The sequence below is a fragment of the Camelus bactrianus genome, chromosome 33 (genome assembly GCF_048773025.1).
Source record: "Camelus bactrianus isolate YW-2024 breed Bactrian camel chromosome 33, ASM4877302v1, whole genome shotgun sequence".
Taxonomy (NCBI): domain Eukaryota; kingdom Metazoa; phylum Chordata; class Mammalia; order Artiodactyla; family Camelidae; genus Camelus; species Camelus bactrianus.
In genome coordinates, this window is record NC_133571.1 from 10224664 (window position 1) to 10510172 (window position 285509).

Consider the following 285509-nt stretch of genomic DNA (forward strand, 5'->3'; position numbering starts at 1 on the left):
GTGTCCAGGAAAGAGACAGTCCGGGGAAGCCAGTATACCTAGGTTTACCTCCCAGTTCTGTCCCTTATGAACTGTGAGCTCTTGGCCAAGCTCCTTAACGTATTTGAGGTCACAGGGACCTCAGGCGACTTCATTATACAGAGGAGGAAACCGAGATTTGAGTCAAGCAATCTGGCAAATTTTGCATCCTTACTAAAAGACAGATCTGGGTTTGAGACCCACCTAGTCTGATTCCAAACCCCAGATGGCATGGCACGCACTGCTTCTCCATAGGACTGTCACCATTACGAATCCCCAAAGGAACACGTTCATGGATTGTGCATACAGGAATCATGACTCTCAACAACAGGATCAATTTCAAACTATGTCAGAATGGATATATATGTGTGTGTATAAATATGCAAACACACACGTAGATACAGAGAATGTATCTTCAGATGTATGTTACATGCTTCTAACTGGGCACATTGGGAAAGATGACACACTTCTTACAACTATATGACTATTATTGCTGGCTCCTGAGCCACAGGGGAATCTCAGCCTCACTGCTCACCACTCCCACCAGTTCTGACCTCAAATTTTCTTCTCTACCTTCACCACCTTGTTGAGCTTGTTTTGAAAATCGAGCCTTCCCTCTATGAGTAAGATATGCCATAACCGAAGACTTCGACAAGATCGCTGCTCTGAATCCCCAAGAGGTGGGTGCTGTTGTCATGCCCATTTGACAGCTGAAGAAGCTGAAACAGAGAGATTTTCAAGGGAATTTCACAAGATTTCCAAGAATGACTGAATGGCTTCAGTGCCATTCAGTGACTTCAATTTCATTCTTCAATGAAAGGGCTCTGGTCTCAAGTCCTGGCTCCAACTGAATGTATGGCTTTGGGAACACGGTTCTGCCCCTCCACTCTGCTTCTTCTCCTGTAAAATGGTGAGACTGAACTAGATGATGTTTCAGTATTGACTCTATCAGGCATTTTGAAGAGGGCAACCATTATTTGATGGTCTAAACTCTACTTTGATCATCAAGAAGCTAACTATCTTTTGGTGCAGCCATTAAGGAAATTGGTATGGAGATGTGTTAAAAAACTAAAAATAGACTTGCCCCATGATCCAGCAATCCCACTCCTGGGCATATATCTGGAGGAAACTGTAATTCAAAAAGACACCTGCACCCCAATGTTCATAGCATCACAATTTACAATAACCAAGACATGGAAGCAACCTAAATGTCCACTGACAGAGGACTGGATAAATAAGTTGTGGTATATTTATACAATGGAATACTACTCAGCCATAAAAAAGAATAAAATAATCTCATTTTCAGCAATATGGATGGACCTGCAGATCATCATTTTAAGTGAAGTAAGCCAGAGAGAGAAAGAAAAATACCATATGCTATCACTCATATGTGGAACCTTAAAAAAAGACACAAATAAACTTCTTTACAAAACAGAAAGAGACTCACAGACATAGAAAACAAATTTATGGTTATCTGGGTGGAAAGGGGTGGGAAGCGATAAACTGGGAGATCGAGATTTGCAGATACTAATTACTATATATAAAATAGATAAACAAGAATTTTCTACTGTATAGTGCAGTATTCAATATCTTGTAGTAACTATAATGAAAAAGAATATGAAAAGGAATATATGTACATATAGGTATGCCTGAAACTTATGCTGTACACCAGAAATTGACACAACATTGTAAACTGACTATACCTCAGTTGAAACCAAAAAAGTACTCTTATAAAAGTGAACTGTCTTGCCTTCTAGTCATGCCTAATGCATATGAATGGGAAGAAGGACCTGGTGGGTCCTCATTTAAAATAAATGTAACAGCTCTACCTATATTTTGTATTAGCTCACTTCTTCATTTCCTCCCTTCAACCTAGAAGAGGCAGGATGTGGAAGAAGAAGATCAGTACGTACCATCTCTTTACAACCAGCGTGTTCAGAATCCTTTAATCACTTCCTTCTGGGACTGGGCTCCCTTCTCTTGATTCCTGCATGGAGGTCTTTTCCTAACTTCTGTCACTACGGAGGAAGTTCCTTGGTAAAGATCCTCTCCAACTTTTCCTCTTCTGCTTCCCCAGTGGGTTATCCTGGAAAACTGCTTTTTCCTTGGTGTTTGTAGGGAATTGTGAAGAAACTCTGGCCGTGGGGACAGCTGCTAGCAGACCTGCACTCTTGGTCCGCAGCAAGTGGGTGAGGGTCCCGGAGCCCCCTCGCTCCACCAACTTCTAATGGCCTGGTGGTTAGATGAGAAAATCTCAGTGGTTTACAAATCTGCTTCAGTCTGCCTCCTTCCCTTCTGTCGATGAAGACATAACTCTGCCACCAGGAATGGAAATTAATCCAAAGCAGTGGAATTCACGGCAGTGGGTCCAAGTGTGGCCCCTGGAGTTTGGGAGCTGGTCGCCTCTTGTTAACTGTGTGGCCAAAAGAAGGCTGCTTTTTTTTTTTCTCTCTTAGTTTCCTTAGCTGTACAATGGGAATAATAACAGTACCCACCTCATGGGATTATCTGGGGGAGTAAAGGAGAAGACGTGTGTGGCAGGCCAGCACCCTGGGTTACTAGTGATTACTCTGCAAGCAGTATTCGATCCATGCCATGGCAAAAATAAATCGAAGGCATGACTTAATCTGTTTAAACCTATTAAATCACATTCATTCCACATGAACTACAGTTTATCACCCTGTTGGCAGGGCCCTCTCTCCAAGAGACTGTGGGAAGGGGCTTAACAAAATCAGAGGAAATGGAGAGGTCAGATTCGGGTTTCTTTGGTTACTCTGTTATCTTTGCTCACAAGCAAATTCAGGGTGGTGCCTGTCTACTTAGATGCCCCCTCCCTTCCCTACCCCCTTTTATTTTGGGGAAAAAAAAATGAAGCAATTATACAACCCCCGCCCCCACCTGCCCCTTCTGATTCCAGCCTTGGTTATTGGAGTATAACCTTCTGAGGGCAGAATTAGATTTTCTTTGACTACATATTTCACCCCTTAAGGGATCACAGGTACATTTGGATTTGTAACAAAGAAGCCAGGCAAACACCCCAAGGCTCCGGGTGTGGCCTCCTCTCTTCTTAGAGATTCTGCAGAGACTGAATTGTTCAGAAAAGCAAAACAAGCTGCCGGCATTCAGAGGTCTGTCATCCCTGCCCATTCATGATTCATTAACAAGGAAGAAGGTCCCTTTAAGGAAAAGGAAAGAAATATGGACTGGAAGAGAGACAGCTTGCTTATCACTGTCTTCCAGCCCTGCTGCCCTCTGTGACTCTTGGTCTCCAGTATAATTATGCTAAACAGAAATGGTCCGGGTGAGCTAGCTAGCAACTGCCTCTGCAGGTTACAGCTGGGTAACTTAGCCTCTGACTGTTAAAAAAAGTTGTGAATATCAGGGCACCCCTAGAACAAGACTTCCGCAGCTTTCCCACAATGCCCCTTCCTATCCCCAGCCAAATGCAACAGAAGACATCCAACCACTTCACCACTGTTCCCCCCAACCCCGGCACAAGCGATGACTCACCCCAGGCTGGTGGACTGGAGCCTCTTTCCAAGGCCAAAGTGAGCAACACACGCAGACCGGGTGGAAGTGGGTGGGTGGGAGTCTACAGTCTGCACCTGCCCCACCCTGGGTTTCTCGCAGACCCCCTGGGCTCGTGAGCGCCATCCTAAAGGTTAATAATAATCACAGCAGGCAGCCCATCACTGCCTCCCTATCTGGCTGAGAGGTTTACAACTTAAGCTCATGGCAGAGGGAGAAATTGGCTCAATCACTTGGAGTAATGGTACATGGAGAGCCAGTTGGGCATGACCGCTATTTAACTCAAAGAAACCAGGCTGCTGCGCTTAGCGGACCTACACGCTGATAAACACGTCATGCTCCGAGGTGAGAATGAACACCACCCCCTTGCGCTCCCTGCCTCGCTCTGCCTTCCCCTGCTTGCCCCCATCTCTGCTGAATAAATGAAACAAGACTCGGAGAACAGGGCTACACACAGATGCACGCAGCTACCATTATGTCAATAATCACAGGTCCCCCTTCATTCTTTTTTTTTAGTTTTTAAAATTCATTTTCCAGTTTAATTAGGTGGAATTATTACAGTTTGACTGCACATATACATCATATTGCACGTAAATACATGTGTACAGTATCCTGCACATATTTTTAGTTGACATATATAAATATTTTTTATTTTTTATATAATTACATACTTTACAAAAAATATGATCATTGTTTCTAAGAACAGATTAGAGCTTTAGCTTTTTATACTTACATGGTTATCAAAGGAATAAAGCCAACCACAAAGTAGGAATCAACAGAATGTGGTAATCCAATCATAAAGGACCCGTCAAATGTGCTTGCACATATCCCCTTCATTCTTTAAAAAAAATTTTTTTATTACTTTTTTGTTGTTACATTTTAGGGAAGGGGGAGTGATTAGGTTTATTTGCATACTTATTTATTTTAATGGAGGACCTGGGGATTGAACCCAGGACCTTGTGCATGTTAAGTACACACTGTACACTGAGCTATATACCCTCCCCCCTTCCCCCCCACTTCATTCTTTTAAAGAGATTTAACGTTTTTTCTCACAACACCTTACCCCAAATATTTATAATAAGGCATTTTGTCAAGGGCAGGAGGGAGAGAGAACCAGACATCATTGCTAATAATAGCTAACATTTTCGGATCTTTTATTGTGGCCAGGTACCCCTTGGGCATCCTCCTAGCAGCTCTAGTGAGGTGGACACCATAATTGTCCCCAGTTTACAGGTGAGGACAGTGCAGCTCGGAGAGTTTAAGTAGTGGACCAAAAATCACCCAGGATCTAGGAAATGGGAGGTGGCCTTTGAACACAGACTTGTGTGAGTAAATCAGAGCCCAAGTTCTCAGCTTTTTTGTTACCCTGGGGATTTATGGGACAAAGGAGAAAGTGGAGGACGACATGATCAGTGGCTTAACAGTGTTCTCAACCAGTCCTTTTTTTATTCCTCAAAAGCTTGGAGAGGTCCACATTACGATGCCCTCCCATCTGCCTCCCCCAGCAGGCATGCTGCTTTCCCACCACAAACAAGATCTCAACTTTACCACATGCCAAGTACTGCACATACAAAAGTAAACCCCACCATCATCTTTGTCACCAAGGAGCTGACAGTCCAGTGGAAGAGGGAGCTAAAGAAAAGTGGACTCAGGAAGAAGGGTGAACAAGAAGCTGTCGAGGGGGTGCTGCTCCAGCAGCGAGAACGCAGACTCAGACCAGGACCAAGAGGAGCGGAAGCCGCAGCTGGAACCCAGTGGCGCCCCCAGCAAAGCCTTCAATGGAGCCGAGCCCAGCCACCACGGCCTGCCTTCTGCTCGCGCAGATGAGCAGGCGCTGCTCTCCTCCATCCTCACCCAGACAGCCCGCAGCATCATCGACATGTCTGCTGCAGACACCCAGGGCGTGGAGCAGCCTGAGTACATGGGCCAGACGAGGCAGTACAACCGCCACCTGGTTGTGCTGAGCAGCAGCCGGACCCCCTGCAGGAAGCTGCCACCAGGTGCCGGCCAGCGAGCCCGTCCCCTTCTCTGACTTGCAGCAGGCCTCCAGGAGAGCTGCTTACGCCTACAGTGCACTTTTTTGGATCCGTGTGAACACCGAAGAGGAGCTGGTTGTGGTTTGGGGTTCCGTGAAGAGAGGGGGTGCCTGAACAGCTCTTCTCCTCCCCTCTTCACCCCGTCTCCACCCTGCCCACCCTGGCCCCCTCACTGTGGCTTATTCAGTACCCTAACCTGCTGCTAATAACTGAAGAACGTGGAGGAGGAGGAGAAGACTGAGGCTAGAAGCCTGAGCAAGTGAGGACGGAGCAAGGGAGGGTAGAACCATTTGGGACTGGCCTTTGATGCCCTGGCCGCAGGTGGGGTGTGGGTGAAAGGGACAGGGCCTGGCAGGTCTTCATCGTCACTGAGAAGGTGGAGGTTCCTGCATCAGGGTGATCACTCGGGGGCTTGTGGGGGGCCTCACTCCTGTCCCCCCTCCCCATGTTGGTGCTCACGTGCACTTCATGAGGGCTTGTGACAGGGTCTGGACCAGCTTGAATTTGAATGAATTGAATTTGTACTTCTGGCACCCTGGATTTTTATATTTTTGGGGGGTTTTTTGGTTTTGCTTTGGTTTGTTATGCTCAATAAAGGAAGTGTATCCAAAAAAAAAAAAGCGGTCGAGAACTTTCCTGGTTTTCCCCTTGGCCCTGCCCACTTAGGATGCTCCATCCTCAATGCACCCACCCTACGTGTCACCTAATTGTCAAGAGGACCTGGGGTTAGCCCCTTGACCCAGGCTGGAGTTCCAGCTCATGTGCATGGTCCTGTTGCTTCTGACAAATGAAACTAGGTATATTAGCTAAGGTCATGCTAGCTACCATAAAAAACAAACTCTAGAATATAAAAGAGCTAAAGACTAGGGTGGCCAGATTTAGTAAAAACAAAGACATCAATTTAAATTTGAATTTCAAATAATTTTAGTATAACTATGTTCTGTGTAACATTTGGGACATATTTATACTAAAACATATTCATGATTTATCTGAAGTTCAGATTTAACTGGATGACCTGCATTTTACTTGCAAGCCTACTCAAGACATCAAAGGTCTGTTTCCTGTCTCTATAAAGTCCACAGTGGGAGTTCCCAGTAGACAGGTAGCTGCTCTCCGAGTTGTGATTCAGGGATCCAGGCTGCTTCCATCTTCATCTCTCAGCTCTCAAGGTGTCTATAAACTCATGAGGTCAAGCCACAGAAAGGGAAAGGGTGTGGAGAATTCCAGGTGGGAGTGTTCATGGGTTGGACCCAGCAGTGGCACAATGGACTTCTGCTCACAATCCAACCATTGGCCAGAACTCAATCACACGGCCTGTACGGAGCAGCCAGGTAAACTGGAAAATGTAATCCAGTCCTCAGGATGTGCTCAGGAAGGCATGTTGAGAACAGCTAGCCAGTCTCTCCCACACGTGGTAACAGCAGAGCTAATATGTCAGTACTGGTGCCTAACGTATGTGTCATACGCTACTTCTGGATTCTGTCGGAATCCTACACCCACTGATGTCTCTAGCAGGGGATCAGATTCCTCCTCTCAGCTCTGGACTGGTTAACTAATGGCCATTTGGGATTGGGAGTCCAAAGCCATTATGGGAGTAATGAGTGCTGTGAATTCATATCAATTCATTTCAGTTCAATACAATTTAATAAATATTTATTAATGCTCCTAGGATATGGAGAAAAGCTTGGTTCTAGCCCCTGAGGGAGAAATAAACTGAAATAGAACCCCATTATATTCTTAAGGAGCTGTATGCAATTAAATTCAACAGCTATCCCACACCCTTATCAATATCCCTTCGATTTTTCAAAGGCTGGTAAAAACCCCATAGGTACAAAGAATTCTGCTCTAAATGTTAGGATGCAGGATGGTCCCTCCTCTCCCAAATTCCTAAAACATTTGCTGACTATGTCCACTGATTCATTCATTCATGCATGCAATTAGCTCATTCATGGACATTTATTGAGACCTCCTCCTTTGACAGTGTGTTGGCTCTGAGGGTTGGAAGTGGGGACGCTAAGTTGAACAAGACTGAGACCAAGCCTTCCAGAAACTCACAATGGAGGGGGTGGTCAGAATGCACATAACTCAGTCAGATACAAGGCAGATGGTGGTCAATGCTGGTAAATGTTTAAACAGTGCTAACGGACTTATGGAGGAGGGAGAAATTAATTCTGATTGGAGGGCGGGGTGGAGAGGATTCCATCAAAGATCCAACAATGCCTTCCCCAAGAGACAAACAAACCTGCCCTGGCAAGGGAGGCTGAGTCCAAGAGTCTGGCTCAAAGCCCACAACAGCCATCACCCGCAGAGCATCCCCCAGTCTTCCACCCACTCAGCCCTAATGGGAAAAAGACAGTAAGCTTTTCTCAAGGGATAACTCCAAGGCAGTCACTCATTTTATCTTAAAAATTCATGCACATTTTGAATTTCACTCCACAGGACCCCAGCGTTTGTTTTGCTGTAATAATTTAAACGTAATTGCTTGAAATTACCTGTCACTGAGTAAAATCATTTCATCTTGGGGCTTGTGTGCCCCCGACATACCACTTCTGTTTGAAGAGTACCTTCTCCAGAAATACTGCTTCCCAGAGCACGTGACTGGAAGTCGGGTTTTCACTTATTTTATCCCTGCCCTCTCCTCCTTGTCAGGATAAGGGAAACATTCCACTGCAAGGACTCTGAGACTAGTCACAGGCTTTGGGAACACACAACACAGTAACCATGGATGAAGCCTTTATTAGATGAACACACTAGCTTTCATACACTCCTCTCACATCTGAAGAGAAATATATAGAATAACGCAACGTGGATGTGAGTTGTATTTCTGGACCATGGTGCTTTAGGTGACACTTCCGGAGTGTGGCACATTCTCCGCACGCCCTTCCAGGTTGTGTGCATGACAGCAGCTCTCCTTTTATAAAACAGCGGCAGTGGATTCAAACCTGTTAAACCACCTCAAAAGTTAAACAGTTAGCTATTTAAAAAGTTAAGCAGGGTAAGAAAATGTTACATACTTCCTCTCTTCCTGGCTTACCTGAAACACCAAAGTGTTAAATGAAAAAAACAAAAAACAAAAAACCACCAAACCCTATTTCTGATGAGGACTTGGGGGTTAATTCTCAGCGAGGCACCCGGGGAATTCACTGTGGGACTCCCATCAGTCACGCCGTTTTGTTTCATGCACACGATATGCACCCCTCGACAGTTACAAAATTTCAGTTTTGAAATTAAGGCCGTCTTTCTCAGAACAAATCAGATTTCAAGAGAACACCCAAACTACTCAGTGTTGGCCTGGGGCCGGATGTGTATCTGAACGGGAGGAAAAAAACGCCTTTCTCTGAAGAGCAGGTGCCCCTGTGAGAGACAGCATTAAAACATTATGCCCAAGAACGGACAGCCAAGGTTGCTATGTCTTACCCCAAAGCTTTGTCAGGAACCCCATAAAACCGGGCACGTGGTTTGTGACACCCCGTGAAACACTGTGCCTCGTCCTAATAACCTGAGCCCTGCTGCCTGTCATTAAGGGACCTCTCTCCTCTCTTATTAAGCCTCTCTTTTTTAAACGGCTGCCGTCATCTGGTCCCAGTGTACATTAAATCCCATTATAATTATAAACACACTTCCCCGTACATCCATTGCAGATTTCATCCACACAGCCTGCCCCCTCAGGGCATCTTTGCACTAATAACAACTCAGATTTGCTATTTGAGTTGACAACATTAGGTCCCAACACCATTTGCAATATGCTAGGGGGAATGAGAGGAAGAGAGAGAGGAAAAGCTTTCACTTCCTCAATGGAGAAGATCTTGGGGTCATAGTGACCCAAGGCTTTTGGGGCTAAAAGAAATAACCTCTCATCTTCTTCCTTTGAAATGTCACTCTCTGCCCTACAGAGGAGAAGAAGGGCATAACTTTGTACCTGGAGGAGAGACCCAGGTGTAAACATCACTAACCAGGTCTCCACAGGGGGATAAGATGGCAAGTATTAATCAAAGAAGTCATCTTCTGCCTTGACTTTCTGGGCTTCAACTAACCAGAACACACACATCAACTGATTATTCTCAGCTCCGTTATCTGGAAGGGGCATATAAGGAAGTGACATGAAAGAATTAAACTAAATTAAAAAAAAAAAAGAAAATGATCAACATATGCACTGAGGGCAGATTTGACTCTACTTAGCTTCTGACATCCTCTGCATCTATCTAGAAGATGTCTCAGTGATAACCGTGAAGCATCTTAAGACCCTTTGCCTCCAAAAAGGATACAGTAGGCTTGCTGTGTCTTCTCCTCAAGAGTCCACAGAGGGGTAAGAATCTTGAGAGTACATGTGACAGCCTGGTGCATCCTTCGGTGGTACCCTGGAGTTCTCGATTTTGGGAGACTATTTTTTAATTTTTCTATTCAGGGGCTTCATTGCCTGCATCCGTCCTTGAAAATGCTTCATTCTCCATTCATCACAAGGTTTTAGGGAAACGCAAAGTAACTTCTTCTCCGCCAAAGGTAGGAGTCCTTGATTTATTTATCATGATAGGAAAGTTTACTTTAAAATTTTAAAACTGTTTTCCAGCGAAGGAGCTGGAACAAAATGATTTGGAACTTTCTACTAACACTCAAGCAGAACACTCAGAACACCACAAGGACTTTCCTCCCGGGTACCTGTTTAGTTGAAGTTTTACTGTAGTTCAAAACTCTCTCCTCAACTTCTGCCTGAGATTTTGAGGAAGACAAGTGGGGGAAAGTGCGGAGAGCTGGGCGTCTAAGTCTGCTTACCTGATGGCCTGATTCCATGGAGAACTCTTTGGTCCTCAGCCTGACTGGCTGCTGCAGAGAACTTGGCCTCTGCGGAGTAAGAGGAGAAGGGGAAGTCAAAGCCCTTGTTTCCATTTTTCCATCTCACTAAGGGCCGTATAATCTAGAAGTTAAGGTCATGAGCTTTGCAGTCGGAATGGTCTGATTTAAGGTCTCAGCTCTGATATTTAACAGCTCTACAGTCTTGGGGAAGGCACTTAACCTCTGTGAGCCCCAGGTTTCTCATCCACAGAAACGGGGGAAATGATCATTCCTGCATTACTTGAGTTGTTATGAGGATTAGATAAAACAATAGAGGTAATGTATTAAATTTGACAGTCAGTGCTCAGAATGAGGTATCATTCCCACTGTCTCCTTACTGTAAGATCGCTTGGACCTCACATCCTCTCCCACAGACTGAGCTCTGAAGAGCTGCTACCAGCGGGAGGTATATGAGTAAAGGAGGAGACGAGAGAATGAGATTTAGCAATGGAATTCCACCCAAAGGTCAGCTCGTCTATTCCTCTGTCTCCAGCATGACCTCCCCAGCCTGTCAAAGCTGACGTCGCAGCTTCTTTTACCACACCCCTCCAGAAAAACAGTAAAAAAAAAAATACTACAAATGCATGAACATGAGAGAGAAGGAAAGGGAGAGAGAAAGAGAGAGAGAGAGAAGGAGAGAGAGGGAGTTTTCTGCTGTAGTTTTCCATCTTGCTTGTTTTTAGGTGCTGCCATATGAAATCCCTGAACTGGGGATTCTCATCAGCCTTCTGGGGACCCAGGGACATAGCTTTGGCTATAAATGGTGCCAGTTTTGGTGGGGGAGCTGCTGCCGCTTTATCTGGGCCCAGTAAACCTTATCAAAGTGCTGTGCAGCCAGCCTTCAGTGCTAAGTGGAAATGCTTGGAGCCCAAGGCTGGCACTCAGCCCACAGCCTCGCCTGCCTTCCTCCTTTTTGTTACCTTCTCCACCTCTTAAATTCGGGCATTAATCTCTCTTTAACACTTACTAACAAGGGCTGGGCTTTTTAATGGGCCAAGTTTATGAAGCAAGGGAGATTTTCACATAGCGTGAACATGGCATGGAGGTGGGGGAGTCGGGGCCAGGGAGGGACTGTTCTTTCTCTCCCATTGTTTCCAGAGAGGCTCTCTTTCTCTGATTTGAGGATTAATAGGAGATTAGATCAGGGGTTAATTGTGTGCTGCTTCTGCTCACACACTCAGGAGGGGCTGGTAGGTGGATGCGGACAGCGAGGCAGCAACTTTCAGTAGGTACCATCTAGGCAGAAGCTCAACAGTTCAATGATCCTTTCTTTGATTTTCTTGGTGAGGCACCAGGACCGTCTTCTCTCCTTACATTTCGCCCCTCTTGCTCCTCTCGGAGACCAGTTCTTCCTTCCTTCCTTCGTTTCTTTCTCTCTTTTTTGTTGATTTACAATACTGTGTTAGTTTCAGGTAAGCAGCAAAGTGATTCAGTTACACATATGCGTTATTTATTCAGATTCTTTTCTGTTATAGGTTATTACAAGACATTGAATATAGCTCCCTGTGCTGTACAGTAAACCCGTGTTGTTTATCACACCAGTTCTTTTCTGTTAACTTTCTTTAAATCCCTTTCCCCCTACAGACTGCATAGACCTTAGCTGGAAAAAATAGTCTTATAGATTCTCTTGATTGTTAATCAAACTGAATACCCAGGGACTGGGCTTTCCCAGGCATCTTGGATAAGTTGCTGTAGTCACTGCTAGCAGAGGACAGCTGGCTCCTCTCCTTCACTTTCAAGTGCGCCTCTCACGGGTCTTCTCGCCCCCAACTCCTGCAGGTCTGAGCACTTCTCCTGCAAGTAGGACAGGGGCCATGCTTGCTGGGATGGAGCTGCCTGTCCTCGGGACTACCACATTAGCAGCTCTTGTAAACCCGGATCAGTTCTGATATAAACTCCAACTGGCCTCACGAGGTTGGACGCATATTTTTGCCTCTAGTTGGCTTCTGCCACCTTCCATGACCCTTCAGTTCTCAGGGCTTGACTTTCAGTTTGAGGCAGTGCCAGAGGCACGCATCGGGATGTGATTATGCCTCAGTCCTGCGGAAAATCTTTGACCCACCCTGCTACTACAGACTGAAATGTGGGGAATCAGGACTCAGTGACTGAAGCCTCGCGTTGCTAAGACTGTAGGACGCCCAGGGCGGATGGTTTAGAGACCCAAGGAGGGCGCTCTCCACCACGCCCCTCACCCCAACGCTCCCGGACTTTAGCCGGCAGTCAAGGCCTGGGCCCAGAAGAGCGTTTCTCACCTCTTGCCCCCTACCTTCGCCAAGCTCCAGGGAAAGGGCGGAGAAGAGGGACACTCCGCAGCCCGGACAAAGGCGCCATTCTTCCGGTTGCTCTACCCCAGGGTTACCGACCTCAACTCCACCCTCTAAAGTGGAGCGGCCAGTTGAAAGGAGACACTTTTAGGGGCCTGGAGCTTCTTCAAGTTTTCACTCACTCCTGAAGACTTTGCCCTGAACAGGGTGCAGTTCTCGGTAACTGTTTCCAACCAGGTTCCCTGGGGGGCAAAGCCCAGGGGATGCTCAAGACTGGGACGGAGAAAAGTTTCTCTCAGGCCTCGACCTTGGCCTCCAGGGGTCGCGACAGCTAAAATGGGGCGTCTCCCCTCGACGACAGAGTCCTGCGGACCTTCCGGCACCTGGTTCCAGGGCCAGTGAACTCTGCGCCTGGAGGCTAATCGCAGTCTGGATGTCCAGAAGGCCCGGACGCACAAAAGGCCTGAGCTTGGGCTGGGAAAGCGTCCTTCTAAAACCGATGTCGGGGTACAGGGGGTGCCACCCCCAGCCCGGAGGAAAAATGAAAGCCGAGATGAGAAGCACTGAATCGGGGCTAACATTGGAGCCGGGGGCAAAACTCTGCGCCTGGAGCAACAGGGGAAACCAAAATCCGTGTCCAGTGGAAATTAAAAACCCGGGGGTTGAAGGTGAGGGATGCTCCTCGCACCTCACCTCCATTGCCCCCACTAAGGGTTCCGAGTCCCTGGCACTCCTCTCCATGAGCTCCTTCTTTCCTCTCCGCCTGGCCGGTGAGCGGCGGCCGCCGGCGCCCCAGCAGCAGCTAGATGTCAGGCGAAGCCCGGAGCGCGGCGCGCGGGGAAGGGAGGGGACGGGGGGAAGGGGAGGGGTGGGGCGGGGAGCGCGCGCGGGCTCGGCCAGTGCGGGGGGTGGGGTGGGGTGGGCGGGCTGAGCCCGGGGACGACGCGGGGGGGGGGGAGGGAAGGGGGGCAGCTGTGGGCAGGGAGCCGGGCTCGGCCGCCAGCACTAAAGATGGAGAGGCGCCGGGGCCTCGCAGGGGAGGGGGCTCGGTGTTGACGTGGGACGCGGCGGCGGCGCCGCGGCCGGTGGTGATTTGCTAACCTCGTAGCAGAGAGGAGTTGAGGGCGATGAGAGCGGGTACTGCGAACTGCCGGGCGATGCCGCCGCTGCCGCCGTGATACCGAGAGCAACAGTTCCCCAGCAACACCCCTCCCCGACACAGGCACACACCCCCAAGAGGCACGCACACCCACCCCACGGCGCCCGGCTCGGCAGCGGTGAGTGGGGGGCCCGGGAGGGGCGCACCGCCCAGCTATAGCCGCGAGCCGGGGCGCCCCGGGGCTGGAGAGGTCTGGGGGGCGCACTCGCTTCGGCCAGTCGGCCGCTGAGCTTGTGCCTTATTTTATTCGGCTTGTTCCCTTCTTGCTATTGCAGCCGTCGCCACGGGCGGTTGGGGATCGGCTAGAAGGGGGAGCCCCGGCTGTCAGCTTGGGCGCAGCCGCCTCCCCAACCCTTCCGCTCCAGGGCACGGCCGGGGTGAGAGGTGGGGGGCAGAGCGGTCTGCGGGGACTGAGGGCGCGAGCGGAGGGTTGGGGAGCGGGAGGCTTTGTACCACCAGGGGCCGGCGGAGGAGCCGGGAGCCGGTGGGTGCTCATATGTATGCCGACCGGTGCGCGGGCGCGAGATAGGGCTGTGGTTTATTTGTGTTTATTCTCCGGCCGGCTAGAAAGCTAGAATCGGAGGATCGGAGGAGTGGATCTGGGGCAGAAGGGAGCAGGACTGAGACTCACTTGGGTTTTCTTTCTCTTTGAAAAACGTGGTGGGCTCTTTTTTCTTGATTGGACTTGATCCCCCCGTTTTGGGGGGGGAGGGGCACCGTGGCGGAGCTCGGGAGGGTCTCCAGCGCTCCGGGCCCTCCTCGGCTCTCGGCGGGACCGGCCGTGGCGCTGGAGCTCGCTGTGCGCTCCCGGCCGCGCACGGTGGGTGCTCGGCTCTGCACCTGATGCGTTTGGGATGCCTTTCCCACCGCGGCGCGCGGGCAGCTCGCTCACACAGACCCTCGAACACTCCCGCACGCGCTCGAAATGCGCACAATCTCGCTGGCCAGCAGACCTGCTGGAACGCACAGACGCGTTCGGCACCGACTGGCTCCCCCGCTGCTGGGACGCTCGCAACGTGCCTGGGCCGGGCGCGCCGGCTGCTGGCGCCACCCGCCCGAGGCCGGGGACCTTGTCCATCGCTCCCGAGGGTCACGGCCCTGGGTTGGAGAGGGAGGGCTCCCAGATTCCTTCTCGCCTTTCCTCCCACAACTCGCTGTCGGGCTTTTGTGCTTCCCTTTCGCGGCGGGGAGGGTCCGCCTCCTCGCCGCTCTCGCCCTCGCGTCCGGCCCGCCCGGACTCTCGCCTTTCGTCCGGGTCTCTTTCGCTTTCCCTCCTCCCTAGCCTGGATCCTTCTCTCTTTGCCTTCTGGCCCCCCTGGAAAAGTTGCTTCCCCAAGTTTGCTGAAGTCGTCTCCAAGTCTGTTTGGGGTGCTGGGAACTGAGGGGTGTGTGAGAGCGCGATCGATCCCCGGAGCCCGAGCGGTTAGCGCCGGCTTTCCCCCGCGCTGCCGGCCTGGGCGCTGCAGCCAGCGCTGGCTGGATCGCGGGCGCGGAGCCGCGGGTGGCGGGGACGGCTGACCGAGGGCACCCTGATTTCCTCAGAACCCACCGAGCTGGCCTTTGGGAAGAAATTCGAGTAGCCTAGCTTCTATTCTTTCAATTGCTCCCTCCCAGTTCTCCGAAATCCCGAAGTCTGCCGGAAAGCGCATGGTGGCAAGGCACCTATGAATGGCTTTTCCCGGCCTCCCCAAACCCCCACCTTGATCGCCTCAGTTCCCACCCCAGGGTGGGAAGCAAAAGCGTTTTGATTAATCGTCCTGTTAACCCTTTCTCCGTAAGATTTGTGACTCTGGAGCCAACAGGGATCCTTTTGGGGCCAGAGGCCAGCAGTGTTCCAAGAGTGAGGGAGAGCCCTTGCTCCGCTTTGCTCCCAGTTCATTTCTCTGCGGTATTGGCCACAGCAAGGCAGAGGCTGGGAGAGACCTGAGCCTGTGAGGTCTTTCTGACACTCCTTAGACAGCTTTGGGAGTCTCAGAGCCCTGTTACTGATCCCACATGGCGCTTTAGAGAGGCCTTTGTCTCCAGTCCTGACTTCCCTTCATACTTGTAACTCATACCATAGATGCTGGTGCCATTATCATTTCCAGCACCTCCAAGCCATGCCCAGCATCAGTTACTGCTCCAGGTCACAGGACTCGCCCACTCCCAGGAGCCTGTGGGACACTCTTGGCATTCATGTTCCCAGCATGTGCACTCCTGGCTTTAGGGGTACATGTTTCCCGGGACTGCTTTCTGTAGGTCCTTCATGACCTATCCTACATTTTACAGAACCTCCTGACCACTGGGCAGTTGTGGGCAGGGGGTAAGTGTGGCATCTTACGTGAGCACACACATGTGTTAACTCTCCATCTCTGGCTGGTGTATGCACACACATGCGCATGCACACACATAGTCCAGAATTTGGATTACAGATAACAATCACTTCAAAGTACCTATGGGTGCAACTGAGCCCAGCTAGTACAAGGGTTATGTGTGTGTGTTACTCTAAGTGCGTAAAGAGGGGGTCAAGGCCCGGGTTCTTTAGTCCTTGCAGCCTTGAGAAGAGTGGAAGGACAGAGGCCCAGGAAGACATTGGCTGAGGGTGAGAAGGTGGGCTGGAGGAGGAGAGTTCTTGCCCACGGATTTCTGGGAGCCATGAGTCTAAGGCTGCCAACCCTAGAGAAGCTGGGCTTTGCCCCCGGGGCTGCCACTGCAAGGCAGGATTTAGACAAGCTTTGTTTTGAAGGTGAGGTTTGCTGTTCGTGGCGTTGAGAGTGAAACCGAGTGCTTACATTGACTAGAGGAAGAGGATAAAATCTTAATTTAAATCGTGCACTGGGCACCTTCTCATAAGGAACATGGGCCTTGCACTGGAGCCCCTCACTCTCAGACTTAAAGGAAGCCCGAGATTCACAAGACTCTGCTGTAATTTTCGTCTTACTTTATCTAACAGACGTCACAGAGCAGTGACTTAGGCATATGCCGTGGCAGAACCGTCTCGTTACTTTCATCATCCTTGGGCCTGAAAAGGCAGACGTAGCTTTCTAGGAAGCCCATTCCCCTTGGTTAAATCTCCAAGGCTCTCTTGCTGGGGTTTTGGGGGAGATCCCATGTTCTAGTGTTTGAATTCTTACTTTAAGGGGCACTCACTAATTTACGTTTTGGTCTTGCATCTCTTCTGCCTCTTGTCCCCTTCTTCCCTCTAGCCCTCTCCATTGGCCCGGGAAACGCACCCTGCCCCGCCACGCAGAGCCAGGAAGGAAAGAGAGCCTCATGCCTAAGCCGCGGGGAGCACCATGGATCTGACAAAGATGGGCATGATCCAGCTGCAGAACCCCAGCCACCCCACGGGGCTCCTGTGCAAGGCCAACCAGATGCGGCTGGCGGGGACGCTGTGCGATGTGGTCATCATGGTGGACAGCCAGGAGTTCCATGCCCACCGGACGGTGCTGGCCTGCACCAGCAAGATGTTTGAGATCCTCTTCCACCGCAACAGCCAGCACTACACCCTGGACTTCCTTTCTCCAAAGACTTTCCAGCAGATTCTGGAGTATGCGTACACAGCCACACTGCAAGCCAAGGCGGAGGACCTGGATGACCTGCTGTACGCTGCCGAGATCTTGGAGATCGAGTACCTGGAGGAGCAGTGCCTGAAGATCCTAGAGACCATCCAGGCCTCAGACGACAATGACACGGAGGCCACCATGGCGGACGGTGGGGCCGAGGAGGAGGAGGACCGCAAGGCTCGGTACCTCAAGAACATCTTCATCTCGAAGCATTCCAGCGAGGAGAGCGGGTATGCCAGTGTGGCAGCTCAGAGCCTCCCTGGGCCCATGGGAGACCAGAGTCCTTCCGTCTCCACGTCATTTGGTCTTTCAGCCATGAGTCCCACCAAGGCGGCAGTGGACAGCTTGATGACCATAGGACAGTCTCTCCTGCAGGGGGCACTTCAGCCGCCCGCTGGGCCTGAGGAGCCGACTCTGGCTGGGGGAGGGCGGCACTCTGCGGTGGCCGAGGTGAAGCCGGAGATGATGCAGGTGGATGAGGTGCCCAGCCAGGACAGCCCTGGGGCAGCCGAGTCTAGCATCTCAGCTGGGCTGGGGGACAAGGTGGAGGAAAGGGGCAAGGAGGGGCCTGGGACCCCGACTCGGAGCAGCGTCATCACCAGTGCCAGGGAGCTGCATTACGGGCGTGAGGAGAGCGCCGAGCAGCTGCCACCTCCCGCAGAGGCTGCCCAGGGCCCCCCAGGCCGCCTGGAGCCCCCCGCACCCCCAGCTGAGAAGCACCTGGGTATCTACTCGGTGTTGCCCAACCACAAGGCTGATGCCGTGTTGAGCATGCCGTCCTCGGTGACCTCGGGCCTCCACGTGCAGCCTGCCCTGGCCGTCTCCATGGACTTCAGCACCTACGGGGGTCTGCTGCCCCAGGGCTTCATCCAGAGGGAGCTGTTCAGCAAGCTGGGGGAGCTGGCCGTGGGCATGAAGTCGGAGAGCCGGACTGTCGGGGAGCAGTGCAGCGTGTGTGGGGTGGAGCTTCCGGACAACGAGGCGGTGGAGCAGCACAGGTAGGCCCCCCTCACTCCCACACCGACACCACGACCCCCCCGACCCCAGACTTTGGCCTTGACCCCCGCCTTCATACCCAGCTACTCCTGAGTCTCCTGGGGCCCGGCTAGCCTGTTGTCTTTGCTATTTGTGAAACATCACGTTGGGGGAAAATTTTCAAGTGTGCTGAGGGAGCCTCGGGTCTTTTCTAAGCGCTGGGAAACTCAGGGGCCCAGCTTCTTGCTAGGCGCTCGCCTCTCTTTTTGCCTTTGGGCTCCTATTTGCTTTTTCTGCTGTTGGGTCTGGTCTCCTTTGCGTGGAGTGACTGCTAAAGTGGAGGGAGGGAGAAGCGGGGAGAGGAGGAAGGTCCCACAGCCCGGATCTGGCCATGTTGCCAGGTTTCAGGTACCCGAGCTCCCATGCTGGTTTCTGCCAAGGCAGCCTGTCTGCAGCTCCGGAGGATGGGAGGGGCCGGAGGATGGGAGGGGCTGAATGCTGTTTAGGCCACAAGAGCAGCTGCAGGTTCTGAACATCATTCCTGGTGAACATTCATCACCGGGAACGTTGCTTCCTCTCCCTTCTCATCTTCTGTCCCTGTAAACACATTTAGAGGGAGTTGATTTAAATTCAAGGGAGAAGGATGGGTATGAGAGACATTGGTTTTGCAGCCTGCAGCCTTCTTCTCATCCCCTCCCTGCTCACATTGAATTAAATACCACTTCGGGCTAACATTGGCTTCCCTCTGGCTTCTGTTTCTTTCTCTGTGAAATAACCATTCACTGAGCTTTTATGACATGCCTGGTTCAAGTGCTTTTCATGGAGTCACGTTTTTCTCACAGCAGTTGTCCCACGTAGATGATTTTCTTATTTCCCATAGGAGAGTCCTAAGACCTTTTCCCAGGGTCATATGGATAGTAAGAGGCAGAGCTGGATGCAAATTCAGGTCTTAACCCTCCTGCACTTTGCTACCTCTTGGAATCATTCAGTCCCAAAGAGGATCGGGGCGACAGAGCAGAGGGTTTTGAAAATTGCTTCTCGGAAGTGCAGCAGACACGGAGGGAATCAGTAGTGAGTTCGGTGTTTGCTTTCATCTATCATAATGTATCATATCATATATGCCCTTAGCATTCCCTCCCAGTCCCTGGGTCTGGTGAATGTTGTCAAGGAGTCCAGTTCCTCTTGTCATCTGTGATAACGTTTCCCTTCTTGCCTGCTGTTTTCCTGATCTTGAGTGGATTCTTCACTTTTGCACTCCTCTCTCTACCCCCTCCCCGCCCCATTCCTCGGTTGCTGATCCAGGTAGAGGAGGAGGTGAGAGGAGGGACAGGGCTGTGAACACGGAGGAGGAGGCCTCTGGAGGTTGATCTGATTACCCCAAGCTGGGCCGGAACATGCGCCAACACTGTTTGATGGGGGGCTCGGATACTTACCGTGTGGAAAGTGCCGTTGAGCTAACCGTAGCCTGTATTTTTTTCCGATCGGGTGAGAAAAATAACCGCCACTAAGGTGTGTCTTCGTGGTGCTTGTACTGCTCAGAAATAGACCGAGGTTCTGTTTGTTTTTGCTCAAACTTTCCTAGAGAGGAAACCCTCTCTCCAAACTTGACCAGATAGATTTATCATCTTCTCCGGATGTGAATTATTTCAGTTATGTGCAGTAAGAATTGGGGTATAGTGGAAAGACAATTTTAAATTGAGATATAATTGACATATAATACTGGATCAATTTCGGGTGTATATATTATGAAATGACCACTAGGATAATGCTAGTTAATATCGATCACCATACGTGGTTATACATTTTTTTTTCTTGAGCACTTTTAAAATCTACTCTTTCTCTTAGCAACTTACAAATATGCAACATAATATTGCTAACTACCATCATTATGCTGGATCCCCAGGACTTACTTATTTTGTAACTGGAAATTTGTACCTTTTGACTACCTTCGCCCATTCCTCCCACCCCCAATTCCGTGGAAAGTAACTTTTTCCTAGCTCTCATGTGCTCTTTACCTGAGAGGGCTGGAAAAGATGTCATTCTCCCAGGAGTTCGAGTTCCCATTCTGTGGGGTCCTTGTTCTTCTGGGAAGAGGTGGAGGGCTGGCTGTGTTCTACCCCCAGCCCCCTCCTGGAACATTCCTGGTGGAACTAGCCATATCTAGCCAGGAGAGCTTGTGAAAGTTATATGACCATTTTGAGCTGGGTTTTAGTCTCTTTAAAATGGAGATGGTCTGTAGGGTGGGACGCTGAATTAACGAAGTAACATCTGGAAATCCCTGGAGCTGCGACTGGCACTTGGTAACTGGGAGGGATGAGGAACTGACCCTCAGTCCCGCATCCCGTTTGGGGCTTGTCTCTGCATCGCGCCTGTTGGCTCTGAGCTCTAGTGTGTAGTGTTCACAGTGCTGCCCTCGGCTGGCGTTGAGTTGGCTGTGAGGTGGTGCAGAGGAGTGTCCCTGTCCTTGTGAACTTGTGATGGTGAGGCACTGGTTCTGGCATCCTGGACGTCTGACATGGAGAATGTGCTTTTGATTGAGAGTGGAAGGTCGGCTGCTGTAGCCCAAGATACTGGAGCCTGGGGCTGTGCCCTGGGCGGAAAGCTATGGGGTCTAAGGAAGTCAAGGTTGGAGAGAATGCTCCTGCGTGCACTCTGCCCTCGCTGTGGCTGACAGCCTCCTGGCTCCTGAACAGATGCACTCTGGAGAGGCTTTTCCTCTCTCCCTCTCTCTGAGACCTCCAGGATTAAGGTGCTGCATTTCTCTGGTCCTCCCCACCACATCACAACTACCAGCATAGCACAAACAAAAAGGCAAAACAAAAGAGTGGGAGATTTTGATGTCGGGAGTTCTGCCGAATTGGCAGTACACATAACAGTGACGAACACGATGAAATAACAGGCCACAGGATTTATTTTATTTTGTTGTTAAGCCAGTAAGCTGGAGTGTTGGTAAAGGTGAGGTACCCGCCAGTTATTGTGTTTCTTCTTGGGGGGCCAGAAGGGCATGGAGAGGAAGGATGAGGTGAGTTCTGGGAAGTGATGCAGGAAGGAGGGATTGTTCCGGAATCCCATCAGAGGCTTTCCTCGTGACTTGGTCCCAAGCTGGTGAGAGGGGAGCGAGGCTGCTGGCACGACAGACAGTTTGAATGAAACTTTGTGAAGTTGTGGTCCCTGCGGTGCACCGTAAGATGTAAAAGCAATGTCGGATGTAGCCATGGATTGATGGAAAGACCACACAAAGACGCTACTTGGGTAAATCAAATGGGACTTACTTGCCTAAAGGATTCAGAAGGAAGTCAGAACAATTGGAAGGCCTGACAGATCAGCAGATCTATCTCCAGGCAGATGCAGGAACAAGCTCTAGACCCCAAAACCTTCCTAGTGGGCCCACATTACAGAGGATGACATCTGACAGAGGGAGGGTCACATCAGGGAGAGTGGACTCTCCTTCCCTAAGCTCAGTCTCTCTTCTTTCTCTCTGTCTCTGAAAGGCTGGACCTATTCTGCATGTAGCCTTGTCTGCACCTGATCTAGGGACCAGCTCAACCAGGCCAGGTGCATCGTCTCCTTCTCAGAGTTATACACGTGTGAGAAGATGGCAGGGAACAGTATGGTTGACTTAAGTGTCAACACAGTCCTCATAGTCTCCCCAGGCTCACATAGCCTGGTATTAACATGCTTCTGAATTTAGTGCTGCAGAATCAGAGTGGGGTCTGGTTCCCCAGGAGCCTCCAAATCTTGTACAAGACAAGCCCTGGGACCAGCTACAGGGTGTATTCTGTACACACACAGTAGCTCTTGCCTGGTTCTCCAAGGGATACTCAGGGACCGCCAGGGTGGTCTCAGCCCGTTCCCTGCACCCAGGTGTGCAGCCTTCTCAGAAGCTTCCTGGGGCCAGCTCCAGGGTATGTGGGCCACGTTGTTGAGATGTCAAGGTTCTGCCTGGCCCTTTGCATCGGCCTCTTTCAGGTGGCCAGCTTCTCATTTCTCAGTGGTTGAACGTGTAGAAAGCCAATAGCAATTGATTTTGGTTTAGGCCACTTGGGGAATGTAGAAGTTGCCCTGAACTCCTGGACCCCTTTCATCATTCTGCTAGCTTTAGGCACCTCTGAGGTCCAACCAAGTTCTGTTTGGAAAAGACTGTGCTGTGAAATTGTGATAGTGTCAGTGATCATATTCATGATGCCTTTTATCTGTTGTCTCACTTTTTCCTTTGCAGAGCCCCTGGAATGACTTTTTGTCTCTTAACCTCACAGCCTCCCCTCAGGGGGTGCAGGTCCCTCATTCCATATCTGTAGTGATGACGTCTGAAAAACTCTGAAAGCTAAAAGGCTTTGTGTGAGTTTGCAGCCAACTCATTTAGTGGCAAAACCTGATCTGAACTGATGTGAGGCTATATTTATCCCGCCTATTTTGAATATTCATATGTTTTGCCGCAAAAATATTAATGTGTTTGATTACAGAGTACTTCCCTAGACTCCTCTGGGGCTAGCAAACATGATAGGCCCCACAGTACCTTTCTAACATCTGAACAGTTCGGATTTCTGAAGCAGCTAAGTGTTCTGTGTAAGGCATCTGCGACCGTTATCAGCCTCAACTTACAGATGAGGAAAATGAGCTTTGAGCGAGTGAGTGACACACTCAAGGTCACAGGGCTATAAATGGCTAGAGCCAGGAGCCCAGTTCACCTTCTAATTCACAGTCCTGGGTGCTCCGCGCCAGGCCATATAAGCACATGGGCATCGCTGTTCTGGGTCAGGTCCATCTGACCTAGTCTGGATGATGCCAGCACCGTCCCTACGGTACCACTGTTGGCGGCTCCAGCTCTCTTCCTTGACGTCAATCCTGAAGGTCAGGTGGAGCCTGGCTTCTCTTCGTAGCTATTTATGGCTGCTCTGTCATTCACAGATTTGCCCAAATCCTTTCTGAAACCATTTCTATTTCCAGGAAGTATCCTTTTGGGGGTGATGGATGACTTAAGTTTCTAAGCTCCCGGGCTCCTGGAAATCTAGTCTGCTGGAGAGGTCATTGCTTGTGAAGATGGGGAGATGGTACAAGTTGTGGTGGTGTGTTCTGCCATCTTGGGAGGCTGGACCTCTCCACTCAGCTCAAGTTTGTTTGTTTGTTTCTTTCTTTCTTTCTTTTCCTTCCTTCCTTCCTTCCTTCCTTCCTTTCTTCTTTCTTTCTTTTTCTTTCAGCTCTGTCACCATTGTCATCATTGGTTTCTCTCTTTTTAAAAATTTTTTAAATAGACTTTATTCTTTTAGAGCTGTTTCAGGTTCACAACAGAATTGAGCAGAAAATACAGAGTTCGCACATAGCCCTCCCCACCCACACATATATACGCCCCTACCGTCATCATCCCTCATCAGTGTGGCATATTTGGTACCATCGATGAACAAACATGGGCACATTATTATCAACCAAAGTCCACAGTTTACATTAGGGTTCACGCTCGTTGGTCTCTTTTTCATCCTGAGCTTTAACTTCTTCCTTTGTAAAACTAGGTACTTGGATGAGCTCTTCCTGGAGAGTTGAACTCTTTAAAAAAAAGTTTTCCTCTTGCCCCTTCTGCACTGTCCTCTTCATGAAGTCCTTTATGGTGAACTGACTTTCGCTCTGGTTTGGAATCTAAATTGGCAGGTGGCCAGCTAAAATAGGGGGTCAGTGTGATTTGATTCTATCTGCTCTGACTTCGTTTCTAATACTTTGACCTGCTTAGGGTTACTGAGTCATCCGAGATCTGGAACTCTTGGAAATTCAGAAGATGATTTCTTTTATTTCCTTTCCAGTGGAAGAAAGCTGCCTGCTTTTTCATCTCGGCGAGAAGTCCCATTTTAATTTGCTGTCACTAGTGGATGGAGCTGCTAATTGCTGGAGGGAGAGGCGGGGAAGCTTCAGTTCATCAACACTCTTTCCTCCTTGCTTGTTCTAGGAAAACTATTTATGAATCTTTAAAATAGTGATTATCCTAAACTGTTAAAATCAAACTCCATTCACAACTCTTTGATTTCTTGCTAATTCAGGGGAAAAACATTTCCAATTATTTTAATTTTTGAAAAGTAATGACTTTAAAACAAATCCAACCAAAAGCCTGCGTGTGAGACATACGAGTCTTGCTAAATGAATGCAGGCGAGCCTTAATTTGCCCGTTGGAGGGTTTTCTTAGTCAAGTTCTGTTTTGGCGGTTTTAGGTGAAAGCACCGACTCGGTGGCAGTTATTTTGGTAGAAAGAAAAACCTACCATGGCACCCCCCTTCTCCCACCTCTGGCCCCACGGTTTTCACATGGTAAACGGATGTTTTGAGCAAATTGGACGATCTGGGTCAGAATCCCGACTTCGCCACTTACCAGCTGTGTGATGGTGGTTACGTTCCTCAACCTCTCTGTGCCCGCTGGCTCATTTGTAAAATGAGAGTAATAACAGTACATACTCACTGGGTTGCTACAAGGATTAATCAGCAAATATTTGTCACGTGCAAGGAAGGGTAACACACAGTAAATGTTTGCTGTTGTGTTTTTGCTGCCCGTTGTTGTTGTAGGCCTGGCAGTGCAGGGTAAAAATTGTGTTCATGTTGATTCAGGTCCCGCTTTCCCCCAGAGGTGTCGGTTTATACAGCACCTATGAACCGCTGCCCCCGGCGCCGTGTGTTTGGAGCTGATACACAGTGAGCACCTGCATTTTTCCTCCAAAGCTGATCTCTGGTAGCGTGGTGGCCAGGGTACTCTTTGTCCCATTGACCTGAAGCCTGATGAGTCATTCCAGTTCTCATTTAAATTTAGCTGGGCAGCGCTCCACCGCCATCAGTTCCAAGTGCCGAGGCGGCTCTCCGAGGCCGTGTCCTGTGGCCTGTGCACGTGGTCAGGCCAACAAATCACTGTGGTCGGAGCAGAGATGAGGAGGCCACACACCGCCTTCCCGAGAGAAGCCTGGGCTTGTGGATGTGGCGTGTTCCAGAGCCCTGTCCCTCTCCCACCCCGCAGTGCAGGATGCTTCCAAGTGCCGATTCAGCCAACACCGCTTTGAGTGTTTGACACATGTCAGGCTCTGTGCTAAGTGCGTTCATGGTCAGAATCTTCTCAAACCCTCTAGCTGCCCTGTAGGGTGGACATTTGTTTCACCTTCCCTGATGGGCAGAGGGAAGCCCAAGAAGTTAACGGACTTGTTCCTGGTGAGATGGTGAAGGGTGGTGCCAGGGTTCGTTCCCAGGTCTTTGGGCTCCATGATCACTCTTCTTTCTGTAACATCTTGCTTGGATCTTCAGCCCCTGATGGCATCAGAAGGGAAGGGGCAGCACAGGAGGCATCTGCCCCATGTTCCCTGCAGCCGCTGACCAGCAAGCTCATCGCTCCTAGCTTCCTCTGGTGGCTTGAGAGGAGGGAGGGAGCGAGGGTGCCACTTACTGTGCTGGGTCAGGTCTTTGGGGACCGGGGCCACGTGGGTCCAAGAGCACGAAGTCATCTCTTACAGACACGGACAGAGACCAGCTTCCAGCGACAGAGGCCTTTTATGCTGACTCTAACAACAGAAAAGGGGAGAGAAAAAGAAACCCACTTACAAAAATAAAAATTCCGTGCCATTCATTTCATGCCAGCATAATCAGAAATTCCCCTTTCTACTGTTTCCCCTTAAAAGCCCCCGTGTCCTTATTATGCTGGCTCAGTCTGGAAAAACTCTGGTTGGGTTTTGCCTACGTGAGACTGATCTCCACAGCTGCAAAGAGGGGATCTGGTACTTTCTTGTCAGTGTGGAAACTTCGGCTGAAAACTCACAAAAACCTACTTAGTTCTAAATTCTTAGCTCGCTTTCAACTCTTGTCCTCAAGACCTGATTTTCTTCAGCAGAAACAGATTGCTCAGGTTTGCAGTAGGCAGAATCCAGGTCAGATAAGAGACAGGACTTCCTGAAACAGTGAGGCATTACTGGCACAATTATTAGAGGATGCAGCCACGGAAATTTTGATGGGAGGAGGAGTTGTGGGCCATTTGGGAATGGTGTTTAGACCCCTCTCCATTGCCCCTCCTCTTTTATTTATTTATTTTTTTATATTGAAGTCTAGTTGATTTACAATGTTGTGTTAGTTTCTGGTGTACAGCTTAGTGATTCAGTCATATATATATATATATATATATATATATATATATATTCTTTTCCATATTCTTTTTCATTATAGGTTATTACAGAGTCTTATCCTCTTTAGGGCCATTTAGATCCCCCAGAGACAGTAGGTGAGGACAGATAGACCAGGCATGCTAAGAATGAGACAGACACATCACCAGACCAGTGTCTTTGTTAGAGGCAAGGTGTGTAGGGCAGGGGCACAGACTGATCTCAGATAGGCTTGGATTTGAATGAAGTGCCTCATTAGAAATTTGGGCAATGGGCTTCCTTCCCCTGTCTGAACCATCAGGCTCCTCTTCTGGGAAGTGAGGTTAGCCCCTTACCTCTTGAGATGGTTTAAACATGTCAAGCGGGGTACCACGTAACATAAAGGACGCAGCAGGGACTCAAGGTGAGGCCGCCTCCCTGCTTCCTGCTTCTCTTGGGACCCCAGCCCCTCGCTCCCGGAGCCCCCTGCTGCCCTCACCTGGCGTTGGTCTCCAAGTGGATTTGCTGAGCGCTGTGATCTTCGTGCCACAAGGCCTGTTGGCACAGCTCTCCTTTTGATAGCGAGAGGCAGATGTGGCTGACCGTAATGGCCCTCGGTGACGGGCCAGGCCCGCAGCGCTGGGGGAAACATTATTAGTGTTAATTTGGGGGAGTCTTTTATGGTGGCTGGGGGACATGCAGAGGGGCTGTTTGAAATGTATTAACTTACGCGGTCCAGCAGGTTAGAGGGATCTACAGTGGCTGAAGCCCCCGCTCCCCCCCCCGAAAGGAGCCCCCCCCCCAAAGCCCGGAGCCTAGGCCTGATTACTTCCAGAGTTGGAGAGACAGCTTAGCAGCGTCTTGTTTCTTGCCCATGTACCTTATTAGTAGCACCTGGCATCATAACCCACTAATGGGAACCAGCGCTCTCTTCCTGCGTGGCCAGTGACAAGTAGCCCTGTCAGCCGGAGCTGGCCGTGCGAGGAAGTTCCTATTAGCTTTATGGTCAGGAGAACTTGTCCTGTTCAGGAAATGAATGTTGCCGCTAAAGGTCCGCGGCCCTGACCCCGGCGGCATAACCTGTGCGGGCCGGGCAGACCCCGCTCAGGATGCTTGGGGTTTCAGCCCCTCTCTGGTTCTTGTCATAGGTGGAGAGGGAATCATTGTGGTATGTTGCAGCCTTGAACTTTTGATTTATTCAGCTAGGGCGACTTAACCGTTTCCATGCCTGGATGGCTGCGTGGTGACAGAGCTGCGAGTGTGTGCCTGGATGTGGGTGTGGGGGCCGGGGGCGTGGAGGAGAGACCCCCACGTGCCGGCAGGGCTTGTCTCTGGGAGGGGGACCCGATGGGGGGGATGATTCGCTGGTTTTTGCGTTCCCGGAGCATCTGGATGTTCCGGGGTTGTTGGCTGCGGGACGGTGAGCAGCTGTGAAGCACTGTGTCCGCAGCTGAACCTGGGTTTGAATTCATCCTCTGCCTGTTGGAAACTCTGTGGTGGATACTAAGCACCCGCTTCCTCATTTGTGCAAGGAAGGTACTAACGTCGACTTCACACATGCTGCCGGGATGTCGTGTACCTGAGACCGAGACCCCGGGGCAGGCTCTCAGGGCACAGTGCTGGAAAGGATGTGCATGTCTCCTTTTTCTCATCATAAAATCGTTTTAAAAATGAAAAAGACTGGCATAGCACTTATTTTCCTGTTCACATATATCAAGACCATTTTTTCCCCCATCACATCCTGGAGTCTTTACGAGATGACTACCTAAGCGACTTGTTCTGTATTTTTTGGCCCATAAGTAACATTTCTAAAAAGTGATTTTTGCGGAGAACAGCGGCGTTTGACCTCATTCTTAAGGGAAACTTTGCCCTGACTTCTTGGAGAAGAGACGTTTGCGAGTTGTCTGGCAAATGGAGGTGTCACTTTAGCTAATGTTGCTGCTGCCATCATTTTAAAAGCCCCTGGTGACAAAGGAGTGAACTGCACTCAGGCCTGGGGGGGCTTGGACAGGACGCCTCCTTCAGGGACTTCAAAACAAGCCTGTCCCTCCGTCTTTGGCATTTATGTTGACAGTAGTTCAAGGAAAAATAAAAATAAGTTCTTATCAACTGCATGGTTTGGTGCAAAGAGTACAGGACAAGAGTGATCAGCGTGGGGACCGCTGGTCCTGGAGCTTTGGGGAAGGGGGTCCTGGCCCATTGCTGGACACACCCCTCCCCCTAGCTCTCTGTTCATCCTCTGCCTGAAAAACTCTGCACATCTCAAATAAGAGGCTCTCGCCCCTCTTAGAGAAGGTGAAGGCTGCTTCGGGGGCGTTCGCAGAGTAGGGATTAGAAACTTTCAGTGCAAAAGTGAAATCGTGACAGTTGTCCCCTAAAGGCTCTGCTAAATTAAGGCTCCACCAACATTTCTGAGCCTACCTCCCCTATACCCCCACCCCCGTCCCCTTGGCAGAAGGGATAAAGACGGTACCTAAAAACAATCTGAAGCCACTGCTAAATCGAGTGGCTCTAAAAACATTTTTCTTTCCTTGAAGTTGAGCCTGGAAAACCAGGGCTGGGTTTGGCGGCTGGCAGACCCCTTTAGGGTCCAGCCCTGGCCCCTTCCTCAATTCCTATAGCACAATGGTTTTCATTGCCACCTCCCCCCCTCCTTCCCCCCTTCATAATTATCCACTACTTTACTTTTTGTGTCCTGACAGCTACAGAGTGGGTTTTGTTTTTCTGAGCTGAGTAGCTGCTAAATATTTCCCAACAGCCAGAGTCAATGGCTCGAGGGGGAGATAGGCCAAACCCTGGCATCCCTTGTTGCAAAAGTGAAAAATATTTCTGTTTGCAGTTAATTTTAGTGGCAAGCAGATCATGTTAACTGGATGTAATTGCTTCCAGATATGGCGGAGGGTTTTGTGTGTTGAGATGAAGGGTCTGGTAAGTGCTTACTTCCTGTGTAAATTAGCCTATTCCATTCAGGCTTTCATTCTGGCCAGCCCTGGATTCTGTCATTCTCCCATTTTCCCCTCCCCGGCCCGCAGCCTGGTGGGAGAAGCCGCTTGCTCTGTCTGTCTGAGTGCAGTTCTTTTGTCACTTGGAGCCACTCACCTCTTGGTGCTTGGTGTGAATTTGCCCTTAAAAGAATGAGAGGGGTTTGAAAAGATGCCACCTGGAACCTTTTCTTGCTGGGCAGAAGCAGATCTGCAGAGCCCAGGGGCAGGTAGTGTCTCCTGGTCACATGGGTGGTGTCCTGGAACCCAGAACTCTTAGTGTCCCTTAGGTTATTTTCCTTGCTGCCCTCTGACCCCCTACTCCCACCTTGGAGAATACCTTTTTCTCCCTTTCTGAACAAAACGCATTCCAGTGGGTCTAGATTGAAGAATGAAATGGCTGTTGTGAGGAGGAGAAGCTTGGGGCCACAGAGGGGAGTTCTGTTGGTAAGATCTGAAACCACCACTCATTGCAAAGCAGGTTGGATCTATATACACACACACACACGCCCCTCCCTGCAAAGAGGCGAAGGCAGATCTGCCCAGGAGTCTTCTCTAAGTTCCTGTGGGTTTCCAGGGGTTGGAACCGAGGAACAGTGTTCAGATTCATGTTCTCTGAAATTCCGATTTTGTGCTGTGGCCGGTCCCACATTCTTAGTGCTATTTGCCTAAGAGGTTGCTGTTTATCTTCCTGTATCAACTCCACTGATAACCCCTGTGGTCTGTTGAACAATCTGTGAGCAGTAGATTACTTGATAAATGCCAGTTTTTCCAATATGCAAAGATAAACTGTTGGGGTCAGGGTGAGGGGTGGTGTTCAGGAAGGAAGGACCAGGTGGGGAGCCAGGACCCTCTTTCAGATCGGTCTGGAGATGTGTGAAGGCTCCTGATGGCAGAAAACAGGTATCACTTAAAATGCAGCGGCTGCATTTATCACTCAGTTTATCAGCTTCCTGCCCTCCCCTACTTCCCTCCCCCTTCATGTGGACAGGCAGCCTCTGAGAACATCTCACTGAGTGGGCTGCCGATGCCCCTGCTCCTGAGAGAGGGGAAAAGATGTAGGCAGTCTTTGCCTCTTTAGGTTCTGTCTTTTTCCCCCTTAATCCTCTCTCACCCCCACAAGTTGTTGATTGGTAAGAAATTTGTGCTTACTGAAAGCACGTAAATCTGAAATTGTGAATGAGTGGACGTTTCCCACCTGCCCTGAATTGGCTTCTTCAAGGGCCTGGTTCTGGAAGAAGTGAGGTGCAAAGGCAACTTCTGACCCCATCACTTAGTCAATAAGCTGTCTGAGAGTCAAACAAAAGAGTCTGGACTGGCCGCTAAAGCTAGGAACCCAGCTGATAGCTTTGTTTTGATGTCCTTGTAATGTTTGCAGATCACCGAGGGTGCTATTTAGAGCAGGGGGTACCTTACCTTACTGGGACAGACTTACCGGGAAGTTGAAACAGCTGGCGCAAAGTCCAGGAGATGCTGAAGATAGTGAGATACAGCCTAGGAACTGGGGTGGGGGGTGGCGGCCCCTTCCTCCCGGGAAGAGGCTCTCTGGGAGATGATGGAGGCGGTGTTTTCTAGGGACGGTGGGGAGTGATTCAGGCTTCATTGTGGGACGGCCTGGATGAAAACCCAGGCTCCAGAATTTACTAACTTCATGCCCTGAACAAGTTACTTAGCCTTTCTGAGCCCCCATTTCTTTGCTCTGTAAAGAAAAAAAAAATGAGGCTAACACGTTTTAAGTGGTTATGTGGATAAAATATGTATCAAGTGAATAGCAAACTGAAGGTACTTTGTAAACGGGCAGGACTGGGCTTTAGAACTGGAAGCCTGCGGCTCTGGCCCAGGGGAGCAACTGTGAAAGGAACCAGTGAAATCTTTTGTTTCGGGCGCTGCTAAACTGATGATACTACTGGCCCCGTGCAGGCAGCCACGGGTGAAATAATAGGTGAATAATTAAAGTGCCTTGGGAATATAAAGGTCCCCATTTGGGAAGCACTATTGCTGTTCTGAAGAAGCCTCCATAATCTAATAAGTGATCACTTACTCCCGTGATGTGGCCACGGCCCCAGACATTTTGGAGCTCCTCTTTCGGAATCCTTTCCGAAGTCTGTGCCACATTCTTTTGCCTTGTCCTTCGGGAGGGCAGATTTGACTTTGGGAAACGGTCAAATAATTCCGTGACCAATCTGGTGACTGTAGTGCGTGATGACGTTGGTGACCGCGGCAGACTCTGAAGGTAGATTCTGGGAAGAGTGTGTACAGGGGGCTTGTCAGCTGCACCCCGGGGTGAACGTCAGCCTTACTTCTTGGGTGGGGAGTGGACAAGACCAAGGGGCTTGTGATTTCCAACCGCTGCTGTGGATCACCTGGGCCCGGGGCAGACTCCTCTCCTTGCTGTAATGTTTCTGCACTTGGGGTTTGGCCTCCTGTGAGTTTGGGCTCCCGAGAGGCACTTCTGGTGTTAAAAAAAAAAAAATCTAGACCACCACGAGCAGATGTTGCTTGGGGTGGGGAAGGATGGATTGAGTTCTGACACGTACACGCCCAGGGAGTAGGCACAGGAGGCTGGGTGGCCTGAGTGTGGATCCAGATTTCATCTCTCGGGACGTCTCTGGCAGGTTAAAGGAGCTCGCGTGTTAAAGTCCTAACCTGGTACCTGGCACATCCTCAGCGTGGTTAGTCCCCGGTTCTAACAACCTTACTTGCCCTGGACACCTGGAGGGCAGAGGGGAGGAGTATTTGCTTTTCCTCTCCATGGGAACCGCCCCTGGGCTGTCAGTCAAGCTCAGATTCACCGTGGGAGCGTGGATCAGACCTGGATCTTCTGTGACCTGGCCGTGCAGGGGCCCAGGGCCGGGGCTCTTTCCCTTTCTCTCCTCGCTCCTCTGCATTATTTATAGTAAACCGTATTAGAACAGAGTGTTAAAGAGGAAGGATGAGTCATCCCATTGAAACCATTGATGGCATAAATAAAAGCAAAACGCTTACTATGTGTTTTGCACGGGATTTAAGGCCAGGTTGTGCTAATTTGAAGGCTCCCAAACTGGATCTGTGAAAGGAAACATATGTGGAAAAAAACTCAGGCTTCACCCGAGGGAAGTTATTTACTGAAAATCCATTTCAGGATCTGCTTTCTCCCTTTTATTTCCTTCCGATCTATATTCAAATCCTGGTTGTCACCCTTCCTAATGTGAGGGCCTGGCTTATTCACTAGCGAGGGTTTGTTTATTTTTGGAAGGTTGAGGAATAGTGCGAGGGGGGCTTCTGAGTGGCCCTGTCCTCATCCTTCTTCTCATCACCTGTTGAGGGAAAGCGCTCACAGCTCTCCACCTGCTTTGCAGCTGTGGGTTCTCAAGGTGACCAAAAATCGTAGTCTGTTAGAGCTGGAAGGGCCCATAAAATTGTTTATTTCAACATGCTCATTTAGGGGGAACTAAGTGGAGGTCCAGAGAGGCTCGGTGATTTGCCCAAGGTCACACAGCAAACTAGTGAGGACGAGAACCCATCTCTCTCATTTTTTGCCTGCTTTAATTCCTGCTTCACAGACTTGCCTCTAACCGCCCAGGTCTGTTCCCCGCTTCCACCAAGGAAGAAATAAAAATAGAATCTGACTTGAGAGCAGTTTCAAATCGCTGGATATGCTGGTGGATTTTGGCATGGTGGCTGGCCTCGTGGGATACTCATTAACCTCTCTGCTACTCAGCCTGATAGACTGACGTGCACTGGGTCCTTTAGAGGTACAGGCAGTGCACTGCTAGGGGGTTTGAGTATTAATTAAGACCAGGGACTTGTCCTCGAGGAGCTTATAATTTGAGCAGAGGAGTTAAAATACTTAAAATGTGTATGTGTATGTTGATAGCAATGAGACAAAGTAGGAAATGGAAAGCTGATGGCAGGTATACAGAAAAAGCACAAGGAAATTCAGAGATGAAATACCTTCCACCTGGAGGGATTCATTTTTAATTAAAAACAATTTGTTGAACACTTACTGCATGCTGGGCACCAGGTGAGGCCCTGGGAATTCAGTCAAACAAGTCAAACGAGCAAGAGAAACAGAGCCTCTCCCCTTGTGGGACTTTGTAAGTGGGGGAGAGAGAGATTTAGCTGGTGTTCCTTTGAAAAACTGTGGCATTGCAATTGTGATCAATGCTGGGGTCCTGGAGAAAGTAACTTCCTTTGGCTGGAATCAGGGTGATTAATACTGGAATGGTAGGTTGAGGTCAGATGGAGGTGCCAGAAATTCCAGGCCAGCCCGGGGAATGGAGGGAACGTGGGCGGACCTGAGGGCAGACGTTCATGCTGCCACTTGCAAACTAGGATCTTGGCCCCGTGCCTGAAACACTGCGAACCATGGTTTCCTCATCCCTACGGTGGGGTTATCGTGTGGGATACCGTGAGGGCGAGCCTGAGGATTTCAGATAACGCAGTTAGCCCCGTCTGCACGGTGCCTGGAACGAGGTAGTTGCTCAATAAATGTAACTGTTGTGAGTCTTTGGACTTTATTCTGGGACAGTTGGGAGCCTCTGAAGGCATTTGAGAAGGAGTGTGATGTGGTCAGCGCTCTCCCCGCTGATTATTTCGTCCACTTGGGTCCTGTGGCCTGTGTCCTGCCACCCCGGGCTCTGTTTCCACCATCAAGAGTCAGTCTGAAAAGGAGTTGGGTTAGAGGGTGATCGTCAGCCCCTCTTCCTGGCTCTTGCCCCGGCATCTACCAAGATTGGATGAAATGACAGGAAGTGGACCCTTGCCACTTGTCTTCGGTGGCCAGAGGGCCTGAGGGAGGGTGCATCAGGGATAGGGGGATTCAGCTGTGGGATCAAAGGAAATGACACTCCGGAGCTGGCCAGCCAGACTGTTACCGTCTGACTCTCTTTTAATAGAAACCCGAGTGCCTGCGTTCAGCCTAACCGTCCGGCGCCCTGCTTGCCTCCCTGATAGCGAGCGGAGGGCTGGTATCTCCCGTGGGCCAGTCTGGGCTGTGGTTGGAGCTCGAGGCCGTGTCTGCAGAGTGACAGCGGCTCAGGGAGATAAGGGCCGGGTTGTGTAAGAGGGGCTCGGTCTGTTGGCCCCGCGGCTCCCGGCCCCTGGTTAACTGCTAACCTCAACGGAGCAGCGGGCCCTTGCTGGGAAAGGCCGTTCCAGGGCCCCTCGCTGGTTCCACTGATGCCTTTTTGTGGTTGGATAAAGGAAGCTCATGTAGGCCGCCCACAGCGCAGACTTGGGTTGGGCTACGGGTGTTTGGTTGTTTTGTTTTTCTCTTTTCTTTGTCTTTTTCAAAAAAGAGAAGCTGAAAAGGGGGACAGTCTTGCTTGGCACCTACCCCCGTAACCCAAAACAGCACGAAACAAGCAATTCCTAAAGCAGGCGGAGAAGACGCCCTCCTGCCCTGCTTATCACCCACCGGTCCCCAGAGGCCGGCGTTGAGAGTTTGGGTGGAGGGGCTCTGGGTCTGGACTGGAAGCGCCTGTCCTGGAACCTCGACACCAGGCTGACTTTTCTAATATCCCGGTGGCTGGGTCCAGGGAGCTGTGATAGAAAATATATTCTACTTTGTCTTCTTCCTTCCGTCCTCCCCAGCCCCTTTCGGAATGGGTAGGTGAGCCGTCGGGCTGTGTCCCCTGCCCTTGAAGGGACAGTGGAGCCCAGTCCTCTGGCTTCTGGCATTGCCCTCGTGTGATGGGTGATGGATTGGAAGGGACCTTTGTGGGCCACCTTCATTTTGAGGCTCTCGGGTACTTCCTGCCACCTAGCATCTCCTTGGACCCCGCCGGGAGAGGGGTGATACTGTTCCCTGAGCAGCCGATTCTGTTTCCAGAGAGTCCTTAATGCCCCACCACTACTTCTGCTCTCTGGAATCAGAGACTCTGGGTCACAGCCCCTGAGATATTTGTAAGGTAGCTATGACTCCTCCTTATTTAGGCAGTGGTTTCCCATATACCATGATTTTAATCCCTCTCATCATTCTCCTAACCCTCTTTTAAGTACTTCCAGACTTGTAAATTTTATATCACTCCAAATATGAGGAGTGATTATGTACATAATCAGGTGGGTTTGACCAATTTGGAGAACCAGACACTCATCTCCATTGTTTAACATGTTATACTTCTATTAATATGTCCTCTGAGAGTCTCCCTTCTGCTGCTTCCATTGGGTGCTCTGAGGTTATTTCCCTTGTTCTTGGCTCTCTGCTCCCAGAGAGAGACTCCAGTGATTTTTTTTTTCTGGAGGAGGAAACTGGGGGTGACAAGAATCAGGAGTTGGATGGGAGATGATTTCTCTTTGAATATTAGCTTGAATTGGATGGCCTTTTGTAGGCTTGGCAGTTGTTCCATGTCCACTGCAGGAGTCTGGCTCAGGGATGGTCAGGGGAGGGGAGGTGGTGATTTAAAAGATTCGAGGTGGTGGCTTATATTGATTTTAGCTTATCTGACCCTTTAGCTAGAGGCTGCTCTTCCCTCAAAGTGTCTAACTAGCTGTTAGACTTAAAGCAACAGCGCAGTGTATATCATCCCTTTCTTTGCATTAATTATGGCTGGGAAATTCATTATTTAGAGGGATAAGCGCTCCTGAGGAGGGAGACTTTTGAACTGATTTAGAGATCTGTGGCCAGACTGCATGATTCCCAGGTAGCAGGTGGGAGTGGAGGTGGCGGGAGTTGATAGAGGTCAGGAAGGTGAAGCAGCCGAGCCTGGATCAGGTGCCCTTCTCCAAGGAGGCAGTCCTGGGGAAGTCTTGGGAGCAGGCTTCACGCCCTGGCTGTTGTGAGAATGTTGCTTCCTAGGTTTAAAATACAGTGTTGAGATAACTGTTGTTCAGGCACATGGGCTGGTTAACCAGGGGTTAATCCTACATCCCCCTTTAGTCATCAAGCCAGTTACAAATCTTCCGTGGAGCCTTGCCTTTCTGCCTCGGAAGGCAGAGTCTAGAGTGCCTACCAGAATGATCGGTGAGTGAGGACTCTTGTCCAAATTCCCAAACCCTACCACGATGATTCTGTTCTGAAACTGTGGAAAGGCTGGCAAGTGAACGGAGTGTGTCGTGATACACAGGCCGCCCTGCCCTGGGAATTCTCCAGAAGTTACGTTTTGGATGAAACCTCTGAAAACTTGCTTTTTTATTTGCTGATTTATCCTAGAACGGAGGCTGCAGCTCACGGTGAACAGTACGTTTTTTCATTCCGACCCTGGAAGCACACAAGCATACCGCAAACCAAAGGTTCCGTGGAACTCTGTCTATCTGTCCTATAGGCTGGGACTCTGATGTTTTATCTTCTGTTTTGTCTCTCCTGTTGTATTTAAAGATGCTAATCAAGACCCACTAATGAATGGTCACCCATCGTTTAAAGAACACCCCAATATAGTGAGGACTTAGCCATGGGTATTCAATTCAAAAAAAACATTTACTGAGCACCTATTGTATCCTAGGTAGTTGCTAAGTTCTATAGGGTAGTGCACAGATATTAATAAATCCCCTGAAGAGTTCACAGTGAAACAAATGATAGCCACATATGCGTGTGTGTGTGTGTGTGTGTGTGTGTGTGTGTGTGTGTGTGTGTGTGTGTGTTGGACCGTACACTCAATTATACAAGTGAGGTACTATGAGAGCAAGGAGAGGAATTGAACAATCCTGATTGATGCTCCAGGAGGACTTCATGGAGGAGGTGGCGTTTGGCTAGTCCTTGAAGGATGGCGAGGCTTTGGAGAAGTTGAGGTAGGAGCTGTCATTTCTAGCTAGGAGGTGAGAAAAGGCGTGACAGTGTATGGGTGGGGGCGGGGGTCCCACATATAGGTCAGTGTGCTAGCGTGAGATGGTCAGGGGAACAGGCGGGAAGAATGGATTGGCGCCCGGTTGTGGAGCGCTGTGAATGCCGTGTTAGCAATCCTGGGCCTTTGCAAGGCTTAGTTGGTTAAAGGCTGGATAACTGAGATGTTAGTAGCAGACGGAACTGGGGTAGGTGAGGCCATGCGGCCACTCAGCGCCACGCAGCCTTCTCTGAGTCTTGGGGGTTGGGGTGGGGGTGGCGGAGGCTTTGCGGGCTGCCTGGATGGGATATGGGCTCTTTTTCTGAAGTTCTCCTTCATCTGAACTCCTGCCCACCGTCTGTGTCCCACCGAGGTGGGGGAGAGAGCTGCCCCATGGAGCCCCCTGGCCTGCGACATTGAAGGGTACCTGTTAGACCTGGTGCTTACCTGTCCTTCCTCACATGCAGGCTCTCCGCTTGGCAAACATGACTGCAGCAGCGCAAAACCCAGCCCCAGGCCTCCCAGAAGTCAGGTCACTTGCAGGAGAGCGGGGTTCGGAATGAAAGTGCTTTTGTTTTGAGCGTTTTCTGCTCCCCACCCCCAGCGCCACCTGGCTTGTCCTTCCCTTCCTCCACAGTCTCCAGGTCGGGCCTCTTTGGGAAGTATCCTCTCGCGGGTTGGCCCTCTGGCTTCCCCCTCGTCTGTCTCCGGCAGCGTGTCTGTGCACGCAGGTTTCATGATAGGCTCCGCTGCCTTCTTATGAAACTGCTCGGGGCTTCTGTTTTCTTGCTGCAGCTACTGCCCAGGTGCTGGGAGGGGCGCGATCGTGGTCTCCCTGGGCTCCTGGACGCCTTGCTGAACACATAGCAGGGACTCAGGAAATCGTGGCTGAGTGAGCGCCCGCTATGTCCTAAGCGCACTTCATCCTCCCGACCACCCACAGGGTGGGTGCTGTTGCGGGAGTACTTAGATGCTTTCAGAGTCCCTCTCCTCAGCCCCAAGGAGCTCCTCGCGTCATCATGGTCCAGCTGTGGACACTGGATCTTGTGGACGCTGTTCTTTCAAAGGTCGCTTGTGACATCCTAGTTCTCGAAAGCAGTGTGCTTTCCTGGACTCTAACATCGATCCCCCTGTCCTCTGGACCCGCCTCAGGGTTTCCTGAAACTCCCTCCCTAGGGACAGTGTGATCTGGTACTTGGAGCTCTGCAGGATCTGTGTTTACCTCTTTTTTTTTTTTTTTTAAATCTTTATTGGTGAACTTTAAAAAAATTGAAAAAAAATTTTTAATTGAAGTATAGTTTATTTACGACATGTTAGTTTCAGGTGTACAGCAAGGTGATTCAGGTATATACACACACACATACATATTCTTTTTCAGATTCTTTTCCATTATAGGCTATTACAAGATACTGAATATAGTTCCCTGGGGTATACAGTAGGCCCTTGTTGTTTATCTGTTTTATGTCTGTTTGCCTCTTGTTGAACCAAACACGTTGAAACTAGCACTTGGTGTGCGTTGCGCTGAGTTCAGCTAAATTTGCTCTTGAATCTTCTCTGTGTCTTCGTCTTCTCCCAGAGGCTCTGCCCTCTCGTCCAGACCGTGGTGTCATCTGTGGCTCCCACCTTCCCTTGGCCTTCCATCACCATTTCCCTCTTCAGCCCGTCTCCTCACTCTCACTCAACCAGATGGTTCTCCCCGTCTCCTAACCAGACTTCCTGCAGTGTCCCCGACTGTGGCTTATCCCCACATCCTCTGAAGCAGAGCTCTGATCATGTCGCTGCCTTGCTCAAAAACCCACCGTGGCGATTACCTCTTCTAGAGAATAAACCAGAGAATTCTTAGGTTAGCATTCAGCGCCATCAAGGATCCTAGACTCCAGCTACATTTCTGCTTCCCTTTCTCACTATGTGCCTTAAGATGTCCACCCCTCAAGGGAAGGGACCATCTTTTTCACGTCTGTAGACCTCTCAGTCCATTACCTGGCACATGGCAGCTCAGTACATGTTGCTGCCACACTGAATTTCTCCCATTCCTTCCTTTACTTGCCGTAACGTTCTCCACTCACTGCACCGGGGCCAGAGCTTTCAAGCTCGAGTGCAAATGCTGTCTCCTTCTCCAGCCTTTCTTGGTGCGTCTTCCCCTTGGCTTCCGATAGGAAATACGATGCCCTGCTTTGAACCCCATCCCAGAGAGGTGTAGATAGAACCTGATCTTTATCATTGACACTTTTGTTCATTTCTTCCCTAAGATGCCCTCAGTTTTTGTGGGTAGGATCTGGGTGCCGTTCAGTTCCATAGCCACCCCTCCTCCACTTCCGCTGCCCCGCCGGAGCCCAGCATGGGCTGGGCTCATGGATACTGTAAGTGTTCCGGGAATCCCCGTTGCTTAGTGAATTGGAGGTTGTCTGATGGATGGTGGTGTTACTGTGGAGCAGGGGTGGGCTGGGTTTTCTGAATATCTGCAATGTGGTCCTAAGGGTTAACCACCAGGGCAAAGCTGGGAGTAAGGGGGACCCAGAAAGCAAGCCCAGGCTTGGGAGTTGTCAAAGCAGAACCATCTTTGCTTTGGAGTTTTTTCTTTTATCTTTTCCTTTTTCTGTCCCTCTTCTTTTGATCAGTGCCAGATTTGTCCCAATTGGTATCTTTATTATAGTAGGAATAGGCCAGGCAGGAGTGAAGGGCTGGGGGAGTGCGAATGCTATGTGAAGGGAGGTCAGGGGTGGTGCACACACAATGCCTTATTGTGCAGGTGCGGGTATTAACGCACCACCACCTGCGTTTACTTGCTGTGTGACAATGAGCAGGCTGCCCAGGGCCAAGGACCGCCAGGCCCTCCAACTGGAGCCTCCCTCTCCTTCCCCCCTCCTCCAGCACCCCCAGGCAGGACCCACATTCCGATGAGAACCGGTCTTTGAGGAGAAGGCATCAGAAAGAGTTTGGCTGGGAGGAGTGCGGGTCTCAAGGGGGCGAACATTTGCTGGTTCCACAGTCCGGGTTTCCCTGGGGTTCAGGGAACCTGTGAGGAGCTGATCCTGAGGGGGGACTCAGGCAAGCACTTTGCTGCAGCTGCTCGCCCCTTGAGCGCAGGAATGCCAATGCATGGGTTTCCATGCCATCTCTGCTCAGTAAGACTGAGAGCTCCATGAGGATGGGGATTGTGGCTTTTTCTTTTCTTTATCCCAGTGCCCAGCCTGGCAGGGCGCACAAGGTAATGACCCATGATGTGTTCAGGCGGTTGAGTTGTAGAAAGTGCCTCTGATCCCCAAGACCCAGGGAGGGAATGGGCTCTCTCTCTCGGCTCCTAGAAATCTTCACCTCTCCAGACTCGCCTCGGATGGGGAGAGACAGAGGCTGCTGAGTTAGCTGCTAAGAAGGCAGAGGGGATGGCGATCTGGCTACAGTCCTCAAGTGTCCACTGGGGAATCGTCCTTTTGCACCTGGGATTGCCAAAGTGCTGTGTGTTCCCTGCAGGATTCGTGAGCCTGGTACAAGGATGAGCTGGATCTGGAGACAAGAGGGGCAGGGAGGCTGGGCTGCCCCTCCCCTTGTCCCTCCTTTAAACCTTGCAGGTAAACCCCAAGGTGTTTGCAGTGTAAAGGTCCAGGGGTTTTATAGGCACCTGGATGGCAGGTGTGGGTCTTTAACTCTACTTGGGGCCTCCCTGGAGCAGCCAGGCAGGCTCAGGGCAGGAAGTGGCTGATTCTAGGTCACTTGGCTACTCTTGTTTGCTGCTGAGATTGTTTCTATAATCAAGATCTTAGATCTGCAAGGGACACGAGATCACCTAGTCCTGCTCATGGCGTTCAGGCGAGAAAAGTGGTATTAATATTCTCATGCCCATTTCATGGGCAGGTAACTGAGGCCCAGAGTGATGGACTGGCCTTAATGAGTCATTAGACGTGGCTCCACCTGCTCTTCTCTTCTGGTCCCCACCATGACAGGCTGGGGGTGGTTGGGAGGCAGTCCTGCTGAGGTCCTTCTTCTGTAGGGGGAGGCCACCCCTGTCACTCAAGGCCTGAGAGGGTCAGGAAGAATGTCGTTGCTTTATTCCTGGGGCCTAATGCAGGGAGGGTGGCAGGAAGACAGGGCAGCCTCTTGAACTTCTGCATTTCTCTGAGTTGAGGCCTTACCTGGCTGGCCCTGGGATGCCGTCGGCGGCTTGGGAAGCAAAGCAGGGATGCCTGGCTGAGCCAGAGAGTTCCTGGGCTCCCCTCCACCAAGCCCACATCATAGAAATGCCTGGACTTCAGAGTGGTGAGAAGGTAGTTTGGGGGGGCTGAGGCCTCGTCTGGGGCTTGTCTGAGGTCTGGGTAAGAACTTCCCCATCCATGGCTTAGAAACCCAGCCTTTGAGTCCCTCAATCCTAGAAAACTCATTTTCAGACTTTAAAAAGGCCTTCATTCTCTTGGATGCTGTGTGGGCCAGCCCTGGGCTGTCAGGGAGAGAGGTCTGAGACGGCCTGCCTCTGCTCTCCTGGCTGAGATAAGGGTGTGTGCCCTGTGGCTCCCCTACCTCTTCTTGTCAGATAACTACTGTGCCTGCCAAACTCTCAGATTGGTTCTGCTTTTTTCCCTGGTTTTTATCTTGGTGGGAAGTTTAAGCAAAATATGTCTTGGCCTTGTTGTTTCTGCTTATTTGTTTTGTCCTCCAAGTTTCAGATTTCATCCTCTCCCCACCCGCCGAGCCCCCACCCCCTGCCCTAAGGTGGTGTTAGTGAAAACCCCAGTGGGTGTAATGGGGTAGTTAAAGGTCCTCATATACCACCATTTGGCTGCAGAGAGGCCCAGCAAGAGACAGTTAATAAAGAACCTTGCACCGTATTCTCATGTCTGTCCCCACTAACCTCCAAGCCCAATCCAATAGCAGACAGACGTGAATTCTCATCTCCGAGCCCATGAGATGCCGACTTCTGTGAACGCCCTGCTGACTGGCTCTGGTCTCAGCGGCTCCAGGTTGGGTTTGGTCTCTGTTTTCCCCACGTGTGTGAGTTTGCTTGCTACCTCTGTACTTCCTCGTGCCTTTTTCCTTCCCCCCAGTCTTATCTTCTTTCTTTACTTTTTTTGCCAAGTATGTGACTACACCTAGTGTGATACGGTTCCTTTCTGCTCCTCCAGCTCTCTGGGACAGGGTCCTGCGGTTGCGATCCAGGGTGGACTCCGGTCTCTCAGCCTACTCTCCCTCGCCTTGCTTTTGTCCAGTTGGCTGGACAAAGAGAACAAAACCAAATGACCTCCCCTCCCCCTCTCCTAAACTACTCACGCAGTGGAGTTCTGAGCTGACCTTCCTGCAGCCATTTAAACAAGTGCTGAAATGCCTAAAAGTCACTGAGACTGGCCAGGCCCATGCACTCCTCCTCGTCGACACCCCCAAACCAGCCAGGACCTCATCCTCTGTCTTCCTGCCCCCGTGGTGCCCAGGGCGCAGGGTGGTGGTGGGGGCCCTCGTGGAGCCTCCGAGGCTGCGTTGACCAGCAGCTCCGTTACAGTAGGGGACGAGGAGGGCCGGGGGCCAGGGCAGGTCACACAGGCCTCTTTTATTTACAGTACTCTCTTTCAGGGCCCCAGTGAAACAGAAGCCCCGAGAGGCAGCAGTGAAAGGGCACTGTGTTTGTGCACTCAGGCCTTCCAGGGATTGCTACAAAAGGTGGGGGCACTGGGAGCACTGAAGGGCTTTTTGTCAACGGCAGTTTGGCTTGGGGTGGAAGGGAGGGCGAGAGCACGGGGCTCCCTGCGACCACGAGCGTGTGCGCCTTTCGACAGCTCTAAGCTGCTCCTTGGAACGAATTCTGTGGTCTGGGGTTGCAGAGGGGCCCTGTGTCTTGATCCTCTTGATTTATTGTAGCAAATGATTCCTTTCTTCCCAGTGTTTCTCCTGAGGGTCCACTGGTCTCCCATCAGCTATGGTGGGGGGAGGGGGTACAGCGTAGAGGGGACCCCGCTCTCCTCCCCTCACTCTCCTCTCTCCAAAGAGCAGTTTCATGGACAGCGATCAACTTACGTGAGTTCTTGGATCCTTGCAGCTGCCGTTTCCTGATTCCTCCTCCTTCCGTATTATCCTTCCGAGCCTTAGTTTGCCCATCTTTAAAATGGGGCGGGGGGGACAGCACCTACCTAATAGTAGGGTTGTTGTAAGGATAGGGTCAGGTAACACAGGGGTTGGCTTGCACAGGGCTCCTTCCTTTCAAACTGACCAGGCCACAGCCCCTTTCTGAGTCACAGGAGCCAAACTGGGGACCCTACCATATAGTGCCCCCCAACCTTCCTTCCACCCTCCCTGGCTCTTGGGGTTCTTCTTGTCACCCTCTGGTCTGCATGACGTGATAAAGGGAAGAGAAGTTTTCCAGAAGAACATTCAGAGAATAAAGGTTGGAGCTGGTAGAATAAATGAAAACACACACAGACCACACCACATCCCAAAATTGCCCTTTGAAAGAAGCTAAAAAACCACCAGTGCCTGTCCTGTATTCGCTAATTCTGGAAGCCTGATGGGGCTTTCTTTGTGGACCTGCTTCGACTCCAGCAGCTGGGTCCAGACGGGTGTGGAAGCGTCAAGTGTTTTTGCTTTTGTCCTTTAATTCTATCTTTGAAACGGTATTTTCAGAACCAAAAGTCAGGACCGCAGATTAGCAGTGGCACAGAATGGTTAACTTCAAGCCTGTTCTAGGGAGCCTGGGGCCACTGAGAAACCCTGGGTGGTCCCCCAGCTACAGAGGGGCCATCTTCCTTTCAGCCTTTGTTTCCTGGCTCCCCCCTTCCTCCCCTACCCTCACCACCACTTCCGAGGGGGCACCCTGTCTCTCGTCCTCGCCCATCTTCCAGGGAGACCGTTAATAAACAGCCACGAGCAGAAGGAAGACCTGGAGGGAGGTGGGCAAAAGGCCCGAATGCGGGTGGTGGGACCTTGGCCTGAAATACAGAGTTAGGGCCCAGGAAGTCTCTTTCCCGTGTGCTCACCCTTCAGGCCATTTCTGTGTCCGGTCCCAGCAGCTGGAAGCAGCCAAAACCTGTAACAAGATTGGAAAGACACAGTACGGAAGCGTTGCCTTTTAGCCCGCACTGATTCCTCTGCTACCTGGTTTCTCTGAGGGACTGATCTGTAAGAAAAATGGAGAACCTTATTCCTACCACTTAACCCACGCCCATTTTCTAAATGGTTTGTAGAAAGGGCCTCACACGCGCTCTTTGGGATAATCTGTCATATGCGAGGATGAGTTCTGGATGGTTCCTGCGTGGTCAGGAGACACTTTTTCTTTCTGGATTTGTGTGTTTGGAAGAGTGATGATGTCATTGGTTTAGACGTTGAGCTCTTCTCTGGTTAAGCTCTTCAGTAGTGGTCCTTAAAAAAATATTTTTGGGGACTTTCAGTAAAACAAACCTAGTAAGTCCACTGAAAGTCTGAGATGTTGGTTCAGCCACACAGGGCACTCAGAGAGGTTTGCTTTCCTGCTTGGTGAGGGCAGGGCCACCCCATGGATTGCAGTGCTGTGGCTGTCTGGGTGCCCAGCTTCTGAGGGTGGGTGGGGAGCTTGGGCTTGTGGGCAGTGGAAGGCGGGTGGTGGCCTCCAGAGGGCCACTGTTGCTCAGGAAGTTTCTGTGGGGGGCGCTAGCATGGCCACCATACTCCACCTGGCGCTGTTCTGTGAATTAGAAAAGGTGCCCCTTCGTGCGGGGGAGTGGGGCTCCTATCAGGGCCCGTGACTTGCTGAGCCGGATAGGGTGGGATTCACATCTGCTTGTCCCTCAACCGGGTACACCCCGGCCCAAGGGGGCTTCAGTGGTTGCAGTGGGTCCTGAAATGAAAGCTAGTCTTGTGAGATATTTTGAGCCATCCGTGGGTGGGGGCAGGAGTTTCCAAAGGCCTTGCAAGCTCTCCGGAGGTGTTTCCCTGATCCCCCGACCAGTCTGGGTCTCCCTCCGCCCCAGGGCCCTCCAGGACCTTATACAGCCACCGCACCAGGAGCTGGAGGCCTCTCTCTGCCTGCGATGGCATCCTTAAAGCTGCCAGAAACATCAGGTGGGGTTTATGGCATCCTTTTAGCATGACTGTCTCTTGTGACCAAGGCCAAGAAAAACAACAGGAAGGGGTGGGAGTGGGGAAGGATGGCGCACATGCAGCCCTGTCATCTCATTCTGTGGCGCTGAGTTTGGGAAAAGCACAGCATCTTATGCAACCAATGCCTTTGACATAGATACGGAGCTGGGGGAAGGAGACCGCTAACAAGGCGGCATCCAGCCCTTTGCAGGACGATGCGGTTCGCTTGCTCCTTTTCTCATAGTTTCATTCACCAAGGCTGGGTCTTTCCAAAGCAACTGCTAGGCATTGGCCTGTGGGAGGGTAAACCCTTGCTCTCTTTATCCTGATCACTTTTTTTTTTCTTAATCGAAGTATAGTCAGTTTCCAATGTTGTGTCAGTTTCTGGTGTACAGCATCATGTTTCAGTCATACACATACATACATATATTCCTTTTCATATTCTTTTTCACTATAGGTTACTACAAGATATTGAATAGAGTTGCCTGTGCTCTGCAGTAGAAACTTGTTGTTTATCTTAGCCCTGAGCACACTTGGCGCTGTGTTGACAAGACTCTGAAGGGCCCGTGGTAAGTAGACCAGGGCCTGAGAATAATTTCCATTTAACTAATTATTATTCTTACTCCAGTAGATTTGAAATCTATTTAACTTTTCAGGGTCCCACAGCCTTTTAAACGTTCCGAGTGTATTCTCCCTGATAGGTTACCTTTTCTCTCCCTGTAGGCTGTAATTAGTGTCCTTTACACAAAATTGGCTTAGAATTGGATTTAGAGAAGATAAGAATCAAATTACCAGTATTTATCTTGTAAATTCCAAAAGATCTACTTAAGACGCTGTGTTTAAAAAAAAAAAAGAGTGTTTAAAAGAAAAGTTTATTATATGAAAAAGTAAATTCCTCACAGTCTGAGCATCCCAGGGCCATTTTAATATTAAAACTCTGACTTCCCTTGGAGGAACCTAAAATTGCCTTTTCCCTTGTCTCGATTTTCTTATCTTGAATTGAGCTTCTGGAATACATTGCTAGGTTTTGGGTGGTGGAGAGCTGATGTTGTCCGGGTTTTCATGAAAATTTGGAGGGTTTGGATTATCTATGACTTCTGATGTGTGGTAAGACATAAACCTCTAAATGTGCCTATCTTGAAGATACACATGCAATTTTTCATCTTGGCATTTTACATTATTAAACTCTTGGGAGATGGGAGAACAGATCTCTGAGGTCTCCTGCATGTCTGCATGTCCTAAGATGTCAGCATGCTACTTTTCACATGCTACCTAGTATAGTAAGTCCCCCAGCAGGTTTAAATGAGGTCAGGTCAAAAAAATATGCCTATATTTTCAAAACCATGGGCTCATAAAGGTGCCAGGCAGTGATGGCATATTCAGGTCATTCATTAAGCTGTTCAGCTATGTTCCCTGCCCCCGACAAATCCTTCCTTTAGTGCTTCTGGTGTTGAGCTCAAAACTCTTACCCTTAAGCGAGGAAGTGAAGGGTTTCAGCCGGGGTAGCGCTCCACAGGCACGTTTGTGACCATGTAGGCACTCTCTGGGTGGCTTTCTGCTTCAGCAACATTGTTGATTGTAGTTTTCCAAATTTATTCTGCCCATCCTCCTTCCCCCCCTTTTTTTGATTCTGATGAAGGTGTTGGATGCCAAGGCACAAACAACGATTCCTTTTAAGGGAACAGAAATGTATTTTGTGAGCAATTCCACTTTTGGGTGTAGACCCCAAAGAATTGAGAGCAGGGACTTAAACAGATAAACTTGTACACCCATGTTCATAGCGGTATTATTCACAATAACAAAAAGGTGGAACAAACCAAATGTCCATTGATGGATGGATGGGTAGGTAAAAATGTGGTAAATACACGCTATGGAATATTATTCAGGCTTAAAAACAAATGGGGTTTGGGATTTGCAGATGCTAACCACTGTATATAAAATAGATAAACAACAAGGTCCTCCTGTAGAGCACAGGGAACTGTATTCAATACCTTGTAATGACTTACAATGAAAAAATATGAAAAGGAGTATATATGTGTATAACTGAAACACTATACTGTACACCAGACATTAACACGACATTGTAAACTGACTATACTTCAATTTAAAAAAAGAAAAAGAAGAAACGGAATTCTGACACAGACACATGCAACAGCATGGATGAGCCTTGACGACATTATTCTAAGTGAAATAAAGCTGGACATAAAAGATAAGTCTTGTATGGTTCCATTTATATGAAATACCCATGCTTATAAGAAGCAAATTCATAGAGACGAAAAGCAGAATAGAGGTTCCCAGGGGCTGGGGAGAGGCAGGGAGTAGGGAGCTAGTGTTAATGGAACAGAATATTGGTTTGGGATGCTGAAAGAGTTCTGTGGATGGATAGTGGTGGTGACTGGACAGCAGTGTGAATGCACTTAATGCCACTGACCTGTACACTTAAAAATGGTTAAAACAGTACCTTTTTATGTTATGTGTATGTTACCACAATAAAAAATTACTTTATGTTAATTGCGATACCTGGTATTTGAAGCAAAATCTCTCAGAAAACATTTAGTTCATTATATTGTTAAGAAGCCCTTTGCTAAATTTAAAAGAAACAATTAACTTATTTATAGACTTATCAGTCACCAACCTAGCACCCTTTAACCATCATTTTTATTTGGTAGACAAAATATTTTCATCAGGTAACTAACTCTCTCATGATGTGATTACTATCTGAGGCCCTGTGTTTTTATTACTCATATGATTTTAGCAAAGTCGCCACCTTTTTAGCTCTGAGACTTTCTCTAGTTGACCTCTTCCCAGAGGGCAGGCGGAGGGAAAATCTTCTCTGATTTTTTTTTTCCTACGTCAGTAGTTTTTTAAAATGTCTGTGGTTTTACAACATAGGGAGGTTTTTCAGTGAGGAAGGAAGTTCATTCTGGGTTTGCAGAATTTCTGAAAATTATGGAAGAGGTGTTTATGCTTTTAGACTTTGTACCTGTGTGGTCAGGGGTTTAGAAGCATTCTGTTCCCCATCTGTGGTGTGCCTCGTCCCCCGCGACCGGTCGCGGATGTAGCCAGAGATTTGGGGAGCATCTGAGCAGAAACTTTTCGGCTCTTTCCCCCTTCCTCTTAGTTGCGTTTTCATTTGAACGAAAAAAATGTAAAACGCCTGAGGAAATTCACAGTGAAAATCTAGCCCAAATAAGTTAGCATCTTGAGATGCAAATATCAGTTCTGGAAATGGAAGATTCCTCTACCCCGTGGTGGCGTTGCAGCCAGCAGCCTCGTTCTGTGCTGCCGAGGGTTTGATGGCCAGCATGTGAAGGTACGGGGCTCGCCACATATATATAGTACCGGGCGTGTGGGCGCCTTGGCGCTGATCTGAAAAAACTTAACTTTGGCATTTCTAGGTTTATTTTAAACCTACAACCTTTAACGCCAGACACAGAGCTTCTTTCCCACTTAATGTAACCATACAATGATTGCTTTTAATTAGCGTTGGATCTTTTTTTGGTGTTTTGCAGCTTGGGATATATAAAAAAGTCTGACTTAAAAAAAAAAAAAGTAAAACTCCTGACATGCTCATGAGGCATGAGAGCTTTTAAAATCCGAACCTCCCTGGTCCTCTTTATTTTTATCTTGAGGCAGGTGGGCCAGGGAAGAGTCCAGTGTGAGCCGCGTAATAGATGGAGGCAATTTCCTTGTACTGTTTTGGCAGATATTAAACACCCATATGTAAATAAAGGCGGTGGCGAGCTGGATTTTCATAGCGTAAACGGAATTGATGAAGATCGATTGTGCCAGAGTAATGGGTTCTGGGCTCGGGCCAGAGGGATGGGGTCGGGGCTATTCGTTCAACAGTTTGGAAACGCTAATGGTCACTTGTGGTTTCCGACGCAGAGTTCAGACTTGCTTGCACCTCGCCGCCCCTTGTGGGGAGCCTCCATTGCTGCTGCCGAATTCTCCAGTAAATATCTCAGACATCCTGGGCCCTGCTCTCCTTCCTCTGCAGTAAATTACATATTAAAGTAGCCTGGTAACTGAGCACCGGTTGCTGTGAGATAAGGGCTGGGAAATCAATATGTTTGCCATGTGGCTGCTTGTTTATGACACCTGCCTCTGGAACAGTTGAGCAATGTTTTGTGTGTTAAGGCAGCATTTCAGAAGCTTGTATCCTCTTAAAACAACCACGATCTTACTGGGGGAGAGAGAGGTGCTACAACGGATATTGATTTTAGTTTTTCTAAGTCTGGAATGGCGCTTCTAAACGGTGGTCTCACGGCCTGACTTTCCTCCCCCTTCAGGAAGGGAGGTGGACACTCTTAACCCCTGAACATACGTGTCATCAGTCTAGTTATGATGTGATCAGTGAAGAAGGAGCGCCGCTCGGAATAAGGAAGCGTAGGTGTTCAGAGGGATCTTTTCTCCAGGTACCTGGCTCACACCAGTTCCGTTCTCTCCAAACTCCGGATCTTCCCTGATAAATGCTTTTCCACCACCACCACCACCAACAAAATGCAATGAGAAACATATCTGTAGCCGACAGTAAATAAGCATTTTAATCTAAGTCTCCAGGTGGGTTGTATTTTAACTAATGGATAATACTATTGTCTTGTGACCCAGCCTGCTGGTGAGTTAATGGTTCGTAGAGCCGTGCATTGTCAACTCAAGTGAGAGAAGGAGTGTGTGTGCTGTGTGTGTGTGTGCGTGTGTGTGTGTGTGTGTGTGAGTTGGAGGGTGTGGGGTAGGGGGCAGACAGCTTTGGAGGGAGTAGGGAGGCAGCCCGGATCATTTACGTGGCCTTCCATTTTGGAACAGAACAGCAATGATACAGCTTCTCTCTTTGCCTAAGAGACTCAGTGCTTATAAAATACATTTCAGACACATTCAGATGTCGAGATGTAAACCGTGATTGTGCTGGTGCACTTGGGGTGCCAGTGGCACATGCCCTCCTAGTGTTCTCGTACCTGAGAAGGATTCTGCTGTCCCCAGCCCAGTGAGTGTCCTGTGGCTTCCGACGCACTCAGGCATAAACATTTGGTTCTGCTTTGTTTTGCCAAAAAGTGAGTTAAAGGTTGAAAAAGAAACATGAGCTCCTGCTGGAACCCCCAGAGGCAGCTGCCACTGAGCTGCCGCCCTGCGTGGGGACCCCGTGGACCAGGGACATGATCTCTTAAGGACACCGAAATATTCTGAGACCTGATTTTTGTTTGTTCCTGTGTTTTTTAACCCAGATTGTCAGGTCTTCCTTAATCAACAGTAGCAAAATGTCGCTTTCCTTTCTATATGCCACGTGATGGTAAGTGGCTAATTCAGTCATCTCTCTCTCTGCTCGTGTTTGGCCCAAAGTGACCCTTAAAAGATGGGAGTGACTTGCAGGAGGGCTTGGTGGCTTGAGCTGTACCAGCCCAAACCCCAAACCTGGGGAAACTGACGTTAGGCCTGCCCAGCTGATCGAAAGGCCAGGGGCCCAGGGATTCAAGTCAGAAAATTCTCCTTGACCGCCATCCTTATTCCTTAATAATGTGGTAGGCGTGGCAGTGGACTTATTCTGAGCAGGCTTGTCCATATTTGAGATTTATTTCATTTTTGTAGTCCTGGCCTGGCTGGATGACAAAAGTGTTTAAACCAAAACTGATTCAAGCAAATATTTCATCCTGCTGGTCACGGGGTGTGGTCATAGAACAGAGTGCAGATTTGGGGGAGGTGGGGATCGGCGGGCTGGCCGCTCTCCTCTTGAATTTGCTCAGCCACAGATGGATGACGAGGAAACATGTCGAGGATCTAGCGATGTTAGTTTGCCAGAGATTTTTAATCCCCGAGTGGTGCTGAGAACTGAAGGGACTCTGACCTTTGTGACAGACCCTTTTGTCAGATGCGGGACATCTAGCTTTATGAAATTATTAACCTTTCGTAGGACTGGCATAATTATAAATGTAGAGTGAAGCCAGACAATGGCTGTTGGGTTCCTCACTTCGAAAGATCAGGTATTTACTGCTTTCACAAAACTAAGTGCTGGCTTGGGAATCCAGAAGGATCCTTGGGATGGGGGAGACCCTAGAGTAGTTTTTAATGAGGAGGTGGCCTCGTAGCTAGCTTGTTGGGGGACCCAGAGTGACTCTTAAGGCCAAGAACATTGCAGACTGGATTTTGGTGGGGTGTGTGTGTGTGTGTGTGTGTGTGTGAATGTTTATTTTGGACAGTTACCCCTTGTAAAGAGATTTTGAATATCCACTAAGTTATGATCCAGCCCTCTCTGTATCCTCCAGCTCAGCATTGATGCTCTTTGGTGCCTTGGAGGCATGTTTTCCTGGGACCGCTTATTAATTCATCCATTTAACCAAATCTATTTGAGGGGGTCTGTAGGACCTTGTGTGACGGAAGACAGGAACGTGATACGGTAGAAAGAGCCCAAATTTTGGAGTCAAGACAGTCCTAGATGGAGAGGGAGATTGGCCACTTTTTAAATTTTACGTCCTTAAATACGTCACTTACACATTCCGAGGCTCCCGTACGGTGGGGGATGAGATCGCCTGACTCATAAGGTTACTGTGAGGAGCAAATGGAAAAACACATGTAGTTCTCCTTGCTGTTACTGTAGTGCCCAAAAATGTTACTTCCCTTGTCCTCCTTTTTCTTCCTGGGAGCAGAAGACCTGCTTGCATTGCTTTTTTTTTTTTTTTTTTTTTGACGTCATTGCACACAATGGCGATACATTTGTGTATCTGTGGCTCAGTTTTATACACATCATGGTGGTGACAGAGGAACTGGTGGCATCCCAGATGGGGAGCGAACAGGCAGGGTTTTCCCAGTGACTTTTAGTTTCTCTTCCTTAAGACACTGGGGGCTGCTCCAGGGAACAGAAGCCCTGGAACAGTCCTGTTTTTCCCTTGCCTTTGGCCTCAGCCTCAGGGACCTCTTTCCTTTGGTTTGATGGTCTGTGTCCGGCTTTATTGTGGGTCTTGGCTGGCATGTTTGGATTGGCACTGAACACATCACTGATGGCTGCATGTCCTCATTCACACACCTCTGAGCCATGGGGCTCAGCTGCTTCGCCCTACAGGCTTGTGATTCCTCCTTCCAAGAAAAAAAAATCCTTAAAAAATGTTTCGGGAAGACTTTCTTATTGTGGCTGTAAGGTGCTGGTGCGTCGTTGGCAGACAAGTTTGGGTTTCGATCTCCCTGGGGTTTGAGGCTGCTCAGTGGCTGTTCCTAACATGCTCTTGCTTTTTCATGCACGGGGTGTCCTCGGGATCCTTGGTGAATTTTTCACTCCGGGGCTTTCAGGAGAAAGGTTTGTCATTCGTCATCATGCTCCTCATCCATCACAGCTGCAGTGAGAGAGGTTAGAGGGAAAGGGTGGAATCAGTTGTTCAGATTTTTCCTTCTTCTGGGTAGGTCCCCCTCCCCCCTCCCCCGCCCCGTCTTTCTGGAAGGGAACCAGTTGGGAAATGCCTGGGCCAGTATTTCTGGGATGATCTTGGCGTATGTAGGAAGAGGGACGCTTGCTGATAGCCCTGGGGTTGGTCCCGTATCCCTGAGGTGTGGTTTAGTAAGAAATAAACAGTCTTTTAATTATTTATTGGATGCTTACAAAATTTTATAGGCAGGAGAGCCGAGGGCAGTTCTAGAAAAAAATGCCAATCGTGGAGCTTTAGTGTGGCTTCCTTCTTGGGCTGGAAGCCTTTGATGCTCCCTGACATTCATCACAGCCCGCAGTGTCAGGCGGGGACAGTAGAGTCAGCCAAGGCTTGCTCTTTTTGTGTGTCTATATGAACCGAATCCAGTCAAATGTGGGTGCCCTTCCAAACTGCTATGTCTTGCTCCTCTTGGCTGCTGGGAACATTAAAATTATTTAGTGACCAATGTTACTCTGTCAAGGATGCTGGAACTGGAGGCCTGTAGGATGGTACTTTGTTGCATTGATAATTATTCCTGCTTTGAGCCCTAGCACTGTGATTATTGAGGTTAAAATGTAGGGGCTTGAGAGAGCCTTGAGGTCATCAAAAGCGTTATCCTGCCTTCGTCCAGGTCCTGTGTTGAAGGAAGGAGGGGAGATGTGTGGGCTGCAGGAAGGAGAATCAGAAAATGACTGGAATTCAGGAGGTAGACCTCCTCACCCCTCCGGCTGACTCCAACTCCAAAGCACAGTTCAACCCAGAGATGAGTGCGTGAGCAGGGTCTGCTCTACCACTGCGGGGTGGCTGGACGTTCTGCTTATTTTTTCATGTCTTTCTTTCCTTTTTTTTTTTTTTTTTTTAAAGTGTGCACCATCTGCTAGGCCTGGAGAGGTTTTGAGGTGCTTGTTTTTTTTTTTTTTTTTTTTTTTTTAACTTTGGGACATAGAAGTCTCTGCTTGCGTCTTGTGTTTCGGTAACCACATGTAACAGCTGGTGGAATCTTTCTTCTCTTTGCTTTCTCTGAACTTTCCAAAGCGTGGGCCCCTATCTGTCAGAGGATTGACTCCTCGTGGCCCCCATGTCGTTGGTGCTCCCCCACCCTGTGTCAGCATCTCAACCTCTGTACACAGGATGTTTTCTCTTGCGCTTATCAGATGGTTTAGGAGATGTGGGGTGGAGATACAGATAACGTTTAACCCATCCTGAATTCCTTTCACAAGTTGGGGCCCGAGATGAACTCAGCCACAGAATGGGGCGGGTTGGCTGGAGCAAATGATTCTGGGCTTTCAATCTCAAAGAGAGCTGTGGGTGCCTGTGGGGTGATAGCACAAAGGCGCTTCATCTTGGTGGCTTATTTAACACCCCTCCCTGACACCAGTGTGTGGGTTTGGAGCCTGGGGAATCAAAGAGAAATTTAACAAACTATACTTTCTTGTGTGAGGGCTGAATGTAATTGAATTTGTGGGTTACCCACACCCGTGTCTTCGCTTTTTTCTTCTCTTTTTTTTTTGTTCTCTTTCTTTCCTCTCAGACCAGCATTTGGGTCAAGGTACCCAGTTTGAGCTCATTTGCCAAAGGGAAGCAGGAAAGGGGGCAGAAAGCAAACCGGGCACTGCTCTGTGCTAGCCCGTAGACCTGGCCTGCCAGCTGGGGAGGGACACAGCTGGTGAAACACATCAGCCTTCACCTCCAGCACCTAAGGCTGAAGCCTTTCTCCCTCCTTCTGGGCTTGACCATCTCTCTGTTGCCTCTTCTTCCTACAGACCACTTTTTCCATGGCAGGAAAGGAAAAGAAAGCCCCTTGGAGTAGCCAGCAGTCAGCACTGGCCCTAGGACGCTCTGTATTAGCGGAGGTGGGGGGTAGTGAGCGGGGACGGGAGAGTGGATTAGTGCTGTTTTGTGGGAGTTTGCAGGTATTTTCCAAAATCTTTCTGGGCACGACTGTCAGATTCAGTGAAGGGATGGATGCCCTGGGAGCCAAGAAGTAGGAGATCTTGTGACCTGGGCTCTGGGAGCAGCTCATGGTGGGATTTGGCCCACCCAGCCTCCGAAACAGAGAACATCCTTTTAGTTTCTGCAGCAAGTTTCTGCTGGGAACGGTTCTGTTGTCCGGATATTGACTCATGCATGCTTTTCTTCTGGCTGTCACAAAAGAGAAAGGTAGTGCCTTTTAAGTTTGAGACATTCTTGTGAAGGCACCAGCGTCATCTCAATGGCTTTGAGTGGCAGGATTAAGTCCATCTGGGCATCAGAAGGGGAGTTTGCCGTGACCGTTTCCCCTGAGATCAGGGTTGGTCACCACACTGCAACTGCATTTGCCTTTTCCTGACCTGTTTTGGCAGGTGAGCTAGCAGTTTTACCCATAGACACCCACCCACTTGGGCAAGACACATTTCGTAAAAAATGAGACCCATTGGTGTTTGGCCCTGGCGAGGTGGACCTAATCTGATAACTAATCTTAGTTTCTTTTGTGATCTGAATATACTTCTTGGATTCCTGCCTGCGAGCTGAGGCGGGCCAGACAGTCCCAAACTGTGAATTAATTCTCTTGGGTGAAGTACTGGGTGTGGCTGTTTTTTGGTGGAGGTGACAAAAGAGAGGCGGGGTGTCTTCTCAGGCTTCCTTCGAGGCAGAGTGGTCTGGCCTCTCTCTGGCTTTCTTAGCTGTGCTTAGATGACAGTTTCCCCCCTCACTGCTCTTCTCTTACCCTGACAGTCTCATAGGTAAACTTAAAAGGAAGACAAATACTTCTCCAACTGTCACCGAGGGGGCTATAAAAGAGACATTTGGACAGTGGTGCTGGGGAGATCCCTGTCTTTGCTCCGTGTTGATACAGAAGGATTGGGGTAGCCCAGATCACCAGGGGAAGGCGGTTTTTCTTCATTTAGCTTTTAATTGCTTTCTTTCACTTTTATGTATAAAAGATTGTCCATTTAATTAACTCTAGAATGCAATTTCAAAAACACTAATGCTTTACACATGATGGCTTTTAAAATAAAAGTAGCAGTCTAATATTGCATAATGTTGTTCTCTCCCCTTCCTCTCCCCCATCTCCCTCCCCTCCAGTCCGTATTAACCTTTAACAGCCGAGGGTTGTTAGGAGGGAAATGCTGGTCTCGATGGTGTGTCTGCCTCCACTTTCCACCAGGCGAGTGCTCTCAGCAGTGATGGGGCGGTTGCTCCTTTCTGAAGTGTTCTGTCCCTTCTGTGAAGAGAAGGCAGCTCATTCCTTCTGCCTGGGCTCCATTCATGACTTTATTTACCCTCTTTTGAGGTCACAGGATCCTTACTCCTGTTGCTGGCTTAAAAAAAATCATGATGTTGGATGACGTAGGAAAATGAAAAAGGAAAAAAACCCTAATGCTGAGCCAGGTTTCTTTTGGACATTTAATGAGAAGAAGCCTGTGTACACTGGCCTGAGGGTTAATGATTTCACCATCTTCTCTTTTCTGGTTTCTAAAAGAAATCTAGCTCTTTCTCCTTCCTTTTACTACTGTACCATGAGACTTCCTCGTGTCTCTGCTGTGTCTTCTTCTCTGATCTTGGTTCCTTGGAGCCCAGATTTTTCCCCTTCATACCGGCCCTCATAGCCCAGTCCCCCACTTGATGGCTGTTTGAAAGTGCAGTTGTGCCTTAACCGGTTGCGCTTGGGAAGGGGCAGGAGTACACGTAGAGATATGTGCACGTCTCTGTGCCCCTGAGAAAGACAGTCTTATCTGGTACAGCGAACCCAGCCGCGAGGTGGGAGGGATCCTGGCCATCCCTTTGATTTTGTAGGTGAGATAAGAGAACGGAGCCCCAGAGGGCTCGATGACTTGTCCACGGTCTCCCTGTCAACGAGGGTCATAGCCTGAACGAGACCCGCTCACCTGGCTGCTTGCTTAACTTATGCACCTTCTGCCTTCTTGGATTCTCTCTGTTGCATTACGATCCAGGTCCTGGAAGGGGCCTTGGGAATCACGTGACTCACCTGCCTGGAAGCCTGCCTGGGGTCCCTCCTATTTTGGTTCTGACGATGTCCAGAGGAGAGCTCTGCATACCTTACAATAGCATTATACATAAAACGTTCTGCATTTAGATCTGATTTAACTTTCTCAGATTAGCCCTGTTTTCTCATGCTTTAGCCTCCCTGGTGATGAATCAGTTGGTCGTTCAGAGTGAATAAATCCACAAGTGTGGCCGTGCAGGTCCCTTTGGAGAGAAAGCGTCTCTCCCACACTGTCTTTTCTCCAGAGAACGTGGTATTTGAGCCCACCAAAGTGAGGGCAGGGCTGGATCTTCCGCCCCTGAGGAACAGCTGTACAGCATTTAAAAGTGGCTGAAAGGTGATTTCTTCCCCAGGGCTTGGGTATGTAGCCCTGACTTTTTCTCAGCTGTGAGACGTGGATTTATACATACGCATCTTGGGGGAAGAACTATATATACTCTTGATTCCAGAATACGTTAATAAAACTGACCTTGGAGATAGATGTTTTTCAAAGAGGAAAATCACTAGACTGAGAGGGCTGGGCTCAGTGTCAGTGTGCAGTTCAGCTGTTTTTTTTTTTTTTTTTTCTGTCCTATTTAGGGAGAGAGATTTTCCAATTAACCTGAATGAATAGAGAATTTAGCAGGAGATTGAGGTGAAGTTTTTTTTTTGAAGTTGGCCTTCCTTGTAATGGGACCCCTTTTCCACCTCCTACCTTTATTATTATTATAATTATTATTATCACTACTACTACTACTACTACTATTATTATTATTAGGAAGCATTCATTGTGGAAGACGCGGGAGGGTTTGAATGCTGCCTGAGAGGGGAGAGGCTGACGGGGACCATACGGCGTATCATTCATTATTTCTCGGGTTCGTTCACTGAGCTCTGTAAACCTCTGTGTGTAAGACAGCAGCCCCAGATGGTCTTTTGGTGCCAGCTTTAGCTCTGAGACCCCAAGCCCTGACAAAAGAGGGCACAGAGGACAGCTGAGTGCACAAAATATTTGCAGCCATTGGGAAGTCTTTCTGTTCAGGAGCCGAACACGTATCATCACCAGCATCTTAGAAATCTTTTTCTCTTGTCTTCTGCCCCTTTTTTTTTTTTTAAAAAGCCCAGCATGAATCAGTGAGCCAGCTTTTGCTGCTGCAGAAGCGGTCACGGTGTGTATCTGATGTTTAGAATGGAATTGATGTCCATGTGGTTATTCACAGACCTCCTCCCTCATAGCTCCCTGCCTTCTGTTTTGGAAGGAGTTCTCTTTAACGTCATGGTGAACCATTGAGCTCATCTCTCTCTTTTTCCCTCTCCACCCTCCCCTTTCCCACTCACTCTCTACAAGATACCTAACGGATAGGGAAATTAGCCAGGAGGGGTTAGGAGGGTAGCTGGTGGTGGTGGTGACCCATTTCCTCAGGCATGGGTTGCAGGAGGTGGCTCCCGTGGGTTGACCACCTGTGGTGTGGCAGGCTCTGAGCTCAGCGCTGGGTACACATTACCTCATTCAGTCCCCATGACAGACCTTTGGCATCCTGGTGTTACAGATGAGAGACCTCATCTGTACACGTGACAAATTCAAAGAGGTTAGACATTTAGCCCCGGCTTTTAAGTTGGGTGGCTGGAAATCAAACCCAGGTCTGTCTAATTACTTTGCCTGAGTTCCAAATGCCTTCTTGGATTTTCTGTGTGGGTCCTGGGATAGGCTGGCTTTAGGGTTGATGGTTAGATAAAGGTACCTGGTCAGAACTGGCTTCACCAAACTGCAATTATACCTGCCTCCTGTGTTTGCTTCTGCAGTGGGTCAGTCCCATTTGGGGGCTGCAAATGGGGCACGTATGTGATCCTATCCCCCATAACAGGCTTAACTCAGCTGAGACCTGGCACTGAGGGGGCAGGTTTTGGAAGGAGTCAGGTGGAGGAAGGGTATGGGGCACGTCCCCATCCTTGAGAAACAATGTCTGTTTCTTCTTCTAGTGGAGCTTGCTTTGGCCTTTCATTAGCTCTCCATTTGAATGTGGCAGTTTTCTGAGGACCTTTGTCCCAGTGCTGAACTGGCCTTCTGCAAAATGCTGTTTCCCCAGAAATAAGAGCCGGTCTGCGGTGAGTGAGATTGGTTCTTTGTGTGTTGAGTTGGGACATCTTTGGCTTGGCCAGGTCTTTGCTAGACTGAAAATGTCTGCAGCTTCGCTGGCACCCCAGACCCTGAAGCCAGACCCTGCCCCCCACGTCCTGGTGATACTGCCTGCTCTCGGGGAGACCTGGAGTTGGTGGAGGTCCCCAGGGCCGGAGTTAGGAGTGCAGGGAGGCCCAGATGTTCTGCATAGTTTTTTTCCATTGCCCCATCAGGAATGCGTTCCCTCAGGACGGGTTATGGCCTGGAAGTGAGCCTAATGTAAACATCCTTGCTGTGGCCCGTCCCCTTAATCGAATAGAAATGGTTTCGGGATAAGCAGGCTTGGGGGCGGGGGAGGGAGGAATGGGAAGGAGAGCAGTGGAGAGATTTAGTGACTGAATTCAGAGACGAGGCTGTGTTTGTTGGAGGCTGCCCTGCCGGTGGGGTCCAGGCAGAGGCAGAGCCGAAACTGGCTTCCTGGAGGCAGTGCCTTGCAGACCTGGCCCATTCTCTTAGAGGCCTGGTTCTCTTCGGCAGTGGGGTGTGTTGACGGAAAGCGTGGGAACCATGGTCCAGATGAACAGCTGGGCAGAGCAGTGAGGGAAACTGAGATGCACCAGAAGATCCAGGACTAGGGGCAGCAGCTGGTGGGGGCCACATGGGGGGCCCTATAGGGGAGCCTAATAATTCAACATCACAGTCAAAATTGTACTCCTCTCTCTCTCTCTCTCTTTTTTTTTTTTTTTTGCAATAGCTTCTTTTGAGGGCACCAGAGTCCCAGAGAAGGCGTGTACGGAATGTGGGGGAATTATGTGTGTGTGTGTGTGTGTGTGTGTGTGTGTGTGTGTGTGTGTGTGAGAGAGCTGGGGGGGGGGATGGTGCTCAGGGATTCTGGTAGGGGTCCTCAGCATCCCAGAAAGGCTGACCCTCTTAACTTCCCCCTACCCCCTTTTCCTCTCCCTTTGAAGGGCTCAGGTTTTCTAGGAGACCCTGAGACTTCGCTCAGACCTTCAAGTGGAAGAGGGAACGTTAAGGAGTCTTCTGCAGCAACCTGTGTGCAGAACCCCCACCCAAAGCAGTAATCTGGGGTCACCAGGGGACGTTCAGATCTGACCTGGATAGCTTTCTCTTCCGTGGGGGAGTCTAGGCGCACTCCAGGCAATGTCACAGCAACTGCTCTTGCCCGGTTAGTAAAGTTTTAGGGCTTTTGCGTGAGACTGATTTAAAACAGTCGGCAGAGATGCCAAGACTGGTGGGTCAGTTTCACTGGTTCAGATTCTAGGAATAAGAAGAGTCAGGCAGCAGGGGAGACCTCGGGGTCTGGGAGGCGGTGGGAACCTTTCCATTCTGACATCTTGGAATCTTGGTGCTTGAGTGTGCCAAGGAGAGGGAAGATGTCTGGTGCTTGAGTGTGCCAAGGAGAGGGAAGACATCCACAATTTCGTTTGCCTTCAGGATGCTGGATCTCATCTAAACATGATTAAGCTGATTTGATTTTATAGATTGGAATTTCTAAGTGATAGAAACTGATGAAGTTAATGTGAAATATTTGCTTAATAAAAAGCCTCATTACCTGATGCTGAAGGGTAGGGGAAAACAGATTCTCGGTAACACATCTGATCTTTTCCAAATGAAGTTGGGTTAAAGTTTTCTTGGTAAAAACTGAATTCTGTGATCTTGTTTTTACACATGCTGTGCTTAAATATTAACACCAATTGAGCAAATTGCCTTTTAACTGCCTTTATTTGCTTTCATTAACAGTATAATTTAAAAGCTCAAGAATTTGCATAGAACCTGTTGTGTATGTCGCGGGCAGGGGGGCACTATTCATAAATTAATTAATCGTGAGAACATTATCTTTAAGGAAGGTCAGGAAACATGCGCCTGGTTTCTGAAAAGCAAAAGCAGTGACATGTTTTTGCTGTTTCTTGGGGACTTGATGTACTTTTGGCTTAGGGATGTGTGTGTGTGTGTGTGTGTGTGTGTGATAACTTGGCTGGATCCAGAAAAATTTTAATGACTGGAGATGTTTTAAGTTAAGTTGAGTGAACCTAATTACACTGTAGTTTCCAGAGGGCTGAAGGCAATACCACTGGTATTTAAGCACTAGTTTCAAAATTAAAACCAACCTATATAATTGGCTGTGCCCTTTAAATTGTTCCTCTCCTCCCCTCTCCATCTCTGAACCAGCCTCCCCCCACTTCACTTTCACACCGACAGGGAGAGAGAGAAACTGGCGGGTGCTGCTGACCACTCCATCATTCGTCCAGCGCGTAACATGAACGGCGTGGTCCTTTGGTGAAATTACTCTCAGTACGTGAAAAGTTTCCGGAATGATCTCACTGAGATCAGTTGCTTCCTTCTGTACAGATGTTTTTGTGCGTTAGCACCTTAGCCAAGGCAAACGTTATGAATAAGACGGAGACCACCGTGTCCTGTGCTGGGCGGAGGTTCCTCCACGGGGTTGCTTCTCACACCTCTGTTTCCGCCGCGCTCAACCTCTCCCATCCCTTCTTCCATCTCCCTCTCCTGGTGCTGTGGGTTTGTTGTGGGTGGTTTTCTTAATGAATTTAATCTGGAGTCTAGTTTTTCTGGGTCCACAGATGCCAGAATGCTGAATTTATTTATCTCTAGTGTTTTGGTTGGCTACTGTTGAGATACAATTTTTTTCCCCTCTTCCCTTTTTTACCCTAACTCTCTTCTTTTTGGAGGCTTCCAGACCCACTTCAATAAAGGATTTCTCTTTTGTGAGCACTTCTCAGATATGTGTGTGGGGAGAAATATATATTTTTAAATAGTATATATATTTAAAAGCTCATATACAAAACCCAAAGTATATAGAGTTTTACATCTATGTACTGGACTACATCAAAACTTGACAACATTTGCATGTTTTTCTGTTGGGTTTTTGTCTTTTCCTTAGACGTTTGTTGGTTCCCTTCCTATATAAATCAGAAATATTAATCCTTTATTTGTTGAATGCATAGCAAATATTTTCTCCAGTCTATCACTTGACCTATAATTCTGATTATGGTTCTTTTATCGTGTAACATGTTTGTAATTTGTCTAATTTTAAAATGTCACAATGATGTCTACAGAAAGGATAGTGTAAAGCTTTTAACGGTCGCGTTTTAAAATTTGAATTTGCAAAGAGAATTCAGACACTGAGCGAGAGAGAGGGAGGGAGGGGAGGAGGGAAGAAGAAAAGAGGGTGAAGTTAAAAGGCTGACTTTTTTTTTCCTGTAAAGAACTCCATTGTCATCTGAGGACCCTTCCTCTGTAAGGGGAATATTGTTCTGGTGAGTTCTGTGTGTACTTGCCTCCCAAGGGCTTCCCTCTTCTGAAGAGACTCATCTTAAGAGTGGTCTGTCCACAGGAGGCAGCCTCACCCCACGTTTGTCCTAGTCTCCTCTCCCACCTAGTCTTCCAAGACCTATTTGAAGTGGAAACTTCGTAAAGCCATCCTTGTTTCCATACACTTCATTTTGACCCCTCAAAGGACCTGCTGCTTTCTGGCTTAAGGCAGAAGTACTTCTGCAGATGCAACCTTCCTTTTTAGATGTTCATCTGAGAGTAAAGACCCTGTGGTTCTTTCTTATTCACCTTTGAAGTCTACACTGTCTTCAGGAGTCAGTGTATAGTCATTATTTATGAGTAAGTAATTTAGCGAACAGGTTAACTCTCACCCATTTCTTTCTCCAAAACACTCTTCTGAGACCAGTACATCCTTCGAGAGAGTTGTCTGGGGTACAGAAGTCCAACATTGCATGCTATGCATAAATAAGGTTGAAGAATTTGACTTGGAAACTGGTTGGAGTTTGGGGAAGGAAGAAAGGGAGGAAGGAATTCCAGAGCTGCTAACATTGATCTCAGGATATTCCCAATCTATAGCCCATCTAATCATAACCTTTTTTTTTTAATCACCCGAGGTGAGTTCCTGGCAGTTTATTCAACAGATAATTTTTTGAGCACTTGACAGGTGTTTTGCATTGAGTGAGATGACGTGGGACAAATAGAAGTGTCATGATCTTTGTCCTTGTGAAGTATTCTTTAGCTTGAGACTGGTTCAGGAAAGGGGGTTAAAAACTGCAGACATTCTGTAAATGACCCTTCCGTGTTATCCCTCATTCTGTTTTGATTTCCCATCCTCTCCTTTCCTCTTCCTTAAAGGAAGCTGGTTGGGGCTGTTTTTTAGTTTCTTTAACATTAATTAATTAATTTCCTGTTGAAGTATAGTTGGCTTACAGTGTGTTAATTCCGATGTACAGCGCAGTGATTCAGTGACACATATATGTTCCTCTTCATACTCTTTTTCATTATAGGATATTACAAGGTATTGAATATAGTTCCCTGTGCTCTACAGTAGGACTTTGCTGTTTCTCTAGGAGCCTTTTCAAAGCCGACTTTATTCAGGTTATTGGGGCAGCCATAGTTAGCTGTCTGGTCACCCAGATGGTCTACCCCTGAAACCTGGCGTTCATTCTTTTATTTGTGTAGTCATTTATTCATTCAGTCAGTCATTCAACAAGAAGTCGTTGAATCGATATTAGATTAGTTTTGTTTTAAATACATGAAGCAACCAAGCCCCTGCTCTCTTTCTATTAAAAAGCTGATTTATTAGTGGAAGTAATGGATGGTAGGGATAAAATTGTTTCTGAAAAACTCATCCTGTGGGCTGTCTTATAACCTCCAGGTGATTCAGTAAAAATAGTACTATTTCTGTCTCCATGACATACTTTCAGGAAATAAGTAGAAATACTGTGGTTCTTCTCTTAAGAGTCTAGAATAATATGATATTCTAATTGGAGATGATTTCTGGAGAATGTGTTCCTGATCCTTGGCACAGTGTTTGTCACAGAGTAGGGGACTGATAAATGTTTGTTGGAAGACAGAATAATGGATGGAGACTTGAGGTAGGAAATTGATGAGAGATGTTATTTTGGGATGTGGGAGATGGGAGGGAAAATCTGATTAGGGAGGGGGACACACAGGTGGTGTCAGTGTATATGAATGGCTTATTTTATCATTCTTTAGACCTTGGAATGTCTGGAATATTTTAAAAAATTCTTTCTCTTCTCTCATCAGATTGATGTGTCTTTACCACTAAGTCCCAGCCTTAGAGCCTTAGAAGGAGCGGGGAGATGGTTAAAGCTATAGTATTTGTTAAAAAGAAAAAAGTTGGCCTCAGTTCTTACCAGAGTTTTTTCCAGGAACAGAACATACGTTATTTTTCAATGCATGGGATGGAAGTCAGGGTGGAAATGAAGGTGTTTCCTGGAATGTTCCGGTCCTGAGCTGATTTTCATAGAAGTCTTGCAGATCATTCCAGGCATAGAAATAAGGCTCTCAGGAGCACAGATTCATTCATTCATTCATTCATTCATTCATTCCATCCTCCATCCCTCCCTCCCTTTTCCTCTTTTGTTAGGGAGAGGTAGGACCAGATTGTGTATGGATGGAACATTCCTGAAAACCTGGTAGACTCCTTTAATTTCTGTACCCTCCCCTAAGGAGCTGAGGCTCTGCATTACTGTATCTAGGGAAGACCTTCCCGAAAAAGGACCTCGGCTCTTTACGTGTGGGTGTGCCCAGAGCGGGAAGATTGTGTGTCCTCCAGCACAATTTAAAGTGTTTGGGGTCTGTCACCTCTCCAGAGGTCAAAGGTGAGATGGACTTTTTGTTGGTGTTGTTTTCCTGTCCGCCTCCTCTTTTTTTTTTTTTTTTTTTTAACTCCCTCCCTTGTTATCTCAGCTTCCAAACATCAGCTTTGATGTCTATTGTTGGGACTTCAAGAGGACTCTTAGCACATCGGCAGGTGTTGGTTTTAGTGAGGAGGCGAGAGTCCGCATGCCTCCAGGGGAGAAGAGTGAGTGGGTCCCCCACATTCCTTCCCAGTGGGCGCCCTTCCCGAGGGCAGCCCCAGGGGCACTCACGGGAGGGGACGTGGGAGCAGGAGTCCCCATCCCGCACCCCCCACCACAGGGCCGGCTGAGGGCGCTCCTGATGGGGTGGTGGGTGGGCCTTAGAACTTTCTCCCCTTGTTTTTAAAGCCTGTCTGAAGGGATCTGTCTTCCTTCAGAGCGGCTCAGGAGGGGTTGTCTAACAGCCGAGTATTAGGGTTTCATTAATCAAAGACACTTCCACTGCCTCTTTACAGAAACACCACTGCTTTGGCTGTCCTCTGCTGACAGGCCGCTAATTTATCTCTCCTGAAGGAAGGGAGGGAGAAGGGCAGGGAGGCAGGCAGGTGAGCGCCGGGCCGGCTCCCAGGGTGCACACGTGCGTTCACATGCTGTTCGCACACTTGCACGCGTGTGTCCAGAGCCGTGGGCCGCAGGCCGCCTCCCCTCCCTGAAGATGGCTTCACATGCTCTTCTTTGTTTATTTGCCAAGAAAACGTTCACTTCCAACTCCCAGGTGGTGTGTGTGAGTGTGTGTTTGCTGAAATGGGGGGCAGAAAGTTCTAGAAGAAGGGCGTAAACATCTGCATGCATGTGTGAAGTTTAATGGGCATTCGAGGCGAAGTGAAGGGTGATGGGGCCATTAATACCTGGGAGCCACTGACCTGAAATGTACAGTCTAGTCTCCCTTTTCAGCCTTGTTGAACTTCTCCTCGATCTTAGGTTGGAATCTGACCTTCTGTAACCCTCAGCTCAGAAGATGGATATTTGGACGTTTGGAAACCTCTCAGGGCCTCCTAAGGAGGTGGTTGAGCATTGTGTGTGTGTGTGTGTGTGTGTGTGTGTGTGTGTGTGTGTCTGTGTGTGTGTGTGTGTGTGTGTGTGTGTGTGTTTGAAGCCAGATGTCCACTGGGGAGTAGCTTTGAACTCCCTTTATTCAGTTCATCAATATTTACTGATCACCTAGCTAGATGTGTTTGGCTCTGTTGGAGAGAGAATGGTGAGGCATAATCCTTTTCCTAGCTCTTAATTTGGGGTTAGAACTAGTACACAAACGGCTGTAATTGAAGATAGAATAAAACACATTCCCTAAGACAATTAGGAGGTGCACTGGAAGCTCCAAGAGGGCCATGGCCACCTCTGACTCATTCTTTCAACAAATGTTTACTAAGTTCTGCTACATACCAGACAGTGGGGATACAGGAATCCGAAGGCATGGTCCTTGTCGCCAAGAATCTTGTAAGTTAGTAGGGGGGGTAAATACAGAGACACAACAATACATTAGGGTGTAATAAAAGTGGTAATAAAATGAAGAACAAGGGATAAACGGAATGGAGGCAAAGCTGTGATTGTGCTTTGGGAGGGGCTGCAGATAAAACATCTCTGGGGAGGTGATGTCTGAGCAGGATTTGGGAAGACAAGATGGAGTTCACTAGTTAGGCAAGATGGAAAGGCATTCCAGGGAGAAGACACAGCATGTGCAAAGGCCCAGGGGAGGAAGGAGCAGAGAACTTTCAGGCTGTTGGGTTTCCCTGGAGCTTGAGTTGTGTGATGAGGTAGGAAGAGGTGGTGGTTGGAGGTGATGTTGAGTCTATTATGAAGGTCTTGCCTGCTCAGCCAAGGGATGTAAATTTTAATTCTGTAAGTTTGGGGCAAAGTGTTGAAAGCTTTTTGTCAGGGAGAGTGAAACAGTAGGAAGTACATTTTAGCAAGACCACTCCGAGTGTGGCACTGAGGATGGATATACAGGAGTTAGCCTGGAGTCAGGGGCACCACTTCGGAGCCAGTTGAGTGGTTTTGATGAGAGGGAACGCAGGCTGAGTTAGGACCTCAGCAAAGCAGGTGGAGGGGAAGGGAGACGGCGGGGCTGAAGTGGAGGCAGGTCTTGTTGACTCGGCAGGATGGTGAGGGGCAAGCTGAGAGAGACCCTGAGTTTTGGCTTGGATAACTGGCAGGCAGTGGGACTATAAAAGAAGTTCTGGGTGGAAAAATAATTAAGTTTACGTTTTGGACATGCCGTTCGAGGAGATCTTAAGAAAACCATGCCGAGGTAGTCTGCTGTGTATTTGCAATGGGTCTTGAAGGAAAGAGATTTTTGACAAGCAGAAGTTGTCTGTATAGCAACTGAGGGGCGTTTATTGACTTTTGATGATGTTGTGGAGTGCATGGGAATCAGAAGTATCTTAATTCCATGGCAAAAAACAGTGTTTTTGGAGTCCTCTGAGTAATGAGAAACGTTTTCATCAAAGACCTTTATGTGTGTGTGCTGGCATCTGGAGAACAGAGATAGATACTTTCCTTAGGTCCGGATTCTGGAACCATGGCTCTTCCCTCGCTCCTAATGAATCCTCTGTAGTTAGTGACTGATGAAATCATGAAATTTCTATGAAAGTTTAATCCTTGGCTGTACAGACACAGCTGACTTTATCACAGGACCCCAGGTGTGTGTCTGAAATTAGTGTGTTGAATCTATTGCATATTTGATTATTTTAGAAAATCCACAGGATCTGGAGGAAACAGGCTAGAGTTTGGGGAAGGTTTTATTATTATATTTTGGGGGTAGTCCTGACATTCTCAAATGTATATCATGGGATCTTAAAACTTGGAGACCACCCTGTTATCTTCCCGGAGGAAACTTAGGCCCCAAGAGATGAAGGGACTGAAAGTTTTGCCCCCTTGGCTCCAAAACTTCATAGTCTGCTTCTGCTGTCTCTCTCCAAGGAGAGCAGGTCAAAGAGAATCAGTCTTAAGTGAGGGGTTTGCAAAAGAATAGTGTTTCTAATAAGAGGCGTGGGGGCACGTGTCTGTGATGAGATGGTGTGTTCCAGCTTTTGTGGTTTTCCTTTTCTTGGGGTAACGAGCTCCTGGCTGGAGCATCAAAGGAGAATAGGGCACAGATCACTCAGGGACTTGGAGTTCAGGGGACATTTCAGGTTGAGCTTTGTGATGAAAGATTCAGGGGCTTGTGTATATGAGTGAGAGTGTGTGTGTGAGAGTGTATGAAAGTGTGTGTATATGTGTGTGTGTGTACAGAGGTTCACTCTCCACCACTGTCTTCCCTTTTGGAAACCCTGGACGAGCCTGTAGGGTTTCCTTCTTTTTTTTTTTTAAATTTTTTTATTGAAGTACAGTCAGTTCCAGTGTGCCCATCTCTGGTGTCCCGGTCATGCGTACACATACATATATTTGTTTTCATATTTTTTTCCATTATAGGTTACTACAAGATATTGAACATAGTTCCCTGTGCTATACAAAGGAGACTTTAAAAAAATCTATTTTTATGTATAGTGGCTAACATTTGTAAATCTCAAACTCCCAAATTTATCCCCTCCACCCCCTTTCCCTGGTAATCATGATTGTTTACTATACTGTGTTTCTGAGTGATGTCCAGGTCCTTGTCTCCTTGAAGCTAGAAAGAGATACATTTATGGTGCTTGGGGTGGGAGGGGGTGTGGACCACAGAAGGTTAGGGTTGGACAGCGTGGTGGAGGGCGTCTGGTCCCACCTGGTTAGGTGGAAAACTTCTCCTCCAGTCCCTACAGGGATGAAAGAGGGGGTGTGGGTTTCAACCACAGCCAGAGCTCTTTTCTTGTGAGCATCTCTGTTAGGTCCATCCTCATGTAGGTGCTTTAGAAGCCAGACTTGATTTAATTCTCACAGTACATTTGCCATCTGTGTCATTCCGTCAGAGTGCAGATGATAAAGTGAAGCCCAGAGTGGTTACATGCTTCCCCTGGTGTCACACAGCTAGGAAGGGCGGAGCTGGGACCTTGCCTGCCACCCCAGCTTTCCCCCGCCACGCACGCTGCTAGTGAGGAAAGCTCTTATCACCAGGTGTTGTTCCCATCGGAGAGAGAAGCAGTTCTCTTTAAAGGAGGGATTTCTCAGAAGAAAGATCTGAGTCTTCTCTCATTGTGACAAGAAGGGCGGAGTCCTGTGGGCAGAGTTGGAGGCAGTGGAATGAGCTGGGTGGCCTCTTGGGGGCCTTTCCAGGAAGGAAGTCGGTAAGGGGGGGTGGGGAGGGGGGACCTACATCAGCCACGTGGAGGTGCTTACCTGAGGCCAGCAGAGTCTTTCTCTACTCTCCCTGGGACCAGAGAGGCTGTTGGAGCCCTGCCCCCCTGCTCTGTTTCCCAGCCGCTCTCAGGGCTGGAGGCGGAGCCAGCACATCCTGATGAGTGGGGACAAGGTGTAGGGTGCGGAGGAGGCCTGCCCTTCCATCAGACTTCCTTATGGTCCCTACTGCTTCATTCACCTTGAACTCCTCCTCTTCTTCCTCTGTTTCATACAGTTTCCTTTGCATCCATCCATTCAGTATCTCATCCTTTAAAGCTGAATTCTTTTTGTATCAGTTAGTTGTTATCCTCCAAAATGGGGTGAAGTTTCCTTTCTAATTTGTCCCATTTCCAGCTCCTCTGCCTGTTGGTACCCGCTCCCTGTTCACCCCTGGAAACCACTGAGTTTGAGTTCCTCTGCATTATTTATTCAGCTTGATCACAAGCTCGAAAGGGTGGCAGTGTCGTGTTAGGGACCAAGTCAAGGTCTTCTGTGGGACCTGAGGGCCTTTGTCAGAGTCTGTAGATTACGGTGATGGTGATTGGCTAAAGTTGGGGTGAAGTGTGGGAGTTGAACAAGAAAGATGGGAAAGGGAAGGGCCAGTGTGGGCCTTAGAGATTAGGGTCCCCGTCTCCTCGTCAGCCTTCATCTCTAAGTCTTCTGCTCATCCCTCAGGACTCTTCGCTCCCTCCCCTGAGAACCCACGTCACTTCATCCTCTCCAAGATGGCGCCTCCTCTGCAGGCTCTTATCCGGAAGTCAATCTCCACAGTCTAATGGTTGAATGGAAACTAGAAAGCCTCTTGGGGATGCCCAGTTGCAGTTCCTGTGTCCTGTGAAATTCTGCCTGATCCACATTCTGAGAAACCTGAGGACGGTACAGAACCTTAGGTACAAAATGTTTTTTTGGATCCGGCTTTCCTGGTGAGGAAGCTTTTCCAATGATGGGCTAGGAAATGCTTCACAGCTGATTCTCCAAGAGGAAAAACACCTGATTTATAGTTTGCTAATTTCCGTGGTATAAATACTCCCACTGTGGCTGATTTCAAGCTGCCAGCGTGAAGTCACTGAAGGCGGAGTTGGGAGGAGAGGCTCTCAGTGGTGCCCAGCTTCTGAGCACAAGCATCGATGTGCTGCTAACCCTAGTCAGGCCCCCGGATGGAAGTCTTATCCTTGGTTGGCTGCCAGTCAGATGGGGAGGATAGTTCCTTACCAGATCAGAACGTGAAATCCATGGCTCTATTCTTTGCCTTGGCTGTTCCATGTCTGCTTCTGGGTTGTGGCCGGCACCATGGCTACTGAGCTGTCATTACTCAGAAACATACTGCATACATTACTGCTGTTAGTTGAATACTTATGTGCATTATCTCGTTTAATCATTATAATAATCCCATGAAACAGGGACTATTACTGTCCCCATTTTACAGATGGGGAAACTGAGCTGGGAATGGGTAAGTACGTTGCTCGGGATTCCACAGCCTCTTAAGTGGTAGAGCCTGAATTTGAAACTAGGACTGTCTGAGCCTAAATCCCAAACCTTCCCCCACTATATTACAGTTGCGGTTTTATAGCATTTCACTGACATCTCCAAATTTGGCTCTCCTCCCAAGGGAGGGTCCTCTTGCACAACCTTCACTCCTGTTGGCAACTCTTTGCTTTGGACTATCAAGATAGATTCTCAGAGATGTGAAGTGTCACAACCCCATCTTTGGCCACTTTGGTTGCAAGGTACTGGCTGTTCTCAAGACGCTTCCTGAACCCCAAGCCCACAGATTTCACCGAGGACTGAGACGGCTGCGTTCTTCGTAGACACTGGGTTTGCCTGTTCCAAAAATGGTGATTTCTATAGCAACCATTTATTCTAGCAGATGTGTGCCTGGTATGGTTGGCAGAGGGTGGGATCAGAAATGGAAACGGCCTTTTATTCTCCACTTGCTGAATGCACACCCTGTATGTGAGGCACAGAAGAGAGGAAAACATGGCATCCTTAGAATCTATGTCAGATCTGTGGCCCAGCAAAGCGGCCATGGTTGCTTGAGATTGATTTTTGACTGGAGTGTGAGTTGGGCTGTGTTTGGTTTCCGGTTCTTTAAGGAGTGTTTTTTGGCAGATGTACCTGTTGGTTTCAGTTCAGTGGATGTTTGTCACTTTAGTTTCTGTAGAATGTGGACACTTATCATGGGGGGAGGGTAGTTAAATAAACACATAGGAGACATTGCCTGGGTCTTAAAGATTTCAGTGTGTACTTTCTTGTATATTACCTAGGGCTCTTTTGGTTGTAGGTTAAAAAAAAATTGTGTGTTAGCTTAAGTGAAACGAGGATTTGTTGTCATAATATGGGAGTATTTCATGGCGCCCAAGGGTAGGGATACAGCCCACCTTTGAAAGGCAAGTGAACAGATCTAAGAAGTACCTGTTAGAAAACCTGGGGAGCGTTCTCTTTCTCTTTCACATCCTTGCTTCAGCCCATGCATCTAGTTTCATTTTCATCTCTCTGCAGACCACAGGGTGAGTCTCAGAATGATCCTCCAGCACTCCAAGGTTTACATGTAACATGCCCTCATTGAACTGCCCCTGCCTATGTCCCAAATTCCAGACAGGGAGTCTGTTGATGCATCTATGTAGGTGTCTGCCCTTGGCCACTCTCTCACTGAAGGCTTTGTGGTGAGGGCCACGTCTTAGTTGGCTTGGGCTGCCATGACAAAATGCCGCCGACTGGGAGCTGCAACAGCAATCCGTTCTGGAGGCTGGAAAGTCCAAGATCAAGGTTAGCTGAAGGCCCTCTTCCTGGCTTTCAGATGGCTGTCTCCCTGGTGTGTCCCCTTGTGGGAGAGGGCAAGGGGGAAGGAGAGAGAGAGAACGAGAGAGAACATGCAAGATCTCACTGGTGTCTCTTCTTAGAAGGGCACTAATCCTGTTGGATGAGGGCCCCACCCCCAGGACCTAATTTAACCTCAATCACCTGCTTAAGGTCCTGTCTCTAAACACAAATTGGGGACTAGGGCTTCAGCATATGAATTTAGGGGGGACACAAGCCAGTCCATAGCAGTCACAGTATAACATGGCTGCCAGAATCTACCTTTGGGCCTTGTGGATTGGAAGGGGGCTTTTCAGGCCCCCTGGAAGGAGACCACTGTAGATGGCAAGGCTGAACACAATGCCATGACAACCCCACATGCTGGATTGGAATCTGAACCTGATTGTCAATACACTGCATTTGGGGTGGATGGCACTGTGGTGTGTATATATGCGTGCGTGGATATGTGTGTGTGTGTGTATACATACATTTACACACATACACATCTATATATAAAATTAGGACTTTCTGGAAAAGGGGTGAAAGAATATTTGAGGACAGCCTTGGGTCCCTGTCATCTGTTAACACTGCAGTGTGCTGCTCTCCATATTGGTTTACACATGGAGTCCAAAATTAAGTATAAATCCCTATTTCTCACACTCCTGGGTTCTCTGTCCTTCAGAGGAGCTGTCAGGAAGGAGCTGGATTTACAGTTAGCCTGTCTTTTAGCTCTATGTTCCAGAGGAATTAAGACTCTCTTATTGACAATGGCCTTAAAATAGGGTTTTTAGTAAATTAAAGAGAGGCGCTGTGGGGCTGGGCACACATGTCACCTAGGGCTGAACGAGTCCCTGGGCACAGGGACCGGCACAGGGACCCTTTTGTGGTGTTAGGCTCCCAACTCACTGGGACACATGGTGCTACAGAGACCAGATGATGGATATATTTTTAAACTTGGAACCCAGGAACTGGTTATTATTTCTGAATTAGGAATCAAAACATATGAATAACCTCAACGGGGTTTCAGCAGACGTATTATGCTTGTACGGTCACTTTGCTTTGGGGCGGTGGTTGGGGGTGATGGGGAGCCGAGGCTGGCTGGATTCTGCCTGTGACTCGTAGGACACCCATGTCATGTTTGCTCAATTTACCAGTCACCGTGAATGTTATGCGAGGCGCGTCGCTTTGGGGTCATGATAACTCACGGAAGCAAACAGCCTTCTTTATTTTTTAATACATCAGTGTCACCAGTGCTTACAGCCAAGGTGATAAGAAGATGGGCTCTGGAAGCCGTGTGTTCGTGGCTCTGATGACTGAAGAGGCAACAGCCTCCAACAGAGTTCTCCAGTTTGCCCCCAGTGCATCTCCCACCCTCCCCTCTCTCCTAGCATCTCTTCCCCCAACCTCCTACCAAACAAGGTCCGGAACTGAGGTGTTCTGGAATGCTGCCCTTGCTAAGCTCTGGGATTAGGGCCGGTCATTTGGAAAGGGGACGGTGGGAGAGGAAAAAAATACCCAAACGTTAACCCCTTGAGCCCGTAGCACCGAGAGGCCTGACCATTTCAGCTACAGGCAAATCAGCGTCTCTTGGCCGCATCCCTGAAACCTGAGCTTCAGGCACCAGAAGGAGACAGTTAAGCCAAGCCAGGCTGATGAAAATCCCTGTCCTCACTGACTCTGCGGGGCACACCTGCTCCAGCCTCTCACTCGCGCTCATTGTCAGATGGACCAGGTATTGAGTGACCACCCAGGGCCATGGAGGAGGAGGGGTCGAGCAAGAGAGACTTGTCTCTTGTCCTCAGGGAGCTTCCCTGTGATGGGGCTGTGTTCATTTCCAGTCTCACCCAGCGCTCAGGGAATGGCCGAGGGGAGCGGACGGGAGGGCACTGATGGTCCTGGAGCTCCCCTGTGCCAGGCACACATCCTAGACCCCCTACCTCCCCGTTTACCTGTTTTCCTTTAAAATTTTGTTGGAGTTAAAAAAAAGAAAAAAAAGACAACAGGAACACACACTCTCACTTTAAGAAATGAAGCAAATGGAGTTACATAAAGAGTTAACAACTCTGCTCATCCAGCCTCCTCTAGGGAAACTGATGTGTGTTTTATGTTTATGAAATAATTTCAAACTTGGAGAAAGGTTTCAAGAATAATACAGAGAACTCCCGGATCACCTTCACCAACTGGGGGTTTACTGATGCTTAGCTTCCTGGCTCCTGGGTTTGTCTCCTGACCTCACGGAACCACATGGCAGCCTTTGGCGGTAGGAGGTAGGGGGTGTTACTCTTTTCTGTTTTAGACTTGAGGAAGCCATGGCCCAAAGTTGTTGAGCAACTGCCCCAAGGTCACAGAGCTGGCAGACGGCGTGGCCAGGATTCCCACGCGATTCCCCCATGACATCACCCGTGTTTTAGTGTTTGTCTTTCCTCCTCGGATTTCTTGTTCAATCAAGATTGCAGAAAATGCAGCCATTTCCTTCCCAAGGAGGAGGTGGGGATAGGAAAGTGGGAGGGGAAAACCTGCCTCCCTTTGTCCTCCCCCAGACCAGCGACCTCGCCTCCCCAGCTCTGATTTTGGGGGGTGGGAGGAGGGGCCCAGAGTGCTTGCTGCTTTGTTGCAGAAGGAGCGCTCTGCTCTGGACAGCTAGAAGAGGTCTTTCAGGGTCAAACCTGACCCCCACGGAAATTTCCCCCCCAAGGAAATTCAGCCCACAAATGCACCTTTTTTCAACGGAGAGTGCAAAACACGTGAAGTCGTATTTTCTCATGGAGAGATGAAATGACCACTGCCTTTTGGCTGGACCCGGGTTTGCGCAAACTTGTGGGACTGACGTGTCCTCCTGTGTAAAACAAGAGGACGGTGGTGCGTGGGTGTCGAGCCTCCTGCCCCTGCTAAATGTGTCCTCCTGGATGGAAACTTTGGACAGGCTGCACCCAGAAGTTCTGCCATTTTAAGCATCTTTCTGGCTCTGAACCTTTTGCTTGTGTGAGCTCTCATTGGAACTCCTCCCTTCGGCCCAGGCACGGATAACACTTTTATCTAACGCCAGCTCTGCCCTAGCTGGTCTTAAAACAAGGTGAATCCACTGCTCTGCACTGCAATATCTAGAAAGGAGCCACAACACAGAAGCCTCGTGACCCCCATCTCTGGTTCTGTTACCCACGCAGAGTTTTCCTAGCAGCTGCCCCTCTGGCCTCACTCCTCCCGTGGGGACAGGTCAGGTTATTGGGGTGGTGGTGGCCCTGATTCTAACGTAGGTCTGGGCCAGCCAACTCAACAGGGTCCTGTGGGGATAGTCCCAGCAAATCTGCCCAGGAAGGAGCTGGACAGACAAGGTAGTGGGCCCTTCTCGTCTGATTTGAGGACCTGAGTATGATGGCTGAGAGTGGCCCTGGCTTTATCTTTGTCGGAAGTGGGGCTGGGCACCTGGGCTGTGGTCCAGCAGGGAGGTGAGAGCTGGGGCAGTGAGCTGGGCAGAGGGTCTGACAGCTCATTGCCTGGAGACTTTCACAGACTGGAGCGAGACCCTGAGTGTGTCCCCCACTGAAGCCAGGGACCAGGTCATGTGACAGGGAGGCCACTCCTGGACTGGTACTCTGGTCTCTCCACCTCCCAGTCCACAGTGGAGTCCCTGCTCCACAAAATTACACTGAACTTATTTTGCAACCAGCTGTGGTGTTTCCCGACGGCTCCTCAGCGGGCCGTTAAACATCCTGAAGGCAGGAACCTTGTCCTTTCTTCTTCCAGCCGGGCAGAGGCAGGGAGTGCTGGCTCCTGGACCCCGCCTCAGGCCCCGCCGCTGGGGCTCCCTAGCTCCTGGATCAGGGCTGCACCACCTTTTCTGACTTGTCCCCCTCTCCCGGCACCCCAGCCCCCAGGAATCACACACCCTGGTGACAGCAGTGTCTTCCCAGGGTCAGGCCTTCTAGGATGAAGGCAGGAGGGGACGTGTTGCTATGCCCTCCTGGTGCAGCTCCTCTCGTGAGAGTCCCTGCTCTGGATGGTTCTTTTCCACTGCAGCCCACCGATCAAGGGGTTCTCAAGATGACCTGCTGACCCGCCTGGGCTGGAACCCTGTGGGGGACGTGTTAAAATCAGTTGGCCCACAGGGATGGGCTGGAATCAGAACCCGAAGGGAGAGCAGAAATCTGTACTAAATAAACTTCCCCAGAGCATTCCAACGTGCACTGCTGTTAGAGAACCACTGGCGTGGTCTGAAGCCCCCACCCCGTATACACACACACACACACACACACACACACACACACATCCTGTTAAGCGGCTGCTGCTGAGATGCTCACCCTTTTAGGTGTGTGGGTTGAGGGGAGGCAGCGCCAAAGTACGGAGTTGGGTGGAATCTCGACTCTGACTCCTGTCAGGGGTTAGAGGAAAGACGAGTCAGAAGGGGGATCTCAGAATGGGCTTCTGGGAAGGCAGAAGGGCTCAGGGAGGGGCCTCCTCCATCGCGGCCGAAGTCTGAAGCTGCCACTGGTGTGGCCAGCCCATGGCCACGTGGGTCTCTGACTCTGTCATCGGATGTCACGTGTCCTCCCTCGGCAGTGCTGGTGCGGGGTTTGGGAAGGGTTATGTGATAAATCTTGTGCTCCGGAGAGTGTAGCCAAGTGCGTGTCTTAGAATGGAGTTGCAGAATCTCGGTGCTGTCTCCTCTCGAAAGGCTGGGTGCTGAGGGTAGGGGGTCCTCCCTCCATCCCCCACCCCTGCCAGTATCACTAGTGATGAGGCAAGTTCATAAAGATCTGACCGGAGGGATGCAGGGCTGGGACTCGGGCCTGCCTGAATCTAAGCCTTTCTTGCTTAGATTTGATAGGACTTTGGACAATTTCTTTCCCTTTCCGGGAGCTTAGTCTCCTGTCCCCTTGTTCCCACCCCATCTGGCCCCTTGGGTTTTTTAGTGCAGTGTCCATGCTACAACGAAGAGTGAGGCACCGCTCAAGCTGCATGGCTTCCTTAGGAGGGCTGGGGGATCCTGAGATGTTAGTGATCTGGGTGGGGGTGCAGTGTCACCTCGCTCTCGGGCCTCCCCCAGGCCAGCACCTCTCTGGAGGGTCCCTCCCAGGCTGAGGCAGGGCAGTCAGCAGCTTAGCCTGCTCTTGCTTTATCAGTGGGCAGCCTGGATGCCTGCTGGGCAGCCCCTCAGCCACAGCCCATGTGACCAGTGGCTGAGCCACAGTTCTGGGGAAGGGGGAAGCCATCCACATGGGCACAGTGGGGAGGCGTGAAGGTCTCAGCCCCTGGGCTCAGACAATCCTGGGCTTAAATCTCAACTCTGGCACTTTGTAGCTGTCGAGTCTCGGGCAGATCACTTAAACATCTGGTCCTTAGTTTTCTCACCTGCAAAACGGGGGGCAAATACAGCAACTAGCTTGTCTGGTGTGTGACATTACGAGGACTCAGTGAGGTGAAGCCATGAAACCCTTCTTAGCACCTGGCCCACAGTCAGCACTCCAAGAGGGTTAGCAACAGTTGTCATCCTGGATGTGTTCCCAAGACACTCATGAGCTTGTCAAGCAAAGCTCAGGTTCCCGAAGATAAGCAGCATCTGGTTTGGGGTTCTGGCTGGTGGAACCCTGGGCTGGTTTAGAAGGGGCCTGAGCTAACACAGCCCGCCTTCCCAGGAAGGGGGCAGGCACCTGTCATCTGTCTGCCCCTGATGTGCCATCTGTCCCACCCAGGCTCCCTCTATTGGGGTCCTGGAGCAGCCCAGGGAAGGCTGATCCCCATCACTGGGGGCAAAGCCTGCAGGCACCTTGAGTCCTGGAGCAGCAAGCAGGCAGGGCCAGGTGTGGGGACAGGGCACACAAGCAGGAGAAGGCCAGGGATTGGTGTACATCCAAGTGCCAAGACTCTCTGCAGCAGCCTAGACGTTTAGCCCGGGGTGTGGGTGGGACGCGGTGCACTGCAGCCCTGAGCCTGTTGGGATGGGGTGCCTAAGGCTCGCTCCAGCTCCAGGACTCCTCTCTCTTCCTTACTTCGCTTTGAAAAGAGTCAGCAAAATCCTTATTTCCATAAGCATTTTTCTGGCTGTAAAAAGCTGAATCCCAAACCTGTTATTATAGCTGTTCATGCTATTTTAATCTGCTCTGTTTAGAGGTAAGAGGGGAGCAGTGACTCCGCAATTACTCAGTACATTTGATCCTCGGCGCAGCACCGGAGCCGGCGGAGGGCCCTCCGAGTGGGATGGTGCCGTGTGTGGCAAATCACTTTCAAATTTACTAAAAATATGCCCCTTTGCAGCCATGCAGATATCATAATTTTCTTCCCTGAGGCTTATTGAAATTCCCAGTTGCTTCCTGCCATCCGCGCACGCCCAGCACGTGTCCGGTGGCTCTCCTGCCTGCTGCCTTTCATTCTTTGTCTTGGCCCTCTTGGCCAGATTCTATCTGGTCTCTCTCGCCCTCCACCCCACCCCACCTACCTTTTCTTTCTCCTTCTTCATTTCCTGTTCACAAATATTTTCTATTCTCCCGACTGGCACGCGAGCGAAACCATTTTCGTTCGCTGGGGCCAGAAGAAAGATACTTAGAATTTGAAATCTACCAACTATTTCACATTTAAACATGCTGGACCGGCGCTGCGCCTCCTCCATACAGTTATTGCTGCCTCCCCAGGCCCCCTTTCCTATCTCTGTTCTTATTTCATTCACTTTTCTATTTGCAGCCAGTGCAGAATATGGGCTTCTCCCCCGCCCTCCCTCCCTGCAGCCCGCTTTCTAACCAGTGACCTTGGCTTCCCTGAGGGCTGCACTGTAAATGAAATGTGGCATTGCCACATGTATCTTGATAAAATATATCAGTGGATGAATTGATTTTCATATTGATTTCCTTGGACGAGCAGGGTGTGTGTGGAAATCAAGTGTCTCTTAATGATAGCCCTAGAGAGAGGCAGGAGGCCGAAGGGCGGGCAGGCTTTGCTTTTCTCTCACTTAGGGAAAGTTTCTGCTTGCTAGCTTGGGAGAGAGGCCTCTTGGCTTTGTAAGCTCACCCTCTTTGTAAGAGGAAAAAGCAAATGTCACCAGGGCGTGAGCCCAACCCCAGAGAGGACCAGGGCCGTCCCTGTGACTGCCTGGGTCTTTGGAGTGAGCATGCATCTGGATGTCCCCAGCTGCATTGTCACTGGAGAGAGCTGAGGACCTGTCCAGCTCTGCTGGAGGCCCAGCAGTGTGGAGGGTTCTGGATGGGCAGATGTATTTGCATGTGATCTTTATACCCGCCCCCTGGGCACTTCCCGCTTTCATGTGTCAGGTTAATTGAGATGCGGCGCTTGTGAATCCAGGGCTGATGCTGTGGTCCAGGGGAGCCACCGGGATGTGCTTGACCAGGGATAGTTCAGGTGTCAGCATCAGCGGAAAGGCGTGCATCCGTGTGTGCTTGCAAGTCCATGCATATACAGACCACATGAGCCTTGTATATGGATTGGGTGTGAATGCAGGTAAGACCCCTGTCTCCACACTCCCAGTGGTTTTTATTAGTAAGCTCTGGACAACCAAGAGGACAGTCTCCAGCAAGGTGATCAAAACTTCATTTTCTCTCCTCTGCAGTTGCCTTCCCAATTCCCTCTCCCAACTGCTCCTAAATAAAACAGATGCTTTCAGCCCTCTATTTATTCGATCCAAGAAGTGAACTGATAGTTGAATCTTTTTATGAGGCTAAGTAAGCATAGCTTAAGGTGATACCGTGAGTGCCTGTGTATGTTCATGTAATAAAACACAGTTAAGTGGACTATTTAGGGGTGAAGTTAGGGTAATTCATTACATTTTCAGGCTAACTGAGGCTTCACTCGAACATCCTTTTTGGTTATAAGCTCTGCTGAAACGCTCTGCAAAACCAAAATAGTGCATTTTCCTGCTTTTGTATGCACCAGGTAGGGAAGTCATGAATCCTTCGACAATTTGTGATCTTGCAGCAGATCAGGGCTAGTCTTTGGTTATAACTTACGAGGCACCTGTCCTGTGGAAGGTGTAGAGCTGGTTTGAATTAGTGTTTACTCCAAGAAGGTGGTTCTCAGCTGGGGACAGTTTTGTCTCCCAGGGCACATCCGGCAATGTGCAGAGACGTTTTGGGTTGTCACAACTGAGAAAAGCTGTTACTGGTACATCGTGGGTAGAGGCCATTGACACTTCTAAGCCCTCTACAACGATCAAGACAGTCCCCCTCCCCACCCTACCCCATGACCAATGCTTACTTGGTCTAAATTGTCAGTAGGGCTGAGATTGAGAAATGCCAACCTAGGACATATCTTTAAAAATTTTTGTCCAAAAACTTACCAAGTTCTTGTATCCAAAGTATTTTGTTTTCACAGGTCTGGCTTTTCAGAAGAATCAGGTGCTAGAAATGTTCTGAGTTATTGAAGCCTCTAATTCACTGACATTGATTGTTCCACAGAACAAATAGGGAAGCCTGCCAGTTTGCAAATAGGCAGGCCTGTCCCCAGATGGCCCGCCAGTGAATGCCCAGATTCACTGAATCATTTAGGACCATTAAAAACCAGTAGGGCCACACTAGATTTGGATTGAACTAAGCCGAATAAATAATCCCAGAGGTGGCCATGGTTTACCCTTTCCTCTTTGTCTTTGCCACCCGAACTAAATTCTCAGAGACTCGATGAGACAAGGTTTATTCTACTGACTGCAGGTCAGGGACATTCTGGCATCGGCACTCTCAAAAGTGCATCTGGAATATGTAGACGTGTTCATTGCGTTTGGGTGGCTCAGAGTGAGGCTTTGCAGACTCGGCCTGATTTGGGTTTGGTGGGTGGACCCAAGGGCAAAAGGGGGGATTTTGCATACTCCGCACCTTTGACTCTCTTTCTTTGAAGACATCATGGGAGGTCAATGGATTCACATACTCAAAAGTCTTCTAGGCAAGAACTAACTGATTTGGGGGAGCTAGGAAGACTTCAGGGCCTCTTTTATTAGAGGAAAGGGAAAGCTTTTCCTGTGAACTTAACTTCGTATGAAACTTCGGTGTCAAATGTTCTGGAACGATTACGCGTCATTTTATTAACCCACAGCCGTTCTGTCTAGAACGCTGTGAAAGAGTCTAGTTAAATGAAGTCTGTGTCTGTGTGTCTGGTGAACGCGTATGAGTAGCTGAAGGAAAGATATTCTACCAAAGAAACACTTGGTACCAGTTACAGAGGGCAGGGTCCTGTAGCCAAAGCATGGGTCACCTCTCAAGTGGAGTTTTAGAGATTTGCCTTACTACGTACAGCAGAAGAGGTGGCTGCAGGGAAACAGGGCTGGAGGTGGGGTCAGGCGGCCAGCGTCTCGGCCTTGGCTGTGCTGCCTTCCAGCTGTGTGACCTTGGGCAAGTTGCTTAACCATCCTGAAGCTCACAGGGACAGCAGCACCCATCCTGCCCTGTACTGGCTTCTTTTGGGGATCAAAGGATGGGGAAGCACTCTGTAAATTGCAAAGAGCTAAATAAACATCAGGCACTCGGGACATGGTTCCATCGTTAAGCAAGAGAAGTACCATTTGTCCACCGGGTTTTGAGTATGTCCCGAGCGTTGTTTGTGTGAGCAGCCCGGCCTCTCCGCACGCACTCCTCTGAGGAGGGCTGGCACCACGGATCTCCCCATCTGCTGTTTTCTAGCTGAAATGCTAAATGGAGTTGTGGGTGTACCTGGGGTCTTTCTCGTTACAGTACAGACTCAGAGAGGGGCTAGGTGTGCCTCGCCTCCTCTCTGTCGGATGGAATTGTATTTTTAGCCTGGTATAAATACAATCAGAAGGTTCCTATAAAACTCTGTTATTACTGCAGCACAAAGTTAGACATGCTTGAGGTTTCGGCTTCTTGGCGCTTCCATGCGGCAATGAATATTTTATGGGAAAGGAAATACTTAGTGTCTGACTCTTTTTATAGTGCAGCTACTCACAGGGCTGGTAACCTTCCAGATCTCCCCGAAATCAAAAGCGTTGCCCGTCCATCTCGCTCCTCCTTTCTTCATAAAATCCATCGGTGGCCTGCCTGCCTGAGGTGCCCGTGTTCTCTTGGTCAATGGGCCCATTTACGCAGTGTGTGGGGTACACTTTCCAGTCCTAACTAATGCCCGAAACCAGAGCAGTTGGCGGCTCACCAGCTCCGCCCCACCCCTCCTGGCATTTTGTGGCGCTGGTCAGGCCCGGGAGAGGTGTGCTGGCTGGATGCCCTCCGGGTTCTGTGCCCGAAGGGCTCCGTCTGCATCTCCTGCCATGCTGCCTTCGCTGAGTGCCCCAGAGCCACCCGAGGATGTGACCCACCTCACCAAAGTCTCCTCTGATCTTGGAATTCAAAGGCTAGTTGATGAGTCTGAGGCCCAGCAGAGCGGCGGGGGCTCGGGGCTGAAGGCCTTCCCGAGCGCAGCCATTGGGGTTGATGAGACTTTCCTCCCCTCCGTGCCCCCACGTGTAGGGCTGGACAATGGGGCCTCAGCGGTCTTGACTCTGGCTTGCTGGGTCCAGGCCTTTAAGTAGAAGAAATGGGTCTCCTGAGACATCGGCATGGGTGGAAACTGCTCCTCGGGCAGCATGAGGCCGTCCTGGCACAGGTGTTCAGCCCTATCGGCCCACTGGTTCTCAGACACATGTCTCGACTCCGGCATCACCACAGACCAGGTTTATGGCCCGATGACAGTGTCAGAGGACACCCGACCTCAGTAACTGGCCCCTGGGGCTCTCCCTGCAGGCCCCCACGGGCTGGCAGAGTACTTAGGCCTCCCGTGGGTGTGCGCAAAGCAGCCTGAGTCTTTTCACCAGTGCGCGAGAGCCCCAGTGCGGAGAGGATGGCGGGTGTCAGGTGTGGCTTCTGAGACACAGGGACAGAGCGGGCTGGGCCTCCGCACTGGCTTAGGACAGTGTCTTCTTAGCAGAAGTGAATCTGTGAAAAATGCTTAGCATCATCTGCGTATGGATCTCACGCTTCGTTTAGTGGGACCCTGGGAACGCTTTAATTTCCCTGTATTTGCCTTCTGCTCTGTGCCTGGGGCTCGTCTTGGTGCCAGCAGAGCGGTGGGTAGGTACAGGGAGAGAGTGATGTGCGAACCTCTGGCAACTTTGGTTTGTTCTCCCAATTCTGGTTGCGTTACCGCCAAATAGAGCTGTATGTCCTCACTATGACTTTGCCCTGGGTCTTCCTCTCTTTTCTCCCCCCCCCCTTATCTTTCCTCTTTTTCAGTCTTTAGCCTCCATGGTGGCACAGGGCAGGCGGGGAGTAGAGTGTTTCTGGTCTTGTAGGCTCACGAGCTCAGCTGTGTCTTCAGCTGTGAGGGTGAGGGAAGGCTTGTTTAGTATTATTTTTAATAGCTGGAAGAGGGATCAGCCAGTGGCTCCCTGGAGAAATTGAGATCAGCATTTTTTACCCTGGGATCAGCTACACAGTGAGGGTATTTAACACGCGTCAGCATGTAGGGTTCGCCAGGCTGATGGGTGGGATGGATACAGGCAAGGCTTGAAGAATTGGAATCCTCAAATGTTCTAAAAGCATCATTATGGGTCCTTATTCATATTTTAACTTGCCCTCCCCATCTGGGAAGTAAACAATGAAAGTGGGTAAAAGAAATGTAACCAGGGAGAGAACAAAGAGGGAAAACTTTTACTAAGTCCCTGTTGTAAAATAGCATGTTTTAAAATGAATACTTTTCAGGTTAATTCCAAAGCTGAGATTTGGCAATTCCCTGGTTCTGGGATCTGGGTAATCCATAGACGGGATCATTGGTCCAGCGATCAGATAAGCCACGAGTATTAAGTGTCTCATTCCGTGTCTAGAGTTGTGCCAGATCCCATGGGAGATTCAAGGATGTATATATGCTGTAATCCCTTCTCCAGGGGTTCAGGCCACACACCACACACGTGTGCGTGTACACACACGTGTGCATACACCGAGGCAGACATAGCTAGTGGATCATGTTAGTTCAGCTGTACGTCTCCATGCTCCAGAAATTCCCAGGGCAATGTATCTGGGGTATCAAGAAGGTGACGTGAGACCCTCTTCCTCCTTAGCAAAGCCTTATGGGCTTTGGGAAGTGTGGGCACCAGCAGAAGATCTTAACGATGTCTGATTAGTGAGTGTGCTAAGTAGAATAGTGCCCGCCCCTCCCCCCAAGGTCCTATTCCCTGGAACCTGTGAATATGTTACTGCAGACGGGAATTAAGATTGCTAATCAGCTGACTTTAAGATAGAGGGGTTATCTTGGATCATCCAAGTGGGTCCAGTGTAATCAGTGTAATCACAAAGGTCTTTAGATGTGGAAGAGGGAGGCAGAGGAGGCAGTGTCAGGGTCAGAAAAAGAGACTTGAGGATGGAAGCAGAGAACCAGAGGGATGGCAGCCTGGGAGAAACCCAGCCTGGTGTTGCTGGCTTAGAAGATGGAGGAAGGGGCCACGGGCCAAGGAATGAGAGCAGCCTCTCGGAGCCGAAAAAGGTGAGGGAACAGATTCTCCCTTAAACAAAGGAACACGGGCCAGCCAATACCTTGATTTTAGCCTGATGAGACCCTCTTTGCACTTCTTGCTGACAGAAGTGTGAGATAATACATTTGTGTTGTTTTAAGCTGTTCACTTTGTGGTGATTTGTTACAGCAGCAAAAGGCAACTAATACAGCAAGGTGGAAGAAACGTGAATGGCTGGTCTTTGGGGGAAGGGGTCAGGGCTTTTCCTTTTACTGTTCACAGAAGCTTCTGCAACAGGAAGTGACCCTTTCCACCTCCTCCCTGGAAAGCCAGGCAGGATGGACCCTTATCCTACCCAACTTCCTGTGCATCTCAAAGCAAAGCAACGCTCTCCTTCCTTGTACCTTAGTTCCTTCTGTGGGCTGGCTCCTCTCTTCTCTGCAGTGCTGTGAATTTACACTGTGGGTCCCAGATCTCATGGTGGGACTCCAGCTAAATATCGAAAGAAAGCTTCATGAAATTTAGTTGAACTCTTTCTACCTTGAGAGACAGACTTGGACCTTGGCCAGCACGATGACATCCTCATCCATCCTTCACTCAGATTCTTCTTTTAACTCGTCTTCCTTGTGTGAACAACCTGGGTGGAGTTTCAAAAATAAGTAGATTCTCCCAGGAAGGGCTGAAAATAGCATCGGTTTTCAAGTCTTGGCATTTTGGGAACGTTATTTACTGCTGCTGAGGGGATAAGGTGCTCTTTGTAGGGCCACACAAGAGCAGCTGTGGAAATGAGGCCTTGTCCCTGTAAAGGAGAGGGGCTCATGAGCTCAGAGATCACAGATCTGTCCATAGGCTGGCAGAGTCGGGAGGAACAACCCCGTTTTACAGATGGGGCCACTGAGTCTTAGAGAGCTCACATGGTCCATGGAAGATCTCACAAGTTTGTGACCATCTGAGAGCTTTTCCCCTTACTGGCTTGGCTGCGTTCTAAGATTCTTGGCTTCCAGTATTGCCAGTGTCGGGGTTGTGGGTGAATTGTGGTGGTGAGAGAGAGATCAGCTTTCCAGCGTTCTCCCCAAGAGATGAATGAAACTAATCAGATAGAATATTGCCTGCCAAAGGGTTTGGTTTGGGAGGTTTCACTCTCCATTATGGAACCTGAGAATGATGTCTACTGAGGATGACTTTGTCTTGGGAGTTTCAGTTTTATTTTTAAGATTCAAGTGTAGGTTTAGCTGAAGGGCATCAGCGTCCTTGAAGGGCATATTGTGCTATCTCTGGGGCTTATGACTTAGCTCTCTTTGCTGGGTAACATGTTCTATACTCTCTCTTATTGTTCTGTTCTCCTGCCTCCCAGATCTCCACAAATTGTTCCATATTCTATGTGACATTTCTTTTCTGGAGCTCTTTGAAAGTATTCTAGGTTTTCTGTCTATAATGCTTGAGCACCTTTATTCCTGGATGCACAGAAGGCCCAAGGACTTCCCAGCTCTCTAAGCTCTCTGATTCTTAGAAGGTTAAGCTATTATGGAAATGGCATCTGTGTCTTCTCTTAGTTCTTGCATGCAGGGGTGACCTTTGAGGGGTACATTGTTCAGACCCAACCGTTATCTCCCATTTGAAGCCTGCTACTCTCATCTCTCTACCAAAAGAGAAACTAAACCTCATTGTCATGATGAAGGTCACAGCCAACAGCCAGCTAAAGATGTCAATGCTCCCTACTCACACCACTCCCCCCTCTCCTCAGTCTCCCATCCTCTCCAAGATGCAAGCGTCTCGGGAAAGAAAGAGAGTGGAGAGTAAACGAGAAACACAAAGAGGTACCTGTTTGCATCTCTCAGCCTCACTGGAGAAGGAGCTTGGCCACGCACTTGTTGGCCACACTAAAGTGACGTGATGTGGATGTTCAGATGGCAATTAAGTATTTAGATGACCGGACCCAAGGGTTTCCAAGCATTTCCAAATCCTTCCAGCCTGCTTGCAGTGAGAGACCTGGAGGCTTCCAGCAAGACAATTAGCGCATGAATTAAAGTGTGTCTTCTGGAAGGAAGCTGAAGTTCCCTGCCCACTCTGTTACAGTTTATTTCATTAAGGTGGACAGAGTCCTTCTCTTTGGGCAGAGAGCATAAGGATGGGTTCTATGGAGGAGTCAGTGTAGCACTGGCAATGGAGAATAACTCCATTGATGGTTGGGGGCTTCCTAAGACCCTGATGGAGTCTCCCTTCTCCTCCAGTGAATAGTGTAGGGTTGGGGCAAGGCCCTACCTGGCTGCTCTGAGCACATCACCCTCTTCTGGTGCTGGGTGCAGTGAGCCCCGTGCTCTGCATTGGTGAGAGGTGCAGAGGGGACTGCCCGGGTGAGCACTGCTCTCCTGCTTGGCTCACACAGTAGGCAGCGAGCAAGGAGTGGCCTGTAGAGCCCTTGAGAGGAGCCTGTCAGGGCCCAGGATGAAAGGGTGCCTGGGACCTGTGGACAGGCCCACCCATGAGTCCTCCATTCCCAAGCTAGAAAAGAAAGGCAGGTGGCAGGGAGAGCAGGAAGTGACTGTTACGACCATGATGGGGTTTAACCCTGGGAGCTGCCCTTTTCGAGCAAAACAAACCATATGACTAATGAATGGGCAGGGTTAGTATTCTCGGCTTGACAGACTGCAGAACTTGGAGCCAGGAGAGGATGTAATAGCTGAGGGAGGGCTGCTTGGGGGTTTAGAAATGGGTGTGGTGTTTCCAGACAGCAATAAACCCTGGACAGAGAAGAGGCTCTCTTCTGCTTTGTTGCTTGGAGCCTGTATGCAAAACTTGTAGCATCCTTCATCCAGCCTTCAGCCTTGCATTTCCCCTGCTCTTGTCTGGTGGTGCTAGCTTTTTACATGAATATGTCTTGGGTTCCCTACTAAATTTTAAGGTCCTTGAGGGTACAGGCTGTATATTACATTTCTTTGAACCTGTCCACAGTGGCCAACACCATGCCTTGCATTTAGTAGGCAATAAATATCTGTCAACTTTGAGTGAATGGATCTGCTGCTCTCTGTTCCCTTCCTCTTAGGGGAGCTACTTACTCATATTCCCATGGTCTCACTCCTCACCTGTCCCCCGGCCAGCTTTCTGTCTCAAAAAGAAGCTGGTGCCAGCCTCTTCTTTCTCCAGAGATGCTTTTGTGAGGATGTTTAAGATGAAAATCATGGGATGTAAGTGGCAGCCTCAGAACAGAGGGGTCCCTGGAACCACACTTCTGAAACCTGACAGAGACCCTACTGCAGGCTGTCACTGTTGAGCCGTGATTCCCCAGCTCATCGGTCAAGCTGATTTCTCCGTCCCGAAGCGGGAAGGGGGGCTGCCTGGGACTCCCTGGCATCTCCAGTTATTATTATTTTTACTGTACTTCCTTCCTTCCTGCTCCTCTCCGAGCGCCTTCATTCGCCAGCTCTGCCAGTGTGTTCGGTGTGATTGTTTCAGCTTTATTTGGAAACCAGAAGCCTCATTTTACTATAATAGCTCCTTAATGATTTTCTAAATGAAACTTGCATACTTCATCTGCTCCCCCACTTTTCAGATATTAAACAAATATCTCTAAGAGCTTTCCTTTCTTTTTTTTTTTTTTTTTCAGAGACCAGCAGTTTGCTCAGCCAGATGGCGAAAGATGGGGGTGTGTTGCGGGGACGTACCTGCTCGTCCACGTGTGTGTGCTAGGGGATTCTTAGGGAGGGTGCGGTTTCTGTCCAGCGTATTCTCGCCTTGTTGGCATCTGGCTAGGCAGCAAGACGGAGCACCCTGGCAAGTGACCAAAACAGAGTGGGTGGCAGGAAGGCCCCGTCACCCCGATCTTCCTGTGAGGAATCCACTTGTCCGTGAATGGGAGGCTGTGGAGGAGGTCGGAGAGCAAGTGTCTGGCCGGTCTCCAAGGCCCAGATGTTCCTTAGGGCCGTCTGTCGTGGTGAGAGGGTGTCTAGGGCATGCCAGCCCTCTGCTCTTAGACCGCCACCATCCTCGTGTCCCCTCCCCATCTCTCAGGGACCTGTGCCTGTCCTCCAACCCCACCTTCTCCCCCGTTAGCGTTCCGGTCCATACTCATCTCACGCCACTCCGCGTCACTCGCTCAGCGCCCGCCCACCTGTCTCCGGGCTGGCTGCCCCTCGCTCAGGAATGATGCTGCTCTCGTGCCTGCTTCTCCCTCCTCTGAAATGCCTCTCCTCTTCTCTGCTGGCTCCATCCTCAGTGTCTCCTGGGCCCAGCCTTGGGCTCACTCCTCACACATGGGGACGGGGAAGGCTCTGAGTTTTGATTCCCGCTGACTCTGGGTGTGGTGGCTGCAGTCAGGACCTGACATCGAAGCTTGGGAGTAAGAACTGGTTTACATGATTGTGTATTGTCTTCTCTCCTCAACTAGATGTCGAGCTTTGAAGAGACAGGCTCTTGTCCTGTGCTTTCGTTGTATCTCTCACCATGCCAAGGAAATACCTGATTGATTCTCAACCCGTATGGGCTTGTGAGAGAGACGGGGGACCCGGGTATTTTTGCAGTCCCCCCAACCATATTGAATTGGTGACCAGCTCAAGATGACTCTGAGGAAGAAGTCACGCAGTGTATGTAGCTCCTCCACTGTGAGTTCTTGTTGCCACCTGCATCCTGATCAGTAGGTGATGGTGATGGCCTGTTTAATCGTATGGGCGTTGCTGCCAGGGAGCAAACAGAAGTGGTGGCTGTTCTGAGTTTCCTGCCATGGTAACTTGTACTCCACAGAGCCAGGCAGAGAGATGGGTGGTTTGTTCCAGTCTCTCTCTTCTTGGACCTTCTTGGGGGACAGAAGTCTCTTACAGATGCAGAGCAGGGATATTGTGTTGGCACTTGTTCTGGAAGGCTGACCTAAGTACTGCCTTTGGAAATGTCCTCATTCTCAATTCAGAATTTGGGCACTCCTCTCTGTCTTTCTCCTTCCATGGTCCCTGCCCACCCTCAGCCTTCCACTCCCAGCCAGCTCTGTTGTTTGCTTCAAGGAGGGTTTCGGTGGCTGGTCAGTGACACTATCCTGCCCTTGCTATGACCTCTGACCTTCCACCGGGCCACTCTGGATGGCCCAGACAGTCTCCCAGAGGCTCCTCCAGCGTGACTTGCTCCTATTGGCCAGTCCTGGCTCGTGTGATGCTGCCATCACGTGGACCTCTCTCCCTTATCCGAGGCTTTTCCATTCTTAATATTCCCTGACGTGGGTAGGCAGAGCTTCAGAGCTTACAAAGCCCCTGAAAGGACCGGCTTAGTCCCACCACGCCCTCAAGCCACCTCTGGCCGCATCACCTTCCTTTTATCGGCTCCTCTTCTGCACACCTGTAACATGGATTATTTGCTGGCATTTGGGTGCATAACCACATCTTCCTTTTGTGATTCTTTTTCTGTCTCTTTCTCATCAGCTACATGATGAACCATCTGACCAGAGGACCAGGGTCACTCTTTCTTCTTATTCAGGCTTATACTAGCTAATATTTATTTTCCACATTATATTCTCGACTCTATGCTGTCTTTTCTTTTTTCTTCATCTTTTTCTTCTTTTTATTTTTTGTGCTGAATCTTTTCACGTGCACAATCTCATTTTTCTACCCTTTGGGGTAACAACACCACTATCCCACTTGACAGATGAGAAAACCGAGGCTTAGAGAATCCCACCATCGATTTTTTTTTTTTAAATTGAAGTGTAGTTGATTTACAGTGTTGGTTTCAGCCAACATCTTAAAGATGATAAGTTGTAGACCTGGAATTTGCAGTGAGGGCTGGCATCGGAGTCTGAGTTTTGTTTTGTTTTTGTTTTTTTTTAAGAGTCTTAAGTTTTTAAATGTTTGCTCTGCCAGTTAGAAATGAATCAGGCTCTTCCACTTACAGACCTGATGACCTCAGACAAGTGATTTAATTCCTTGTGCCTCAGTTTCCTCCTCAGTAAAACAGAAATAAAAATGATACCTGCCTGATAAGGTTGTTCTGAGGCGTGGATGAGGCAGTGCGTGAACATGCGCAGAATAGTGCCCGGCACGTAGCAAGTGTTCAGATACGTCTTGTATATCATTCTTCTAATTCTTCATTATCAGCATCATCTTAATATTGTTGTTTGCATTACATTATCACCTCTCTTGTCTCTGGTATCGTCTTAGCACCTAAGTCAAGGCTCTGCACGTGGCTCGTGTTCAGGAAAGGCTTAATTAATGAACGAGAAGGCACTGGGGCTTCCAGGGGTGACTAATACTTGGTACGATGTTGTCTTTGTGACAGACACTGATTACGAGGTTGTCTTTGGCAGCGTTCAGTCTTGGCAGGTTCCTGCAGTGGTGGTGGTCGGGGGGGTGCGGGTAGGGGTGGTAAGGCATTGTGGGGTGTGGTGGATGCTGCAGTTGAGAACGTTCCTGTAGCCTAAAAACTTTTTTTTCCTTCCCACCCCCTTCGCCAGGAGCTCCGAGCCCTGCCAAGTCTGTGCACAAGCCCTGAGATGACAAAGTGCCCTTTAGTTAATTGCACAAAGGATTGCCTAGAGTTAAAAGTTCTGATTTATATGAGCCTAGCTCTAACTGCTCAATAACACAGGCCTGTAATCTACTTTCATTTCAAACAGAACGGTGATTTATAGGACAGCATGCCGCTTTAGCTCAGAAATGAGGTGTTCAACATATGCTCTGTTGACATAAATTTGGAATTTATCGCTGTTGTCAAAACTGCCTGTTGGACAAAGGTGGGTATTAAGGCAATAAATGGCTCAGAATAGTTTTCTGTCACATTCCCTAACCATTGCATTCAGTCTATTTGAGGGGAAAATATATACTTAAAAGTAATCAAATGTCCAAAATCCATGCATCTTGTTTTGAGTCGTGAGAAGGCAGGATGCCGGGAGGAGGGCGGGATGCGAGGGGCTTGGAGAGGGGCGGGAGTGGGCTGGGGGTGCTGTCGAGGAGAAAGCTTTTCATGAAGTTATGGCCCATTTTCAAAAGATTCCACTTTGCTTCCTCTCCCCCACCCCCATTAGGAGCTGGACTTTCCTTTCTCATTTACAAAGAAGGGGAGGAAAATGAAAGCTCATTAAATAAAAATAGTAAAGGACATTTTTATGTGTGGGCTTAAAGCCAGCAGTGTCAGGGAGGAGTTAGTGAGTGGGGCTGTGAGAGAGGCAGAGCACGATTTTGTTTATGGGGAAATAAAGCCATTGGCTTGTGCTGGCGTTGGCTTCTCGGCCGCCCCGGGAGCCCAGGCTTGTTTCCACCTTCCCTCCGCAGGCTCTGAGGCTCCCGTGGGCCAGGGGACCTCTCGACTGCCTGATGAGGGTGAGGAAGAGCTGGGTACCAAGGCTCTGTGCAATATGCTGTGCGTACCCCATCCTGGTCCTGCTTGCTCATTACCTACAGCGTGGCCGAGATGCGCCCACCCACTCGTCCATCCCCTAGATGTGTCCTGGGCACCCACCGATCCAGGCCCTTTGCGAGGCTGGAGATTTAAAGAGAAGTGAGGCCGAGTCTGTTTTCAGGTAGTTTCCCATCTAGTTGGAGAGGCAGGCGAGCGAGCAGGTGCAGCCCCCTTGCTATTGGCGCAACCGTAGACTCACATGCAAAGGACGGGGTGACGTGGAGGCCCGGTCAGCTTTGGGAGTGGAGGGACCACGAGGGGCTCCCTAGGGGTGATGCTAGCTCTCCTGCCTGCCTGGCGAAACATCCCTTCATGGCTATTCCATCCTGCAGGGAGAATACAGGAAAAAAAAATACCCTAGTGATGGGCTTTTTAAAAAGACGAGTGATGTCGTGGTCAGGTGATCACCGATGTGTGTCAGTTTGGGTTTTCTGTGCTGTGTATTATAAACCCGAGGCCAGGGTCCCCGAGCATCGAGGCTGCCGCCTCCATTGCCACGTGCAGCAGCTCCACGCCACGGACTGGGCAGCGCATCCCCTGAGCGTAGGGGCACCGGGCAGGTAGCACGGAGAATTTAGTGAATGTGGTCAGAGTCAAGGTTAATAACCTTCTCCCTTTTCTCCATCCTCTGTGTTAAGATCTCGTAGCTGGCGGTCTGTTGTCCTAAGTGTGTGTCTCTGTGAGATGGAATGTATGAGAGCCTGTCCAGAGAGTCGGCTGTGCGGTGGCTGTCAGCTGGGCCCCGAGTCCTGGGTATTAAGCATTTCCTGCACGCCCGGCTCGGCAGGCTTACAAGTTAGGAGCCCGAGGAGCAAGCGAGCTGCCTGGTGCGTCTCCCTGTGAAAACGAGGCCCAGCAGGGGGAGAGGATGCGTATTTGTTGCTTTTATTTTATTTTTCCTTTTATCTCCAGTCCCACACGCTCCGAGCATCTCGGCGTTGATAAATGTATGCTCTCACCCACATGCACAGCATCCCCCTTTCTCTTGCTCGCGTCTGCGACACACACACACACGCACACATCCACACGCAGTCCCGCACACACCCGGCGTGGACACCATTGTAAGCCTCCTCCATGTGGCTCACCCTCCCTTTGCCACCAACCCTTGTCCTTTTCACACAAAGCTCCCCGTTGGGAAAACTCATAATTTTTACACCACACAGTCTTGACTGGCCATTGCTGGAATTACTGTCTTTGAAGTGCTTTCTGATGGGGCATTTACAGGCTGTTTTAATTACCTGCAGCTTGCAAAGGGCCTTGCTCTGTCCCAGCTTTTGTTTGTTTGTTCTTTGCAAGGAGTCTGTGCAGAAGGAATACGCCTGCCTTCTTTTGCAAAGAAAAAAAGGGGAGAAAAAGAAGTTCAAGGAGCTGTTAGTAAAGCCTCTTCCCCGGGCTCTGGAACACCCGCCCCCTCGAACCAGCGCAGAAAGAGAGGCCAGCTTTGCTCTTGGCTGTTCACGTTCTCAGCTCCGTGCGTCCCTCTCCTAGGATTTGCCTGGGATATTTTTGTTTGTGTGTGTGTGATTTTATTTTAAGTATATTTTCAAACTTCCCGTCATAGGCAGCAGGGTTGTCAAATAAAGCTGCCTTCATTGCTGACCAAATCAAAGTCAGCTGCAGTTGAGCTAGGATCCTGCTCACATTTTTTCAACTAAATCTGTTTAATGCGCGTGTGTTATTAAATTATTGAGTCTGGACGTGGGGTGGAGGGTGGGGGTTGAAATCACATGCGAAGGTAGAACCCACTTTGAGCTGTCTGGGCTCTTTTTTTCCTTGTCTTCTTTTTTTATTCGATTCTCTCTCTCTAGAATGAACTAAATATAAATAGCCTTCTTTGGGGTTTCTGTTAAACACGAGCGTGGCATGTCGTGTCTGCAGATGAAGATGCTAGTTTACTGCAGGAGCCTGGGGAATGCATCCCTTTCTCTGCAGGCTTTTAGAGCAGAAGGAATCTTCATTCATTTATTCGTTTAGCCCAAAAATGTACTGAGAAATCGGAAACCTCATACATTGTTGATGGGAATGTAAAATGGTACAGCTGCCTTGGAAAATATTCTGGCGGGTCCTCGAAAGGTGAAACATAGAAGCAGTGACAGTTGCACTCCTAGGTGCACACCCGGGGGAAGTAAAAGCAGATGTCCGCACACAGAGCTTGTACGCAAGTGCTCATCGCCAAGCACGTGTGATGGTCACAAGGTGGAAACAAGCAAAAGTCCACCAACTGATGAATGGATACATTAGATGTGGTGTATATACATACAGTGGGGCAAAAAAGAATGAAATACTGATACGTGGTACAAACTGGATGAACCTTGAAAATCTTATGCTAAATGAAATAAGCCAGACCCAAAAGGCTTCTTGTATGATTCCATTTCATGAAATGTTCAGAAGAGCAAATCCATAGAGGAAGATAGATTAGCAGCTGCCAGAGACTTGGGGGTAGGGAGGTGGGGAACGACCACCAGTAGGTATGGGGTTTCTTTTTGGGGTGATGAAAATGTCCTGGAATTAGGTAGCTGTGATGGTCGCACAGCTCTGTGAGTATACTAAAAACCATCAAAAGGTACACTTTAAAAGGGTGAATTTTTTTTTTTAATTGAAGTATCATCAATTTACAATGTGTTAGTTTGTGGTGCACAGCATAGTGATTCAGTTATACATTTATATATATTCTTTTTTATAAGAGGTTATTAGAAGATATTGAACACAGTTCCCAGTGCTACACAGTGAGACCTTGTTTATCTATTTTACATACAGAAGTTTATATCTGTTAATCCAAACTCCTAATTTATCCCTCCCCCACCCCCTTTGGTAACTGTAAGTTTGTTTCCTATGTCTGTGAGTCTGTTTCTGTTTTGTAAATAAGTTCATCTTGTGTTATTTCTTTAGACATCATATGTGGTTTTTCCTTTTCTTTCTGACTTACTTCACTTAGTATGATAATCTCTAGGTCCATCCATGTTGCTGCAGATGGCATTATTTTATTCTTTTTTATGACTGAAAAAATATATATACACCACATCTTCTTTATCCAGTCATCTGTCAACACACATTTTGGTTGTGTCCATGTCTTGGCTACTGTAAACAGCGCTGCTATGAACACTGAGGTGCGTGGATCTTTTCAAGTTAGAGTTTTCTCCAGATACATGCCCAGGAGTGGGATTGCTGATCATATGGTGACTTTATTTTTAGTTTTTTATGGAATCTCCATACTGTTTTCCACAGTGGCTGCACCAAATTACATTCCCACTAACAATGTAGGTGGGTTCTAAAAGGGTAAATTTTGTGGTACGCAGATAATCTCAATAAAGCTGTTATTTAAAAAAAATTATTGAATGCCTGCTCAGTACCAGGCACTGTCCCAGACTCTGAGGATATACAGCAGGTGGTTTCTGCCTTCATGTAGCTTAAAGTCTAGTAAGATAACGAATACTAGTAAAAAAAAAAAAATAATATATACCTGCATATTGCGTTAAGTGCTATAAAGGAGATCAGTAATGGAGAATACACTGATGTAGGACCTACCCAGATGGGCTGTGGCTCAGATGCAGCCTTACTTTCCCAGAATCGAGCACACAGTAGGCGCTTAGCCGATATTAAACAGCAGTAAGTGGGGTGAGGCTGTCTGTCTTCTCTGAGGTCTTCCAGGCCTTGAGACCCAGCCTGCCATGGACTCTGGGTTCCATCATTGGACTTACCTGTGTTCTTAGTCGTGCCTCTGTTCTTGCTTCTTTCTGATTAGGGGCCTGTGATTCCTGGGCACGCTCTCAGCATCTCCTCTCTTGCTGGTGGTTTTCCTGTGCCTTTAGCGGGAAGCTCTGAGGGGCTGCTATGGGTGGGGTGTGTGTTCTGTCAGGTGGGTAAGTGTGAATGTGGATCCTGCAGTGAGAAGTCTGGAGGCTTCCATCTTCTTCCATGGGAAAGTAAGTCACCAAGCCTCAGTTTCCTCATCCGCATAATGGGGACTGTACGCTCTTCCCTAAACACAAGGTAATTGAGAAATTTCTCAGGAGACCTTTTCAGAGTCAGACATGATCTGTAAATGCCTTAGTGGTGTTACTACTATGAAACCTCAGTTAGCTTGCTTTTTTTTTTTTTTTTTGCATTTTTCTAGAAGAAAGAAAAAAAAAAGGGCCAGCAAAGAAGTGGCTGTTTATTTGGTTTTTGCCTTTTTCCTTCATTGAAATGACAATGACTTTCACAGTGGGGTTGGAGACATACAGATGGACAGGTTCACCTGCCCACTGTCCTATCTTGTGTTCATAACCAATGTTTAGAATGATGGCTCTAAGCCTCAGAATCCTCATAGAAAAGTAATTCAATTTTCAGTGTACTAAAGCGGAAAGAATGAGGCAATGTACATTAAGAAGATTTTCAGAAGGATTTAATTCCAGAGGAACTTCCTTCTCAGGCCCTTAATAAACCTCAGTTATTTGCAACAGTCTCTGAGGATCCATGGCAGGTCTGTGGGATTTCAAAGGTAGTGTTTTGGCTTCCCTGCTAAAGTGAGAACATGTAAAAATAAGCCTCAATAACTAGGAGACGGTGTTTCCTCCACACACGCAGGCAAAGCAGGAAGATGAAGGAGGAATCTGTAGCTTTTTGAAAAGGGCTTTCCGAGAAATTGGCTATTTGTGCTGGTTGAGAGCCTCATATGGGAATGAAAGAGAGAAAGCAAGAATGCTGTACATCTATAACCATCGTTCAGTTCCCTTGTAGGGCCTTTTAGGATCTGGAGAGAATATTTTGGATTTATTTTTGTTTCCCTTGGGCTGGCATCATCAAGCATGCATCATGGTGCCCTGTTTGGGGTTTGGAAAAAGCTCCGAGAAGCTATAAATCTTAAGACCTTTTCCTCTTTTCTCCTCTTCCCTTTTCTAAAAGCACAACTTTTCTGGTTTCTTTAAAAAAAAAAAAAAAAGAAAGAAAGAAAACTACAAAGTGTATATTGATTCCCTTGACTCAGATCTTAACTGCCCGGGCCGTAATACCTTGCTTACATCTGCCAGGTTTTTGTGCAGTTTTGCAACATCTCTTTAATCCAGTGAGCATAAATAGAACATTTCAATCATATTTGGCTACCAGGAACTTCGCAGATAAGCACGCTAAGACCTTGTTGAAAGGGACTGTATAAGATTGTGTGTGATAAGATCACCCTATAGCCTGGTGCGCAAATGGAAAACTTTTGTTCTTGGTGAAATTTGTTGATAGAGATATTTCACATAAATGACTTAGGAGAACTCGGTATTTTAAAACAAAGGCCTGGTTACGTAACAGCCAGAAGCCCAGGCCTCCTGGTGCTGGGCTGCCATGAAGATCCTTCTTTGAGCAGTTGCTGCAGGGAGATTAGCATGGCCCTTTGTCATTTCTGACGGCGCATGTTAACATTCTCAAGCAGCCTTATCTGAAAGCACTGTACTATGGCCTCGGGCAATGCCACTGTCCCTTATATATGCAAGGCTCAGGACAGCTCCTGCCACTCTTCAGTCAGTTCCAGGTTGGCCTTGAACCCCAGCCAAGGCAGAATGCATGGCTTTCTTTCTAAGAACCCCAAAGGAGCCCTTCTCTTTTGGACGATGAGGACAACCGTTACTGTACTCGTGTGTGTATGTGTGTATACGTGTAGAGGCAGTGGGTTTTTTTTTTTCTACCCTGCATTTTTTCTCCTTGAATTCTTTCATGTTTGTTTATCCACTCAACAAGGATGCACTGAGTCCCTCCTCTGTTCTGGGCTCAGTGACAGAGAGGTTGAGGGGATAAATCTGGTCTGGATTCTTCACGAAGGAGGTGACAGTCTGGGTAGCACAGACCCCGTCAACCCCAGGGGTTGAGAGTCGTAAACCTGATGGGAAAGGACCTGCAGAATCACTAACTCGGTTCTTGCATTGCTGCAAAGCTGTAGAGTGAGAAGGAGGGAGGGTAAGTGGTTTGACCAAGGTCATTTGGATGGTTCCTGGCAGAGCCGGAGTGGATCCCCCGCCCCTAGCCTAGTATTTTGGTTAATATTCCACACTTCTAATCTAGACTCTTGAGAAAACATGCCTTCCTTGGTATTCTGTCTCCCTCCCTTTGAAAGGCTGTGTAACAACCGAATGGCCACCATCTCCCGTAGCCCACGGGCCTGGGTTCCCAGCAGAGGGGCACTCCCGTCAGCCCACCCCCATTCTGCAGCCTGGAAGGTGTTAACTAGCACTCTGTTAGGTCTTGGTTGCTTTTTAAAAATCTGTTGTTTGAAATCCTTGCCTTTTATTGGTATATTTACTTTATGGCATACATAAAGAGCTATATTAAAAAATAAATTGTGTTGTAAAAGCATTCGGTAATGTTTATTAATATTGACTAGTCAGAGAGCAACGAACTCTATTGCTGGAAGGGTAATTTGTGGTAATACCAGCTAAGCATTCAGAGCTTGTCAAATGACTGTCTAATCTCAACATTAAAAAAAAAAGTGGGTAAAAGGATAATTTTCCTTATTTATGCCTTGAGAGAACGAATGTGAGCTATTCCCTAGCCAAGATTAGAACTATCCTTCCTTTTTGTCCCTGGGGGCACCAGGCCTCCTGTCTGAATCCAGGCAGTCCCAGGGCTGGTTTTCCGTGTCAAGGATCCCTTTGTCCTGCTGTGGTTGGCAGCCTCTTCACTAGCAGGAGCTTTCCATGGGTCTGCTCCCGCTGTCTGCGTCTGTGCTGAGGGGCTGGGGGCTGGAAATAGAGACTTGGTTCCTGTCCTCCAGGAGCTTATACTTTTGAAGAACTTACAAATGGCTTAGTCCAGAATCGTGGACTTGATACTCTAAGGAAGTCCGTAAGGAGAATGACACTGGGTGTGACTGTTGACCCCCGGGGACTGGAACATGCCACTCACTGCTGGTAGCAGACAGACATTCGTTGAGAAGATGCCACACCACTCTTAGAAGGTAGGGAACATTCCCTGAGTATCCCAGAGATCCCTGTGGAATATTCAGAGTATTCCTTCCCCATAAAAAGGCATGTGGAGAGGGTACAGGAGACCGGACCACACGTGGAAACGCCCTGCCATCTCCCTGGAAGTTGCTTTTGGGGGGTAAATCTCTGGTAGCCTAGTAACTATTCATTCATCTCTTCCTCTTAAAATTTGAGCCCAGAATGTCACTGACTGTTTCGCCTTCCTCTTGTCATTTGAATTGAAGGTAAGCGGACAGAGAAAGTGCATTGTGAACTTGACGGTCTGGGGGAGGAAGGGTGATAAGCCCGTTGCTGAAGTAGGTAAGCTCTTCCCTCTCTTGGTTTTGTTTCTACTCAGAGAGGTGAGTGAGGCCAGGCCAGGCTCTCTTTACCACAGGGTTTAGGAGTCACTGAGAGCGTTTGGAGACTGAGAGCGTTGTCAGAGCCTGGGAAGGGACCCACCTCACATGGTGTCCATGTAGGGACACACGGCAGCAAGTCAGGGCCAGCTGACAGGTTCTGCTCAGGAGGGGAGCGGGCTGAGCCTGGTGCTGGGTGCCCGTGCTGCGTCGGGGACCTTGGGCAGTCTTGATGCCATGGGGCAGCAGGCTTTTGAGAGAAGAGGATCCTGCCCCATCCTGGTCTGTTCTGAGTATCCCTGGAAGCACCGCATAGGTCAAGTTGATGATCACGAGATCAGAAAGCAGAAGTTCAAGCCTTGGAGTGACTTTGGCACCTGGGGCAGTTCAGACCAAGTAGAGAGGCTGGGTTGCAAGGCCCTTCAGGGCTGCTCTGGCCAGAGCTGACTGTTGATTCAGGGTTTGGAGTCATAACCCCTAGCTGAGAACCAGGGAAATGTTATCATATGAAAGCCCGTGGAGGACGGCTTCCCTGCAGTCTCTTTCTTCATTCAGAGGAGGGTGGTCCAGCGACGGGGTTCCCCCCCACTGGCTTTCCCTAGTGACAGACCCTCGGCTGCAGTGCTGGTCTGCCTAGCAAAACTCCCAGGTCAGGCACTTCTGCCTCCCTAGGAGGAGGGGGAGGGAGAGCAGCCCTTGGGTTACTGGAACAGAATTCCCTCTCTGGACTTTCCCCGCCCACTGGTCCATTCTCATTGCCATTTGTCTCTGGGCAGAGGAACTTGGGAAGAGATGGAACATTGGTGGTGCGGGGCCTCGAACCCCACTCTCTCAGGCGAGCAGTATGGCTGGCCCTTCTCCTAGTATTCCTCTCTTAGTCCCCGGCCGGGTGGGATGGAGGTGGGATGGAGTTGGGCCGAGCTTCTCCTGCAGGGAGCAGACACAGAGGGTGCCCCTTAGGGAGCAGCTGCTGTGGGCAGCTGTCCCTGGAGGCTGAGGCTGGGGAGGATGGAGTCTGGCGTCAGTCTCTCCCTACTGTCACTTGCTCTGCTGCTGTGTTCTAGCCTGCTGGGGAGATGAAGGCTCCTTTTGAGGATGAGAGGTTGGTCCGAAGTTCAGGCTTCATGGGGCTATGGTGTAGCCATTGGCCTTCCTTGGGTGGACTTCAGGAGCACAGGACGGGGTCCAGCTCTGGGCTGGAGGCATCTCCTGTACTCGGACTACTGTTAGAATGAGAAGAGGGGTGCCTAGAGCCCTCAGCTAGAGGAATTTCTTTAGCAGCATCAAACAGTCGCTTCTCAACTAGACCCTGTGAAGAAAAGGAGAAAGAAACATGGCTTCTGCCATTATACACTTTGCAGTCTACAGCAAATGAACCTTTATGAATTTTCAGACTCACAATAGCACAAAAGTGGTTTGAATGAGCATGTATCTTGAAAGTTTGATTTTACTGGTGAGAGCTGTGTGGTTGAGAATTGGCAAGAAGGAATGTATTCTTCCCCCCAGTTACTTGTTAAAAGGTTCATATTTGCTTACCTCCGATTTCTCATAATCATTCAGTTCTCTTGACAAAATAAGCTAGAAACCTGTTAGAGGTTCTCTCTCTCTCTCTCTTTTTCGGTTTCTTTTTGGACAAAAGTGAAAATCTGTTGCATTCAGGGTGAGTTTACCCAACGGGCCAGGTGTAGTCTGTGGTGGGGTGGCCCTGGGGGTGGGGGAGCACCTGAGCCTGATCCCCAAGAGTAGGTGGTGGGGACCTGAAGCCTATGGGAAGGGGGGGCGTGAATCCTCTACTGTGTATAGAATGGAGATGTTTGGGCCACCTGGAACTGGGTTACTTTCAAAACAGGGTTCAGCACTATTGCTTCTTTGAGAAGAGTGTGAAAACCAAGGCAGCATATGCAGAAAGGTGCAAAGATGTCCCCAGCTGTCCTCCTTTCCTGTGTTGCAGGGGAGGCTGATGACCTCAGATGGCCATGAGCAGTCTGACCTTATGAAAAGGCCGGGCCAGACTGGGAAAACATGAGTGTGTGTGGTAAGGAAGGAGGAGGTGGACAGAATTTCCATTTTAATCAAAATGCTTTGCAGTGACCTACTGTGGTGGCGGAGGAGCGGGGATTGTGGTCTAGAGTGACACACCCTGAGTTCTTCCAATTTGTACTTTTCACTCCAGAGCCAGTTGGGAATTCTATTTCCATGTTGGCCGTTGTGCAGACGGTGCCATAGAGAGTCTGCCGGAGGCCCTCGAATGCGGTCAGATCCCCTCTGCCAGTTCGCTTTCCTCTGAGTTAAAAGCCTCCACCGCTTCGCACCCGTCCCGGGGTGTCCGAACAGTAACGAAGGAGATGGGTGAACGGGCGCTGGGCTCAGCCGAACTCCAGGCCTGCGAGCTGTTCCCTTTTTCTCTTCTGGACATTGTGTGCTTTGCCCTGGTTTCTCCCTCAGGGAGGCGGGACCTTTGTCCTCAAACTACACGTGGGATCACTGGGACGCCATGCTCGCCCCTGGGAACCTGGATGTGACACTGAGTCAGCGGGTCAGTGCAGGGCAGTGTTCCTACCGCAAAAGTGGGGCAGGAGAGGACACCCGTGTCTCTGAAGGCTGGGACATGCGTGGCAGCAGAATGGTTCCAAAGAAAAGCTGGTCTTGAGCTCCGGAAGTTTCTTCCACTGAAATATAAACTGCAAGTGAGTGAAGGTGGGAGCTCAGATCATCCGAACTGGAAGGTTTTGAAATGAATAGATTTCGGGGAATAGGTGTCAGTCTTTTTGGCGTGGGCTGTCCTAGCCTGACTGCCTAGGCATCGTGAGACATCACACTGGCGGAATGTGGCTCAGAGAGAATAATGGTGCCCCTCAGATGAATTCCTTGGAGGCTAGCTAGAAGGACGGGTAAGACTTTTGAAGAATAAAATTTTGGCTCCATGAGAAAACAAAATCTTAGATATAACGCCGTCACTTTACAGGTGAAAAAATGCAGAGAGAACGTGATAGTGTGATCTGGCCAGTTATAAAGCAAGCTAATGGCCAGGTGAGGACCAATATCATTGGTCAGGTCATCTGGCTGCTGGCATCCTTCCCCGCGCCCCCCCTCTGCAGCAGGGTAAGAGTGGCATGCCGCCTGACACACCATGCCATCCAGTCGGTCAAGAAAGCCACTGGCGCCAGCTGCCAGGCAAACCCGTTCGCACCAGAAAGAGGGCAGGAAGTGTTCATGGGGGTGAGAGATTTGATCTGGAACCTGCAGGGGGAGAGACGGGAGTCCGAGGATGCGTGTGGGGGTGCTTATCCTGGTGGTGGCTGCTGACACCTAAGGACTGCTCGGTTGCTCCGGAGTCCTTTGGGAAAACAGATCTGAATGGGGGTGTGTCCTCCTCTTCTTCCTGACTGCCACCCCCTGAGAGGTGGGCACCCGGAAGCTACAAAATCCCAAGTGAAGAAGAGGATGGAAATCAGTTAAGACTGGAACCAATATGCTACCATCCACCTGATCTGACCATGAACATGTGCATGGGGTTCACTTGTGGAATCACTCATGAATAGAGCTTCGGCTGCTCCGTGGAACAGCTCTCAGGACAGCAGACATCTGTCCTGCCCGGGCGAGTGATAGGTACACTCAGCGGTCGTGTGTGCACACACACACACAAACATAATCCTGGGTCCATATTTTAAAACGTGCCTTGCCCGGAATGCTATTAGGACATGTCCCAGGGCCCAGCATTGTGAAATATATTTAGAGTTGAGAATGTTCAGTTAAAATGTTCTGTACTGTTACTGTTTCTCAGTTGGGTTGGATCAGCCTGGGCCAGGAACCAGATAATGTGGGGGCGGGGTGCACGGTGTCATGGATGAGGGCGGTGTGTGCGCTTGTGATTGAGAAATCGTTTGTTGTGTTTGGCAGGGGGGTAAAGGGAAAGCCAGCAAACAAAACTGTGATTGAGAAAGAGTTCTGTGAAGGGGACTGGGTGTGATTGGGATCAGAAGCTGCACACACTATACCCCGTCTGCTGTCTTCAAGCCCCTAGATAGTGGCCCATAGGCTATGTCACAGAAGAGGCTGGCCCGGGGCCCACGTGGTTTCTCATGGGATTTGGAAGGTGGTGGCAGTGGGTGGCTTGGTTTAGTTGTGATCTGGGCGCTGCTGACTCGCGTGTGTAATCCCCCCCTCCCCACCTACATTTATCTGATAGCAGTGCGGCAGCTCTCCAGCCTTTTACTGTGGTCTTAACACATCCACATCCTGATCGCAATGGGTTGGTGGCTCTAAGGGGCCTTGTGTGCCCACCTGCCGGCCCCACCGCCCTCAGCTCCTGCCTCTGGCTGGCTGAGGCCTCTGCGGAGGCAGCGGGCAAGGCACAGAGACAGGGTGGGGGTGGATCCTGTATCCGGCAGAGGCACGTAAGGCCTGAGAACAGGAGTGTGGGTGGGAGGAGAGTCAGAGTTCCGGGCCAGACGGCCCCCACGCCAGCCCAAAGCTCAGAGTCTCAGCCGTGCTGCTCGCAGACCACCCGACCCCCGCAACTAGCCACCTGCTCCTTTGCATCCCACCAGCTCTGTTGCGGGCTTCTGAGTATTGCGGTCTGGGGGCAAAGGCCCCAGGTTAGGAGTTGGGATCAGAACACTGCTGTAGGCTGGGCCTGTGCCAGTGGGTACCAGGCCTCTGCCTTCCTGGGCTGGTCACGTGTGCCAGGGTCACCTCACAGAATTGCAGTGATGGTAAAACCAGGTAACAGGCGTGCAAGTACTCTGCAAAGTCAGGCATGGCTACTCCTGCCATCCATTTATAGAATGATGTTACCCGGTTTCCTCAGACCTTCCTTTCTGTCAGGGCGCGATCTCTGGCAAGAAGAAGAGGGAAGACACTTGAAAAGCTGGGCCTTCGCACGGGAAAAGATGCTCAGTATCGCTCATTATCAGAGAAACGCAAATCAGAACTACAGTGAGGTATCACCTCACAGCAGTCAGGGTGGCCATCACTCAAAAGTCCACAAAGAGTGAACGCTGGAGAGGGTGTGGGGAAAAGGGAGCCCTCCTACACTGTTGGTAGGAATGTAATTTGGTGAAGCCACTGTGGAAAACAGTATAGAGATTCCTTAAAAAACTAAAAATAGACTTACCATATGATCCAGCAATCCCACTCCTGGGCATATATCTGGAGAAAACTCTAACTTAAAAATGTACATGCACCCCCGTGTTCATAGCAGCACTGTTTACAATAGCCAAGACATGGGAGCAAACTAAATGTCCATCAGCAGATGACTGGATAAAGAAGTTGTGGTGTACACACACACACACACACACACACACACACGAATACTACTCAGCCATAATAAATAATGCCATTCGCAGCAACATGGATGGACCTAGAGGTTATCATGCTAAGTGATAAGTAAGTCAGATGGACAATGTCACATGATACCACAAACTGAAAACAAACTGTTGGTTACCAAGGGGAAAAGGGGTGAGGGGTAGAGAGATAAATTAGAAGTCTGGAGTTAGCAAACACAAACTACTGTATATAAAGTGGATAAAACAACCAGGTCTTCTGGTGTTGCACAGGGCACTATATTCAATAGCTTGTAATAACCTACAGTGAAAAAGAATATGAAAAAATATGTGACTGAATCCCTATGCTGTACACTAGAAACTAACACAACATCGTAAATAACTATGCTCCGATTAAAAAAACAAAAACAAAAAAGGCTGGGCCTTCGGGGACAGCTCTGTGTGTTGGGGGCTGACTGCGGTTCTAAGAGCATCTAGATGACCCAAGAGAGGAGCATCTTGTGTCCCTGGAGGCATCAATTTATTAATAAGCTTATTCAGAGCCTACCTGTGTGCCAGTCCCTGTGTGGGAGCCGGGATATGCAAGAGAGACGGTAGAGGTGCTGCCCTCCTGGGTCTAATGGTCTCCGAGGGGAGCCAGGTATGTGCACAACGCAGTGAGAGAGGCCAGCAGAGGCCCAGTGGCCTCCACGTACGTTCTGTGCTGTTGGACTGTGAGGGTCATGTCTGTCTTCCTGTCCTGGTGCTTTTTCCTTCCTCCCTCCCTCTGAAACTGAATCTGATTATATTTTTTTCCCCTTGATCTGTGTGTCAGTAGGTGAAGCATAGGAAGTGCCCTATTCTTCTGGCCCTTGATCAGACCAGGAATAGATTCTTCTTTGGCAAACTGTCCACGGGGAAAGGGGGCAGTTTAGGTTGTCTGCGGACCCAGGGATGTGTCTCCGTCCATGCTCACCTCCGGCTCCCAAGCCCTCAGCCTCCCTTCCTCTCATTCACCTGCTGGAGGGATGGCTGCAGTGCCCCCAGGTAGGGGTGGGCCTGCCTTCTGTCCAGCCAGAGCAGCAGCAACCTGTCTTTTCCTTTCCCCTACAGGAAGCTGCACAGTGGGATGAAGACGTACGGGTGTGAGCTCTGCGGAAAGCGGTTCCTGGATAGTTTGCGACTGAGAATGCACTTACTGGCTCATTCAGGTAGGCGAGGGTGCCCTGACTGGCCCCTCCGAGCACAGGCAACCACTGCCTGCCCGCCTTCGTCCCCACTCAGAGCACAGATGTCCCCACTGCCAGCCCGGCCTTGGTCACCTTGTCCCGTGGATGCTCCCTCCAGGTTCCTGGAGCAGAATGTCCATCCGGACCATGTGGCCGTCTGGATGAACCCATCCTCCTGCTCTCCTGGGCTTCCTGGGGCATCACTGGTACCCAGTGCCCTGTGTGATCCACCTTCCGAAGTAGACTGCAGTTTCATTAGCAGAACAGTTGTGGAATTAGGTTCTCGCTGTCTAATGAATCTGACTATTGGGTTCACATTATACAGGAGCCTTTAATTAAACAGATATAGAAAGGTTGGAACACAAAGCTAGTTACAGCGTGCTGTCTCTTGCAAGTTAATTTTATCCAATTCTAGTGGGGTCGACTGCGCGGCTGCTGGCATTTCTGCTCGTGTTTGGGCAAAGCTTCTCTGTCCCATGAAGCGTGGAAAGGGGAGAGGCACTGACATGCAGCGGGCCCAGGTGTTCGTGGTGGAGGGAGGGACACGGCAGGTCTGCTGCTGCTGCTTTGAGGCCAAGGGGTTGCCGGGGTTCGTTTGTAGAAGCCACTACACTTCCCTGCCAGGGCTAATGCCCACCCCTCTAATGCCCTGCCTGTCAACCTCGGAGTCACGTTTTGGGGGGGAGGAGAGGGCTGTCTCCTTATTTGATCGCGCTCTCCCCCAGCCGGTCCACTGTCAGCACCTGCTGTTCCTGCCCGTATTACCTCCGGCACGTGGCCCTCCAGGCAGGTGGTGGTTCAGTGTTGGTGAAACGAGCGTGGACTTTGGGGTGGGGCAGATGAAGGCTCACGTCTTGCCTGTGATACATGCTAACTGTGTGACCTCAGGCAGATCTGTCTTCCGAACTCCTGTTTCTGCATCTGTAAAGGGCAGGGGTTGCTAATTCGTATATTTAGGTAACAGAATGGATGTTCAAGGCACCTACACAGGTGGTGTTTAATAAATGTCGGTTGCTTCTGCTTCCACCTTCCTCCGCTCCCCCCAGTTCTGAAGTTGTCGTGGGGTGTGCTCCCATCACTGCACCCCTGTCAGGGACAGTCTGGCTGTTTGCTGTCTGTCCGCACCGCATCCATCTCCTGTAAAGTGATGGAGAGGCTGTTTGGTCGCTCGCCTCTGCCTCACTGTTGAGCACCTGTGGCTCTGCTCTGCGTGGGATGCTGTGTCTCTCCCTGGCCTTCAGGGCCCTTCATAAAATGCCCTAACTCCTCCTCACTTCCCACTCTTCCCGCTTCCAGATCCAGGGATTGGGCCACATCAGGCGGCTGTCTGCCTTGCTGTGTCCCCATGTCTTCGTGCTCCATTCCTCCTACCCTGGGGGCCTCCCCCACCCTCATATCTGGCTCCACTGGCCTCCTCATCCCCACTCCTGTCCCTCATTGGCCCGGAGTCCCGAGTCCAGGCATATCTGCTTGGGACCTGTGCACTCTGCTTGTCTTCTTTTATAATTTGCCCCTCAAATCTTCTTGCTCCCTTTCATCTTTGTAGGTTGTTCAGGGTTTAGTGTGGGGTTTCATAAGCTGTCTGCCCACAGCCTGGCCGCCCTCCCCAAGCGCAGAGTGTGGGTCTTCCGTTTCTTTCATTCGCTCCCTGCCCCAGGCCCCCGTGTGGTCTGCAGTCACGTGGTGTTGGACTCGTCCACGCGGGTAACACAGCCTGTGGTTAGAGCTTCCTCGCCTTCTGTGACACTCGGCCCAGTAAGCGTCCTTTCTCTGTGGTCTTTCCTTGAGTCTAGACTCGTGGCCTTGTCGGTTTGCTCTGAGGGCAGACCAGCACAGCTTGCTTTCTGAGCTCTGCGGCTTCGTTCACCCCCTTCCCACCGCATGGACTAACCCTTCGCCAGTCTTCCTAGATCTTCCGAGGCACCATCCTTGACTATTCCCCGCCTCCGGCCAGAAGCGATCGTGCCTCCTTCTGGCTTCCGTGTTTCTTTATCTTTGGGCGTGATCTTTCTTCTCTGCGTTGTGGTTGTTTATGGACTTGCTTTATCTCCCCCTACTTGGGAGTCAGGGCTAGGAATCTGGGCATCTACCTCTTACCATGTGACCTTGGGTGAGAAATGTAGACCCTCTGAGCCTCTGAATGTGAGGCTCCTGTGAGACCCTCAGCACTGTGCCCGACACACCATAGGCTCTCAGTAACGTAGCTTCCCTTTCTCTCTGTTCCCCTCATGGACCAGAATAAGCTACTCGGGGACCAAGTCTGTCCCCATGATGCGTAGTGCAGTACCTGGCACATGCCTGGCTTCTGTAGATACGGGCTGGAAGGATGGCTACAGCCTGGGAGGCAGGGCAGCTCGAGGACACCCCAGTCTCCCACCGGCTCTCTCCTGCAAATAGGAGGTGTTTAGACTGTGCCCCAGGGGTTCACTGGAGGGCAGCCAGGGGCCCACTGGCCCGTGTTGGCTGAGTGTGAGTTAGCCGAGGTCTCCACCTCACAGCACACTGCAGCGGTGTTGGTAGGGCTGGAGAGGGCAGCAGGGAAGGGAGGAGCTGCTCGCACACATTCAGGTGGGCCCAGAGCCCCCACTTCGGACAAGACGAGTGACTTTGCACCACCCTGGGGCTGAGATGCGCCTTCAAGGTCCCATGGTCTCAGACGGATACCCTGGCAGCCTTGGGAGCTGCGGCCTGTTTTCCTAGGCTTTCCTGTCTGTGCCCGAAGTCTGATCGTGCAGATGATTTGTCCCTCTGAAACTCACTTGCCACTGCCCTTGTGAAAGAGGATTCGGTGATGGGGGAGGTATGGTGGGTCACCGCAGTGCCTTCACTCCCCCTTGCAGATTGGACATAGTCTGCTTCAACTCTGATGTTGCTAGTTCCTGTTTTTTTTCTTTCTCTGGTCCCACATACCTCTCAGCCCTGTGCCAGAATGGCTTGAAAATAAAACAACAACAAGGGCTGAGTGAGGCTAGAACCCTTCCGGAACTGTTTGTGAAGCAGTGAAGGTCCCAAGTCCCCAAAGAGAGACCTGGCCGAGTCAGGGAGGTGGGGTCAGAGGGCCAGGCTGGTGGTGCCAGGCCTTCTCCTGGATTCCAGTAGCAGAAGTCAGGTTTTACATGTCCGGTTTCTCCCCTCTGGGTTGCTCGAGATCAGAACTATATGTGAGGTTTTAGAGGGGACGTTTAATTAGATGACCCAAGCTTTACTTGCTGCTCTGTTTTGAAGGCTCCATGCAGGGAGCTGACAGCAAGAATGGCCCCTGAGGGTCTGCAGCCCGGACCCACCTTACAGAAGCCCACCAAGGGGACCATGTTTTCAAAAAAGGGGGCAGGCCTCGGAGAGGGGAGCCTGGGCTCTGGGTCGGGATCGGGGTCGGGATGCTCCTGGCTCCCCCTAAACCTTGTTGCTGCCCTCCCAAGGCTCCCTCCTGCTGTTTCTCCTCCTCTCGGAGCTGCGAGGCGGCAGCGGCGGGCGCTGACTTCCTCGGGCTCTTGCGCGCTGCCCCACCCCCTCTTGGCGAGCGTGGCCCATGTTTGTTATTGTCGCGCTGGCGCGGGGCCAGGCCTGGCGGGGTGCCAGCCTTGTGGGTACAGTGTGTACAGTGAGTGCTGAGCCAAGTTTGTCATCATACACGATTAATTTTTTTTTTCTCATCTGGTAGGGGTGGGGTGAAGGAGGAGGCAAGAAGGAGTTTCTCCGATGCTTGAGAACAGGCCTCATTGGATTCTGCGGAGAGATGATTTCTGAAAGGATGAAACCGCTCCTGCTTACTCTTTCTTCTCCGCTTTCCTCTTTCCTGCGTTGCGCCCCTCCTCGCCTCCAAGGTTCCCTGTCCGAGGAGATCAGCCCTGGCTGAGATCCTCACCCCATGAGGCCTTCCTTTCAGTGGCTGGAATACCAAAGTTTTACTCCGAAATCAGTTTTCATGGTGTTGAAATTGATGATTTGTTTAATTAGAAGTTTGCCCTGTAGGAGGCCCTTCTCAGAGACACTTCCTTCTTTTTCTCTTTCTCTCCTTCTTTCTTTTTCCTTTCTTAAGACCCTGAACAGTAGTAGTGAATGTTCAGTTTAATTGAAGTTTTTATTTCGGTTTGAATGTGTTAACTAAGCAAGTGTTTATAAGGTAATCCCTGATGATCACCGTAAGTTTAAGTTAACAGACAATAAGCTAATTGATTAACTAATCAGATTGATCAGTCCAGACCCTGCGTTCTCCGGGCTGGATCCGGGGATCAGGAGGGCTTGAGTGTTGGGAGAGAGGCCTGGGGTGAGGACTGACCGCTTGGATGCTTTCCAGAGGTGCTGCTTCTGGAGCGTGGATCTTGGGTGGAGGCTGGTGCAGTGAGCAGGGGAAGACTCCAGCCCCTCTGCGTCCCCAGGTAACTCTGGAGTCTCCTGCCCATCCTTGGATGCCCCATCCCTTGTGGGAGCACCTATGACCCACTGTCTCTTTGCCACCCCTTGTTCTCACGTACAAGAACATCCTAGCTCTGGGTAGCATGTTCATGCGGAAACCACAGACTCGGTCAACGACTCGAGTGGGTTCTGCGATTTGCTCGTCAGGTTTCCCATTAGGTGGTATTTCCCACAGCTCGGCCCCACGTCCTGGTGGATTATAAGTGAGCACACCCAGAACTGCTTGCCCCTATTTTTGCCTTGGCTGCATGCTACTTAGAGGCTTGCACATTTCTGTGGCCTGCTTCTATTCTGGGAGTGTCATTCAGTTTCGGAGCCAGCACTAATTATGTGTCAGGCTCTGTGTACTTAACACCGGAGAACAGGCAGCACCCCTGCCCTCCAGGCGCTTGCGTCTAGTAGGAGAGACGTTTGACTGTAAAGTTATGATTATAGAAGGTGGTATGTGCAGAGCGCCAAGAAAGAGTTCGAGGAGGAATTCGGAAGAGGAAGGGGGCTCCTTGGAGAGGATGGTTAGACCTGGTGGGGCAGCCCATGCCACCCTGGGGCGATGTGCAGTGTAGCTGGAGAGGGTAGGCTGGGCATGGGGGAAGGGGCAGGGTTTAGAAGGGAAGGTGGGGCAAGATTGCAAAGGTAGCAAAATGATCTGCATTTTACCTCCAGCTTGCAAAAGCCAATGAAAGATTGGCTAAGGGAGGGACATTTTCCCCCTCTCTGGAATAGAAAGGACTTCTTGCGCTTTTTGATGGACACTAGGTTTGAGTATAGGATTCGTAAGACCCTTGGAGAAATGGCATGACTGGCCATCAGTCCTGGGGCGTGGCTGGAGTAGGGCGTGGCCTGAGCCTCTTGCACTGCTTAGGGGCACGCAGCCTTTCTTTGGGGGTCCCGTCCTGCTCCCTCACTGCCCCTCGCCCTTTTCCAGGTACTGTGAGCCACGACTATTGAGAAGCCCCCTCCTGTACGAGACTTCCCCCTCATCAGAGCCACCAGAATAGAACATGGTCTTTGGCTGACAGATTCTCTGATTCCAGCAGCAGCGTGGTGTGGCCGGCTCATATCGTCCAGGGCCGGGTCATCGTCTGGCAGGGAAGAGGGCAGGAGGGGTGGTGCCAGAAACCAGATTGGTTCTCTGATGCTTTCCCTGTCCTAATCTCATGGAATAAAAAAAAAAATTATGAGATGTCAAAGACCTGTGGGTTGTATTGTTCCCCTTTTTCTCTTGGGTACTCTCAGCTTTGGGGGTTCAGGTCCTTCTTCCCAAAGACAGAGACTGTGGGGGCAGCAAGGTAGCTGGGTTATGCCCTGAGACTACGAGGCTGAGATATGAGCTGGTCCCCACGCCCGTGATTGGAGAGGCATCTTGGGATGCAAAGATGGCTTCTCAGTACTTCACAGCTTCCTCCTCTCATTCTCCTCCCCTTTCGCAGATTATAGATCTGCTAAGAGCAAGAGATTGGGGTTATCCAGGCAGCTGGGAACCCAGGGTCCATGAGTTCCCTCTCTCCTGGCGCTTTAGGGCATTTCAGCGCCCCCTTCTTCTGGTTAGCTTTCTGCCATCAGGGTAAAACCAGGAGATCACGAAGGAGAAACTTCCCCAGGTCCTTGGTCTCCTTCCACGTGCCTGCAGAGGTTGTGGGTTTACGATCGAGGGTTGGGGTTAAGATCGGATGTGAGTGGCTCAGAGACTGCCTTCCCTTTGGTCCTTGTGGGTGACGGGGGTGCAGGCAGAGGGAAGAGAAGCCACTTTGCCCGGCTGTCTCTCTAACACGCTCCTCTCTCTCTCCCTCCCTGCTCTGAATCTGGCCCGCTTCCCGAACTTTTTCCCAGAGTGGTGTCGTCACTGGCCTGCCGGCAGGTCTGGATGTTCTGCCAGCATTCCAGAGAGTTTATGATCACTTGCAGATGTGCCTCCAAGAACACACTGTACCCAAAGCAGAAATTAATGCAGGCTTGACTGCTGTCCAAGCCCATACACGGGAGAGAGGAAAAAGAAAACAAAAACTGTTTAATGCTGTTTATAAATTATACACTGGCTGATGAAAAATACATTTGTTCCCCCCACCTCCTCCTCCTTCCTCGCTGCCCCCCACCCCCGCCCCTTCTCCCTTTCTGCCTCAAGAGCCTAAACTGAGACTAGAAGAATATGGTTTTGCCTTTTAGCTCCTGTTTTGGCTGGGATCCGAAACCCCGCTGCTGATTCACAGCCAGGGTATTTTTCCCCTTTACCTGATGAAATATACTGATTTTTCCAGCCTAGATGGGGTGTTTTTGATTTTGTTTTTGGGGTTTTTTTTTTTTTTTTTTGACCAAGGCTGTTGTTTACAGCAAGTGACAGGTCCTGTGATGGCATCGGGAGCAATACTGGTCCCAGGGCAAATAAAGGACCCCACCCCCACCCCCACATCTCTCCACCTCGGCGGTGCTCATGGATCTGTGTGCCTGGGTCCTCCGGCCCCAAAGGTTTCACGTCGGGCCAGCTGAACAGAGAAAGTTCAGAAAGTTCATTGCAGGTCATTGTATTAAACAGTGTTTTCACCACTTCCCTCCCACCCCTTCACCTACAGCCCCTGTGTGAGAAGGGGGTTCACATAACCCTCCCCCCAAACACACACGTCTCTCTCTCCATATGGTGCCTTAGCAGCGGTTTGGGAAGCTCGTGTGTGTGCCCACCCCTCTGCCGCCCAGCCTCTCCGCCTCCACTCAAGTCCCCCAGTCCCAATTTATTCTATAAATTCGTTTCCACATTATGTCTATCCATTTACATGGCTTTTGTGTTTTTTAATACCGCTAATGTTTATCATTTGCCCAACAGGCTCGACAGATTTTGCTTCCTGTAGAGCATCGAGGCTTTAGAACCCCCTGGTTGCTAAGTAGCGATCTCCCTGTACTGTAATGGGCTGATTTCGTATTCTGTTCAGCGCTGTATCTTATTTTTGTATGCAAGACAAAGTGTTTTGATGGAGGACGATTGCGGCAGTGTCTGGAGGCTGTTTGGAGTTTTATGGGCTGTACAGTACACTGTGTGCTCTCCGAACAGAACACAGGCTGTTGGATTTTGGATTGGATTTGTCATTTTTCCCCCCTCAGAGAGGAGCCTGTCAGATAGAACATTACTTTCAGGGTGGAGGGAAGAAAGTGGAAATTATGTAATAACCTGCTTTTTCTCTCTCTGTTTCTCTCTCTTTCTCTGATTTTTCTATCCCCCAAATAGGGTGGTTTCTCCCCACGACACTCCCTTTTGTACCACACGATTCTGTCCAGCTAGATGGTGACGCTCCTGTCAGGAAATGAATGGCCCTTGAGAGATGGAAGCCGGGACATCCTGTGTGTCTACTGTTTATTCTCAGATGGTCTCTCCTTTCCTCTCCCTTGCTGCTTCCATCCTTGGAAGTTCCAGGCTGCTCTGCTGGCTCTTGTTTTTGTCTGAGGATGATGGCTAATAGGGATGTAGGGCAGGATGCTGGTGTGGGATCCACCCAAAGGCGATGCCATTTGCTTCTTTCCAGGGTCTTTTCACCTTCCCAGGCGTGCAGCCTGCCAGGATTCCTAGGTGGTCCTTCGCTGCCTTTTTCTCCCCTCAGCCCTCGTGCTCCGATCCCAGGCTTTGCCTGGGTCCCAGCATCCAGAGCTTGCCTGGGAGGCCAGCTGCCACCATACCACACGGGGACTGCTCTCTCTGCCAGCCGTCCCTCTCAGCGCCGTCTTCTGAGCTCTCTCTGGTGGCAGGTGTTTAGTTTGTAGCTCTGCTTTTCTCCCCTCCTTCCATTTTCCCCCCAGCCTCCTTTCATCTCACTCCATCTCTTCGTCCCTGTCTTTGCATCCTCAGCCTTTTCTCAAGGCTCCTGTGCGTTTTCTGTCTTCCTTTTTACGTCTACGTCAGACTTGGTCTCCATCCATCGTGGTTGGCCATACCTTTCCCTCTGTCTCCCTCTCACAGCTCAGAGTTTGACACTGGGTGGTGGTGGCTGGGATGGAGAACAAAATGTTGCTCTGGCCCAGAATACCTGGGGAGGACTTGAGCAAATCCCTCAAGAGGGCTCACAGCACCCTGACCCTTGTGGGCAACTGCCTCTTGCCCCTCAGGGACCAGAGTGGGGTTTCTCTGGCTCAATTCCTGCTTTTCCTAGGTTCCTGGATGCTCTAAGTTAAGCCAAGCATGGGCGAGTGGATGAGCAGGGTTAGGTTTTGCAAGATCCTTATTGGACTTTGCTGTTGAAAAGTGCATCTTACTTGTGCTTGGCTTCCAGAGGCTGGTACCACGCGCCTGAGTGCAGAGCCCACTGGGCACCTTGCAGTGTGTTCACCCTCACATACCCCTGGCCCAACACAGTGCCTGGCGCAGACAACGCTATTGATAAATACTTGCCAAATAAAGGCCTCCCCTGTTAACTAAAGTGTTTGTACTTCTGGGGCACATCTGGGTTTGGTGGGGCCTGAGGCTTCCATGGTTTGGGGGGCCCCCTCTCAAGAGAGATTATGAATAGCAAATGCCAGAGCCCCTTCCATAGAATGGGCTCCTGTGGTATAAGGTGGGGGAAGCTGAAGCTTCTAACTTATTAGCTTCAGGGAGAAGGGGCCCCGTTCACATGACGAGGAGCTGCCAATGAGGCCCCCACAGTTGGAGCAACTGAGTGAGGAGAGTCAGGGCTAAGGCTGGGGTGGTGACCTCTGCTCTGGGGATGCTCAGAGCCTGGGGCAGCCATGTTTGCAGGCCTCAGGTTTGCATTCCAGAAAGCTCAGGGCAAACCCTCCTGCCTTCGGTAAACTGCCAATGGTCACTGTGGACCTGGAAGCCTCTGTATTTCATTCTGTCTTCTCAGTGAGCCTGGTTGGAAGCCAGACGGACCCTAAGTCCCATCTCACCCAGAGCCACCAGGTACATCAGCACACATGGCAGCACCCTGCCTCCCCATTGGCCATCCGGGGCTCTCAAGGAAACAACGTGGTAGCCACCCCTTTCCTAGGTGCTGCATCTGCCTGAGCCGCAGAGTTGTGTCTGACTGGTCCTTTCATGGTGCGTGTGTGTGTGTGTCTTGGAGAGGAACCAGGCAGGTGGGCGTCCTGGAGGTGATGAGAAGTATACCTAGAAGTCTAGGGGTCTATGCTGCTGAGCTTCCAGACTTATCCATTGATTAGTTCGGGGGAGAAGGTAGGATTGGATAGATTTTGGGGAAGGATGCTCCTTAATCCTTGGAAGATACGGGAAAGCTACAGTTAGGTTCCCAGAAATGAGGGGCAGCTGTGTGTGCGCACGTGTGTGGGGGTGTGTGTGTGTGGGTATGCGCATGTGAGAAAAAGAGATTGAGAAGAAACATTTACGTGAAATACTCAAAATTGTTCCTTTGCTGTAATGGCTCCGCACAGACCATTGCCTTGCAGATTTAAAAACTAAATGAGCTCATCATACGTAGTCACTTGCACCGACGCTCATGCTTGATTGCAAAGCCTGCGTTACCTTCGAATTTCAACTTTATTGTTTGTTATTAATTCTCCAGTGTTGGTGGTATGTTTCCCCCTCATGGATTCAACCACGAACACGTTGGTTTGGGGTGATGGATGGAAACGTTTCTCAACAGGACCCCACTCAAGAACTTCTTCATTTTAAAAATAGCCCCGTGACCTCAAGGGCTGAGTCTAGAGTTTGCGAGGAACCCAGGGAGCTGAGGTGGGACACGGGTTGACTTCGGAGGGGGGCAGAAGTTTTGCCTTGTTTTTAATTTAATAACTTGAGTTTTCATGTGAATGGTTCTGCGTGCCGTGCAAGACTCTGCATTTTCATAACTGTCTCTTCCACTTTGGGGAAAGGAGGGGAGGAAAGAAAGAAACAGCAGCAGTATTCTGTGGGCAAAGGAAGAAAACAAGAGAATGGGGCAGAGAACAGGCTAAATTTAAAATTGTAATTGGCTGACTTCCACTGGCTTGCGGGTGTTTTAATGACTCATAATAACTTCATTTAAAACCAGCTGAGCAGAAAATAGATTGGAGAGGAGCCTCGGGCCATTATGGATTTGTTTTTTTTGACAAGCTCGGTGTTCAGCAGCCAGGAAGGCTCTCAGAGAGGGCTTGGCTGAGTTCTCTCTCTCTCTGAGGGTTGGTGGTCTGCCCGGGAGAGATTGTATAGAAACCCAGGGCTGCTTTTTTTTTTTTTAAACCCTCCTCCTTTTTTTTTTTTTTTTTAACTGATTAAAAATAGACGCCTTGAGGTATTATTTTAGCATCAGTACGATTTTTTTTTAACTTTTTGATGTGGTAAATGGAACATAAATAAAATTGTTTTTGAAATTACCGAATTAATTGGGTAGTAAAGCCACTAACAATGCATAAATTTCCTTCGCCAGTTGCCCTGATCCATATTTGGGGGGCGTTCCCCCCCGTTTTTTTTCCCATCCCCTCCTCCTCTCCCCCACCAGCCCCACCTCCCTCCGCATCCGGACCCTCCCTGTGAATGACAGGGTTCTTTTATCATCCCAGCACCAGCTAAATGATTTTTTTAAAAAAGGTCCGTAGGATTTTGACAGGATGGGTTCTGTCCCACTAGCCAGTCAGCTCGGGGAAGCACGAGTTTGGGGAGTTGTGAGAAAAGGCTCTAACCTGCCTCGAGCCGTTTTAAATAGATCGTGCCTGCTTCCCGTGCTAGGAATGGTGCCAGCCGGGCAACTGACGCCTTTTCTCTTCTCTTTTGAAAGTCGGCCGGCTCAGCCATGGGAGGCATCTGTCTGGGCAAGACCAGAGGCTGCCCCCCATCTGATTGCTCATAGCCATTTATCTAGCCCCTCTTACGGCACCTGTCGCCTTTTTTGTGTCACAGCTATTTATCTGCCCGTGCTTTTTCGCCTACTAGTCTCAAAGTTTCTTCAGAACACGTGATTTATTTCTGTGTCTCCCATACTTCCTAGTAGAGTGACCTGCAATGCAAGGTGGTTCTAACTCAGCTGTTTGGGGAATAAACTCATGCGTGAGCGGTCGAGTATGTGGCTAGGCACCTGGTGGGGAACAGCCCCGAAGCGCTGCCCTCCATCGCTCCAGCCCAGGGGGTCAGCGGTCCGGACGAGAAGACAGGAGCCGAGGCAGGACCTTATCGGTGGTGGACTCCATCGCACCCCCACACCCTGACACATTGGGCTCTCCGTAAATACTGAATAAAGAAATGGTTTCAGCTGCGTGGTCAGGCTGAGGGAAGGGGAGAGAAATCACTACATTTATTGGATGCCTGGCACCGTGCATGGCATGCTGTGTGTCTGAACTCACTTATCTCACGCTGCCCTTGGAGTATAGTTATGCTGGTTCCATTTTGCAGGTGGGAACACTGAGGCTTAAAGAGTGGAAGTAATTTGTGTAAAGTCCCACAGCCAGGAGTGGATTCATAGCCAGGGCTCCCTGCCCTCCACACTCTGACTTTTCTAGAAGCTCACACTGCGGTACTGGCCCAAAGGCTTGCTGTCTGTTTATGACGCTAACCGGTGTCTCAGTGACTGAGGGGCTGAGATGGGGAAAGCCAGTCAGGCTCTGTCCCCAGGGGTCGTGGGGGTAGGATGGGTAATTGGCTACTGCTCGGGGCCTTGCACCTGGGTCACCCGGAGCAGGTGTGTGGCTTATGAGCTGCTTGCTCGAAGTCACGTGTGTTCAGCTGTAACTGCCATTTTGGCCATTGCTCCGTCGCCTTGCAGGGCTGGGAGTAGGGTGGTTCTGAGGGTGTTATTGGAGAGTCTGTGGGCGAGTCCTTGGCCCTCCCACCCAGGTGAGAGCTTGGCTGTGTCGTTTCCCCATTCTTACTCCCCACCGCTGTCCCACACAGAGAGGAGGCGCAGGACCAGAGAGCTGCCTATGGTTTCTCCTGCATGGGGACCCAGCTGGGCACTCTGCTCCTGGAGGGGGAGGCCCTCTGCTCTGTGGTGCTGAATCAGGAGGGAAAGAGGCAGCTGACCAGTGCTGCATTCAGAAATGTGAGGGCTGTGACCACTTGGGGTGGCAGCAACTCCCCAAACCTCAGTGTCTCGCAGCGAGATGCGGCGGGAAGCTCATGGCCTCCCTGATCTTTTGGGCTCCGTCCAGTGAAGCTGGACCGCTCGACACGAGGCTCACGCTGTCTGTTCTCCAACAACCTCATCTTCCCCAGGCGCGCGCTGAGGGTGCTGGAGCCTTCTCTGGGGACCCAAACATCAACCAAATGGGAGCCAGACGGTGAAGGCTGGGGCAGCAGAGAAACCTCGGTGGCTGTTCTGGGTCACTAGGTGCGGCTTTCTTTGGGGAGAAAATCTTTCATGAATGAGTTCGTCAGTTCGCCGTTATCAGCTGTAGGCCGGTGTCATGCAAAGCCTGGCAGGGCAGATGTAGGGGCTGCTTGCCTGCTTGGGGCTTTCGGTCTGGCTGAGAGGATGGCGTCGGCCCCCAGCAAGGTGGGGTGTGCCCCCATCCCTACAAAGGGGAAAAAGGATGAGTGTGGCCGCTTACAGGAGGGAGAAACTCCTGAGGACCAGGGCGATGGGGACGGGCTTCAGAAAGGAGGCTCCTGGGGTTTTGACGGGCTCTTTCCTGCTGGAATGTTCACGTGGGGCTTCATGGTGGGCAGTGGACCAGCTTAGCTGGACAAGAGGAAGCAAGAACTACCATGAGCAAGTGCCATCCTGGCAGGTGTCTCTTCCCGTGCCCCCCCCCCATCCCACTCCCCTCCTCCTCCTTGAAGAGGCTTACAGCCCAGTTTCTCAGACTGGAGAATCCTCAGAGTTCTAAGGACGTTCTGACCCTTCTTGGGCTGCAGGTTGAAACATACTGCCTTAAATATTAAAAGCTGGGACTTTACGTGGTCCCTCCATTTTGAGGTGTCCACAAAGCAAACACACATGTGAAAGTGGGGTTTCAAACTGGACGCAGATCCAGAGCAGTCTCTGTTTCTCACGCCAGGCTGGATGAACTCTAAATATGTCATGAAGTGCCCAGGCTCCATGAAGCCCAGGCTGAGAACACAGAGCTTCAGGAGCTGCACCTGGTGGGGCTGAGGACAGAGTCTTGGCTGCCCTGGAGGGCGTGGGGAATGGGGGAGGGATTTCTTGGGCCCAGGCCCCCGGGGCCCTGCCCTCCTCCCCAGGCCAGCCCTGAAGTCCCCATCCTGCATCTCCTCAACATGGAGGTGGGAGCTCCCTCTCCAGGACGCAACCTGACAAAGACATCTCTTCTCGCTTTCTCCCTGGTAGTTAACGTGCTCCCTCCCTCCCCTCACCCCATCCTACGTTGATTGGAATTCTTTCACTTGCCAGGGAAAAGTAAAAAAAAAAAGTAAGTTCTAAACTTTTCATTAAGTAGTTGGGATAAGAAGTCTTCTGGGGCAGTCGGATTAAACCTCGGTGGCTCTCACTGACTATTACCAGCTAATTGAGCTCTGGGAGCTCATTGGCGGCTGCAGTGAGCATTTTGCTGGAGTAATTATGCAAGACCACGGTCGTTTTCAGTAACAAGGTAACTCCAGGTAAGGAGAGATCTCCATGGAACTTCTGATTTGCCGGAATCCTCCTCCTTTTATTTCTTCATTAAGATGAGCCCAGGGGAGACAAAGGCCCAGAGACCGGCTCTTTGGGAGGCTGCCGTCCCAGCCTGAATGGCCCTGATCACGTGGTCCCTTGGTTGGGGCCTGATGTGAACGACCCAGCACATCTGGGAGAACCCTGATGGGCCAGTTTTACGTTGATTGGGATTTGGGGTCCAGAGTCAGACGCTCTGGAGTATAGGATGGAGAGGGATGGGTGCCGACATTGGAAGTTCAAGGACTACTGACCAGGGAGCAAGGAGATGCTCAAGCCAGCATCTTCACTGCTGACATGTGCGCTGAGAGCAGGCCTGACTGCAGGTAACGAGGCCCGAATCACATCCTCTGTCTCAACTGGGGTCTCTCTGTCCTGGGTGGGCATAAATAGGGTCTTTTCTGTCCCAGAGGATTCTTTATGGTAAAACTTTTTTAGACATGCTGCCCTCTCTGGCACCGCACCTCCAGCCAGAGTCATAATCAGGAGGTCGGGGGCCTGAACCTGCCACCTGCAGGTCCCAGACGAAGTAGCCTGGAAGGACTTTTCAGCGCCCTTTGGCAGGGGTCCTGGGGCCTTGCCAAGCCGACCTTGTCCTCTGGGCGGCCCTGCCCGGCCTCTGGCCCGCTGCCCACCTGCATTGAATCATGCCCCTCGGAGGACAGCGTGTAACTGTGCTTCCAGGTACAGCCCCCTGCCCCCCCGCCCCCCGCCGGGCTCTCCATCTTTCTGACACCTCAAGCCCTGTGGGGCTTTCTGCCCTCACTTTTCAGCCCGGCACAGCCTAGAATCCTGCTCGGCGAGCATACGTAGAGCTGTTGTTTTTTTTTAAAAAAGTACACAGCCCATCACTTCTTTCTGTTCTCCATCTACTTCAGTTGGCACGACTCTGCCTTCAGTCTTGGGCCTGGACCGTCTTCTGTCTCCATCTCATATAAATGTGTCCCAGTCAGAGGCTGGCTGCATCGAGACAGGAATGTGGTGTTTGGTTAAATTGTAAAATTAGCTAGGAAAGTTAATGAGGCATTCTGCCTCTCCCTTCCGAAGAGCAGGAAGTTGATGAAGGTGCTTCGAGCGCCTTGCCTAAGGAGGGAAGGAGGAAAGGAGGGAGCCGGCCAGGCAGGTGACGGAGCCCATGCCGGGGAGTTTGCCGGCCTTGGATCCGGCTGTGGCTAGCTTGGCTGAAGGACACCTGAGAAGTCGTCCCTCAAAGCTTCTGTTTTGGGGCAGCCTCCATCCGCTGCTTTGAATCCACAGAAGCTCCCTCCCTCATGTCCAAGATCTCCGAGACCATGGGCCACTGGCTCTGGTGAGCCATTCTTGTGCTACGTTCCTTATTTGGTGGCTGTGCAAGGCCGGAGAGACAAAGACCAAACGCTTCGTCTCAAAGGGTGCCCAGAGCAGAAGGGAGAAGACCAGACAGTTGTAACAGAGGCTGACACTGACCAGTCCTGTGCCAGACACTTGACTCCGTCACCCCACGTCATCCCCACCAGACCCCTGTGACCACCCCTATTATTATGCCCACCTTATGGATGAGGAAACTGAGTTTCCTGGCCCAGGATCACCAGGGAATAAGAAGCAGAGTTGGGATGTGAATTTAGGTCTCCCTGCCTCCGAAACCTCTGGTCTTCATCTCGGAGGCAAAATGATTTCCAGTGTCTCTCCAGGCTTGCCTGCCTCTCCCAGCTCCTGGCTCCGTGGCAGACTTGCACGCTTGCAAAACTGGCCCCAAAGCTTTGAAAATCACATTCTCAAAGATGCGTGGAGAAGAGCTGCCGGCAGACTGTGTTCGGCCCTCACCAAATTCTCAGGTCGTCTAATGACACCACACGAACCCTCCTGTTCTCTGGCAGCAAGCTGATGTCATTTGCATTGTCAGACGCACTTTAGTAATTCTTAACACAGGAAAAAGGTACCCCACCTGGACCTTTTGCGTGAGGTCAGCCAGAAAAGTCGAGTTCTTTTTTTTTTTTCTTGATTGAGGGGCACGTTGGGGTGATGGTTCATGCTAAGAACGGGCATGAAGTGTGACAGGCAAAATTTCTGTTTTGAAAAGTGTGGAGGCTTCAGGCTTCTGAATTTTGAGCCTGCAGACGTCAGTGCCGTTGCTGTAATGTAACACCTCAATTATGGTGCGGGGGGTAAGGGAAAAAGACTCTGAAACCTGCAAGCTTCTTTAGATCCACAGCCTGAGCCACAATTAAGGTTTCAGAAACACCAAAGGCAAGCCAATGAGTGTCATTTTTAACCAGTTGGAACATTTTACTACTTCCTAACATCAGAAGCACCCGGGCTGGAGAGCCTGCTTCTTGTCCTCAATAAAGTGATTAAGCTGAATGGGTGTTGGGGAGTATTATTAGGCTGAGAAGTGCTAAAAATAGAAATGCTCTGTTTTCTGAAAGCCACCGCAGGCCTGGAGAGACTGGCAGCCTCGAGGTGCCGCTGAGGGGCCTGAGGGAGGTGGAGGGGCGGAAGACTCTGGGGTCCCCTGGCCTGAGATGGGGTCGTGGCTGTTGTGACGGGCGAGCCAGGTGACGGGCCTCTTTCCCAGCTGTCATCAAGAATAGAGTGACAGTGGGAGCTGTGGGTTGGTTGCTTCTGACTTGGTCTGAAGAACCCCGCAGGGTGTGTGTGTGTGTGTGTGTGTGTGTGTGTGTGTGTGTGTGTGTGTATTAGTGAATTTAAAGTAACTGATGACATCGAAGTCTATCTAGGATGAACACTTTGGCCTAAAATCTACATATTCAGCCCCAAACTGATTGGATTACCTGCTGCTCTTGAGGGGGAAGGACCCAATTAGGGCAGTGAATAAAGGGCAGATGATAAGAGGCACGTGCAGAGAGAGCTGGGGAAGGGGAGAGACCTCGGAGCCAAGAGTGAGCATCTGCTCTGTGGTGCCTGGATCAACGAGGCTGCACGGGAAAGGGACACAAGGGGGACTTTCTGGTTAACCGAGGGCCAACCAAGAAAGCCTTGTCAATTTTGTTCTTCGTAGTTGGCTGTCATTCATCAATGTGAGGGGCCATTTTTCTATTTTAAGTGAATACAATTGATTGTCTTTTATGATAGACTGTCTTGCTTGCTTAGAAGCCAGAGGAAGAATGCCCAGGAAGGGAGGCAGTCGTGGAGGGCTGTGCCCAGTTGCGGTTTTAGCTGTTAAGTCCGTCTTGAAGTTCGGTGGTACCTTTTCTTCTGTCAGGCCCTACACGTCTTCATGTCTTGAACTCATCCCTTCCCCCCGATAGCTTTAGGCAGCTCTTAGCACCTGGCGCGGCGTCCGTTTTGCAGGTGGAGACGTGGAGGCCGAGTCAGTCGGGATTCTGGACTCTACACCAAGGTCCGCAGCAGAGGCAGATCTTCACTCTGGCGCTGCTGGCCCCAGTCCAGGCCCTGTCTGATGGACAGTGGTGGTACATTCCTGGACCAAGAAGGGAGGGTGGTTCTTCAGAGGAAAGTGTTTAGAGAAGAGGGTATGGCCTCAGGCTGGTGGGAAAGATCCCCTACGTCCGGGGATGAACCGGAGCGTGGAGAACAGCAGAGGCGTCGAGCCCGTTGCCTCTGGGACCTTTCTCTACTCCCTTTCATGTGAACTTCTTACCCTTTCACTGTTTATATGTATAAAGTCAAAATCAAAGGCCCTGATGATTAGATGGATTTCCACGCTGCCATCCTGAGTTTGTTTCTTTTTCTTTATACGTACCGGCTATGAGCCCTTGGACCAGTGAACTAAGCTTTACAAACCTCAGTTTTCACCTCTTTAAAATGGGGACAATCTTAGAATTGATGGGAGAGTTAAATGGTACGTGGCATGTCAAGTAGTTAATATGGCATTTATTTTATAGTAAATGCCCAGTAAGTGTTAGTTATCAATATTCTTACAGGAGCAGCGGCAGTGTCATTGCTTCTCACTGCAGGGCAGCCCTTGCCAGACCCCTAGCATCCTGGGAAGGGGAGAGTCAGGATGCAGTTGCCAAGCGCCCGTTCCTGTGGCTGGGCATCGTCATATGCGTCATCTCCTTAAAACCTCCGAACAAGCTTGCAGCCACATTTTTGATTGAGCGGTGCTCCCTGGGGTTGTGCCACTTCTAAAGTCCCACTTGTAGGATCCGAGGGATGTATCGTTACCTGTTCAGCAGGTGAGGAAATAGAGGCTTGGGGAGGTTAGACTGCTTCTGTTCTTGGTGTAGCTGGTGGGCACCTAAGCTGAAATCTTTCGACATCAAAGCCAGGGACAGGCTTGACAGTGACTTAATCCTTCCCCTTCCCGGCAGCCCGGAGGGATGTCTGGAAGGGCTGAGGTGTGGCTTCCTGGTGGAGCTCTCGAGAGTAGAGAAGTTGCTGTCTGCAGGGCTCTTACAGGTCACGGCCAGCGGAAGAGTCAAGGGACACTCGTTCGCAGAGCCCTGCCCGCTGGTTTCTTGGGGGAGGGCAGGGGTTATCCCACTGTGATGGCGCTTGATGCCCCCTGAAATGCTCTGTTTCTTGTCACTTGCTGAAATATGATTACCTAAGCAGAGGTACACAGAGGGAGTAGTGAGTGGAATTGGAGAGAGATGCCAGGGGTAGGGACAGAGAAGGGGATTCTGAGAAAAGAGGGGATGTGGGAAGTCTCTCTAGAGGGCGCCCAGAGAGACCCCAACATTGTGAGAGGACTCGGCACACTTTTCAGTCAGTGAGAAACGAGGGAGGAAGGCTCTGGCTAGGAGGGAGGGAGGAGGGCCAGACTGCAGTCAGGGCCGAGGAAGGCTGCCCCCCCCCTTTTCTCTGAAAATGACCTCAAGGGAAAATGTAACTGGAGGGGGTCTCAGAGGATGTTGGAGGACTGGGGTGGTGGCAGACGTCAGCTGGTGATGTTGTGGGTAGGCGGGGTTTTGATCTCGGCCATCACCCCTGGAGTGGCCTGGACTTGCTTTTCCCCATTGTCTAGGCAGCACTCATGACTCTTACCCCGGGGAGGGGTGTGTGTGTGTGTGTGTGTGTGTGACAGGCTGGGGGGTCCCCTCCATGCCCGATTCCGGATGAAGGCCTGTGGCCGAGAACCCTGGAGGTGCTTCAGTAAAAGAAGCAGGGTAACTGAAGTTGAGAGGAGGAGGCCAAAGACTCAGGTAACAAAAAGTGCTCTGAGGCTGCTAGATGCCAGCAGAAGGCCCTCTTCCCGTGATGAATCTCTCACCTCAGAATCCCAAGCGGGGACCAGGGGGGAAGACAGTTGTTGGCGACCAGCAGTTGAGGGGATATCCCATAAAATCACAGCAGAAGTCCCCACCGGGACCTTTCTGGCCCTTCCACCTAGTCTCTTACAGATGCCAAGGCTGCAGTCCTGCCTCTTTTAAACAAAACAAAGCCACAAACACCTGAAAGCTTGGGTGTTCCCTGGAACTCAGGGGTCAGCCTCTGCCTTGGCTTCACTGGCTCAGCCTGGCTCTGTCTGGCTAATGATTCTCTTGGTATCTGGACTCTCTGTTCCACTTTGCTGCCTGATAGAGCAAGGTCTTCCCCGGGAGAAGGAATCCCCGGGCTGAATCAGGGAACCCAGCCCCAGCGTGGTCCAGCCAGCGCCCTCCCATCACCAGGGGTTATAAGCATTTGAGCGTCTTTCACAGCCATGTTTACCTGCCGTTGCTGTGTGCTTCCAGATTCGTCTCCAGCGCCACCCATTCATCTTTTTGTTTTTTCCCTAACAGAGTTCTCATCTTAAAACTTGTCCTTTATAGATGGAGAGAGGCAGTGATGCACCCTCGGCCACACAGCTCTGGCAGGGACACTTGGGACTCTGAGTCCATTTCTCTTTGTGCTGCTGCGGGAAAGCTTGGGTGCCCCTGGCCAGCAGAACCCTCCTGGAGTCAGGTGTCCACCTGCCTCATCTGATGGTGCCCCTTCTCTCATCCCCTGTAGCTGAAGACCATGTGTACAAGAGCCTCAGAGAATTCAGTGTCTCCCCTCTCTGGGCCATTTATTCATTGCAGGTGGGCCTTACCCCCAGCAACTGTGGGGCTGAAGTGTTACGGGCTGGAGTTCCTGAAGCTCAGGCCAAAGGCTGGTCTCCTGGAGCTCATCAACTCGACGAAGTGCGATTATTCCATAGTCATCAAAACTATCCAGGCACTTACTGTGTGCCAGGGCCTTCTTCGAGGTTCTTGTTCAAATTATCTTCTGAGAACTGATCACCCCATTTTAAGGAGGGAAATAAGGCTACCCAGTGGGCACCAGGCCCATACCACCAACAAAGGGCAGAACCTCAAAGCCACGTGTGGCTGCAAACCGCCATAGGTCCGTACCTCTGGGAGGTCTCCGAGTTGGCATGATGTGCTGGAAGGAAGTCTGCTCCATCACAACAGGGGCTGACCTTCCCAGGGGAAGAGAGGGCTTTGTGTCGTTGCCTTGATAACCGCCGTACCTTGATTAGCCAGTCATGGGAGGTGCTGGGGGGGAGAAATGGGTTAAAGGCAGTGGTGAGATGAACCCCCAGATCAGTGCTCTTAGATTCCAGGAAGACTTGTCTGCTGCTGTTGTTGTTTTTACTGCAACAGATTTACCATCCTACCTGTGTTTATTTAAAATCATTCACCTTAAGAAAATAAATAAATACGTAAAATCATCCACCTTAAGAGGTTTGCGCTCATCTCTGTAGGAGGATGGTAACGCCCTCAAAACTTGGCCATGAGTGTTGGGAGCCGATGGGAGGTGGACCGTTTTTTGGATCTTCTCCCAGCACAGGGTGATCCGGACACGTCTTTCCTTGTACACTGTTGGTTTGCATGGGGGTTTCTTGGGGGTGCACAGCCGTCAGTGTCCTTTGCCTTTCTTTATCTTCTACTCCCTTGGAGACTTGTCCAGAGTGGGCATCTCTCCTCCCTTCTTTCTCTTTGCATTTGGGCTGGGGTAGTAAGAAGATTTAAAATATCCTGCTATGTTCATTGTGTGCCTTTGACATCCCTGTGTCAGACACTGACACTGAGGGAGGAAGTCATGGCAATAATTGATGATGTTAGTGACAACTAGCTTTTATTGAGCAGTCCGTGGATGCCAGGCGTGGTGGCAAAGATTTGACATGTACTATGTAAATGAAGCATCACTCAAGCCCGTGTAGATGGTCTGTGCCCAGTTTCAGAGGTGAGGAAACAGGCGCAGAGAAGATAATGAGCCTCCCCAGAGCGGTAGCTGGAAATGGCAGAACCCAGCCCTTGAACCCGTGTATGTGTGATTCCAGAGCGAGTTTTCTGAACTTCTCTCCTGCACAGCTAACTGTGTGTTCAGCATGTGTGTTTTCTACTGGCTGTGGACAGTGTTTCCAAGCCTATTGGGTTACCTGCTTTGGTGCTAAAAGTGGTAACAAAAGAGCTCTCTAAGCCTCTCTGGGCTGAGAACTGAGTTGCAGGGAGAAGGGACGGGGTGGACCTCTGTTTTCTCTGTGGGACAAACGAGCGGGGCCATAGGATCCAGTGAAAGCCAGGAGCCCCAGGGCACTCCAGCACCTCTTGGTAGTATGCCATTTATTAGGTAGGATAAGAAATGTTCTCTCAGACTAGAGATGCCTTGGCACTTCTTTTTGACCCATTCCAAGGTCACATCCTCCCCAGAGTGGACATTTAGCCAGATGTGAGGTGTCTGGCACTTACCGGATCATTGATGGGAAACTGACATCTAGAGATCAGAAAACCTGCTGCCCGAAATCCCTGGTCCTTCCATGATCTCTGTGGCCTGCAGGGAGGTGGTCCTGGGGGCTTTCTCAGCCCTACCTTTGATTGAGGCCCTGCATCATGAGCTCATCCCTCCACCCCCATCCTGTAGTGAGGCCAGGCCCTGAGGACCTTTCTCCCACTTGGTTGTCGCAGAGAACTACCCTTGAACCGTATCCTGAGCCAATCGATAGGGCTGGTTGTTTTCCATTCAACCCACATCTGCCCACCTGCTTTCCCTTTTCCATCTCCCCTGAATCTGTGTACCTTATCAGTTGGTCCTGTATCAGTTTTTGTTTTGTTAATAAAGCAAAAGAATGAGAGGAGGGAGAGAGAGAGAGAGAGGGAGAGCGAGCGAGCACGCCTCTTAGGGAGTACACGTCTCCTTGAGTGAAAGAACACGCAGTCCTGGCCTTTGGAATTGGCAGCCAGTGTACTGTTCTCTGTCAGATAAGAGGTACTGTAAATAAAACTGTACACCATGGCCCGTTGTAAAATGCCCAGCGTCTGTACTCATTGTTCTGACAGCTTATGCTTTTTTTGGGTCTGCTGTTTTGGTACACTCTGTACTTCCTTATGTAAGCAGGCATGCCTATCTCATCAGAACAGTCAAGATGTTTATTTTAAAATCTCAAGGAATTAAAAGAAAAAGGACACAGCACTCAACATTAGATGCTGGCAGACACAGACGGGAGGTGTTTTTGCAGCGCAGTTCCTTTTTCTTCCCTCTTCTTATTAGCATGGGGGCTGGGCGAGGTTTTGGAGAGGGAGGGATGTGTAATTTTTTTCCCTTCCCTCATTGGCTTCTGTCTTATTTACTGCAGAGAGACGCCAGCCCACATCTGATTGGGTTCAGTATCTTCTACTCCCCTTCCTGGATGCTCGGGACCCCCCCCCCCCCACCCTGTCGTCTCTGGGCAGGAAGGCTGTTTACTTTGCCGAGGGGAAGAGGCCAGAGGTAGTGGCGGGGAAGGAGGGCGGCCGCGGGGAACCTGCCTGACGTGCTTCTGCTGGATTTCAGCTCTGTTGTTGTTGGAATGCTGGGCATTGATAGAAAGCTTTATGGTTTTGAAAGTGCTTTTCTGGCAGGTCTCCCCTTTGATTCCTGAGAGGCGGGGTGATCCTTGGCCCAGAGAGGAGCGGCTCCCACACACGGAGGCCTTACGCGGGCTCCAGCCTCCAGGTGGGCTGTGGCGAGGGTCTCCTTTCTTTTCGCCCAGCCTTAACCTGCTGTGACCCCTCCTCTTTCCTCTGGCCCCTGTTGAACTTTCTGGCGGCATCAGGAAGTCCGGAAGAAAGGGGAGAAGTAGGGGTCTGGAAAATTCAGAGTGGTCAGGCAGCTGCTGGTCCCCCCCCCACCCCCCAACAGCAGCGCTTAAAGCCTCCTTGAGCCTCTTCTGCAGAATCCCTGGGAGACTGACAGGGGCGGGAATGTCTGTCTGTCCGTCCCTTTAACACTGACTCTCAGATACACTCGGTGCCTGGGCTGGAGTGGGGTCACACAGCAGATCCTGCCAGCCAGGGGAGGGGCCGCTCTGGCCGACAGGAGGCTCCTGAGTGTGCTGGGGGGGAGGTTGCGTGTTCGCTGCTGGGGTGTGGGTCCTGGGCAGCCGGGCGGGGAGTGCAGGGCCGATGAACAGGACCCCTTGCTCCAGAGGATTCAGACAGCTGTGCTTCCCGACCTGTCCTTCCTTCACCCCCATGCTGCCCGAGTTCCAGCCGGAGACCATGTCCTTGAGTTTTGAAAAAGGGCCAGTGGAGAGCCCAGAGTGTGAAGAGTAAGGACTCTGCCACCCCCTAGGGGACAGCCTGGCACTGCCCTGAGTGGCCACTGCCCCCTTCCCAGGCCCAGAACCGGCCTGGGGGGTTTCTTTGTTTGTCAGGCAATTGTGAGCGCAGACTCCGTGTCAGGCACCAAGCAGAGAACTGGGGATGGAGCAGATGACAAGGCAGAGGCCAGCCCTGTTCTCACGGAGCTTCCAGTCTGCCGGGGAGACCAAAAAGAGGAAAGAGCCTGGCAGTCCACACAGGACCTGTGAACGGGGCTCCTGGGGCTCCTCAGGGGAGGATGTAAGACTCGGGGGCGGCGGCAGCGTATGAAGAGCCATTACTGACATGCTGGTCCTATGATGGATTTTCCTGCTCCCTCAAGAAGACCATCACTTGCCTTTAAATTAGCAGAACAAGACGGGGAGGATACAGCTCAGTGGTAGAGTGTGTGCCTGGCATGCACAAGGTCCTGGGTTCAATCACCAGTACCTTCATTAATAAATAAATAAACAAACAATATTAATTACCTCCCCCCTGAAAAAAACAACAAAGTTTTTTTTTAAAAAAAAAGAATAAAACAACCTTAAAAATTCAACAATAAGGGGAATCCAACAAACTAAAAAAAAAAAAGATAATAAATAAATTAGCAGGACGGTGTGTGTGTGTGTAATTATAGTGAAATGTGTCTCTACAAATGACTCACTTTACACAAGATAAGTGGCCCCAAAATAGCTATACACTGAATTTTGGTAAAATCAATCATATTTTGCACAAAGGAGTCCCGGCTCTGAGCCTGACTGCAATGATGGTTCTGTGGATCTGCCTCCAGACGTGGGGCCAACCACTGTCCCGACCTTGTCACAACTCTCGAGGGATTTCCTCTGGGTGTTCCCATTTGACAGATGGAGCGATAGGCTCTCTGAGATTAGGCAACTTGCTGAGGGTCACAGCTGGTGATTAGCTTGGCTGGGATTTGAACTCTGATCTTTCTGACCCAAGTCCTGCGCTCTTAACCACATTCTGCTGCCCACCCCGCCAGGTGTAGAGAACATTGATAATCTGACATCTACGGAGCACCTAGTGAATAGCAAAGCGTTTTGTATTTTTTAATATGCATTACTTCCTTCGATCCTCATGGCCTCAAGGGAGGCAGACGGTTACAATCATACCCATTTTACAGATGGGGAGACAGGTGCATCGAGGTGACATGGGTGACGTCCACAGCAGTGAGCGGCTGAGCGAGGCCTGGGAGCCAGCTCTCCCCACTCTGGATCTTGCTGTCATGTCCTCTGGTTCACTCAGGTCTGTAATTGCTGGGGAGGAGAGCGAGGGTCTAGCCCACTTTTTCATCATGTGGTGCTACCTCTTGACTGTTTAATTTCTCTCCCTGCAAAATCCATGCCCCGTCTCTCCCTCTCCCTCTCCCCTCCCTGAGGCCATGCCAACCGCCTGGCCTCCACGCTCTTCCTTGGCCTGGAACGGGCTTTCTTAGACAGTGATGTTGCCTCTTCTCGCCTCGCCTGCTTCATTCTCTTCTCAGATGTCAGCTCATCCCGTGTCAAATAGCAGCCCCTGCCCTCTCCGCCCCTTTTCACTTATTTAGTTCTCTTTATCGCTTACCACCATCTATTTTATATTTACTTGACTCTTAAAAATGGACATCCAGAAAACATCCCCTGCGTATAGGAAGGAGGAACAGCTGTCCCCGAGCTGTGTCCTGGACTTCTCCCCTCTCCGAGATGAGCCCCGGGAAATATCGTGGGGGGTAAATCTGCCGACGCATCCATATGTGCCCGTTGTTTTCAACTGGCATGACCTCCTCCTTTCCCCCATCACCCCCTCACCCCGATGCTTTGTAAATGTATTAGTGGCTGAATGATGTCACCGTGATGCGTTTTGGGAATAGCCATGTGGTTTATGCACACTTGAGTTGCTCTGAATGCAAACTTGACATCATACTGGAGGCAGCAGCAAACAACATATGCACAGTAAACAGGCAGAGGCTGTCTTATTGATTAACAGATGAGGCCTCTATTATCGATCAAAGCTTGGCGAGGAAATTTATCACTTTTAATTTCAGGGCTGCCAAATATTTCTGCCTCTGAGCCAGCCGTTAACAGAGACAATTTAAAGGCACATGTCTCCTTGGGAGAGGGTGGTCTCTGCCTCTCTGTGCTCCATGACTCCTGTGTCCCGGACTGCCTGTTTTTGCTGTTGGGCTCACCCTGGGGGTTTGTGGGGAGTCTGGGCAGCGAATGCTGGGGCGTCATGAATTGGGGCCAACGCGGGAGCCCACATCCATGGTAAGTGTGTGTCGGGGATGTCACCCCAGTCATTGAGGACAGGGATCTTTCACACACTCAGCTCAATTTCGTGACTTCAGCGAGGCAGGGGTGGAGCGGGGAGGGCTCTGCGGGCAGCCAGATGTGGTCAGGCCTGAGCCAAGCCTGCAACCTTGCTGAGATCACGTGCGCGAATCTGTTTTCATCTTCCTCTGAGCTGCTATGATGCCACACATCCGGCCCTTCACTTCCTACCTGCCCTCCTTCCTTTCTCCCGGCTTCTCAGCCATTAAAGCAGCTGCCCCTGCAGCCACGGGGATGGCTGTTTTCTAAGAACCCTGCTCACCACAGTCCTTTGAAGCTGCAGCAGGAAGAGCGGGCGGCTCACCGGGGCCTCAGAGCCAAGGTGATGGGGATGAGGAGCCCAGGGGCGCCCTCCCTTTTCCAGCCCCTGCTCCCACGTTAGGCTCCCCTTTCTTCTTCAGGGAGAAACTGGTAGGACCAGAGAACGGGATGCAGTTAAAGTCAGATCCCCTACAGATCCGTGGGCCCTTGTTGTTGGCTCATGATCTGGGGCTGGGGGAAGTTTCTCACTGTTTGGAGGGCGGGGGGGCTCTGCACTTCGAGGTACTTGCTGCATTTCCAGTATAAATGGATGCAGAGGGCTGGCTGCCTCCCATGTGAATGCACAGTTGACTACATTGCCATCAAGTTCCTTGACTCTTTCTTTAAAGCCCTAGAAGCCATGTACAGGTCCAGGGCCTTAGGACACCCTGCAGCTGGTCAGAACACCCCCTCGAACATGGTATTCTCCCTGCCTTGAGGCGGAGTTCAGCGCCAGCCACCTAAGACAAATGACAGTGTTCATTTTTAAAGCTCTTAAGGAGAGGCGATTTCATATCTTTCCTGGGGCACATTATCACTCATTTAGTCAATCAGCCAACTAGTATTTATTGAGCACCTAGTAGAGGCTAGTCCCTGCTCATCGTTAGGAACAGAGACAAGGTCAATGCCCTAAATGTTTATTGGTGTTTAATTTAAGTCTGTACTGATGCAATTTGTGTTCTGAGATCTCCTCCTTAAGCATGCACGAATACTCCAAGGCAAAGATTTAAAAACTATTTAAAAAGTAGTGGGACCATTTTTTTCAAGTATAATTTTACACAAAACCTGGAGGTATAAAAGGGACAAATTAGAGCCATCTGCAGCAGCATGAATGGACCTAGAGATGTTCATACTGAGTGAAGTAAGTCAGACAGAGAAAGACAAATACCGTATGTTATCACTTATTCATGGAGTCTAAAAAAAATGACACAAATGATCTTTTTTACAGAACAGAAACAGACTCACAGACAGAAAACAAGCCGATGGTTACCAAAGGGGAAAGGTGGAGGGAGGGGTAAATTTGGAGTTTAGGATGAACAGACACGCTCTGTTATATATAAAACTGATAAATAGCAAGGACTTACTATATAGCACTGGGAACTATATTCAGTATCTTGTAATAACCTGTAATGGAAAAGAATCTGAAAAAGAATATATATATATAACTGAATCACTTTGCTCTATGTCTGAAACTAGCATATCATAGTAATCAACTATACTTCAATTTAAAAAAAAGGAAAAAAAAAGGGGGATAAATTTTTTTGGGCTTGGGGGGCAGTCCAAATAGAACTTTGTGGATGGAACCCTAGGGAGGCAGAAGGGTATAGGGATCAAGAGGAAAGGCTCTGAAGTCAGGCTGCTTGGATTTGAATCCACCTCTACGGTTACCTGCTGTGTGACATTGGGCAAGCTACTTAACCTCTCTGAGCTTGAGTTGTCTCATCTGCTAAATGGGGGTAATCATACTAGGTATTTTAAAAGGTTGTTAGGATTAAATGAAATGATATACCTTAAATACTTAGCCTCATGCCTGGAATACGCTACAGCCTCAGGAAGTATGAGATAGTGTGAAAACCGGACCAGACTGCTTTCCACTACAAATATATGTGAGAAGTGGTTCTGCCTCTTACGACGCTCTAATGCAAAGTTGAAGCACAGGCGCACTTACAGTAACGCTTAGACGTGATGAAAGGAACAGAGTGCAGCGGCGGATTGGAAAGGGCGGAGCAGCGAGCGGCCGGCGTGCTTGGCGCATGCGTACTCTGGTCTTAGAAACAGACTAAGACTAGAATGGATGGGAATGAGCCCGGATGATGCTCAGGCCGCGAGACCCAGCGAGGGTCGAGAGGTACCCAGAGAGGGCCGGTGAGGACAGTTCCCAATGGAACTGGACAGCTAACAGGGCCAGATTATGGATCACTGCGTGGAGTTTGACCTTTATCGTGAAAGCGCTGGGGAGTCATTCAGAGACTTTAAATGGCCAGGAACAGGAGGTTGCTGGGGGAGACCATGAGCTGAGTTTCTGACACACGGAGTTAGGGGTTTATCCAAGGAGAGGTATGTCAGTGATTCCTGTGTCCTCATAAAGTGTAAGCGGGGTAACTGGGCACGTTTGTGTCATTTACTACTTTTCTGTCACCTGGAGCCAGCCCCCCAGAAGTCCCCTTTTTCTTTGGCATCTCCTCTGCACCCCATCTCTGTTTGTCTGGGTTGTTCTGGTTTTGTTACCTCTTCTGTCTGAGAGAGCCCTCAGTGGGGGCATTTGGGGCCCAGCTGGGTGGGTGGTGGCATCTCAGAGGAGGGTCTGGGCTGGCTGCTGGGGCCGTGATTTATCCCCGACTTGGAATCGTCACAGGCGTTCAGCCCCCTCCCCCAGAGTCCGTCTGCATGATTTTGGCCCAGGACCCCTTTCCTGATGGAGTGTCACTCTTGGTAATAAGGTAACTGCCTCCCCTTTCTTTCAGCGGGTGCCAAAGCCTTCGTCTGTGATCAGTGTGGTGCCCAGTTTTCGAAGGAGGATGCCCTGGAGACACACAGGCAGACCCACACTGGTGAGTGACTGACCCCCATCCTCCTGTCATCCACGGGGTGACAGCACGTGGATGTGAAGTATCTCGGTGGTACCCTCGTTCAGTAAACAGGATATCCGGTCATTTCCTGGGGGAGCTGTGAGTGGGGATGGCTGGCTCCCCCTGCTTGCAGGGCTGGCCAGGCAGGAATTCACAAGTGTGACTTTGCCCCAGAAGAACAGCTGCCCTGAATGAGGCCAAGACCCCCGTCTCTAACAGGCCACTGAAAGCTCATCGTCACGAGAGCTCTAGGACACTCTTGGGGAGGCCTTAGGAAGTCTATGATGTTATCTAACCATCCTGTTCCCGTGGTGCAGGGCCAGGAAGCCTCCCCCACCCGATGGACTAACTCTGATTCACCTCATGTGGCCGCAGTGGGCTTGTCCTCCCTCTGCAAGAGCCCCGCCATTGTCTAAAAGAAAGCAGTCTGTCTGCAGGGATGCGTTTGAACAATATTAACAAACAATGACATTGGTTTGATTTCAAAGCAATGATTTTGCGGCGTCTCATCACGGTAATCGGTTATCTTCATCACCATCATCATCAGGGTAGCTCACACTTCCTGAACGTTCACGATGTGCCAGGCCCTCTTCTCCATCTTTACCTGATCTCATTTGGCCAGTCTTTCTATAACCCTGTAAGGCAGGAGACGACTCCCATGTCGTAGATGAGGAAACCGAGGTTCAAAGGAGGGGAAGTGACTTGCTGAAGTGAATGGGGGGTTGGGAGTGGGGTTTAATCCTGGCTCTGCCACTTACAATTTGCGGGACCACCACGGGTAAGTTCTCTTAATTTGGGTTTCCTCATCTGCTAGAAAAGTGGAGTAATAATAGTACCTACCTCGTAGCATAGATTTGTTGCGGGGATGAAATGCAATGTTGTATTCAAACTGCTTTGCTGAATGCTTGGCTCATAATAATCATTCAGTAAATGGTAGATGCATTTAATTCAATAAATATTTATTGAATTTCTACAATGTGCTTGGCACTGTTGGGGTATTTAAGATATAGTGACATGAGACAGAGAACTTTCTTCATGGGACTGAGGTTCTAATAGGGAGACAGTATAAACAAATAGTTGTATATAATGCCAGGCTATAAAAAGTGCTAGAAAGAAAAAAAAATGTAGCATGATGAGGCATAGAGAGTGGCAGGGAGAAAAGTGGTATTTTAGATCAGATGGACTTCTCTGAGAAGGTGACATCTGCGCAGAGTCCTGAAGTGAAGGAGGGAGCCACTCGAAGGTTTCAGGGAAGAAGGTCTGGGCAAAGGAGGCAGGCACTTCCAGAAGCCCTGAGGCCGGGCTGAACTTGACAAGTTCAAGGAGCAATGTGAAGAGCGTGGTGGGGGGCAGGGAGGGAGGTGCGGAGAGGGAGGGGTGAGGAGGTTGGAAGTCAGGTGAGCCTCTCAGCCCTAGGATGGAATTTGGATTTTATTCTGCATGTGGGAAGAGTCTGTTGGCAGGGGAGAACATATTTGCAAATCATACAGCTGCTGAGAAACTTTTGGTTAGAAAATACAAAGAACCCTTATGACTCCATAATAAAAATACAAACAACTAAAGTATAAAACGTGCAAAGGATCTGAATAGACATTTCTCCAAGACTAGACAAATAGTCACTGAGCGGGTGGAAAGATGCTTGACGTCGTTAGCCATCAGGGAAATACAAATCACAATCGCAGTGAGATACTACTTTATACCTATTAAGATGTAGCTCTGATAAAAATACAGACATTAAGAAGTGTTGTCAGGGATGTGGAGAAGTGAGAACCCTCATACACTGCTCGTGGGAGTGTAAAATGGTACAGCCGCGGTGGAAAACAGTTTGGCAGCTCCTCCAGAGGTTCAACAGAGATACCACGGGACACAGCCATTCCATTCCATGTGTATACCCAGGAGAAATGGAGACATGTATCTACACAAAAAGATGCACCTGAGTGTTCATAACAACATTATTTATAATAGCCGACAAGGTAGAGGTGACTCAATGTCTACCCGCTAATGAATGGATAAACAAAATGTGATTTATCCATACAGTGGAGTATTATTCATCTATAAAAAGGAATGAAGTCCTGATTACATTCTATAACACGGATGAACCTTAGAAACGTGACGCTCAGTGGAAGAAACCAGTCACAAAAGGCCACCTGTTGTATGGTTCTGTTTATATGAAGCATCCAGAATAGACGAATCTATAGAGATGGAAAGTCAATTAGTAAGTGCCAGGGGCTGGGAGGCTTAGGGAGTGACTAATGGGTGTGGGGTTTCTTTTTGGGGTGATGAAAATGTCCTAAAATTGATTATGGTGATGGTTACGCATCTCTGAATATGTTAAAACTATTGACTTTATACTTTAAAAGCATGAATTGTATATTTTATAGTATATGAGTTATGTCTCAGTAAAGCTACACACACACACACCACACACCACACACACATGTGCACAGACATTTATAGAGAAGGTGGAAAATAATTGTCCATTGGAGGGGGTTGAATGAGAACATGATGTGACTTGATTTATGGGTTTAAAATACCACCCTGGTTCCTGTGTTGAGAAGTGACCACAGGAATGTTTCAGTTATCAATTGCTGTTCAGGGAACCACTCTGCCAGTAAATTAAAGCCAGGGTGTGTTCTTATCTCAGACAGGTCTGTGGTTGTGCTCAGCTGGGCAGTTTTCCCTTGGGGTCTCTCACGTGCTTGCAGTTGGGTGGTGTCTGCGGCTGCGTGTCCACGATGGCTTCCTCGCTCATGTGCCTGTCTCCCCCTGCTCTTCCCCGGGCCTTTCTCAACAGCAGAGCAGCCTGGACTTCTCACCTCACTGCTCAGGGCTCCGAGAGACAGGAAGCAGAAACTGCCAGCGCTCTTAAAAGCTAGTCTAGATACAGTTCCCTGTGCTGTGCTGTATTCAGTATCTTGTAATAACCTATAATGATAAAGAATATGAAAAAGAATATATATGTAAATAACTGAATCAAAATGCTGTACACCAGAAACTAACACAACATTGTAAATCAACTAGACTTCAATTAAAAAAAAATAGAAAGCCAGGCTGGAAACACACAGCATCACATCCACCGTATTTCATTGCTCTCAGCAGGCTCAGGTCAGTCCCAAATTCAAGGGATGGAAGTGTAGACTCCCCTTCTCCGGGGGAATGACAGACATATAGGGAAAGAGGAGTTGGTGGCGGCTGTCTTTGGGGATGAGCTACGAAGCTCCCACGGAGACTGGGGTAGAAGAAGGAAGACGGAAGACCCGTCGGCTGGGGCTGGTGTGATCATCTCCAGTATTTTCTTGTCCTTCTGCCTCACAGAATCAGCCTCTCTGAGTGGAAGCCCTGTACCCTGGGCTTTGGGCTGGTGCCCGTGGCAGTGGGGAGAGAACTTTCCAGGTGAACTCTCATTCCAGTCCATGTCTCCCTGGCTCGGTTCCAGAGAAGCAGACTTGGCTCACTGATTTTGCCCAGAGCTCCAGAGCTGGGAGGACCCAGGTCTATCAGGGTCCCAGCCAGTTTCTTTTCTTTTTTAAATTCTTATTTTTTATTGAAGTGTAGTCACTTTACAATGTTAGTTTCAGGTATACAGCAGTTATACATATACATACACCTATATCTATATTTTTTTCAGATTCTTTTCCATTACAGCTCATTACAAGAAATTGAATATAGTTCCCTGTGCTATACAGTAGGTCCTTGTCGTTTATCTTTTTTTTTTTTTTTTTGGCATTCTGTTTTATTGAAGTCTAGTACTAACTACTATATATAAAATAGATAAACAATGTCTCTCCTGTATAGCACAGGGAACTATATTCAGTATCCTGTGGTAACCTATAATGAAAAACCATATGAAAAGGAATATATGCACGTATGTGTATGACTGAAACATTACGCTGTATACCAGAAATGGACACAACATTGTAAACTGACTTACCGTGTCTTATTGCTGGACCACAGATGGAACCGAGAATCCTACTCTGAGAATTCCAGTCGGGGGGTTGAGGAGATGGAGCTGTGAGCCAGCTTTGCCAAGCAGCTTAATTCTGTCCATCTAGATTAAATTTGCAGCGGCAGGGAGCAAGCTACCCTCACAGCCAGGGCCCGGGCAAGAGGCTGAGTCCCTGCCGAGCGAGCAGACGGGGATGCTGTTCACAGGCAGACCCCACACACTTATTGAGCACCTTCAGTGTGCCTGGCACCCACTGGTGAGCAACACAGACCTGCTCCCCGTCTTTTTTTTTTTTTCCAGAGAGCTTTATTGAGATACAGTTCATATAACATATAGTTCACATGTTTAAAGTGTATAATTCGGGTGGGGAGGGTACAGCTCAGTGGTAGAATGCACGCTTAGCATGTGTGAGGTCTCAGGTTCAATCCCCTCCATTTAAAAAAAGTGTACAATTCAGTGGGCTTTGGTATATTAGCTTATTAATTTTTAAAACGGTGGTTAAAAGATACATAACAAAATTTGCCATTTTAACTATTTTCAAGTGTACAATTCAGTGATATTCATGACATTCCAACCTGTGTTTTAAGAGTTTGGCATTGATTCAGCTTTGAAAGTCAGAGGCATCTTAGGACCCATGCCTTCTGGGGTTTATTAAGTCAGTGAGGACTTGAAAGTGCTGAACACTTTCCAGAAAAGGATATTGGTTTCAAGTGTCTTTGGGAAGAACCTGGAGTTTGAGTCAGAAGCTGAGGAGGGGAGTTGAACTTAACTATTAGCAGCCTTGTTTCTCGTGCTTTCTGCCCTTCAAATGTCCCCCCACCCCGCAAAGGGGTATAATGCCCACCCTTCCTCTAGCAGGTGGGGCCCAGCCCACTCAGATGTTTGCTTTATCTCCAAATTGAATCCAAATGATGGATAAGAGACCAAGGTGGGCACTTTGAGAAGGGCTCCCTCCCCAGCTGGCTGTGAGCTCTCCCTGGACCAACGCCCTCAGCCGTGAGGCGTGTTTGCCCACTTGTTAGTGTGGGGCAAACAGCGCTCGGCTGGGGAGAGACGCGGTAGCAGCCTTAACTGCAGCATAGGGCTGGCGACGAGATGGCTCTTCTGACACGTGGCAGAGCTTATCATCGACAGCACTGCTTCCTGCAGAACCCAGATGGATCCTCCCACTCCTCTAATAATCAACTTGAAATCGAGTTGCCATGCCATCTGTGTTGTAAGAAAGGGGGCCTGTGAGGAAGAGAGAGACCGTGTCACAGGGGATGCTAAAAGTGATGCTAAAGTTTCTGGACTGGGAACAGCCAGTGGGGTACCAGTTATCACTGGAGAGCCAACTGGAGAGCAGGGAGAGAGCTCTGAAAAGGAAAAGGAATCGAGATCCTGGGAGAGTAAAGTCATGGTTAACGCCAGCTTGTATCTCCGATACCTGAGTTTGTCAGACATGGTCCTCTGTCATACCCATTTAACAGATGAGACCATGGAGGCCTCGGGGCCCCCCACTAGGAAGTGAAGAGCTGGAAGTTGACCCAACCCCAGTGTCAGTGCTCTTCCCACCAGCCCCCGGCAACCTGCCCGTTGCCGTACTGCTGTCCGTGGGTGTGTGGCTGAACGGTTTCGGGAGAGCGGTCAAGGATCATGTAGCTCGTGGCCCTGTCCCAGGCAGGGCTCTTCTGGACTCCTGTGACCCATCTAACTAAGAATCCTTACCACCCTGATCCCCATGTCCCCCTCATGAGAGAGGATACCATTTCCTGAAACAGATCAGGTCTGCGAGTTTCAGGCCCAGGGCCACCCGCTACGTGGAGAATTAACAGAGCTAACGTGCGGCGTTGCCTCCGACAGGTGATCAGCGTGCCTCACGGGTATTCTTGCCACTGAAAAAGGGATTTGGTAGAAGTATTTTCAAGTCCATTCCACCAAACGAACATCGTCTTCACATCTCACTCCTTCGACCCCACTTACCCTGGATTTCCATCCTGGGAGTGTGACCCCCTCCCTCCAGGGTCTCGGTGGGCTCCAGCTGGTGCTCCGGGGGGACACACTGTTGGTTGGACTGGGCTCAGGCTTTGTTGTCACACTTCAGTTTTCATGTTTTGCTACATGAAGACTTTGAGGAGATAAACAGAGATCACTTTACACCTTTTATATTATGACAAATACATATTGCAAAAACCCTGCTGCTTCCAAAATGCTCGGGTTGCAGAGCAGTGAGGAATTAACAGCTCCACAGCTCCCCAAGATGCTTGTTCTTCATTTACACATCAGAATTTTTTCACACTGTTCAGTGAAACAAAAAGTGAGAAAACACGCACACACGCACGTACACACTCACACACGCAACCCGCTCACCGCTTGGGTTCTATATTAGGAATGTCTTAAATTAGTAAGTAGTTCCTTAAGTCCAGATAAACTGATAGAATACCATCAATGGCTTAATTTATACTCAGGGTTTGAAATTTGACACAGGGACACTATCTTGGCTCAGGAAACACAAGTGGTTTTGTGCCAGAGGTTTTAATGACCCATCAGTAATATAAATTGCTGCATCACTGAACAGAAATAGCTTCTCTGTGTCATTTGATCTGGAAACTTCTCCGGCCAGGCAGCAGTTAATAAATTTAAAAATAATTACCCTCCTCATTCAAAGTCAAACTAATTAGAAGTGGGTTTTACAAATCATAATGTTGTCCAAGCCACTGTACATCCCCGTCTGGGACTTGAACACGCCTGGGGGCAACAGACCGGATCGGGTGGCGTTAATTGGAGGGTAGGCGAGATACCTTGGCTGCCGAGCTGAAGGCTAGGGGGTTGGGACGGTCTTCAGCAAGCCCTGTCGGGGACGGAGGGAGGGAGGGCAGCTCTGTGGGGAGGCCTTGGGGTTGAGCTGTAGGAACCTTGAACTCTTTTAATCAACTTGTAGGGAACTCGGAGCATCTGCCTCTGTGTGATCTGAACATGGTGGAGATGGGGCCAGTGCTAGGGTTTGGGGGCCAGGCCAGAGAGACAGTGAGAAACCCCCACTCGGAAAAGGCGGATGTGCACATGGCTCCTTGGGGAGGATGGACCCACCCGAAGGCATGGGGGTGGGGACGAGGATGTCTCGAGGGCTTTATTCACTAGGCAAGTTGGGGCCCTGATGGGGTGGCTCAGATTTGTCCTGCAGGCTTCAGAGAAGAGGGGCCCTTGGATCCTGAAGTCTGAGTGTGACACTCTGGGTGTTCAGAACAGAGTGACACGCACAATGTGGGACCTGGTGTCAGACTGTCTAGGTTCAAATCCTAGTCCCATCTCTTCCAAGTTTTATGACCTTGGGCAGGTTCGCTTAACTTCCCTAAGCCTCCATTTCCTTCTTGGGAACAGGACGGCTCTGCTGCTATCGTATGAGAGATGTTATGAGGGTTTAGTTCTGTGCAAAGCGCTCAGCATAGGCCTTGCATAGAGTGAAGTCTCAGGAATGGTGAGGGTGGTCACTAACATTGCATTATTGTGGTCTCCACCAGGCAGTGGCCTCGGAGGGGACCCATTCTCCCGGCTGGGAAGGTGAGAGGGGGAGGGCCAGGTAGATAGTAACGGTTGTGGAGGAATGGGAATGGCTTCCAGCTGCTTTGCCAAGGTGGGGGTGGGGTCTTTGAGGACCCCTGACTTGACGTCTGGCCGAGAGGACATTTCCGGTGTGCCCACAGAGCTCGCAGCCACTGGAATCCTCCAAGTGCAGTTGGGAGAGGTGAGGGCACGATGAAGTTCCTAACGCTGAACAGGCTCACAGAGCAGATTGGGTAGCTCTTAGTTAAGGCCTAGGATGCCCAGAGCTGCCCCTGGGGACCACCCTCTACCTACATCTAAACTGATGATGTAGACGGCTAGGCCAGACGAGCCCAGAGCTGGGGTCAGCATGAAGCAGGCACCCCGGCACACGTTAAAGGAGGCCTCCGGAGTCAGTGCCCTTGAAGGTGCAGGAGTCCTGAGTCCCCTGCTGGTGTCCTGGCCCGTGTCTGTTACCATCAGGAACCTGAGTATTCTGGAAATGTAAATAAAGACCTTCCATGTCATCCCTCCTTAGGCTCCCCTAGTGCCCTGCTGATGAAAAGAGGCAGACAAGATGGCTAAAGTCACTTCACTCCGAGGTTTAGGAGTTCTGGGGCTGGGAAGCCTGAGGGAAACCTTAGAGGCCCGGGACACTGGACTGAACTGGACCAGAAGACTTGCCTCTCTCTCCTCCAGCCCCCACCCTGCCCCACCAGGTCGGCCGGATGAGTAACTTGGGTTTCCTGCAGATCAGAGTAACCTTTGCGGCTGGTTCCTCCCATCATTCCTTCCTTCATTCATTCCCTACGTTTTAAAGTCCCTGCTATGTGCAAGGGGCTTTGTGGCCCCAGTGCCTAAGGGTGAACAAAACTTGGTCCCTCTTTCCCGAAGGCTACAGGGTTGTATTGGATACTTTGGAAATAACATTTTATTAAGTCCTCATTACAGTCCTAAAACATAGACATTTTTCTTCCTTACTCTTTACTAGAGAAAACTGAGACTTGGAAAGGTTAAGGATGACCTACACCAGAAAGCCCATGTTTTAATGCCACCGCCTTCCCTCCCCGTGTGGGCCTGGGCATCGTACCTGGTGTGCAGACCAGGGGCTCGACTCTGCCCATTCCACAGCCTACGAAACCAGGGCTCAGAAGCCCATATTTGTAAAAGGGGGTCAGTTAAGAACAAACAAGCCAAACTAGAGTTAGGACCCACGAGTTCTTACTTCCAGGCCAAAGCTCTCTCCACTATGACTGCAAAATAAGGACTTTCTTTCTCTGGCCTAGAAAAAGTGGCTTGTTTTCACATTCCTGCATCACAGAGGAAGCCACTCAAGCAAATGCAAGTGTTGAGATGCTGGTTCTCATTCCCTCGGTGTTGTCTGCGGGAGGGTCCTGCGGTCCAGGAACAGTTAACACACCTGGCCGCCACGGGCAGCCGTGTTGTGGGAGCTGCCCTCCGCTGAGAGCAGGGAGCAGGTTCTGGGGGTGCCCTGCCCCAGGGCCCTCACCATAGGAGGCACCTTGCCTTAACTTTGGAAGGAGGAGGCACTGAGAACACACACACACTCCGCAGCTTGGTAACCACCCAGTTTGAACGTGCAGAGCTGTACCCCCACCTTGGCGTCATTGGCTCCCTGCTTACACTGGCCCGTCTCACTCCTGACATATGAACGATGCTTGGAAAGAGCTTCAGGGATAGTCTCTCGCTCTGAACTTCAGAGGAGAAAATGAAGTCCTTGTTTGGAGGACTTTCCATGGTGGGTGAGCACTGGAGGGGTGGCAGGCACGGTGGGTGGGGCAGAGATTTAAAAGAGTGAGCAGCGACGTTCCTTCCCTCTGGGTGGCTGCCAGTCTTGCACCGCTCCTGTCACAAGGGGCAGCGCTGGGCACAGAGGAGCCGCGTCAGGGTGGCTGACCCCTGCCCTCCGGCAGTAGGAAGACCAGTAACTGTTGTGGCTCCTTCTCCCCTGGGCAGCCTCTGGGTGCCCAGCCCCGGATGACACGGGAGCGGGAAGGGAGAAGGGCCAGAAAATGAGAAACGACTTCATCTACCCGAAACTTGACATGGAAAAAAGGCAGAGTGAGCCTCACCCCCCTGCGCACGCTGGAGGGCGTCAGGGAGGACAGGGCAGGGAAGTCATCAGATGGACACGTGGACTTCGCTCAGTTTGGCATGACCTTCCCATTAAAAACATAATAGCGTTTGACTTTTATAAATATCAGGGGTGATTTGTATAGCGTTTCACGTGGTGTGCCAAGGAATTGAACCTGAGAAAGCCGGGGCTCGGAACGGCTGCGGAATGTCATAGGCACTTAGGGAGAGAGAGTCATGTGTTGCTGTTTGTATAGTCAGAGCACCAGCATAGACTTACTCTTGACCTCATTTCATGCTGTTACTATAAAGGCATGTTTGATGCCTAATATAGAGTTTTATTTTCCAAGCACGGGGCTCTCGGCTCTGTTAGAGCTGCTTGCTGTGGAGTAGGGAAGGACACCCCAGCTGTCACCTGCTGGCCTAGACAAGCCATCCTTCTGCACCGTTCATCCTAGTGGCGCCCAGGACCCTCCAGCCACCTTCTGGAGGGGCCCTCAGTGCTTCTTTTTAATTAATAATTTTTTAGGGTAATTTTAGATTTATAGCAAAGTTGAGTGGTAAGTAAGGGGGAGGGTATAGCTTAAGTGGTAGAGCACATGCTTAGCGCGCACCAGGTCCTGGGTTCAATCTGCAGTACCTCCTCTAAAAATAAAAATACCTAATTATCTCCTCTCCTCAAAATTAAAAAAAAATTAAAATAATGCAATAATACATAAAATTTTAAAAAATTGAACGGTAAGTACAGAGAGTTCCCATAGACCCCATGGTTCCCCAGCCCAACCCAGCCTCTCCCACTTTCAACATCCCCGACCGGAGTGGTCCGTTTGTTACAGCAGCTGAACCTACACTGACACATCATTATCAGAAAATTTATGCCACCGGTTGCTCTTGTTGTCGTACGTTCTCCGCATTTTGACAAAAGCATAATGGTGTGTATCCACCACTGTCGTATCACACAGAGCAGTTTCGCTGCCCTCTGGGTCCTCTGTGCTCTGCCCGTCCATCACCCCAGTACTTTTTACAGGAAGCACCGCTGCTTCGAGGGGATCGGTGGTGTGTGGCTCTCTTGGGATTGGAGAGGAGAACTGACCCGAGGCCGATTTGGGTTAGAAGAGGGTGAAGCTCATCCACTCAGGAGAGATCTTGAGCGTCTGCTCCATATTGGTTGCTGATGCTGGCCCTGGGACAGGGATGCAGCAGTGAGCAGGACTCACAGGCTGCCTCCCCCCTTCACCAGCCGCCCGTCCTAGTGGAAATGATGAACGTTATCGGCAGGTGGGGCAGCATGATATCTGGGAAAGCAATAATGAATTAGGAGAAAGGAGACCTGAGTTCTTATCCTGGCTCTGCTGCAGCTTGCTTTATGACACGGGACAAATTGCTTTATTTCACTGCCTCTCTCAAATGTCGGGTGTGGGACTTGGGTAAGAAAAATGGCTATTGGCAGGGAGTGGGGTTCCACGGTTCCAAGCGCAGCTGAAGCTTCTGATCTTGTATTGATGGTCTACGTTTTTCTCGACTTTAGTGAGAATATTTGTAAACTCTGATTATTATGATCTTTAGATGTCTACAGTGTCTTTCACCAGCAGACAAACATTTCTTTCATTTTATTTAGCAGCTTAGTCAGTAAAAAATAAAGTGCATGCTGTGTCTGAGGAAGAGCTTGAAGGTGAAGATCTTTTGCCTTTTAAAAATTCTTCCAGAAATTGGAGGGGAATGGAAGAATTTGATCTTTGAGGATGGTTGTTCAGCGATTGGACCGGGCCTAGCACTGGGGCTGGGCTTTTATATTATCTGACAGAGCCTGCATGACCTCACTAAAAGGCAGGTTCACTGTCTCTGTCACCCATGAGAAGCCGTAGGCTCAGGGAGGTTTAAATAATCTGTCTCGTTCAGTGGAAGGACTGGGTTCAAGTTCAGGCGCCCCGGTGGTGAGTCTGATGGGGACGTTCGGGGCACCTGCTGTCCTTTCCTTCTCGTTATCCTCACCTCGGAGTCCCGGTGATGAGCCTCAGCCCCCGACCCCAGGTTGGCACTCCCCCCTCCCCCTTCCCTTCCCCAGGTTTCTCCTATATCTTTTCAGCTCCTACCCCTTCCTCGCTGGCTGCTCCCTCCTCCCTCGTGACACCGCTGCTGCCCGATGACAGAAAGGAGTTCATAAAAACCAATGTGTAACTGAAACTTGAAAAGCCATAAATCGCCTTGTTTTTTCTAGGATGTTGGTAACATTTTGATTTAATAGTTGGACAAACACAAGGGCCTATTTTATTCAGAGTTTACAGGCCTCAAGGCTGTTATTCCTCCAAATTTAATAGCATTGAAATTGCAGGGTTTGCTATAATTTGCCTATCGCTTTCTGCACCACCATTGGTGTTTATTGTCAGCGGGATGGAATCTCAATCCGACTCACTTAGATAACATGTCTGTTAAACATTTAGATAATTGTACCATCATTAACTTGTCACATTATTTTAGAGATTTGAAACAGAAGCAGGGTAAGTAGAGGTAGCAAGGGGGATGGAGGTGGGGGAAGAGGAGGAAGAGGAAAATCTCTCCTGGGTTAAACAACCAGGAGATGAAAGAGCTGATTTCACACTCTTGACATTTGATCGGAGGTTGTCGGAGTCAGGGGGTGTGTCCGGCAACCCCTGTGACAGTGCCGCGGATGCTCAGAGACCCTCCGTGTTTCCTATCCAGCTTTGGTCTTCATGTACCAAAGATCAATTTTTTAGCTTCCCTTAGAGGTGCTGATGGCAAGATTATATGTCATTACGAAGCCCTGAGAGCAACCTAAATGTCCAAAGATAAGGAACCTGTTCATTATGGGACCTGCGCAGAAAGATGTCCACGATGTTTTGTGTGATGAAACGTGGTTAGAAGAAAAGAGTGTATAGTGTGATCCCATTTAACATAAAATACAGAAGCCATTCTGTAAGATTCTCTGAGTTTCTACCTATTAACAGTGATTGTCTTTAGAGAATGAGATTACAGAGCAAAGCGGGTTTTACTTTTTGCTTTGTCTGTTTCTGAATAACAGTGATTAGTACTTATTTTTTCTTTATTGTTATATAATAGTATTTTTGTATTGTAGTCAACAGTATTATTGACTGGCATGGATTATTTACATCCTTTTAAAAATTAAGGTCACATTATAAATAATTAAAATATCACCTTTGAGTCTCATTCTTTCCATGGAGGACGATTTCTGAAAATAAAAGGCTACAAGTGCAAGTTGGTGGGTTTTGAGAAAGTTGCAGGACGTCAGTGTCTCAGCTGCACTGGTAAGCACCTCGCTTGCCCCTGGTTAAGACAGGTAGAGGCCAGATGGAGAGCTCGGAACCCTGGGAGGGGCTTGTGCGGCGCTCACGGGTCACAGCTGCTCAGCCTGTTCACAAGGGCCTGATGGGGGATGTGGGTAGCAAGAGAGATTTTCACTACCTAAGTGAGGACCGAGGTCACACCTGGAGGGAAGAGGCAGGCCAGAGAACAAGAGGTAGGAGCTCCCGTTCCTCAGAAGGGAGATTCTGGGAGTAGCTAGACGTGGGACACTGCGCTTGGCATCCAAACTGCCTCCAAGAAACTCTGTAGTGAATGCCCTGAGGTCCCATGGGGAGGATGGATGTGACCAGTACTGCTCGTCGGGCTTTGGACACCAGGTTACCTCGTGCATCCCCAGGGCCTGCTCTGTGGCTTAGACAGGAGAACTCACTATCGCCCCTCACAGGTTGTGCACACCCAGTGACGGGGAATAGGGAAGAAGGCACAAGTCAAAAAATAAGGGCTAATGTTGCCCTGATTGTACTGTAAATAATGCAGATATTTGGGGATGAGAGGGACAAACAATGTAAATATTTTATAGACTGTAAGCTAAATAATGTATATATTTAGAAAAGCAGCTTAAATATTTCATATCCTGCAGCACAGATTCCTGCTTAGAGGATGAACCGGGCTGGTGGGGCCCGTCGGGTAAGGATGGTGGCACTGTGGCCCCCGGGGTGGAGGGGCAAAGGATTTGCCATAAAAACGTGTGTGTAAGATTGGAAAGCAACAAGGGCCCACAGCTGTCAGTTACTTGGTTCCAAAGTAATTGAAAGTCTAAGGTTTTTTAAACCACCTTTTAAACATCCTGTACTCTTTTTTTTTTCCCCTTACGTGTGAGAGAGACAAATGACAACCTAATAACAATAATTTAGTTCTAAAAAGCCACTTTCAACCCAAGACAGTTGAAAACCTACATCCACCCAGAAACTTGTTCGTCAGTTTTCATAGCAGCAGTATTTATAACAGCCCCCAAAATGGAAAAGGGAACCCAAATATCCATCAGCTGATAAATAGAGAAACAAAATGTGGTGTATCTGCACGATAGAATATCCTCTGGCTGTAAAAAGGAATGAAGTACACTTACGTGCTGCAACATGAATGAGTGTTGAAACCAACGTGTAAGAAGCCTGGCAGAAAAGGCCACATACCGTGTGCTTCCATTTATGTGAAATGTTCAGAAGGCAGATCTGTAGAAACAGACCAGATTAGTGGTTGCCAGCGGCTGAGAGGAGGGGAGAATGGGGAGTGACGACTAATGGGTGTGGAGTTTCTTTTCCGGGGTGATGGAAGTGTTCCGGGGTTAGTGTTGTTGCTGATTGTACAACTTTATGAGTACGTTCAAAGCCACTGGATTGTGTATTTTCAAAGGGTGCGTTTCATGGTTTGTGAATTAGATCTCAGCTAGAATGAAAAGCAGCTTCCGGATCTGCTGTTGGTGTTTATAGACTCAGCCCAATCTCCTCTACCTGCTGCATCACCGGGTTTTCTAGATCGGTGGCCGTTTGCCGAATAGTGACTGTTCAGACAATGCAGGAGGCTCTGGTGCCTTGGGAATCATTCTATTCAGAGAAGGCAGCAAGGAGTAGGACGGCTCAGAAATGCCTCCTTCCCCTCCCCGTTCCTCCATTTTCAGAACCGGGGAGGTAGAAAGAAGTAGTAAGGTCAGAACACTCAGCAGGAGACAGATGCGAGTCTGCCATTCGCCAAACAGCCAGCCCTTCCTGTGCCTGGGAGGAGTCACTCTGACCAAAGGCAGGACCTGGACAGCATGGACCCAGGCAGCCCATTTTAAGAAAAGAATCATATGAGTAATATGTGCTCAGTGTGGGGAAATTAGAAAACACATGTAAACAAATAAATGTGTCTCCTGTAGTTCCACCATCTTTTTCTGTTTCCTTTTAAACAAAATCGGGGCGGTAATATGCGATGCATGCTGTTTTGTAATCTGTTACTTGCAAGGCACCAAAGCTGTATGTTGATGATCGCTGTAACGCTTCCCGGGTAGCTCTCCCCTACCGCACTCATGTTTTCTTCTGTAAGCCCTCAGGTGCCTCACTTTGTGCCCTGGGACGCCCCGTTTGCCCTCCATGCTTTGGCAGGAGGACCACGTCCCGTACGGGAGACCTTCTGGGGCCTGCAGGCAGGAGGAGCGACTAACAGAGATGCAGCATGTTCTCACCACCTCCTTGTCGCTTCTGCTGTCAACAAGATGAACTGGGCTGGCTAGGCTCTTCTGCCACAGCTGTTTCCTTGGCCATTCCAGGCAGGCTTGAGTTGCTGGGAACATATCCAGTCCTCACATTCGATCTTCTTAGAAGCCGTTTGCCTTTGGTTTTCTCCAGCCTTGCAAATAGTCACTCGCCCTGGGCAGGATCTGGGCAGGTAATTCACCTTCTCGACTAACTTAATGAATGGCACTGCCCAGGGGCTGGGCAGATCAAGGAAAATATAGGCAGCAATTTATTTGCCACGGTAAAGCCCAAAGTTAAGAGGCAAGATAATTAATTATCTCCATATGTTAAGTGTCCCAGGTCCAACTAGAGAAGATTTCCTACCAAAGAAGATATTAGGAAAAAGGCTTTTCTTTTGGCATTTCCTTCTCTGCACATGCGAAAAAGCTACCTTTCGGGGGGATTGCAGGTTTGGATCAGACGAAATGTTCCCTGCCCCAACTCGGAGAAGATCCATTACAGATTGGAAATGACTTTGTCTCTAAGTGCCCATTGTCAGATGGGATGCACGTTCTCCTCAACCAAACAAATATAAAATGCTTCCAGCCTCTGCCTCGGATTTTCTATTACTGTTTCACAGGACTCCAGAGAGTTTTAAGATAGCAATTTGATTAAGCTTATGGGGAAGATCCCATCAGATAACATTCTTTTTCTGCAGGTAGAGATAATGTGTTCAAGTATTAAGTATGTTTTAAGGGTAATTATCTTTTCCATATTCATTTTAGTTACAGGAATTGAAAAGGGGGAGACTTTGCATCTGAAAGGCGCCCCTTGGGCCCTGGAGTTGCCCTGACTTGTCTCCTTTGGGAAACACACTTGAGGTTTTTGACAAATGATGGAGCACCGAGTGTTTCTTTGTTTGGAAATGAATTGGGATCCCCTGTCTCCAGAGAGGTGGTCCAGAAGGTGGGGTCTTGGCCACTGCCCTCATCAGGCTCCCTCGCTTGGATTCCCTGTCTTGGAAGGCCCCCTGGGCTCCCCGTCTTAAGCTCCTGGATGACGGAAGGGGGACTGGCTGCTACTCAAAAAGAGGACTCGCCCCATCCAACAGTGAGTCACAGCACCACGTCCCCATCTCCCGAAATAGAGCCTGGAATCACCATTTGTATGTACTGAGCCCAGTCTGGGGATTCAAACTGAAAGAAGTTAATTTGAGGTCTAGAATTTTAACATTTGTAGACTCCTAGGCTTCAGACCTGGAGCAAGAGGTCAAGGAGGGTGATACTGAGCCTCAGAGAGGTTCAGTGATTTGCCCAAGGTCACCCAGCAGGTTAGAGAGACATAGGTGGTCTAGAACTCAGGAATCCAGTCTTGGACTGCTCTTCCTGTCCTCCAGGATACCTACCACTCTGCCACCTCCAGGAAACAATCCTCTTCCCTTTTCCTGGAACTCTCCAGAGTAGGAGATTTCTGTCCACGTGACCTGCCTTGCTTATCTGGTAGCCAGGGTCTGCGCTGAGAGCTGCCAGGGCCCGTAGGGATCTGAGAAGCCCAGAGCAAGCATATTGCAGATGCTCCGGACGTCCTCACACCTCACTTGCCTACCAACTGCACTGTTTGAAGCACACTATCAATTTTTGCAAAAGAAAAATCAGACCCAAGTCCTACCTTCAGAAAGCTAACCATTGCTAGGAAGGAAAACACAGACGTATGTAAAAAGGTAATTAACAATGCGAGACACTGACTAAGACCCATGCTGCAGGGACCTCGGGGTGGTGATCGTAGTGTCTCGCATCCCTATGTCTGCCCGAAACCCTTTCTGCTGCAGCTGGAAACCCATAGTTCCTGTGCACAGCATTCCCCCTTTTCCGTCTCTGCCTGATCGCCCAGGAGCTCGTGATGAGCTGGGCTGCAGCTGGCTGGCCTGAAGGCAGCGAACTCGGGGAAGGGACCCCACGGGACAAGTTTATCATGTCAGACCCTAGGATGGTGGCCTTCAGAGCCCCATTCCCCGCCCCCCCCAGGTGGATCAGATAAAGGTGGCAGTGGAGGATGGATGTGAACTTGGTGGCTTGGTCTTATGCACGAATCCTAGGTAAGGATGACTCTGGCATCTGGTGTTGCCTCTCCCATGCTTATCCTTACCCTCACTGTCTTACACCAGCTACACATTAAAATCATTTGGGGGAGCTTTGAAAAACATAGGAAGCAAGGATTTCCACTCCAAACCTGAATCGGAGTCTCCAGCATGGGGCCCAGACAGGGCTGTATTCTAAAGCTCCCCAGGACATTCACGTGTAAAAGCAGAGTGGAGAACTTCGGGATGAGATAAGGGCAGACTCCACTGCGTGGCCCAGAAAGTGCCTCCAATCAGAGTTTCAGGCCATCTCATGCCGCCGCCTACAACGTGTTCATCCCAAGTCACTTTTCATTCCCTGTTCTCTCCTGGCTGGTGTTCTTCTCCATGTGTCCTCTCCTGTCTCCCACACTTTCACGTGTCTTGTCTGCTTAGACTGTTTCTTCTTAACTCAGCTGTGCCTGTTATGTAAATGTCTGTGTTTCCTCCAGATTCCTGTGTGGAAGCCCTAACCTCCAGTGTGATGGGATTTGCAGGTGGGGCCTTTGGGCAGGTTTGGATGAGGTCGTGAGGATGGAGCCCACAGGGTGGGATTAGTGTCCTCATAAGAAGAGGAAGAGACTTTCTCTGCCACATGAGGACACAGCTAGGAGGCGGCTGTCTGCAAACCAGGAAGAGAGCCCCCACCAGGAGTCCGGCCATGCTAACACCCTGATCCCAGACTTCCAGCTTCTAGAACCACGAGAAATCATTATCTGTTGGTTAAGCTGCCCAGTCATAGTACTTTGCTAGCAGCCGGACAAGGTCCTTCTCTGTTACACCTTTCTTTCTCCCAAATAAGCAGTGGAAAGTGTTCCCTCCCTTTCCTCTCCTGTGTCATGAACATGCCCCACCGTAGCAATGGGCCATCTTGCGGCTCCGTCAGTTAGACAGGGATGTCTGAACCATCTTTGGGTCCCTGGACCCCTTCACTCTGTTAGCACAGTGAATATTTGTTGTGTGATTAACCAAAAGTGGTAAAGGGAGTTTCCTGGTTAGAGGCAGGAAGGCGGACTCTGTTCTTGTCTGAATTCAGATGTTTGCTCTTCTTCACTTGTCACCTGTGGGGCCTTGGACAAGTCACTCAACCTTTGCAAGTCTCAGATTCTGTACCTTGAAAAACTAGAAATCTGTACTTGCCTCATAGACCCCAGAGATGGAGATGAAGACCAGAAAGGTCTTAGAAAGACGTAGCGTCCTTGTAAAGCGAAAAGCACGATCCAAATTTAATGTATTATTATAACTGTGACATCTCTCGAGACCCTTAGGGGCTTTGGCTTCTGCCCTTCGGGTACCCGGTCTGTGCCCTGGGCACCATCCACCCCCCACCCCAGCTCTTTCTGGCTCTTTCCTTCCCTGGTCTCCATCGTACCTGCCACATTCTCCCCTGCACATACATGAATTCCATACAAAAGCAAGCCAAATGCTATTACGTGTTTTTAATTACAGAGAAAATAATGAGGGAAGCAGGCTGGTCCATTCAGTAATGAAGTATTCAGTGTAACACCAGGAGCGGGAGTTAGAAAGAGGGGCAGCCTAGGATTTTTGACTGAATGTGATCTGAGTGGGTCAATGAGACAGATCCCATGGGCAAACCATTCCAGCTTCACGGCCTCCAGTGTGGAGAGAGTTCCAGAAGGAACCTGAACTCTTGTCATTTCTTCTTCATGCATCAGATGTGATTTGTGACCATCAACCACGGACACAGGTGCCAGCATCCTAGAATAGCCCACCTCGCCTGCCCTCCGGGAGCTGGCAGACAGGAAGAAGGCTTGCTCAGGGGCCAGAAGGCCAGAGGCCCAGCCCCGATGGGGGCGGTGGGCAGGGAGGAAGGCTTGCAGGCGGGAGGAGATGCGCCGACTGAATTTTCTTCTCATCCTGCTTCAGGGTGAATTTATTTTATGGGGCTGGTGAGTGAGTTGCTCGCCCCGTCTTGTTGAAGAAACCTGTGTGTGAGCTTGTGCTTCTGAGGCCGGTGGTGCCTGGTGTTGGTGGAGGGAGGAAGGATATAAAGGGCAAGACAGGAGACCCTGATGCCTGGATTCAGAGCCTCCGCATTCCGGGACCCCCCAGAGGCCCCTCTCCCTGGACCCTTCTGCTCGAGAAAGCCATTGTGCTCCGTGCTGGCCTCTGACCCTGAGGCTCTGGGAAGCAGCAGGTTGTTGACACTTGGACAATCATTTCTTGCAGGACCACTGCCTCCTTCGGGAGCTCCCCTCTCTGCCTTGGGGTGGTGACGGCTCCCCCAACAAGGAAGGGGAGGGGTGGAGGGGGCACCTCAGTGACAGGGCCCCCCGGCTGCTCCCCCCAGTTGTGTCCACATTCACTTCTCTCTAACCTGCCCGATCAGGGGCACCCCCTCCCCAGGGGAGTGCCTCAGGAGAATAAGTCCAGGAGATCTGTTTCTGGCCCCAGTTCCTTCTGGCCTTCCCATTTGTGGGTCCCTGTTGGCGGGGGAGCCCCAGATTTCTTTCCGGAGGATGCCTGTCTGCATGTCTCCTGCCATCACAGCGACAAAGACTATTTCTCACCCTGGTGCTGTTGCCTATGAGAAGCAAGACTCCGGGCAAGTCACCTGCCCTTTTAGACGTTCAGTTTCCACGTTGGTAGAAGGGGATCCAAAAAACCCACTTCCCTAACCAGCCTGCTGCGACACTCAGTGAAATAATACGTACTGGGCGCTCTGCACCCTGTAGGGCAAACGTGCGGTGGGTTATTACGGCTTCTCTCAGAACCACGGTTTCCTGGCAGTTCGCGTGTGTGATTCTTACAGTTTCTGTGTGGGGGGTTCCCTGAGCATTTTCGGCCCCCTTCCTTCTAGGGCATCTCAGGAAGCATTATTCAGAAGGGGGTGGGGCTGGACCGAGAGACTCTTACATTTTTTAAGTGCCACTTTGCATTCCTTTCACCTCGGTCTTAATAATAAATAACTCCGATCGCGTGGCCAGGACCTGGGATGTTCTGTCCAAATGAATGCAAGAATGTGTCTCCAACAGCCGGGCGTCCCCATTCAGTGCGCTTGGTCAGGACCATTTCTCCAGCCATGAGAAAAGCCGTCTTGCTAAGCTACAGAAAAATCTCTCTTGTGCTTTAATTCTGGAAGAAGCGGATTAGTGTGGCCATATTTAACCTTTGACCCTGACACAAAAGCATTATCAAAATTAGTTACCAAGAGGCTCTGTCTTCCTTTCCCTGCCCCCACGTCCCTGTTTGCTGGGGCTGGTTTAGGACCTTGGTAAACCCTTTTTGAGCCAGAGCAAAGGTTCAGAAGACCATTGTTGCCTTAGAGACATCTGGGCCTGGCTCTGGCTGTCAGAGCTCACGGGGTCCAAGGTGGACGAAAGGCCAGAGCTGAGAATCTTGCATTACAGTGGTGGTCAAAATTCATGGGCTGGATTTACAAACTCTTTCTCCTCTGAAACCAGCCTAGTTCTTGGCTCTCTTGGAAATTGGACACTCTCCAAATGATATTGATTTTTAGACCCACATACATCAGAACTTTTTTAATGCCTCCTTCCACCCAGCTGCTGTATGATCTGGAAGGATGGATTTTCAACATTTCCCCTTTCCGGGCAGAAATCCATGGACGTGGGGCTGGCAAGGACATGGTGTATTTGGACCTGTGTCGTTTCTCTGGGTTTAAATCCCTCCCTGTCATTTAATCATGATGGCTTTGGCAGTTTATTTGAACTCTGAGCCTCAGCTTCCTCATCTGTAAAGTGGGCACAGTTATGATAGTCCTGGAGTTATTTTTGAGGACAGATAATGAAAGTCATGTGAAGTGCCTAGAATGGCATGTGGCATTTACATCAGTGCCCTCACTAAGTGATTTGCAAATATTAGCCACTTTTATTCCTAGTGTCATCAATATCATTATTGATTCTTTTTTTATTGAAGAAGAGTTGATATACAATGTTGTGTTAGTTTTTCTGGTGTTCAGCTTAGTGATTCAGTTATACACATTTATTCTTTTTCATTACAAGTTATTACAAGCTATTGAATATAGTTCCCTGTGCTACACAGTAGGAACCTGTTGTTTATCTATTTTATATAAAGTAGTTAGTATCTGCTAATCCCAAACTCCTAATTTATCCCTCCCCCCTCTCCTTTCCCCTTTGGTAATTGGTTGGTTTTTTAGGTCTGTGAGTCTGTTTCTGTTTTGTGAATAAGTTTATTTGTGTCATTTTTTTAGATTCCACATGTTAAGTGTGAGCACTATTGCAGATTCTCCATCACCTGCCACGTCCTGCGTGGCACCGTCCCTCCCAGTGCCCAGCACATTGGGGTTTTATTGGTGACCTGGCCCATTTCTGGCTCCTCTAACCCCGCTTTCTTTGCAGTGATTTTCGGAGTCCCCTTTTGGATGGGGAGGCCGGGCGGTGGGTGTGGGTGAGGATCGGTTTTGTTTCATACCAGAAGTCCAACTTGGGGATTGGGAGGGCAAAGGGCTTTATAAGCTCGCGATGAAAGCTGTAAAACGAGATGGTCGAGGATCTGGCCAGGCCTGGTTCAGGATTATGGCCGCCCCTGGAATGTCGAGGGGGCCCCTCGTAAGAAGCCAGTGTCTATTTACAGTGTATCTCTCATAAACCCGAACGCTGGGGCGAGGGCAGGGGGACTCGCCCTCCTGGCATGTGATTGATTATCTGGTATTTATGCCATTGAGGACTTGTCAGCGGTCTGGGGTCAAAGGGTCATCTCATGTGTCTTGCCGCCAGTCCACCTCCTTTGTACAGTGCGGCCCGGGTGAGCCGTGCACAAAACAGCTTTTTCTTTTCCTTGGGAAAAGGGGGAGGGGGTGGGGGGGGAGTGTCAATGAAAAAATTTTTTTCAACCTTTTCTGAATAGTGTCCTTTTAATTCTAAAGAACTTTTAATTAAAAGTAGCACGAAAATTCGTCTTGAGAAGTTTTAACTTACCTTAACAGATACTTTTGTGTCCCAAGAAGCTGGGAGTGACTTTGAAAAAAAAAAAAAAAAGGCAAGTAAGGGATGGGTTTTTGTGAGGTCTCTTGCCCTCCCCAGACATCTTCAAGGGTCCCTGGAGTTCCCTCGCACTCCCTTCCTGAGTGTGGCCCCAGCTGGGGAAAGCAGGAAGGAACGAGGTGCTTCCTTCAACTGGAACATAGCCGTGGAAAGGTACAAAGGGACTTCGGCCCCTCTGGTCCAACCTTCTCCTGTTTTAGATGAAGAAACGGAGCTTTGGCAGGTAGAAGGACTTCCTCGGAGTCTCACAGCTAGTCGGGTGTAGAGTCAGGTGCTCGGATCTGTTTGCCTGACCCTCTACCTGGTGTTTCTTTCAGCCCGTGGAGTTGTTTCCTGAAGTTTTGGATGCCAGTGGAAGATAACGTGATGTTGCTGTTGTTGGTTTTAAATCCTAGATATTTGAGGCTTGGGGGCCGCCCCTTGATTCCTTGGGCCGGAGGGATGTCCCTGTCCCAGTCTCTGAGCAGGCAGCGTGTACTTACATGGCCCGGAGAAATTGCTCTGTTCCCACTTCCTAAAAATCTGCAGAGAGAGAGGAGGCACTCCATGTCCTTTGCTTGGTAGAAGATAGCAGCGCATCTCCCCCAGGTCCTCGTCACTCCAATGGTCTGCATGTCCTTCTGAGCAGTGAACCCAGTTTCCCCCTGCACTGGAGCTCATGAGTGGCCTGAGCTGTCTCTCTGTCCACCCGTGGAGAGAGGGACCCTCCAGAGCTGGGACATGCCGGGACACCTCAGTCTATGGGCAGCACTGCTCCCCTGTGACCTGGCCACTGCGGGGGAGCGATTACCCTCTAACATCTTGCCCAGGCACCTTGGCTGGTGATGTCTCAGGACATCAGCGAAGGGGGACCTTGCTGGGACACCCTGCCCGTGCCTCTCGGCTCATCAAACAACGGTGGAGGCCCAGGCAGAGAAATGACTTGCCTAGAGTTAGTTGTTGCTGGGAAAACTCATGCTCCCCATCGTCCTGATTTGTCCTCCCCACCCTCCACTCTCAAATATGCGGTACAAAGAATTGGCTTCTAAGGAATTGCTTTAGAAATCCCAATTCCTTTCTATTCCCTTCATCCCTATTCAGGTTAAATTAGTGAATGCTAATTTGGGCTGATGGGGCACCACTGCGAAGGGGATACTAAAATTGTGTAAGATCTGGTTCTTGCTCAGGAGAGGAGAAATCAGCATTTATTGGATTCTTACAGAATTTACTGAGCGTTGTACCCTGTGCTAATGTTGAACTTTGATCATTTTATTTAGTCCTTATATCAGCTTTTCCAGGTGAACATTGTTTCCGGATGAGGAAGACATGAGCAGCTTTCCCTGGGGTGCACACCTGATAACCATCATAGCTAAAACTTACTGAACATGTGCTTTGTGCTCTGTAGTCCTCAACATTTTAAACACATGATCTCCTTGGGTCTCCATCAAATCCCTGTGAAGTAGGTACTGTTCTTATCCTGGTTTTAGTGAGTTGGAAATAGGCACAGAGGAGTTGGGTAACTTGCCTGAGGTCACACAGCAGTAGGAAGGGGCCAAGCTGGATTTGAGCCACAGTGATTGACTACAGAGTTCACCCTTAAGCTGTGTGACCACTCTGTCTCTTGAGATCTCAGAGCTGGGCTGGAACCCAGAGTTGTCTGCTGCCGGTGCGCACGTTGTTGTGTTTCCCCTCTATGCTAATATAAATTTGCTGGGAGACACTATGTATAGACATATATAAATCAACCAGAGACCAGCAAAAGGTCACTGTGTAATCAGATGCCAGCTGGGGTGGTGCGTGGAGAGGAATTTAGAGGAGGAATATGTTAACGAGGACATCACTGAGTCTCATCTCTGGGCTCCCATAATAAGGTGCCATGCCTTCATCATCTCTCCATCCCCAGCCCTAAGTCAGGGCTGGTACCCATTAGCTCTTCTATAAATGCTGATTAAATGACTGGGGGAAGAGGTAGTGGGGAGGTGGGGTTGAAATGAATTTGTTTTAGGAAAATGACGTCGATAACTAACTTCCTTTTGCTGCGTGCTGACCAGGTGCCAGAGACTCAGCTTGGGGGTACTGTTTATTCTGTAGTTTCACTCTTACCACAGCCCTGTGGCTCTTATTACTGCCGGAGTAAACTGAGGCTGAAGACAGGCTCTGTATCTTGCCTGAAAATTGAAAGTTTCCCCCCCCCCCGCCGTGATTTCAAAATCCACTTCCTTTCCCAGGGCCCAGAAAAAGGCACGTGCAAAGGGGAAAAAAAGCAGAAGTGAGCGAGGATGGCTCCAGAGAGACTGCTCAGTTGGCACGGGGGACCTGGAACGCCGGGGGAAGAGTAGAGTGTGTCCTCTTTTTTTTCTGTTCATGGTTGGGAGTTGCCTCTTTGATATAAGAAAATCTGGATCTATGAAGTGAACTGTGTCCAGTTAATTGAATTTATAATTCAGCACCCAAATGCTAAAAAGAACTGTCTTTTATGTCCTTTAATGAGTGCTATAAAAACAAGTGGTGAATCTAATTTTATGAATGATCCTTTATGACTTACCTGATAACTAGTAGTTGTTCAACACAAAGGACTCATAACTCAGTCTGGGTCCAAGCTGGCTGCCTGCAGTAAAAGGACTTGTTTTAAAGTTACCGTCTTGCTCCTTGAGTGGTCCTGAAATTTGGTTGTTCCACTGTCTCCTCTTGTAGAGGACAAGGCTTCGGCTCCTCATCCTGGGGGAGGATGGAGAAGGGTCACCTGGCCTGCCAGCCTGGGATGACCAAGAACTCTGCCCTGTCAGAACTGCCTTTTACCAAGAAAGGGAAGAGAAAAAACATGGCAGCTTCTTCCAAACTCTCTCATGGAGGATACTGGGTTCACCTAGACCCGGTGTGCTGGGGGAAAGAACAGACACATAGAGAAGGAGGTACAAAGGAGATAAAAGAATGTCTTTTATCTTCACCCTACCACAAAGACAATGAGCCTTAAAAAAATAAATAAATAAGGAAAGGAAGCTTAGGTTAGACGCTGGTGAGAATTTCCTGAGCTGAAAAGATGTTCCCGAGAGAGACTGAGGAATCTGCCTCTCTAGGGGGCATATATGTACCTTTAGCTTTTGAAGGTTTTTTGTCATTTTTATTGAAAAGTTGAACTTGAATGATTTTGTGATTACAGATCTTAAAAGTAATAGATATTGGCCATAAAATTGAAGCATCATCTGTGAATATGATTGAAGAAAGGTTGGCTACTCCCATCTGGGAAGTCAGAGGCAGGGGGCTGGAGCTGGGGTCCAGTACCCTGCCCACGGTGCTAGCCCAGAACAAGAAGGGTCTTGAACAGCACACCCAGGGTAGGGGTGTGGGAGCGCCATGATGGAAGGCCGAGAGAAGGCTGTGGTTTCCATCTGTTACCACCTTTCCCACTTAATCTCCGGTAGAAACGGACCCTGCGGCCCTGAGTGGACCTTTTTGTGGGGCTGCTGAGCTGGGAAGCTGTCTCCCCACCCCTCTTTCCCATGTACACACTACACCTGTAAAGGCTGCAGCTTTGGTTTGTTGGGTGGGTGGGGAGAAACGCAAAAAAGCCCTTGATCTGGGTGCCGATTACCTCCTGGAGGAGCCGAGGGGTGGGCTGGGACATCTGTTGCCAGGATTGGAGGCTTGCCTCCACTGGCCTTTTGCCTGGGCTGGCTGGTGGGCCTGCCTTCCTCTTGTCCCCACCTTCCCTGCCTTGTCCCACCCGCCCCAGGCTGATGAATTGCTGTTGGAGTCGACAAGGTTACCTTTGGCTGTTACCTTTGGTCAGAAGGAGGCTGGGTGACAAGGACAGGGAGGCAAACGTCTCGGTCCAGCCCCACGTTTGGAGACCGATGAACTTTGGCAGGGAGTGAACTTTCCCCACCCAGCTGGTCTGGAAAAACCTGTTTGGGCCCCAGAGAAACCTGACAAAACTGGGTGCTATCAGCCTAAAAACATGTACACTGAGGCCCCCCATAGCACACACGTTCTCTCGGCTTATGAAGGGCGAGCGAGGGAAGGGTGTGAGGCTTCCCTGCGCGGAATCCAGACTCTCACTGGGCTGGCGTGTCACTCGGTTAACTCCCTCCCCGCAACTCCTAGTATTTTTCCAAAGCAAAACAGCTCACCATTCACTCAGCACTTGTTGTGTGCACATAGGGTGCTAAATGCCAGGGATGCCAAGACGAATAGCCCCTGGTGTCTTGATTGAGGGAACTCAGAGCTGGGAAGACAGATGCGTAGCAGGTAATCGTAACGGACAGTGCTGAGTGCAGTGATGGAGATGTCTGGACACAGGGCACAGTGGGTGCCCAGAGGAAGGGCACACAGTGGATACCCAGGGAACACACAAGGCTTCCTGGAGAAGAAGACATCAGAAGATTGAAAGGAGCCGAGATGAAGGGAGAGCCAGACAGAAGAAGCAGAACCGAGCGTGTTTGGAAATGGTGGTGGTGGTGTGGCCGGAGCATCACGTCTGAGACAGATGTGACAGATGAGATTGGAGGGGTAGGTGGGTCTAGACCACCGAGGTCTTGTTAGACCATCTTCAGGAGTCTAGACTTTTCTCCATCAGTGACAGAGAGTCCTGGCAATTCTTTAAAAGGAAGTTGGGAGATCAGATCCATTTCCGAAGGGCCACTTTGGTACTTGTGCATGTTGAGGAGCAGCTCTGGACGAGATGAGCTGTGTTTAAGAGCCTCCTGCAGGAATCCCGGTGGGGATACTGGTGGCTTGGACAAGACAGTGTCCTTCGGGAATGAGAAGGAAGGGACACGCAGGGGAAGTGCCGAGGTACTAAAACATCAGCCCGATTGGGATGGGGATGGGGAAGAGGGCTCCGGGATGACACCCAGGCCTCTAGCCTGGATGACTAGGTGTTACTGCTGACAGCTGAGGCAGAGATCCAGGAAGCGGGGTAGGATTGGGAGCTGAAGATGTGGGTCTCAGATTTAGACACTTGAAGCATTGGGTGCCTGTGGGACATTCTGGGGGCACTTGGATTTATGGATTTTGTGTTCAGAGGAGAAGCCCAGGCTACAGGTGTGGTTATTGGCTTCTCAGGGTCACTGAGACTAGGAGAGGGGAGTTCCCTGGGACAGATGGAGGGGGAACGGAGGTGGGGAGGGAGCATCCTGAGCTGAACACTGGGGGCCGAGGCCCTGTTTGGCTGAGAAGGGCCTCGGCCCCCATCAGCCTCAGGCACCACAGAAAGGAGCACGGGCCTTCGGTGCAGAGGGCTCTCTCCTGGCAACCTCGGACCCCCAGGGTCTCCTCTGACCAGTGCCCTGGCCTGGGGTGGGAGAGGAGAGGCTGACAGACTGAAGGAAGCAGCTCAGAGCACCTGGGGCGTGCGGGGGTTACGGGTCTCACCTCCTGCTCCCAGGACTGGAGGTCAGCCCTCCCCACAGCTCCGGCAAGGCTCCCAGGCAAGGCTCTGCCCTGCTGCTCAGCCCTTCCTGGAACTCTCGTCGGAGGGAGTTCTCCCTGCAGGTCCCTGACCCCACACCCCACGTCTTTGTATGCGTGTCTCTTTTCTGAGGTTTACGATGCTTGATTGTGTCTTGTATTCTGGAGGGAACACAAGCACGCCTCTTTCTTGCAGAGGAAGCTGCGAACAGGGCCCCACTGGGGTTTAACCTTCCCTAAAGCCCCATCTTCCACTTCCCTCTCCCACACTGACCCCTGAAGGGCCACTTCACTGGGGACGCGTGGCCCACTCTCTCTCCACGCCCTCCTCCGGTGGCTGGGCACTTCGGGACCAGCTGCCAGAGTGATTGACATAAAGCCAATCTATAAATAAAGTCTTTTTCTTTTGTCATAAAGACTTTGCGGTTGAGTTTGCCTTCAAGGTCAAGATCAGACCTTTCTAAATAAACACATATCAAAGGATCATTAGCAAAGCAGCACTGTTAAATTGAGATATTAACTTCTGTCAACCGCTTGTTTCCTTTTTGTTCGGTAACTCATGACTGCAGTAGGTTTTTATTATTTTGTCCTTAGGCGGTAGCATCTGGCTTCTGTAGAGACTGTAAAAATTAAAAAGCAACACAAATCATTGCGAGAGAAAAGCAGTAAATCCAATGATAAGAATTTAAAATTAAAATGTTTCAGCGCTTTTATATTCTGCAAAACATGAAATGAATGAGTTGGCTGCCTGTTGCCATAAACCTAACCCAGCTAATCGTCCGCTTGAGTTTTTTTTCCCTGTCTCCTTCGCATATCACCATCAATTCTGCCTTTGGCACGAGGCGAGACAGAACGTGAAAGCCATGGGTGTGTGTGTGTGTGTGTGTGTGTGTGTGTGTGTGTGTGGTGGAGCTGGGGCAGAGTGGCAGATGCACTGAGATCCACCTCATCTGAATGGTGGGGAGGACAGGGGGTGCTTGTGGTGGAAACCAGGCTGGGGAAGGAGGCTTGAAGATCTGCACGTACCCATGGATCAGAATTCTCTTTTTCATTTGCTCTCTCTAGTTAAGTACTAAAAACAAAACACAGCAAAACCACCACAACGAAACCCACAGGTCACAAACATAAACAGCGTCTTGTAGCAGCCGAGTGAAATTCTCAAAAGGAATTTCCTGAGCAGGCATATGATGTTGGATTAGGGGTCTGAGCAGGTGCTGGCTGCTTCCCATCCCATAGGAACCCAGGCCCTTGGGTAAAGCTCTGTGGGGTTCGGATGAGGCAGCATTTTTTTAACACCTTTTTGTGGTATGGTTCCTGTACAGTAAACTACACATATTTCAGAGGCACAATTTGATGAATTCTGATAGATGTATACACCCATGGAACCACCACCACAATCAAGATAGCTATCACTCCCCAAGAGGTGCAATTTTCGAATTCCCAATTTGTCCCTTGCTACCCTCTTTGCCCCCAGTAACCATAAGTTTGTTCTCTATGTCTATGAGTCTGTTTCTGTTTTTTCATATAAGTTCATTTGTGTCCTTTTTTTATATATATATTTCACAAAGAAGTGATATCATATGGTGTTTGTCTTTCTTTATCTGACTTACTTCACTTAGAATGACAATCTCCAGGGCCATCCATGTTGCTGCAAATGGCATTATTTCATTCCTTTTTATGGCTGCGTAGTATTCCATTGTATATATAGAAGCAGCATTTTAAACTCTTTATTTCAGCCAGAAAATTCAGAGTTTCTGTGTTGGGGGTCATTCATTCTCTCTTTTTAGTTAATTGATTTTTCAATGGAGGTACTAGGGATTGAACCCAGGACCTCGTGCATGCTAAGCATGCACCTTCCCACTGAGCTACACCATCCCCACCAAGAAGGAGTGTCTTTCATTCTTATTGCAAAATCGAGTTGGGATGCTGGATCTAGCTATTGCTAGTCCGTGAGGGAGATAAAAGTAGAAGACTGTTTTTATTCCCTGCTCTGGAGGAGCTCTAGCTTCAAGAAAAAATAGCTATGATGCTCCCTAGGTTGAACAGCTGGAGGACAGTTTAAGGCAGATGTGGATGAGAATGGGACGGTGCATACGCGCCACACGCCGAAGTGCTGGTGAGTGTGTGGGGTTATCGGAAGGGAGTGGGGCTGGATCAAGGGGAGTTTTTAAGACGTGAGTTGCCTTGAGCTAATTCTCAGGTCCATCTGGCTTGGGGCCAGGAAGCCCTGGGAAGCCTGGGGCAAGCCTTGTCAGGGGAGTTTATCCCCATGTCCAAACAAGACATTGGGGCCAGAAGAGCTGGGGCCGGGGGAGGCTTTTCGGGCAGCCTGTCCCCATTTGACTGCTGGACCCACAGGCATGAGGGCTGAGCTCTTTGTCCCAGACGAACCTCTCCAGCCTAGGATGAGGTGAGAAAAGAGAGCCAGTCCTCGGCCTCCGTCAAAGGGACTGAAGGAAATTGTGAAGATTAGGGGACAGAGGGGTCGAGTTAAGAGGGTATGACTAATACGGCCGGTCACTCAGATAGGAGAGCACATTGTTCTCTGTGCCCAGATGGTCCTCGGAATAAATGAGCTCAGGCAGAAGCAGGCTTCCAGTACAAGGGCACTGGAGCCACTGCTCGCCTGCTGTTCACAGTGACACATCCCAGGCCCCGGCCCTGGAGAGCAGACATGCACATCTCACTGTGGGTGTTGGACCAGGGTGGAGAGTGTGTGTGCAAGTATGTCATTTTATAGCCTGTTAAAGAAGGGGGTGTGAGTTCACGTTGTGAGGGGCTGTTCTCCACTTTACGCTCCAGCCTTGAGACTTCTGTAAGTTCATCTCATTCAGTAGACAGGAAGCTCTCCGAGGGCAGGGACTGGATCTGTCTGATTCATCAGTGTGTCCCCAAGCCCCGTACAGCCCAGCAGCTGGTTCCGACAAGGTGCCTAATAAATGCAAACAGGAGGAAAGTTGTAGCAGCATTCTTACTTTTCACTATTGGCTCATGGTAGCCACCCATTAATTACTTAAACTAATAGTTAATGAGTACACAGTCAATCAGTCAATCGATATCTCGGCATTCCTCATGTGGTTCCCATCCGGGGGCAGGTATGAGGACGGAATGAGATGGGGCAGGCACACCACCCACTAGAGTGGTCACTTAGAAGGTTCCGGGTGGCGCTGGACTTCCTGTCATAAACGTTTTCCAGGTAGATGTCTTCCTGTTTCCCACGCTGACGACTTGCAAGCATCCCGGCAACACAGGATATATACATGTAAGCATCACGACGCTTGGTAGCAGCTTTTATAGCAGAGAGGCCCACATTCAGCAGAAGAATCAACCCTCTCGCCTTTCTTGCCCTAGAGTCTTCATCCAAAGGCTGCGCTGTTTCCTTTCCTTTTACAGAATCCATTTAGGCTCCTTAGAAATGAGGGGAGGGAACAGCCACGCAGCAGAATCACTGAGTAAATACGAATAATCAAACAGATACTCCCTGGAGAGTTTTCTTTCTATGAAGATGTTAATTAATATGAAGACTCTGTTCTCGCATTCAGAGGCAGCCTTTCTGTGCCAACGGGACACGACTGCCCATCCAGCCCTGAGTAAATTGTATCGTTGGGAGAATGAACTTCAGAGAATGAACTTCTTTGCGGGAATCAAGCCAGATCCTGCCTGTTCTGAGATGAAAGAAGTTGCTCTATCTAAAATTAAGCACTTCATTTAAAAAGGACAGTGGAAATAGGAAAAGACACCTTGGAGCTGGATGCAGCTGAGTTTAGAAGATGTTGCAGGGACTGTACGAGTGTCCATCACCCTCTTCTCAGGCCGTCCTGGCGGTCCACCACCCTCACTGCATTTCAGAAGCCCCAAAGCTCACAAGCTGCCTGAGGGTCAGAGTTGCACGACTGGTGGCGGGGCAGGGGGGCTGTCCTCTCCCATCCACATCTGAGGTCTTGTGTAGTCCTCATGGCCATCTCCTGAGGGCTTTGTCCCCCAGGCCCTTCAGATGAAGAGGCCCTTCTCAGACTGTGTTGGTATTATAGGCCATTGTTTCAGAAGAATAATTGACATGAAGAGGAGGAAGGAAAGAGGAGGGAAAGAGGTGGGATGTATGGTCCAGGGAGCGTTTGGAGAATGGAGGTGCCAAGGAGGAATAAGGAATTGGTAAGCACCAAGAGGAGACTCATGCTATGAAAAGAAGTGGGTGTGACCACAAGATGTCCATTCGGGCTTGTAGCTGACATTCCTTGCATGGAAAACACTCATGGAAAACAAGACCGTCCTGTGTGAGCGTTGGTGGGAAGCCATTCTCGATGTCAACATCTTCGGAAGGATAGGGTGTCACTCACTGGCCTTTGCCACTAATCCCAGAGGCTTCAAAAACTCCACAGTGCTTCCTTCTGGGCTCAAAGTGGAACATTTGGACAATTCCTCGCTCCTTTCAATGATCTTTGCCCAGATCCTCCAAACCCGCAATTACTCTAACCCTGAATGAACAGAAGTGTCATCAGTATTTTCTGATTCTTACACTAGCCTGAAAAAATCATAGCTTCCTGACACCTCCCAAAAAAATTAGGAAAGAGGCAGAAAGATGGTTAAGTCAACACTGCTTTTTCATTTCGAAGGGTTCTGAAAGGTGGAGGGTACGGAAGGTGTCTAGAAAAAGGAAGGGACCTGAATGGATGTGGGCAGGGCCAGGGCCCCTTTGCCTGGAACCTTGTATATCCTGGGGGCCACCTATATTGTCACACTTGCTTACAAGGACACCTGGTACTACACTCACCACAAATAGGTCACTCCTAGAACTACAAGAACCCAGGTCCTCGGCCAGGTCAGAGAGCAACCCTGGACTCAAGTCTGACAAAAGCCTTTTTCAACTCTTTAAGAAAAATCAATCTTGATTTTCCTAGCAGGATGGTATTGGAGGCCACAATTTATGTGCGTGTTAGTGACACGGCTTTTGGCATTTCTGTTAGTAGCTCCATTTTAGGGGTTTTCCTTCTTCCTAGAAGTCGAATCTCAGAATAGTGTAGTACTCATGATCACCACCTGAAAGGGATGAGAGCCCGTCAGAAACGTGGTTTGGGGGAGCTCGTTGTCTGGGTGTAGAGGGCACTAGTCTTAGAGGAGGAAGGGGTCGGAAGTGGATGCCAGGCCCATCTGTAGCCTTGGGTCCATGTTCTGCCGGCGGCCAGGAAGAGTTGCTAGTTTTGACTTCACATTCTGAAGTGTAGGTGCTTTTTGGCTGCCAGCTCACAGCTTCGACCGGGGAGTAATATCTGGTAACTTGATTCTCCAACCCTTTCATTCAAAGATCTAGACCTATTCCATGCGAACCACTCTCCATCTTGAAGAGACGTCTAGTTAGTTCTGCACTGGGTGCCATGTGGATGAGTACTTCCAGGCTGGGAGGAGAAGCCAAGCCCAGGAGAGCCCAGGCCTGGGTTCTAAAGGACACAGATAAGAGTGCACACGCAACAGTCATATATGTTCAAGATACAGGAACATACAGGACCAGAAATCTACAGAGAATCCAGGCTAGTGGGGTAGGGGTGGGGTGGCTGGAGAGGGTAAGGAGGTATGTTTACTTGAAATTGGTAAGAGCCAAATATTAAGAACTTTGGCTTCAGAAATCACATCTTGTCCAGGACAGTGAGTGACCCAAACCCACAGAGGTATTAATAGATTACAATTTGATGTGCTCATTTCTTTATCTGTCCATTCAGTAAATACTTATCAAACACCCATTATGTACCTAGTAGTATATTAGGCCCTGGGAACACAGAGGTGGCAAGACAGAATTCCTGTCCTCCTGGGGCTCATGTCTTACAGGGGGACAGATAAGTAAGCAAGCAAGTCATGTACAGAAGAAATGTTGTCATAGGGAGGCGTGAGGTTTTGTAAGAGCACACAGAGGCGTCAATCTTGGGTGGGGGTTGGGAGGCCTTTGGAGGTGGTGTCATCTGAAAGATGAGAAGATATTATTAAGTAAAGAAGATGGGGTAGTTGGGGAGAAAGGGGCGAATGCGAGGTTTAGGTCCATGTGGATCAATGCCCAGAGCTGGGCGACAATAAGGCAGATTCACGGAACTGAAAGCAGGTTAGGGAAGAGGGCCGAGACCTGAGATGGGAGAGGTGGATGGGCATTCAGTGTGCAAGGCTCCTGCTACTTCAGAATGATACCTGCACCCAGTGTTTATAGCAGCACTATTTACAATAGCCAAGACATGGAAGCAGCCTAAGTGTCCATCAACAGATGACTGGATAAAGAAGAGGTGGTATATTTATACAATGGAATACTATTTAGCCATAAAAACAGACAACACCATTTGCAGCAACATGGATGTTCCTGGAGAATGTCATTCTAAGTGAAGTAAGCCAGAAAGAGAAAGAAAAATACCATATGAGATCGCTCATATGTGGAATCTAAAAAAAACAAAAAAACCAAAAAACATAAATACAAAAGAGAGACAGACTCATAGACATAGAATACAAACTTGTGGTTGCCAAGGGGGTTGGGGGGTGGGAAGGGACAGACTAGGATTTCAAAATGTAGAATAGATAAACAAGATTATACTGTATAGCACAGGGAAATATACACAAGATCTTATGGTAGCTCACAGCGAAAAAAATATGACATTGAATATATGTATGTTCATGTATGGCTGAAAAATTGTGCTCTACACTGGAATTTGACACAACATTGTAAACTGACTATAACTCAATAAAAAGTGCTTAAAAAATGTGAAAGGCTCCTGAACACCCCTTAAGTAGCTCTGCCTTTTTCCTGAGCACATTGGGGGGCCATGATGAGGTCTTAACCAGGAGACTGACACCAAATCATGTTTTAGAAAAATGACTTTGACTACACGGTTGTGAACAGATTGGAGGGGTTTCAGCTGAACGCTGGGAGACTAGTTAGGACAGTATTGCCATGATCCAGGCAGGAAATTATGGCAGCTTGAACCAGGGTAGTTGCAGTGGGGATGGATGAGAAATGGAAAACATTCTGAGATATTTAGGAGGCTGAAGAGATTTGATAACTGATCTGCTGTGAGAAGTGAGAGAGAATGGAATCAAGGGTGATGGCCCCTTTCCCTGCGTGGGGTCCAGTGGGTGACAGGGGGCTCTTGACTGAAGGAGAAGCAAAGCTTTGCTGTTGTCGTCAGCATAATGCACAGTTTGGGTTTTACAGTGGTGAGGCAGGTGTGGTATCCAGTGGGGAGGCATTTGGATACAGTTCTATCTGGAATTCGGAAGAGAGAGGCTTACTGGGCATGTGTATTTTGAAGTCATCAGCCTATAAATGATCCTTGAAGCCCTGGAAGTGGGTGAGTTTACGAAACAAGAGTGTCTAACAAGAGAGGGAGATTAGAACAGAATCCAGAGGAACGCCAACATACTATGCCCTCCAGAACAGTCACACCCCGTCATGGAGGTTAAAAAGGAGTTGCTGGGAGACATGGAGGGTCCGGGACCAAGAGAGGGCGGAGTCATGGGAAGGAAAAAGTAGTCATCAATTCCTGCCAAGAGGAAGACTGGGAAAATGTTGGATTTGGTGATAACGGGGGTCACTGGTTATCACAGGCAAACAGTTTTGGTCTTCATAGAATGATGGAGGCGAGAATGAGATCATGGCGGGTTAAGGAGTCAGAGTTTTGGTCTTCATAGAATGATGGAGGCGAGAATGAGATCATGGCGGGTTAAGGAGTCAGCGAGCACTTGGGAAGCAGAGGCAGTATGTGTAGGCAGCTCCAGGAGTGGAGAAGGCGATGAGTTAGACTGATCCAAGATTAGCGTTTGGTAGGGTGGGGACAGTGGAAGGGAAGTGGGCACGGGCATTCGGGAATCGGCTGGGAGGCGGCTGATAGTTGAACCATGGGCCTTCAAGTCTGGACTGGTGGGGAAAGAGGTAAGGAGAGGAAGGACGTTCTGGGAGTGGTTGGGGACTAGAGACTAGTTCTGGTGAGAGTCACTGGATGGGAGAACTTGGAGGATAGGAAGGAGGTTTCAATTTAATGCCTTAGAGGAACAGCTCTTATGATGAGAGGCCTGGAGTGTTCTCTGCGAGCATCTCCTGGAGCGGTCCTGTTCGGTTCCGGGTACCTAAGTTAAAACACCACAGTGCACTTTATATCCCTGTCTCCACATAGCCCTCAGCCAGGCTCCTGGATCACTGTTCTAAACAGCTCCCATTTCTTGATTCCCTACCATCTGGCGCTGTGGTAGACACTTTCATATCTTTTCTCTGATCCTCCCAGTGACCTTGTATTGTGGGTGTTACAACTCTAATAAAGATGAAGAAACCAAGACCCAGAGATACTAGGAAATTTGCATATGATTCTCTATCTAGTAAATAAATGGCACAGCCAGGATTTGAACCCAGGATCTGTCTGACCTCAAAGTCCAGGCATCTTGTGCTTTACTTCTTAAGACAGTGAGCTTCTTAAGGGCAAGAAGTTGCCTTCTCAGCATCGAGGCCTTGGTATTTGATGCCTGTGCAAAACTGGAACTCAAAAAACGCCAGGTGCATGAGTGCACAAGGGAATGAGCGAATGGTGCTAAAAGTGACACTTCAGTGTTGTCTCCCAAGGGAAATAAAGGACTGCCACCCAAAGAGGGGGATGGAGATAATTGGAAAGACGAAGGATGGGAAGATTTGGCAATCAAGTGGTGCTTGACTGTGTCGGATAGAATAGAGGTGTCTTCTCTGGCTCTTTGAGACTGGGGTGCCGGACACCTGGCTGTGGCCTGGGGAAGTCAGCCATCAGCTTTCCCACCTGCTCTGGAGCCAACCTCAACTCCAGTCCTGGCAGGGAGTGGCCCAGAAACTCCAGAGGAGGACTTGAAAGGGGAGGTACCCGGGAGAAAGAACCCATCCGGGAGAAAGCAGAACCCCAAACCACGCATAAGGGACATTGTGCTTTGCCTTTCCTTGTTAGAATCTGAAGCTGGGGTTTCTCTGCAGACCTTCCTTGGGCGTCAAGGGGTGTATGTGTGTGCGCGTGCATGTGGGTGGGGGAGGACCGGGTTGCCCATCCATTGTCGGAGGAGCATGCCCACCACCTAATGTGGGCTTGAGGCCCAGGCTTGAGTCTGCCAGATACCCCATCTTCCTTCCCTGGGATAGATTTAGAAAGTCAGGATTGCAGCCAGCTTGGAAGGAGGGTAGGTCAGATTTCAGGGAAGTGGGAAAAGCTGGTGGACCATTTTGGTTTTTGTTCTTGACCACAAATTCCTCTCCCACCCTCCCTGAATAGCAAAAAGGACAATCTCCTCCTTCTGGGCTTTAAAAGCCATTGCATGCCGCTTGATAACCACAGAAAAGCCCCTTCTCAGGCCTCCGTCTTGTTGCTTGTCTGTTCAGCAAGTCTGTAAATTCACTGTCCTCCGTCTCTCACCATCATCTCCAGCCTGTTTCCTCTCAGTGTGGCAGGGCCTGAGGTCTGCGCGCACCACTCACTGTCGGCTTCTGGGGGCTCCACGCTGGAGGGAAGGGTGTGGGCGGTAGGTGGGGAGCCTGGTGAGCAGATGGAGCCCCGCGGGGACTGCAGGAGCTTTAAAGGATCACAGAGCCTACCCTCTTTATGTCACAGATGAGATTGAGGGCCAGAGAGAGAAAATTCATTTGTTTAATCCTTCATCCGCCCATCCGTCCTTCCCTCCATCCGGTAAATATTCATCAGACACCTGTCAGGTCCAAGAACCTGTCAGCTATGTATTAGAGAAATGAGGTCCCTGGTCTCAAGCAGCTTTCGTTCTGATGGGGAGAGGGAGACGGTAAACTTGAATTTGAAGTGACTCACCCAAGGCTGTTTGGCAACCACAGAACTGAGCAGAGAGCCTGGACCTCCTGCTGTGTCCTTTCTCAGGACCCATTCAGGATGGTTCCCTGCTTCCTGGGAGCCTGAGTGTGCAGCTCTGGTCTAAGCTGCAGATGGAAAAGTTTAGAAAGAATGAAACTGGATGTAAGTCTAGATACTTCCGGGCAGCAGAGGGATTGTAGAAGCACAAGTAACTTTGGAGCAGTTGAGACTAAGGATTCTTTTTTTTTTTTTTTTGGTAAAATACATACAACATAGAAGTTACCATTTTAACCATTTGTAAGAGTACAGTTCAGTGGCCTTAAGTACAGTCACATTGTGGTGCAGCTGTTGCCACCATCCATCCACAGAACTTTTTCATCTTCCCAAACTGAAACTCTGCCCCCATTGAATGATGACTCCTCCTCATTCCTACGCCAAGCCCCAAGACCAGGAATTCTGAACATTTTGTGCCGTGCGCCCTTTGGGAAATCTGGTGAAACCTGTAAATCCTTCAGAATAATGCCCCTAGACGCACAAAGTGAAATCCATAAGATTATGGATGGAAACTTTAAGTACAGCTAGCAAGATATTTTTAAACCATTTGTGACACAGTATACGTGTGATTCTTTGTTAAACAGTGGTCTAATATCTGGGTTGCATAAATGTTTCGAGATAACTGCAACACTTCTTCTAATGCGGCGTGAAAATGTCCAGCTCTCTGTGGACGACCAAGTGACAGGTACAGCTAATCCCACTGCTTTCATGCCCCATTGAAGGAACTGCTGAATTTCAGTTACAGGTCGGTGGAAATCAAGATGGAATATTTTCCCCTCCCAGGTTCACCAACTTCCTGAATTCTATCCCTGGATGGCTTGGGGGTTTTGCCCCCTCGAGGTTAAGAGCCCTGCCAAGATGGTTTGCCCCACCTTTTCTGCCTAGAAGGGCAGTGCTTGGCCGGGAGTAGGCTGATGAGTAGGACGTGGTGTTGGAAACCCTCCCTGTGCGTGGACCCTGGAGGGAGGGAAGGGGCAGGAGCATCGCAGGAACTGAGCCAAAGGGGAAAAAGTGCCCCCATTCTCCCCAAGCTGCCAGCCTGCTGTCTGAAGTGGGCGGGGCCGGTGCCCCTGGAAGTGTGCCTTCTGGCAGCTTCCCCGCCCCCCTCCCACCCCCTTGTCCAAAGGCTCAATGCAGAAGGGAGCCATATGGTCCTTTGTGGACACATTTTCCCTAGTACAGTATCTTCCTGGTGTGAATGCAGGGCCTGGCTCCCCAGTGTCAGCTGTCCGTCCCCTCCCCCGCTGCCCCCTCCCCCGCAGCCAGCCCAGAAAGTGGCAGGTTGTGGGGGGCAGGCTCACGGAGTTGGGGAGCCCTGCAGAGTCGGGGCGAGTGAGTTCTTTCGTAACCCCCACCCACACACACTCACACAGAAACTGTTGAAGTGAAGTCAAATGTCTCAAAGTCAGATCCCTTTTTAGTATGAATTTGCTGTGTCTCATTCCGAGCACTAATTCCAATTTAATTGCAAGTGGCCTGAAGCCTCTTCAATAGGAGTAACAAATGGTTTGATTTTGTAAACTTCATCAGACTGCATTTTAAATGCGACACAGTAGCCCAACTCGAATGCCAATGAAGCACTGGAGTAGCTCTCTGTTTACTAATTATCCGTTTTTACTCCAAGCCACGCTGGCTGGCTTGTCTGATTAAATCGGATTTGTGGGATAGAGAACAGCTAGCAGAGTTTTCTCTATAGTAAACGAGATTGAAACTATGGGCCGCCTGGCTGCACACTGTAAATTATATTTCCTTTTAAAGGGGACGTGTCTCTTTTATTTCTGTGCGGCCCCTCCTGCATATTAAACTTTACGGGACAGAAATGTACCCGGTTCCTTCTAAACCCAGCCTCCTCTCACTCTCACCAGCTCACTTCTCTTGCTTTCCATCCTCCTCTCCGAAGGACTGGAAAGGAAATTGGTGGCTGCGTCCCATGTTCCCCACCCCACACTCCTTTTCTTTTTTTTATCTTTGCTTTTCTCCCCTTTATCCAGGGGGCTGAGTTTTTTGTCTTCCCGTTACTCTAAGAGGCACCTGTGATGATACGGGTTCATGGTGAGAATCCTTCTTGCGTTGGCTGAAACAGAGGTCTAGCAATAAAATGTACTGAGACCCAACCCGGACTGAGGGTTAGCTTTTTGGGAAGACGTGGGTGTTGGCGGTCTTGGGCTGGGCGGGCAGGGGTTGGGCATGAATTGATAGTGACAGTGTGGGTATTGAAAGAAGAGAGTTGGCTTCTGAGAGCTTCAATTTGTTCTTTGGTCCAGCCTGGAATGAAATCCTTTCCTCGAACCAGAGTGAAATTAAGATGACCTGGTCCCTACGTGTGGGCCCGCAGAGAGGGCTGTGGCTCAGGCGCTGGAGGGGTGGCCGTGGGCAGACCGATGCCTGCTGGGAAGCCCAGGTTGGGGCAGCTAATGTGTCTTCTGCCTACTGCCTGGGGCCTGAGGTCTGGCCTAGAGCTCCCGGGCTCTCTTAATTGTTTATTCTTCTGTCCCCAGGAAGGCTACCTCCACCCCGTACCTCCCTGCCAACACACAGTATGTACACCGAACGCAACGCTGCCTCGAATAAGGTGTAATCAGACTGTGCTTAAACTCTGCCGTGGCTAAGACTTTAACTCTGTGAGCTTGACCTCCTGGCCCTGCCCTCACTCGTGGTGTCTATCTTTGTGCCAAGAGCTTTTAATTTTTTTAATTTGCTTAGAATATCCTGCAAAATTAACGGTGTGTGCACTTCTCCCTGTTTGGCCATTGTGCGCGGTACAGTGCGGGAGGGCCTGCCTGGTTACCGTGGGAGTGAATGGCTACCACACTCTCAGGCTCACAGCCCTCCTTTTAATTGTTGACAGTAAAAAGCATTTAAATGCTGCTTAATTTGTAATCATCTTCTGGGGGGAGGGGGAGGAGAGGAACCATTAAAATGTCAGTAAAATGAATACATCACTCTCTCTCTCTCTCTTTTTTTTTTTTTTTTTTTGGTTTGGTTTTGTTTGTTTGTGCGGGGCAATTTTTCTTTTTCAGTGCCCAATGTTTGGCTGATATTTAAATGGCTCTGAAACAATCAGAATTTCATTTTGTTTTGGATTTCTGTCTCCCCCAGCCCCTGTTCCCCTCCTCTCCCCATTCTGTCTCTGGGTCTTTGTCTTGTAAAGGTCTGTCTCTCTCTCTCCTTGTCCGTCCCTTCTCTATGTGGGTCTCCTCCTGCCTCCACCTCACCATCTCTAGGAGCCATGGGGATTTACAGGACACTTTAGATCAGACCCCAGCTGAGTTATTTCTTTCCCAAAGACCCCTCGTCTGGGCCCCGGTTCCTCCCTAGGGGCTTCAGGATGACTGGGGATGCCTGAAACTGGAGAGGTGGACTCTATTGAAAATGTCTTGTGCTCCTGAAGACAAGAGAGGAAAGAGACCCAGTGATGAGTTATTGTACAAATCAGGAAATCGGGTTTCATCTTCAGGTGGAAGCTCGACGCCCTCCCAGGAAGCTCTCGACACACTGCTCAGAATTCAAGTGCCCACTATGTATTGGGCAACGTTCTAAGGAAATGAAACCACTGGATTCAGAGGCTCTGGTTCTCTGAGCCACCCTCTCGGTTGTTTTTTCTGTCACCCGGTGTGGGGGGCATGGGAGAGACAGACCCTGCTCCCCTCTGCCACCCCAGCAGCCTGGCCCTCGCCCAGCACAGAGAGGCCGAAAGGCACTCTCGGACCCAGCGCCTCAAGAATTGCCCTTCTGGGTGTACGGTCAGTTCTGGGAGGTGCTGGCCGGTCACTGGTGGCTCCCTGAGAGAATGGACCCATCAGATTCTTTTGAGTCTCGCTTTCCCCATCTTTCAAAACACCCCCATCTCTCAGGGCTGCTTGGGGGCTCAGAGGGAGAGACCTGGATGGGCCAAAGCAAATGCTCAGTCACGCTTCTGTCTTTTCTGTGCCTCGCCTGTGGCTGTCCCTTTGTGAGTCTTAAACAGTGGTTCCCAGTGAAGACCCAAGATTCTTTTTAACTGAAATAAGGCTATTAAGTGAGATTTTGGAGGAGAATATAAGAAATGCATCTCAGCGGGAGAAAGACCTTGCAGCCTTCCAGCCCCCTCTGCAGTAGGCCTAGAATTAGGGATCGTGAGAGTGTGGGGAACCCTTGAAAATCATTTACTTCCATCTTCATTCTGCTGGTGAGAAAACTGAGGCCCAGAGAGGTCCAGTTACCTACTTGGGAGTGCACAGCAAGTTAGCCACTGAGCCAGGACTTGAGGACAGGCCTTCTGGCCGAAGACTCCAGTGCTTTCCGTGTCTTCAGTGGGGACCCTGGAGTGAGAAGTCACAGGAAAGGATAGGACAGGAGACCAGACCTCTCACACACCAGCCTGACTTCCCATCACACACTTCAGGGCTTCTTTCCCAGAAGCCTTAGGACCAGATGAGTTAGAGGCTGAGGGACCCTCGCTGCTTACAGGCCAGCTCTTATGCAGCCTTACAGAGAGCTGCAGGCCTCCCACAGCAGCCACAGGCGGAGGACGTGGAGCTGAACACACGCCAGGGAGGCTGGACGGAGGAAGGAGCCCTTTTTAGCTCTGTGTTTATTTGTACCCATCTACCCCCAAAGGAGGGAAGTTGGGAGCCCTTTGGTTTCCGGAACCCAGAGGGTAAACAGGTACCTGCCTCTTTCCTTGGAGCTTTATCCTGCCGAACAAGCGGCGTAGAGAAACCGAGAAAATCAGTCCTTCACTGCTCTTGGGAGGAGAAGCTGGGCACTGGTCCTTCCAGGAGGCAAGATGCCCACCTGCCCAGCCCCTCCTCCTCCCCAGACGGCCAGCCCCATCTCAAAGGTCCCATCTCCCTCCTTCCGTGAGCTGGCAGCACCTGAGAGCTGCTCTCATTTCAGACCCCCAGGGCTGGGCCAGGCTGGCTCTGCAGAGCTGGGCTAGGTTAGGTGACTATGGGCCGCCCTCTCCTCTCGGGGCTGTTGAAGTTGGTCCAGTTTTTCAATCGTGGGCCAATTAGTTTCACAAATGGGGGCCCCTGTGGTGCCAGGGCGCATTTGTTCCGGGCCTGCGCACTGGCCGGGCCCCATTGTCCTGCCTCCCACCCCCGTGGGGGCCCATTGTCCTCGCCCCCAGCGGGTGCTGCTTGCGGCTGATTTATACGGGCAGGCGTCCTGCGGGCTCCGGGCTGCACCGCCACAGCTGGCGGAGGTGCTTAAGGCCTTGGACCCCATGACCTTTGCCCCAGTCCTGCTGTCATTTTGAAAGTTACAGACCAGAGGGCCGCATACCTCTCCGGATTTACTCCCCCCCCCCCCCACCGCCCCAACTCCACTCACACTGGCTCCCTTTCCTTCTTCCTCTCCTTGCTCTTGTGGTGGAAGTTTGGATTCGTTCTGGAATGCCTGGAAGGGTCCAGGAGCTGGGCTGGGGACGGACTGCAGTGTGGGTTGGAGGTTCCAGGAGAGGCAGCTAGTCCCTTCTGATGCAGAGGAGGCTGCTACTTGGGAGCGTGTTCCCACTGGTGCAGCACTGCCAGGGATCCGGGACTTGGTTTGACAGCTTGCAGTTGCCCTTGGCATCTTTCTGCCAGGGGCCCGTGCGCCCTGGACAGGGTGGCCCAGCCAGGGGTAGATGGAACGGGGAGGCAGTCATGTAACCAGGCAGCGAAGCACAGATCTGGCCCCATTTTAACCCGCTGATTCTCTCCTGCAAACCAAACTCAACTTTCTCCTTCCTTTTTGCCTCTTTCCTTTCTTTCCCCCAGTTTCGCCCCTTTCTCCCCCTCTTCAGCTCGTTTGTTGGAGTGATTGACAAAATTAGTAAATCCATTCATGTCACTTTTATTGTGCGGGTCTCAATAAATCCCCTGTGTCCGGGGTGCACCTTAATGAGCTAGTGAGCTGACAAATTTGTTTACTGTAGCTGGAGGTGCCGAGTAATGAAATGCACTTGTGTCTGCAGCTCACTGCTAAACAAATACACAGTTTTCTGGGAGCCAGCATTGCTAGCTACTGCTGCCTGAGGATGTGGCCACATTCCCCAAGAGACTGAGCAGGGCGGGGCGGGGGGTGTGTGTGTATGTGTACGAGTGCACACGCACGCACATGCAGGGGTGTGTGCTTTGAGACAAGTAATCACCCATCCATGGCTTAGTTTTAAAACAAATTTGAATCAGCTGCTCCAGCTCCGCCCCCTTTTGGTTATTCATTGAGAACTCTTTGCTCCCTGGACTAACGATATGAAACCCTAATATTCCCCCTTTCTCTGGCGGAAATGGAAGGTTACGTTGATACAAGGGTGCCTTCCAAGATTCTAAGTAGATAAGAGAGAAAGGGAAGAGGGGTGGGGAGGGCTGGATGAGGAGACTGGAACTGATGAGGCTGAAATTGACAAGAAGGCTAGATGCTAAGGTTTTTAGCTCCTGGCTTGGTTTGGGAAGATGTAACTGAGCAGATGTTTAAAGGTGACCAGCAGTAGGTGACTCTGTGTAGGAGACAAGCACCAGTGCACAGACTTGTGGCTAATTTGGTTTGAGGCAAGTCTTCCAAAGATGTTTTCTCAGCCTTCTCTACCCATTCTGGGAAAGAGGGTGTAGGCAGTAAAGGAAACGGCAGGACTTGTCTCCCACTCTCCAGCAGCTGTCACTCGCAGGGGGGTCAGAGGGCTGACGCTTTTCGGGCTGGGTAGGCTGGGCCTTCCTTGTGCACCTAGCTAGTCTTCTGAGGACAGCTGGGAGTTCAGGACTCAGCCCAAGTGATACTCAACTTATGCCCAGGAGGAGAGCTAGAGAGGGATCTCTGTGCTTTCTTCAATAGATCCCTTGAAAAGGAGCCAAGCCCTAAGTGATGGCACAGGGGGAGTCGCCCCGCCGATGTCACGGTCGGGGCTTTTGCTTCCTTTCTGTCTTCTTGCTGTCCTGATCCCCTCCCCACACCCCGCTCCAGCCTCTTGAGATGCAGACAGAACCTTCCTGTCTTTGCTGTGAGTCAGTCCGGGGCTGCTGGTCTCCGTCTGTCTTTTTCTTCTGCACAATGGATGATGCAGCTCTGTCACTTTTTTAGCAATGACCTGAGGGGAGGGAGGAGAAAGACAGGGAAGGGAAAAAGGTGGCAGTTTCTGTGACAGTTTTGGTGTGTGGTTACAAAGGCTACCCAGGGTTGGAGATGGTGTTTTAGGAAAGAGTCATCCTGGGGGTCAGAGGAAGTAGAGAGACACGTCTGAAGGATTTGGGCTTCAGAGCAGGGGGGTGGAGGGTGGGAGGAGATTCCAGTTTAAATTGAGGTTTTCACAGGCCCCCTAAATTTGATATTTTCTTCCCCTGGAGAGCAGCTGCAGGGCTGGGAGGGGGAGAAGCAGCTCTGCTTTTCTTGGATGAGGTCAGGTGGAGCTGGACGTGAGAAGCACATCTGAGGTCCATGTGCATGAACACACTCACACACACGCACACACATGTAGCAGTCACGGCTGGCTTACCAAAAAAACCCCGAGTATATTTAGATCCCTCTGCTCTTTTGATTTAAGAAACTGCTTATATCTCAGGATAATAAGGGCCTTGCTCCAAGAAGGTGTAGCACCTGAACGTCTTCTCCAGCTGTGTACCCCTCTGATCCTGCTCTTTCCTTTCTATTAAAGAGCTAATTGGTATGGAAATGGCACAGGTGTAAACATGAGGGTTTTTGTGTCTCATCATTTCAGACCCAGTCGTCACCTGGGTGAAATAAATACCCTGGGTCTGTGTCACCCCTCCTGCCTCCTGTTCCACCCTAGCCTTGGCTTCCTCCCATTTTTTTTGGCTAAAATTAAACCTGTTTTAAATTGGGACTCTGTGAGTCGTACATGCCGTGCAAGCCAAATTTGGCAGTGCTGCCTGCCCTTGGGGGTGGGAGGTGGGTGCGGTGCGGGTCACCATCTCCAGATAGAAATGATGCAAATGAGGGTCCAGATATTTGCATGGACCCTGCGCACATTACCTAGAACCTCTCTCCATCAACCCTGCCACACCCACTCCCTCTTCCTCGTTCAGATTCCCTTCAGGCAGACAGACGCCCTTGGAGTCCAGCCTAAGACTGAGCCCCATTCATTCTTCAGAAGAGCAGAGGAAGTGCTGTTCTTTGACCTGATAAATGATTTCTTTGGGCCATGGCTGATTTGTGTATCTGGGTTACACTGAAATTTACAGATTGATAGAAAACCATACACTGGTAGGATTTACACACTCAATAACATTTGTCAGTTGCCTCATAACAGCACTGTGACGTTGGTGCTGGAAAGGGCAGCTTAGTCATGAATACTCAGCAATTCCCAGATGCAGACATGAGGCCGAGGGCAGCAGCTACCCGGCCCAGGGTCACAGAGCCAGGAAGGGCTGCATCTCTGGGCCAGAACTGGGGTCTTCTGTATCACTGCGTGATGTGGTACAACTGGTCCATCTGTGGGCTAGGTCTTCGCTTCAGAGCAACAGAACTCAGACATGGAGTCAGAACCTGGGGAGTCCTGTTGAACCCATCAGACAGACGTGAGAGGCCCCAAAGAGACTAGCTCTCTGTGGACCACCCTTCAGTAACGGTGGCCTATGGTGTGGGCTCTCCCCAGCTCTAGCTGTCCATCTCTCTGTACTTGACTTTCCCTGCCCGGTGGCCCCCTCTGCCCTTTGGGATTGTCCCACAGCTCCTGATTTATTCTTTAATACAACATGCAGTTATCGAGTGCCTACTGTATGCCAGGCCCTGTGCTCTATGTTGGAGGCGTAACGATGAAGAAAGCAGCCCCTGCTTTGGAGGGCTTACCATCTAGCAGGCGCGGCTGAAGGTCAGAAGAATGTGCAACGAAGGTTTTAATAATGAAGCTGGAATCGTGAGGGCTCAGAGAAAGAAGGTGTTCTTGGCACTGAGTCCTGAATGGTGGCACTCATCCCAGAAGCCTTCTTGTGGGTCAGCTCCCTGGAAGAAGCAGCCCAAAGTCGATAGAACAACTTAGGCTTGTGTATCGTGCAGGGTGGCCGTGATCTGTATCCAGGTTGTTCACTACGGGAGGAGACATGGAGGCTGGAGTCCAGCCCTCTGTCCTTGCCAGAGCTGTGTGCCCAGGCGAGGATCTGTGTCTGCCCAGAGGAAGAGGCATGGTTTTCTAATTCAGACAGAGGTATCGTCTGGGCTGGCGCTGGCTCTGCAGCCACTTTAGAGTTAAAAAGCTTTTTCACTCAGGTGTCTCACTGGATGCTCCCAACAGCCGCAAGCAATCTGGCAAAAGATGAGCAAACTCTGGTCCAGAGAAGTTCAGACCCTTGCTCTGGGTCACAAGGCAAGTGAGGGTCAGAGCCGGGACCCATGTGCTGCTTTTGCCTCCCTCGTGTTGTGCTGACCATTTGATTTCTGAAGGTCTTTTGCAACCCGTGAAGTCTCCTTCCGTCTCCCCGGCGGCATCAGGCACGAGGTCCCCCCACATCAGAGGAAGAGTCAGAGAGCATCTCAGGGGCTCAGGCGTTGGAGGGAACAGAGTGCTAACGCTGCTGGGGCTGGGTGGGGGTGCCTGGCCCCGCTGCACATCTCACTGTAGCTAATGAATTGCTAATACAATTTTCTAGATAATTTTATTTCCATAGTCCCACATTTTAATGTGTTTCCAAAAGCTAGCATTTATTTGCTTAATCTCCCAGGGTAATAGAGTCTGCCCTGACTCATCATACATGCGAGCAATCAGCTAGGCAGAAACTACAGCAAATTGTTTAATAACTCAAATCTAGTGTAGATTTTTAACTTGCATACACCAGTAGCTTTTCTGGCATCTCATCCACTTCTCCCCCCCACCCCCCGCCCTTTCCTTTTTTCTTTTAAAATATTTTTCCATCCTCTCAGTTGTTACCTCTAAACAGAAGGATGGAGAGAGTGGATGTGGGGCCTCAGAGCCCCCATCTCTTCATCTCTGAGCCTCGGGCAGTGGATCGGTGGCCAGGGAGAACCCATGCACCTTGTGGGACGTCCCAGGAAGGGGAGAGGGACCACTGTAGGAACCCTATAGCATTTCCTTTCCGGGTGGTGACTGCGTAACTTTAATCACCACGGTGTAGAGCTGGCATCCCAGACTTCAGATGCACCATGCTTCCCAACTAGAGCCCAGGCCGAGGGACTGCCACTGCCCAGGATTCTACTTCTCCAGTCCCCCTCCTCTTCTTGCAGCCCGTAGTCTGGTCCCACCCTCCTCCAGTGGTAACAGAAAAGCCATAATCTCTCTCCCTGCTTCCAGGGAAGAGATGCCACTTGCCACTGCTGTTGGTCCCCACGCTGCCTCCAGGGTCACTGCCCTCACATACAGGTTATATCGCGCTGGCATCCTCCCCCCATCTTTTAATGGCACCGCGTTGCCTGCAGAATGAAATCTAACCTGTCCCACCTGGCGATATGGCCCTCTGTGCTCTGACCCCCAGTAACCTCCCTGGCTCATCTTCACCCCCCGGGTCTTTCCTCTGTCCCTGCCTGCTCAGAAAGTTGCTTGCGGTGTTTCCTTAGCCTGCCTCCTTTCTCTGGTCCTCAGCTTCTCAGCACTCTTCGTTTCTGAAAGCTGAGCTCAAAATCTCCAAAGCCCTCTTGGTGTCCATCAGCCTGTGCTACCCTCTGGCTGGTTGTTGACTTATTTGTGTCCCGCACTGATCTGGGACCCTGCTCCTCTGGGTGATCCCAGCATCCCTGTCGTCACCTGGCCCAGTGCCTACACTAGGTGATGTTCACTGAGTCGGCTGAATGGACACGAAGTGGGTTCAGGCCATCCTGAGAGAAAGAGACCACATAGCGGGGCAGCTTTGGGGCCCTGGGAGGACCACGGGATGGAGGGGATGGGGGTGAGGCTCTGCCCTGTGGTGGGACTGGCCCTCAGAGCTTCTCTTGGCCTGGCTTTTTAGGCTCGGGGTGTCCTGCTGGGAAGGTCCTTCATGCTTCTCTGACCCAGGATCCTTCCACACTGAGGATTTCAGGGATGCAGAAGGAGAAACCTGGGCACTTAAAGGGCATGGCTCGCCCAGGATGCCGGCTCCATCTTACAGATAAAAGGCAGATGTTTGATGTCTGGCTTCATTGAGGCTCTCTGTGGGGCAAGGTCAGGGTCAAGGAGGGGGTCGGTGCTGGGGGCCGTTGCGATGAAGTGGGCAGAGGTGCTGTGGCACAGAACACGTGACAGACGGACTCTCCTGGGCCTGCTGGCTGGGCCGGACTGGGCTTTTAGGACGCACTGTCGGCCCTCAGCCTGCTTCTGCTGGGCAGACCACTCTGCTCAGTGTGCCCCCGCCATCAAGTGAAGCGAGCGCCCCAGTACCTCGCAGAGAGCTTGCTGGAAAGCTTCAGAGAGCTCTGCCTTGTGATCCGGCCTCCAGTGCGTTCCTCCTGGCCCGGGTTCTCTCCCTGTTGCTACCATGGGCCCCGGATGCACTGGGGCTCCCGACGCAGCCATGTCCGTCCTGTGCCTCTTCCAGGAGAAGCCCGGATAGACAGGTAACAGGTGCAGACAGAGACATGAGCCCAGCCGTGCGGTTTCTGAAATCGGACAGACTCGGACATTTATAAATCCCAGTCCTGCCTCTTTCTACCTGTGTGACCTTAGGCAAGCTATTTAATCACTCTGTTTCCCCATTTGTAAGAAGGGGCATGAGAATCCTGCCTTGTAGGGTTGCAAGTTTTAAATGAGATGACAACATAGATAAAGGACCTGGCACAAGGTCTGTGTTAGTTCCCCTTCTCTTTTGCTCTTTGAGGCCAGGAGCAAATTCCTGCCCCTGCTTGTACTCAGTTCCCCTGCTCAGCCTTCCTGAGACCTGGGTGCAGGCAGTGGAATGGAGCATGGGTGCATGTGCTGTGAGGGGTGGGGGCTTGGTGGGGATGAGAGGCGATCCTTGCCTTCCCGCCAGTCCATTGCAAACCCCGTCATGAATGGGATAGAGGCAGCGAGAACAGGCCTCCCATTTGCTGTTTCTGCTGATGGACCTGGGAGTAGCAAGCTCTTCCCCGTTTCACCAGGAGCTCCCCGATTCCACACCGAGCAGCCCACAACTTGCTGCAGCCTAAGCTCTGCCCCGATTCTGCTCTGGGCTGACAGGGGCTGGACCTGACCCTCTTTCCCGCTTGTGTCTCTTACAGTGTTGGGGGGCGGGGATGGGGAGGAGGCAGCACTGTGCTGAGCGCAGGTGATGGTGCTCAGGTGCCAGCAAAGAGAGGTGAGCAGCTGGACTTTCCGGGGGGGGAGCTGATGTTCTTAGGAAAATGGAATCCAAGGTGGGCAAGGAGCTCCCAGTTAGGACTCAGATGGTGGGTTTAGACGCTTCCTCACGTGGTGCTGAACCCCAGAAAGCCATCTCGCTCCAAAGCATCATCGGAAAGGGGGTTGATAACAGACAGAAAATGGCAGCCTGTCCTTGTAGGGCACCATGGGGTACCTACTATGCTTCTCAGCAGCCCAGGGAACGACAGGACAGAGTTAAATGAAAATCTCATGTGCCTCATTAGCTTAAAAATCCCTACACAGTTGCTCATTGGTCTTATGATGAAGCCTAAAGCTCTTACAAGGTTTTCAAGACCCCGTGCAAGCCGGCTCTGCCCACTTCTTTGGCCTCCCCCCTCAACTTTCTCTCTGCCTCCCCAGCTGCGCTGTCCTGTCTGGTCCTCCGATCCAGCATGTTTCTCTCCAGCTCACAGACACTGTTCCATCTTCCTGGAATGCTCTCCCGATGGCCCAGGGAACTGGGGACCATCTATGATGAGGACAGGCAACCTTAAGATGTACACATGCATTTAATGAATGGAGGTGTGGTTAAGAGAATTGGGACTGTGGCCAGCATCAGGAGAGGAGCAACTCCAGGCTGCCTTGTAAACCCTGTGCTCCTTTGGACAAGTTCCTCAAGCTCTCTGTGCCTCCTTTCCCTTATCTGAAGGGTGAGGGTGTAGAACCCGCCTTTTGGAGACGTGATTTTGAGTTAGTTGCATTTAAATCGTGGCAGGCACGTGTCATCTTCATCATCGTGATTTCTCGCAGAGGCACCCTGACTCCCGTCCGCCTGGCCCAGGCCCTGAAAGTCCCTCTGAGAGATGCTTGCTGGGTACCCTGCCCTCCCCGTGGCACTCCATACGACTGCAGACTCATTTGCTGCTGCCGCGATGTGTTTGATTAATGCCTGTCTTTCTCCCACCAGACTTCAGGTTCCATGAAGGCAGGAAGAAAGTTGCTTTCTTCCACCACTGGAGCCACGTACGGGGTGCTCCATCAACACTGCATGGCCTGCACCACTTCTGGGTTTGCTGCAGAGCATGGGGCCTGGGGTGGGGGCACTGTCCAGACGCTGGCTCCTTGCTCCAGCCCGGCTGGGTGAAGAACAGCCTGTGTATGCACCTGCTGAGGCTCTCCTGCTCCTGTCCCCCGCAGGCACGGACATGGCCGTCTTCTGTCTGCTGTGCGGGAAGCGTTTCCAGGCGCAGAGCGCGCTCCAGCAGCACATGGAGGTCCATGCGGGCGTGCGCAGCTACATCTGCAGCGAGTGCAACCGCACCTTCCCCAGCCACACCGCCCTCAAACGCCACCTGCGCTCACACACAGGTAGGCCAGGCGGGGCTGGGCGGGTCTGGCAGGGTCTCTGGGAACTGCTGTCTGGATTTATCTCCAGACACATCCAGGGGGGTGCCCGGCTGAGTGGGCCCTCAGCCCTTCTCTGCTCAAGTGTCAGGCACTTGGGGGCCTCCGAGGTGCAGATCAATGTGGATAGTTCTTATTCCTTCCCATCTTGGGGAGTTTTGGTTCTCAGTCTCTCCGTGCTCAACAGAGAAGGCCCTCACTAGAAATGCAGGTTCCTGGGTCCCACTCTCAGAAACCTCGATTCAGTGGGCACAGGGGCCAGGACTCAACATTATTAGTAAATATTCCCAAAGGATTCTGCTACAGGTGGACCCAAAATGCATTGTGAGAAAAACCCACCTGCTTGGTCTCTGTCTGCCACGCCCCCTCCCACTCTCACGCGCCCCATTCCACCCACACACACTGAGCACACACGCTCCTGAGGTCAGCCTCGGGATCTTAAGGGAATGTTGCAGGAGTGGTGTTACTTGCCCCGCGGTAACAGAATCACATTTTGTATACTCAGGCCTTACCCCTGTTTAGGGCAGACAGTGGGGGTGTGTAAACAGTGAGCCAATATACAGCCCTGCTTGGCCACTTCCAGACGATGGCGGAGGAGAGCAGTTGTGAGCTGAGGGGTCTGGGCCAGGTGCCAGGCATGGCTAGTCCTTGCCACCACCTTCTAGGTTTGGGGGATGGGGCACTTGGTCCTGAGGGCCCAGAGGCACTTGCTTCCTTGCAGCAGCCTCTGACCCCCTAGCATCACCAGATTTGCTTAGAACTTTTTAGATTTGCTGCCATAGGACAAGGGGAGGTCCCAGAGGGTGAGGCCGGATAAGAAGGGCTCATGAAGAAGGGATGCTGACAAGGACTTTCTCTGTGGTGACAGCATAAGCATCTCCTGCAGGTGTATGCACCTTCCGGTCAACACCTCCCCACCTGGTCCCCAAGTTGAGCCTTATCAAAGATGGCCAGTTGCCTTTCAGCCGCTTCTGACCATGCTGCTGGGGTCTCACCATTCGGTCTCATGTGACTTGAATGAGCCTAGTCCTGAGAAGTCCACCAGGGATAGGCCCTGCCTTGCCCATGCCAGCTTCTGAGAACTCGCTATTAAAATGTCACTTGCCCCTGTGTCAGTCGTGGCTCAGATCCACGGGGAGGGACTCTTTCCAGACATCGTTTGGGAGCAGTTCTTGCGTTATCTAGGAAGCATGGAGCATGGGCGCTGCCCGTGCACCCACACGTCCACACCCACCGGTTTCACACCAGCGAGGCCGTGTGCACACGGCCCTCCACCGGCCGAGCACACCCGCACACAATGCCTCATTGATATTCCGTTGTTCTTGGCCCATTTGCTGCTGGGGCCGGGTGTTTAGCATCGGCAGCTGTGTTTGGTAGGTTAGTCCAGCCGCGCTCTTGGCAGTGATGGATCCCTGATTCACACAGCTCATCATATAATAAACTCTCAGCTGTGTTGAAGGGGCGGGGGGCTGAGGAGCCGACGGGATGGGGCCGGGATGGAGAGGACCACACTTGGGGCCCGGCCCATGCCAAGAAAACCACCAGGTGAGGACAGGCCGCTGGGGTCACAGGTGCGCTGGGCAGGCCGGAGGGGGCTCTAATTAGTCTCGTTTGTCCTGCACTTAATGTCAAGCTCATTAAAGAGGCTGCAGAGTTAATCAACATGCCACAAATTGGATTTTGAGTTCTGCAGCCAGTTTTGTGTACATTATGGCCACACGGACACGATTAACTCTCCGGGTGAGGATTTTAGGCCAGGGGCTTGCCATGCTTCAAACTGCAAGCGTGTGTGTGTGTGTGTGTGTGTGTGTGTGTGTGTGTGTGTGTGTGTGTGTGTGTGTATGTGTGTGTGTGTGTGTGTGTGTGTGTGTGTGTGCGCGCGCGCATGCACACTGGTGTCTTTTCTTTCCTAAGTTCTTTTTACTCCTTTCCCTGACTCTAGAGATTTCCTATTTAAACTCATTTAACATGTGATCCACTTCATAATTAAATTCATAAAAATCTGATCAAACCAACCTCTCTGCCTTAACCCTTTGTTTTTTAAACTCTTAGCACCCCCCGCCACAAGGGGAAGGACACAGACGGCGGATCCCTCCCCCCCGCCGAGCGGCTGCCGATGTACGTTTTAATTACCGGCTCCAGCTGAAGTCTCTCGTGGCCCTTGCTTTATTTATTTATTTATATCTTAATGAGGATACTGAATCCTTGATTAAAGTCGTAATCGTTGCCGATTCAAAAGGGAGGGGGAGCTGGATGTCAGACGGGGCTGGGTGTGCAGACGTTACACAGAGGGAGTGGCGGGCGGGCCCTGGGCAGCACTGACACTCACTCTGTTAGACACACGATGAATTAGGACCAGGATCTGCACCGGCCTCGCCTCCCCTTGGGTTGGATGGGGCTGGCGGCTGGGGACCAGGCAGTGTGCACCGCCCTGGCAGCAAGAGGGCGGGCAGGTGCTGAGGATCCGGGACTCCGTTCATCCCCAGATCTGCATGTCGTGGGGCTCACCTCCGAACCCAGGGCAGCGTCCCGTGGATTGGTGAGAACTGGTGTCGAGGGCCGGCTGTGCTATTCGAGCCTCTCCCGTCCGAATCCTTGATGGAAGTGCTCCCACCCACCCCTCTACGCCCTCGGAGCACCCTGCAAATCTTCCATCCATGAGAGAGCCCGCCAGCGAGCAGACCCCAGCATCCTCTCCCCACCGAGCCTTAAAAACCCTTCAGAGCCCGTCGGAAGAGATGAGAATTTATGTGGGTCCAGGGGCCTACATTCGAGAAGGGGGAGATGTGGTTAGCCTCCTGAGGAGGGGAGAGAGAGAAGAGTGTAAAATACCATTTGAAAGAGGAAGTGAAGGCGCAGGCCTGCGAGTCTATAACGAGAAGGACAATTTATGCCGAGGCACGAGTGCAGTTTGACATGGGGATAATGAAAAAACGTAGGTCATTGTGGATGACTTAAACCTTCAGCAGCTGAAGAAAATGTATGAAATGCAGAGGACATTACACGGTTGGCAGCCCCGCACATCTGCAGAGGGACAAGTGAAATACAGTGGGCCATTCTTTACCATAAACTGTGGTTGCTGGGGATGCAGCCCAGAGAAATTGTAATTACAGTGACAAGACAAATCAGCGATATTTAAATATTCATGAACAAAGTCTGGGGTGATCAATCTATCTTTATTGTCTGTGCCTTCACTCCTGTAATAAATAAGTAGCTGAAGGCCTCACCTTTCTTCTCCCAAAGCCCCCACTTTGGGTACAGAGGGGGAAATGGTTACTCCCCACATCCCAGCCTCTCACCCTCTGGGGGACGTCAGAGTGGGCTACACAGAAAGGAGGCTCTTGGGCATAGGTTCCAGGCCAGGAGAAGGCAGTTCTCCCCACGTTTCGGATACTGACATTTCCCGAGCATCTGCTCAGGGTCATCCCTGCACCATGTGCCGAGGCTACAAAGGTGAACACGGCTCCCTTCTTGCCCTCGTGGTGTTTCCATTCTAGAAGCACAGTGGGCGTGACAGCAGATACAGTACAGTATGTCAGTGAGCCTGTAAGTATCCAGTGCCCAGACTCTGGAACCAGATCTGAATCCCGACTCAGCTTCTTACTAGCTCTTTGGCCTCAGAGACCATGTTTCAGCATCTCTAAAAATCTCATTTTTCTCATCTGTAACATAAGAATGATACTGTCTTTCTTGTAAGATTGTTGCCACGATTATGTGATACAATCTGTGTGACGTTCTTAGCATAGTAGTGCGTACTCAATAGATGTGGGCCATTTTAATTAGGAAGTGCCATAAAAATTGTATTGATATGACTGCTAAAAGGACACAATGCTAGATATTCTTTTTCTCTGGGAATGAAGGAGAAAGTGATTCAGTTTGCATGGGCTTCGGGGAGAGGCAGAGTTGGGGAGGAGCTAAAGGGAAACTTCTAAACGTTGGTGACTTGTGAGTTGGGCCTTAACGGATGACTAGGAGTTCGCCAAGGAGAGAAAAATCATGCAGAAAGAATGGCTGCATGAGACTGTGGAGGGGGAAAGAGAAGAAGGCATTTGGGGGACAATGAGAACATTGGAGAGATTTTTTTTTTTTGAGAGTAGGGGAGTCAGGCTGGAATGGCTGGGCCACGGTACAGTGTGGACGCGTGTGCACAGGTGTGCCCCTTGTAGATGCTAAGAGGCCAGCAGGGGTGGGGGATGCTCAGGTCGTCTCTGGAGGTGGTGAGTACCGGCAGCCTGATCCTCCTGGTGCACTGAACATGCTCTGCTGTCCCCTAAAGAGGGGGCTGGGGGAGGCAAGGGCCTGATCCAGCTGCTTGTCCGCACAGGCGACCACCCGTACGAGTGTGAGTTCTGTGGCAGCTGCTTCCGGGATGAGAGCACGCTCAAGAGCCACAAGCGCATCCACACGGGCGAGAAACCCTACGAGTGCAATGGCTGCGGCAAGAAGTTCAGCCTCAAGCACCAGCTGGAGACACACTATAGAGTGCACACAGGTACTGGGAACAAACGCCCTGGCCCTGGGACCTGGGCGGGGGTGTGTGTGTGTGTGTGTGTGGAGGGGGCAGATGGTTCCCCAGAGAAGCCCAGGTGAGGGTGGTCCCAGGCTGAACCAAAGAGTGGAACAGCTTCCCTTAAGGGTTCATACAGCAACCTGTGAACCACTACCTCCCAGCAAGGGCAGGGCAGACATTACTAATCAATCACAGCACCCTTTCCACGAGCCCAGACCCGCCTTCCAGGCAGCCGTACCGAGAGCTCACAGACGATGTCCATTCGGGAATCCCGAGTTACGGTTAAGTTGGCCTGGTCCGCTGAAAGTGAAGGTTAGGATGATTCCATGTGACTTGAGGGTGAGAGTAAGAACTATGGGACACTGACTTAGGTTATGATGAGGGTTGGGAAAAACTGTAAATTAGACTGAGTTTGGTTCAAAGCTTAGAAAAGCAGATGTTTACCCCTCTACGAGTATAATGATTTCCCATTTCAAAGGGCCTTCAAATTCCTTTTTACGTAAAAGAACTCAGCAGCTGTTTCCCTGGAGCCTGAGGACAGAACAGGTGGAAGTGGTCCCGAAGTCCAGAATTGCCAGAGCTGGGGGCAGTGGGATGCTAGAGCCGGCCCCAGCCTGCCTGCGAGAGCCTTTGTGCACATCGCTCTCCAGCTCCGTGTTCAGTGTCATCACCTTGGTTGCTTAAAATCGACCAGGGTGGGTGGTATGCACAACATGGCCACTGGCAAATGCTTCAAAATCAGGGCTTTTTGGAGAGCCAGTTGTTAACTCTCGCCACCAGACACTGCTGGCTCGGGGGTATATCCTCAGAGGGACCTCCCCTGAGGATAAGAGGTAGTGGAAGCTAGTGGAACGTGGCAAACCAGGAGGCGTCCCCTGATTAGGGGAAACAGCTGCCTGACCAGAGGAAGAGGGAGAGGTGATCAGGCAGGTCCTGCTGGCCCAGGGGAGAATGTGTTTCCCTGGGAGGGGAGGGGGACAGAGGGAGCAGTAAGCAGAGGAGACATGTGATCATGGCTCTGCTTTCTTGCTTCCAGCTGGGCCACAAGGAGAGGATGGGGTGCTCAGTGCTGACAACTAGAGTGACCCCCCCAGGATTTCCCAGAACCCTAGGGCTTCCTTAGCCCCCTCATCAGAGATGTGACCTGGTGGGCGGATCGTTAAATGTGTTGGCACTGACTATTGTAAATAGCCGGTCAATAGTTAGATCACTTTGGCTGTTCATTACTTCATTATTTGCAGGGGCCTCTGCACAGAGGTGTATCGATAGCGAGATGGCTGGCCAGTTAATTACTGTATTGAAACAAGGTTCCCTCACATCCTCTGCTCAGCTCCAGGGGACTTGTAACAGCGGGGCAGGTGGGCTGGTCACAGCTAGGGTGTGGCCATGCACTCCCCAGTTCTCTATCCCACCCCCATTCCAGATCCAAAGGGGAAGGCGGGGTCCACAGCCTTGGAGGAATAGCCATCCCCAGATGGAGCAAGTTTGCAGGATGTTTCACCCCACCCCTGCTCCCTACCATCCGTAGCCCTGAAAGGACTCCATCTCCTTGCCCCGCTAGAAGGAACTGTGTGCTGAACAGCCATCCCTACGGACTTCAGAGGTCTCACTACCCCTTTTCTAGACCTCATTTCCTTTTGGAGGAAGGGGAGAATCTGTGCCCTTGAGAGAGTTAACAGTAAGGCCAGGGACTGGAGCTGTGCTGAACAACACCGTGGCCCCTACCTTTGTGTGGCTGTTTATGTTAGTTACAGTGCACAAGGTTAGGAATGTAGTTCCCCCCCTCATACATTGCTGGGGGGAATGTAATTTGGTGCAGCCACTATGGAAAACAGTATGGAGGTTCCTCAAAAAATGAAAAATAGACTTACCATGTGATCTAGCAATCCTACTCCTGGACTTATATCTGGAGGGAAGTCTTAATTCAAAAAGATTGCACCCCAGTGTTCATAGCAGCACTGTTTACAATAGCCAAGATGTGGAAGCAACCTAAATGTCCATCGACAGATGACTGGTTAAAAAAGTTGTGGTATATATATATATATATATATATATATATATATATATATATATATATATATATATATATATATAAAATGGAATACTACTCAGCCATGAAAAAGAATGAAATAATGCCATTTGCAGCGATATGGATGGACCTAGAGATTATCATACTAAGTAAAGTAAGCCAGAAATAAAAAGACAAATACCATATGGTATCACTTATATGTGGAATCTTAAAAAAAATGACACAAATGAACTTATTTACAAAACAGAAAGAGACTCACAGACATAGAAAACAAATTTGTGGTTACCAGGGGGGAAAGCAGGGGGAGGGATAAATTAGGAGGCTGGCATTAGCAGACACTAACTACTACGTATAAAATAGCTAAACACCAGGGTCATACTGTAGAATACAGGGAACTACATTCAGTATCTTACAGTAACGTATAATGAAAAATGATATGAAAAAGAATATATGTGTGTATAACTGAATCACTCTCCTGTACACTAGAGACTAATACAACATTGTAAATCGACTATACTTCGGGGGATGTAGTTCCCCATTCCACCGGCCGCATTTCAGGCCCTCAGAACCCAGTGTGACCCCTGGCTGCCATACTAGATGGTCCATCACCATGGGAAGTGCCGATCTCAAGGGACCAGAAGCCCGGGGGTGGGAGGAGGGTGCAGAGCATCCCTGTGGAGGTCCCCCCCTCACAGCTGCCCGCTCTGTCCTGGCCTTCTCCTGCCCTCCCCCCACAGGTGAGAAGCCCTTCGAGTGTAAGCTGTGCCACCAGCGCTCCCGGGACTACTCGGCCATGATCAAGCACCTGCGAACGCACAACGGCGCCTCGCCCTACCAGTGCACCATCTGCACGGAGTACTGCCCCAGCCTGTCCTCCATGCAGAAGCACATGAAGGGCCACAAGCCCGAGGAGATCCCGCCTGACTGGAGGATAGAGAAGACTTACCTCTACCTGTGCTACGTGTGAGGCTGGCCCGCAGCTGCAGCGGGGGAGCGGGGAGCGAGGAGAGCTAGAGCAGGATGAGGTCCAGGAGGACTGTGCAAACAACACAACACAAAACTAAAAACAAACAAACAAAAAAAAAGAAAGAAAGAAAGAAAGAAAAAAAAGAGGGAGAAGGAATAGGACACCTGGGAGCTGTCTGGCCCTGGATTCTCTCTGAGGCTCCAGGTGACCCCGATGCCTGGCCCAGCCCCTTCCCCGCCAGCCTCTGTTCCTCCTTTCCTGGCTGGAGGTTGGCCTGCTCTTCTTGGGTGGTGATGGAGGTGGCTTTGTTCAGCTCAGATTGGGGGGACATTTTTCTCTTTCCTCCACCTAGATCCTCCTTTTGTGTCCAGAAATGAAGACTAGGAACAGGGTGAGGGGTCCTCTGGTCAGAGCCAACCCATCTCTGCCTGCCGTCCTCTCCATGACTCCGTGGAAGATGAGGGCTGAGGGACCGGGACGGGTGGGGGCGGTGCAGAAAGGGGGCCTGCAGACGGTGGGGACGGGCTGGGTCACAGCGGCAGCTCTAGTTTGCTGGGGGCAGGTTGGGGTGGGAAGGGGCGCTCCTGCCCTTCCCCCTGCTCAGTTTATCTGTTGCTTTCCTCTGCTCGGCCACACCTGAGTGTCCCCTCCTGGTCTTCAGGAGCCTCAGTGCTCTCGCCCCCTCCCCCAGCTCCTGGCTCCCCAGGGTTCCCCTTGACTTTGACCTCCCAGCCCCTCGTGGATGGGGCTGTCTCCCCCCTCCTCCCACACCCTAGTGGGAAAGCCGTGTCTGACTCCAGAGACCCTACCTGTACCCTCAGCTTTCTGAGAATGCAAATGACGTAAACAGAACAGCCCAGCCCAGCCCAGCCCAGCCCTGTCCTGAGCGAGATTCCTGCTGAGCTGCCTTTGCTTCCAAAATGGAAAAATGCAACAGCTAAATACATACTGTCCCACCAAACACACACCCACAAACCCCTGCAGCCCTCCTTCAGCCCCTAGGAGGGGGAGTCCATTAAAGGGCTTCTTGCCCATGGAGGGACGAGGATGTCCTCCAGAGGTGCCCTACACCAGGAGGGGGACCCCTGCCCCGGAAGGGAGTTGGTGAGTTGCGCTGGGGACCCTTTGAACACAGGGGACCCCAGACCTGGTGAGCTCTGTGGGGAAACCCAGGTCCAGAGGGTGGCACAGAATTTCTGGCTCAAGGGCCCCCTAGTCCACAGGGAGGAAGATGGGAGGGAAGGGGGCGGGGAGGAGGAGTTGAAAGCGCTTTGCCTTGTGTTACGTTTTGCTTCTTTTCTGTGTTCCCTGTTCGCCTGTTAGCACATTGTACTTGAATTACCTCAGTTTTTTGTGACCTCATGAGCTTTTTTGACCCCTGTATCTCTTTTTTTTTTGGTTGGGGGTTGGAGGAATGGGGAGAGTGTCCTTTTCTGTTTCTTGTGTAAATTAATAGCTGATTTAATAGACTTCAGCTGGCCGAGGTCCTCCCCATCCCCCAGCTGGGAGGAGCAGTGCAGAAGGAGCTGAGTACTCAGGATGTGAGTGTGAGGCCGGGGCAGGAGGTGGGTGGCGGGGATGGGGTGCCGGGGGGCAGGGCCAGGTCACTGCTGGCTCCGCCCAAGGCATGACGTCATCGATCACCGTGTACTCTGGAGAAGACCCTACCTTTCTTACAATCTGCTGGGTCATCTAGGTCTTGGGGGGCAGCCGGTGTTATTCAGATCCCTGCAACTGCAGGGCCCCCACCTCTGTGTGCATTATCACTGCCAAAACCGGTCTCTTTTCAGGGCTGGTTGGGGACGAGCCGGCCTGTGTGTTGTTGCGATGGGGCAGGGGTGTTGTTTTTCTAAAAGCTACCTCTTCTGTTTGTCCGGTTGTTCTTTTGTTCCCTTCCTGTCTCCCGTCCTGCTGCTCTGCTTCCCCTCTCCTCCCCCACCTCCCCTCCCTCAATTTTTGGAAAGCACATTTGCAATATTTGTATTCGCTTTGGGACGGGTCTTCCGTTTCATCTCATGCTTTATTTGTTGAGTTGTTTTTTTTTTTTTTTTCTTCCCTTTCTCTCTCTGAGAAAGTTGTGGTTGTGTTTTTATCTTAGGTTTTAAAAAGTGGTTTCGGGAAGCGGTTTTTGGGGAGAAGGGCTGTGAGGAATACAGGGAAGTCGGAGGGATGGGTGCTGCTGTGACCACCCCCGTCCCTCGGCCCCATCCCTCCTGCCCTCCCCTGCAATCTCGCCCACCAAATCTGAAGGCCTTAAAAACGGTGTGTTGGGGGAAATGGATTGGGGGGACTATGTCGCTAGACTGTTGACTGGGGACAACATAGAGGGGATACTATTTTGCAACTAGAATAATGACTTAGTGCTTTGGAAAGGAAAACAAAAAGTTAAACTTGAAATCCGTAACTAGAGCAGTGGTCGTGTTTATAATGTGAAAAGAGTGAAATCATTGAGGGCGGGGCAGTCTGTAAGAAATCTTTATGCACTATTGCTGCCTCCCCCAATCTGGGAAGAAGCGGGGACTGGCTGGCCCTCAGGGGATCTGTAAATCCCAGAAAACAGTATTTGAACAGAAGGATATCTTTCAACTTTGGGGGGAAGGAAAAAAAAAATTCAACTATTCCACAGACCTAGCTGGCACCTCTCACTGCCCCCCCCCCGCCCTCCCACCCAGCCAGGGTCTCCTCCCCTGTTTGTAAAAGCTGAGAGGGTTGAGCTCATATTGACAAATTGTAATATTTTTGTAATATTTGTTAGGTCCTTCATCACTTCTACCAGACCTTGCCCCTTCCTTTTGTAATGTGAATAGAAAACAAAAAAAGACAAAAAAAAAAAAAAAAGAAATTCACCACCACCACCACCAAAATACCCCTTTGTGCGTGCCTGTGTGTGCGTGTGCTTGTGTGCGGTTGTGTGTTACATCATGCCGTATTGTAATCTGGTGTTGCAGCGTTGGATGGTACTCAGTCAGCCCCTGCCTGCCCCCACCATCCCACAAGGATGCTGGTCGGGAAGTGGGGAGAGAGGACCAGGGCCTGGGGTTTCTGGAGGATGCTGGCTAGGGAGACCTCTGAACTTGGCTCTCCCCTCCTCTCCCGTGAAACCACAGACACCCTGAAGAGACTCCAACATGCCTCTTTCCCAGCTTCCTACTCACAAAGACAAAAGAATTCTGACCTCCCCACGGCCTTCGTGGCCAGGCCTAATGGCCAAGATGAGGATCAGAAATGATCTGAAGGCTTTAGACGTGTGGACAAAGAAGGCTGGGGAGACAAGGCGGGCAGAGGCTGCTCTCTCCCTAGGTGAGACCGGAGCGTTGTCACTTCCCTCTCCTTGCTGCCACCTGGCCCCTTGGCCACCACACCGCCTTGGGCCATGGTACTACTGACAACCCTGCTTGCTCCCGCCTTCTCCAGCACAGAGAGCTTCTCCAGCCTGGAAAGTCCAAGTTGATGAATTGTCCCTTTCCTACGTTCGGCTCCTGTAATAAGCATGTCCCTTAATGCTTTTGGTGACATTTCCCCCTCACTCATGTGCTCTTCCCCTGTTCACTCCTTCACTCATTCAAAGCATTAAAATCCTATGTGTATATAGGATAGACAAATATATAGAGAGATATATATATAGCAAGAGAGAGAGATATAAAATAGTAAATATCATTGCTGCTTTGGGCTGCTTTGGAGGAGGCCACGAGTGGGGGAGGGGTGATCGGGGGTGGAGGGGGTGGGGAGGGAGGCTGGGGGACCCAGTGATTCAGTACAATCCAGGGATGCAACGCGGGCTTGTTTAATCTTTGTGCCTGAACAGTTTTTCCATGTTTAGAAAAAGAAAAAGAAAAAAAAAACTGCTGCAATTTTTTCACAAGTGTATGGTACCCTCTGGATGCTAGTGATACAGTTGGCTGCTGGGGAGTCAAGGCCTTGGAGGGAGAGGGCTGGCTGCCTCCCCTCCTTACAGGGGCGTGAACAGCGCTGGGGTAGGGGGCTTCCGACTTTGCCCATGAGGGTGGTGGGGAGATGTGTGGCCAGTTCCCTGCAGACCCAACAAGGGTGAAAGCTGGGGGCACGGGATGTGAGACAGAAAAGGGGAAAAAGATCAGACTCAGTTTGTTCATTTTTCCCGGGCTTATGTTAAATCTTTTTCCGCCTCCCACCTTGTTTCCTCCTTCTTGGAGCTTCGTGGTGGCATTTACCTGCATATTTCAGGACAGGGGGGCAAAAATCAGACTAAGCCTACACGGTGGGACTGATGGGCGGAGGAGAAAGGCAGAGCCCACCAGAAGGAGTGCAAGACAGACCAGGGGAGTTGGGTCATGGGGAAAGGGCTGGGGAGGGGGGGTTCAAGGCCCCCTGCAGACCTGGCAGCCAGCAGCCCCCGCCCCCCTGAAACCTTGGCGGTCCACTTAGCAGACAGGGTACCAGCCTCCTGGTGTGTGTCATAGGAGTTGTTCACATAGTGTTATGCATGATCCTTGTAAGGTTAAGACGCCGTGGTGGTGCACCATGACATCCAACCCATATATATAAAGATAAATATATATATATATGTATGTAAATTATAGCACTGAGGGCTTTGCTGCCCTGCTGGACCAAGCAAAACTAAGCCTTTTGGTTTGGGTATTTTGTTTCGTTTTGTTATTTGTTTGTTTTTGTGGCTTGTCTTATGTCGTGACAGCACAAGTGCCAGTCCGATTGCTCTGTATTACAGAATAGTGTTTTTAATTAATTGATGTTCTAGTTCATGTCTACCTCAGCACCTCCTCTTAGCCTAATTTTAGGAGGTTGCCCAATTTTGTTTCTTCAATTTTACCGGTTACTTTTTGTACAAATCAATCTCTCTCTCTTTCTCTCTTTCTCTCTCTTTTGATCTCTCCCTCTCCCTCCCTTTCTTTTTCCCTCCCTCCATCCTTCTTCCCCTCTCTCCCCTCTCACTTCTGTTTGTACCATTTTCTCTCTTACTCTCTCCTTCCTCTGTTCCCACCCAGCCCTGCGACCCCGCCCTGTGCTTGCCAGCCCTGTCTGTCTAGCCCCAAAGCAGCTCACCCCAACTTGTACGGTCCTGGTTGCAGCTTTCCGCATCTGCCTTCGTTTCGTGTAGATTGATGCGTTTCTTTGTAATTTCAGTGTTTCTGACAAGATTTAAAAAGAAAAAAAAAAGAAAAAATGAATTTACTGCTGCAGGCTTTTTTCTCTCTCCATGTGTCACTAAGTGAAGTTTGTGCCTTCTATAGCAAAGAGAATATTTTTTACATCCTACTAACAGTAGATTTTTTTGTAGTGAACATTTTTTGTATTTTTATTTATAAGTCTCATAAGAAAAATAGCAATGTTCAGTTGTATACCTTGAATCTGCAGTTAGAAGAAAATAAAGTTAATTCAGTTGTCTCTGGCTTGAAGTGTCCCCCCCTTTTTCAAAAGTGCGTGGTCCTCCCTGCCTTTTCCTGGGTGGGAGGGACTGAGATTTCTGTCTGGGGTTGGGGAAGCGAATGCCTTGCGCCTCAGCCTCATCGATGTGACATGTTTTTGAGGCCATATGTGTGAGGCATAGAGCCACTTCATGACATATTTAGCTAATGCGTTTCAGTTTAAAAATAGCGTTAAATACACCAATAGCGTTTGATCTGGTGTGTATGAAACAGGCACTTGTCCACTTACCCGTTCAGCGTGAGCATCAGCCAGTAACTGGCGCGGTAAGCCTTGGGAACACGGTGAGAGCAGAGCAGACAAACCCCTGCCTGTCAGGAGCCGACCTTCTAAGCCACTGAGTTGGAAAGTGTCTGCTTATTAACTCGCTCCGGATTGCACAACATCCAGCGCCAAATCAGGTCCGTTCTTGCCCGACTCCGGAGGCAGGGCTCTCCCGTCTGCTCTTCATTATAGAGACATTTCCTCCTTCTTCCTCGCAGCTAAGCGAGCTCCAGCTATTTCTCAACAAGGAGCTGCCACCCAATGAAAGGTCCCACTCGCAGGATAAAGCATGTCCGCAAAACGCAGCTGCTCGGCCCCTGCCCTGTCTCGGGCCCAGAGGCTGCTTCTCTAGGTCTGTCTGTCTCCCTCTCGCTGGGGAGGGGAGCACTGTCCTGCTGGTAAATGTCTCAGTCAAGCCAGTTGCACCCAATCCTAGACGCCCTGGCTCAGCACCTCTGCCAGAGGCCGTCCTGCCTGCCCAGCTCTGACCAGGATAATCAAAATCATCGTCTCCTCACCAAAGTCTAGGAACACAGCAGTGCGAGCTGCAGCTGTCCCTCCAGGGTGTGAAAACCACTTCCAGGGCCCCCTGGCCGGCCTGGCCTCCAACATCATCCAGGGGTCCCTGGGAACAACCTGCTGCCTGATAAACTCCCAGCACCAGCCTGCGGGGAGGCCCGATTCCCTGCCCGCTCTGGGTGCTGACTTGGAAGAGGGGCCTTCCAGCTCCTGTGCTCTGGGGACCTGGGCTGGGGTCTGTGTGACCCTCAGGTTGCGAGATGCTAACTGCCTGGAGCTACACATACCTCCTTGGACAGATGACCTTCCCAGGAGGGGGAGACGCGGTCCCTCTGTGGGGCAGCTTCTCTGTCCCTCTGCACTTTCTTCTCTCCTGCTCTCTGCTCTGTCATTTTTCCTTCACCTCATCTCTCTTTTCCTCCCTCTCTCATTTCTCTTGGGGTTTCTTTTGGCCTTTGTGTCTGCCCCACATTATTTTCCTCTCCCCATATGTCTCATCTTGGGAAACAAGCCTTTGCCCAAAATATATTTGGTTTGATTTTGGGCCTCCGCCCCATTCCTCCAAGCCATCCATCCACCCCTTTCTTCTCTGGGTCCCTGCTCATTCCCCAGGTCTCTCCCCCCACCCCACCCCCACCCCGCTGGCCTCCCTGCCCCTCCCCCACGCCCCTCCCCACCCCAGGCCTCAGCTTTCTCTTGACAGATGGGAGGGCAGTGAGCACTCCCTCTTTAAAACAACATTTAATCGCCGTTTTCTGTTCTTGGACATCAAAGCTGGGGCTTAGGCGATGCTCCGGGGTCGCGGTGCTCGGGCTCTGGGGGAGAGGAGGTGAGTGAATAGGGGCTGGGCTGAATGGGCTTTGTGTGGCCGCTGGGGTCTGCCTGCTTTACATGCTCTTTGACCCAGATATGATCTCATGGAGAGAAAGGGGCCCTGGCCGGGCCAGCCTGAGAACGCTCCGTGGCCTGACTCAATCCCCCAGCCTCCCTCCCTGGGGCAGGGGGCCGGCCGCCCGCCCCCTGCCCGCCCCTGCCAGCCCAGGCGCAGCTGCCCTCTGCCCCAGCCCGCCACGCCGGGCAACCACCTCCAGGACCAGACTTGCCAACAGGGCACTCTGCTGGGGTCAGGGGCGGGGCCGGGCAGCCGGGGGAGTGGCTACATTCCTCCTGAACGAGTCTCCAAGGACATTAGGTGGGGACCCACCCCTCCCCACATACAGGGACAGCGTGCCTTCCTGGCCAAGGCTAACGGGGTTCTGGCGGGCACTGGAGTCACATGTATTGGCATTAACAGCTCTCCCTCCAGCCGCCTGAGGGCCCCCCACCCCTCCAAAGGTGGCGTAGAACCAGCAGAAACTTGCTAAAGACTCAAGCAAGTTGTGGCAGGTGAGGAGACGGAGATGTCCAGCTAAATCCAAGGCCACGGCTCAGCATGGCCAGGCCTCCCGTGCTGGCTGTTCTGAGCCCCTTCCCCCCTACCGGGAAGGGGGGTCCCCAGGAGTACTGACCCCCAGCTGCTCTGCCTCCCTCTGTTCCACCCTCTGCTTCCTTTTGCGGGCAGCCAGAGGGGATTCCCCAAAATGAAAAGAGCGGCATGGCACTCATTTGATTGAATCATGCCACTCCTTTGATAGAAGGCCCTCATTACTCTTCAGATGGAATTCAAACTCTTTAACAAGGCTTATAAGACCTTCTGCAACAGAGCCCCTGCCAGCCACCCCAGTCTCATCTCAGGATCACCCCGTGTTCCCTGGCCACCCACCACCGCGTGGCCCAGACCGCAGATGGTTTCAGGAAGACCCTGGGCTCCGCCCCTCCGAGGGCCTTTGCGTGCGCTGTTTCCTCTTCTGGGAGCTGCACGGGCGCCGCACGCACTCACCTCCCTTCTGTCCCAGCTTCTCATTTTTCAGGTCTCGGCTCAAACCCTACTTCTTCCAAGAAAGCTTCCCTGGTCACTGAGGCTGCACTGAGCGCCCCTCTGGTCCTATTGCCGTCGTGCACTGTAATCACCCGCTTTCTTAACTGTCACCATGAACCCAAAGTTAAGTTCCTCGGGAACAGGAATTGTGGGTTATCTCCATACTCCCAGAGCCTAACGCTGTCTGGCACCCAGTAGGCACCTAATAAATCTTTGTTGAATAAACAGAGAAAGAAGGAAGGGGAGGAAGATAGCATCAGGGGTTGAGGTCGGAGTTGCCAGGGACGGCAGAACCGGGTAACTTGGATGCATATCACGCGGCGCCCAGGCACCTCCGTGCGCGTGCATGTCGCCGGCAGCGTAGGGGCCTCAGAGGAGGCGTCCCTGCTTCCCCTTACATGTGCCCATGGCGGTTCCTAGAGATGCCTGAACTGTGTTTGCCATGTGCAAAGGGAGAAGCAGCCAGCCCAGAAGAGTACACAGTTCAGGCAGGGAGCTGCCTGGGCATCACTATGTGTTTGTGTGTGTGCGCGCGCATGTGCGTGTGTGCCCGCATGCATGGACCTGGTCCTGGGCTGGGCTGTGATGGGCGGCCATCCGCCAGCTCTCTGTGGCTCCGGGCCCAGCCTGGCCATCCCTACCCCCAGCCCATGCCCCTCGTGGCTTGGCAGGAGGGCGGGCTCCTCTCTGGGCTGTGTTTTCTGCTCCCCAGGGGGCACCTCAGTGAAAGTGAACTCACTCTTTTAAACCTGACTCCGCAGCCCTGCAGCCCCCTGCAGCGCTAAGTACCCTGTAGTTGTAAACTGATTGCTGTACACTAAGCTTCAGCCCTCCTTTATTTATTTACCGACTACATTAATAGCAAAGCTGCTGCTTTCCGCAGCTCAGGACTGTATCCGGCTGGCTGCACCTCGTTCCTCTTCCTCTCCCCAGGGAGGCTGGTGCAGAGACAATGCCTGGCACTGAGTCCCCAAGTCTGCCCTCTCACGGAGTCCCCAGGGTGGGACAACAGTGAGAAAATCATGGCCCTCCAGCCCCTGCTCACCCACAGAAGGATCTGCTATTCTGAGGACACTTGGGAGCCTCCCTCTGCTTTCACAGCCCCTGTGAGGTGCTGAGCACTGGCTGCATTTTACAGATGGGTAAACTGAGACCATGACTCTACAGCTGTCGGTGGTAAAGGTGGGGCTTGAAGCCAAGACTTCTCATTCCAACAGGTCCGTTGTTTCTTCTCTGACAGGCCTCCTGCCAAGGAGTCCTCCCAGCTCCTGGCCCCACCCACCCAGGTTTGACAATTTCCTTTCAGTTGTATGTTCTCACACCTTCCACTCCTTGTAATGAGAAGGGACATCCCGTGTTGAATCAAAGCCTCTATCCCCAAGCTTTTTTCTGCCTCATTCACGCGCCTGCCCAGAATTTACTGGAAATGTAGGCACGAGAAGCTTTCCTTCATTCTCAGTAGCCTTGCCAAGGGCAGACGTAAGTCCCACCTTAGCCATGGGCCCACCTCCCTCCACCCGGCACACCTGGCAGGTCTGGTGAGTGGAGGGAAGCTGCGGGCTCCTGTGGGATGGTGTCCTGCCTGCTCCCCCATTCCAGGGTGCAGTGGTGCCCATCACCAGGCTGGCTGGCCCTGTCTGCTTCTCTGAGTGCCCTCAAGTCCCAGGAGGCTGGGCTGGGCCTGGCCTCAGGGCATGACAGCATCCTGAAGCCCAGATGGGCCCCGTCAGGGTGTAGCCTATGGGCGCATGGAACCAAGCACCCAGGCTCTACTCTGATTTGCTGTAGTGTGGTGGCTGCTGTGCTGGGCGCCCCCTAAGGGACGGGGATGAGTTCTGGCTGCGACTACCTGGTGTTCAGAGTCAAGAGGACCTGAGGCCAGCTCTGCCATTCACTGTGTGACCTGACTGTAAATCAAAACCGCTCTGAGGTTCTATTTCCTCAGCAGTAAAGTGGGGTCCCATAATGCCTGCCCTGTCACCTCTCAGGACACTGTCAACTGAAATAAGGCAAGTGAATCAGCTTTCTAAGTGCCACGGTGCTATAAAAATGAAAGTTATGAATTGGTGGGGTGGTGTGGTGTGAAGGGGCAGGCTCGAGGCTGGCCTGGGAGTCGGGCTGGTGGCCTAGACATTCATTTCCAGGGCTGCAGCCCTCAAAGGCAGGACCCAGGAGCCTCGGGTCCCCTGCTGGCATCACTGGGACTCTGTCTCCACCTAGTGGACGCTGGCTGCAGGTGCATCTACTGCTCAGATAGGTCTGGAAAGTGACCTGGAAAGCGCAGCCCCTTGTAAGGGGCTTTGGACCCTTTGGGGCCCCTTCTATACCGGATTGGGTTGTGTAAGGGGGGATGTGGTCCATATTCTGCATAAGGGGAGAATATGGCAGAAGAGAAATGCCTTAAACTACTTGGGAGAAAGTTCAGTTTGACCTTCCAGACATTTTCCTGAGTCAGTATTTCTACCTGACACTTTTCTCCCAACTTTTCTCCCAACTTTTCCCCCCACTGACCAGCTGGCCTTGTCAAATCCAGCTCCTCTCATCCCAAAAGTCTGGACTGGAAGCTCTGGCAGCCAGCCCAAACCCCGGGGACCCATGGGGCCTCATCTTTCATTGAGGCAAGATCTGCCTCGGAGGGAATCCAGCTCCTCAAAAGCTTTGCTGCCACGAGAGAAGCAGGCAGGTCCCGGGAGGGCTGCACAGGGGACTCAGAGCACCCCGGCTCTGGCTCCCTGAGGGCTGAGAGCTGGCAGCAGGGGGCAGGGGCAACGGGACCAATTCCTACTCCCTGAGAACCTTCAGAAGGCCTAGAAAAGCCATAAGGGAAGGTTGCTGAAGGCAGCTCCTGCCCCTACATAGGCCCGCCCTTCTGATACAGCGGTGAGCCAGTACCTGTCCCCAAAGTCTCCACAGCCCCACTCTGGCTGGTTAACACCCGGATTCCCTGGGCCGCAGTGGACTCTCCAGTCCCTTAGACATTTGCGTCTACAGGTTATTTGATTGGAAGTGATCTTAGGCTGGGTCTTTTTGCCTCTCTCCTTGTCTCTTGGCACCTCCCGCCATCTCAAACGGATGCACCTAAATGGTTTGGAAGACCCTTCTCAATACTGAACTTCTTATGACTCTTGCCAACTGTGAAGAGCCTCAGTGCCAAGGATACCTCTGGCTCCATATCACCTGTTGGCAGTTGTTTTAAAAGCATTTCAGTTTGAGTTTCTCCCTCCACCTGAATCAGAGGGGTCCTCAGCTTAGGGTGAGCTTCTAGTGACACCAGGTGGTGAAATGGGGGAAGTGCATGCTTGATGGTTGGTCTGATGGGCAGAGGAAGGAAAAGGCTTTTCCTAATTAATTCCCACTTGGGAAAGGAGGCAGTTACAAAATGGTAGGAGCAGGGGTAGGGGTGCGGATTGGACCACACAAGTTTGGGTTGACTGGTAGTCACCTGATTCTCAGAAATCCCCTGCCATTTGGATTCCTCCTTAACACTGGTTACCCAAGCACAGGCACTTGACCTTTTCCTTAATTCCCCAGAGCACAGCGGAGACCGGGCTGGAATATTTAATTTAGATCCCCTCTGAAGTCTCAAGAACAACAAGAGAAAATAAGCACCAAGAACAACATGACATTAGCCCAGCCCTCTGCCTGCCTGCCTGCCTTCAGGAGATGGCGCTGTCTTTAATGCTTAGGACCAAGAAGCCCCAAAGTCGGAGACCCAGAGTGACACGTCCAATGGATTCCACGTCCGCCCTCCTGTCAAAGGTCAGCTCCTCCTCCTGGGCTCTGGGTTTCACTTTCTCTCGCTTTCCAAACCCTTTGCTCCTGCCCTTTTCTCTTCTCTGTGCTGCTTCCATTTCTTCCTTTCAACCAGATTATTCCCATCAGCATGCAAACACCTCCCATTTTAACAGAGCTTTCCCTGGCCCCACCTCCCCCTTTAGTTACCACCCAAATCCTCCTCCTTTAAACAGCAAAATTCTAGAGAGAGCTGTCAATACACAGTGTCTTCCTTCATTTTTCTTACAACCTTTTCTGATCTGTGGTTTTTCCTCTTTTACTCCATTGAGATTGTCTTGCCAAGGTCATCAGTGGCTCCATCTTCCAAAGCACCAGGGCTGCCTTGCTGTCTTCCCCTTGCTCGATCTCTCAGCAGCTTTCCACGTCCCTGGCTCCTTTGGGAATCACTCTCCTCGTTCTGCCCCCTACCCCACTGGCTGCTGCTTCTCAGTCTCGCTGGCTACCTTCTTCATCTTCCTCTGCTGGCGCTTTGGCTATTATAATAGACTATCCTGAAGGCTTCCCTGACCCTCTTACCTTATTTCCCCTCTTCCCTCTGTGGTGTCTACTCCTGCCGCTTTTAGTACATGCTAATGCCTCCCCAACTTTTCTCTCTCATCTCAAGTTTTCCAGTGAGTTTCAGACTCAACTGCTGAACTGACACATACATGTTAATGTCAGTCAGGCATCCATCTCAGACTTAGCATGCCCTTATCAGAAGCCCTGTTCACGCATATCCATACCTGTCTTTTCCATTGAGTGTATAGGATAATGTTAGTTGCTGTAACAAATAGATCCGAAATATGCAATGCCTCAAATATAATTGAAGTTTATGTCTCACTCCTTCGGCTGTCCAAGGGGGATGTTTGTGGTCGGCAGTGGCTCTTCTCTAAAGCCTGGGTCCTGCCATCTCTGAAGGCCTTGTCATAGCCTTCATCTACCCAGAAGAAGGGAAGACAGGGTTTGCAAGTAGCTTGCCAGCTTTTTGAAAGCCTTGGCCCAGTAATCATGTGTGCTTCCTGCTTTCACTCCATTGGACTGTGCTCAACCACGTGGTCACATCAAAGTGCAAAGGGGACAGGAACATGTCATCCAGCTATGTTCAGAGGAAGGAGAGATGAAGTTTTGGTAAAGAGCTAGCAGTTTCTGCCACAATCTGTCCTTCCATCCCCAAATATCTGCTTCCATTCTTCTTCCCACACATGGGACACATTCACTCCCAAGGAGAAAGAGCCCAAAACTCCATCCTGTCATTGTATCTGTTTCAAACTTCGGGATCTCTGAGTGATGTGTGGTCCTCGCCATCAGCCCTGTGAACTAAAAGCTCTGTTATCTGTACCCCACTCCGTCCGTGAATATATGGCTAAAATAAATGACAAGAGCCCAGGCTATGCAGTGTGGAAACATTCAGCAACACTGCTTTCTGCAGTAATTGGTTTTCTCCTCTTTCTTGGTATAAATTCAGGCTCTATTTTCCTTGCAGTTAGGTGTGGCCAGGTGACTGACTTCTAACCATCACGTGAGGAGGAGTCACTGGTACTGCTGCTGGGAAGAGGTTTGAAAGAGGCAGTGTCCCCAGCACTGGTTTCCCAGGGCGGTGTATGTTACCACACGTTGCTGGCTTACACCAACAGAAACTTGTTCTCTCAGTTGTGGAAGCCAGAAATCCAAAACCCAGGCATCGGTAGGGCCACGTTCCCTCTGAAGACTCTAGGAGAGAATTTTTTCCTTGTTTCTTTTAGCTTCTGGGACTGTTGGCATTTCCTGGCTTGTGGCCACGTCTCCGCTTGTGTTGTTACATAGCCGTCTTCCCTTTGTGTCTCTGTGTGTTGTCTCTGCCTCTTGTAAGGACACTCTCGTTGGATCATCATCATTGGATTTAGGGTTCTTGCATCTCAATCCTTACCTTAAACACATCTGCAAAGACCCCCATTTCCAAGTAAGGTCATATTCTGAAGTTACAGTGGATGTAGATTCTGGGGAGACACCATCTAACCCACTGCACATGAGTCCATAGTCTTCAGCGATGGTGGGGTCCTTGCACACAGGTGCTTGTGAAGACCCTAAGCCCTGGTCATGGGGAAAGCTCTGAATCTCCGGTCTGGGAGGAATCCCCTAGTCTGTTGTTGCCTGAACCCTGGCTCCAGCCTCTGGGAAATCATTCCTTAACTGTCACCTGCCCTGGCCCATCCAGAGGGGGTCCTGGGAGTCGGACCTCCCTCAGGATGGCACAGCTTCCACCACCAGCCTGATTCCTACCTGTATGGTTCCGGGGACTGAGTGTGATTTTAAGCTCCAACGTTTCAAGGCTTTTATTAGGCCAGGGTCACGTTGGGGGTTTGGCAATTCAATTTCTTCAAAAATAACCTTTCAATCTCTTTGCCTCCAATCCATTCCTCGTGCTGGTAACCACACCCAAAAAGGTCTTTCCTCCCCTTAGCTGTCAAAACTGCTTTTATCATTGTTTGTGTTATTATGGTTATTCGTCATTTTTTTTTTCTTCCTCGAATCCAGAGCCTCCTTGTCAACTTCCTTGTGGCTGCCTTGGGGCCCTCTGAAAGGGCTGGCGTGGGTGGAGTCAGAACACTCTCAGTTTGATGTTTGCCATGGAACTGAATCCCTCTGTAAGAAAGTTTTTAATAATAAGCTTGTATCGCTTGAAGCCTTTTCCTGTCTTATTTCCTGTCGTTTCATAAGGCATAGAAACAGTCCACTTACCTACATCCCCCAAAACGCAAATATCTGGAGACACTCTATTTCCTTTAATTTCTTCTTGGAAATTTGTCATTTTTTCCGAGAACTCATCTCGATAATACTACTATACTATAAAGACTGGGGAACAAGCAGCATACACTGATATTTGGGTCCTTTCCCCAAAGTTTCTTTTAGAGCTACAGGTTCTGTATATACTTGGTCTGTCTTTCGAGTTACTGCAGGCAAGGGTTTTCCTAATTGTATTCTTCCTGCCTGCCACGGGACTCTGTCTTTCTAGCCAGCCATGCCTCTCTCCTTTCTGGCCACTGTCTACTCCTCTGACCCATCTTCTCCCACTTCCCTCTCCCACTGGACCCAGCGTCGCTGCCTTCCATCTCTCCTGGACAGAACAGGTTTATGTACGTGCTGTTCCCTCTGCCTAAATCTTTTCCTTGCTGCCTCCTTCATGCGTAATTCAGGTCTCAGCTCAAATATTACCCCTTAGGGGGTGGGGTCTTCTCTGACCGTCCCATCTAAAGTTTGTTTCTTCAAAGCATTTGCCACCATCTGATGTTATCTCCTTTGTCTACTTGTTGTGGTCCAGGCCCCACTCCCGCTGCGTGTGGGCTGTGTGAGAACCAGGATCCTGTTGGCCATGTTTGCCGCCATATTGTTGGCGTTAAGAACTGTGTTAACTGTGTTAAGAACACAGCTTTTATGACGACAAACGCCAATACTTATATAACACTGCGTGCCAGACACTGTTTCAGTTCTTTGCTGAAAACTTTCTTTAAATGAAAAATGTCAAAGACACCCAAAAGTAGAATAGTATGAGGAAGCCTGTCACCGAGATTCAACGTTAGCAAGATTTTGCCACACTCGCTCCATGCAGTCTTCTTTCTTTCCTTCCTTCTTTTTCTTTCCTTCCTTCTTTTTCTTTCCTTTCTCTTCCCTCTTCTCTGTTTCTGTCGAGGTATTTTATGCACAATTCCAGGCATCATATCCTTCCCCTCGCCCCACTACATCCTTCAAGGTATGTATTCTTTAAAAATGAAGTTCTCTTGTATATATATAACTTTGACGTCATTCATACGCCTTCAAGAATTAGAGATGATTCCTTAGGATCATCACTCAGTCCATATGCAGATTTTCCTGATTTCCTCAAAAATAACTTTTTTAATGTGGATCTGTTTGAATTAGGAGCCAAACTAGGTCCACGCATTGCATCTGTTATTGATCTTAAATCTCCAACCCCCTATGCTGCTGACTTGTTGAAGAAAGGGTTGTTATTATTAACTTCTCAGCTAAGGGATGATGAGAGCCCGAAATGGGGCAGGGTAGTAACGGTGAAGAGGAGCAAAGAGTCTGAAGACAGCTTGTGGAGTAGAGTCATCTGGTCAACCCTACTCCAGTCCACAGGACGGTGCTATGATAGCCCTCAGGATCTATGAAAGCCACGATCTCCTTGCGCCCTCTTACAGGATCCCTTAGATCAGATAATTGTATCTCTTGTTTTAGTCCCTTGCCCAGCGTCTCCCAGCTGGACAGACCATCTGCCCAGCTCTCCCAGTTCTTCTCAAAATTCCTTCGTCTTGCAGCCCCTGAGGCGTGTTAGGAGAAGGTCGGTTCCCATACTCTGTTCTTACTGCAGTTCCCACACCAGCTGTGCTCTGAAACTCATGGACTCTTGTTCTGCTTCTTTAAAAATACACTCAAATATCTGGTTACCTATCCCAGACCTTCCGAATGGGCACCTGTGGACATGATACCTGGGAATATGTATTTTCAGACCACTGCCTGGATGCTAATTTGCCGACCTGGCTCAGAAACCTTGTGGGCTATACCAACGGTGTGAGTCCTAAGATGAAATCTGTAAAGCAGTCTTTGTCAGCATTTACAGTTCCTCTGGGGTCAGTCATTTTCCACCCTTTTTTCATTAAAAAATGAAGTGAAAACCATTTTCACTTAAATTTTGACCCTATACCCCAATATTTGTTCATTTGTTTATATATTATGTACACATACTACTGCACTACCATATTAAGTATAAAACATACTAAAGTAAAAAAAGACTTTTTTTTTAAAGGATTTAACAAGTAAGTAGAAATAGAAGTTCTAATAGTTGCTTCTTGAAGCCCAGTGGGTTTTTTCTTGGACGCCCACCTGTGGACTTCTGCTCTGGGCTGTCTTCAGCCAATTCTCATCTGCCCAGGGCTGCCCCAGGGAGTCTCATTTGAGGAGCTCATCATATGTCAGATGTCATTAAAAAAAAAAACACCTCTCCTCTCTTCTGTAATAGTCTTTATCATAACCTCAAATCCTGCCTGGTTCACCTCACTGAATTTTTCTCTCTGCAATAGGACCAGGGGAAGCTTTCCCAAATTAGTTGCTGAGCAGACAAGTAAGCTGTGTCAGTCGTCCTGGTGTAGCTGGGTCCAAGTCTTCCATTATTCCTCTGACCCTCTTGGATCTCTGGGAGATCAGCACACAAAAATCTCCTAATGGGATGTATTTAAGGCTGCAGAGGGAGAAAAAGTGACTGAGGGTCTGGAGGAAGCAGAAAGCAAACTGAGGTAAAGGAGACTAGAGTTTGCCATTTCTAAGGCTGCTTGTTCCTTCCTTTGGATCTGAGTTTCTAGCAGGTACCATTTTCCTTCAGCCTGAAAAGCTTCCTTTAGTCTTTTTTATAGTGCAGATTTATTGGTGACAAATTCTCTCAACTTTATTTCACTCTCATTTTTGAAGGGATATAGAATTCTTTTATCTGTTTGTACAGAGTTTTGAGGACATCATCCTGTATCCCCTGGTCTCCACTGTTTCTGATGGGAACTCAGCCATTCTTGTGTCATTGTTCTCCGGAATGTAATATGTCATTTTTCTTTGATTTCACAATTTTCAGAAGTCTAACTTTGATGTGCTTAGCTGTGGCTTTTTTTTTTTTTTAATGGAAGACTGGGGTTTGAACGCAGGGTCTTGTGCATGCTAAGCACACGCTCTACCACTGAGCTACGTACTTTATTTCCTAGGTGTGAATTTCTTTATTTGAAGGTTAGGTGAGTTTTTTGGATCTCTAGGTTGATGTGTTTCATCAAATTCAGGAAACTTTGACCATTTTTCCTTATATATCTTTTTCTACCCCATTCTCTCCCTGTTTTCCTTCAGGGCTTCTAGTTACAGAAATGTTAGACAGTTTTATATTGTCCCATAGGTTACTGAGATCCTGTTCATTTTTGTTTCAACCTCTTTTCTCTCTTGTCTTCAGATTGGTAATTTTTATAGCTCTGTCTTCAAGTTCACGGACTCCCACTTCTGCCATTTTCTAATCTGCTGTCAAAACCATCCAGTGAATTCTTCACTTTAGAAATTGTATTTTCAGTCTAGAATTTCTCTTTTAAAAAGTTTTCTCTGTTGTGATTTCCTGTTTGCTTCTCATCAAGACTATATTTTCCTTTAACTCTTTGAATGCATCTATTATTACTGCTTTAAAGTCCTCATCTGCTAATTTCAACATCTGGATCATCTCAGAGTTTGTTTTCATTGATAGTTTTTATTTTTATGGGTAATGTATTCCCCCTTTTTTGGCCTATCTAGTGATTTTTTCACTGTGTGGGTGATCTAGCTGAAGGAGTCTGGATTGTGTTGTTTTCCCTTAAAGAGTGTTGTGTTTTGTTTGGGCAGGTGATTAATTTGTCAGAGGCTTTCTTTGCCCCTGTCAAGTCTTGGTTTTAGGCTTTGTTAGGGTGAGTCTAAAGCTGGCTTTATTCCAGAATATGATCCTTCTTCCCAAAGAATAGCTTTCTGGTGCCCCAGCTGGTCCTCTAACAAGAAGATCTCCGCACTCTGGCTGGAACAATGACTCCCAGCACTGTGTGACGTCTGATAATTTCATTCTGCTCTCAACTCCGTAACAGTCAGGTTCTCACACAGTCTCAGCCTGTACGTGTGCAGCCCTGTTCTTGACCAACACCTGACAGGGAACCTGTGTGATGGGTTAAATTGTATTCATCCCAAAAGATACATTGAAGTCTTAATCCCTAATATCTCAAATGTAATCTTGATTTGGAAATAGGGTCTTTATAAAGGTAATTAAATTTAAAATGATGTCATTAGAGTGGGTCCTAATCCAATATAATGGGTGTCCTTATAAAAAAGGATACTGGACACAGAGACTTGCACAGAGAGAAAGCCATGTGGGAGAAGATCAAGGTGACACATCCTCAAGCCAATGAACCACAAAGATTGACAGCAAACCACCAGACACCAGGGGGCAGGCATGGAACAGACCGTCCCTCACAGCCCTCAGAAGAAACCAACCTTGCTGACACCTGGATTTTGGACTTCCAGCCTCCAGAATTATGAGAGAATACATTTCTGTTGTTTAAGCCACCCAGTTTGTGACCTTTGTTACGGCAGTCCTAGCAAATGAATACATGCCCACGTAGACTGTCGGGGACCCCTCTATGTGACTCCCTCCTTCTTGGCACAAGTTCCACAAGTTCCATTTGCTCCAGCAGCTCCAAACTCTGGTCTTTGCTTCCTCAGCTCAGCAGGACTGCTGGACTCTTCTTGGGTCTCACCTTGCTGTCCTGCAATCAGAAAACTGTCCCCAGGCAGACAGCTGGTGAGTCGCGGGCTCACTTTATGTGTTTGCCTTCCCTCGGGGATTGCAGCTGTGCACTGCCTGTTGCCCGGTGCCTGAGAGCAGCTGCCTCATACATTTCGTCCAGTTTTGCAGCTGTTTATAGTAAAAGGCAACTCCGCTGTTGATTACTCCATCAGGGTCAGAAGTGAAATTTCTGTTCTAAGTTCCTTGAATTAACTCATTTAATCTTCTCAGCAACTCTGTGAGGTAAGTTACTATCCTCATGAGTTCCAGATAAAAAACAGAGGCAAAAAAGGAAAAAAGTTTAAATAGCCTGCCTGTCCAAGGATATAACTTACAAATGGTGGTGCTGGATTTTGCATCGAAGCAGTTCAGCTGCAGACCTATGCTCTTAAACGTCTCCCTATTATCTGGCGCTCAATGAATGCATTTTGAATAAATGAATAGACGGCTTTCTCATCTACCTTCCTTGCCCACCTACCTTCTGTTTCACCTGCTTAGGAAAATCCCGACATTACATCAGTCTGGCATCTTCACTTCTCCTGCACCCAGACTTCTAAGCACGCTGGAGAAAACCACATTTCTGGTAAGAATGAACTACCTACCAAGTTATCCCAGCCTTTGAAAATATTCTAATAATTCTGTATTTCCCTGGTCTTTGCCCTCCCTTGGCTGTTTGTTCTCACCTCAAATCTCAAACACCTGCACCTCTCTGTACTCGTTATTTTCAGGAAAAACACAATTTCCAGCTGTGAACTCTCAGTTTCTTGCTCGTTCCCATCAATCTGACTTGTATTGGCACCCATCCTTGACTTTTTCCCTCTACTGTCAAAATATTTAGTGTTTCTATCTCTAAGTCTTATCCACCTTCAGCTGCTGCCTGATGTCTTTCTTCCCCTTCGCAGAAATGCTTTTGAAGTGACGTTTACATCCTCTGCCTGCGTTTCTTCATCTCACTCATCCAGCTCACTCCGTCACTGCTATCTGCCTTCTGTGCTTATTACTTCCTTCTTTTTTTAATGTCAGCTTTTATTTCATCAATTTCATCCTTATGCTTTCTTTAAATGTATTAATTCTTTTTTTAACGTCTCGATTTGAAACCTAATTCATTATTTTTCTATTTATTAATATAAGTATTTAAGATCATCACTCTTCCTCTGCTTTATCTGTGTTTTACAGATTCTTATCTGTAGAATTTTTTTCTATATAGTTTTTGATTTTTGTTTTGGTTTTCTCATTGATCAAAAGTGTTTAACAGAAAATGAAAGAAATTTCTATGTGGTAGAGTCTCTTGTTTTCTGATTTTATAATTAATACTCATTTTATTGCATTATGATCAGAGTATATTACTATATATTATTTCTACTTCTAGGAACTTTTGTAATTTCTCTGTGGTTTTATATACTGTCAACTTTTGAATATTCTATGAATAACTTTTTTAAAAAGGCTTACCTTCTGTTTTTAGAATCAGAGTTCGGTATATAAAAAACCAAATTTGTATTGTTAATTACATTTTAATTTCTCCTCTGTCCTTTCTTATTTAGGAAAATGGGAACATAGGAAACTGTGCCCTTTTTGGGCTAGAAAGCATTGAGATCCCGGATTGTCCTTATTCTCAACACAGTGTGGGAGAAGAAGAAATGTTACCACGGTGGTTTCTCAGCCCAGGGCATCCTGAGGAACTGGGGAGGGGTTTCCCTTGCTCCTGAGTGAGGAATGGAAATGCGACAGAGAGAGAGGGATACAGGCATGGAGGTTGGGTAAAGGGGATGCTGAACCTTTATTAATCAGTGATCAGGGACCAGATTATACAATGTAACGTCTGTAGGTGCCAGCCCCCCTGCCTGGCACCAAGTCAGCTCCCCACCCCCACCCCTGCTGAAGGAAGACTATAAGGTTGAGATTTAATGTCCATCACTCATCTGAATGGGGCTTGAAGAAGAAATTCAGTTCAGTTATAGAACAGCTTGGCACACACATCCCACAAAGTCTGCAGCTCCAGCTCAGATCTCCCTGTGAGTTCTAGACTTGTGTCCAGGTTAGATTAGATTTTTCAGCCTCAAGCTGAGCATGCTCACAACTAAACCCATTTCTTCTCATCTTCTCACCCTCCTCAGTCCTTAACCAAAACCTGTTCTTCTGTCTTCCCGATTTTACTAAATATTATCAGCATTCATTCAGTTGTCCAGGGCACCAACCAAGGTGTTGTGCTGAGGGCGGGTGTAGTTCAGACAGCTCTAAAGATGAAAAGCCAACTAAGGCATCGCCATCCTATTATCTGTCATCTATACTGGGGCTTCACAGGGGATTTAGTTTAAAAATTAGGTCTGCTTTTTCAATAGTTTGGAAAACCGCTGTAGAATAGGATGCAATAGATGAAGCAAAAGAGCCTAGAAACCTTTCCATGGAGGCCAAAGCCACTCGAAAGCCTGGGAGCTGCAGTGGTGTCTGCCGCTGGAGGACGGACGGGAGGAGGTGAGTGTTGACAGAGGTGAATGGCCAAAGGGAGAGGAGTTCAGGAAACGTCCTTCATTGGCTTCATGGCCTTCATCCAAGTGTTTGGTTTGAGGGGAGGGGGTGGGACTGAGCCTAAGTGCCACCAGGAAGGGCCCAGGCAATCAGACCAGTTGCTGCTTCCTCCTGGACAAAGCCCACTGCCCTCCATGGCTCTTCAGGAATCCAAGAAGCCTGATGTTTATCAGACGAATTTTGAACCCACATCCTACCTGGAGTACTTCAAGTTGGACCAGGACCCTATGGCTAAGGAAGTCCTCCATTTCCTGCTAAAACATTACAATGCTACTTTTAAACCAGGTGCCAGGCTCCTTCCACCCTGGGGGAGGTTTGTGGGAGGAAGGGTGGCCATGCAAATTTTAAATCAGAGGCTGCTCTTCTTCAATAGTGGGAGTGGAGAGAGTAGCCAGATAATTAACAGGAACTTTGGATCTTCAGAGTGTGTGGAACTGCCTGACAGGAAGATTTTATGTGTACTTGACGTGTGGTACATAGCGAGATGCCCTCAAAATTTCTCAGGTCAGATTTTTCTCCTCCAATAAAACCTAAGAGCTGTGGTCTTTGTGGCCCTTCGTGGGCCTGTCTGCTCCCTATTAGTGGCCAAAGAAGCCACAAGGGCACCAGAAAGTGTAGGTGGCCTTGCTCCAAATTCATAGTGGCCTTTGCTCTTCGGCCGGATCACCACTGTGACCCATGAAAACCTTGCGGGTGGGTGGCTCTCAGATTTGCCCCTAAGGGAAGAAATATGATAGGCTGGCTGGACCAATAAAATCAAATAGTGGGTATCTTTTCATAATTCACATGAGAAGAAAACATAGCCCAATAGCTAGAATTTTCCCAATTAAAAATTTTCTGCATCAAATTTTCCTAAACCTTTGATGCCTGCCTTAACTGATCGGCCACCATACCCTACCATTACAACAACAAACAGACAAACTCAGCGTGGCAGCAGAGCCCAGGAGCAAGAGAGCAGGCTAAGTCCCACAGCTGGTCAGGACCTTGGGGTCCAGCTAGTTTTCCCTCCTCGTGGCCTTGTTGTTTATCTTGGAAGCCTCTTGCCAGAGCCCAAACGCTATTAATATTTAGCGTCAACCCAGCCACTCGTGGCTGGAGAGAAGGCAGTACAGTAAGGGGAGACCAAGGGCTCTGTGAGCAGCCCCTGTATCCTCCATCTAGTCCCCACACTGCCAAGCAGATTTCTGGGAATACAGTTGGTACTCAATAAATGTTTGCTGAATGACCTTTGGAATGTTATAGATGGTCTCAGCGGCGCCATAAGGCACATCGGCAAAGAGTGCTTGGAACAAGGAAACCAGTGTTGTCAAGACTGGGATTCAGGTTTCTTCTCTGGACACTTATTTACAGTAAATTGGCAATTGAAATGTCAAAGATAGTCCTCTGCTCCTTGCCCCAAGCAAGCTCCTCTGCTCCTAACTCTCCCCTCTTACCCGCGATGCCCAGTGCACTGGGGCTGTTAGCGCAGGCAAAGTTCCCCGTCCTGGAGTTTACATCTCCAGATGGTCAACTCCCTGTAGCCTCTCCCAGTAGGACAGGGAGAGCATAGCCTTTCCGGAAGCGTGGACCTCAGAGCCCTGCCTTAGGACTGCTGACTCAGAATGGATGTTCCTGTTCTAAAACAGGTGGACTGAAAGGAAAACTCCTGATTGACATCGGCTCTGGGCCCACCATCTACCAGCTCCTCTCTGCCTGCGAGACTTTCGAGGTGATCGTGGCCTCGGACTACACGGACAAGAACCGCCAGGAGCTGGAGAAGTGGCTGAAGAAGGAGCCGGGGGCGTTTGACTGGTCCCCGGTGGTGAAATACGTGTGTGAGCTTGAGGGGAACAGGTAGGGGGTTTGTTGTTTGCTTTTGGATTTCCACAATACCAGGAGCTTCACTTAGCTCCTGAATCAAGAACTTTCCATGGGGCTCATGTAGAAACGGCAGGGCTGATGGAGACCAAGAAGGAAGAGCTTCAAGTCAGTGGGGCCCCAAGAGGAAGAAAGGAGGGGGAGTGAGCTGTGATCCTATAAAGACCAAAAGAGGGAACAGAAAGAGCTGGCTAGAGACAAACCTGGAGCCAGGAAGAAACAGGCACGGAAGCCCACCTAGAACGCCAACATCTGTGCCCAAGCGGACGGAGAAGCAGCCCAGCTGCCTCCATGCTGATTGGCTGGTGCCCTGCTGTTCCAATTACAACCTCCAGGGGGCCCTAAACTTGTGGAATCTTTTTGTGGATCCCAGAGGTGGAGATTAGACTTAAGACCCAACTTGCACTGCAGGTAGAAGAGAATTTACTTATCTTGTGTATTTTCATTCAATTTCAAAGCACCAGGAAGGTCCACCATAGGCCTCCATTCCTCAAATATTACCCTCCCTAGTTAGGTCAGGTGGTTGAAGTTGCACATTAGATTCTTATTCCTTTTGCTTAATACTATGACTTTTTAAAAAATATGGAGCTAGGCAGAGTAAACCGTTAAGTGCTAGTTCTTACTCATACCTGAATATGAATGAGACCTTGTATAACTGAATCCTTTTGCCGTACACCTGAAACTAACATAACATTGTAAGTCAACTATACCTCAATTACAAAAAAATTTTTTTAAATATGTGAATGAGGCTCGCATCCTGAGAACGGGTATAGGTAAGAAGTGAACAAGCGAGGTGATGAGGAGGTTGAGTGGAGGGGCCGGGGGACACAGGGGAGGAAATGTAATGGAGAAATGGGGGAGGGGGAGGGCAACAAAATTTGTAGCTTTGCTCAGCTGGTTCCAGGCAGACTTCCCATTTCTGGGAGCACTTGCCTGCGTCGTGTTAAACATGGACTAGCAGAAAGAGAACAGGCTACCCGCCAGAAGCGCATTGCCAGGAGACAGCCTGTAGCTGGACAGAGTGCTGACCGCAGGGTCGACAGGTCCTGGGCTTGTCCACGGCTGGCTTCGCCAGGTCTCTCTCCGGGACTCAGTTTCTTCATCTGTAAAACCGGTTTCCTGATATTCTGAGAGTCTGTGTGCCAGGCAGAGAGTGGCCAGGGGTGATGTGTGCACTCCACGGGATGAGCATGACCCAGCTGGCCCCTCTTTCCTCTTCCCTCCACCCCAGAGACAGGTGGGCGGAGAAGGAGGAGCGCCTAAGGAAAGCTGTCCGCCAGGTGCTCAAGTGTGATATCCTGAAAGAACGGCCCCTGGAACCTGCGGTCCTGCCCCCGGCCAACTGCCTCATTTCCTCCCTGTGCCTCGAGGCTGCCTGCCCCACCCTGGGGGCCTGCCGGGATGCCCTGCGCCACATCAAGACCCTGCTCCGGCCCAGGGGCCATCTGGTGCTGAGTGGGACCTTCGGTTCCAGCTTCTACATGGTGGGGGACAAGTGGTTCCCCACACTGCCCCTGGAGGAGAAATTCCTGCTGGAGGCCCTGCAGGAGATCAGCTTCACCATTGAAAAGCTGGAGAAGGCTCCGCGAGCAGCTGAGACCCTCTTGGATAATCGGTCCGACTACACCAGGATGTTCTTCCTGGTGGCCCGGAGAGGGGACTGAGGCAGTGACTTGAGGAGCTGGCAGCGTGCAGGGCAGGGCTCCCACCATCACTCTGTCCCTCATTCGCTTTCCTTCCCACTTAATTAGCTTTACTTAGAACCCTTACTAGCAAATGATTGCCAGGTAAATAGGGACGCTTATCTGAAACAGAGAGGTTTAGAACACCAGTCAGAATGGCCATCATTAAAAAGCCCACAAATGACAAATGCTGGAGAGGGTGTGGACAAAAGGGAACCCTCCTACACTGCTGGTGGCAGTGTAGTTTGGTGTAGCCATTACGGAAAACAGTATGAATATGAATTTTAAAAAACTAAAAATAAGCTTACCATATGATCCAGCAATCCCCCTCCTGGGCATATATCCAGAGGAAACTATAATTTGAAAAGATACATGCACCTCAATGTTCATAGCAGGACTTTTTACAATAGCCAAGACATGGAAGCAACCCAAATGTCCATTGACAGATGATTGGATAAAGAAGATGTACACACACACACACACACACACACACACACGATAGAGTACTACTCAGCCATAAAAAAGAATAAAATAATGCCATTTGCAGCAACATGGATGGACCTGGAGTTTGTCACACTAAGTGAAGTAAGCCAGAAAGAGAAAGAAAAATATCATATGACATCACTTACATGTGGAATCTAAAAAAAAGACACAAATGAACTTATTTACAAAGCAGAAACAGACTCACAGACATAGAAAACAAACATGGTTACCAAGGGGGAAGGGGGTGGGTGGGTGGAGGGATAAACTGGGAACTCTAGATTTTCAGATACTACTATATATAAAATAGATAAACAACAAAGTCCTACTGGATAGCACAGGGAACTCTATTCAATACCTTTTAATAGCCTATAATGAAAAAGAATATGAAAAGGAATATATCTGTATAACTGAATCACTATGCTGTACACCAGAAATTAACACAATATTGTAAATCAACTATAATTCAATAAAAAAATTTAAAAAAAATAACAGAGAGGTTTCTAATATACTTCACGAATGGCCCAGGGTTGGGAAAAAGAACTGGAACACACAAATAAAGCTGTGCCTCCTTCGTTTTGAGGGCTCTTTGGGGTTGCGTGGAGTGAAGGGGGCAGGGTCCCCTCCCGCTCTCTTATTTTAGGCAATTCAGGACTGCACAGCTTCTGAGCCCATTCCTCACATCCGTCCTCATCCCTGCTAATGCTGCAGCCCCACCCCATGAAATGAAAAGCACACAGGCTTTGGTGCCAGGAGACGTGGGTTGTGATGCGTGGCTCTCTGGCTCACTTGCTCTCGTGACCTTAGGTGGGCACCTAATATCTCAGAGCCTCAGTTTCCCCATCTCTGAAATGGAAACCATCACATCCCTCCGCAGGGTTATTGTGACACCCCAAAGGTATAACATGATGACACCTGGTAAATAACCACTTGTGCAATTTCATGTAAGTTCTGGCCGACCTTATCGATGTTTGTAACAAGCAGTTCTAAAGAGAACTAGAGAAGTTGTTTTCCTTCTTTGTCCAGTGCAACTCACCTAATCCAGTTTCAGGCACTTGGGAAAGGCTTTCTGAATGAAGTAGCAGCAGATGGGTGAGACCTAAAGGATGACCAGGAGTAAGGCAGGTGAAGGAATGAGGGGGTGAAAGCAGGAACTTCCAGCACGTGTGCTGAGACCCAGAGGGGAGGTAACACACTGTGTCTGATAAACTGTAACTGAAGACACTTGGGTACCAAAATGGGGGCCCTGTCCCTCAAGGGTGCTGCTGGGACACCAGGCACCTGGCATGGTTGAACAGGCCAGCACTTCAGGTGGGCAGAGGAGTGTCAAATCAGTGATAGTTGCTGAGGTGGGAAGTGAGCCAGCCAGCAATTTAGTCATTCAACAAACATTTGCTGAGTGCTTGCATAAATCTGGACACTGTGCTAAATGCCCAACCTTTGCCCAGGGCTTGTCCTCACGCGCTAAACACGGTTGCAACATCTAACCCCGTGATCACATTCTAACCCACGTGTGTGTATCACTGTATAGTCTTGTGTGTGTATGTGGGCACGTGCACATGTGTGTGTGCTGCCGATGGTGGTCGAAGGGGGGTCAGATCTATCCATGGTGCCAGCACATGAGTGATAGGTGAGGTTGACTCCCAAAGGCTGGGGTCGGATCAGGATTAGCTACCAGGATACGTATGTAGTTGATGGACCTAGAGGCTGAGTGATAACACCCCATGCAAAGAGATCTCTAAGTGTACACTAGTGTGCGGCCAGAAAGCTGGGCTGGGCTGGGGATGCATAAAGCCAAGAGCAAGGTGGGCAGGCATATGGGGAGGGTGTCCAGGACAGGTGCTCTCGGCATGACTGAGATGCTCAGTCTCTGCCTCCCTGCAGGAGGTCTGGGCGTGCACCTGGAGGAGGTTCTTCTAGGGTCCTGGTGTTAGATCAGGTATATTTACCTGATATGAGCAGAGAAAGGGAGACCCAGGCCAAGTGGCAGTAATTGGTCATAAAAGGAGGGGCCTGGGCCAATGGCAGGAGACCATACATCATGTGAACAACGGGGGTCCTCGGGCAGACAGAGAAAAGTAGGAACCTCAGGTCTGATATGAAATCACACATTTTGGGGTGACAGGTGGCCTGGAGGCCAACAAAGAAAAGTGAGAAGAGGCAGGAATCTCCAGTGTCTGAATGTAAGTAACCTTTTGCTCATTATGTCTTCATTCCAATAAAATTAGCCTTGCAGTTTAGAAATACCCATCATGCATTGATGCCATGACACTTCCGATCCAGACTAAATAGGGACAAAAATCCCTCTTCCTCTCTGGAAGGTGGAGCTGGGATGGAGATCGGAGAATATGACCCCAAACCCTTCCCTCCCCAATGAATATTCTGCTCATTCATTTTTACACCCTATGTAACCCACTTGCCAGAGAAACTCAGGGCGGCCGCTCACCTGAGCCTGCCTGTGCTCCGCCTGAGAGTGTGCTGTCCATCCCTTAATAAATCCTCACTTTATTTTCTTGATCTCCGTGTTTCATCTATGAATTCTTTCTGTGACGAGACAAGAACTTAGTCACCGGCAACACTGGTGTTAGTTATCTGTGTTTTCACACTGGGGGCTATTGGCTCCTTGACATGACTCTCAGGTTACCATGTACACCTTGTCTGCCTCCTGTAAGTGGCCATTTGAGTGCTTGGCTTCATGGGAGATAGGGAGATACCACTCTGTGCAAGATGTAGCTAGTGACCAGAGATGGTTTACAATTCGCTGAGCTAACAGACAGCACGCATCTCTTAAGCACCCACTGAGCCAGGCTGGGGCTCTGGACGGTGCAGAATTAGTTGGGAAGAGGGAGGATGATGGGAAGAACAGAAGAGGGGGGATTAATTCCTGCTCGGGGAACCAAGGAAGGCTTCATGGAGGAAGTGGCAGCCAAGATGAGTCATAATGGAAGAAGATGGTTGGAAAGACATTCCCACGGGAGGAAACCATACTGTTAAAAAAAACATGGCCTTTGGAAGATGCCGGGTGAGCGATGTGAAGCTTCCGTTGCCTAGAGGGTGGGCTCCCTATGTGAGAGCAGAGGGAAGCGGCAAGGCCAGGAAGGCGGCTCAGGGCACTGGGCTCTGTGAGCCTCTCCAGGGGTAATCAGAGTTCGTCAATAAATATTTATTTAGCATCTGCCATCTGCCAGGCACTGAGAATTTGGGAACAAATATGACACAATTCTTGCCCTTGCTGGGCTCACAAACAGTTCCGATAGCCGTTAGGGGAGGTGAGGACACCCAGAAGGAAATGCCTAATTTGGGAGAGATAAGGGAGGCATGGCAAAGAGGTAATGTTTAAAGTGAGCCTTGAACTAACAGCAAATACCAGGTTGCCAGGCAGACAGTGAGGTGGAGGTGGGTTGGGATGCTGAAGGCATTTCTGGTGGAAATGACAGCCTGGCCGAGGTGGGAGCCCCGGGTGGACATCGGGCACCTTTGGGGAGCCTTGATTGGGAAGCACGTGCCGGGCCTGCTGTGCGTTCTGGGGATGCAGTGAGCGAGTCCAGTAAGGCCCTGCCCTCGCTCTCCTTGGGAGGGAAGGGAGGGCAGACAATGAAACGGCAGAGCAAAGCAAGCCTGTGAGAGGTCCCGAGAAGGAGACAAACAGGGTGATACCGTGGAGAGCAACTGGGGCAGAGCGGGTGGGAGGAGGTGCCTGGGATGCGCAGACCTAACTGGGTGCACCCCCACCCCCACCCCCACCCCAGCCAGCGGTGTGAGAGCAGGCGAGCCAAGCCCAGAAGCCCCTCTCTTTCTGACGGAGCTCTCTCCACCCTGGAGTGGAGAAGCCTCTGGGTGCAGAACCGACAGGTTGACAGGACCTGCCCTCCTGCCTGCCTGCTGGGCATCCTGTCTGCGGGCCTCCCACAGAGAAGCCCCCTGTAAAAGGTTCAAGCCCTTCCCTTTTGGCTTCCAGAGAAGGGTCCCAGGCACTCAGAGCTCCAGGGCAAAGCCAGCAGCGAGCGGGCTGGGTGGCGCAGGTGGAATGTGAGTCCCTGTGTGTGGGTGCCTTTCGGGAGGAGGAAGCGGGAGGGCAGCTGGATGGCCCCCTGGGGACCAGTCCCAGCCCTGCTTTAGACTAAGTTTCCCTTGTCCTTCACTCTGCGGACACAAGGGGGCAGCCAAGCCTTGAGCTTGCCAGGCTGCAGGGCCAACGGGGCGGGAGGATCCTTCCCTCAGTCTTGCCCGTCCAGGCCCGCTGATTGTCTGAGAGCTGCTCTCCGGTCCCTTCTGACCTCTGACTGTGGGAATCAGGAAGAGGAGGCCACTGCCAGCACAGAGCACCCTGATTTTCACTGACCTTCACTTAACTGTATATAAAATGGCCAGTCCCCAGCTCCCTCCACAACAGAGCTCAGTAAGCTAACCCAGATCTGCCTGCTCCGGGGCCCGGCTAGAGACTGGCCCCTAAGTAGCCTGGACGACCAGACCAAGGGAGAGGCACCCCAGCTGACCCCTGGCAGGGAGCTCTTCTGCTGTAGTGAACACCTCCCCAAGGTCCATGGGGCTGGGGCAGAAGGGCCAGGCACACCGGACAGGGCCCAGTAAGCCCATCGGGTCCACCCAACGCCTGTCATAGTGCACGTGTTAGCTCCTGCCCCAGTGATCGGAATACAAAGGGGAAGCAGATGTCAGTTCTTCCCAAAGTTCACCATCAGGTAGGCGAAAGGCCACTGCAATGGAGCGTGGTAAGTTCAGTGAGGGTTGTGCAAGGCTCAGAAGTGTGTTAACCTAGATGTGGGGGCGGGACGTGGCGGGGCGAGGTCAGAGCAGGCTTCCTGGAAATAACGCCCAAGTTGAGCCTTAAGGATAAGAGGCTTTAATTGAGCAAAAGGTAAGGAGGGCTTTTCGGGCAAGGGAAAAGAATAAGCAAGAGAGTGGCGTCAAGAAACAAGGGAGGGAGGTTAAAAGAAGTTCAGTGTGTCTGAGAAAGTTCCAACCTAACCTGCTTTAACGCTGCCACCATCTTAACGGGCTCAGGCTCTGTGACCTGGCTCTTGGCTATCTCTCCTGCCAGTTGAACAGGCTTCCTGAACAGCTTTGTGCATTTCCGTAGGAGCTTTGCAGAACTGAGTTTTTCTAGGCCAGAGCCTACAGGATTGGGGGAAGCTGGATGCTGGAAGGGAGACTTGAAGGCTGGGAAAGTAGTCTCTGGGTGAGCCTTTCCCTCTGGGCACCTTCTACTTCCCTGTCCTGAACAGGTGACTCCCCTGCAAATTGAAGACTGATGGGGCAATTGACAAGGGAAGCAGTAACAGAGTGCTTCCAAGAGGAATCCAGAGGGTAGATGGCAAACATAACCAACACGATTTCAAAAATAAAAACCATGAGGCGACACATTGGTTAACTAGGTTACATGAAAATTAGACTCCTGCCTGACGAAAGACCCCGGAGTCAAAGGGATCGGACAGACCGATTGGCAGAAGTATCTGCAATGATAAAACCAACAGGGAATCGGTACCTTCTAGAATATACAAATCAACAATGACAGCAGGAAGACGTCCAGAGAAAAAAGAGACAGGGTTGTGATCAGGAAATTTATAGAAGAGGAAACCCTGAAAGTCACAAGCACCTTGTGGCAGAGATGAACTCTTCACCAGCTGCCACGTCTCTGGCACACAGCTGGACCGCATTTCTCGGGCCGTGTGGCTGAGTTCTTGCCCGAGGAATGTGAATGCATCACTGCAAACCTCCCATGCCATTCTCTGAGGGCTCTCTTCCCTCCCCTGCTGGCTGGATGCAGAGAACCCAGTGGAGGATGCTGAGGCCCTGGGACATGGCAAACTACACAATAGAAGTCTGACCATCCGGAGCGGTACCTCTCCCTGACCCCCTGCCACACCGGTCTGTGATGTGAACAAAAAACAACCATTTCTTTTGTTAAGCCACTGCGATTTGGGGTTTTCTATATCATTCATCTTTGCATATTTCAGATGTGCTCAAGTTCATCAGAGAAAGGCAAAATGTAAAAAGTACAGTGTATGCAAATCTACTTTAGAAATCTGTGTTTACTTTAAGAGAATTAAGGAAATTTGATGTTTTTAAAAAATTTCAGTGGACTTTTTAAATAAAGTGAGTAACACTTTTGTCAAATAAAAAAAATTAAAAAATAAAAAGTATACAACTTCATTTATTCTCATTAGACTGGAAAAAATTGGTAAAGCAGATCATTCCAAGAATTGTGGTAGGGGTTGCAGGTGCGCGTGTGTGTGGTGGTACAGGAACCCCCGTGCACTGTGGGTGGGGGTGCAGCCTTGTTGGGGGCGATCAGGTGGTTCTTAGTAGAATTAAGTATGTAGATATCTGGTCACTCAGCATGTCTACTCCTGGGGATGTACCCCGCAAAAATTCTCACAAGGGTCTGTACAGAGGCGACATAGGTATCCAGAGAATGTTGTGCTGGGGACTTAAAGGCACTTTGGGTGTCCATCAGTGGGGGAGTAGATAATAAATGAGGGGGTTGCAAGTCATGGAGAATGCAGTGGTCAGAAGTAATGGACCACATGTGTACACAGCCATGTGAATGGGCCTTCAAAGCATAGTGGAAATGATGTAAATAAAAACACATACATATGGAACAACAGTACATATTTTATAGAAATACACATAAAAAGTATGCCTTAAACACCTTAGAATGGTTGCCTATGGGGTGGATGGGAATGGAAATAGGGAGGGGGAAAAAGAAAACAGAATTGAATGGATGAATTCACCAGCACCACACTGACTCTTCCTTTCAAAAGCTTTCTGGCAAGAGATTGAAGACTGACAATCGCAGCTTTTTAACTTCTGAGACAGTTTCCTTTACAGAAGCTGATTTCTGTGAGGTTATTACAACCACCCTCAGTTTTTCAAAAAGCCCACGTTCTGCCTTTACTTTTTCTTTTTCCAGTTTCACAAGCATTCTCTTTTCATCTCCTGACCTCGTGCTTTTTCAAAAAGTAAACAATAAAAGAGGAACAGAATTACAAGATCCAGTCTTAGTCTGAATAGCTTTTATACAGAACATGAAATGATTTGCTTTTTACATATATAATAAACAGAGCGACACAAGAATGAAACACACTATGCTTATATTTGTATAGCATTATTAGTGACAGGACAGGTGTCCTAAATCTGTATATTATGACATTGCAGGAATTAGTAGGAAACAAGAAAAAAATCAGTGGAACAGAGAAGATAGCCCTAACTAGATCTCAGTAAATACTTTAAGTAAGCGTATGACAAAGGAACATCACAACAAGGAGGAAAGGAAAAAAAGCAAAGTAACCCAAAGAGCACAGAAGCCACTTGGAGACTCAGATTTTGCCAGGTGGGGTCGTGGGAGCTCCACCCTGATTTCCAGCCCCCCTGAACTTTGATCACCATTGCATCTGCCAGGCACAAGCTGATCTCCTGCAGGCTGGCCCCCTGCCACAGCAAAGCGGCTGGTCCCTGGCTCTGCCAAAGGCCCTGAATGCCATCTCCCTGCAGTTTACAAACCTTGCTATGAGAGTAGGTTGGGGCTGGACACCATGTGGCGAGATTCTGGAGTTGGCTGAGGCTGGGGAACCTCGTTCTTTTCCGAGTAGCCCTCCCCCACCCCACCTCCAATATCTTTTTTCTCCCTTCCTTCCTGTAGCCAAGCAGCTCACCACTCTCGCCTTCCTCTTTCCCTCCTTGGCATCCTTCTCAAGAATTTCTGCAATTTGAGCAACGGATTCAGAGGCCAGTTTAAAATCTGGAGACTTGGGATGTAGATTACCAGATAACTAGATAACTAGTTCAGTATCGTGTGGCCATAGGTTTTCAGCACAAAGCTTGGGCGGAAGGATGCCCTGGTGAGAAGGAAACGACAGGCTCGGCTAACAAGCTAACTCGTGAATCTATGTGTAACAGGTGTTGGTTTGCTGATTCCCTGCTCATGTTATTTTTGCTAGCCAGTTGGATTTTCAAAGAGACATATCTGGCCTTGAAATGTTGGTTTGCTGCCTCCCTGCCTCTACTTTTGTGATAATGATGCTGCTAAAGCTGTTCCATGCCTACTGGCCAAATACCCCAAGCTTGTAATTAACACTATAAAACCTCATGCACATGTCTTGGAGGTGCTCAGAGCTTCGGAGCAGAAGCCCCTCTGAGCCCGCTGGCATAATAAATCTGAGTACTCCAACCGTCTGAGTGGTGCTTGTTTCTTGGCTGGCCTGTCCTTTCCATAACACTGTCAGAACCACACGTAGCTCTCTGCGCATGCGCACTGACACTCTCATGATCCCGGGAACAGCCTCCTTTCTTCCCCACCTGCAGGCATGACTCTCATCCAGAGGGAAGCCAAGAGGTTATGAACTTTAAGAAAAAGCTCCCCACATCCCTGCAATTAAGGCTCAGATTAGTCATCCCTGGACTCACCATATATATTCATTAAAATCTCAAGCAGGCCCTGTGGGATCACATCCAATTTGATGAGTTATCATTTTGCTTGTAATTTTGTTTATTCCTTATTAATTACCAAGCACATGAAAGGCTCCCAAATTGCGGGTTCCTTTGCCTGCAGGAGTTGCTTCATTTGGCTTTGCCTTGGAATCTGACCTGAGGGCTCACACCTGGCCTCGGGTCTGGTTTGAGCAAAGAACTGGGAAGAGTCTCAGTAGATGTGCTTCTCTGCAGCATAAGTGGGCCGCCGCCCCCCACTGCAGCAGGCCGAGGTGATGGGAGCAGGCTCCTAATTGCTGCAACATACCTGGGCGTCCATGTCTTTCTTGTCTATAAGCAGAAGCCATGGAGTGTGAAGGGAGAGATCACTGCCGACTGGGGTCTGAGTCATCTCTGGAGCATCCCTGGCTTCTGATCGAAAGTAAGCCTTGATGTCTGAAGCACAGAAGGACTTCTTCCAGGATTGGAAAGAGAAGCTTGGAGGGAAACTTGAGTGGCAGTTTCTGTAATGCTCCCCACCATCCTTGCCCTATTTTTGTTGAGATAGTCATTTATCCTTTAGTGCCCTTGAGTTATTCAACCCCATTGGATAAAACTGAGTGAAAAAAAAAAAGACTCGCTGGGGCCTGCTTCACAGAGGAAACTTGGGGAAACTTATATGATCAAGTCCTCTCGATCTCTAAATTTGTGCTTGTTTCAAAAGTGACTCTGCATCCAGACATGCAGGATGTTTTCTGAAATTGTGAGATAGATCACACATAGAGAAACGTTCCTAAAACATTTACACATGATGTAAAGAGTAATACAAAACGAACACCAGGTGACCACCCCCAGGGTAAGAAACAGAACACGGACAAGATCGCCTCCTGCCTGAGCGCAACCCCACCCTTTCCCTCCAGAGGCAACCACTGTCCCAGCGTCTAAAGTGATAATCTCATTGTTATTTACAGTTTACCACTCATTGGGGTGCCACTAAATAATATTGCTTACTCTTGCCTATTTTGAAGTTTATATAAACGGAGGTCTTCTTTACGACTTGCTTCTTTCACTCGACTATTTATTTATTTGATGCTGCTGGACATTAAGATTGTTTCTAGTTGGGGGGCTACTTCAAACAATGATGCTGAGAACATTCATGTGTTTGCACCAGATTTCCTCTACATATGTCCCTGGGAGTGCAGTTGCTGGGTATGGGGTGTGCCCAAACTCAACTCCACTAGTGAATGCCAATCTGGTTTTTGGAATGATGCACCAGTTTATATGCTCCCTCCCTAGAGAATATCCGTTGATCAGGGTCCTTGGTGCTGGTCATGTGTTATTTTTGTCCTTTGATGACTGTGTAATGGTACCTCACTGTGGTTTAATTTGCATTTTGCTGATGAGATTAAACACTTTTTTGTAGGTGTATTGGTCATCTGGATTTCCTTCCTTATAAAAGATCTGCTCAAATCTTCTATATTGTTCTTTATTTTCATTTTGATGCACAGAAGTTCTTTATAAATTCTGGATCCTAGTCCTTTCTCATTTTTATGTATTGTGGTTAGTGTCTCTTCCCACTGTGACTTGTCTCTTTACTCTTTTAATGCGCCCTTGGTTGAACAGTAATATACTCAAATTTACAGATCTTCCATTTACCATGAGTGGTTTTTGTATCTGGTTTAAGAAACCCTTCTCTCCCCACAAGGTCAGGAAGATACTCTTCTATATTACCTTCTAAATCTTTAAAGATAGATATGTATATATATCTTCTTCATATATAGTTTTTTTAATCCACCTGAATTAATTTCTGTGTACTGCATTGTCAGTAGAAGTTCTAATTCCATTTTCTCCTCTATGGACAACCAGCTGTGTCATTGCTATTTATTGAAAAGTCTATCTTTTTTGCTGTTGACCTGGCATGTCATCTCTCTCATATATCAAATGTCCATAAGGGTGTGCGTCTCTTTGTGGTTTCTCTACTCTGTTTCATTGATCTATTTGTCAATTCTTGTCCTAATACCACCCTGTCTTAATTACTATAGCTTTATAATAAGTATTATATCTTTCAGAGCAAGTCCTCCTACTTTATTTTTCTTCTTCAAAAGTAGCTACTCTTGGCCCTTGGCTCTGTCATATAAATTTTAGAGCTGGCCTGTCAAGTTCCAACAAAAACCTATTGGGATTTTAATTGGGATTTTACTGAGCCCATAAATCAATTTGGAGAAAAATGACATCTTTACAATGTTGAGTACTCCAATCCATGAAGTGGTATATTTCTCCATTTATTTAGGTCTTCTTTAATGTCTTTAAGTAAAATTTTATAATTTTCTCCATCAATGTCTTGTACATATTTTGCTGGATTTATTCCTAGGGACTTCACATTTTTAACGCCATTGTGAATGAAGTCTGTTTTAAGTTTCACTTTATAACGGCTGCTGGTTAGATACGGATTTAATTTTTATATTGATTTTGTATCCAGAAATTTTGCTAAACTCTTGTATTAATTCTACTAATTTATTTGTAGATTATTTTTCATTTTCTATATATATTATCATCATCTTCTTGAAATAATAGTTTCATCTTTTTCCTTTCCTTGTACATTTTATTTATTTTTCTTATCTACTGTGCTGTGCAAGACTTCTAGTAGGATGCTGAATTAAACTGGTAATCATTAGCATTCCTGTCTCTGTTTACAGCAGTGGAATTCCTTTAACCCAGTCTCCTGCCCCTTATGCACTGGTCATGTATTTATCCTCCATACACTATAACGCTATAATTCATTGTTATTATTTCTGCTTTAAGCAATCACTAGTACTTTTATTTATTTGCTTGTTTTTTATTGTTTTATTTTTAATTTTGGTTAAAAAAAAACACAAACATAAAATGTATCATCTTAACTTTTTTCCAGTGTAGTTTAGTAGTTTTAAGTATGTTCATATCAGTTTGTAGTATTTTCAACAAATACATATAAAGTCTGCACTTCCCCACACACCTGTCCTGTCTAGTATTTACTTCACTCCTTTGAGCAGAGCTAGGCTTCTGTCTGGTGTCACCTCCCATCACCTGGAGACCTTCTTTTAGCATTTCTGCCGGAAACAAATTCTCTTGGCTTATCAATATCAGGTAAGAATCAGGAATTCTTTTCTTCTGGGCAATAGGAGGAATTTAACCATTTTTGACACCCAAAGTCCTTCTGGCATCTCTTCCCAGTGTTATTGTTAACCTCTGAGATTTTAAATCCAAATACTGTCATTTAAAGTATTTTTTATATATTTTTTTCAAGATCACATGCTTTAAGTTTGTAATCATATTTTCAATTATGTGGACATATTCTATGCTTATTCATATGATTTTTTTCAGTTGTTGCGTTTTTAATTTTGATTCATCTCTTAGTCAACTGAATAGATCTCTGGACCTTTTTCAAGAAGGACACATAAATGACATATTTTCTAAGCCCATGCATATTGTGAAGTTATTTTTGTTGCCCTTACTCATGAGCAACATTGTAAAATTGTTTAATGTTGCTTAACTATTTCTCCTTGTTTTTCCCTTGGCACTAAGTAAGAAATTGAGAAAGCCTATTTTCATATCCCATTTTAGCCTGTAAACCCTTTACTTAGAATTTTGTGCCGGCTGTCAACTTCAAATTGAAGAGATGTTCTTGAAAATAAAAATAATTTCAAACTTTTTTATTGACTATGTGATTTCACAGAATGAAACTGATATTAACTAGAAAAAAAAAAAAACTAGCTATGAGGATGTAGACAATATCCCAACTTCTTAAATAAGGAATTTCCCAGGATTTATAGAATTGCAGGGAAAGTTTAGTAAAGCGTTCTTAGTCGTTGTCAGACGACACACCTTTCCAAAGTCCAAATCATGTGTCAAGAAGGCTTTTAGAACTTTGTTCTCAATTTCCCTAGCTATCACAAGCCTTTCCATCTTACTCAGAAATGAACACTTAAAATCTAACAGGATACTAAAAGCATTACTTATCTCAAGCCAGAATCATCAGCTTGCAGCAATTGGATCTGGAGACACTGTCCCTTCCGAATCACTCTGTTGGACTAAAGAACTGTATTTTTGGCAGTAAGATTCCGCATTCCCACCCTTATCCTCCTGCTAGGTTCTGTGGCTTCAACTATTTCGAGAATGATAGCGATCGCATTCAACTTACGTCTTTCTTGTATCTTCAAGTACCTCTATCAACCCACAACTTATTTCCCCTGAGATGATTTCTTCTTTATCTGAAGCTATTTCTTGGGCTGACTGCTGCCCAAGACAATTTGAGCTGTCTCCTGTTCCTCTGCCTTTGGAGTGTGACTCATACATTTAGATACATTTTTACAATTATCCAAAAAATTGTAAGACACTGGCACCAGATGTCTCACACTATTCATTTATCAAGTCAGAAAGTCAAATACTAGGGTATCACTAACTACTCAAGCACGTACCCAGGAAGATGAACTTTTACCTTAAGAAATCCTACCAACAGTGTTAATTAACCTCTGGATCCTGAAACTTGGAACACGTCCTCGGGCTAGCAGCTTCCATACCATCTGGGAACTTATTAGAAATGTGGCCTCTCAGGCCGAACGACAGAATCAGAATCTGCATTTTAACAAGATCTGCAGGGGATCGCATGCATTTAACAGTTTGAGAAGCACTGGTGTCTGGGACGCAGAGCCTCCAGCAGGTCTGCCAGAACGTACTGGCGGGTGCGAATGAGTCACAGGTGTACAGGCAGGTTCTCCACCCTCAGGGCAGCCGGGAGGGGTCTGGGGAGGCTGGAGCCCCCACTGGTTTCCTCTACAGAGAGCAGCTCCTGCACTACCTCCACAAGAAGGAGAAAACAAGCATCCTGTAGAGATGGTGGCTCTCTAAAGTAAATGCTCTCCATACAAAGATTATCTTATTTTAAAAGATGTTTGTCTATTGCTCCAAATAGGCATGGTTGTGCCAAATCTGTTCCATGAAGCAATGATCTGCCTCTATTCCAAGCATCTCTGCATTTTCATATTGTGTAGAAGACTGACGTTCTTTCTCAAAATCAGGATCCTGGTGCATGATGATTGTATCAGGGATGCCTGGGAAAAGCTTTTATGAGGATGCCTTTCTCTTGAAGAGGGGCTCTCACTGCATTATCTCTTAGGAAAAATTAACAGGACAGGTTGAAAAACCTTCAAGTGGCCATTCCCTTTCGCTTGTAAACGTTTCTACTCTTGCGTCTCAAAGCATCTCAAACTCAGTGTGTCCAAAATAGAGCTATGAAATTCCTCAGGTCTGCTCTGTGTTTGGTGTTCTTATCTGCTTGAATGGTACCAGCATATAATTAATGGGTGAAGCCAGAAGCCTGGCAGCCAATCTTGTCATCTCCCTCTCGGTCAGGTTCCGTTTTTCTTCCTGAGTTCCTCTCAAACCAGTATATTTCTTCCAATGTTTTCCATGGAAGCTGTTTTCTGGGTCCAAGCTACCATCCTCTCCTTCCTAAATGGCCTCCCACCTCCACTCTTGCCCCAAAGTGATTGCCTCAAAATTCAAATCTGATCACACCTGATAGCACCTGATAAAAGAAAATTTCACCCATTTCACATGAAATTTAGAGAAGTCATTCTGGCTTAGATATGAGGTAACTTGAATTTTATGCTAACTAAAATAGCCTTGTTTGTGGCCTATCAAGCATGCATTGTACATCTGCTTTGATTATTAAAGTAAAGGGCATATTGACCAGAAGTAAAGAATGTCTGCGTTAAAAATAAAACTAAATGCCCCTTTCCCTGGGACAAAAATGCTAGTCCTCCCTTGGTGATAGGACTCCCTTCCCAGGTGCCAAGGCCACACTGCCTCACTGTGCACGTGCTGGTGTGTTCTTTTTTAAATTATTATTATTGAATTATAGTTAGTTTATAATGTTGTGTCAATTTCTGGTGTCCAGCATAATGCTTCAGTCATACATGAACATGCATATATTCGTTTTCATATTCTTTATCACCATAAGTTACTACAAGATATTGAATATGGTTCCCTGTGCTCTACAGTATGAACTTGTTGTTTATGTATTTTATATACATTGTTAGTATCTACAAACTTCGGACTCCCAATTTATCCCTTCCCACCCTCTTCCCCCACCCACGTAACCATAAGTTTGTTTGTCTTTTTTTTTAAGATTCTACATATAAGTGATCTCATACGGTATTTTTCTTTCTCTTTCTGGCTTACTTCACCTAGAATGACAATCTCCAGGTCCATCCATATTGCTGCAAATGGCATTATGTTCTTTCTGAAACCTTGAAGAAATGTACCCCTAACTTGTGAATGTTTCTTTGTTCTGACAAGATATAAAGCTGTGCTGGAAACCATGCTTCTCCGGAGCGATGTCTCAGAGTGATTTGGGAAGCGAGCTTCCGGGCCAGGCCTCAGTTTGGCTCAAATAACACTCTTTTCTATCCTTCTTATCGTTTGTTGAATATTTTTGTGGACACACCCCTTAATATCTTCCCATGGCTTTTAAGCAAAATTCTCAGCATGGTCAACCAAGCCCTGTCCAGTCTGGTGCCTGCCTTGTGGTCCCCAGATTAGCAGCTTCCACATCACCTGGGATCTCACCTGTTTGCCTCTCTTTCCGCCATGCTCTGCTTTGCTCTTTGAGATCCAGCCACACTGGTGTTCTCCTCGCCATGTCTCCTCCCACCACGTGGCCTTTGCACTTGCTATTTCCTCTTTCTGGGCTATCCTCCTCCCTCCCTGCCCTCTTTGGCCCAGTTCTCTCCCACCTATTTATCTTCTGTATCTCTGCTCACCTGACTCCCTTCTGGAAGTGCTTTCCCCAATGCTCTATCCTGAGTCAAACCCCCAACACCCCCTCTTAGGGCCGCGTGCCCTGCTACCTGGCGTTTATCGCAGCTTCGATTTTACCCTGTGGTGGGTGGTCGCCGGACTCCGTCTTCCTCCCCCACCAGACTGTCATCTCCATGAGGGTAGGAGTTGATCCTCATTGCGCCCCCCAGGCCCCCACCGCCCAGCACTCTTCCTGGCGCACAACTGAGGCGCAACACGTATTTATAAAAGAAGTGACTGCACGAATTTTGCTTCCCAGGTGCTGCCTCCTAAGATGTCTTCCGCCTGATTCAGCTGTGGCCCATGCCAAAGGCTCACCAGCGATCAGTCCTTCCTCTGACAGTTCTCACACCGACATCCAAGCTTATCTGGCTTTTTATTTCCTTTACACATTTTGATGATTCTCCCTCAGGAGGGCCTGCTGGAACCCATCTGGGGATGGGGCTTGGGGAGTTGAGCGTAATCATCCAGGGGATTCTCATTCACCACCCGCCTTGCAGAGACAGGGCAGGAGAAACCCGCTCTAAATCTCAGGATAATTACCTGGGGTCTAGAAAGATATTATTCCAAAGCATTCTTCCCAGGAGTCCTACTCTTTATCCTTTCTTGCCTCCCCTCCGTCCCCAGTTCCTTCAGGCTTCTGTAGATAGCATATTTACAGATGAAATGGCTGCCTTTTTCTTTTTCTTTTGCATATTGATTCCTTTGAAAGAGGAGATCTTTAGAACTAGAGAAATGGCCACACTGTTGTTAGCTTTCTATAAAACTGCATAACACTTTCCTGGTGTGTGTTTATTCCCCACTCCTTGAACAAAATAGGAGGCTGAGTGGTAATTGCCTGTGTCTCCAGGCAAGTCCATTTCCCCGCAGGGGGACCCGCAGCCCCTGAGGAGCCCTGAGGTATAATCTTTACACGCTGCCTTGGCAACTGAGTTCACCAACGTTTGCAGGACGTCCAAGGACAAGCAGGTATCCACGACAGTGGGTGTTTTCTCGCAAATTTCCCTCTCACGTTGGCACATTCTCTGCGAGCTTTCTAGACTTCACAGTGCGTCTCACAGTTTGGGAACAATTTCCATCATCATCTGACTGGCAAGTACTGGTTCTGTGGCAACTTGTGTTTTTAAAATAGCTTCATACACACTGGGGTGCAGACGTTCAACCTGCCTCTGACGTAAGCACATAAATACGCATTACCATATGGTTCCCTAAATAGAATGTCCTCTTTAAACACATTTAAAAGAACACAAAGTTGTCACTTCTTTTTTAATTTAAATTTTTTTTTTAATTTTGGGGGGAGGTCATTAGGTTTATTTATTTATTTTAATGGAGGCACTGGGGATTGAACCCAGGACCTCCTGCGTGCTAAGCACGTGCTCTACCACTGAGCTATACCCTCCCCCCCCACCACACTGTCACTTCTTTAGTTTTTTGTATACGGTTAAGTTATCCTTATGAATATGAAAATGAATATATGTATATTCATGTATGACTGAAGCACTGTGCTGTACACCAGAAATTGACACAACATTGTAAACTGACTATAACTCAGTTAAAAAAGAAAAGTGATCCATCTGTGCAGATAGGTTATTTGAACATTTTCTATCCTAGATTAATTTACCTATTCAAATCCATGTGTCACACAGACTTCTCCAATGTCGAATTATTATTATTTTTTTATTCTTAAAATGTCCTGTCAAGTCACCCGGGTCCTTGCAGGCGGGGAGGTGGCTTTGTAACTGATTTCCCTAGTTTGGAATAACCAGCCTTCTGGGTTTGCCCAGGACTGAGAGGGGTTCCCAGGATATGGAATTTTTAGTGCTAAAACCAGAGAAGTCCAAACCAGTCAGGACCTATCAGTCACCCTAACACCATTTCTACCCCTGATGGGGGAGCAGGAAGACCCAATGAAAGGCAATTATCATTCTCTGTAGACCCCAGTTTCTTGTTTGGTAGGAATTCCTTGAAAGCAGTAGCTTGCTAAGCTTCTTTCTTGCTCTCTCTCAATAGAACAGCTTTACTGAGATAAAATTCACGTAAGATACAATTCACCCAGGTAATGCATACAATTTCAGTAGTTCTTAGTATGTTCACAGAACTGCGCAATCCTCAGCACAATTTTAGAACGCTTTATCACTCCCAAAAGAAACCCTATAGTCATTAGCAGTCACTCCCTTTCCCCTCAGCCCCTGGCAACCACTGGTCTGCTTCCCATCTCTACGGATTTGCCTTCTCTAGATATTCCGTGTAAATGGGATCATACAGTATGTAGCCTTCTGTGCCTGGCTTCTTTCACTTAGCATCATGTTTTCAAGGTTGTAGCCTGCATCAGCTGTTCATTCCTTTTGATTACTGAGTAATATTCCATTGTATGAATATACCACCTTTTATTTATCTGTTGGACATTTGGGTTGTTTCCATGTTTTGGATACTAAAGCCACAGTGGCTTTGTAAAGCACAGTCCCTGAGCAGGCTTAGTCTTCTGTGATTTCACCTCTAAGATGACATTTGTTGACTGTTTGCTTGGCTGTTTCCCCACTGAACTGTGAGCCTCTTGGGTTTATACTGAATTCCCCAGCCCTTTGGCCCAACATGGTCTGGGCCCTGGGCACAGAGCAGTGAATGGCGGAGGTAAGAGTCCTGTTCTGGCATTGATGTTCTAGAAAAGGGACTGGGGGGACAGGCAGGTAAGGAAACTAATCAATGCATGAGATGCTTTCTGCTAGTGATAAAAGCTATGAAGGTCCTATAACAGGATAATGGAATGGAGACTGAATGGCAGAACATCTGACTTAAAATGGTTTAAACAATAGGAATTTACTAATCTCACGAATAAGAAATTCACAGGCAGGCACTTGTGGGAGAACGTCGTAGCTCCGCAGCACCGTCAAATGTCTTGGTCGGTTACATCCATCTTTCTACTCTGCCTGGAAGTGGGGTTTTCATGGGAGGAAATTTTTTCTAGAAGTCCCAGCAGGCTTCCTACATCTTTGTGCTCAGACTGAGTAATATGCCCACCTGTAGACCAATTAGAGACAAAACAAAAAAGACGCAGGGCACATTCCTTAAGGTTTGTTCTATAAATGAGTAAATTCTTAGGTGACAGTGAAAGGGAAAGAGAAAACCCACTGGATGCAATGAACGAGCCAGCATCTGACCATCTCAGCCATCCATTTTTTTTTTCTCCCTGCAAAGATCATCCCATTTTCAAATTCTGGTGCTGCTACTTATTAGCTGTTGGGCAAGTTGCATAACCTCTCTGTGTCTGTTTTCTTATTTGTAAAATGAGATTAAAATAGAATTTCTTGTCAAAAGGATAAAAATGAATTGCTGTATGTAAAGAACCTAGAATAGTGCCTGGCACTTGATAAGCACACGATATTTATTTATTGTTAGCTGTAGTCTTTATTATCATGATCTTCATCTTTGATAATTAGTTGCCAAAGCAGCTGAGAAAAGATGTCTTACTTTCCAAGGAGGAGAGAGGACTGCAGCTCCGGGCTGCAGGCATCCAGGCTCTTTGCTGACCATTGCCTTCCAGAGAGGCTGTGATAAAATTCAAGTTTCTACACTGCAAGCCACCAATTCCTTTCTCATTTAAGAAATATTCAGCAAACATTTGCTTAGCACCCGCCAAGTACCTTTCCTACTGTAGACACTGAGAATGCAACTGACACTTGGTGCCAGGTGGCTCAAGTGTCCTCATCTTTGCAGTCACAGTCGCACCCCTGGTACTTCCAGGTATTTCCAAAGGCAGCGCCGCAGCCTGGGGCAGCAGCCCCCCCCCCCCCCCCGAAGCCACTCTGTTCAGCCACTGCTGCTCAGCTGGGGACGTTCCCCAGCCAGCAAGCTGGGGACAGCATGACATGATCTGTCTTGAGAAAGATACTGCCCATGCCTAGGGTTCTGACTTAAATGCCTCAGAGCTATGCTCGCTTCCCCTAGTAGAAGTAGAAAACATTTTTTATCTATACCAGGGGTCAGCAAACTTTTCCTGCAAATAGGCAGGTAGTAAATACTTCGACTTTGTAGATCAAGGGATCTTGATCACAACCACTCAAGTCTGCAGTTATAGAGAAAGCAGCTGTAGACAATATGCAAATTAATGTGTGTGGCTGTGTTCCAATTAAACTTTATTAACAAAAACAGGTGAACAGGTGGGCTCGGCCCAAAGATTGTAGTTTACAGATTCCTGATCTAGACCCTCAAAGTAGCCTAGCTTGTGCCCAAAGTTTTGTAATGTTTCTAACACTCCCTCCTACTTATAGGAGCTCAAATCTAGTCCAAGGCGCTGAAAGGGGAATACAGAGAACACTGCTTCCTCCAGGCTCCATCCGTGCTCCACCTCTCCCTTTCCTGCAGCTTCACCCAATCAGAACTCCTTCCTCCTCCCCCAGTGTGAAGCACTCAATAGATAACAACAGAAAATGGAAGTAGGGTCAGGGATTGGGTGGGGGTGCGGGGGAGAGGCAGATGAAATCAAGGACACAAATAGGTCTCACAGCGAAAGTTGACATTCATTACTGTATCATAAGATCAATTTAGTGCATCACGATAAGTATTTGGAAAAATAATACAGGATAAATTAGAAAACAAAATCCCAGACAGTAGCACTTCCTATAGTATTATTCTGTGGAATTTTGTTTCAGTTTTATTAAAAACTGCATATATATATATATATATATACACACACACACACAAACACACACACTTATATATAAAAATACATGTTTATTATACTGGAAAAGAATCTGAAAAAAATATATGTATGTATATGGATAACTGAATCACTTTGCTGTACAACTGAAACTAACATTGTACATCAACTATACTTCAACAAAAAATAAAATAAAAGAAATACATGTTTATATATGTAAACCCACATATTTCTTCCTGGGTCATGATATAAAATATATTTCTTACTTTAGGTTGTGATTAAAAAAAAATGTGAAAGCCCCTGCGCTGGACTCTGGGCTTCTGGGACCTACCTGTGATAGCCAACATTTTCCTTTCGCACAGAGATGCAGGACATGGCCCCTGTTCTTAAAGAACTCTGGGTCATTGGGGGGAATTGACATGCAAACAGTTACAATTCCGGGCGCTGAGGGCTGTGAGATGAGCAAGCTCCTGGTGCTTGGAGGGGGAAGTCCAGAGGCTGCCCTGGCTCTGGGACTTGCAGGCTGCAGAGGGGTGTGTTTGGCAAACAAGGAATAAAAGGGCCATATGAGGAACGTCCTGTACAAAGGCACGAAGGGACAACACTTGCTATCACACCCCTCCTCCCTCACAGGTTTGTTCTCCCAGCGAAGCCTGGACCTAAGCAAACATTCATCTGCTGGGCTTTTGTTTGCTCTCCCTGAAATCAAACAGACCAACCAAGTTCCTAGCAAACACTGACTCGGGGTCACTCTGGCACTAACTTATAAATCTCTTTGACCGCTGACCTAGCGCAGGTGATTTTCGGTCCGCGTTCAGGGGAGGTGTTCCGCAGTCTCACCCTGCACACACTTTCATGATGCAAGTCTGTGTGTAACATCCAGGGGAACGGCCGGGGACGGGAAAGCTATTTCAAGGGTTGTTCACCTACTTGGTGCGTCAGAGCGCGGCCAGCCCAGCCCCTGTAATTCCCATCACCTGGCTGTCATGAGTAATAAGAGGAGATGCCCGTGATGTGACTTACTAGGCTGATCTTTAAAAGCTGTGACTGCCCCCTCTAATTTTAGCTTCAGCCAACTCAGAGGACGCGAGGGGACCATTAAATCTTACAGAGACGAGGAGGTTGGATAAGCTCCCGACTCGGGGACAGAAACCATGTGTGGATCTTTGTCGTATGACTTGATTGCTGTGAAAGCACCATTCCACCTTTGTCAGGCTCAGGGACCTTCCGTCAGAGAGGAATGGTAATCATTTCACAGGATTATTGAGATCCAATGAGATGCCTGTGAAGGCACATGCGACCTGTTAAATGATTTATAGCTCTTCGATGACTGGGATATTATTAACCCCTTCTAGGGTGGCCACGGGGCCAGATGTCGCTACGATTATTAAGGTTCCCTTCATGAACTGAGTACGGATGGCCTTCGAAAGCTCTTTAAAGAGCTCTTCAAAAGCTCTCAACCATGTCGTGGAGAGGCTCCAGCCATGACTAAGGAAAACTGTTTTACATGTGCTTAAATCGAAGTCAGCAGCACAGTCACCTTTAATCCAGAGTCTTCTCCACAGCGATTCATTCATTCAGCAGGGATTTATCACGCCCCTTTTATGGGCTGGGCATTGGGCTTGGGGGCTGGGGATGCTACAGGTTCCAGTCTCAAGAGACTTACATCCCAGAGTCCCCCGAAATGAGACCACCCGGGCCTTTCTTAAAGATGTACTTGTCCACTGATAAATCAGCTTTGCTCAAAAAAAATTTTTTGAGCTATAGATAAGATGTTTCAGGAAGATTACCACAAAGGAAAAACCCCCACTGTGTTGTGTCCCTATTCTCCGGTGGAAGCAGTGATTTAGCCTTTGAGGGTGTCCCATTCTCTCTTCCCTGCTGGCCATGCTCTTGCTCGGAATTGGAGATGCTCTCCTTGGCCCTGTGATCGCCAGCAGAGGACGCACGCGGCTCTTGTTGGAGACTCATTCCTGAAATCGCCCATTTATACAGCAAATTTAAATTGAGTTTAACCTTCCAAAACAAGACGCTTCTCCCCAGTATTTCCTTTTCTGCACTCCACTTATGAGGCTGCTAGAGAAAAAGGAAGGAGAATTCAGCCTATTTTCTTTTAACAAGAAATAGCTATAATTATTTTTACAGATACATACATTAAAATTTTTCCTTTTAGGGCTATACACAAAATGCAAATTTTAATAAACCATACAGAGGCTCTTGGCCAGATTAGCATAAGAAATGTTAAATATTAGATTATGCAGTTAACTCGCCATCACCTTCTATTTCCTGTTTATTCAAAGAAGGAAAAAGGAGTTTTTGTGATTTTTTTTCAAAACCCAGTTTTTTAATATTTAAAAAATGAAGAAGTCTTTCTATGGTTGCTGGCCAAACTCATCCTGATACTTAAAAATTTAATTTTTACTTTAACAGTGTCTGATGAATTCCGGGGAAGAGTTGGGGTTGAGTTTCAAACCCTCCACAATGATTATCAGTTAATAGCACCTTTGTTCCGACCTCAATGTTGAAGACCAGGAAATGTTTTCTAAATCCCTGGTAGGTTATTGTCTCTCTCCATCTCAGAGAAGCTCTTGAATATTTAAACAGAAGAGGAGTTAAAGAACCGTAGACACCAGTTAGTTGCTCTTCAGAAGGATCCGTAAAGGCTGGAACACTTCTTATTCACTTATTCATGTGTTCTCAACTTACCACCCAACTGACTGACATTCTCCTTAAGAGCCAGGACTCCATGTGCAACAAGGGGAGGAAGATGTTTCTAGAAGGAGGAGGGTAAGCTGTTGGTTTATCAGTCCCTTTCTTCTCAAGGGTCAATTTCTGTCCTCTTTCTGCTGTTTCCCCAATATTTGTTTTTATTTTATTTTATTCTTTTAACATTTTTTATTGATTTATAATCATTTTACAATGTTGTGTCAAGTTCCAGTGTTCAGCACAATTTTTCAGTTATTCATGGACATATACACACTCATTGTCACATTTTTTTCTCTGTGAGTTATCATAACATTTTGTGTATATTTCCCTGTGCTATATACAGTGTAGTCTATTCTACAATTTTGAAATCCCAGTCTATCCCTTCCCACCCTCCACCCCCCTGGTAACCACAAGTCTGTATTCTCTGTCTGTGAGTCTATTTCTGTCCTTTATTTACACTTTGTTTTTGTCTGTTTGTTTGTTTTTGTTTTTGTTTTTTAGATTCCACATATGAGCGATCTCATATAGTATTTTTCTTTCTCTTTCTGGCTTACTTCACTTAGAATGACATTCTCCAGGAGCATCCATGTTGCTGCAAATGGCATTATGTTGTCGGTTTTTATGGCTGAGTAGTATTCCATTGTATAAATATACCACCTCTTCTTTATCCAGTCACCTGTTGATGGACATTTAGGCTGTTTCCATGTTTTGGCTATTGTAAATAGTGCTGCTATGAACATTGGGGTGCACGTGTCATCCTGAAGTAGATTTCCTTCTGGATACAAGCCCAGGAGTGGGATTCCTGGGTCATATGGTAAGTCTATTCCTAGTCTTCTGAGGAATCTCCACACTGTTTTCCATAGTGGCTGCACCAAACTGCATTCCCACCAGCAGTGTATGAGGGTTCCCCTTTCTCCACAGCCTCTCCAGCATTTGTCATTTGTGGATTTTTGAATGACGGCCATTCTGACTGGTGTGAGGTGATACCTCATTGTAGTTTTGATTTGCATTTCTCTGATAATTAGTGATATTGAGCATTTTTTCATGTGCTTTTTGATCATTTGTATGTCTTCCTTGGAGAATTGCTTGTTTAGGTCTTCTGCCCATTTTTGGATTGGGTTGTTTATTTTTTTCTTATTGAGTTGTATGAGCTGCTTATATATTCTGGAGATCAAGCCTTTGTCGGTTTCACTTGCAAAAATTTTCTCCCATTCCGTAGGTTTTCTTCTTGTTTTATTTCTGGTTTCCTTTGCTGTGCAGAAGCTTGTAAGTTTCATTAGGTCCCATTTGTTTATTCTTGCTTTTATTTCTTCTACGAGAAAATTTTTTAAATGTATGTCAGATAATGTTTTGCCTATGTTTTCCTCTAGGAGGTTTATTGTATCTTGTCTTATGTTTAAGTCTTTAATCCATTTTGAGTTGATTTTTGTATATGGTGTAAGGGAGTGTTCTAGCTTCATTGTTTTACATGCTGCTGTCCAGTTTTCCCAACACCATTTGCTGAAGAGACTGTCTTTATTCCAATGTATATTCTTGCCTCCTTTGTCAAAGATGAGTTGACCAAAAGTTTGTGGGTTCATTTCTGGGCTCTCTATTCTGTTCCATTGGTCTATATGTCTGTTTTGGTACCAATACCATGCTGTCTTGATGACTGTAGCTCTATAGTATTGTCTGAAGTCTGGGAGAGTTATTCCTCCAGCCTCTTTCTTTCTGTTCAGTAATGCTTTGGCAATTCTAGGTCTTTGATGGTTCCATATGAATTTTATTATGATTTTTTCTAGTTCTGTGAAATATGTCCTGGGTAATTGGATAGGGATTGCATTAAATCTGTAGATTGCCTTGGGCAGTGTGACCATTTTAACAATATTGATTCTTCCAATCCAAGAGCATGGAATATCTTTCCATTTTTTAAAGTCTTCTTTAATTTCCTTCATCAATGGTTTATAGTTTTCTGTGTATAATTCTTTCACCTCCTTGGTTAGATTTATTCCCAGATATTTTATTACTTTGGGTGTTATTTTAAAGGGGATTGTTTCTTTACTTTCTTCTTCTGTTGATTTATCGTTAGTGTAAAGAAATGCAACTGATTTTTGAACGTTAATTTTGTAACCTGCTACCTTGCTGAATTCTTCAATCAGCTCTAGTAGCTTTTGTGTGGACCTTTTAGGGTTTTCTACATATAGTAACATGTCATCAGCATATAATGACACTTTTACCTCTTCTTTTCCAATTTGGATCCCTTTTATTTCTTTCTCTTGCCTGACTGCTGTGGCTAGGACTTCCAGGACTATGTTGAATAGGAGTGGTGATAGTGGGCATCCTTGTCTTGTCCCAGATTTTAGTGGGAAGCTTTTGAGTTTTTCACCGTTGAGTACTATGCTGGCTGTAGGTTTGTCATATATAGCTTTTATTATGTTGAGATATGTTCCCTCTATACCCACTTTGGCGAGAGTTTTTATCATAAATGGGTGTTGAATTTTATCAAATGCTTTTTCTGCCCAATATTTGTTAAATGCTATGCAAACCCCAATTATTTGATATGACCCTTGCCCTCATGGAATTTATGATCTCACTTGTGAGTTAAGATTTACAAAACTAAAAGTCAGAACCTCCTATTTTTTCTAGGTGAAGGCACTGAGTCTGTGAGCAGGGACGAAGAATTACCTTTCCATGCCTCGGTCTCTGCTAGAAAGTGGGAGGTTGGCTCAGATGGCTATGAAGGCCGGCATTGTATGGTTTCTGAGTTACAGAACAATAGTTGTTAAGGGGAATTCTGATACAGGTGCCAGTGGAGTTAATTCCATTTCAAGATTCAGGTGGAATTGGCTCAAACCCCTGTCTATCACACAATCCGTGCTTCCTCTAATGTGTCCAGGAATTTGGAGGGGCAGTGACTCGTATGCCTCCTGGTGACCCCTGGATCTGAGCACCTGCTGACACCAAATACCAGTTTGTGAATCATCTATCTCCCTTCAAGCGTATGCTGATCCTCTTCCGTATCACAAGACCCCTGACCAGACTCATCCTGATTCCTTCATTCTCTGAAATTCCACTGGCCCTAAAGTGCAGGAGGAACGCACTTTACTGAAGCTTCAAGACAACGGAAGGGGTTCATGCTGTAGGACTTGGCACCCTTGCTTTTAACCTTATGAGGGGTTTCTCAGCGACTCAATTTCTCCAGTTGCCCCCCACCATGTTGCTCTGCTGTCTCCCCTCCCTTCTCTGATCTCTAGCCCGCTCCTTGCTGGCTTCTTGCCTCCCTTCCCAAACACCTTCCCAAATATCTTCATTTCTTTCACTGGCTTCTTCAAGTCCAGATCCCACCCTGGGGCTTCACTTCCTTCAAGCCTTCAAGGTGTTTTCCTTAAAAGGCACTATGGTGCCTGTATTTAGAATAGAAAATTTACCCTTTTTACTTAATCGGAGGCTTGGGCTCTGAGTGTCCTAGCACCCAAAGCAAAGAGGGAAAATATTCATTACAAGGATTGTTGTGCTTATGAATTCAAAATGGACCAGCTGTTGTTCAGCACAAGCACAGCGTTTTCAGGCCTGGAAAACTGCCCTGCAGTTCATGATAATGGGGGGGATAGTACAGGCATTATTCCCACCTACCTGCCTCTACTGTGGTATACCTAGCTCCGTTAGTGACTGTTCCCAAGCTCAAATCCTCTAGGCGAGCATTATTAATTCCTGTACACTGAAAGGAATTTACTGAGTGCCAGGAATGGTTTGAAGTCCTGGATAGAGAGGAACGTAAGACAGAGACGGTCCCCGACCTCCTAGAACTTACAGTCGGGGTGGGCCGGGGCAAGTGGGAGGTCAAGTTCAATGTGTAATGTGGTATAGATGGGAAAACACAGGAGAACCTGGACTTGAAGGGTTGGCAAAGGCTTCCTGGAGGAAGTGATACCCAAGATGAGGCTCAAAGGAGAAGTAAGATTTATCTGAGCAAAAATGAGGGAAATAAGTTCTGGGCAGAGGGAAGAGCCTGGACCATATGCTTGGCGATGAGGGGGACAGGACTCAGCACGAGTGACTGCAGTTGATGCTGCGGGGCCACGCCCAGAGCCCCTTCTCCGAGACAGCACATCCAGCCCCCACAGAGGTGGTGCTGGCTGCTAAGGGCTCCCAGCTGCCCCCTTCTCAGGGGAATTGCTCTTAGCTGGTGGGAGGCACTGCATCTGGGCAGTTACAGGCCACTGCCCCCCAGGGCGACCCACAACCAATGACTGACTGATATAGGGGTTCCAAAGGCTGGTCCTCTTGCCTCCAGGGGGTGGGAGGCACACAACTCTTTATCTTCCTGTGCCTCCCCTCTGCGGTGGAGCAGGCTGAGGCTGGGTTTCACATGAGACCGTCCTTCATCTCCGGTTTTCCCATAAGAGCACTCCCTCAATAACCATCTTGGGCTCTACTTCTAGACCACCAGAGCTAAGATGGTGACAGAGGGGAAGGGTTGTGATTCAAATCTCCAGATGCACTTGTTCTAAATCTGAGCCCCATCCACGAGCACGTCAAGGCTCCACTGACTTCAGCTGCTGCTGTTTTCAGTACAAATTCTTCTGTGATATATCCATTTAGGTTTCTGATAACTAGGATCACAGTTCATAAAACTTGACCCTGACCTAGTCCAACCTCCTCACCTTGTAAATAAGGGCACCAAAGACCCAGGAAATCATGACGTTTGGGTAAAGTCCCTCTAAACTCCAGTCTCTTGGAAAAGTGGGAATAATAATTCTTGCTCTCTCTGCTTTATCAGGGTCCAGCCAGAATAAGACATACCCAAGGGTATCTAATGTCCTTTGACCTTCTGGGACATGAAGACAGGAATGCCTGGATCACAACCACCAATATTCCAAGTTCTGGCAATGCACTCTCCTCCCACCAAATGAAAAGAGTCTGCTTTCTGGTTATGACTCAGTTTCTTATGAGTCGGATTAGTGTGAATCAGTGAAGAGACCAGTCATGGATGCAAATTAAATTTCTGAACCTACAATACCAGACACTGAAGCAAGACACTGAGACTAACTAACCTGGAAGAGTCTCATGTTTTTCTCCCCTCCCTTTATTCCATAGAGGTCAGGGTGAATGACCTACCATAGTCGAGCAGGATGGGAGATGGATCTTGTAGTGAGGAGGAGAAAGAACTCCAGGACCAACTTCAAAGCAAAGAAGCAGAATCTCCGCCCACTCCCCACCTGACAACCCCCAGTACAATGCATTTTCTAGTTTCTTGCTCCTAGGCAATACGTATAAGCCATGAATTAAAGATAATTAGTGTCCTGCTAGAAAATTCAACTGTAATTATAGACATTTAAGTGCACTTAGTGCATTGGAGAAGAATCAATTGTTTCACAGTTCACAGAGGGTCTTGCTGGCTGGAGGGTAAACTCAGCACCTTTAGCAACTTGCTAATCATTAGAAGTGTGTGGGGCTTAAGGAAATCTGGGTCTTGGGTGACCATGCAATCCCCTTAGCGGAGAATGGAACATCCAACCCTCAACGCAGTGGAAAACCCCATTATTCATATTCATGGTGAGCTGGATGCCAGAGTCCCCTGCGGTGAACCTGTTCTTTCCCTGCCTTTGGGCTCACAGGCACCTTCTAAGTGCCAGGCACTAGGTAGGAGGAATGCAGACAGTAAATCAGACATACAGGGTTCCTGCCTTCTCAGAGTTTATGGTCTATTTGTCAAGGATGGACAATAAATCAAGCAAAACAATTCAGTGTGAAAAGTGTCAAATGGAGAATGTACTTGGGTATGATTTTCTGGGGAAAGTGACTTCTAATCTGAGACCTAGAGGTTGGAGAGTAAACACAGCCTGTGTGACAGGCAGAGGCTTGGAGGGAGGGGAAACCATAATCCAGGCAAAACACGGCAAAACCTGGAGAGGGCACAGCTCACCAAAGGAATGAAAAATAGTTCCATGTGGCTGGTGCAGACGGTTTGAGAAGGAAGTGGCCAGAGATGGACTCAGGAGGGAAACAGAACGACTCAGCAAGGCTGATGGTGTTGGTACTTAATTTTAAGCTGTCAACCGTGTGAAGTAAGGAAATAGGAAAGTCTGGCCATGAGAAACATAGAGACTTCTACTGTCCTCCAATACTTCCAGGGATGGAAATGTAGCCTCTTGGGTGGTTTAGTCTGCTGTTTATCTGAAAGAAAACGTTTAGCTTTGCTAAGCCGTTTCCTCTCCGGCCACCTTGGGTCACTCCACACTCCTGCCTCAAAGGCCTGGGATTAATTCCAGCCCCTTAGTGTGGCATCCAGGGCTTTTCTCTCCCTCTGCCCCTCTCCCCTCTGCCCCCCACTCTCAGCCCTCACCCCTGCATGCCTGACACTCAGGATGTGCTCGATAAATATTTGTCAAATGAAAGGAGGATGCGTTGCCTCTGGACTTTCATCTCGGCAGTTCACAAATGTGCCTCCGGGCCCTTGAGCTTTGCCTGTGTTGGCCTCCTCCCTCATCACACTAGCCCTCTGACCCGTGGAAGCTTTCACTTGTCCTTTGGTGAGTCAGCTCAGAAGTCTCTCCTCTGGCAAAGCTGATAGATCCTCCTCCGGATTCTCTGGGCTCTTTCTACACATGGTTGAGTCATGTTATTTGCAGTGGTTACAAATTATAAAGTAGTCGAGAACATATTCACGAACACTGAATTAGCGAATACTGAATTGTTGCTCCTAGGGTAAATATGGGGTCAGTTTCCTATGAGCCTCTGGTCACGTGTCTTCATCAACCAATCAGTGCATACGTTTGTTCTACGTGTTTCTATTTCAAGACACCTTATGTAATGTACAGCGCTGAGTCATTAAGGTTGAGCTCACAGCTGACAGCTCTGTAACTCATGCTTGGATGAAGCTTGTGTCCTGTGTATATTTTCCACATAGGGCACATCAGAGCCTTTTTGTGCTTAAAGAGCAGTTGACAGCACTTCAGCACCATGTTTGGGGCCCATTTTAATCACCGAAATCACCAACAAAGAGCACAAAAATGTGAAAAATACAGCACTAAATAGACCATGAAAAACACACTATATACAGTAAGATTGCTGAAACAGGAAGGTAGAGTCTGCCTTGTTCGACCCCAGCAAAGAATGTGTGTGTTGGCAGCTCAAAATGTTTACTACTCTGTGTCTGTGCAGGAGTGATCGCAAAAACACTGTAAGTACTGGTCTTAGGGTTACGAAGAAATTTTAGTGAAGAGGCGAATCCACTAATAGGGAACAGGTGAATATTGAGAATCGACTGTTTATTATTCTGAATTGAAGTTAGTAATTTATAGTCGCTTCTTTCCTTCCAAAAGTGTCTAGTGACTATGCTGTGAGCTTTCTGAGGAGTTCGCATATGGTGAAAAAAAAAATGACAGCAAGTAAATGGTGCTTTTACTATGAGGTTTGCGTTCTCTCATTCAGTTCTTATAAGAATTCTCTGAATTACGTACTATTATTTTTCTTACTTTACAGATGGGGAAACCAAGGCTTAGTGGCCTTAATAATATTTGCCGCTGGTAGCAGAGTAAAGAGTAAAGGCTGACTGCACACAGGCTGTCTGATTCAGGAGCCCACGTGTTTAATTGCTGGGCTGTCCTGCCTGTGAATTTAAGTCCTTGTGGAGAAATGTCTGGAAAGGAAACACAAGACCTTCAGCCAAGTCAGCTGGTCAGACCCTGTGAGTGGCAGCGGGCCCGACTGGAAAGGAAGCAGGGAGGGCCTCTAGGAGGAAGCAGGGCTGGTGTGCTGGGTGGTCCTGGGATGACTGAATTCACTCACTGGTTTGGGAAGGCAGACGGTCAAGGCTACCGTTGTCTGGAAGGAAGGGCTTCCTGCTGTGGCTGCAAGGAGAACTGTCTGTACTTACCTGCGGCAGTGAATTGTCCAGACTGGATCTATTTGCCTGAAGGCAGTGGCACAGGGACTCGGGGCGCTTGGTGGAGACTGGACAGCACTAGTGTGACAAGGTTGGTACCCAGTCAGCAAAGTTTGGGGCCCAGAGGGGACATGACCTTGGGTTATAAGAGTCTTTTAGGTAGCAGCCTGGCACCTGGGTATGTCAGAAGGGCTAAGATCATGCTTTGACCATCCCTCTAGAAGGCAATGTGCAGCGTGAGAGGAGACCCTGGAGGGCAGACACTTCGGTGATCCCCTCCATGCTCTCTGGGGTCAGTGGGGTTCTCGGACCAGGCCAGAGCCCTGCCACTGAGCCATCTGCTATTATCTGGCTGACAGCGTGCCCAGGAATAAGTGAGTATAAAAAGAAGTATCATGTCGGGTACAGGGCCATCCGTAACTCCCTCCTTCTCTGAGAGAACTAAGACCCAGAGCCCTGTTTGTGGCCCAGACGCTCTGAGTAGAGCTGCACTCTGCTCCCCCCACACACGGGTGGCCTCCTCGCTCACAGCTGCTCTCAATGGTCACAGGAGGCGGCCAGCTGGTCAGACTGTCTATGGCCGGAAGGGGACTCTGGAATGTCTCCAGCGAGAGCAGTTTCCATACTTCAGATCAAGTTGTCAGACCTTTCCAGGCACAAAAAGGCCCCGATCTCTAGAGAAGGGGCACCCGCTGCCCATGCACAGAATCTCATCCTGTGCAAGGGAGGGCTCGGCCTTTGTCTCAACACCCTCCACCTTAATATGAACAAAGCACCCGCTCCAACAGCCTTTCCTTCATGGCCTCCTGCCCAGCATTGCTCTGGTGAATTCCTTTTGGCAAGAAACCAACGTTTCCCACAACACTCAGCATTTCTAAAGCAACTGACCCTACTTCTCCAAGGACCGTGGCTCCTGTACCTCCCTCCTTCTGAGGAGGCATCTGAGGGTAGCGGCAGACTGGGTGCAGCCCAGCACTGCAGGTGATGTTTCCATCTTTGGCAAATTCTCTCTTGGTCATAATTTATATTATTCAGGTCTCCTCTAATTTCTCCAAGGCCTAGGCCTGTGGACTTGTGATCTTTTGTACAACGAGAGTGGATCTGGTCAAAATGAAGAAGTGGGTGAAATCTCCCTCTGTTAACCCCACCCCACGCGGTCCTCTTCCTTCTCTGGACCTTCCTGCTCCTGAGTGGCTGCTCCCCGTGCCTTCACTCTCTCTCAGACAAGTTCCTTTTACAGGTAGGGGTACTATCCCTTTGAAACTTTCACGATTAGGAGACAGTGTACAAATCGGGAACCCAAGCAAAACTTGTGGCCAACTTCCACCAATATCACCTTAACATGAAAAAAAAAATCTGACTCCAAAATCATTGAAAAGTAACATGGGTGTATTCAAGGTGTTCTGAAGCAGCTGTGTGTGTTATATTGTATCACAGAGAGAAAGACTTCCAAAAAATTCTCTTTTCAGAAAAATTCCCATTCTTCAATCAGCAGATTTTTCTCTTCTCTCCTCCTTTTTCTTCCCCAAAGTTTTCTGCCCCAAGCACGTGCCTGTCACTTATGCCTCGTGGCCCAGCCACCCCTCTGTGGGGGACACCTTTTCCTGCCTCCTGGGTGTTCTTCCCTCTGTAGCCCCATAATCTGCTCCATTTTTGGGGCTTTTTCAATTTTGCACTTTCATCCTTTTTTTCCCACTTGCCACGATAAAAGCCTGGTCATAGAGCCACGGAAGAAAAGTCGTGAGGTGGTCAGGAAGGCAGTATGTCACAGGTAAGAGGAAGGGATCACAGCCCTGGCGTTACCTGGCTGAGATGCGTCCTGCCTTTTGTACATGGTGAGGGGAAGAATGCGAAGTGTCCCACTCAAAATCTACAGCTCTGTCAAGCTAGGATTCAGATGGGTGAGTGGAACAGGGACTTTGTTTTGGGAAAATCTTCCACCGTTCTTTTTTTTATTGACATACGGTTAATTACAAAGTGTCAATTTCTGGTGTATAGCACAATGCCTTCCACCGTTCTTAAAGTCATCCAGTAAGCCTGTGCCTTCTAAGATTTCAAGCTATTTTGCAAATGTGTTAGTTCAGAATCTGGCTCCTGACTCGTGTTCTGGTATTACCTCTGGCTACTTGCCCCCGTGTGTCCTACACTCTAACCTTGCTTGATTGACTAGCATCTTTTCTAATGTATCATGCCATTTTATGTCACGATGCCCTCACCCCCACCCTTCTCTATTCTATGCCCTCTGTGGTAATTGCCAACCACTTCTCTGATTTCCCTCTAGCTTGTGAACTCCCAGTTCCTGAGGAATCTGACAGATAATTGGTTCTTAAAAATATTTCTTGTATGGATGAATGAAAGAAAGAATGAAGGAATGAAGAGTTAGGAAAAACATTACAGTGTATTTCTAAACTTCAGTCAAAATTAAAAAAAAAAAAACAAAAAACAACATTGTAGTGAAAATTATGACTGCAAATAAGCCAGTACAATGAATGACTTTTTCAGTCTAAGGATTTATGTCATTCTTTAATTCTGGGACATTCTCAGTTTGTCATCTCATGGTATTTTCTCTCTCCCATTTTAACTATTTTCACCACCTGGAACTCCAGTTATACATAAGTTGGAGCTTCTCAGTCTATCCTCTGTAACTTCATTTTCACTTTTCTTTGCATTCATCTTCTCTTATTGCATTCAGAGTGATGTATTGTATACTCAGCAATAGGCTATGCCATGCTGTACCACAAATCAACTCAGAAAGCAGAACAAAGGTTTACTTCTTGCCTATGTCACAATCTGAGGTAGGTTGGGGGTCTCTTTCGACAGATCTCCTCCAAGATATAACTTTGTTCTTGTGATGCTGTCATCATCAACATGTGGCCTTAATATATTGTCTCCAACAAAGGAGATGTTTTGTGGCCAGGCTTAAAAGTGACATGCTTTACTTTCACTCACGTCCCAATCACATGGCCCTGATCTCACTGCAAGGACATCCAGGAAATATGGTTTTCTCCTGTGCCCAGGAAGAGGAAATGGAATGGGTGAATATCTAATCAGTGTCTACCACATTTACTTGGTTTCTTTCTAATATACTGATTCTATTTTACCTTATCTAGTCTATTATTAAAACATCTACTAAATTTTTTACTCAACTTTCAATTTTCAAAAATTTTGGTTCATTTTTATATATCCCTTTTCCAATTTAATGACCTGTTATCATTTTTAAGTATACTATCTCTTCATTTATCTCTTTGAGAATTGTAAACAACTTTGTTTTAAACCCCTGGGCTAGTTGCTCCATTATTTTTATTTTCTTCGGTGTGATTTGTCCTATTCATTGGATCTGTCGACCAGTTCTCATTACTTTAGGTGTCATTATGTGCTTCGTAGTTTTTGTATGAAAGCTGACTGTGCGTGGGACCTTCTCTCCATGCTTTCTCTTCCCTATTGAGTGATTTCATTGTTGCCTCAGCCTGGTCCTCTGAGATGCACATCTCTGAACTGGGGTTTTGTATAAGGACTTAGGCATTGTGACCCATTATATATCATATATTCACCTGATTCAATATTTGATCCAATACATATAGCACCATTTTTTGATGCCATACATAGGTCCAATTCTTGTCACTCCAAACAGAAAGGTTCTAAAAACTTAATTCATTGGTAGACTCTTTTGGCTTGGCCCCAGGCTTCAGGGCAGGAGCTGGATTCTGATTCCCACCCACTCACAGGATTCTCTTGGCATCTTTCTTACTGAACAATTGAAGACCTGGCCTCCACACCTTCTAGCTGGCCCAGTTATGCTTGTATTGCATGGCCTCCACTCCTGCCTACCTTACTATAAAGTCTTCCTCTATCTTCTCGAACAGAATTAAATGTGTCCCCTTCTGCGTTAACCAGCACACATTATATTATGATTATTTATATACAGCCCTGTCTGCTTAACTAGACTGCAAGCACTTTGAAGGGCGAGATTAAGCCCTATTTATCTTGCTGCCCCAGATGGGGGTTTCTTTTGACAGGTCTCCACCAAGATACGACTTTCTTGTGATGCTGTCATCATCAACATGTAGTCTTAGCAGCACAACGGCTCCAAACAGTGGTACTCAATATTGGTGAAATTGAATTTGAGGGGTTTTAGGGCTCTCAAGAAATCCAATTTTTACTATAACCCAGAAACGAGTCTCCAGTGATAGAACAAGATGTTTGTGGAAGATAATTTACAGACACAACCAAAAGGCATGTATTTGGACTCTAAAAATGATGTTCTGATCTGCCTGTTTGTATGCTAACTTGGGCAAGCCCTTTTATTTGCTCTCATTTTGCTCCTTTGAAGATATAATTGCTTCTTGGTTCCATATTTCTATTGCTCATTACACTGTTCCATACCATTTCATTCTGAAAATAAAACAAAATAGGATATTTAAAATTAATGATGTGGGGCATAGCCTTTTTTTTTTTCCCTCTACCTCTAGGCAGAATTAGCAAATGGCTTGAACACCAGCCATTCTTTTTATTGGAAGCATCTGGGTTTCATTAGAGTAAGAAAAATCACTGATTACAAGGGGAGAGACCTCAGACCTACTTTATAAAGGATCACTGGGATGTTTCTCTGCCTCCTTCCCATATCTGGCAGGCTTGTGGTGGCTACTTCTGGTTCAAAGTAAGTCGAGGAGCCATCCTCATTGGTTTTGGAATTTGGATATTCCTAGCATAAGGCGTTCCCCATTGGCTTCATTTCCAAAGATTTAGAAAATGAGCAGTTTCTTGGATGATATAAGACCCGACGTGGCAGAGCCCTGTATCTTTTGTGACTGTCCCTTGAAGAAACTAAAGTATCAGTGGGGTCTATTCGTCATGTTTTCTAACTTATGAAGGTAGCTGAAGGTTTGTCCTTTCCCCTCACGCACCATAACTTGGTTAAGGTGGAACTTGCAAAGACACACAATGGAGCCACCATATACGGGGATGAAACATTCAGTGAGAGGTGTTACAAGAGTACTACTATTAATAACAGTATTTGGCTTTGATTGTGAATTTAAAGACCAAGCCCTTTACTTATTATATTCCACTTGGATATGTGTGTGTTGGAGGAATGTTACTAAAGCTTGTTTTTCTCAAGCTTGGTTCTCTCTTCCCTCCTATCTGACCAATATAGGAAAATCTGACTGTCTACTCTGATGATCACCTTGCCCTTGAAAAACTTTAGCAGGATTGGGGTAAACAGTGGATTTGTTTCCCTTGACTCATATGCTTATGTGTTGCAATATGTATTAATTTTAAATCTGAAATTGCTGAAAATGCAACTCAGATTAGCTTAAACACTAAAGGGAATGTGTTGGTTCACATGCTGAAAAGACTGGAAATAGCAGGCTTCCATCAAGGCTTTATCCAGCAACTCCCAATAACACTGAAGACCCAGTGGCTTTTCTTTTTTCCTCTTCACCTTCCTCAACATGTATTTCCCCAAGTGGCCACAAGATGGCTGTAGTAGCTTTGAGGGTGAAGGACTTGTTCAAATCCAAAAGAGAAAGTCTTTCAAGTAGTTTCAAAGGAAGAGTGAAGCCGTTTTCCTCAGAATCCATCAGAAAATGTGTCTTTGTTTTGATTGACTCTTATTAGGTCAGATGTTCATCCCTGAACCAGTCGTGGTGATGGGGGAGGAAAGGGACCTACTGATCACCTTAAGTCGGTCAAGGTCCATCCTTGGAATTGAATGTGGTCAGCTTCCCTTCAAGCACGTGAGCTGCCCCGAACAGAAATCAAGGTACTGGGTCAGAGGGACGATGGCACGTGCTCCCAAACTGCATATGTCTTCAGGAGAGAAGCGCCTTCACTTTCTCTCCTCTGGTCTTGGAGGGAAAAGAGTCAGGGGCTCACTCTGGAGAGGAATGGGGCCCTGAAGAGAGGAAGCACAGAGTAGACCAGCCTCTAGTCTAGCTCTGGGGTTAAAGAGACAAAAAGGTTCCCATATGATCTCCTGGCCCACCTGGTTAGGAGACCCCCCCACCCAGCCCCGTAGTGACAGTGCGCATCAGCAGGACTCCTCCTCTGCACATGCTCGGGGCATCCCATGGACTAGACCAGCAGGAAGCTGGTAAGCTCGCGGTGTGACAGGAATCAGATTCGGGACGTCCGCCACCCTCGCACATTTAGCACCACTAACTGAAAGAAGCATCAGCAGGTCAGTACGAGTATCACTAGCTTTATGATAGTGACTCAATCAGTTGAATTTCTGATCCTTCATTTCTTCACCGGTGAAATGAGGCTAATGGGGCCATAGTAACCTCCTTGCTTATTTTGTGTTGAAGATTTCAAGAGGGGACGTTTCTGTTCTTTGTCCCATGTTTTTGTATCGGCCCATGTAAGTGGGAACTCCCGCCCACTGTGGCCTTTCTTCCTCCAAACTAGCTCCTCCCAAAGGAAGGCGGAATCACACATTTGATTGGCCAGCCATCTATCACTCGTAAGTTACAATAGAGGGCGGGGTTATGTAAAACGTTACTCTAGAGGGCGGGGTTATATATGAATATCACACTAGAGGGCGGGTTATGCACGAACGTTACACTGGAGGGTGGGGTTATGTAGGGAAGTCACACTAGAGGGTGGGGTTATCAAGGAACGTTACACTAGAGGGCGTGGTCATGTACGCAAGCTGGGGAAGGTCAGCACTCATACTGGGCGCAGCCCCCTGCCATGGGTGAGCAGACCAGGCAGGACCTGTTCTGGCATGCCCAGACATCCTTCCCCATCACTTCTTGCAGTGAAATTGGAGAACAGAGCTCTTGGGGAATCTGGTCAGCTCTCTCACCTCTGGTGCCCTGAGTGTGCAGCTCTCACCTTTGGATATGAGTTTGGAGAGAGGAACCCCCACCTTTGACGTGGGCTCACGGTCCCCCATTCAGCTTTTACCAGACCTTTGCATTAGAATATTAGGTTCTTGTCCTGCCAGCTTTAAAAACTAGTGCTCTTTCCCAGTTGTCTATTGATCTTTGTGTATGGGCTCCTTTGGCAGGAACCCAGGTGAGAACTTGGGGATACTGGTTGAGGAAGGAGAGAAGATAGAAAGAGATACCAAGGTCTAGCCTATTCCTTTAATGCCCTGCTGAGTTGTAGAGATGAAATGAACTATTAACACCATCTGAGAAGCAAGTTACCCAGTACAGTTGCATTAAAAATCACTCTACCTCCTGATATATGTGCCCAATACCTAGAAGGGCATTAAAGTTGCATGCCAACTACAGTCACTGCGAGGTATGGATGCATTCAGGCCATAGCCTTTATTGGAACTTCCTCTGGGTGTATCATGGATGTGTATGTGGCTAGGGAAGGGTGGGGATGTTAGAGGGAAGAGTGGGAGAGAGGGAGTTTGTACATAAACTTCGAGCACACTTATAAATTAGCCTGGTGTTTTATGAACTGCTGGTTGTGACAGGTTTGTGGGTTTTAAACCAGTTCAGTGATCGGCATTTTAAAATGGAGTGGAAAGGAATGAAATGGAGAATAGTGGATCAGAATGGAACATTTCTTAATTTTGATAGTGGCCAAAATGTTTGAAAACTGCTGAGTTGGAAAAAAAGACTGCATTGGTAGAAGACTAAATACAAAGTTTGGAAAGCTTGACTCCCTAGCCGACGGTCACTTAATTTCAGGCTTCTTGACCCCAAACCCAGGGCTTTTTTTCTCTAACATTTCAATGCAGTGTACACCTCCCTTTGTGGGCAGAATCGTTATGCCGTTTCATTTTTAACGACTGAATATTAGGTCAATATAACATTATTTGTTTCACTATTTCCCTACTATTGAGTATTCTGGTAATTTCATTTGTTAGCTACTATAAATAATTCTGCTATACATATTTTTATAATTATAGGTTTGTTCTTATGAATTAGTTACATGGAATACATTTTCTGGTATGATTACTTTTATGGCTCTTACCAAAAAAAAAAAACAAAACCAATTTACACTTCCACCAACAACCATCTCCCACTAGTCTCACAGGTACTAATGTTATCATTTATCCCTATACTGTTATCTAATATGTGTTAAATGGTTCCTTATAATTGTTTTCAGTTGGATTTCTTTAATTACTTTTGAGGTTTAGTGTTCCAACATTGGTTTATGTTGGCTTTCCTGATATATAAACTGCCTGTGTGTGTCCTAGACTATGTCTCCACTGGGAACCTGGTTTGAATGACTCAATATATTTTAAACCTCAAATATCCAGCCATATTTATGGAAAGCATTTACAGCAAACATTTTTCTTATTCTGTTACATCTCTGTTTTAATTTTGTGGAATTCCATTACTTCACAGTTTTACATTTTTATATATGTAATTCTATCCATCGTTATTATGTACTTTGAACTTCTTCCACGATTTAAATCATAAAAAGAAATAATCTCCTTATAGTTAGAAAAAGCGTTTTATTTCACTTTTTTGTAATATGATTTTTAATTCTGATACATGTGCACAAAATGAAAAATTCCTCACTTTCGTGGAATGTGAGGGCGTAAGTCAAAAACACATTTGTTGTAAGATTTTTTCCTTTCTTTTAAATCAGTCCTTCTCAGTGAGTGGTCCCAGACCAGGGACATCACATTACCTAGGAACCTGTCATAAATATAGATTCTCAGGCTCCATTCTGCACCTACTGAATCAAAAACTCTGGGGATAATCTAGGTTTTAATAAGCCCTCCAGGTGATGCCAATTCACTGTTCTAATTCAATCCTAATGCATTTTTACTTGGGCACGGACTCAGCCACTCACTCCTAACTTTTAATTAATTGATGGTTGAGATCATCTGCCTTTGCTAGGCAATTCTCTTGAAGCCCACAGAGCATCATTTCTTCAGCTTATGGAAACATCCTACTACAATGTCCCCTCCACCCACATCCTTTATTAGAATAGCCAGTCATATGCCCAAGCCTTCAATTTGTGGTTTTGCTTGTAACCATCCTCCCCGCAACACCCCCATTACTACTTTATACTCTCTAAGCCTTGCGTGAAGCTGTTCTTTCAGCTGCCCTCTTGGGTTCTCAACTTTGAGATAGTATGTGTATTTTATCTTTGCTTATGGAGAGTTTCTCAAGCTTTCTGATTTTTTCCTGCTCTTCTAGGTCTATGCCTGGTGCCTTCAATGGTGATCTTTTTCCTTCTCCCAAGGTCAGTTTTCAAGCACCCTTCGATAATAAATATAAGACTGGCCAAAGATAACATTCTTAAAATATTGTTCTAAAATATCAAAGGAAATTTCAAAATTTTCTCAGGAAGAAAATAGGAAATATCCACGTTGCTAACCAGGAACTCCATTAGGCGGACAGGAGGACTTTCAAAGGGCAGGATGTTGATGGTGGCACAGGAAGTGATCCCGGTATGGTCCTAGCTCTAGATACCCACAAAATATATTTTATCAGTTTATCTGGAGTTGATCAGTCTCCCAAGAAGCTGATCAATGAGAGTGAGCATCAAGGGGGGAGGGTGTAGCTGAGTAGTAGAGCACATGCTTAGTATGCACGAGGTCATGAGTTTGATCCCCAGCATCTCTGTTAAATTAAGAAAAAAAAAAAGAGTGAGCATCAAACCACTAACACTGTTTGAGATACTCTTTAAGGACCTTCCTTTCTCTGATCTATTTCATCACTAATTATCGCCATCTCTGAAGACTTGCCGTAATTAGTCAACCCTTCCTGCTGTGCCTGGCCTAAGCAGATGCCACTCTCCTTAACTCACGTGTCTCCACAGTCTGAGACGGATGCAGTGGAATAGGAGCTATATTCCTACCAGAGCCAGGACCAGCTCCATCTCCTGATGCGGCGGAGAGGGCTTTACCCAAAAGTGATCCTGGGAACCAGCACCAGCCTTAACACCTCACAGTGCATCACAGACGTTGACAGGAAGAGCCCAGGGATGTCTCACAACTGCCTTGCCAGGCAGAGGGTGTTTGAGGTTGAACCAGTCTTGGATCTGTAGGTGGGACAAGCACACCCATATTCCATGCCTTGGGCAACCAATAAAGTCAAGTTGTAAACATCTCAGTGCTTTTCAAAGCAAGCATCTGGGCTTCTCACCACCTTTCCCCCAACCTGCTGGTATTCTCATCCCTTCAAAGATGACAGTTCAGACGCCACCCCAGAGTGTCCCATTCTAGACCTCCTCAGGCAGGTCTCACACTTAGACGTTCCCTTGGGATGCAACCCACACAGGAAGCTGCCTCGGGTGTCTTCCCAGGAGAGTTCCAGGAGGCTGCAGACATTTATAACACATGTCAGTCCTAGAGCCACACCTACATGGAAACAGTGAAATATTTAGGTGTTCTGCAGTCCCTGTCCCTGATAAGAAGGGTTCAGGGAGAAAGCCACCGTAACTGGATAATTAGCAGAAGTGACAGTCGGGCCACTGCACTCACAGGTTCTGTTCCTCACCTCATTTGTGGAGGCTGCAGGGTAATCTTAACTCCCAAACCATTTTAGGATAGTTGAGAGCAATTTCCTATCCTCCTCATACAGCTACAGATCATAGTACTTGTAGCCAGGATCTATGATTTGGGGGGAAAGTGAAGAAATGGGTTATTTCATGTTTGAGATACAGCAACGCCCTGTCAGTGGGTTACTTGGGACTTCTGGACTTCATCCGGTCTGAGGGCCCCACACAGGAGAGCCTAGTCAGCTTGTCACCCAGAAGCTCACTTGGGGATGGGGTCAGGTAACCAGAGCCACTGATTTGGGGCAGCAGCTGCCTTAGGAACCCCCTCTGCACACTATAGTTCAGAGACAGATGCAGGAGGGTCTGAGAGGTGAACAGGTGCAGAATCCTGAGTCTGAAAGCCCCCTTCTTAACTGGCACCTCAGGCAGGACTTTTCTGGTCCTCCCCTGAAAAATGAGAGATTTGGGCACTCATATGATCTTTCCTACATACCAAAAGAATATTGATTTATTAATTTACAGTGGTGGCCATCTTCTTCTAGTGACTGGAAGTATTTCCAAGGAATCCATCCATAGTATGGAGTCCCTGGACACCCATATCAATGTTCAAAAAGACTTCTCAGTGGGCAAATAATCGGAGTTTACAGCTTGGATGGTCTCGAGGGATTTCATTCAGGCCACCAAGGCCTGCTGAAGCCACCCTGCTCTGCAGAAAGAAGAGTGATGGGAAAATCTGTGCCCACCAGATATGGTCACGCTCTCTCCTTTGGAACGTACTGGATGAGCCTTAACACATCCTTACTCTTGAGCTGTCTTTCTCATTCCAGTGGTGATAGAACAATTCCAATAATAAAGTATTAATTGATTGGATTAATGGTGCTTGTATTAGTGAGTGATTGGACTATTAATTGATTGGATAAGTGACACTTATATTGTTAACAATTTCATTCCATTTATATTCGTGCATCCGTTCATTTACCAAGTATTTATTGAGCTGCTTCTACATATCAGGTACCATTCTAGGCACTGCCGATATGGTTGTAGAAAAGATAGGAAAGATTCCTGTACTCATCTAAGTTTTGGCATTTATGAATAAATCTGCTATAAATATTTGCGTGCAGGTTCTTGTGGGCACATATATTTTCAACTCCTTTGGATAAATGCCAAGGATCATGATTGCTGGATAATATGTTAAGAGTATGTTTAGTTTTGTAAAAAACTGCCAAGCTGTCTTCCAAAGTGGCTGTACCATTTGTGCACCCACCAGAAATATATGAAATTTCCCATTGTTTCCATATCATGCTATGTGCCATTTGATCATATTCTTCTTTGAGGTGTCTGTTCAGATTTTTTGCACATTTTTGAGTTGTTTCTTTTCTTATTGTTGAATGTTAAGAATCACTTGTATAATTTGGATAGCAGTCTTTTATCAGATATGCATTTGGCAAATACTTTCTCCCCGCCCGAGGCTTGTCTTTTCATTTTCTTAACAGTGTCTTTCACAGAGCAGAAGTTTTAGTTTTGATGAAGTCCAGTTTATCCACTTTTTCCTTTCATGGGTCCTACTTTTGTTACTGTATCTAAAAAGCTGCTGTCAAACTCCAGGTCACCTAGATTTTGTCCTATGTTATTTTCCAAAAGTTTTATAACTTTTCACTTAGGTCTAGGATCAATTTTGAGTTAATTTTTGTGAAGGGTTAAGGTGTGTTTTAGGGTTCTTTTTTTTTCCTTTCTTTTTTTCTTTTTTTTTTTTTTTTTTTTTTGCATGTAGATATCTAGTTGTTCCAGGACCATTTGTTGAAAAGACTCTCCATTCTCCATGGTATTTACTATGCCCTTTAGTTAAAGATCTGTTGCCTCTATCTGTGCAGGTCTATTTCTGGGCTGTCTGTTCCTTTCCATTGATCTACTTGTCTATTCTTTCTCCAGTACAGTATCAAACTGTCTTAATTACTTAGTTTTTATAGTAAGTCTTGAAATCAGGAAGTGCCGGTCCTCTGACTTCGTTCTTCTCCTTCAGTGTTGTGTTGTCTGTTCTGGGACTGTCTCCTTTCCATCTAAAATACAGACTCTGTTTATCAATATCACACATAAACTTTTTGAAATTCACAATTCTGCCCCAGAGTTACAGGAAAGGTGATTTAACTTACCCATTCATAGATGAGCTGAGGGAAGCCCTGGCCAGTTAGGCATTTGCCTGATGTCACGCGGATACTGAAATCCAGGTCCTCCACTGCCAAACCCCCAGTCCCTTCCTCACTCTTGCATCCTCTTTATAGATACTGTCTGGATAGCAGGCTTCAAAATGAGCTGGTTGTCTAGCATATGCTTGGCCTGTGAGCAAAACAGTACCCAGGATTTATCAGGGGCACAGGTCTTCTGCACAGCAGCCTGCTTACAAAGTTACCAGCAGTGCAGAATGTCTGGGGAACTGACAGTTTGTAGTGTTCAGAGGACTGGGAGTGGGGAAGCTGGCAGCCCTGCGTGCCAGCAACCAGAGTGGTCAAGCTCTTAGCATGTGGCTGCTTGAACCTTCCTTCAAAAACCAAACTTAGCTCGCGGGAACTATCACCGAAATACTAAGAGACCGAATAAGTCGTCTGCACTGAAACACAGCTTCCCTTGATCTTAAATCCCTGGCTGTTTCACTAGGACGTCTCTAAAGCCTAGTGAAAAATTATTCCCTTGTACCATATATGACATGTGACACAGTTCACAAACCAAGTTAAAAAAAAATCTTTTTTAAAATATTTTTTCGGGGGGAGGGTATAGCTCAGTGATAGAGCGCGTGTCTAGCATGCATGAAGTCCTGGGTTCAATCCCCAGTACCTCCGTTAAAAAATAAATAAACAAACAAACAAATAAATAATAAAACAAACAACAAAAAGTTTTCTTATTAGAAAAATAATAAGGATTTTAAGAAAGAATTCAAAAGTACAGAAAACAATAAGAAAAACAAAATTACATATATTCTTATTACACAGAGATAATCTCCTTTACCAGTCTGGTAATTCCCTTATAGCATTTATTCCATGCAAATATCTAGCATCTGAGAGGTGTTCATTTTAACTACTTTCAAGTCTTTAATTAAAGTTAATTATTTCTCACTGAGCCCGCCATATTTGAATGTATGTGTTTGGATGAATGGATTGTTTTGGTTACATTTTATCACAAGTACTTCCTCTGACACTGCATATACTTTGTGAATATGACTTTCAGTGGCTGCATTACATCCTATCATATAGCTCATAATTATATATTTAACAGTTCTGCTACTGTTAGAAAATTTGCTATTATAATTATATTCTCAGAGCACAGCCTTGTACATATGTCTTTGTCCATATCTGATTTCAAAATTATTCTTCCTGAGTAAGGACAAAGTTGCTTTTTGTCTTAGGAAGCAGCCCTTTTCAAAGATTTTGTGTCATTCTTGTCAAAATATATGTATTTTTAACACATTAGAGCCATAACCTGCCTACTGTCTTCACATCTGAAAACAATGTGAGACACTTATCTTGTCTCTTTCCCATCAATCTGTTTGTTTTTACCCTTCTAATCATTCTTAGCTAGGTGTAAATATTCCACCCCTGCCAGTTAAGATAGTGATGTGAGACAGTGGCCTTTAAAAGGAAGTCCTCAAATGAAAACTAAACCAGAACTGTCAAAAAAAAAAAAAAAAAAAACCCCATCGAGACTTGTCACTAATAAGGACCTGCCAGCCAGAATTTGCCAGTGGTTTAGATGCTTCTATGCATAAGGATTACTGAGATGACACCCAAACTTTCTCTTCCAATCCCAATATGTTGATTTTCCTCATTTTGACATTTATAAATCTAAATGCAAGTAAATGATAAAGAGATGGAGTTGGGGGGTACATCTATCTACCTACCTATGTGGCTGAGCCTTTTCTTCTGCCAATTTAGTGACATTTTTGTTCCTTGTTTATCAAATCTGCTGTGTAGTCAATTGGATTGAGTCATTCAAATCACCTAAGACACTACACCAACTGCAGTTTTATAAAAATGTTTAAACAAATAAAATGTCTTAGCATACAGTGGGTGATTGTTTACCAGTATAATCTGAGATCACCAAAAAGCACACCAACCTCAGTATACTCTCCCGCAGGCCCAGTCACTTCCATATTACTTATTTATAAAAATGTAGCCCTTATTACAAGAAAACTATAGACTGACATTCCTCGTGGATAAATGCAAACGTCCTCAAAAAATATTAACAGATCAAATCCGGCAATATACATAAAGGGTAATGTGTAATGCCAAAGTGAGGTTCAGTCTAGGAATAAAAATTAGTTTTGCATTTGAAATCAGTCAGTGTAAGCCATCATATTAACAGAATAAAGGAGAAAGGCAATACCGTCATCTCAGGAGATAAAGAAAAAGCAGTTAGCAAAATTCAACATCCATTTACAATAAAAAAATTCCTAGAAAACTGGAGTAGAAAGAAACGTCAATCTGATGAAAGGCATCTATGAAAAACCTCCAGCTAACATCAAATTAGCCGAACTCCAGTTTCCCACTAAGACTGGGAACAAGGCAAGGGTGGCTGCTCTCACTACCTCCATTCGACGCTGCGCCAGAGGTCCTAACCAGCGCAAAGTCAAGCAGAAGAAAGAGAAGACACAAACATCAGAGGCAGAGAAGTAAAACATTCTCTATTTGCAGACAACATGCTTGTTTAGGTAGAAAGTCCTAAGGAATTAAAATTAAAAAACTACTAGAACTAAAACAGAAGTTTAGCAAGGTGTCAGGATACAAGATAAACAAATAAAATCAAATTTCTATATACTAGCAGCGAGTAATTGGGGAAAATTTTAATCCATTTACAATAGTGTCAAAAATAAATAAAATACTCAGGCATAAATTTAATAAAAGACGTGCAAAATATCTATGTTGAAAACCATAAAACATGACTGAGAGAAATTAAGGAAGACCTAAACAAATGGAGGGATATATCATTTTCATGGGGCAGAAACTCAATAGCGTTGCCACTTCTTTGCATATTGATTTATAGAGCCAATGCAGCCTCAGCGATAATTCCAGCAGGCTGTTCCTTAATAAAGAGAAATTTACAAGGTCACTCTAAAATTTATATGGAAATGCAAGGAATCTAGAATACCAAAACAATCTTAGAAGAGAAGAGCAAATCTAGAAGAGTTTTACTACCTGACTTCAAGATTTACAAAGCTACAGTAATCACACCCAAGGATCAGTGGACCAGACCAATGGAACAGGGTCCAAAAATAGAGCTAAACTTACACAGTCAGTTGATCTCATACAAAGATGCCAAGCAAACCTGAGGAAGCAGAGAAGTTTGTTTAACAAATGGTGCTAGAACAACTGAATAGCCATATAGAAAAAAAGGATAAATCTTGAACCAAACCTTATAGCATACATGTAAATTAAATTGAGGTAGATTATAAACCTAAATATAAGAGCTAAAACAGTGATCTTTTTAAAGTAGAAAACACAGGATAATATGTTCCTGACCTGGAAGTAAGCAGGTAGACGGAACAGAGAAAGGAGTAACCATCAAAGAAAAATACTGGTAACCAAGAAAGCATCAGATTGAAACAATTATGCTCGTCAAAACGTCACTGCTGAGAAAGTGAAAAGGCAGGCTATGGACTGAGGAATATATTTGCAAAGGACTTTTATCTGGAATACCAACAATGGGACAAAAAGAGTGTCAAACAGCCCAATTATTTGAATTGGTAAAATACGAAAGCAGACACTTCACAAGGAAAAAGATATGGTCCAATAAACATTAAAGAAGTGTCCAACATCATTAGTCATCAGGGAATTGCAAATTAAAACCACAATTAGATAAGACTACGTACCCGCTAGAATGGCTAAAATTGAAAAGATTGACAATTGACAAGATCACATGTGGGGGAGAATTGGGGTAACTGACACTTGTACATTGCTGGTGGGAATGAGCGATGGTACAACGATGTCAGAAAAGTTTTGACTCTTTGTCTATGTGTAAAGTAAATGTGTACTGTATATAGTTAAATATACCTCTTAATCTGTTTATCAGAGAAAAATAGAATGCATGTGGTCAAAATGACTTGTTCATAGCAACTTAATTCACATAGTAAGTGGAAACAACCCAAATGCCCATCAACAGAGAATGAACGAACCAACAAGGCTATATTCTACCCTGGAGTCCTACTTAGCGATAAAGGGAAGGGAGCTGTTAATAAGCAGAACAGCGTGGATGAATCTCACAGACTTCATGTGGAGTGAAAGAAACCAGCTGCAAAAAAGTACATACAGTATAATTCCGTTTATACAGTATTCCAGAACAGGCAAAATAAATTAATCTAAGGAGAAAAAAACCCCACATCATCATGGATGCCTGATTTGGGGAGATCAGTGAACCATCTAGAAGGGACACAACTTCTGGGGAGGCTGAAACTGTAATAAAAGTATGAGTTATGTACATGCATTCTTTGTCAAAATTGTCGATTTTAATACATTTAATCGACATTTAATACATACATTAATTTATTTTTTTTAAGGGGGAGGGAGGTAATTAGGTGTATTTATTTATTTATTTTTTTGGAGGAGGTACTGGGGATTGAGCCCAGGACCTCATGCATGCTAAGCATGTGCTCTACCACTTGAGTTATGCCCTCCCCCTAATACCTATATTTAAATGCAAATTTAAGATTTATGCATTTCAATGTATGAACATTTTACTTTAAAAAACTATAACATTTATATTATTTAATTGGGGATAGGAAGCATTTGGCAGTAAAGATAAGCAAGAATGGCAAGACGTTGATAATTGCTGAAGCTGGGTGATGGTTACCTGAGGATTTAGTATACTCTTCTGATTTCTCTGTATATGTTTCATACTTCACATAGTAAATAAATTAAAAGTCACAGCCCTTCCTTTCTCAGACTATAGTAATGTAAGGAGGATGGCCGAGAGAACTGAATTATAAAAATAGTTGTTGCTCCAGAGCTTCCTGTGACCTTACAGACGAGTCTGTCTACCTTTGGAATTCAGTTTTTGGAACCCCACTCACCTCCAGACGAAAATTACATTCTTCAGTCTCCAGTCCATCAGCGATAAAGGCGATCATTTGCTTTTCATTTGCCTCATTCTTCTGTCGTCTTTTTCAGTTGGTTCAGAAATTAACTGGGAGCAAAGAATGCAACTAACCGGGCCTCTCTGGCTCCATAATAACCCTGTAATTGCCATTGCAGTGAGGTCAGTCTGTCTCACATTGCTTTATTAATGATATGCTCTCTTCCAGTTTTGGGTAGACCACTACCCTTGAGTCCTCACCAGCTAGGGAAGGCTACAGTGGACTTCACCTTCTGTTGTTTGTTACAAAAACAGTAGGTATTTTTTTTCACAAACATCCTGCCCCACCAACGTACCACTCGTTGGTGTGGGGGGGGGGGGTGGCGATGACGAGAAAGGCAGTCATGTGTAGTGTGCTCCATCCTTGCCTGGCTCGGGCCTGGAACATTTCATTACATGCACTTAAGGGGCCTTTGCAGCCTTGCTTGGGAGAATGTTTCCCTGTTCTGGGCTTGATGTGTGTTCCTTTGTTCTGCATGTGCGTGTGTGTGTTATACGGCACCAGGCCAGCCTCATTGCTGTATCTCTTCCTGGTAGGAGAAATGAGGGCCTCTGCCTCTGGTAAAAGAGTGGTGCATGCAGACCATCTCCCCGCCGTGGGACAGCCATGGGGAACTGGCTCATACTATTGAAACTGACCTTGCTGTCTCCTCTCTAGGTGAATAAGCATCGTTCCATCCAGTGCCTGTGTGAGTTACGTCTTTCTTGGCAACCTGACACCCGTGAAGCATACAGTGGGGTGACAGCTGGGACTGCTGCTCCCGGTGGCAGGTATGCTATTTGCTGTCCTCCACTCAGTGGGACACCTCCACTGGAGGCAGCAACAGGTGTCACTTGCTTAACAAGGGAGGATGTTGAGAGACACTTGAGAAACACTATGGAGCAGGTGGCTGGCATAGCTCAGTGGTAGTGTGTGCTTAGCATGCACGAGGTCCTGGGTTCAATCCCGAGTATCTCCATATGAAAAAAAAGAGAACATGTTTATTGTTTCAATCTCACACCATTCCTAGCCCATAACAGATGCCCAATACAGGTGTTGAAATGAGTTGGCTGGTAACAGACACCACCCCAAAGACCCTGCTTTGCAGCCCCGAAAAGGAGCGGCTGTACTCCTAGGCAGGTGTCTGCAGCACCTTCTCTTGGGACAGAGTGGCTTGCTCCCTCACCGCCTCCCTGTGTCCCCAGGGACAAGGGGTGTCACCTGAGGCAGCTAGCCCACAGCCTGCCCACCATCCTTGCTCCTGGAGATAGAGCCACTGACCTATAGAGGACAAGAATGAGGTCCTCAAGCCCTTCACCTTAGCTGCATTTTCTGTGACAAACAAGACTGGATTTTTGTTTGGTTTTAGCCAAGTTCTGAGCTAGGAGCACACCCAGAAACTTGGCCCAGGTGAGGCATCTGGAGTGAAGATGACAATGAAATCAATCAATGACCTGCTTTCCAGCACAACTCATGCTTGCTTGTCCAGCAGATTAAAAAAGAGAGGGGCTGAAACACCAGGGGACAGAGTGGAGCCAACATTTTTTGACAGTTCTAGACTGCCCCATGCAGGGAGTGCAAACAGAGACAGGGGATGGATGCTGTCCTGTAGATTTTGTTAGGTGGGTACGGCTCTGTTTATGCCCATATACCCCCCATTTTCTAACTCAAAGCTGTCTTCCTACCACAGATGCATGACTTACTCGCTAGAACAAAGCATGGAGTCCATATATAAATGCATTGCTAGACTTTTCTACAGGAAGACAAAAAAAAAAAAAGAAAAAGCTATCTCCCTGCTCCATGCAGATGTCAGCCGGCACCCAAGCATTCGGAGAATGTCACAGAAATTGCATACACAGAAAAGTACGCTGTTAGCGTATTAGCTAGGGTGACCTATTCTTTTAGGCTTTTCAGAGAAATAACTGTCATTTGCAGCGGTTTCAGTCAACGGCTCTCTCTGTCATTTTGTGTAATTAGGGACAGCCATTTTCTTGAGGGTGGCGAAACATGGAGAGATTCAGTTTTTCCTCTTTTTTTTTTTTCCTCTCCCCTTCTCCCGACCCCGGCCCCATAGAACAGTTCCATTACCGTGGCCCTCAGAACGTTAATGGTCTTGCGAAGCGAGTTATCGAGGCAGCGGCCACGACATGGAACATATGGGAAGCCAGGCAGAGAGACAGGCACAGATGATGTAGACAATCAGCTCTGTGGACGGAGGAGAGATGAGTGGCAGAGCCGTTTGCTGAACGTCCTACCTGTCTATCAATCAGTGCCAAAGTACCCTCTTGGCTATCCATCCGGCCTCTTATCTTTTCCGTCAGAGAACAGAGGCCCTAAGGACTCAAAAGCTTGTGTATTTTGACATGTCGGAGGAGAAAGGGATAAAATAAAATTTTCCTGCCACTCAGGGTGAAGGGAATTTAAATCCGTAATTGTTTTCAGCAGCTGCTTTGTTCCAGCACTGCCCTTTTGTCCACCGCTCTTAGAAATGACTTCATTTAGCCAAGCTCTTCCCTTCCCGCATCTTCAAAGCACAAGCCGCACGGCTCTGCTTCGTCAGCGCCTTTGCGCCCCAGCATCACTGATGATACCAGTTACAGCTCCGGGAGTTTGGTTTGTTCACACATTAACCATCATTAGGGACAAACAGCAAACAGCTTCCCTCAGGAGCGAAGTCCATTCCCCGCGCTGACAGAGCCTAAGAAACAGGGTCCATCTAGAATAATGTTTATGCCTGACACACGAGCTTTCTCTTACACTAGCTCTGTTGTCCTGAGTTTACAAAAGTAGTCCCCTATACCAGTGGAAAACCAGTTTTTTTAAAATAAGATTCACCGGTGTGGGTGTAGCTCAGTGGAAGAGTGCGTGCCTAGCATGTATGAGGTCCAGGGTTCAACCTCCAGTGCTTCTATTTAAAAAAAAAACACACAAACGGTATCCTTGTCACTGCCGGTAGCCAGAAGGTCCCAGAGTTTTTGCTTTTCATGCATTTTAGCTGTATCGGGTTGTCTTATATGATGGGCAATCTTGTCTGTAGCATCCTGAGACTGAGTGAAGTCTTGGTTCTCAATATTTCCATTCATACAGCTAAATTTAAAAAAAAAATAACGTATGCATTAAAGAGTGAGCTCCTGTTGTAGGTCTGTGATCTAACAAGTGATGGATTTTGACGATAAAAATCAAACCACTCTATTGCTAACGCTGAGAGATGTGATTAACAGCAGTTCTAACAGGGGTTACTCTTCAAGTGAATTTCCGGTGGTTTTATTTCTCTGAGTGCTGGAGGACCAGCTTCAGGGGAGTCGCAGACTGTAGACAGAGCACCACTGAATTAACTCCTACAGCTGATTCACTTTCCCAGTCACCCCAAGGTCACGTCACCTGGCAATCCATCAATGACTGAATGGTCAATCATTTTTATCAATTAACTCATACATTTGCTTTGTGTTTGATTCCTTAGGTCAAGGCCATTGATAAAACAAGGCTCTAAAACAATAGATTCCATGAAACACACACACATGGCCAAAAATCTCACTTCCTATCTTTCCAGTTTATCTTTGATCATCTGTGAATGGTGGTGAAACACTTTATCTGTGATCTGAACTGTCTTATTAATAAATGACCCAAAGGATTAGGCATATTTTTATGGTCTGATGCCTTAAGTACCCTAAAGATGACAGGAACAAACCTTCCTTATGCCAGCAGTCCATATCTGCTCCAACTCTTACCTATATCCAAGCAGAAGTTCACTGTACTGTGGCGGGTAGCCTGCAGGCTGAATATGAGAGATGTCCTGAGGGAGGACCTCCCCAGCCCCAGAGAAAATGCCGGGATGGTACAGAACTCTCTCTGCAATTTACCAGTTGCTGGAGTAGCTCTCCTCCCCAAGGAGAAGCCAGTGTTTGGGGACAAGCCATGTTTGTGTTGCCTGCCACAGTGTCAGAGCCTTAACCTGTGATGGGCGTGATGTCTGCCTCAAGTTTGCCAGTATTTTCCTCGCAAGGTCTTCTGAGGTAATCTAATTCATCCTAGATTTGATGTCAGCAATTCAGCAAAGCTACTGACAGGCAAAGAGGGGTCTAGACCAGGAGTTAGCAAACTTTTTCTGTAAAGTCAATATTTTTAGCTTTGTGGGACATACAGTTTCTGTCACAACGATTCAATTCTGCCGTTGTAGTGTGAGAGTGGCTACAGACAATGAATGAGTGTGGCTGTGTTGCAATTAATTTTATTTATAAAAACAGGCAGTGGGCTGGATTGGACCCTGGGAGACAGTGTGCCAACCCCTGCTCTACTCAAAACACTGGTCCTCAAGTTCATGAAGCTATCAGAAATCAGAGCTAGGATTTGACTTCTGACCCACTCTGCTACACTCTGCGTAGCACATCATGGCATCGTCTTAAAATATAAAGTCCTGGAATGGCAGTCAGGCCAACCCAAAGCTATGTCTCCAGCCTTGTTTTCCCTACACATTCCTCTACAACCCCCTGCTCCAGGCTACTCACCACTCCCTGAACATGTGGCTTCACTTCCCTGCCTTTATGACTTTGGTCGTGCAGTTCCCTCAATCTGAAAAACCAACAATTTTTCACTGCTCCAAACCTGACACGTTCCTCAGTGCCAAGCTCAGGAATGGCCTCTTTCACCAATACCCCAAGTCAGAATGACCTTTTCCATCCTCTCTGTGGCCTACTTAGAACCGAGTCCGTTCTACCTTACTTTAGAACTCACCATTTACATGTTAATTTCCACATGGTCATGCTGGCCTCTTAATCCATGGGCCATGCTGTTTCATTTTTTTCTTTATCTCTTTATTTTCCTTCCAACTTTTATAATAGTGCCTCAGTGATGGTTGTTGGTTTGAATTGCTACTAGCAGCAACAGTCATCATGGCAGGAATGCTCTCATTAATACTCAACAGTTTCAGTAATATCTGCAAATTAAAGTCTCTTATTTAAAAACACTGTGTCAATTTTTCTTTTCCACAACTGGAAAGAAATTTCTTCATCTATCAACCTGTTTTGATGGTATATGAGAACTTCATTTGGAATACCTATCCATTTCTATTCAATCTGATGCTCCGTGGGACAGACTCATTTATAGTGTGGTAACATCAAAATTGGTCCATTATCCTTTAGAAATAAAATGCTTCCAAGGAGGCCAGGGGTGGGGATGGGAGGGTGTCTACTTCGTTTTCTACTCCCCAGAAGATATTCCCTTTGTTCCTGGATCTTGAGAGCAGGTCTGCTTTGTTAGTGACTTTAGGTTACATCCTGGCCAATTTGGAGATAACCTAGGACTCAGTGACATTTCAAGATAGGCAATAAGACTTAACTGAAAACAGTGCATATGCCTCACTGCCCTCACTGTTCTGGCAGCTTAAACCCAGCCTTCATTTACTTCGGAGTCTCTGAGAACTGACATAAGATCAAATTCCATACTTCTGGACAGCAGAAGGAACCCAAAGAAGAAAACAGAAGAAACCAAGTGAGCCCCAAGAGAAATCAAGCCAGAGTGAAATTTAATCCAAGTGGCAGAATAACTTTCTGTTTAAATGAAAAACTATTTAGAAGTCAGTCACGTGCAAATGATTAACCAGAATGATTATAAATGTGGGTGCTTTAATAAGGACCTGAAGAAAATTTAATAAGGACTTAAGACTGCTTAATGAGGATGGAAGAAAATGATTAAGAAATAATTAAAAGGAAAACAGTATATTCCACAAAGCAGAGAAATGGGATGAAAAATAAAGTGATCACTCTTCCCCCTTTGGGTGTTTTAATTTTTTTCCAAGCTGGAAAAATATTCTGGTTTCTGGCCCCTATTTTGAAATAGCTAGAATGATGAATTTATTGATGGAAAGTGTACTTACCATCTAATCAGAGAAATCCTAAAGGGAAAAGAGTTCGGTACACATCAGAAGTACCCTAGAGATTCAACTGTTCATAACTCTGCATGAACAGGGGGGAACGTGCTATATTCCCATTAAAGAGCAACACAGTTGGTTAAAGAATGAACAAAAAGCAGCATTTCTTCATTAGTGTCATTGCAGGAAGCTGATGCTGTGAAAGCTGGAGGCCATCAAATGGGATATTGCAGCAATAAAACTGAATAAAAAAATGAAATGCTCCATTCTCTTGTCAATCTCGTGTGCTTGTCTCTTTCCTTTTAATATACTAGGCGCTACCCTGGTAAGCTAATGCGTGTTTGCGGCTTCGTTTTGTGCTTGGTAATTGTGCTATGGGCGCTTATTCATTTGACAGAATTTGCTTTAAATGAAGGAAACTGGCAGGTTGGAAGAAAAAACCCAATGTTGCCAAATCACCAATTAAGAAAACTGCCAGAGGGGAAACCGGTCCTGAGACTGGTATCTGTAAAAATGATATAATGGCGCTGCACTTCAAAAGACGTTTTGAAGAGACACTTAATGAAGGACGTAAGAGAGGTGGATTGCAGGCTGGCTAATATATACAACTGCCAAATTTAGACCACAGAGACAGATGCAATGGGGTCCGGCCATTTTTGCCCAAATCTGGACATTTAACAACAAATATACCCAATTGTGATGCAGTTGACAGGAAGGCTGATTCTCCCTTGGTAAATGCCAGTTGGCTTCATAATCAATTCTGTTCAGAACTCCTTCTCGTGAAGGGATGTCACCTTGGTAGCCAGTAGGGATATGAAAATGAAGAAGCCACAGTCCTGGGCCACCCCCCTTGGACCTCACAATCTAGCAAAGGAATAAGCAGGCTCAGGGGCTAATTGTATGTAGCTCTGAACAATGGAGCAGAATATTTCTCTGCTTTCCCCTCTGAGTCACCTGCCAGCTGTCTATCATTATCTGGGTGACCTTTCTTCCTCCAGTCTCCCTCGCTCTTCTTTACAGCACCCTTGATTTTGTTCAGTTTCTCCAACTGTCCCCTATACCTGGCTCCACCTGGAGAGGCAGCATCAAATCCTGCACATCTTGGAATTACTGAAGAGGCTTTAATTCCTTCACATTCCTAAATAAATAACCCTCTTTTTGAACCTTCTTACACTGTTGGTGGGAATGTAAATTGGTGCAGCCACTATGGAGGATAGTATAGAGGTTCCTTAAAAAACTAAAAATAGACTTACCATATGATCCAGCAATCCCACTCCTGGGCATATATCTGGAGAAAAATATAATTCAAAAAGATACATGTACCCCAATGTTCACAGCAGCACTATTTACAGTAGCCTAGACATGGAAACAACCCAAATGTCTATTGACAGATGACTAGATAAAGATGTGCCATATATACACAATGGAATACTACTCAGCCATAAAAAAGAATAAAATAATGCCATTTGCAGCAATATGGATGGGCCTGGAGATCATCATTCTAAGTGAAGTAAGTCAGAAAGAGAAAGAAAAATGCCACATGATATCGCTTATATGTGGAATCTAAAAAAAAGGACACAAATGAATTTATCTACGAAACAGAAACAGGTTCACAGACATAGAGAACAAACTTATGGATACCAGAGATTAAAGGGGGTGGGAATTGGGAATTTGAAAATTGCATCTCTTGGGGAGTGATGGGAATGTTAGCTATCTTGATTGGTGGTGGTTCCATGGGTGTATAAATCTATCAAGATTCATCAGATTGTACCTCTGAAATATGTGTAGTTTACTGTACAGGAACCAGACCACAATGAAGGTGTTAAAAAATAACCCTTTTTTCCCTTCCTAATATGATTGCTTCTTACGCAGTAACTTCTATGAACTATTACCACCCACATCCTTGTCTTTTCACTCTGTTTTACCAAAAACCCCCCTCCCAAGAAAGTGTAAAAGAGGAAAAGACGAGGCAAGAAAGCCCCCTCTTGCGACAGATCACAGGCACCAAAATAGTCGTGTAAACACAGTTCCAGGAAATGACAGAACCTGGAGGTGGCATCACAAGAGACTTCAAGGAAGAGGCGATGTTTGTCAAGTGGGATATTTGTGCTCAACACTGTGTTATATATGATCAAATTACCTAATGTAAGCTATGGCTCCTGTCCTGAAGAAGTTCTGATCTAGCCGAGGAGATAAGATAAACATGCATGAAATGAAAGAGACAAGATGACCTATAGTTACATCTGTGATACAAACGCATTGAAATTTTTGGAACTGAAATTTATTTTCCTGTTTCTGTGTTAAAGAAGACTAGGACAAGGCAAAAGTAACTTGGCCACTTGTTCCAGGAGAGACTTGTTTCTGCAAGTTAGTCCTGAACAGCTAAAACAGCTCACTTATCAAGATTAACAGCTTGCTTGTCAATACCCTAAGACCCTTGATTTGCGGGGTCATCTATCTAAAGCTCTGTCATTAACTCTGCTCAGTCCTAACTAGTTCTCTGCCTTGCAAGACCTGCCTTAAATCATCCAGCCCTGGCCCTGAAACACTAAAAGCGTCCTTCCCTGATTTCTCCCCTCTGAGATACTACTAAGACATTCAAGGCGGTAGTATTCACCTTTATGGCAGTGAGTTTAATAAACTTAGCTTTGCTTGATTGGGAGTTTTTGCTGGTGGTCCTTTTGGAGATAGACAGAACAACTTAATAATTTTCCATAAAGACAGATGTCTGGGCTACCAGGTAATTTCTGTAGCCATACAGTTTGTGTGTAAATACTGCCTTTATCTCAGTGTATCTGAGGATGGGGCCTAGAAATGAAATAATAGCCATGACTGAAAGGTCATGCATCTGAAACATTAATAAAGCATTGGATTATCAGCAAGCATTCATCTCAGTGGCGCCCAAAGACCGGTGATGGTGGCACTTCTGTTTCCTGGTGGTACTGAGGATGTGATGAACTGGAGCTGAGATCTAGATTACAGCTTTGGGTGAGGTTTTACAAACTTACATCATTCCCTAGGCTCTATTAGACAAGAAAATGCTTGTCAATGCCTAAGAATCAGAAACACACTCAACTGTCTGACAAACTAGGGGTGGAAAGACTCTCTGAGGGAGCCAACTTCCAGAAAAAGGTAGGGCACAAAAATTCATTGTTGACACATGGACAGGGGTACACAGTCTTTGGTTCTTGGACTTACCCTGGCCCCGTCATCCTAGGAGCACACATACACCCTGGGCAAGGCTTATAACTGAAAGCCATCTTACCAGATTCCTTGGGGCCCAAGCAACTCTGTGGTGGTGAAACAGACGGAGGACATGTTTCTCCAGCCCAGCTTGGCCGATCAGGGGGCTTGAGGCACAAAAGCCTGGGAGCAATGGGGGCCATGCATCTCCACCTCGGCAGGGCAGAGGCCCACAGAGGGGATGTGGGTCAGAGCAGCAGATGCCAGAGAGAGTGGACCTAAAACGTGAACACATGGAAGACATCCTCCCCCCAACCCACAGACTCCCAGAAAGGCTTTGGGGCTAGGATTTGACAAGAAACCAAAATTACTTTCCTGAGTCATTAAAGCCAAGAATTAACAAGATTTATGAATAAAACTTAAGGAAAGCCAAGCTTGAGCCCACAGGCTGATGATGCTTGGAGAGACCTGCGTCACACTACACAAAATCATTGATTTCCTATAGGCATCCTGGCAGGAGGGAGGTGGCTGGGGTGGTGATGGCTATTTACGCCAAGGCAGGAGATGACTGAGCATCATTGCTTCAATCTGGGTCTCCTTTGCCCAATGAATTCATACTGTCCAAAGACTTATCATACTGGGGAAGCCAGCAGTCAAGAGAATAAGGTATCTTGGGATAACAGAAGCCAGTGGGAGCTGGAATGGTCACAGGAAAGCCTTTGTGGCAGAGGTCGCTAACCTGAGAAGGCTGGCCAGGAGAGTTATCATTCTGTCTGATTCTCCGTATCTGCTCAGAACCACTCTCTGCGGGCTGCCCAGCAGGCAGAGCAATTATCACCTGACTCTTTGTGGCTGAGAGCAGGAAAGGAAGGCAGAGGAGTCGGACACAGTTCTGTCACTGTCTAGCGTTTACCCCACCGGCTGCACATATGGATGTTAATTACACGCGCGGGCTTTTCAGAGCAGTATTAATTTCCAACGCCCCGCCCCAGTGTCTGGGGAGAGGGGCAGGAGTAAAGCACTGAGGGGTCAAGCTACCAGTGCCATTGCTCCACGGCTGCTCTCAACTAGCCAAGTGCCTCTGAGGAAGTCCATTTATCTCTCTCAATCTGTTTCCTCGTCTGTAGAAAAAGGAACTAATACCAACCTTACAGAAGCAGACTTCTGGCTTTCACTGTCTTCTTCCACAGTAATGGAGGTGTAGCAAGGCATGGGGCTGACCAGCTAGCCTACCTTTCACCACCTTCTGTGCAGATATGACTAAGTTCTCTCCGGTGACATGTGACAGGAGGGACGCATCCTAGTTCCAGCCTGGCGCCTGGAGACCAGACCAGGCGAGGTCATGTGTTTTCCCTTTCCTATTTGCTGTGCCCCAGAAGAGGTGCCCACTCATAACGGGACAAAGAAACAAGACGGAGAGGATGCAGGGCCCGGAATAACTGCAGTGAGGAGAGCAGCCTGCTGAGCTGGTCTGTTTATGTGAGGAAGAAAGGGCTCATCTTGCTTGAGCTCTTGCATTCTGGGGATCCCTGAAGTTTAACCTTATCCAGGTAGGGTAGCTCTCACAGAACTGTTAGAGGCCAAAGAAAATAGAGGATGTGACATCCTCGGGTGAACTAAACTGTTTTACAAATAGATTACGGCTGCCATATAATTGAACAAGCCATCGATGGAAGCAAGAATTCTGAAAAACTACAAGTACTCCAAACTCAGAAAAAACCCTGCCAAACTGGATTATCCAACCTAATCTTGCTACACTGAGCAAATTAAACAAGGGTAACAGAATTAATGTTGCCATCTGTGTGTTTGATATCGATTCTTTCTTCCTGTTAACACCCCATTTCTCTTTGGGGAGTCTTGGGAGGCGATGGCCACAAAGCCTAAGGGGCCCCATCCCCTCTTTCTGATTCTACACATATTCGGTTTTGTCTGAGGCTGACCGGAGCTCATGTCCATCACGCTGCAAAGTGGCCACAGCAGACTGGACCATGCCTGGGGGCTGCCCTTTGTGGCTGAGAACCTTGGCCAACGCCCCAGGCAATTGTCAGCTCTCCACCTCTGAGTTTACCCACAGACACAACTTAAGCAATTAAACAGTATGTGTTTCGAGAATCTCCCAGTTCCCTTCATTACAGCCCTTCACGAATCCTCTCAACATCCCTGAGAAGGTGGAAAGCAGGTGTAGCTTTCCTAACCGGACAGCAAGCAGATGTTTGGGGAAGGAATTAGCCAGCCCATGAGGGCCTATGGGAACAGCACAGAACTCAGTCCAGCTGCCCTGGGCACCTGCCTCTGACCAGGGTTGCTCGGCCCACTGTCTACCTAAAAAGAGTGTCCTCCCTGACCCCTGTTGGGCTAAGGTACTTGGCATTTCCACTGTCAGAATTAAAGATTCATTTCTCTGTATTTCCTAGGAATTATCTTTTGGGAAGAAGCAAAAAGCCCTAGGGGTGGGGGTGGAGGGTCCCCAGGTGTTTCATTATGACCTGAGCTGCTGAGTCACAATGAAGGCTCTGAGCCCTTGTGGGTAGGGACACAGAGAACACTCAGCTACAAGACAGAACTGGCAGTAGAATCCGTTTCCCTCCCACCCTACAGCCCAGACATGCCCTCTCCATCTTACCACACTTGGTCCCCGGAGCTGAGGAGGATGCAAGTCAAGAACATTAATTGGGTCCAGTTTCTGAAAACCCCTTCGTTCACTGCAACTTAACCTCCTGAGAAACGGGCTTTCGCTTCAGGTGCTTTTCTGCCTGTCCCATTTTCCTTGTTTTATTGTCTCCCCATCAGGACCTGTCACTGAATAGTACAAATGACAGAATCTTTTCCATTAGCCCCAGCAACGTGAAAGAGCTAAAGAGCAAAGAAAAGAGTGCAGACCTCCGGGTGCCGTAAAAGACGAGCAGGTTTCTGATCTAGGCACGTGACCATTGCTGCTCCCTGCAGAAGAACGGTACACAAACTCACCTTCCATTCACACGCAATCTATCTTCTAATGAATTTATACCAAACACGGCACAGTCTGAATGCCTTAGACTGGTTTAGGGAGCAGAAATCTTTCTCTCTTCCTCCAAATTTCCATTTGACACACTCATGTTGGCTTTTGATCTTTCTTTAAATTCTCCCCCTGCCGTAGACTTGATTCTCCTAAAGCCTTGATCACTTGGCCTTTCTTTGAGGCAACAGTCATTTACTTCTTTAGAGGGGAAAGGAAGATCTAAAAGCCTATTTCTACCTCATATTTTCACCTGATGCTATATCAAGACAGAAACTTCTTTATCAAAGGATCACACTAATCCGACAGGCTCCTGCCTTGACTTGAGGTAGGTGCCTTGAAGGAGAAATTCTGGGAAAGTGGAACCTGAAATGAGATCAGTAGCAGACAGTCCTGGATCTGGAGCCCAGTTTGGCTACTCACTAGCTGCGACAATGTGGGCTAATTATTCCATGATTCGGTTTCCTGCTCTGTAAAATGGAGATAAAAACTCCTTTCTCATGGGCTCATTGTCACAACTAAAAGATAAAACACATGTTAAGCACCTGGCACTCAATAATTATTAATGTCCTCATTTTCCAACATCCTGTAGATAAAGAATTTGGAGGCTGCAGTAGCATTCAGACAAGCATCACTAGTTTCTAGAGGTATCGCCCAGGACTGCTTTCCTTACACAGCAGCATTACAGAAGAGATCACACACTCCCCTCCAGCACTTGGCTCTCATGCAGTGAGAAGATGTAATCTTCTTGGGATCTTATCACATGAAAACAACAGAGTGATAATTGGAGATTGAGTCAAAGTACAGATGAGGCAGGCTAGACTTGCTATTGAGTGAAGGTGGTAGAAAGAGAAGGTGTCAAAGATGACTCTCAGGTTTCTGATATGAGCCACTGGAAATACAGTGGTGGTAACCAGCCTCTAAGATGGCCCCAGGGATCCTTGTCTTCTGGTTTTCACACCCTTGTATAGTACCTTCCACACTGAGTCATGGCTACCCTGTGGGACCAACAGAATACTGAGAACCTAACAGTGTTTGCCTTATGAAGCTGAGTCATGATGGACATAACAGCTTTCTCCTTGCTCTCTCTTGGACCATCTGCTCTGGAGGAAGTCAGCCACTATTTTCTGAGGAAACTCGAGTAGTTCTATGGAGCCCCATGGAGAGGTCTCCGTGTAGAGGAACTGAGCTCTCCTACCAACAGACAGCATCAACTTGCCAGTCATGTGAGGGAGCCCTCTTGGAAGGGGATCTTCCATCCCCATTCAAGCCCTCAGATGGCTACAGCCCTCAACATCTTGATTGCAAATTCATGAGAAACTTTGAGCCAGAATCACCCAGCTAAGCTAATTCCAAATCCCTGATTCAGAAGCTGTGAGATCATCAATGTTTATTGTTTTAAACCATTAGATTTTGTGGTAATTTGTTTCACAGCAAGAGATAACTAAGTCAACATGAATGCCAGGTTTGGGTTTTTTGAAGGAAGTTATAAGTTTGATTTGAGCATGTTTTGTTTAAGGTAGATATTGAGTAAACAATTACACATAAATGTCTGAAGCTCAGAAGAGAGCTGGACTGGTGATTTAAATTTGGGAGTCTTTAACATATGGATGGTTTTTGAAACCAAGAAAGAGTGTGAAGAAACAGAAGAGAGCAAGAAAGGCTTCTGGGAGGAATTGATAGCTGAACTAAATGTTACTGTAGGGCCAGGAGTTAACCTGGAAGAGGAGTTGGGAATATGAACTGAGCTGGGGCAGGGGTGGGGGGTAGAGGGTGGGCTTCCAGGGCCTTCAGGAAATCTGGGTGTAAATAAACTACTTGTGGAGAGTCGTATCTGTTTGAATTGAGGTTCAGTGTATTTCTGATTAACTCCTGAGTGAATGATAAAGTTCCTAGTCCACATAGGCACCCCCTCCAAAGGCAATTCCTGGTAAAGTATTAAAGGATAAATGAAATTGAAACAGAAATATAAATAAAATATTCGTGGTTAATAAAAGACACACATGCAACGAAGGAGTCTGTTTTGCAGATGGAACAATTAGAATTAGCAATAAGAAAGGAATTGGTAATATATTCTGTACTTCCTAGAGCCATTTTTCATAAGTGGCTTGAGAAATAGGTAGTTTACCCAGTGACTTTCATTTCTATGTGTCCTGGTTGCTACAGTGAGTTTATATTACAATAAAGTTTTGATTTTTATATATAAAATGATATATAAAAAGTGGCATAGAAAATACCTGAAAAGATTTTAGATATGGGTTAGATTATAAGAATCAAGTAAGAAGTACAGAAGTAGTAATGAGAAAAACATGTACAGATATTTACAAACACTCTATACTATGAGATTAGCCCAATGGGAAGGGTCCATACACAATCCCCGTGTTCAAAAGAAAATACGAATGTGTTTTTTCCTCTGGCCATGGACATGTGAGAAAGGATTAACTCAGCTACCTGACTTTTGAAATTTAATGGATGTATTTATGGAAGAATATTAGAGGTGACTGGTCTTGGTTCAAAAATGCGAAATTTCCTGAACCTGGACTATGTTTTCAAAAATTCAAGATGCATTTAACAAAGCAAGGAAAAATAAATTCAGGCTGCTAGCTTGGCAGCTGGTCTGGATACAGTATTTTGCTCTGTTTACTCTGTCAGGAAGCCAGCTCCATTTGATTAAATTCTGAAATTAGAATGCATGCACTCTGGAAGATACCAAGCAGCTTCATGCCTTTACCCGTATGGAAAATGTGATTAAGGAAATGAACTCAACGGCTGTAGCATCAGAAGAGATCAATGCAACAGCTGTATTCAACTAGGCTCAATGGACTAGACCTTTACTTTATTAAAATGGATGGCTTTAGCATAGAAACTGTCCACATCACAGAACTGCCGTGTTGCTCGGAACTCAGGCTGAGAAGGGAGCCAAGTGGAACTGCCATCAAATATTATGGCAGCACTGCAAACTGCAGAGCCACTTTCCCACCACAAAGCTAGAATTGAGCCAAAAGGAGAGATAATTAAAGAATTCATATGCACAGTCTCCTCACATCAACATATTGGATTATTTTCAAAATTGCCGTTAGGTCCTAATTTGGCAGGTTTTACAGAATCCCCCCACAACAATCTTGAAATCCTCTGCGCAGTGGAAACATCTTTTGCTTTGCCTGAAGTAGCCTATGAATAATAAGTTATATGTGAAATGCTGTCATAAGCCAGATACAATGATAATCCAGGCCAAAAAAAACAAAAACAAAAACACCTTATTGTGTTCGTTTACCCAGTTAATAGAAAGGTAGGATTTTATTGGAAAAGACTTAAATCAGCACCTGTGATTGCCAAGTCTTCACTTTGGTCATATAGGCTTGCTCATAATTTGAAAAACTGACAAGGAATTGAGTTTGATCATCACACCCTGTGGAGCACAGAAGATATGAAGGGACTGTGATCTAAGAGATGTTGAACCAGAGGACTGTTGAATAAGACTTCCTGGAAACAGTATATTGATATGGACAGCACGTTCCAGGATCTAATCTTCAGGATTCACAGTCAAGAAACACCATGTAAGGGCCTCCAAATGTAATCAGATTCTATGGGACTGTTGGATGCTAACCAAACTTACAAAAAGCTAATACGTGAAGCACAATGCCAATAATCACGGGGCTTGTAAAGCTCAGGTGAGCTGATGAGTAAATACACTGTCTTCCTAAAGACACACTAGGTAGATGTGTGCTTGGTCAGCTTGGAGCCAGAGCATCCAAGAGCTGGTGGACCTCACTTGTCAGTTTTATCTGGCTACAGATCCATCTCTACAGACTAGATATTCATGTTCTTACATTGGGACACGCTCTTCCTTCAACAGGAGACAACCCAGCAAATTCTTACCTACTGAACTACCTTTTAAAGAAATACTACATAGGCTATCCCTTCTGTTAATGCAATCTTTTTTATACTGTTTAAGACAAATGATTCAGCAGAGCTAATGGTTTTTTTTTTTTTTCCTGCTAGTCTAGACCACACCCTGTACCTGGCTATCACCCCTACCTATCATCCACAATGATTTTGACATGCTTTACTAGGAGAACAATGTAGGAATTGATTGAATTATGTAACATAGTTAAAAATACCAACATAACCTAATTGAAGCTGATATGACTAAAGACAAAAGAGAAAATAATGTCCTTATTAAAATATTTTACACATGATTTAAATTAAATTTTTTAATTAAATTTTTAAAATTTTTTTCTGATAAAAATTAACAATTATTTTGTAAATTCAGAAAGATATAATCAGCATATTTTTTAAAAATCATACAAAATGCCACCACCCAAAAATAACATTGTGGCAAAATAATTCCTAGTCTTTTCTACACATATTTTGTTCATATAGGTTTACAGCCTATCAGATATACAATTCTATATCCAGTTTTTTCACATGTAACATAAATATCATTATAACACAACATAACACAAATAAATTCTAATGTTACTAAAACTTCATATTTGAGTGGCTAAATGGAATGCCATCTGAAATCAGAGGTTGCAAGCTCAAATGGCTTTGAGAATCAGGTAGATAACTAAAATGTGGAATGTATGGATTTAAGGCATAGTGGGTGGTGGTAACTGAAAATGCATACTCCACCAAAGGCATTCAGATTTCGTGTTATTTTTAAATATGTGCTGGCAAAATCAAATGGAGAGAATAAGCAAGCCACAGAAGAATACATGCAGTAGAATACTATTTACATTGTTTCAAAACAGGTAAAACAATTCCATATTACACTTAGAGATACACTAGGAAAACACATGTAATGAAAGTTTTAAAGAGTAACGCAGGGAATGCAAAGCACCAAATCCAGGACAAGATACTGCCAGGTGGGAGGAAGTAATGTTGAGCCCAAGGTTATCAAAGTGAGATAAACAGAAGGGATTTTAAGGGTGGGGAAATGTTTAAAGTTGGGTAGTAAGTACACAGATAATGGTTGCATTTCACTGATTGTTTTGCACATATGATTGTACAGTGCTTTCTTTTAAGGAAAAAAACCCTGCTAGCTAAAGACAGTTTCACTCTAGAGCTGGCCAGTGGCTGCTAGCTGCCTACCTTAGCCCAACAAGTAATACAGCGTAGTCACCAGGAGCATGGGCTCTGAGGCCGGGCTGCCTGATCAAACATGGAATCTCAGCTCCACCACTAGCTTTCTCCCGTTGGGCAGTTACTAAAATCCTCTGCAAACTAAGGCTCAAAGATCAAATCCAGCCGTTTGCCAATTTTTACAGAACCCTCCGATTAAGAATGATTTGTACATTATTAAGTGGTTGGAAGAGCTGCCCTAGACCACTGTCACTGAACTGTGAATGGCTTTGGAAATCAGATTTTGCTGCAGGCTTGATAATGTTTCTCAATGAATTAAACCTAAAGCTATAAAGCGAAACAGTGCTCACACACCAAACTTATACTGTAGTAGCGTCATTTCATCAACTAACATTGTCTGAATCACAAGCAGTCTCCAGCTGGTTTATATACTCTGCTGTGCTATTAATAAGCTAAAAACAAATTTACAGTAGATACATTTTCTGAGTTCAAACAACAGTTTCAAGTGTCTTTTGGACTTGGATGTAAGTGCAAAGAAAATTTCCACATCTCAAAATCCATTTATCTGTGCAATTGAGGGACTTTTACCTAAACTTCAATTGAAAGCAATTAATCTTACAATGAAATGACATGCTAAAAGGCAAATATCAAAAGAAGAATTTAACAGAACTGTATAAATGCCTTCCAAGCAATGAATATGCTCGATTAAAACCATATGCTCATGAACTGATATCAGTATTTAGCAGTACCTATGAAAATAAAATTTCAAAGGTATTTTCAAAGATGAAAATACATAAAATTCATTAAAAAGCAGCATTTTCAGATGAGCATTGGCTACTGATTTTGATGATAGGGAACACCAACTTTGATTTCCAGAGGTAAGCAAAATGCTACCCTCCCCCTCAAAAAGAATTCTGTCTTCTCCTTAATAATAATTAATATTACAATAATGTACCAATTCTTATATTCTGAAATCCATCAATATAAATTTTGTGTAAATTTGTTCTTCTTGCTATATAAATACCTACATAATATTATGAATTTTACATCTTGGTCTTTAAAGTCTAAACTATTTACTACCTGGCTTTTTACTGAAGAGGTTTGCCAACCCCTGTCATAGAATGATTGTGAGGGTTAAATAAAATAATCCTTGTGGAAATAATTTGTAACAATCTGGCACGTAGTGAGCGCGCTTTTTATTTTCTTTACCTGTCATCTAATTTGGACATATAAATTGTTTCTGTATTTTAAAAATTATAAGTAGAGAAACTTTTAATGCATTAAATATAGATGTGCATACATATTTGTCCACATCTTGGAATAGGTTATGCTCCTAGAGGCAGGTTGATTTCAAATTGAAGTAAACCTTTAAACAAAAGTTATTTCATCTTATCCATACCGGTTATTTGCCCAGGCAACTGGATAACTTTAGACCAAAGAGACTACAATTCCTGCACTTGTCTTCCTGGAACATTCCACTTTAGGATTTTGACTCCAGGGAGAGAGAGCCATTTGTGACGTTCGTTCATTTGTTTAATAGGTAGTTATTAAATATCTACTCTATGGGCACTTAATAGGTGCAAATAAAGATAAAGTTAGACAAGCTTTCTGCCCCGAGGGAGCTTCAACAAACTATCCCTGGGCTACGTGGGAAGCCTCACCCCAAATATGAGACCAGAAGAGGAAGGAGGAGGTTCTAAGGAAAGGAAATACCAAGGTGCTGCTATAAATGAAGGATAGACAGTTGTTAGGCAGACAGAATATCACGTTACCACACTTTTCCAGTTTTGTGAGTCAATACAATCCTTTTTTTTTTTTTTTTTTTTTGCTTAGCCTGGTTATAAAGGGTGTGTTCTTTGCAACGGTAAAGAACCGTAACCAATCTGGATGGATGAAAATTTAACTGGCAGAAAAGGAGAAGGACAAGCAATTTAGTCAAAGGGACTGGGCTTGGCATAGGCACAGAGGCAGAAAAACGCAGCGACCACCCGGGGAAATTAAGAACAAGAACGAAGCCTGGCAATAAAGCTTGGTCAGATTATGGGAAGTCTTAAAAGTCTGTTTACAGAGCGTACAGTTTTTAGTGTTGCATTGCTGCAGTTATTCTCAGGTCTTTGGGAAGATGAAGGCAATGATTTTTCTCCTCTGATTCAGAAGAAGTGTATTTTGAAGTAGGGTTGCCTTCAGATATTCCAGTGAAGTAAGTGACGAGTAAACCATGAGGTGTTTTTTTTTTTAACATTACATTATTAACATACTTCAGAAATAATTGCACCTACCTGTACTCATCAGGGGACATTCCTAACGCCTTTTCATTAGTAACAATGGTAGTCTTGATCCTCAGGGGCTAGAAAACCTGTGACTGCATGCTTGTCTTCCCCCTCCCACCCACTCGCCAAAGACATAGACGGGTACCAGAAGTCATGTGGGATAAAGATGGGGCTGAACCTTGTCACACTGTGAGTGAGGAAACCAACCCATTTGATGAACTCGTAACGTTCTTGAAACTTATTAATTCTGCCACACTGTATAAAAATCAGTTTCTAATGTCTAAAGTGGGGGGTGAATGGA

At 48.2% G+C, this 285509-nt stretch overlaps 2 protein-coding genes, 3 long non-coding RNA genes and 1 pseudogene across 14 annotated transcripts; 4 read left to right on the forward strand and 2 right to left on the reverse strand.

The window, feature by feature from the left end:
- The first annotated feature begins 3881 nt into the window (after positions 1-3881).
- Positions 3882-5696, forward strand: LOC105067872 (ragulator complex protein LAMTOR1 pseudogene; annotated as a pseudogene).
- Positions 5697-13324: 7628 nt separating this feature from the next.
- Positions 13325-197446, forward strand: ZBTB16 (zinc finger and BTB domain containing 16). Of its 5 annotated transcripts, none has more exons than XM_074357144.1 (8): positions 13325-13344; positions 17021-18378; positions 104834-104931; positions 133467-133553; positions 173464-173502; positions 184347-184517; positions 188878-189045; positions 191830-197446. In XM_074357144.1, the coding sequence occupies exons 2-8, from the start codon at positions 17111-17113 to the stop codon at positions 192057-192059; spliced, it is 2061 nt and encodes a 686-aa protein (XP_074213245.1). In that variant the 5' UTR covers positions 13325-13344; positions 17021-17110; the 3' UTR covers positions 192060-197446. The 5 variants fall into 5 exon arrangements, with proteins under 5 accessions (XP_074213245.1, XP_074213247.1, XP_074213243.1 ...); XM_074357142.1 differs by lacking the exon at positions 13325-13344 and adding an exon at positions 13643-13953; XM_074357143.1 differs by lacking the exon at positions 13325-13344 and adding an exon at positions 14065-14212.
- LOC141575873 (uncharacterized) lies at positions 21249-38174 on the reverse strand. 2 transcript variants are annotated; one of them, XR_012503884.1, is made up of 5 exons: positions 37612-38174; positions 31467-31665; positions 30861-31124; positions 26944-27083; positions 21249-25874 (listed from the first exon to the last, which is right to left on the reverse strand). It is a non-coding gene; the product is annotated as an uncharacterized LOC141575873 (long non-coding RNA). The 2 variants fall into 2 exon arrangements; XR_012503883.1 differs by lacking the exon at positions 37612-38174 and having other exon boundaries at positions 31467-32313.
- On the reverse strand, positions 137758-139985 carry LOC123616451 (uncharacterized). The gene is made up of 3 exons (XR_006724458.2): positions 139867-139985; positions 139480-139624; positions 137758-138747 (listed from the first exon to the last, which is right to left on the reverse strand). It is a non-coding gene; the product is annotated as an uncharacterized LOC123616451 (long non-coding RNA).
- A 5383-nt stretch (positions 197447-202829) lies between the features above and the next one.
- NNMT (nicotinamide N-methyltransferase) lies at positions 202830-218292 on the forward strand. Of its 3 annotated transcripts, XM_074357147.1 has the most exons (5): positions 202830-203940; positions 211754-211838; positions 212797-213727; positions 215407-215614; positions 216870-218292. In XM_074357147.1, exons 3-5 carry the CDS (start codon positions 213628-213630, stop codon positions 217300-217302), a joined length of 741 nt encoding a protein of 246 aa, XP_074213248.1. In that variant the 5' UTR covers positions 202830-203940; positions 211754-211838; positions 212797-213627; the 3' UTR covers positions 217303-218292. The 3 variants fall into 3 exon arrangements, with proteins under 3 accessions (XP_074213248.1, XP_074213249.1, XP_010951844.3); XM_074357148.1 differs by lacking the exons at positions 202830-203940; positions 211754-211838 and having other exon boundaries at positions 212775-213727; XM_010953542.3 differs by lacking the exons at positions 202830-203940; positions 211754-211838; positions 212797-213727 and adding an exon at positions 213829-214066.
- Positions 218293-247911: 29619 nt separating this feature from the next.
- LOC123616450 (uncharacterized) lies at positions 247912-271919 on the forward strand. 3 transcript variants are annotated; one of them, XR_006724457.2, is made up of 5 exons: positions 247912-248385; positions 257408-257453; positions 265999-266083; positions 266488-266600; positions 267884-271919. It is a non-coding gene; the product is annotated as an uncharacterized LOC123616450 (long non-coding RNA). The 3 variants fall into 3 exon arrangements; XR_006724456.2 differs by having other exon boundaries at positions 247914-248385; positions 271188-271919; XR_006724455.2 differs by lacking the exons at positions 265999-266083; positions 266488-266600; positions 267884-271919 and adding an exon at positions 259236-265972 and having other exon boundaries at positions 247917-248385.
- Positions 271920-285509: the final 13590 nt, after the last annotated feature.

Bases quoted from the DNA above. Each gene is read 5' to 3' on its own strand.
- ZBTB16 (XM_074357144.1), top strand. From the start codon at position 17,111: ATGGATCTGACAAAGATGGGCATGATCCAGCTGCAGAACCCCAGCCAC. The intron at 18,379-104,833 runs GTAGGCCCCCCT...TTTCCCCTACAG, and splicing joins GAGGCGGTGGAGCAGCACAG to GAAGCTGCACAGTGGGATGA. The intron at 104,932-133,466 runs GTAGGCGAGGGT...CCTTTCTTTCAG, and splicing joins GCACTTACTGGCTCATTCAG to CGGGTGCCAAAGCCTTCGTC.
- NNMT (XM_010953542.3), top strand. From the start codon at position 213,916: ATGGCTCTTCAGGAATCCAAGAAGCCTGATGTTTATCAGACGAATTTT. The intron at 214,067-215,406 runs GTGCCAGGCTCC...GTTCTAAAACAG, and splicing joins CAATGCTACTTTTAAACCAG to GTGGACTGAAAGGAAAACTC. The intron at 215,615-216,869 runs GTAGGGGGTTTG...CCTCCACCCCAG, and splicing joins TGTGAGCTTGAGGGGAACAG to AGACAGGTGGGCGGAGAAGG.